We start from the raw sequence: 282,617 nt of genomic DNA, 5'->3' as shown, positions 1-282,617 counted from the left end.
TTTGTATTATTAAAGGGGAGTAGGTTTTGAGTGTACTAACACAGGCATCTTGGTGAATTGCTGCAGTGCATCTTGCAGGTTCGATGCTCTTGTTACTGTGCATTGATGTGGAGCAACAGCACATTTAACAAGGTGAATGGAGTACCTGTTAAGTGGGCTACTTTGTTTTGGGTATTGTTGAGTTTCAAAGTGTTGATAGAGTTGCGGTTATCCAGACAAGTGGAGTGTATTCCATTACAATCTTGATTTGTGTCTTGTAGATGGTGGATAGTGTCTGGGGAGTCAGGAGGTGAGTTACTTCCTACAAATCCCTTGACCTCTAACTGGCTTTTGTGGCTGCAGTATTTAGATGGTCTTATCCAGTTCAGTTTCTAGTCAGTGGTAACATCTAGGATATTGATGGTTGGAGATTCAGCTATGGTAATGCTGTTGAATGTTATTTGCTGCTTACCACATGCTAGGAGATGTAAACGCTCTGAAAAAGATTTAGTGGAGGGCGATGGATTGATTATAATTGTAAAAGCCTGAAGTTATCACAGTTGGTTAGACCATATCAAATAGAAACAGGAGTAGGCCATTTGGTCCCTTGAGCTGGCTTTGCCATTTAATAGGAGCATGGCTGATCCAACACTCAGCCTTCTTGCATTTTCTCCCCTAACCCTTGAATCCTGGAACTGATCAATAATTTACCTATCCCAGCTTTAAGGGCTCTGCCACCATAGCTCTCTGTGACAAGGAGTTCCAAAGATTCTGAACCGTCTGAGAGAAGAAATTCATCCAATTGATGCCCCTTTATTCCGAGACTATGCCCTCTGGTCCTGGACTCTCCTGTAAGGGAAACATTCTCTTATCATTTCCCCTTTCAAGCCCCTTAAGAATTCTATGTGTTTCAAAGAGATTTTCTCTCATTCTTCTAAACTCCAGTGAATAGAGTCCCAACCTGTTTAACCCTTGTTCATAAGAATGGGGGTCATCCTAGTGGATCTAAAGGCCAGGTCTTTATCCTCTAGAAAACTGAAGACTTTAAGCAGATTTTATTGAGACCAACGTTAGAGCTTGGTCTAACAAATGGAAAGTAACATTCATGTAATGGTTGAGCTTTTAAAAATTTATAACGCTGGATGTCTTCATTTTAACAGCGTCGCTGTTTTCAAATGCAATCAGCCTTTGGAAATTCTATAGGAGCTCGGAGGCGAGATGGATTGAGAGAATGGAGAAGGAGCCTTTACAGCACTGCTTATGAACCAAGAGGAGTAGAACTGTTCGGTTTAGAACCAACAAACTTACCAGTAACATTTACCTGTCCCCATGATTTGTCCAACACCCTAACAATGGGATGTCTGTTCTCTCATATCACTATCTGTCTCGATTTAATGATTAGATCCTGCCCAACACCACCCTGCCCCCACCCTCTGCCCCATCCCAGACATTTAAGGTTAATCAGACCATCTTGTGGGAATTAAACCACTTTTTACTGTCTGGCACCTGTGGAACCAGGAGTGTGCCAATTGATCAAATACTCTGGATAATCAAGAGATCCACCTATTCAATGTAAAAGCACACTCTAAGCACAGATGGTATACACATCAATGTTAGACTTTATTTACAGCATGAATCAGCTAAATAATAAGGTGACTTTGCTTAAATAAAACTATCTGGCAGAGAGCCATCTCACTCACATTTTCAACTGACTACTCGTGGCATTTGAGGAAAACTTGACTTGAAATTGAAAAAACTGTTGATATCTCCTGTGGCTGTTTGATTGAACAACAAGTATATTTACTTTGAGGTGAATAAATTAAAAACCAACTATAATAATTGGACAGAATAATACAGTAAACTTCCTAGTATTTAAGGTATGTATTTTGCCAGTTTATTAAGAGTGCAAATTATAAGGTGCCAGTTAAAACAAAGTTTACAGTATTTCTTTCCTAAACATATTCAGTGACTGTGCCTCTTTGTGGCAGAGAATTTTATAGGTTTAACACCCTCTGAGTGATGAAATTGCTCCTCACCTCAGTCTGAAATGGCCTATTGTTTATCCTGAAACCATAACCCCTTGTTCCAGACCCCTGGCCAGGTGAACTATCCTCCCTGCATTTAGTCTGTACAGCCCTGTTAGAATTATTTACATTTTAATGAGAACCCCTCTCATTCTTTAGAACTCCAGGCCCAATCTCCCCAACCTCTTCTTATAGGACAAACAGGAATTTGACTGGTAAATTGGTGCTGAACTCCTTCAATGGCTAGTATATCTTTCCTCAGGTAAAGAGACAAATATTGCACCTGATACTCAGATACGGTCTCACCAAAGCCCTATATAACCACAGCAGACCTCCTTGTTCCTGTAAACAATCCTCTAGCAACGAAGGCCAACGTACTATTTACCTTTGAAATTGCTTTGCTGTGCCTTTCAGCTTGCCTTCAGTGACCAGTGTGCAGGCCACCAAGGTCACTTTGTACCTCAACATTTCCCAATCTATTACAATTTGAATATACTCTGCGATTCTGTTTCTCTGACCGAAGTGGGCAACTTCACACTTATCCAAGTTACACTGCATCTAACATGTATTTGTCCACTCACTCAACTTGTCAAAATCACCCTGAAACTTTTTTTTAGATACTTCTCATCACTCACACATCCATTTTGTGTCATCAGCAGACTTGGAAATAATACACCTCTCATCCAGATTATTGATATAGAGTGTGAATAGCTGGGGCCCCAGCACTGATCCCTGCAACACTCCAATTGTCACTGCCTTCTACCTTATTCCTATTCATAGCTTCCTGTTTGTGAACCAGTTTTCAATCCACGTCAGTATACTATCACCAATCTCTACAAAATTTTAAAAGGTGACAACCGATGCATTTCTTATTTATATGGCTGCATCCTTTATGACCCTAGCACATGTATTATCAGGCCCGAGGGATAGGAGGATTTATCAACTTTCAGTTCCACTAGCACATTTTAAAAATAATATTAATTCCATTCCTCTTTCCCAAAAGGGCATTGCTTCCTTACCACTTCTGGAAATTTATTTGTGTCTTATTTGGTGAAGACAGAACAAACATAATTCATCGGCCATTTCCATTTTTCCATTATCAATTCTGTCATTTCAGACTGTAGCATGGTTTACAATTATGTTCACTAATCTTTCTCTTTTCACTTACTTAGAGTCAGAGAGTTACACAGCACAGAAACAGATCCTTCAGTCCAATCAGTCTATGCAGACCATAGGTCCAAACCAAACTCATCCCATCTGCCTTCCTCTGGCCCATATCCCTCCAAATCTTCCCAATTCATGTACTTATCCAGGGGTTTTTTAAACATTGCAATGCAGGAAGATCATTCCACACGCGAACCGCCCTCTATGTAAAACAAATGTCCCTCGTCTTTTTAAAATCTCTCTCTCCATTCACCTTACTTATAGAAGTTCTTACAATTTGCTTTTATAGCGTATTACAGTCATAGAAATATACAGCACAGAAACAGACCCTTTGGTCCAACTCATTCATGCTGATCAGATATCCTAAATTAATCTAGTCCCATTTGCCAGCATTTGGCCCATATCCCTCTAAACCCTTCCTAATTCTTATATCCATCCAGATACCTTTTGAATGTTGTAATCGTACCAGCTTCCACCATTTCCTCTGGTAGCTCATTCCATCTGAATGAAAATGTTTCCTCTTAGGCCCCTCTCACCTTAAACCTATGCCGTCTAGTTTTGGACTCCCCTTCCCTAGGGGAAACCCTTGGCTGTTTATCCTACCCATGCCCCTCATGAATTTATAGACCTCTATAAGGTCACCCCTCTGCCTCCAATGCTCCAGGGAAAACAGCCCCAGCCTATTCAGCTTTTTCTGACAGTTCAAACCCTCCAATCCTGGCAGCATCGTTGTATATCGAGAGTGCAGGGTAGAGGCATCAGGGAGTGTGCTTCATGAAAAAAAAAGTGGGCATTGAGGCAGGGTCTGCAGTGAAGATGTATGTAACCTGATGGGATGTCACAGCTGGAGTGTGAGCTGGCCTCTCTGGAGATCTAGAGATGTCAGAAGGAGAAGAAGTTCATGGACAGTCTCAATCTTCAAGATCACCAAATCCGTTAAAGATTTACATTTGTTATTACCAATGTGGTTTGAAAATGGGCAGAACAAAGAGAATGGGGATGTTGTTGCCCTGAGTGTGGGGAATCTTATGATTAACTTTGATTTCCCTGAAATGTCCCAGAGTTCTGAAACATTGGGCTAGCACAGTAACAAGGCAAGGCAGGTCAGAGATTGTATAACAGCAATCATATGTCATGAGGCTTGTGACCTTGGGATTGGATAATAGTTTGGAGGCTCAAATATTTTATACATTACTAGATTCATATTTCAGTCCATGTGAAATAAGGATGCTAATGAATTTATCAAAGAGTGATACATTTATAGCTTAGCAGTGTATGTTGCAAGTGTTCATTTACAGTGACACCATTTTCCTTTACTGTCTGAGAGAGGCCAGGATTTAATCAATGATGATTTAGCCAAAGGAACATTCTAATTTACTTTGGGCATCCGCTAGTTCTGGGGAATTATACCTCTACAGTGCAGCTGTAATCAGCTGAGGTCTTCTCAACTCTTCCCTTGCCTGAGGCATGGTGGCCCTCAAGTTAACCCACTACCAGTCATCTCTCTCTGTAGGGAGATAGCAATCCCAAGGTCCAGTAGAACTATGGCACTTTGACTTTCCACTAGATTCCAATTTGTGATTAGTCAGATTCAGGAGCTTCAGAACTCACTGCTAAACACAAGGTCCAGTTACAAACACATCAGAATGCAAAGAACGAAAGTAAAGCAAAAAAAAATAGATCACTTTCAAGCTCACAGGATTTATTTAAGTATTTTCATTGAAGTGTAGTAACTGCTACATTGTAGGAAATACAGCATCCAATTTGCATGCAGTAACCTCCCACAAATAGCAATAATATCATGGTCAGATCATCTGTTTATTGAATGTTGACTGAGGCATAGCTCACCTTGTTCAAGATTAGATTAGATTCCCTACAGTGTGGAAACAGGCCCTTCAGCCTAACCAGTCCTCACCGACCCTCCGAAGAGTAACCCACCCAGTCCCATTTCCCTTTGACTAATGCACCTAACACTATGGACAATTTACCTGAGTGGCACATCTTTGGACTGTGGGAGGAAACCGGAGCAACCGGAGGAAACCCACGCAGACACAAGGAGAATGTGCAAACTCCACACAGACAGTCACCCGAGGTTGGAATTGAACCTGGGACCCTGGTGCTGTGAGGCAGCAATGCTAACCACTGAGCCACCGTGCCACCCATCTTTCTCAGAGACAGTTGGCAGAGTTTCAATTTAATGTCTGACTCAGAAGGCAGCACATCTGATGGCATTGAAGAGTTACTCTTGGATTTTGTGCTCAAATCCTGAAATTAGACTTGAACCCATAGCATTCTAACTCACAGTGGACACTCGGAAGTGAATGCAAATACTATGAAAGTAGTCATTGTTTACTGGGGTTCTGTGTGCAGATGCCTCCACTGCTGAAATTTTTGTTTTGGTGCTTGAATAATCATCCCAAAGTTATTTCACCAAATTGGAGGAGCGACATGAGTTGTTAAGAGCAGTTCTCTGGCTTTCTCAGGCTGAACTGTAAGAAAGGTCCTGATTACCTTTTGAATTTCATGTATTCACACAGCCTTATATCTCAGTGGTTTTAACTGCCAATTCCCAAAAGAAATTAGTTTGTACGTATTACCATGGTTACTCCTCAGTGTGCAAAAAGCAACTGCCTAATAATTACACTGTGTAAAATGAAGACAAGTGACTTCAGTGCATTACACAATCTGATGTCTCAGATTTCTATTTGATTCTCCAATCTATAGTTTAGACTTGCTTGTGTTTTCCTCTCTTGTATTTGAAATGCTGCCGGCTTCTCATTCCCAAGTGTTCTTGCCTTGTCAGTCATGGTTCAATCTGTGATTCCTTGTCCTATGATTTGTGATATGTTTTACAAATATCACATTAGACTGGATTTGATGCTCCTGTGTCCCTAGGCACAGGAACACTGTTTATTTCAAACAGCCTGTAGTTGGAATCATTGCTTCAGTCTGGATCCTAAAACGTGCTGTGAAACTGCCATTGCAGTGATTGGGGAACTCTGCCTTCTTCCTAGACCTTCACTAACCCCCTCCTTCTAACATTTTCAGATATAGGTAGTTCTCCTACAAAGCTATAGTTGTGTCCCAGTGAAAGTTTGCTTCACAGAAAATCGCTTTATATATATAATGGGGCCTATGGAAAAGTGGGGTTAGGGAAAGACCAGCAAAAAATATCACTCACAATCGCTCAAGAATCATCCAAAGGTCTAACACAAAGTGTAGCACAGCCTGAATGAAGGTTGAAATCATATTTATTAATGAAACAAAAGTAAATTTAACAGAAAATGTTTAAAAAATGTAAGAAAGCTTCTCTCTGTTCAGTACCTCTCACAGAGAGCTGCTCTGTTGGCAGCTGACATCAGCACATGCGCAGAATGAAGCGCATAAGCAGATCTCCGCTGGAATTGCGCTATTGCGAACAGAGGTAAGTGTTCTTGAAAATACCTTTCCCTAATTCTTCAGTGAAGTTATAGCCAAATTGCGCTGCCGAAACATACATTATCCCAGAGCTTCCTGTATCCATGAACTAGCTGTTCAGCCTTTGTGGCATCAGACAGGAGGGTGGTAAGAGGAGGAAGAAGCAACATCACTCAACCTAATACTGACAGCTACAGGCTCAAGTATTAGCATTGGATGAACATTTGGGGCCTTTTTAGTATCAAGGGACGCGAATGACCTGCAAACAGATCAGAGGGGTGGATCATTTCTTGCGTATACTTCCCAGAGATGGAGTTTGCAGACTAGCTCTGCTGCACATTACTTGCTGAGGGCCTCATTGTTTTAGATGGATTTGTCTGTTCAGATAAGCTTAGGTCAGAACTCAGTCTGACTTCAACCATCTTTATTTACGTCATATACATGAGGATCTTGGAGTAGACACCTCTGCCCTAAAAGTTACTCAACTTCCAACCTTATAGCAGAGTGTCTTTCACATGAAAACTGAGATAAGACTCCTAGTTTATCTCAGAGGCTTATCCCCCAAAGTCTATTTTTATACTCACTGGGGTAGATTGTGGCAAACACTGATGAACCTGCAGATCACAATGACTTGCCCATAGCAACCACCCAGGCATAAGAAGAAGGAAGAGTCTTGTTCCACTGAGACACAGGGCATTGTACAGAGCTCAGAATCTATCCTTCCCACCAGGAAATTTGTGGGCAGCTCCATGGCAGTCATGTTAGATTACCCCACGATAGACTATCTCTAGGTCTTATTGCAGCTACTGCAATGTGGGCACAGTCTACCTCATGGATACAGTGGGGGCTCAGACAGATGCGGTGAGATCCCAGATTGCTGGCGGCCAGGTAGGGATAGCATCCAGTGGAGATGTCTGGAGAAAGCACTATCAAGCTCTTACAATAATTGGCACCGCAGTGGATTGCAGGGAATGTTGAAATGAGCCACCTGTGAGAGTGCCAACGACCTTGTGCAGCACCAACATAGTACCCTCCATCAGCATGCCCTCAGTCATGCTACTTCTTCACCCAGGAGCTTTGCTGAGGTCCCGCCTGCCTGTCAGCCCAGTTTCCTGGCTGCCATGGTGAAGTGGTGCTAAAGCCAGGCCCTCACAGCACAGAGCTGCTGCAGGGCACTTCCCAAGGCATTCGGCAGTCTCTCCTGACAGAATGGCAGCAGCCTTCCACATCCATAGTGCAACCACAGTGTAGGACCACGAGGTCAGACAAGGGACGCCGGAAGCACAGGGATATCCATGCTGGTTGATTCTCTTTTGTTAGTGGAGGCTTTTTTTATGGTAGCCTTTAATGACTTGCTGTTGACCAATTGGGAGTTTCCGATGAGGAATGTGAAAAGCAAATGAAGGGATTGTGGAGCCACTTTGGGGAAAGATCCTTGTATTTAAAGCAAAGCCACACTATACAGTCTCTGCCTCTTCTCCCTCCTGATGTGGCCTCTGATCCAAGAGGGAGTGGCTGGATGATTATAATATTGGTCCTGTGATGGGTGCAGCACACTCCAGAGTCTTAAAGATGCCCTTGAGGTTAGACCTATTTAGAGGGACCCTCTGGCTCCTCCATCATTGTAGATCACCCTCCCTGCGATCCCTATGTATGACCTCCTCATGCTGCACAGCAACTGACACTTTAGTCTCTCCAGTGTAACATCTCTGCTGTCTGCATTCTGTAGAAAGCTCTGTACACCTGCAGCAGCTCCCCACAATGCGGGGGCCAACTTGAGACCACTTTTGTGAAAGTCCCGCTGGGCTGTGCGGTCCATTAGCCTGTGGTTTCTGATACTTGCTGTTTCAGGAGTGAATAAGGAAGGTGTGTCCTGCACATTGACCAATTTTATTGCGGTGGGTCGCCTCAGCCCATTGAACTTTTGCAATGTCGAGAACAATCTCTTCAGATGTACACTGCCGTGCATCACAACATCTGGATTGCCCTGCACAGACAACAACCAGCATTGTCCCTCAAACATCAGCTCTGCAGTCGGGCTCCAGTGGCATAACTCAAATATCTTTTGCAGCCAGTGATTCTGGGCTAGGTTCACCAAGTATCAGCAAGGTGGTACCTCTACCCTTTCAAATAATGATCAATTCACTCCCCGTTCCCTTGGTGTTTGTCATATATTCTCCCTAGGGCTGCAAATCTCAAGTTTTCACAGATGTTGCTGGAGAAACTCAGCTGCTCTGGCAGCCTCTGTGGAAAGAGAAAAACAGGGAGTTTCAAGTCTGGTGACATTTCTTCAGACCTGCTGAGTTTCTCCAGCAATTTTGGTGTTTATTTCAGATCTTCAGCATAGCAACGATCCATGAGGTAGACTCTGCCCACAACAAACAATTCTTTGTTTTATAATTCCTGAGTTTCAATCTTTACAATTCACCATCTACCACGTCCCACATGAAGATAAGATTGCAAACAACAGCTTGACTGAATTTGGGCTTGCTGTAAAACTCAACTGTTCCTTCTTTGAAATATCTACAGGCACATTAACGTTCATCTATCTTGCTTAAAATACTTTTTCTTTTCACTTCTGCTCTATGCTTCCAAATTGAAGTTGTTACTTTGCAAATTGCAATGATACTTTAAAGACATTCCAGATTTTCTTTAGCAGTTCAAGCATGTTAGACACCCTGAAATGATGTCATTAAACATGACTGTAGCTTTCTTAAAAAAAAGTGTCTGATGTGTTTATTTTTGCATAAAGCTTCCAACAAACCACATGGTCTCTGCACTGATGATAAAACTGGGTCAATGTAGATGCACTCACAACAGACATGGATGACCTATTTCAATAAATAACCAACAAGAACAAAGATGTGGATTACAATTATAATGGCATGTTTTTCCATTGAGGAGAAAGTGAGGTCTGCAGATGCTGGAGATCAAAGTTGAAACTTTATTGCTGGAACAGCACAGCAGGTCAGGCAGCATCCAGGGAACAGGAGATTCGACGTTTCGGGCACAGGCCCTTCTTCAGGAATGAGCAGAGAGTGTTCAGCAGGAGAAGATAAAAGGTAGGGAGGAGGGACTTGGAGGAGGGGAGTTGGAAATGTGATAGGTGGAAAGAGGTCAAGGTGAGGGTGATAGGTCGGAGTAGGGTGGAGGCGGAGAGGTCAAGAAGAAGACTGCAGGTCAGGAAGGCGGTGCCGGGCTGGAAGGATCCGGCTGAGACAGGGTGGGGGGAGGGGGGATGAAGAAACTGGTGAAGTCCAAGTTCATCCCCTGCGGTTGGAGGGTTCCCAGTCGGAAGATAAGACGCTCCTCCTCCGACCGTCGGGTTGTTGTGGTTTGGCGGTGGATGAGTCCAATGACCTGCATATCCTCGGTGGAGTGGGAATTCCATTCCCAGGAATGCCTTGCGCACCACAGGTTCACTGGAATACAAGAATCCAAATATAACATTTTATGCTTCATACAATTGCAACAGTTTGCCTTACTATGGTCTCTGCCAGCATGTCTTGAAAAATGCAGATTTCCAGCCTGACTTTGCCAGTTTCGTAAAAGGTTATTCTTGATTTATTTTTTTCTATTTTTGATCGTGATACAGTTTCAGTATTTGCTGGTTTAACTGAAGAGAGCACTCAGCGTCTTTCAAGTGGAATATTGCACCTGAGTTGTTTCTGACATCACCTCATGTTTATTTGAACGTTTGAAGGATTGGATATTGTTGGTATATGTTAGGCTGAAGAGCTCATTTTCTCAAACATTTACAATAATACATTAAAGCCAAAGGCAATAGACGGAACAAAAATATCAAGAACTAGACCAGGATTTAGAGAGAATCGCAGAATTTCCATTAGGAGAGACAGTAAAGTCTACATGACAATATCTGTAATTATGGGCGGCACAGTGGCTCAGTGGTTAGCACTGCTGCCTCACAGCACCAGGGACCCAGGTTTGAATCCAGCCTTGGGAGACTCTCTGTGTGGAGTTTGCACATTCTCCCCGCGTCTGCATGGGTTTCCTCCAGGTGCTCTGGTTTCCTCCCACATTGCAAAGATATTCAGGTTAGGTGAATCGGCTATGCTAAATTGCCCATAGGTTAGGTGCATTAATCAGGTTTAAATACAGGTTAGGGCAGTGGGTTACTCTTCAGAGGGTTGGTGAGGATTTGTGTGGGCCAAATGGCCTGTTTCCACAGTGTAGAAATTCTATAAAATGCAACTTTGAGTTTTTCTATATTCAGTTGAAACTAAATTTTTAGTATCCACTTACTGCCAGAAAAAGTAGTGAATGAATGTTGCTTTCAGCAAGAACCATATTATCTAGTTTTTCATGCATCTAGTGGCTATTTCACCTCAATCCTGCCCCGTTAGACTTCAAGATTTTCCCATTGCAGACACGCTAGGATTCAAGACCTTTGCACTGGCATTACAAGATGAGCAGAGGAAAACTCCAGAGATGGAGAGGTTTGGGAGCCATAGGGTCATAGTTACCTTGTTTTACAAGCATGCCACACTTACCATTGGCATGTCTCAAATTACTCTTGCAATGCATCAACTATAATATATGCAAAATGACAGGAGATTTACCCACTTCATATTGTAATATGCTTAAAAAGTCATCTGAATTCTATCATATGTATAGGTTTGATGGTACACAACTTCATCAGCATGTCTCTCTTTCAGTAATCTCATTTTGGGAAGGCAAGTCAGGACAGGACTTATACCCTTAATGGTAGGTTCCTGGGAAGTGTTGCTGAAGAAGGAGACCATGGAGTGCATGTTCGCAGTTCCTTGAAGGTGGAGTCACAGGTGGACAGTGTAGTGAAGAAGGCATTTGATACACTCGCCTTTATTGGTCAGTGCATTAATGTAGGAGTTGGGATGACATGTTGTGGTTGTACAGGACATTGGTTAGACCACTTTTGGAATCTGATTCAATTCTGGCCTCCCTGCTGTATGAAAGATGTTGTTAAACTTGGAAGGGTGCAGAAAAGATGTATAGGGATGTTGCCAGGAATGCAGGGTTTGAGCTACAGGGAGAAGCTGAATAGGCTGGGACTATATTCCCTGGAGTGTTGGAGTTAAGGGGTGGCTTTATAGAGATTTATAAAATCATGAGGAGTGGATAGGGTGAATTGCCAAAGTCTTTTTTCCCAGGGTAGTGGAATTCAAAATTAGAGGGCATAGTTTTAAGGAGCAAGATTTAAAACGGACCTAAGGGGCAATGTTTTCATGCAGAGGGCGGTACGTGTATGGAATGAGCTGTCAGAGGAGGTGGTGGAGGCTGATACAATTACAACATTTAAAAGGCATCTGAATGGATATATGAGTAGGAAGGTTTAGAGGGATATGGGCTAAATACTGGCAAATGGGACCAGATTAATTTAGGATTTCATAGACTCGATGACACTAGGCTTTTCATCTTGTAGCTAGCAGGACAGAATTGCAAGAATATCAAATTTCAATCAACACTTTATGCTGCAAGAGAAGATCATTCTTATTGATTTGCAAGTCATAGAGAACTTGAATATTACTTTTAAAAAGCTTACCAATCATAGACATGCTTGGTCATATTATCTCAAGAGACAATCATGTTGAAGTGGGATTAGAAACATATATAGTCCAGACTGTGTGAGTACAGCAGATTTGCCTCCATCCAGGACATTTTCTGAGGTTGAAGGGTGACCTTATAGAGGTCTATAAAGTTATGAGGGGTATAGGTAAGGTGAATGACAGTGGATTGTTTTCCCTAACGTGGGGGACTTCAAGATAAGGGGGTATAATTTTAAGGTGAGAGGAGAGACAATATAAAAAAGACGTGTGGCATTATTTTACACAGAGAGTGGTTTGCGTGTGGAATGAATATATAAATGAAATCGTGGATATGGGTACAGTACAATGTTGAAAAGACATTTTGGTAAGTGCATGAATAGGAAAGGTTTGGAAGAATATGGGCTAAACACAGGCAGGTGTGACTAGTATAATTTGGGATTATGGCCAGCAAAAGCTGTTTGGACCAAAGGGTCTGTTTCCACGCTGTATGACTCTCGTGAACCACCTGGGTTTTAATGAGAACAGCTTTATGGTCACTTTCATTGCTATCATCCTTTGATCTCCACATTTCTGCCCAAGAGAAGGTGGCAGTGAGCTGCCTTCTGTGGTAGATACACCCACCGTGCTGTTAGGAAGAGAATTCCAAGATTTTGTCCAAGTGATGGTAAGCATACAGCAATATTCCTCCACGTTGGAAGTGTATGGCTTGGCAGGGGACTTGCAGGTGTTTCTATTCATCTGTTGCCCCTTTTCTTCCCAGTAACAGAGGCTGTTTTCAGACCTCTATGTCAAGTTATATGTTTCAAAGAAGAGCACCTCTCATTCCTCTAAACCCCAGTGATCACAGGGCCCAACCTTTCCTCCATAACATAACACCTTTTCCCAGAATTCAGCCTAGTGAACCTTCAATGAACTTTGATGGCATTTTCCAAATCTGCGATCTCCTTTGACAGTATCTTTTCAATCTACAATCTCCTTCAAAGCAGTCTCCAAATCAATTGGTCTCATCTTTAAGGCATTGGGATAAGGCCACATACTAAAACTGTGTCACAAAAATCTCTCTCACATCTACTGCCATGATCTAATACATTTGTGAGACAGCGTTCTTACACATTCTGTATTTAGGAATTGCATGCAATAGCCTGACCCTGAAATCCAATTCTGCTTCTCCTCAACCAACTTTATGGGACAAGAGCTCAAAGGAGTATGTTAAATCTTCACCCTCCCTGCTCTTGTTAAATATTCAGTTAGAAAATGGTGGGCAGTTGAAACTTTATTGCTGGAACAGCACAGCAGGTCAGGCAGCATCCAGGGAACAGGAGATTCGACGTTTCGGGCACAGGCCCTTCTTCAGGAATGAAGAAGGATGCCTTCCTTGAAGAAGCTCTCTGCCTTACAAGGATGCCTTCCTTGAAGAAGCTCTCTGCCCATTCCTGAAGAAGGGCCTGTGCCCGAAACGTCGAATCTCCTGTTCCCTGGATGCTGCCTGACCTGCTGTGCTGTTCCAGCAATAAAGTTTCAACTTTGATCTCCAGCATCTGCAGACCTCACTTTCTCCTCGAAAATGGTGGGCACTTTGCTGTGCAGGACAATGTTACAACAAAGATTAGTAACCCTGCAAGAACTGATATCCTGTTCAATGTACTTGGTCCTGGTCTTGCACAGCAGATGTCAGAGTGGCACTGTGGCTCAGTGGTTAGCATTGCTGTGTCACAGTACCAGGGACCTGGGTTCAATTCCATTCTTGGGTGACTGTCTGTGTGGACTTTTGTACTTTCTCCCTGTGTCTGTGTGGGTTTCCTCCCACAGTTCAAAGATGTGCAGGTTAGGTGAATTGGCCATGCTAAATTGTCGTTGAAACTTTATTGCTGGAACAGCACAGCAGGTCAGGCAGCATCCAGGGAACAGGAGATTCGACGTTTCGGGCACAGGCCCTTCTTGTCCCATAGTGCATTAGTCAGGAGTAAATGTAGAGTAGGAGGAATGCATCTAGATGGGTTACTCTTTGGAGGGTTGGCGTGGACTTGTTGGGCTGAAGGGCTTGTTCCCACACTGTAGGGATTCTATGATGACATCCTATGCAGGAAGCAGCCTGGTCATGTCAAAATGAATTCATCTTGCTGAATTGATGCACAGCTCTAGCCTGCTATATTGCTGTCTCATTGTGTGCCATGCACACATTTGTTCCACTCGCACTCAGTCACCGCGCAACATAATCAGTCCCACGCAAATGAAACTGGAATAGTGAAATTTAAAGCAGGTCACTGTAAAGATTATGTCAGAGGCTTACCTTCACTTTCATGTTGTGTTCAAATACGTATCACGTGGACTTTGAGACCTTGGTGCAGATAATTCCATGACATCCCTCATGCTGATTCGGATCAGTTATCAGTTGCGATTATTGTTGCATCCCATATTCTGCAGTTTCAAACGTGACAGGCTGTGAACTTGCAGTTCTAGGCATTTGAAAAAGAAGTTGCTGCATATTTCTTAAAATATTCTTGGTCTCATTGTGCTGCTCAAGAATATGTACAGGTTTTGCTGAGGTAAGGGAAACATTAACTTTATTTAAGAAACATCCCACTGTGGCTTCATCTTGCCACAAGGCTGAAATTAAGGCCCAAGATCATGCAACATTGGAACCCTCCCTTTGAATGTGTAAACACTTTCTAAACAATGTTTTCAGAGATGTTGTTGCACACCTCCACTGCAGGTGGCACCTGAAGCTGGGTCTCCTGACCCAGAGAAAGGAGCAGTACCACTGCATCACAAGAAACATGAAAATTTTACTTAGATGTTTTCTAATCAGCCTGGAGTAGATTGGACTTGAACCAAGGCCTCCTGGTCTAGGGGTATGGATACTACTGCTGCACCACAAGCCTGCAATGCTGTATTCTGTGTCTCTATAGCATATCACAAAGTCAGACTTAACCCCTTGACAGTACACTTATAAGACATCAGTCTCACAACTTCTAGGATAGCTTGCAGCCTGTCAGATGTCTTTGGAAATGTAGTTACTATTGCAATGCAGGGATGGTGCTGAATCTTAATTCCCATAAACAGGTTTGAAAATTAAAATGCAAGCATTCAAAAACAGGAATGGAAGTGCACCCACTTTCATGTTATTTTTGGACATTTTTTTGCCCCACCAGTTGAGATAGCCATTGTCCCTTCCCAGCCCTGCAATAAGAACCCCACCCCACCAGAAACAAACTCCCTCATTTCCCAAAGACAGCCAGCTGCTCGCGGAGCCTGTCCAAACCTGTCCCACCTTCAAGCTGTTAAACATGCAGACGGTAATTGACATTGCAAATCAATTAAGGAAGTTAAATTCTGCATGAGAATTTGTTAATTTGGTTGGCCAATCATTGTCTCCAACACAACAACCCTGCAATCTCCTGCCACTCCTACCCACCCACACTCCTGTCATAGCCCTACAGATTTCATGCCTCCCCTAGTACTGTCGACACTTTGTGTACTTGCCACAAATATAATCTCAAACCTGTCCAGATCATCTGTTTTTGTGACAAATCAGCCAAAATGGCATGCTTCTGTGAGCTCGGCTAATCATCAAATCATTTTTGCTGAGGGAGGTGATGGCCAAGTGCTGTTATTGCTGGACTGTTAATCTGAGACCTGGGTTTTTAAAAAAAATTGGAATTAAAGAGTTTAATGATGACTGTGAATTCATTGCTAATTGTCAGGTAGACCCCATCTGGTTTACTAATGTCCTTGGTGGCTCAGTGGTTAGCATTGCTACCTCACAGCACCAGGGACCCAGGTTCGATTCCAGCCTTGGGCGACTGTCTGTGTGGAGTTTGCACATTCTCCCTGTGTCTGCGTGGGTTTCCTCCCACAATCCAAAGATGTGTAGGTCAGGTGAATTGTCCATGCTAAATTGTCCATAGTGTTAGTGTTAGTCAGCGGGAAATGGGTCTGGGTGAGTTACTCTTCGGAGGGTTGGTGTGGACTTGTTGGGACAAAGGGCCTGTTTCCACACTGTAGGGAATCTAATGTAATCTAAACTTCTATCCTTGTCTGATCTCCATGTGACTCCAGACCCACCACAATATGGTTGACTCTTAACTGCCCTCTGGGGCAATGAATGCTGCCCTAGGCAGCGATTGTACAAAAAAAGAGAATTTATTTGCCTTTCAGGTCATGCTGGTTACAATTCCTTTAAGTAAAAGAGGAAGGAAGGATACTTGTAAAATTTGAATGTTGCTTACAAATCCACTGTTACAATGATAGATTTGCATAATACAATAAATGTAAAATGTTCTGTGTGCTGCATCAGTTTGCCTGAAAATGTTGGGATTTTGACTGGAACAGGAGATCTTGTCCTAAAATGTTAAATTCTACTTCAAATTCTACCTAAGGGCACAAAAGACAAATGCAGTTGCTGACTGGTTTCAATTGACTTCCCCATTTCATAAATTGGCTGAATTGGTTGTTTTATTATTGAAAGTCAATGTCTGTCTTTGATTTTAAACAAAAATCAGTTCAATGCAGAGAGTTGAGAGTGTGGTGCTGGAAAAACACAGCAGGTCAGGCACCATCTGAGGAGCAGGAGAATCAACGTTTCGGGCATAAGCCCTTCATCAGGAATGAGGCCTGTGGGCTGAGGGGCTGAGAGATAAATGGGAGGGGGGAATGGGGCTGGGGGGAAGGTAGCTGAGAATGCAATAGGTCGATGCAGGTGGGGGAGAAGGTGATAGGTCAGAAAGGAGGATGGAGCGGGTAGGTGTGAAAGGTGATGGACAGGTCAGGAGGGCAGTGCCAAGTTGGAGGCTAGGGACTGGGATAAGGTGGGGGAGGGGAAATGAGGAAACTAGTGAAATCCACATTAATCCCGTGTGCTTGCGAGATCCCAAGGTGGAAGATGAGGCGTTCTTCCTCCAAACAGTCCTTGGTAGAGTGGGTGGGGGAGTTGAAGTGTTCAACCATGGGGTGAGAGTGCCATACTCTACACACATGGGACATCAGCAAGGGCAGTGATTGTTTTAATAATGATTTTTAAAGTGCAGTAATAAGATCAGTTCGCTAGATGGCAATCTCATCCTAATTCACTCTTCAGATCATTTACATTAAGGACATTATGAGGAGTGTTATGCTTGAAGTGTGCTGTATAGGGTGGGGGTTAATGCAGTGGGATAAAACCCGATTCTATCCACAAAAAAAGGCAACTTATGGATTACTGCTGTTTTAAAAACAGCTTATAAATGTCAACGGTTCGATTTACAATCGTAGTTTGAAATGGGAAGCCACTAATTGAGTTGAAGGCAAGTTTGACACCGGTTTGTAATTGGATTTCTATCCTTGGATCCTATTGAACTGACTCCCTGCTTAACTTGTGCCGTGATTTGTATTAGCAGGATTTGAGTCTTGCTTAAAAAGACACATTTTTTTAAAGCTTTTTGTCTTGCACTCAACAGAACAATTCGCAAGAATCCTAAAGGCAACAAGAAAACAATATTTATATTGTATGAGAGGACAGCACTGATTGGTTGAAATGTGGAGTCTCATTGGTGGAAGTATAACCATGGAGAACACGCCAGTTAATAATGACTAACGGTGAACTGCCAAGTTTTGTTTACATTTTAAACCAGGTAGGTTCACTCTAACTGTTCATGGCACAGTCCTGAGAGATGAACCAGCGAATGGCTGTCACCTATTATGTTGAGTTCGCACAAAGTACATTCATGTTTCTGTTCCATAAAGGACAGGGCTCCATGTATTTATTGAATCCCAACAGTGTGGAACCAGGCCAGTCAACCCATCAAGTCTACACTGATCCTCACTCCTACCCTATCCCTGTAATTCCCATAGCTAATCCACCTAACTTGCATACCTTTGGACTGTGGGAGGAAACTGGAGCACCTGGAGGTAATCCAGGGTAAAAATGTGCAAACTCCATGCAGTCGGCCAAGGGTGGAATCGAACCTAGGACCCTGATGTTGTGAAGCAGCAGTGTTGACCACCAGGCCACCAAAATGTATGTAGCTTTCATAACAAGCAAGTGCACCACATTGCCAGTCTGAATGCCACTCACTCAGGATTATGTAACAAATGCTGTCCAGTTGCAGAATCATATCTAATACTGAAGACAGTGTTGTAAGTATGGGCTTGTTAGGTATGGTTAGTATCTTACTTGTTGCGAACAGCCAAAGGTATATGCTGTTTGATATGATCCATTTGTTCACTGTGCAAGCTTGACATATGGCCCGTCAAAGCCATCCAGTGGGATAATGGCTACCCTGATCAGATCATTTTTTACTGGCTGGGCAAAGGATCAAATGTGAAAGACGTACCAAAAGAGTAGAGACAATGTGAAAGAGGAAAATAGTCACATGGGAGCTGAGGGTCAGAGAATGACAGGAAGTGACAGAGGAAGACACAGAAACCTGGGAATACACCAAGTATTCAACAAGTATAAATCAAGAAGTTGCAATCACTATAGCAAAACATTAACAGTGCAGAATCCCTACAATGTAGAAACAGGCCCTTTGGCCCAACAAGTCCACTCTGACCTTCCGAAGAGTAACCCACCCAGACCCATTCACCTACCCTATTACTCTATATTTACCCCTGACTAATGCACTATATCCACACATCCCTGAGCACTATGGGATCATTTAACTTGGCTAATTTGCCCTAACCTGCACATCTTTGGACTGTGGGAGGAAACTGGAGCACCCGGAGGAAACCCACACAGATACCACATGGGCTGAACTTGCAAACTCCGCATAGACAGTTGCTCTGAGGGTGGAATCAAACCTGGGTCCCTGGCACCGTGAGGCAGCAGTGCTGACCACTAAGCCACCATGCCGCTCCTGAGCCACCTGTGGGGTTGGGGGTGCAGTCCAGCAGAAAACAAAAAAAACCCACCGACTCTCCCACTGCACTCACTATCAGAACGGGTAGAAGGTTCAGTCCTGGGGATGACCCACAGCAGCATCACTGGTGGAATCCAATTGTTGGGAGCGCTGGTGCCCCCACTGGTGCTTCCGCAAGCTGCAGGACAATGTGAACCTCAGCCCACACTCGGGGCAGGTGAACGGCCTCTCCCAGTGTGTATCCACTGGTGGGCCAGCAGGTGGGAGGAATTGCTGCAGGCCTTCCCGCATTGGGGGCAGGAGAAGGGCTTCTTGCTGGGTTAGACCCGCTGGGCCTCAGCAGGGCAGGGGAAATCGCTGAAGGCCTTCCCGCACTCGGGGAAGCTGAGTGGCCTCTCCCGCCATGTGGACCTGCCAGTGCTTCGGCAGGATGGAGGACTCGGTAAAGCCCTTCCCGCACACAGGGCAGCTGAAGGGCCTTCCCACCCCCCACCCCCATCCCCGTGGATCTGCCAGTGCCTCGGCAGGACAGAGGAATTGTTCAAAGCCTTCCCGCACACAGGGCAGCTGAAGGGCCTTCCCACCCCCACCCCCATCCCCGTGGACCTGCCAGTGCCTCGGCAGGACAGAGGAATTGTTGAAAGCCTTCCCGCACTCGGGACAGCTGAAGGGCCTCTTCCCCATATGAATCCACTGGTGCTTCAGTAGGTGGGAGGAATTGTTGAAGGCCTTCCCGCACTCGGGACAGGAGAATGGCCTCTCCCTGGTGTGCCTGCACCAATTAACCTCCAGGGCAGACAGGACATGGAAGCCTTTCCCGCAGTCGCCACATGCTGGTTTTCAAAACTCTTTTGATACTCCACTAGCCCATGGGTAAAGAGGATAACTAATAACGTAAGCAATTAAGACATTAACATAAGACACAGAAGCAGAAGTTAGGCCATTCAGCCCATTGAGTCTGCTCCGCCATTCAATCATGGCCTAATTTCAATGTCTTTACCAAATTTCTTGAAGCATTCATCTTGAAGTTTGGCCAAGACCATATGGTTGAGAAGATGGTTTTTAATAGTTTGATTACTGTTTCGGTTGATGGAGCATGCAGTCTGGAAGCTTTTAACCTCCTGAACCAGTAATCTACTGGGGCCAAGGGCCAACCTTTGCCAAGACCTGCCTGGAACCTAGATGCTAATAAAGTTTCATTTGACATTTTCCTCTTATTTACACAAATATGGCAGGACAATGTGAAGTCTTCAATTTCTTCAGAAAATGCAGCCCTCCACACAGACTGCTGTGCATATATTTCACATTCGCCATTCCCAGTAACCACCGTATGTTCTATGTGGATGTTTCTCCCTCATCACCCTGGATATTGCTAACGTTTGGCTCAAAACAAGAAGATTGTCCATTGCTTGAGAAGTTGCTGCTGGTTAAGGTATTTTTTCAAGAGCAAATTAATGGGGTGTACTATGACCAACTTTCCTGGCATAAATTTCCAATCTGGGTACACTCCGTATCTCCCTGTTCTGCTTCCCTGATTATTCCAGCTGTTTCTCAGCGCCTGGTAAGGATTTTGTTATGACTGATTAAAATGCTTTCACTTTTTAAATAAGAGCTAGATCCACAGTTTCTGCTTGATCAACGGCAGCTCAGCATTTTGTGTCTGCTTTGATCTGAGTTTACTTTTGTACTTGAATGAGCTGTGGCAATTCTCAACTGGATTCTGTCCTGCTATCCAGCTGGAGGAGGACTTCATCTGCCATTTCCAGAAGACACAGCTGTACAAAGGCACCTCTGCTCAGTAAACATGGTCTCTTGATACGTGGAGGTGAGCGTGTTTACTGGTCTCATCTTGCACACTGCATTCCAGTGGGGTGGCTGACACTGCACATAGGAGCACCACTTTTAACGTGTAGCAAAACCGTACCCAAATCCAAATCCATCCTAAGCAGTGATTGAAAACCAATCCCTGAATGTCAGCTAGGTAATCATTATATTGTTCCCTGACAGCAGTGAATCAGGGGTAAGCACCAAGCACCAAGCACCAAGCCCACCACTGTTAATTGCTCTCATCTTTCTACAGAACATATCTAAAAAAACAAAAAAAAGAAATTATGGTTTGTGTTTTTTTTTAAAATTTATCTTAAGTATTAATTTGGTTATTTAATTAAAGTATACTTAAACAAGTGAATGTTAAGGATACTAAGTTGGCAACAACAGCAAGAAGAACAGCAACTGGCATTTACATAGCGTCTTTGATGTAGTCAAACATCACAAAGTCCTTCACAGGGGCATTATTGAACAACATTCAACATTGACACATGATGAGATATTAGGACATGTGACCAACGTCTTGATTAAAGAGACAGATTTCAATGAGTCCTTTTAAAAGGGGACAGAGTAGGGAAAGAGAGTTGGAGAAGCTTGGGAAAGAATTCCGCAGTTCAACTTTTAAACAACTGAAGACAATTGTGTAGTGATTACAACTTAATGATTCAGAAGGTGGGGATGGGGTAATTCTTGCTTTGGGTGTTTCAGAGATAGGGAGGCAGAAGAGTTTCGTGCAAGAGCAAGGGGTTAGCTCTCCCTGAGCACCCCACCCCCCAACGTCCTAATACTTTGAATGATAACCTGTGGCCCTGCAGTGACAGGCCGCCCACTAGGGAGCAGCTATTGTTGATGTCACATGGTGACAGACCACTTGAGCTGGATTTATCAGAGGGGGCAGCAGGTTTGATTGCCAACAGGGTAGGAAGGCACAGGAATTTGGATACACTATCACCTTGCCCAATTGCCCTTCCACCCAATGTGAAGTAAAGGGTATAACTGAGGGATTTGGGTGTACGTGTGCACAAGTACCAGAGTCATAGAGATGTACAGCATGAAAACAGGCCCTTCAGTCCAACTCATCCATGCCAACCAGATATCCTCAATTAATCTAGTCCCATTTGCCAACATTTGGCTGATGTTTCTCTAAACCCTTCCCATTAATGTACCATCCTGATGCCTTTTAAATGTTGTAATTGTACCAGCCTCCACAACTTCCTCTGGCAGCTCATTCCATACACGCACCATCCTCTGCGTGAAAAAATTGCCCCTTAGGTTCCTGTTAAATCTTTTCCCTCTAACCTTAAACCTATGCCCTCTAGTTTAGGACTCCCCTACCCAGGGGAAAAGATCTTGGCTGTTCACCCTATCTATGCCCCTCATGATTTTATAAACCTCTATAAGGACAGCCCTCAGCCTCTGACACTCCAGGAAAAATAGCCCTAGCCTATTCAACCTCTCCCTATAACTCAAAGCCTCCAACCCTGGCAACAACCTTGTAAATCTTTTCTGAGTCCTTCCAAGTTTCACAACATCTTTCCTATACCAGAGAGACCAGAATTTAACCCAGTATTCTAAAAGTGTCCTAACCAATGTCCTGTACAGCCGCAACTTGATCTCCCAACTCCTAAACTCAATGCCCTGACCAATAAAGGCAAGCGGACGTCATTGAATAATGAAGTACAAATCAAGGAGGTTATGTCAAACACGTATAGAACATTGTGTTCAACTTCAAATTTTACAAAAGATGTGAATAAATTGGAGACAGTGGTTTTTGGAATGAGGAACTTGAGCTACGTCAAAGGATTGTGTTCCTTGGACGTAAGAAGGTTGAGAAAAGATTTTATAATGATCATAATGATGAGGGATTTGGAAAGAGTAGATGGAGAAATTCTTCTTCCAATAAAGGAAGGGCTGCGAACAAGAGGACCCAGGTTTAAGGTAATTGACAAGAAAAGCAATGGTGAAATGAGGAAAAACATTTTTACACAGTGACTGGTTGGGATCTGGAATGCACCGACTGAGGGTACGGTAGAGGTAGATTTAATTGTGCCCTTTAAGAGGGAATTGGATTATTAACAGAAAGGGAAGAATATGCAAGGTTTTGGGGAGACAGCAAGGAAGTAGCACGAGGTGAATTGCTCCTTCAGAGAGTTAGTATAGACAGGACAGGCTGAGCGGCCTCATTCAATGTGGTAATGTCTCTGTTATGTCTTCAGAAAGTGTACGCGTTGATCTAACATAATGTTACTGATAGGAGAAATACAAAAGGCCATTGTGAAGTGTTCCAAAGTTGCTCTTTGCTTGACTTTTTAATCAATATGAAAGGGCTTGTGAATTCACGAAGCGCCTACACAGTGGCTCAGAAACTTGCAGTATTCACTCAGAGAGCTTCATAATGAACAAAAAGTATGATTATACTTAGTTGTTTTATATAAAAACTGCAAATTCTTTGGCACTGAAATCTTTTTTCTGGTATTCATTTGAAATGGATGATTTTCAGATATGTCCCACACATGCTGTCACTGATTAATGCACTCAACTGTCTTGCAACAGAGAAAGCACGAGGGAAATAAATAGACAGTGAGTAAAGCTTAGATGAAGAGGCACATTATCATTCTCATTGGGTGTGTAAGGGCATAAAGAAAGACAGGGATGGCATTTTGTGAACACAATTAACAAAAGTCTAATGAACAATTATAATGATTTGCTGTATGTAGCCATGGGTTGGTTACACAATAGGGAACACAAGTGGCATTATTCATTTCTGAGAAAACGGATGAGCAATACTGTTGACTGGCCAAGTTAATGAGAATTACATGCCAGCAGAATCTGGGCATGATCCACATGGATGCAGAATAACCTACTGAGATCAAGAAGATAGACCAAGATTTGGGGAAGATGGTGGTTGTGTGCGATTGTCATTGGCTTAATAATCTAGAGACCCTGGCTAATGCTTTGGGGATAAAATGTGGACTGCAGATGCTGGAGATCAGAGTCAAGAGTGTGGTGCTGGAAAAGCACAGCTGGTCAGGCAGCATCCAAGGAGCAGCATCCAAAGAGCATAAGCTCTTTTTCAGGAATGCTTTGGGGATATCTGTTCAAACCCTTCCTTAGCAGTGGCACTTGAATTCAATGAATGTATCTTGACTTATCAAACTATGGGTCACCATGTCATTTATTGTCGTAAAGATCCAGGTGGTTCATGTATATCCTTTGGATGGTCTTCCTTTAGGGAAGAAAGTGAGGTCTGCAGATGCTGGAGATCAGAGCCGGAGATGTGTTGCTGGAAAAGCGCAGCAGGTCAGGCAGCATCCAGGGAACAGGAGAATCGACGTTTCGGGCATAAGCCCTTCTTCAGGAATGAGGAAAGTTTGTCCAGCAGGCTAAGATAAAAGGTAGGGAGGAGGGACTTGGGGGAGGGGCGTCGGAAATGTGATAGGTGGAAAGAGGTCAAGGTGAGGGTGATAGGTCAGACTGGGGTGGGGGCGGAGAGGTCAGGAAGAAGATCTCAGGTTAGGAAGGCGGTGCTGAATTTGATGGATTTGACTGAGACAGGGTGGGGGGAGGGGAAATGAGGAAACTGGTGAAATCCGAGTTCATCCCTTGTGGTTGGAGGGTTCCTAGGCGGAAGATGAGGCGTTCTTCCTCCAACCGTCGTTTTGTTGTGGTTTGACGATGGAGGAGTCCAAAGACCTGCATATCCTTGGTGGAGTGGGAGGGGGAATTGAAATGTTGAGCTACAGGGTGGTTGGGTTGGTTGGTCCGGGTGTCCCAGAGGTGTTCTCTGAAACGCTCCGCAATTAGCCGGCCTGTCTCCCCAATATAGAGGAGGCCACATCGGGTGCAGAGGATGCAATAGATGATATGTGTGGAGGTGCAGGTGAATCTGTGGCGGATATGGAAGTTTCCTTTGGGGCCTTGGAGGTAGATGAGCGAGGAGGTGTGGGCGCAAGTCTTGCACCTCCTGAGGTTGCAGGGGAAGGTGCCGGGAGTGGAGGTTGGGTTGGTGGGGGGTGTGGATCTGACGAGGGAGTCACGGAGGGAGTGGTCTTTACGGAATGCTGATAGGGGAGGAGAGGGAAATATATCCTTGGTGGTGGGGTCCGTTTGGAGGTAGCGGAAATGACGCCAGATGATGCGCTGTACATGGAGATTGGTGGGGTGGTAGGTGAGGACCAGTGGGGTTCTGTCCTGGTGGCGGTTGGAGGGGCGGGGTTCAAGGGCGGAGGAGCGGGAAGTGGAAGAGATGCGGTGGAGGGCATCGTCGACCACGTCGGGGGAGAAATTGCGGTCCTTAAAGAAGGAGGCCATCTGCGTTTTTGGAACTGGTCCTCCTGGGAGCAGATGCGGCGGAGTCGAAGGAATTGGGAGAATGGGATGGCGTTTTTACAGGGGGCAGGATGGGAGGAGGTGTAGTCCAGATAGCTGTGGGAGTCGGTCGGTTTGTAGTAGATGTCCGTGTTGATTTGGTCGCCTGAGATAGAAATAGAAAGGTCGAGGAAGGGGAGGGAGGAATCTGAGACTGTCCAGTGAATTTGAGGTCGGGGTGGAAGGTGTTGGTGAAGTGGATGAACTGTTCAACTTCCTCGTGGGAGAATGAGGCGGCGCCGATACAGTCATCGATGTAGCGGAGGAAAAGGTGGGGGGTGGGGCCAGTGTAGTTGCGGAAGATGGATTGATCCTTCCTTTAGGGAAGGCAATCTGCTATCCTGCTATCACGGCCTGGTTTATACTCCAGACCCCATTGCAATGTAGTTCACTGTCAACTGCCCTCTGAAATGGTGTGAAGATGCCAATCTCTCCATCAATGTCAGCAAAATTAAGGAATTGGTCATTAACTTCAGGAAGCGGAGTTGAGGGCACATCCCTATCTGCATCAGTGGAGCTGAGGTGGAGATGGTTGAGAGCGATGGTCACCAACAATCTGTCCAGGAAGAAAAGTGATGACTGCAAATGCTGGAGATCAGAGTCAAAAAGTGTGGTGCTGGAAAAGCACAGCCGGTCAGCAACATCTGAGGAGCAGGAGAGTTTGGGCATAAGCCCTTCATCAACAATCTGTCCTAGTCCACCTATGTTGATGTGTTGAGGTTTGAAGTGTTCCCTGGCCAACATTTCTGTCTCAGGTTTGCTGTAGTGCTTCAGTGAAGCTCAGCACAAGCTGGAAGAACAGCACCTCATTTTCTGCATGGGAACTCTACAGCCTTCTGGACTCAATATTGAGTTCAACTATTTTAGGGCTTGAGCATGCTATCCCAACCCCCACACACCAGGCCTTGTTATCACATGGTCTGCTATTACAAACAACCCGTTGTTAGTCATTAATTGTCCCCATTAGTTGCTGTTCATTTTTCCTGTGTTGGTCTTTGTCCACTCCTTTATCTGTCCAACTGTTCTTCTCTCTCTTTGGTCACTGCCTCCACTTATCATTGACCCCTAAACCCCTCTCCCAATCCTGTCTTCTGCATAAAAAGACAACCTTTCCTTGCCACCATCAATTCTGAAAAAGGGTCATTGGACTCCAAACGTTAACTCTGCTTTCTTGGATGTACATTTGCTTGCTGAGCTGGAAACATCATTTTCAGATGTTTCATCACCACACTAGGTAACGTCTTCAGTGAGCCTCCGGACAAAGCACTGCTGATGATTCCTGCTTTCTATTTAAATGTTTGGGTTTATTTGGTTTGGTGATGTCATTTCCTGTGGTGATATCATTTCCAATGGTGATGTCATTTCCTGTTCTTTTTCTTACGGGGTGGTAAATGGGGTCCAAGTCAATGTGTTTGTTGATAGTCTCAACGCTCGCTAACTCTGCTTTCTCTCCACAGATGCTGCCAGACTTGCTGAGCTTTTCCAGCAGTTTCTGTTCTTGTTTCTGATTTCCATAATCCTCAGTTCTTTCAGTTTTTATTTCATTTATCATGTTAGTTCCTTGCAGGTGGATTAGGGACAATCCACCCCCATTATTTGTGGTACATTTAATATATCAGATATCAAAATGTGACTTCTATCTAATAAATGGTAACATTTCTTGAAACTTTAGACTGAGGAAAATGAAAGCTTCTGCCTAGTACTTAATGTACTGGTCATGCCAACTGTGTTGACATAGACTAGGAGCAGGAACCATCACAGAAATACTAAATTAAGATATATTTTGCATCAAAATTATCTTTCAATCCACTTTTAAGGGTTAATATTATTGAAGACCTTTCACTCCATCAGTAGCTGGCTCTTATGGTATCAATAAATTATTATCCCAGATGACTGATGAGTAATACTGGATTTTACAGACTGTTATTACTGGAGCACTCCAAAGTGTGCTAAAGGTGAGTGAAATAAATGAAAACACTGGTGTATACAAAAACAATAGTCATAATAGAAGCCGACCAGGTCAAAAAAACAGTAAGCACTCTGTCTGAAGATAACTATTTCTATTTTTATAAAGTAACAAGGCAATCAGTAATCACCATCAGCAAATCTATCTTTAGACTTGCTCAATAACTGGTGCAATGACAAATCTCACATCAAGCTGCTATAAATCCTGTTAGAAAATGTCCAAAAAAAAAATCACAGTTTTGTTCCTTGTGATGTGATGACAGCTGGGTCTTCTGAGATGTTTCCTTTCCTGAACATCCATTAAATAAAGATTCTATGCATAAGTAGGAATTCGTGAATTTTAAAATGAACTAGTTTGTTGCACTCAGTAAAAGCCAAGAATAATATTCTTGCTTTTTTTATATGATTGCATTTGAACTTTTCACATTCTGTGCCAAACTGCACAGTGAATGGTCGCGGGCAAGACACAGAAATATTTGCGAGTGGCATGGCATTGTATGTACTTCAGCACTAGTTAATTAATTAACTTGACAATAATTCTGAGGGTAAAAAGGTGTTTTTAGTTCACTAATGTTAATGAAAAGGCCACTATGTGCTTATTCACTTTATATTTCATGCTGGCTTTTTCACTGATGTTAAAGAATGGAGGGTAAAATTTACATTGAGGTGGTGTTGGTCAACTTTATTCATGATTCAGAACTGTTCCCAGTTGTAGAATGTTACCAATGTTTGTTTCAACTCTGGTTTTGTCCCACCTATGTCGCCACTTATACTCATCATCTGAATCCATTCACTGCCTTCTCGTACCAAGTGTAAAGTGAAGTGATTCTTTGCTTCTGAATGGGATGCTTAAATGATTGAGAAGAGCATAAGAACATTAGAAATAGGAGCAGGAGTAGGCCATCTGGCCAATCAAGCCTACCCCACCATTCAATAAGATCATGGACTCAGCTCCACTTACCCATCTGCACACCACAACGCTTAATTCTTTTACTGTTCAAAAATCTATCTTTGCCTTAAAAACATTCAACAAGGTCACCTCAACTGCTTCACTGGGCAGGGAATTCCACAGATTCACAACTCTTTGGGTGAAGGAGTTCCTCCTCAACTCCATCCTAGATCTGTTCCCCTGTATTTTGAGGTTATGCTCCCTAGTTCTAGTTCCACCTGCCAATGGAAACAACCTTCCTGCTTCTATCCTATGTATTCCCATCAAGTTTTATATGTGTAATAGATCCCCTTCATGCTTCTAAATTCCAGTGAGTACAGTTCCAGCCTATTCAATCTCTCCTCATAAAGCAACCTACTCAATTCCAGAATCAATCTAGCAAATCTCCTCTGTACCCCCTCCAGTGCCACTATATTCTTTCTTAAGTAAGGAGACCAAAACTATACAATTTTGTGCAATATAATTTTACCTCATAGAAGCCTTACAATAACCTGTCACCTGTCAGGGAGGTTCCTAAAGAAGGGCTCATGCCCGAAACCTCGATTCTCCTGCTCCTTGGATGCTGCCTGACCTGCTGCGCTTTTCCAGCAACACATTTTCAGCTCTGAACTCCAGCAGCTGCAGCCCTCACTTTCTCCTAGAATAACCTGTCACCTCCAGCCAGTGGCAGACATTTATATTCGCAGTTGACATTGATGCAACATCTGATGGATTCTTGAAAAACCATCCTGGCTCAACATGATTCTTCAGTAACTCATTTTATATCACTGCCATGTCAATAGTATGGGTATGGAATGAGGGTTAGAGGGAACATTTAGGATATTACATTTTCCAACAGGACTGCCCAATTTCATGAGGTTGTAACTACAGCTCCAAGTGCACTTACAACAGTAGCATTTTGTTTTCTCCCAAACAATCACCTTGACAAAAAGGTTTCTTCTGTCACTTCACATGTACATCTGGCTGAGTATTAGGTCACTCACAATGTTCCCTCTAAGCTGAACAACCACATGGCAGTGCAGGTCCTCCGAGAGTGCACATGTCAACTCATTAATTCATGATACTGGAAGTCTCAGCTTCACATAGACCTCAGAGATCCCTGAGGCGCGAGGGTCTGGAGTACCCTGTCTGCACCTTACTTGCTTTCTGCGTGACACTCTTGAGAAACTTGCCTCTTTGACCAATGTTTTGGTCATCTAACCTTATATCGCCTTCTATAGATTGATGTTATACTTCCTTTAAGATTACAATTTCAGTATGTTTTCTTCCATTAAAGGCTTCATATCAATATAATGTTTTATTATTGTTTATTCTTTCAGTTTTTTCCACCGTATGAACTCTCTGGCAATGTGTTGGAAATCTCCGTAGAGCAGTATTATACTGGTGGGCAACAAACCTAAAACTTGAGCTCTGAAAGAAACTCTGAAAGACCCTTAATGTTTGACAAAGCTCCAAGATCCTGCAGTCACAATTGTGTGACCTCAATTAATGTAGTTGGATTTTGAGACAATCTTGGTGAACACTGGGAAGCCAGTCCCAATTACTTTTTAAAAATCAGGTAACATCACAACCACACATTATCAAAGCTTTTTTAGCACACATTCCATATGCCAAGTGAGCTGTAAACAATTTGGACTGAATGGCAGAATAAATTGAGATCATGCCCTATTCCAATTAGTATTAATGGTATAAATGGCTAGTGGCTGGCTTAAGTTATCCTTTTGCTGTTACATTATTGAATTGGAAATTGTTGTTAAGTCTGATCACCAATCTTCCACTAACAAGCAAGATTAGAATCACTTAATTTAAGTCCACTGGATAACATTCCTCTTATAGTCTTACTTCGCTTAGTTTTATATCAAACAAACCACAGTAAAATCTGGATTCAGTTTTTCCCAATTAGTACTGAGATAAATTAGTACTGCAGGAACTGTAACAAAAACATGGTCAACTCCATCAAGTTGACTTACTCAGGTTGCAAGTTAACCAGATTCATATGAAACACAGCTATTCGAATAGTATGAAAGAAAAATAATTTGGAACAGAGTTAAGGATTGTATGAGTGGAGCGATTGTGTTACATTTTAAAATAAACTGATGTATTGTAGATTAATTAGATCACATTCCTACTCTTGCGTCTCTTGTATATTGGCCTTGCATAGCTAACGTGCATTATGCATTTTACTCCCCCAATGTGTTGATTCACAAAATAAAAGTGTTAATGCTTAGCTTTGCAATAGTCCATACCCCATCTGTAGAACCATCTGACTGTGCAAGCATAGCAATCGGTTTGCCCTAAAATTTTATCAGAAGGCTAGGAATCCAGTATAGGAGAAAGTGAGGACTGCAGATGCTGGAGATCAGAGCTGAAAATGTGTTGCTGGAAAAGCGCAGCAGGTCAGGCAGCATCCAAGGATCAGGAGAATCGACGTTTCGGGCATGAGCCCTTCTTCAGGAATCCAGTATAAACTCCTTCAAGCTAAAACCTACTTTTAGAAATTCATGGAACGATATAAGTTTCATTTCCATTATAATCTCTTCAGGATTAAAATTTATTTGCTAATGAGTGTTTCTATCAATGCTAAACAGTCATTTTACACAGAAATTAAGAGAGAGAAAAAAACATTTATGTCAATTATTCCATGCTCATCTTTATGCTCCACATATGCCTCATCCCAATCTTCTTCATCTCATCCTGTCAGCAGTAGGGTTTTCTATTTCCCTAGCTTTCCAGATAAAGGAACTAAGTATTGCCATTCCCCACTTTTTGCAGCATTTTGTTCCCTGGAGGTGGTGAGAGAATTGGCAAACAAAGGAAATAATTGATGAGTAGGCTCTGGAGAAAATCCTTGTCCTTTCCTGCCAGCTCATAATGATGTTCTGGGTGAGGCATTCCCCTCAACTTGTCACCAATGAAAGCCCTCTAGCCCAATAGCTGCAAAGGGCCTTAACTCACCTGACTCCTGGCTCACCTGGCAGGCACGGAAAGTGACTTGCCTCCCAGGGATTGGATGATGGACTCCAAATGGGAGCGAGAAGAATGTTAGGGAAGATGTACAAAGATGCTTATGTTAGCTTCTAGCATGACCCTCAAACTCTCTCATGACTGCCTCCCAAATTCCAGCTTCTGTAAACTTAGCCCAGGCCCTGCACCGTATTCCAACTCGTTCAGCCATCACCTCAATGCTCGCTGACCTACAATGTCTCACTAACATATGTCACGTGCTACAGCTACAATTGCAATCTTAGAGCAGGGGCAAGACTGCACTGCCTGTGGCTGAGAAAGTGACTGTTACAAACTGTGCAGTTTTATCTGTGCTGTTTCTTCGAGGCAGGAAATGGAACATCTCACAGTTTCCCATCAATTGCTGCAGAAGGGAGGTCACAGATGGACACTGTTCATTGAAAGCTATCTTCCTTTCATTCTCTCTTGCCAAATGAAAGCAGGTAGGCCGAGCTCACAGGATTTCAAACTTCCTCATGGTGCAAGGTGGTATTGTTGGCATTGTTTTTTGGGTGATACCTTTGCCCTCTCATGCATCCAAAGGAGATTGCCACTCACTCAATGTCTGGCGTTTAGGTGTTAAAATAAAGTGAATCACGTAGATTGATGCCTAGCATTTTGGCAGCAGTCAGGATAATCTGTGACTTGAAAGGGGTCAGAAAAGATTTATAAGGATGTTGCCAGGGTTAGAGGATTTGAGCTGTAGGGAGAGACTGAATAGGCTGGGACTATTTTCCCTGGAGAGTTGGAGACTGAGGGGTGACCTTATAGAGGTTTATAAAATCATGAGGAGTATGGATAGGGTAAATAGACAAGGTCTTTCCCTGGGGTGGGGGAGTCCAGAACTAAAGGGTGTAGAGTCATAGAGTCATAGAGCTGTACAGCACAGAAACAGACCCTTCCATCCAACTCGTCCATGCCAACCAGATGTCCCAACCCAATCTAGTCCCACCTGCCAGCAACTGGCCCATATCCCTCCACACCCTTCCTATTCATATACCCATCCAGATGCCTTTTAAATGTTGCAATTGTACTAGCCTCCACCACATCATCTGGCAGCTCATTCCACACATGTACCACCCTCTGCGTGAAAAAGTTGCCCCTTAGGTCTCTTTTATAACTTTCCCCTCTCACCCTAAGCCTATGCCCTCTAGTTCTGGACTCCCCCACCCCAGGGAAAATACTTCGCCTATTTATCCTATCCATGCCCCTCATGATTTTATAAACCTCTATAAGGTCACTCCTCAACGATCCAGGGAAAACACCCCCAGCCTATTCAACCTCTTTCCTTAGCTCAAATCCTCCAACCCTGGCAACATCCTTGTAAATCTTTTCTGAACCCTTTCAAGTTTCACAACATCTTTCCGATAGGAAGGAGACCAGAATTGCACGCAATATTCCAACAGTGGCCGAACCAATGTCTTGCACAGCTGCAACATGACCTCCCAACTCCTGTACTCAATACTCTGACCAATAAAGGAAAGCATACCAAAAAACTTCTTCACTATCCTATCTACCTGCGACTCCACTTTCAAGGAGCTATGAACCTGCACTCCAAGGTCTCTTTGTTCAGCAATACTCCCAAGGACCTTACTATTAAGTGTATAAGTCTTGCTAAGATTTGCTTCCCCAAAATGCAGCACCTCGCATTTATCTAAATTAAACTCCATTTGCCACTTCTCAGCTCATTGGCCCATCTGGTAATCTGAGGTAACCTTCTTCACTGTCCACTACACTTCCAATTTTGGTGTCATCTACAAACTTACTAACTGTACCTCTTATGCTCACATCCAAATCATTTACATAAATGATGAAAAGTAGTGGACCCAGCACCGATCCTTGTGACACTCCACTGGTCACAGACCTCCAGTCTGAAAAACAACCCTCCACCACCACCCTCTGTCTTTTACCTTTGAGCCAGATCTGTATCCAAATGGTTAGTTCTCCCTGTATTCCATGAGTTCTAACCTTGCTCACCAGTCTCCCATGGGAACTTTGTTGAACTCCTTACTGAAGTTCATATGGATCACTTCTACTGCTCTGCCCTCGTCAATCCTCTTTGTTACTTCTTCAAAAAACTCAATCAAGTTTGTTAGACATGGTTTCCCATGCACAAAGCTATGTTGACTATCTCTAATCAGTCCTTGCCTTTCCAAATACATGTACATCCTGTCCCTCAGGATTTCCTCCAACAACTTGCCCACCACCGACGTCAAGCTCACTGGTCTATGGTTCCCTGGCTTGTCCTTACCACCTTTGTTAAACAGTGGCCTATGTTAGCTAACCTCTAGTTTTCCGGCACCTCACCTGCGAGAGGGACCTAAGGGGCAATGTTTTCATGCTGTGTGTGTATGGAATGAGCTGCCAGAGGAAGTGGTGGAAACTGGTACAATTACAACATTTCAAAGGCATCTGGATGGGTATATGAATAGTAAAATTTTAGAGGGCTATGGGCCAAATGGGACTAGATTAATTTAGGATATCCAGTTGGCATAGATGAGTTGGACTGAAGGTTTTGTTTCTGTGCTGTACATGCTGGAAAGATACAGCAGGTCAGGCAGCATCCGTGAAGCAAGAGAATTGATGTTTTGGGCATAAGCCCTTCATCAGAAATGTTGATTCTCCTGCTCCTCGGATGCCGCCTGACCATCTGTGTCTTTCCAGCACCACACTCTTGACTCTGGTTTCCAGCATCTGCAGTCCTCACTTTCTCCTCCATGCTGTACATCTCTATGACTCTGTGACAGCTCACTCTGCCAGCTGTATTTGAGAGTCCACAGTAAGCTAAAGCCTGGCTACTGGGTGACAAAGACTGCCCAGTGATGATAACCCCTGATGACTCTCCACAATGTACAGGCTGAACAAGTGCAGCATGGAAGTGTGCAGCAGCAGACCACTGAGATGCTGAAAGACCATGTTTTCTGTGTACACACTGCTCTGAGGACTACTCCTCAGAGAGGGTGTGACATTTTGAGGTGATGCACTGTGCACTACACCAACTCACCACCGTGAGGGTGTAGCCTTATTGCCGGCTATAGTGAGCAATTTAGGATTGGATTGGAAGGAGAAATAGGAAGATGAAAAGACCAAGTAACCTTGACATTCACTTTCTGACCCGATTATTGGCGAAAAGCTCAGCAGCACATGATATTAGTAACTGTGAACCCATTCTCTATTCACCAGCATAATGCCACTTCCACCTCTTGCCAATCATCACAGGACTCACTTTGTCACAGTGCATGAATCAAGGCCATTGGAAGACAGACTTTTCAAACTGAATTCACTAATCAAAGCAATTAACATTCCATACAATAATGTACCTCGTGCATTCCCCTACTGCTTGCCTCATATTTGTCTTTGTCTGTCCTCATGCTCCTTTGCAGTGCTTCCCCAGTAGCTGCAGTCTGGCTGCTGGAAGACTTTCAGGCAGGGAGATTGTAGATAGAGACTGACATTAGCAGGCAACAACAAGGCACTTGTGCAATGGCAGGAGTAGATGGATGAGTTTGTCTTCCTGAGCAAGACGTCACAGATACGCCAACCCCTCCTGCGACGGAGTTTCGACCATCTGTTGCTGGACTTCTATGACAGTCTTCTAGCCGCCTTGCACACGTTAATGCGTATCCATGACGACAGCACTGTCAGTGATTGAGCCTGGGAGGAAACTGACTTTGCATGACTTCAGTCTGAGCATCTGCTGCTGCTCTCAGTCACTGTTGGAAGCTGTTGGTACGGCAGAGAAAGTTCAGCCTTTGGGCACTGAATGGGTCCACACATTTGCTGATGGAGTTGATCACTATTTTGATGCTGGAAAATACGTTATCCTGTGCCAAATTGATGCTGCACCGCTCCATGCTGCTTGGCTTTGACTTTCTACCAGGCTATCAATGCACCAAGTCTTTTGTTCTGCCCACCTTCTTTTGAATGTGGCCTTATTGTGCTGTGCCTCTGAGTACTCTGCAGCTGGGACAAGCTGCTATAGTTTAACAGTGTTGAAGAAGAGTCAGATAAAATGACAAACTGTGAATGGTAGATAGCTGAAACACAAGCAGGAAGTACTGGAGAAACTCAGCAAGTCAGGCAGCACCTGCAGAGAGAGGGGAAGAAATGGCCCAGTGGTAGCACCATCAGACTGTTAATGTAGAAACCCAAGTAATGTTCTGGAAAACCAAACCAGAAATTGCTAGCAAACTCAGCAACTCTGGCAGCATCTGTGGGGAAGAAAGCAGAGTTTTCAAATTCAGGAAATCTTCATCAGATGTTCTGGGTTTGAGCCTCACCATGATAGATAGCAGAGATGGCATTTGAGTTTAATAACAGTCTGCAATTAAAAGCCTGATGATGACAATGAAACCATTATCATTTGCTAAGGAAAAACTCATCTGGTTCACTAAAGTCCTTTAGGGAAGGAAGTTGCTGTCCTTATCTGGCCTGACCTACATGTGACTCCAGTCCTGAAGCAATGTGGTTGATTCTTAACAATTAGGGATGGGCAATAAATTTGCACAAGCTTAGTCACATCTACATCCTACAAATGAATAAAAAAAGAGTTACATGCTTCAAGTCCAGTGACACTTTGATAGACATTTTGATGAAGGGTTACTAGACTTGAAACTTGAACTCTGTTGTGCTCTCCATATTTACTGCCAGACCTGCTGTGTTTCTCCAGCATTTACTTGTTATTACTATAATTCAGATTTCCAGCACCTGCAGTGTTTTGTTTTGGTTTGATGTGACAGATGATGAACAGAGGTTGTTGATAGCTAAGTGATGAGGCTGTGGTGAATTGACTACTGTGCAAGGCAAACAGTGCAGTTGTTCATGATATTATTGAACTACTTTCAAAACTGCATCCTTGACACTAGATCTTCATTCTGGAAGGTTGCAAACAGATAGGATCAAACACAAAGTGAATTAAATCCATTTGCACATTTTGTGAACAAAATTACTGAGTCAAGAAATATTTGTTTTGTTCTCTTTACATAATTATCTTAGATTAGGCTCTTATTATGCAAGGATATTAATGGCAGCTCACTGTATATTTTAAAGGATCACCTGGATCACACTTATATGTTCTTTCTTTTAAAAAGGCTCTCTATTAGGTACATGAAGGCACTCCAGTGATTAGAGGAACTCTGCAAGAAGTACATATAATCCTTCATTGAGTCTCATCTATTCATTTATATATGTTTCCTGAAACTGCTGTAAGGCAAACATTTCAACTTGTTTCCAGTACAGTTAAGCCAAAAATCCATGGCTTTTCATTACCAGGAGAAACTGGGATGTGTTTTGTCCCACCCGTGTTCAGGTGGGGTACTGAGATAAAACACGAGCACAACATGCAGCAATTTCTTTAAGATGGACCAGAGGAAACACAATGCAATTTTAAAATGTTCCGAGCAATAGTGCTGGGCATCACAAGTTACCCTTGAGCATTACTGGCCAGCAAAATCAAGGTCACACCATTGCTGCCTACTTTCCTTCATCACCTGATGAAGGAGCAGCACTCCAAAAGCTTGTGTTTCAAATAAACCAGTTGGACTTTAATCTGGTGTCATGTGACTTTTGACTTTGCTTCCCCTCTGGCCTGAAATTCCTGTGCTGACATTAAAGTTACGGTGTTTGGAAGCAAGGTCACTGGACCCGAAACATTCGCTGTCATGTCTCTCCACTGATACTACCCACAATGCTGGGTTTTTTCAGTAATTTCAGTTTTTGTTTTGTTTGTGATTTCCAGCATCCGCAGTTTGTTGATTTTTTAAAATTAAGGCTACAGTGTCCATTAAGTATATTAGGCTTGAGACAAAAATAAAACTAATAAAGTAATACTCGGAAATGGAAGAACTCAGCCTCCATTTGGAAATCGGCGTTGCACTAGTATGTGTCACTCATCAGTTTTACTGGTTTTTCCTTCTGTGTGGTTAATACCCATCCAATAAGGATCATATTGTCCTTATGATCCACTCCTTCTGCCCATGTAAATCAGGGTGTTGTTTTCCAAGGTCGGTTCTATTGTTAGGTCATTGACTATTATCATTATTCCTTGTTTTCTCGTGCAACATTCCATGCCCCTCATGTGCTGGGAGAACTGATGGCCTTGTGGTATTATTACTGGATGGTTAATCCCAAGACCCAGATACCACGCTGGGGACATGGATTCAATCACTGTCATGGGCAGACAATGGAATTTGCATTCAATACAAATCTGGAATTAAGAGTCTAATGATGACTATGAAACCATTGCCAACTGTCGTGAAAAACGATCTGGGAAGGAAGCTGCTGGTCTGGCCCTCATGGCATTTCCTTGCCGGGGAAACCGAGATGTTGTTCCACCTGTTTTTACTTGGGGTCCTTACCTGATGCCAGACCCACAGCAACGTGTTTGACACTTAATTGCCCCCTGGGTAATTAGGGATGGGCAATAAATGCTGGCCTAGCTAGTGATACCCACATTCTGTGAATGAATAAAACAAATCTCTTGTCTGTCTCAAAATAACAACATTTTGACTTTTGTATTACCTTAAAACTTCTCCCCTTCCTTTTTTTCTCTCTGATAATGTTTCTCATGACATTCTGGCATCTCTTTGTGAAGCATGCAGCAATAGAGTTAAGTTTATTCCCGTTTTCTTCTGTCTTTTGTTTGTATGTTAACTATTGTGTAAGAATAAACTGGGTTTTACTTCAACTCTGGTAGTTTGTCAAACCAAATTGCATCTGGAACACAACATCTTATACTTACCTTTAAAAATAAGAAAAAGATGGGGTCTAAGTTATCTCCTTGTTATATTTTGAGGGTGCTTGATCTGGTCCATAACAGGAACATAGGAGCAGGAATGCTCCAGTATTCCTAGCTGATCTTTTACATCAATGCCATTTTCCCACACTAACTCCATTTCCCTTGATATCTTTTGATAGTCAATCAGTGTTCCAATCAGTCATTGTTGATGAATTCAACAAAGGCAGTTTGGTGTGGCAAACAGAAACCAGGCTGAGAGAACTTGAATGAAAGATTAGAACAACACTCAGTGATATTAAGGAATTTAGAGAGGAAGGAGATATAAAGCTGAGTTCATAACTTGGAAGGACTTAGGCTTTTAAGAAAAACGCATTAATGATAATTTCAAAATCGGAGAACTAACGTTTGGGAAAAGGGAAATATTAACAAAAACAGCATACACGAAATTGAACAGAGATGGGGGATTGGTTAGGACCAGCATGCACCAGGAGATAGATCCCAGTGAACAACTCCATTGGGTAGAATGTGCAAAATGGAGAAGTTACACTGTTTTGTGGAATTGAACTTATGCAGAGGTTAACCAGGAAGATCCAGACTGGGCAAAAATAATGAGGGGGTGTTCATGAAAAGGATGGCTTCAGCTTTGGAGACAAAGTTGTTTTCATACGTAACATCAGAGATGAGAATAGAGGAAGAGAAGGTAGAAAGTCCAAATGACTTCTCATCAAGGGAAAGAAGAGTTCATCATCGTCTTTTCTCCGGAATAATTTGCATGTTTATGAAACTTTATGAAAGCTACCTTCTCTCTCCAATGAAAATGTTGCTTTATTGACTTGAACCAAGCTACACAATCTGTTCGCATTATAGTTTTATATATTGGGAGGGTAGTATTGGAGGAAACATTCAACCTACATTTACAAAGTTGCTAAACTTGTGGAACAGGAAGTCTGTGGCTCTATCCGTAACACGACTACCTCAGCATCACAAGGTTCTGTTTCCAGTTCTGGGTCTTGAGCACAAAATTCTCCAGTGTGGTACTGAAGGAATGCTGTTGTGTCTGAGGTGCTGTGTTTTGGACGAGATATTAAGCCAAGGCACATTGCCCCTGTTCAGGTGATTTGTGAAAGATTCTGTAACACTATTTTAAAGAAGAATGTGGGAAATTATCTCTGGTGTGCTAGCAAATATTTATCAACTTCATATAAAAGGAATTGTTTGGTCATTGTCATATTGCTATTTGTGGGAACTTGCTGTGCATAGATTTAACAGCTGTGTTGCCTATGTGCAAGTATTTCACAAATGCTTCATTGGATGTAAATTCCTTTAATAAAGCTGGTGCTTATGAAAACTGCTGGATAAAAATATGGTCTTTCTTTATTTCATGGTCTAGATTAGAGTGGTGCTGGAAAAGCACAGCAGATCAAGCAACATCTGAGGAGCAGGAAAATCGATGTTTTGGGCAAAAGCCCTTCATCAGGAAATTTTGCCTTTCTATATTTCATGCCTACTCTTAATACTTCAACACATTTGGGTTCAATCTTCGACTGAGCCTTAACAAAAACAATCTGAACTACTCTCAGTAATGTTTCAAATACACAGTAAATATATCACCATTCATTAAACACAAACTTTTATTTTGCCTTGGATTCCTAATGATATGCGTCACTAAAGTTCTTTGATCTTTTAACAGTTGAACAGAACTGTCCCTTTATCTTTAAAAACATAGTTCAATTCGTATTTGTACTCATCATTATCCATATGTATTTCTGTTTCTTTCACAGTTTAGTCTGGTGAGTTCCAAAATGAGAAAATCCTATCTGTAAATAATATTGTGTCTAGATATAACAAGTCAGACTATAGTCTTAACCTTTAGCCTGCCCTACACAGATTTATCTTAAGCACTCAAATAATTTCCCAGTTTTCTTTATGTTAAAGGCAAAGCCTTACCTCTGTATCTTTTATACAGGTCATTTTTCAGAATATGAACTTAATATGCAGATTTTTTAAGTGCTTTGAGGCAATTTTATTAAACGTCTTACCCATATTCCTGTAAAAGTAACTTTTACTATTAATGCATAGAAATTATCTGTTGTAAAGAATTGCTTCTTTCATTTAAAAGCTATGTTGAGACTACAGAATAAAAACAACTCAGTTGACCTAACAAGTTGATGCTGTCATTTCTAGTATACGCAAGTCTTCGTGCACCCATCTTAATCTGACACCAGCCACCTTTTTATAGTTATACTTATATAAAACCTTAGGATATACCTACATGTAATAACCAAGGGTGCAATTGTATGAACATATATTGGATGAGTACTGATGAAATGGTTACGTATATAGTTCCTCAAAGGTGTGAAAATCATTGCATTGTTTCAAGTAGCTGGACTCAAGTGCAAGCGAGTGGCCTACTTTATCTCAAACCACTTTAAGCATTAAATATTGTGATTAGAATGCTTTCAAAACACACCTAAACAGTCATTGTACCAAGCCTCTATTCCCTGGCGTTGCATGTCTTGCTGCAGGTGATGAAGGAACTAATAATTGATGAGCCATTTCAAAGACCTTTACTTCATAATAACACGCCGTCCAAATTCAATCTTGTAACTGTTTCTATTTTCCTATGAACAGTTACTTTGTCTCTTTATTAGAGTTAAAGCCCAACATTCACTAGGTACTGCAGAAATGCACGGGTGCATAGCAGGATATTACGAAAATGTTTACAGCTGCCCAGTATGACTACAGCAGGGCTTTGCAAGATCTTGGGTAGTGTTGTAGAACAGAGATATGTTCAGGTATATAATTCTTTGAAATTTGCATCACATGTAGACAGGGTAGTTAAGAAGGCGTTAGCACCTTTGGATATTGGAGTTGGGACATTATGTTGAGATTGTACAGGAAGTTGTGAGGCCTCTTCCAGAGTATTGTGTCCAGTTCTGGTTGCCCTGCTGTAGGAAGGATATTGTTAAGCTGTTATCAGGATGTTGCTGGAAATGGAAGATTTGAGATATGGGGAAGGGCTAAATAGGCTGGAGTGTAGTAGGTTGAGGGGTGACCTTTTAGAGGTTTATAAAATTATGAGGGGTATGGATATGGTGAATGCAGGTGTCTTTTCCCTTCGATGGGAGGTTTTAAGACTAAGTGGTATATTTTTAAGGTGAGAGGAAAACGATTTTAAAATGATGAGGGGCAACTTTTTTACAGAGTGGTTCGTGTGTGGAATGAATTTCCAGAGGAAATGGTGAATGAGGATACAGTTACAATGTTTAAAAGATGTTTGGATAACTATTTGAAGAAGAAATGTTTGGAGGGATGGGGCTAGTTTCGTATGGGATTGTAGTCAGACTGGAGTGGTTGGACCGAAGGGTCTGTTTCCGTGCTGCATGACTCTATAACTCTATGATATGATGAGATATACAATGAGACAGTGCCAGGGACACTGAAGGATATATTAGGGATACAGAAGAATATTATAAGGTGATTAACAATAGAAATTAGGAATGGAATGTTTTATCATTAGGGACTCAGCAGAACATGAAAAGACAGCAATAAAATATTCTTGGGAGTGCTTTCAGGAATTAGAAATGGAATGGTTTATTAGTGAGGATACAGCAAAATATAATCAGGGAGTTGAGGGTGTCAGATTTGTACATTATTACTTTATTTCAGCAAATTAAGATCGGAAAGATTCATCTCAGTGACTGGAAGATGGGGAAATAGAATGGGTCACTCTCAGGGCACAGTGCACAATCTGAGTGAGACTGAGACCTGCCAGCTTCGGATCTGAGTCTGACTCCTGTCTCTGAATGCCATGTTTGTGTCTTTTTGCACATCGGGCAATGAATGAAATGAATGTGATTAATCTGTAAAGCAGCCTCCAGCCGCAGAGCAGAGAGGGCGAAGAAACTGCATATAAATCAGGTGCCAGGCAACACACTAGCATTCTTAATAGATTGGCCGAGATCGCCAGGGTGTTTTCTGCAGCCCTGACGGCGGCTTGGGATCAGGCAAGCTGGCAGTCGGAGCTCCGTGTGCCTGCCTTAGAGAAGATGACTTTCCCGGCAGCACAGTCCAGCTCAGTGAGAACAAATGTCCTCCTGTCGGGCCTGTTCCTGGTCACTGTGTTAAACTGCGCTGGGCTGGTTTATCTCTTCGTGCGGTGCAATGGCCTGAGGTCTCAGCAAGCAGCAATGGGCAGCCGCCTGGAGGAACTAACTGAGAGCTGGCCCATGGAATTCATCTCCCGCCTGAGTCAGGAGGGGTCCGGCTGGACTGAGCAGAGGAACCGCAATAAGAGAAGCCACCAGCAACCCAAGAGCCTGGAGGAGACCGAGGACAGTGTCATGATGATGACTTATTCAAGGATCCCGGTAAGGCATACAGTCAATTTTAATTACATTTCAAAATGAGATATCACCAAGTGAGACGCAAAGCAATTAATCTTATTTTTAAACAAAATCAGCACATTATAAGAGTGAACTTTGAAGAAACAAAACGCTGAATTCTTGACATTGAATTAGAGCCCATCAGTATAGTTTTTTTTTTCTAAATTCACTTATGGCCGGTCAATGGAAATTTCGTTCTTCAAACATGCAAGAAGGGGATTGTGTGCGGTATAAAAGGCTTTTAGAAAAGAGGATTTGTCTGTGGCTCTGCTCCAGGATATCTTCATTTTTAACAAACTTGTTCAGGCACAAGATGGAGCAGTGGGATCTAAACCTGTACTATTTAGCCCAGAGGTAGGGACATTACCACTGCGCTGTAAGAGCTCTCTTACTCTCAGATATGCTTTACATTTCAAATATTGGATTGTGGGCTCAGAATGCAGGAAGATTGAGACTATCAAAGACTCTGGGGGTTTTACAGAACAGGAAAAGGCCCTTCGGCCCATTGTGTCCTTGCCAGTCATCAAGCATCCATCTATTCTCATCCCACTTTCCATCATTTTCCCCGTCGCCTTGTATGTGATGAAGTTTCAAATGCTTATCTAAATAGTTCTTAAATGTACTGAAGGTTTCCTCCTCGACCTCCCTTTCAGACAGTGACGTTATCCAACATTGCCTTGTTAGTCCTCCAAAATGCATAATCTTTCACTTTTCAGGATTAAATTCCATATGCCACTGTTTTGCCCATCTGACCAGTCTGTCTATATTCTGTAGTCTAAGGCTTTCCTGCTCGCAATTTACCACATCACTGATTTTCACATCATCTGTGAATTTACTGACCATACTGTACCTCCTGACATTCATGTTGAGATCATTGATGTATAGAACAAACTGTAAGGAAGCCTAACACCCAACTCTATGGTAAGCTATTAGACACAGGCTTAAAGGCACAAATAAACTATTCAACCATCACCCTCTGGTTCCTGTCACAAAGCCAGTCCTGGATCCAGTTTGACAAAGTGGACTCTTACCTTCTTGACCAGCCTCCATGTGATACTTATCCAAAAGTCTGACTGAAGTCCACACAGACTACCCTCATCTACTCATCTGGTCACCTCCTCAAAAAATTCAATTTATTAGACGTGATCTCCCCGTCACAAAGCCATGCTGTCTGTTCTAGATCAATCCTAACATCTCCAAGTGGAGATTAATTCTGACCTTCAGAATTTTATCCATTTGTTCCCTACCACAAATTGAATGTTTTGTAATCAATAATTGAAAGCTGGGATGGATTTTTGAGTATTTAAAGCTTTGAAATCATTTAGATGACAACGGGGCAAACCATAGTCTTTGATATTGGACCAATTGAAATGGAGAGATCAGATTTTGTCTTCCAGAACCTGGGTCATTCCCTTGGATCTACGCTACTTCCAACAGGTCCAACACCCTCACTCACAAGCAGCTATTCACATTGAGCCAATTGGGGGAGTCTGGACACTCAAGGCACTCAAGACACTAACAACAGAGAGTTTAATGTTTGTACTGTCACTCCGTAATGTAAAAATAATCTAAGTATCTCCTGAGATTAAACTTTGAGCAACAGCTGGGGAATTCTCATAAATACATTACCGAACACCTATAGCTAGCAACCCCAAAAAAATTAAGCAGCATTTAAAATATAGATAAAGTAATGAAGTTACTTGAATCATAACATATTTAAGACTCTGAGATTGGTCAGGTTTTGTTGAAATGTCCAAATAATGGCAGTCATTCTTAATGCTCAAATTGGTTAGTATCGCGGTCAGCAATATCTCATGAGCTGTGAATGATCACAAGTTACCAGATGATTAATGCTACCCTGCTGTTAGTTTTGTGAAAACAGGGTCATATCAAGTAATTTCCATGAAGTTGCTGCATTTGCATATTGATTGTTTATTAAGCTTACCACAGCAAGTTAAGTTTAGCAGTTTTAACCTTTGCCTATATGGAAAATTCCCTTTTTTGTTAGTAGCATAAGCACTGTGAGTTACTTGCAATAATACTTGATGGCATAGGATTCCAACTATGATTACATTAAAGCTGAGATGAGAGTGACATCCCGTGACATCAAGACCACATTTGACCGAGTATGGCATTGAGGAGCCCGAGCAAAACTAGGATCAATGGGAATCTGAGGGAAGCTCTGACCTGGTTTGAGTCATACCTTGCACAAAAGGAGCTGGTTGTGGGTTTTGTAGGCCTGTCATCTCAGCTCCAGGGTAATTTTATAGGAGTTCCTCAGGGTTGATTTTTTTATTTAACCTATTTATTTAATCAGCCTGTTCAGAGATGCTATTACATACCTTTGGAGCAGGTGAGACTTGAGTCTGGGCCTCCCAGACCAGGGATAGGGACAGGGGATCCTCAGGATAGTGCCCAAAGTCCAACCATATTCAGAAGCTTCTTCAATGACATCCCCTTCATCGTAAGGGCAGCAGTGAGGATATTCACTGATGATTGCACTATATTCAACATCATTTGTAAGTCCTCAGATATTGAAACATTCCATGTCCAAACGCAGCAAGACTTGGACAATATCGGTATTTGGGCTGATAAGCAGAGAGTAACGTTTGTGTCACACACCAGTGTCAGGTAGAATACACTCACAACTAGGTCTAAAGGGAACAAAGGGTGTGGGGAGGAAGCTAGAAGGGGGTTCTGAGTTGGATAATCAGCCATGATCATATTGAATGGTGGAGCAGGCTCAAAGGGCTGAATGGCCTACCCCGGCTCCAATATTCTACATTTCTGTGTCTGGGCCCCCTAAGCACAATGCCCCTGGGCTCACCTACCAAAGTGCCAAGGCCAACAGGTCCTCTGTTGAGTAAACACTCTTGACATCAGCTGCACAGTAGAATAGTAAACTGCATAATAAATGAGGTGAGATTATACAATAGATAGGTCTCTTGCCACTTACAAATGAGACTTTTATCTCATGGTTAAAATCTTGTGCGGATATTTGGACTTATTGTCTCAAAAGCATGAACCTCAGTTTGTGATCTAGCCGTTTTTGTCAATGTTGCTCAGGGACTGCGATGATTCTGCTCTCAGTCTAATGGAGAGACTGGAGAAGCCAGGCTTGTTCTCCTTACAGCAGTGATGGGTATCAGAAGATTTAACAGAATTATTTACATTCATGAAAGAGCAAGTAAGGAGAAACTGTTTCCAATAGGTCATGGACAAGAGGGCATAGATTTATGGCAATTGGCAAAGAGCCTGGAGCAAGATGAAAGAAAATATTCTTTAGTAGAGAAGTGTTGTGATCTGTCTGAAAGACTCAATCGTTACATTCAAAAGTAATTGGATAAATACTTAAAAGGGAAGGAATTTGCTGGAACCTAAGGAAAGGGCAGGGGAATCTGCTGAAGTTTGGGAGGGTAAAAATTGACAAGATTGAAATTTAAGATCCTGAGGGCTCTCAACTGAGTGGATGTGGAAGGAACGTTTCCAAATGTGAGAAAGTTCGAAGTAGGGGGTCACTGTTTAACAATACACTGCCACATACTTATGACAGAGATGAAGAGAATTTCTTTCTCACAGAGGATTGTGAATCTTTGGAACTTGCTTCCTCAAAAGGCAGTGGAAGCAGAATCCTTGAAAGGTTTGAAGGCAAAGTCGATAGATCCTTGATTAGCAAGCGGGAGAAGGTTTCCGGGGCAAAGGTGATCAGCCATAAGTCCATTGAATGGTGCAGCAGGCATGAGGAATTTGTGTGTTTGAATTGTACTAATTGGTCAACTCGTTAAAGAGCTATCATAGGCATGATAGGTCAAGTGGCTCTCTCCTATGGTTACCAAAGTGGGTCAGGAAGGGACGGAGTGTACGAGGGTAATGTTGTGGCTCAGTGGTTAGCACTGCTGCCTCACAGCACCATGGACCTGGGTTCAATTTCAGCCTAAGGCGATTATCTGTGTGGAGTTTGCACATTCTGCATGGGCTTCCTCTCTTATTGTTCCCGTTTCCTCCCAAAGTCCAAAGATGGATACATTATGTGGATTGGCCATGCTAAATTGCCCATTGTGGCCAGTGTAGACTAGGTAAGTTAGCACTGGAAATGTGGGGTTACAGGAATAGGGGGGGTTTGAGTGGGAAGCTCTTCAGAGGGTCAGTGTGGACTCATTGGGCTGAAAGGTCTGCTTCCACACTGTAGGAATTCTATGATTCATTAAATAAATGGAGCAAATTGGATCAAAGGGAGAAAAAAATGGCAAATGGACAATATTTGTGGCTCAAATGCACATACGGTATTTGGAATAAGATAATTGAATTAATGGCACAAGTAGCAATAAATGGGTATGATCTGGTAGCCATTACAAATATAAGGTGATAAGGAACTCAAAGCTGGGAACTAAAAATTCATAGACATGTGACGTTTCAGGAGGGTGAGCTGAATTGAAAGGGTGGTGGGGTAGTGGTGTTATTACGAGCTGGAATGAATACGATAGTAAGAAATTATCTTGGATCCCATGATGAAGGATCCATATCTGTGGAGGTAAAAAATAAGAAAGAGATAAAGTCATAATGGGAGTTGTTCATTGGCCCCCTAACCACATCTGTACTATAGGTCGGAGAACAAATTAGGAGATAATGAATGCACATAACAAGGCAGTATATTAATTAGTGACTTTAATCATCACGTAATTTGGGAAAATTAAACTTGCAGAGGTAGCCACAAAAAAGAATTCATAAATTGTATTCAGGACAATTTCCTAGAACAATCTGATGTGGATCCTACCAGTGATCACACTGTTTTAGATCTGGTAATTTGCAATAGGTCTAATAAGTTATCGCAGAGTAAAAGATCTCCCAAGGGCCAGTGACCACAATGTGGCAGAATTTAGCATTCAGTTTGAGAGTGAGAGACTTGGGTTGGAAATAACTGTGTTAAATTTAAACAAGAATAATTACATTGAGATGAGAGCAAGTTGGCTAGAGTGAATTAGGAAAAAAATCTAGCAGGAAGAGTGGTTGAGGAACTGTGGCTGATATTTAAGAAAAATGAGTGAGGAGAAGAATTCTAGGAAGAGGATAAACCAACCATGGTTAACCAGGGAAGTTAAGGATAGTATAAAATGGCAATAAAAAAAAATACAATGTGCCATTTTTGGTTGTAAACCAGAGGATTCGGAAACTTTTAAACACAGCCAAAATGTGACCAAAAAAACAATGATAATAAGCCATGTGGGTAAACTTGCAAGTAATACAGAAATAGACAGTAAGAGCTTCTTTAAATATGTAAAAATGAAGAGGGAGGCCAAAGTGAATACATGGCCCTTGCAGAGTGAGCAAGGAAAATAATAATGGGGAACCAGGAAATGGCCGAGGAAACAAATAAATATTTAGCATTAATCTTCATTGTGAAGGACTCCTATAGAATTCCAAACATACTAATAACCAGAGAGCGAAAGAGTGGGAGGAATAAATAATTATCAGTAAAAGGAAAATACCAGGGTGGAATGCTCAACTATAAGAGGGCACAAGTTCAAGGTGACAGGTGAAAAGGTTAGGGGAGTAGTGCAGGGAAAAGTTTTCATGTAGAGAGTGGTGGGTGCCTAGAATGCACTGCCAGTGGAGGTGGTGGAAGTAGACATGTTAACAACGTTGAAGGTGTAATCTTGACAGACGATCAAGAGGAGGCGAACAGAGGGTTAGAAACTATGTATGGCCAGTAAGTATCAGGTGTAAATAAGGATTAGGAATGGGCGCAGGCTGGGTGGGCTGAAAGGTGTGTTTCTGTGCTGTATTGTTCTCTGTTCTTTGTAGCATTTAGAAATTCATAATCTAATCAAGCAGAGTCAGCATGGCTTCGTGAAGGGAAATTATATTTGACAATGTTATTAGAATTCTTTGAGGAGGTAGCAAGCAGCAGAGATAAAGGGGACCTAGTATATTGTGTATCGCATGGATAGGGATTTATGGGTAGTGTATTGCATGGATAGAGATTTGGCTAACTAACAGGAGACAGAGAGTTAGAATAAAGGGGACATTTTAAGGATGACAATCTGTAATTAGTGGAGTGCCACAGGAATCTATGCTGGGACCATTATTATTTACAAAATATATTAAAGACTTGGGTAATGTAAGTGAATGTACTGTTAAAAAGTTTATGGATGAGAAAAAAACAGGTGAGAAAGCAAGTAATGAAGATGACACCAAGAGTTGAAAGGGATATAGACAGGTTAAAACTTAGCAAATTTGGGACAATGTTCGTTACTTACTTTGGCAGGGAGAATAGAAGAGCAGTATATTATTTGAATGAAGACAGGCTGCAGAAAGATTCAGTATAGAGGAAAATGTCAGAAAGCCTTGCATCTATATAATGGAGGTACACTCTCAGAAAAGGAGCTACCCAAAAAATAACATGGTCTTAAAAGTGGGCATCTTTTTGATTGATCTTTTCTCATTTTAAACCGGCTGCAGTGATGAAGGGAAGAGAGGGAGGCATGAAGGAGTTATTAATTTCAGGATGTGAGAGTAAATTAATGCCAGCAGGACCATGGCCATTAATCTAAAGTTCTTTGTAATCATATCATTGGTTGGTTTCCTTACATTTTTCATTAACTAGGTTAAATTGATCCTGTTTGGATTAGCACATTCCAATTTTCTTTTTCTCTGAAAATTGACAAGTTCAGAAATCTGGAAAAGTGCTCATCCTGAGGGTTGCCAGATTTGGGAGAGTGTAGCTGTATTTTAAGTAACCTCAGGAAATAGACAAATACTTCAGACTGAATGAAGTAACTTCTAGTGTTTTGTTGTAACACCACAGCCAATTAGCACCTCCAAACGGACCCCACCACCAGGGATATATTTCCCTCCCCTCCCCTAACAGCGTTCCGAAAAGACCACTCCCTCCGTGACTCCCTCGTCAGGTCCACACCCCCCACCAACCCAACCTCCACTCCCGGCACCTTCCCCTGCAACCGCAAGAAATGCAAAACTTGCGCCCACACCTCCCCCCTTACTTCCCTTCAAGGCCCCAAGGGATCCTTCCATATCCGCCACAAATTCACCTGCACCTCCACACACATCATTTACTGCATCCGCTACACCCAATGTGGCCTCCTCTATATTGGGGAGACAGGCCACCTACTTGCGGAACGTTTCAGAGAACACCTCTGGGACACCCGGACCAACCAACCCAACCACCCTGTGGCTCAACACTTCAACTCCCCCACCCCCCCCACTCCACCAAGAATATGCAGGTCCTTGGACCCCTCCATCACCAGACCACGGCAACACGACGGCTGGAGGAAGAGCGCCTCATCTTCCGCCTAGGAACGCTCCAATCACAAGGGAAGAATTCAGATTTCTCCAGTTTCCTCATTTCCCCTCCCCCCACCTTGTCTCAGTCCCAACCCTCGAACTCAGCACCACCTTCCTAACCTGTAATCTTCTTCCTGACCTCTCTGCTCCCACCCCCTACTCCAACCTATCACCCTCACCTTAACCTCCTTCCACCTATCGCATTTCCAACGCCCCTCCCCCAAGTCCCTCCTCCCTACCTTTTATCTTAGCCTGCTTGGCACACTTCCCTCATTCCTGAAGAAGGGCTCATGCCCGAAACATCAATTCTTCTGCTCCTTGGATGCTGCCTGACCTGCTGCGCTTTTCCAGCAACACATTTTCAGCTCTGATCTCCAGCATCTGCAGTCCTCACTTTCTCCTCCAATTATCACACAGTAAGGCCGTACAAACAAATAGGAGGAAACTGACCTGCTAACCTGTTTTAGTGATATCGCCATTTGCAAAGCACTCGGGAAGGACATGTTTATTAACTTGCAATATAAAAATTCAGCAATTGAATTACTTCTGCAAGTGTTTCAGTGGTTTCAGGATAAAAAATAAATGTTATTACCAGCGAGATGGGGTGTAGTACTATAGCAATTCTAACTGGGTCAGCCAGCTGGACCTCATAGAATATGAGTTTCCTGATTGGAGTTGTTACCTGGGCCAATCAGGGAGCCCTGTCTGACAGTGTCTTGCCCTTTCTTGAGAAGGGCATTGTTTGTCACTGGCCACTGTGTTTCCTTTCTTCCTGGTGGTGGAATATAAATAAAGATTTATACACATGTTGTTCTTCACTGTGTCCTATACCTGCACACACATGAGATTGGTGCTAGGAAAAAATAACCACTACTGCTGTTAGGCGGTTGTGTGGGGTAAAGAAAGAAAGGAGAAAAAAAATCAGGACAAAATTAAATATGAGTGTTATGGGGTTCTGTTCACTCTGAGAGCTGGCTGTAAAAAGAAAAGGGGGAGTGTCAGAGATACTGACAGTCAAATACTTGACTCTGAAGAGGCAGGACTCTAAAGACAAGGACTGTTCATTTGTAAATAAAGGGTGATTTGGTGATGGGATACCGGTAGTAACGAGAGTAAAGCACATTCCTGAAGAAACCCGCAACAGTCGCCTTTGAGTTGGGGTAAACATTTTTGGCATCATGCCTTTGTTTGGAAAGCTTGACCTGTTCAATCCTAATATTAAGGATTGTGTGTGAAAAATTTTTTTTTCAAGGCAAAATACATTGTGGCAGATCAAAAACAATGAGTATTTCTCCTGACAGCCTGTGGAGCCACAGCTGTTTCTGTTATTCGGAGCCCAATGGTGTGGACCAGGTCAGACACACTCAAAACATTTTAAGACCCTAACTTTTTTTGTATTTGAAAGGCAGGTGTAAGGTGGATATTCAGGAGTGATGCAGCTGGTCAAACCACTCAGTTATAAGCAAAACAGAATTTATTTACACACTACGGTTGAAATAGGAACAAAAGAAAACAGAATTCAGAATGACTTAACTATTTGAAAACCAAACCAACACGATATTGTAACTTATAAAGGAGCTGTTCCAATATCCGCAACATCCCATATATACACCGCCTGGCAAAAGGTAAACTCGAACACAGGTTCTTTACAGGCAGGAGAGATTGCAGAGAGAAGAGTCAGGTAAGAAACATTTGCTGAAGCATGGAGCGTTGTTTCACTGTAGTTACTTCCCTGCTACCAGCAGTTTCTGACTGCCTGCTAAAACAAAACAAACTAAAAACAAACCTGAACTGGGAGAACTGACCACTCCCCGCCATTGTTTAAAGTAGACAATTCCAGACATATTGGCATCTCTGCCTTTACGACCCCTCTTGAAATAAAAAAGGACAACGTCACCTTGTTAAAGTGGCAGTATCGTCATACCAGATACTAAACCTTTCAAGAACTGATGGACATAGTTAAGAAGCCTCCTCTAGTTCTGAGACACTATTGTTTTTACTCAGCAATTCGAGAACCAGGCAAATCCATATTGGGATTATTGATGACTGGCAGAAGCATATGGCTTTGGTCTAACCCTTAATGAAATGTTTAGAAACCATTTGGTATGTGGAACTGTGCAAAAATGTTTACTAGCCGAAGCCTAACTGGACTTTAGACAGGCACTATAACTGGCTTGACCATTGGAAAATGGCCAGTGGAGCTTATGAGTTGCAGGGTATTCTGATGGAAGTGGACACCCGCACCAGTCTGACTGAGCTTGGGGATACCACCTCAGTGTAGACAATTTCACAGTCTCACCCAGGACATATCCTGATCAGAGGGAGTCTAGGTCAGCCCACAGTAAAACCCCAAATCAAAGCCAAGTCTTGGCCAAACGGTTAACATTTCCTTCAGGATCCTGGCTGGCAAGCCATTGTAGTTGCTGCCAATGTGCAGACCTAAGACAGCTAAGGAGTCCTACTGGATTGAGTAAGGGAACACAGAGGCTGGTGTCCAGTTATCAAGTACACCTGAACAATCCCTGAGTTTAGTACTGCCTCTTTAGTCAACTCTCAGAGTGCCAGAATCTCTGACATTCCGCTTGATTTCTTTTGTTTTTTCTGTTTTTATGCTCCTCTGACACTCCTATTTCTTTTTTTTTTGCTTTTTCATCGACCTCACACTACTGCCGAACTGCAGTGGTGCTTATTTTACCCCAGCTCCCATGTAGTGTGCGTGCAGGTGTCGGACGCAGTGAAGAACAACAAGTGTGTAAATGTTTATTGATGTTCCACCACCAGGAAGAAAGGAAATACTCAAGTGGCCAGTGACAAACAGTGCCCTTCTCATCAAAGGGACACTCCTCTTTATAATTGTCAGCCAGGGCTCCCTGATTGGCCCAGATTTACAGCACCAATGAGGGAACTGATACTGTATGAAGTCTAGCTGGCTGACCTCATTACAATTCTTACAGTACAACCCTTATACATGGAAACATTTGTGGGTTTTAGACTTACAAAGTACAATTTTGCTTTCATTTACAATAATTGTGCAGACTAGTAATTGTGCAGACTAGTTAACAGTAACCACAAAAAGCAAATGCCTTGTAACAGGCTCTTTTGTCAAAGAATATTGGAATTTAAGTGGCCCTGGGATATGTTAATTTGCTGGTTTTGTAATTTGAAACCATTGGTTTTACTTGTTAATAGTGGTTATGTTCTCTTTCAATGGGTAAAGCAGAGCAATTAAACTTTACCAAGAACTAACAGATTATTATGTCATAACTTAGCTTTTCATTGTCAACACAATACAGATATAATTTCTACTGGTTAGTAAGGAGAAATAAAACTAAAGCTTCATCAATATTTTACCTAGACCTATTTTGGCTGATTTTGGATAGTAGTTAAGTCCCTTCGGAGTTGCCCCTTGATAATCTGCTACAAAATGCCAAAAGTATCTGAAGAGGTTTGAAGACCAGATGATCAGATCAACATGCTGAACCTTGTAACTGGTTTGACTATTGAGACCCTAGATATAAGAAAAGGAAATCTTCAGAAGTGTCATTCATAAAAATGAAATTTTAAACATCTAGTAATCAAGACGACACAAGATAGAATCATAGGTATGGTTACTACAGTTCCAATGTTGCAATCACATAAAACACAATATTCTAAGCATTTTTTATATTGTCAATATGGAATTAAGAGCAAAATAATATCAATGTAAATATTAACTGATTTTTAAAAATATTTGCTGCTCCATGAATAACATTAAACATATGTCCAAAACAACAAATTAGAAACTAATTTATGGTACATCTATATGGTTGGTTTAAAACAAGCTTTAAAGATCAAAATGTAATTTCCTCTAGGAAGCTAATTAAGATTAAAAAGTGCTCTGGAGCCCGAGTTTCACTGTGCTTTTGCAGTTTAATGACTATTGTTTGAAACCTTTTTGAACGTTCATTGGAATGCCAATTTGTGATACTGTGTTCCTTCGTGTAAGTTTATATTAGATTAGATTCCCTACAGTGTGGAAACAGGCCATTTGGCCCAACAAGACCACACTGACCCTCTGAACAGCAACCCACTCAGACCTATTTACCTCTGACTAATGCATATGGGCAATTTAGCATGGTCAATTCACCTGACCTGCACATCTTTGGACTGTGGGAGGAAACTGGAGCACTCAGAGGAAACCCACGCAGACACGGGGAGAATGTGCAAACTCCACACAGACAGTCGCCCGGGGCTGGAATCGAACTTGGGACCCTGACTCTAAGCCATTTGTGTAAGCCATTGTGCTCCAGTAAAACTCGTTTACTAACTTTAATTGGGTAGCTTATCACATTTATTGTATCATTATGAAAAGCTGATTCTGAATACCACTACAACAAGTTAAGCCTAGTAGTGCCAGATCTTAGTCATCAACTACAGTTGGTATCAGTTTAACAGAGTCATGTTAATACTGGTAATGCTGCCGACTGCCTGATGCACAGAATTAATTATTTTCCCAAGTTCCCAGTTCCTTCCTTACTCAGTAATTATGGAAGGCATATTCTTATGACAATGAATTGATTTTAACTGTTTGTGTGTGCCTTCCAATATGTGCTCACAGGAAACAGTTCTTCAAAATGTAGTCAAAATCATGAGGTCTCTTTCCCTCAAAAATCATTGAGGTTTGGCCAATTGAAAATTTTCAAAACTGATAAACTAAGCTGTGAACAGTCATGATTTAATTGGATTAGAACAGCCATTAAGGGTTAAACACCCTAAAACAGTTCCTATGTGCTATTTGCCAATAGTTCAGATTTAAGGGATGAAAAGGAAGAGTGTTCTTTGAAACAATTGATGAAGATCATAGGAAACTAGTGCAAATTGCTAATAAATTGTTTAAGAATTAAATATTAGACAATACTTCATAGAGAACAATGCAGAGATATGACCAACAAACCCCCAACAAGATCTGGCTAATATCTAGGCTTAGCCTGGCAAGTGACATTCATGCCACTAAATGTTAGGCTATCATCATTAAATGGTGTTACCATCACTGAATCCCTAACTATCAATGTCCAAGGGGTTACCATTTACCAGAAACCCAACTGTACCCACCACATAAACACAGTATCTTCAAGAGCAAGTCAGGGGCTAGGAGTTCTGTGGTGAGTAACTTATCTCCTGATTCCCCAAAACCTGCCCATCATCTACAAGGCACAATGTAGGACTGTGATGGAATACTCCTCACTTGGCTGGAAGGTGCAGGTCTAACAACATACAAGAAGCTTGACACCATGCAGGACAAAGGAGCTCGCTTGATTGGCACCACATCCACAGACATCCACTCCCTCCACCACCGACACTCAGTAGCAGCAGTGTGTGCTAACTACAAGATGCACTGCAAGAATTCATCAAAGATCCTCAGACAGCATCTTCCAAACCCACTACCATGTCCATTTAAAATGACAAGAGCACCAGATATATGGGAACACCATCACCTGCATGTTCCCGTCCATGCCACCCACCATTCTGACCTGGGAGTATATCGCCGTTCCTTCACTGTTGCTGGGTCAAACTCCCAGAATTGTCTATCTAATGGCATTGTGGGTCAACCTATAAGAAGGTGGTTGCAAGGCAGCAGCTCCCCACCAATAGACAATAGACAATAGGTGCAGGAGTAGGCCATTCAGCCCTTCGAGCCTGCACCGCCATTCAATATGATCATGGCTGATCATTCCTAATCAATATCCTGTTCCTGCCTTATCTCCATAACCCTTGATTCCACTATCTTTGAGAGCTCTATCCAACTCTTTCTTAAATGAATACAGAGACTGGGCCTCCACTGCCCTCTGGGGCAGAGCATTCCACACAGCCACCACTCTCTGGGTGAAGAAGTTTCTCCTCATCTCTGTCCTAAATGGTCTACCCCGTATTTTTAAGCTGTGTCCTCTGGTTCGGCACTCACCCATCAGCGGAAACATGTTTCCCATTGCCAGAGTGTCCAATCCTTTCATAATCTTATACGTCTCAATCAGATCCCCTCTCAGTCTTCTAAACGCAAGGGTATACAAGCCCAGTTGCTTCAGTCTTTCAGTGTAAGGTAATCCCGCCATTTCAGGAATTGACCTCGTGAACCTACGCTGCACTCTCTCAATAGCCAGAATGTCTTTCCTCAAATCTGGAGACCATAACTACACACAGCACTCCAGGTGTGGTCTCACCAGGGCCCTGTACAGCTGCAGAAGCACCTCTTTGCTTCTATACTCAATTCCTCTTGTTATGAAGGCCAGCATGCTATTAGCCTTCTTCACCACCTGCTGTACCTGCATGCTTGCCTTCATTGACTGGTGTACAAGAACACTCAGATCTCTCTGTACTGCCCCTTTACCTAAATTGATTCCATTGAGGTAGTAATCTGCCTTCCTGTTCTTGCCACCAAAGTGGATAACCATACATTTATCCACATTAAACTGCATCTGCCATGCATCTGCCCACTCACCTAACTTGTCCAGGTCACCCTGTAATCTCCTAACATCCTCACCACATTTCACCCTGTCACCCCAGCTTTGTATCATCAGCAAATTTGCTAATGTTATTGCTGATACCATCTTCTATATCATTCACATATATTGTAAAAAGCTGCGGTCCCAGCACGGATCCCTGCGGCACCCCACTGGTCACTGCCTGCCATTCCGAAATGGAGCCGTTTATCACTACCCTTTGTTTCCTATTAGCCAACCAATTTTCAATCCAATCTAGTACTTTGCCCCCAATGCCAGGCGCCCTAATTTTACTCACTAACCTCCTATGTGGGACTTTATCAAAAGCTTTCTGAAAGTCCAGGTACACTACATCTACTGGATCTCCCTCGTCCAACTTCAGAGTTACATCCTCAAAACATTCAAGAAGATTAGTCAAGCATGATTTCCCCTTCATAAATCTATGCTGACTCTGTCCTATCCTGTTACTACTATCCAGATGTGCCGTAATTTCATTCTTTATAATAGACTCCAGCATCTTTCCCACCACTGAGGTCAGACTAACTGGTCTATAATTTCCTGCTTTCTCTCTCCCACCTTTCTTAAAAAGTGGTATAACATTAGCCACCCTCCAATCCTCAGGAACCGACCCCGAATCTATCGAACTCTGGAAAATAATCACCAACGCATTCACGATTTCCCGAGCCACCTCCTTCAGTACCCTGGGATGCAGACCATCAGGCCCCACAGACTTATCAACCTTCAGACCTAACAGTCTCTCCAACACCAAATCCTGGCAAATATAAATTCCCTTAAGTTCAGGTCCTTCAGCCACTGTTACCTCAGGGAGATTGCTTGTGTCTTCCCAAGTGAACATAGATCTGAAGTACCCATTTAATTCCTCTGCCATTTCTTTGTTCCCAGTAATATATTCCCCTGTTTCTGTCTTCAAGGGCCCAATTTTTGTCCTAACCATTTTTTTGCCTTGCACATACCTAAAAAAGCTTTTACTGTCCTCCTTTATATTCTTGGCCAGTTTACCTTCGTACCTCATTTTTCCTCTGCGTATTTCCTTCTTAGTAATCCTCTGTTGCTCTTTAAAAGCTTCCCAGTCCTCAGTTTTCCCACTTATCTTAGCTATGTTATACTTTTTCTCTTTTAACTTTATATGTTTCTTTACTTCCCTCGTCAGCCATGGCCGCCCATGCCTCCTCCTGGGATCTTTCTTCCTTTTAGGAATGAACTGATCCTGCAACTTCAGCATTATACACAGAAATATCCACCATTGTTCCTCCATGGTCATCCCTGCTAAGGTATTGCACCATTGAACTTTGGCCAGCTCCTCCCTCATAGTTCCATAATTCCCTTTATTCAACAGAAGTACTGTCACTTCCGACTGTACCCTCTCCCTCTCAAATTGCAGATTGAAGCTTATTGTATTATGGTCACTACTTCCCAATGGCTCCTTCACTTCGAGGTCTCTGACCAATTCTGGTTCATTACACAATACCAGATCCAGAATTGCCTTCTCCCTGGTCGGCTCCAGCACCAGCTGCTCAAAGAATCCATCCCTGAGGCACTCCACAAAGTCTCTTTCTTAAGGCCCACCTCCTCTAGGGACGGGCAATAAATGTTGGACATGTCCCACGAATGAATTAAAATAAAATGCAACCTCAAGCTGCATGAACCCACCCTGAACAGCAAACTAAAAAGAAAACAAACCCAATTCAACTCTCACACCTTGCTAGTGATTTCTGGAAATGAATGCCTTCAAATATAAAAGAAAAGCAAAATCTTGAAGAAGCCTTAACTGTATTACTGTCACCCAGGAGTGGATAAGGAACAAGTTAAAACTGAGCCATTGTACATCATATTGGTATTTATACATCTGCCTAATAGCAGCACTGTCTGGGTTTTTAATTGTCCTGTTCATGTTTCTGAATCTCCTTAACAAATCTCATCATCTAAAAGAATTACAGTAGTCCTCTTCAATATTGTTGGAACAGTTGAAACATAAGCTCCAGAACCGACTGTTAAAAGAAGAATGTTAAAAGTTGTTGACACTTTTCAGTTTGCTTTTACGGAGTACCTGTATTTTAAAAGTCATACACAAATCAAAAAAAGATTTACTTCACCTTGATGTGAATTTGGTTAGATGATCACTTTCTCTTAATTTGCCAGAAGAGTCAACGTTTTGCTTCGAAGCAAGGAGGTAGGAATATCCTTTTCACTCCCACATCTTTGCTGTCGTTTTCACTTAGCTTTTAGACAGAATGGGTGAATTGTAATGAATAGTGGACAGTACCTGATTCTTTTAATGAGTGATGACTTTTGTAGGCCTTTTGATAAGTCATCAGAGCTCTCAGCAGCTGCTAATATTGTAAAAGCCACCAACTCATTCAAAAATCTTTCTGATATTACAGCTGCTGAGCACCAAACTCTGTGCCAAGCTGCCTTATAATGACAGCTTTGATAATAAGGAAAGATTGTTTTGAAGATGTGTGGGTATGGCTATTTGAATCTAAGCCATTTCACAATCTGTAATAAATTTTAGATGTTCAAAAATAGGAAATTCTGGAAGAACGGTGATGTTCTGTGAAATGTTTATTGTAACCATTGTTATTTTTCCTTAAGATTCGAATTTTTATGGATTTGTGCAACAGCACAAGGGGAATATGCTTAACAGGTATGTCTCTGAAAAACTCTGTGGATGGAATATCTGAGCAGAAAATTGAAATCATTTGATGTGTTTTTATCCTGTATGAATTGATCTTTAATGTTATGAGTATAGCTAGTTTATTTAAGAAAAGTGTTTTGATAATGTTTTAGAGGATGCATAAAATCAAAATTTGTGAGTGGTCTTTGGGCCTTGTTTTGGGACTATGCAGAATTTGGTAATGTTGTAAAAGTTGTAATGGGGCAGCTAATGTGAGGTTGTCATAACAATCTATGAGGTTGCATGTCTATTTTATCATGATTTGGCTGCTGTGAAGTTTGAGACAGTCCATTAATACAAACATCATGGAAAGTGTGATAAGGTCTTTGATGGCTGAGAGTATTTCTCTAAGTTTAATCTGCTTGGTATATTATTATTCTTGTAAATTTTGATGCTTCCATGAATTTCTTACCTGGAAGATAGACGATTCGATTTCCACCAATCTGGAAGGACCTGAACTGACAAAATAACCAACAGCGATGTCCTCCAAATACACGCTTACTCATATGTGTACAGTATAGCCACGCATATATTCACACATCTATACCTCTGCATGCACACACAAACATGTTCAACTACAGACTTTAGTGAAGTGTCAAACTGAAATGAAGTTTCCATATTTGTGGCACACTATTTCACACACTTATATATGGCACTATTAAGGAGTGTTTTACTTTGGATAATTGGATAACTTTTCATATCAGTCCATTCACTCCCCAATCTTTGTTTTAGATCATTTACTCCAGAAATGAACACAGTAGGTAATGCCTAAATGTGTGAACATTCAGATAGCAACAATATATGGGCTATACACTTAGATGCTTTGGTTAAGGTACGAATGAAACTACTGAGAAACATTTGTCAGCATGGAAACAACAAATAGATGATAACAAAAAATGTGAACACTTAATTTGATAGAGTCATACAGATGTGCAACACAGAAATAGACTCTTTGGTCTAATTTGGCCATGCTGACCAGATATACTAAATTAATCCTAGCCCCATCTGCCAGCATTTGACCCATATCCCTCCAAACCTTTCCTATTCAGATACACATCCAGATGCCTTTTAAATGTTGTAATTGTACCAGCCTCCACCACTTCCTCTGGCAGCTCATTCCATACATGCACCACCCTTTGTGTGAAAAAGTTGCCACTTAGGTCCCTTTTAAATCTTTCCGCTCTCACCTTAAACCCATGCCCTATACTTAATATATAATTGTGTTTATGTTGGAAATAGGTATTTTTTGGATAGTTTTAATCGTTAGCTTGTCTTTAAAATTGAGCTAGTACACAACATTTAAATATACACTGCCATTTAGTGAAATATCAAATTGATTTTGAAAGATTATTACGAGTATGAGAGAGCACGTGTGAGGTGCAGACATGAATGTTAGACAGACTTGTGTGCTTGAGAATGTGAATGTGTGTGAGAAAGAATTCAAATTTAAACAACACTGTCTGTTTGTTTCACTCAGTATTTGACATTCTTTTGAATTTGAGAGGTCAGATATTCGAAGTTCAGAAAGTTCTCGAATTCGTGTTAGAAAAATGTTCCATTCAGCCGGTGGGAGGTGTGGGAAGGGGGAGGGTGTTAGAAAAACCCACAAGATTGCAACATCAAAGAAGCAACCCAGTGAGCATTGATTATCCTGTATGAGAAACATTAGGGACATTTTACAGCTCTACTGTAAATTGGGTTTGTAATGAGCTGTGACTGTTTGGAGGAGTCAGTGTGGGACCCATTGGCATTTTCATGGTCAGGTCTCACTCACAATATTTTCCTGAGCTGCCATAAGAGTGATTGATTATAACTAGCTGAGTCCACATTGTTCACCATCATCTCTACAAGGACATTTCTGTAGGTGGTCACAGCATCCACCTGGTTCTGGCACTGGGCCTCCATTCTGTGATGGAGGCTCATACGGCCTGGTTAAGGCCCTCTTCGATTGTATGGGAACACCAACTTACTACACTGTATGAGCAACTGTCACCATTTTCTTTAAGTGTAGGACTTGCTTGGTCTAGTGTGGTCAAGGGAACCACTTCCTGGTCTAACTTGAAGATCTTTTTATAATTAATGAGCTATACCTCATTTCATGTTAGCAATGAGTCACATCTTGCACATCCTAAGAGCCATTGTTCCAGAGACTTGGAGGATTTGTGGTCTCGTTCCTTCACGTTGGTAAGCAGATCTGCCTACGAATCCAACTGACATCATCATAATGTGTGGGGCTGATGGTGCTTCTCTGTATTAGCCCTTTCAGGCCCAACGTACATCACCTTTGTACTGCTCAGTGGCACCCATATGGGTGAGTTGGCACAGAATGCCCCATTAATACTGATGGCAGTTCTGATCCACTTTGAGGAGCAAGCCATGTGAGCTGCTTTTGGCTGGATACATGGCAGAGCTCATTGGGTTTGTGTCTATCATATTGGACTCTCTACCAAGCTGATAGGAAGGTCCACAAAGGGGGGCAATGGGTTGGCATGGGGCTGCAGTGTTTTTTGTGGAGTCACAAAGTTGACTTGAAACTGTTGTGGGGCCGTTGTCAGAGTGGACAGCAGCAGTCCATCATAGACACACTCTCTTGCACTAACAAGTGCCTTTTCTGACAATCTATAAATAGAATCAAAGAATCACAGAACAGTTACAACACAGAATGAAGCCATTCAGCCCATTGGCCTTGCAGTGGTCCTAATACCTGGGCCATCCTATTGCCTTTTCACCAGATCTTCACATGATTTCTATCCATGTAATCATTCACTGCCCTCTTGAATGCCTCAACTGAACCTGCCTCCACTACAGATAGTGCATTCCATATGTAAATTACCCTCTGTGCGAAGTATGTCAGATTGGTGTGGACTTGTTGGGCCGAAGGGCCTGTTTCCACACTGTAAATAATCTAATCTAATCTAATCTAATCTATTGTGATTTCTTTATTGATACATGTTGCTATATCTGGAAAGAATAGTATTAAACTTGTTAGGCGTGACTTGCTATTTACCAACCAATGCTGGTCATCCTTAAATACTCCAAAGCTTTGGAAACCTGTCATAATTTTATTTGGAAATGCATCATCAAAAGGATTGGTCCAAATGAAGTGCAGCCTCTTTGATGAGGTGCCTCAGTGAGTGTTCCCATGAAGTAATGGGAGCTGGCTTGGGGAGGTGATGAAGTTGCATCATTAACCTGGTTACAGACATCCCCAATTTGAGCTGCCCTCTTGCCTCAGCCTGAAGTAAGCTCACTGGAAAGTCTATGGTTGACTCTCCCTGAATTCCCGCTCCCCCCCTTGCCAGTTGTAGTCTTTAAATGGCCCAGTCATGACATCCTCCCACCGTTTCTGGGATTAGCCCAGCTTTAGCTCGGTATGTCGCCATGCACTGTCTGTATTGGAGAAATCTGTGAGCCATCTTATTTCTCTGGTTAGATTGGAGCGAGTTAGGAAGGGTGTGTGCTTGGGGGGAGAGCCCATGCATGAGGAAAGGAAAGAAAGTGAGAAATTTGCTGCAAAAATATCAGAACATGTGTGATTTCAGCCCACTGAGTATTTTCAAAAGCTTTCCTTAAACCAATAATCAGTCCATCTGTCCTTTGCTAATCAAAAATTGATCTGATCCTCTGTTGAATCAATATTTACTCCATTTGATTGCCCACTATAATTCCATTAGTTTGTACTAAGAGGTTTCCCTTATAGTAAGGCCATGGTGTAATGTACTTGCATTTAATACTGGTTATGAAAACTCTTCTTTTTCATTAATTTTGTCCAAATCTGCTTCTTTACATTGTATAAAACAGGCCCACCAGGACCTGCTGGACCACCAGGTAAGAATTATTAACTAGTTACTTCAATATTAGTTTCTCAAACAGCTGAGAAATTTTAACTGGCTTTTGTCATGATTTTGATCTTAGACATTGTGTTTGCTATGTATTTAATTCAAATATCCCTTAAGGTCTTCCAGGTTTAGATGGATTGCCAGGAGTTAATGGCTCAGATGGACCTGTTGGGCTTCCGGGACCACCTGGAAAGGAAGGCAAACGGGCTCGGAAAGGTACTGAATCTTTTAAGTGCTTGTACAGTTCAGTAGTTTGGCAGAGGAACAGTCGTCCCTGTGCATTTGCAATGGGTCAGTCTTTGCTGAGGAGAGAGCAAACATGAGGAGCTATAATCCACAAAGGACATCACTCTTTATTAGACAGAAACAATTGGTTATGTACAGCTTCAGGGTGACCACTCCACATGCAGGAGGTGAGGTGAGGAGGCATGAGCTCCCACAGCCGTTAAAATTATTGAACCCAGGCTGCTGGCTTTATTCTGCAATTAGAATACAGTGATAGTTTCACTTCTTTCACTGTATTATCACAGATGAAAGGCTTAACAGACAATCAATTTTTCAATGTATAATTTCAGTTACATCACACTGCAAATTTTTGCTATAAATTCTGTGTTACAAGCGAGCCCTCCACAATCACCTGATGAAGGAGCGTTGCTCCAAAAGCTAGTGTGCTTCCAATTAAACCTGTTGGACTATAACCTGGTGTTGTGTGATTTTTAACTTTATATCCTGAGTGAAATGGTTCGGTTTAATCATTGATTAGGCATTAGTCACGAAGGTGTTCTGTTGAGAAGCCCTTTGTGACTTGCAAGCTTACTGTGTTGTAACGTTTATACATAAACGCTTGTGTTCCCATAACAAAATAATCAGCTGATTAGCATTTATATTGAAACAAAATGTCTTTGTCTAATCTTAGCTGTGCCTGGACCAAAAGGGGAACCTGGAGATGTGGGACCAAAAGGTGAGAAAGGTGACCCGGGGCCTCCTGGTTCAGATGGGTTACCAGGTGCCAAGGGTGAGCAGGGACCGAAAGGTGAAAGAGGAGAGCCTTACAACGAGATCATTTTAGAAGGTATACAATCACCTTGCTTTGATAAGGGCTTAAATCTTTGCTCCTTACTGTGAGATATCCAGTGTCTAGCTATTAAAGTTATGCCTCAATATTTACTAATAATATCTTTGAAAATGTTGAATTTATTAACGATTAGATTTGTCCAAGTCAAGGCTGTTTAGAAAAGAAATCTCACAACCTTACAGAAGGGTGTTTGCAGAAGCTGTGACCTAACCTGATAAAAGACGTGGAAATGGCAGAGAGTGGTGCACATTCCTTAGTCATATCAGTAACATCCCAAGTTAGTTTAATGAGAGTCATTTTCAGATATAGGTGAAAAGTTAAAGGTCTGACTAGTTGTGTCAGATATTGAGACAAAGGATGGCTCAGCGAAATAATACAGGAAATGTAACTTTATTTGGATGGGTCCAGGAGGAGCAGATTTCCAGATAAATGTAGGTGCTGACAGCTACAGCAGGAACCTTTTTGAGATCTATTAGTTCATCAGTTCCATGGTTCTGAGCTGCAGAACCACTAAGTTTCTAGCAGCCCTAAGCTTCCTTTTATTTTGGGAGTTTATAAAAGCATGAGTGGTATAGATAGGGTTAATGGTAGTTGACCTTTCCCTAAGATGGGGATTTCAAAACTAGGGGACACATTTTTAAGATGGGAGGAGAGAGATTTAAAAAAGATGTGAGGGGCAAATCTTTTTACACTGAGGCTGGTTTGCTTATGGAATGAACTTACTGAGGAAGAGGTGGATGTGGGTACAATTACAATGTTTAAAATACATTTGGATAAGCACATGAATAGGAAAGGTTTGGAGGGATATGGACCAGGAGCAGGCAGGTGGGACTAGTTTAGTTTGGGATTATGTTTGGCATAGACAGATTGGACTGAAGGGTCTGTTTCTGTGCTGTATGACTCTATGAACGAAAACGGGAATTCAATTTTGTGGCTCTTGTGAGTAGAAAATATGTTCATGCAATAGTGAGAATTTTTCGGTCATGTTAGCAAAGGTCGAAATAAACAGTTCATGTCTTTGTTAAAACAGAGAAATGTAATGGTAGGAATGTTAATCCACCCTCTCGAATAATGCATAGTGTGATTAACCTCTTTAAATAAGATGAGAGAATTTTGTATTTATATCATGCCCTTTACATTCGAAGGTGTAAAAGTGTTTTGGAACCAGTGTTTAACTGTAGTCAGTGTTTCTGTATTGACTAATACCACAGCCAGTGTGTGACATTCAGAATTTCCACAGGGCTATTGGTGAAAGTCATAGTGAGGAGGCCTCAGTGGCAAAAAAAAAACAGCTGATTTTCCAGGATTACAGCCAAAATATTCCTAAAGTTACAATGGGAGACTGGGAGAAACTCAATGTTCGCCTTTTCTATTTTAGTAGCATATTTAAACCTCATTGGCTTGATAGTAATGTGTGGTAAATGGAATTGGTAATCTTTCTGTCACGCTTGTGGTGGCTCGTTGGCCATTGGAAATTTATTTTAAGCAATATTTCTGATCAAATTGTCAGAGATACTGTGACACAGCTCTGGAGCAGGACTCCTGAAGCAGAGAATACAGTACCATGACACCACAAGAGCTCCCAGGAGCTTTTTTTCCACCAGGGGTCTATTGCAACACAGCTGATACATTCAGACAACAAGTGTGTCCAAGTCTAATGACATATTTATGACCCTGATTGTTATATCAGGATGACACAGTGTGGAGTGCATTCTCCAATCAAGTTTACTGAGGGCCAGCCAAAGACCAAGAATTATAAGCTTTAAATTATATTTGTGGGAGTGCTTCTCTGAAATCCGCAAAACTAATGTGTTAGCCTCTGCTCCAGACTCTTCTTACTTTACAACTGCCTAGTATTGTGCTAGCCCAAATTTACTGAGTTGCATCAGGATGTTTGTTTGGGGTAGGTTTACAAATGAAATTAATGTCCCAAAGTGACCCTGAGTTCTTTGCATCAGGGTGGGGCTGGTGATGGTCTCATTCTAGAAAAGGGACTGCCTTGTAGCAAATGAGATCTCACCCATGGCACCTTGCAAAACATATAGGCAAATCATAGACTCTCTACAGTACAGAAATAGGCCATTCAGCCCATTGAGACTGCACTGAGCCTCTGAAAAATCATCCTGTGCACCCTCCCATCTTATCTCCATAACTTTGCCTAATCCACCAAACCTGCACGCCCCTGGGCAATTTAGCATGGCCAATTCATCTAACCGGCACATCTTTCAACTGTGGGTGGAAACTGGAGCACGGTGGAAACCCACGCAGACACAGGGAGAATGTGCAAACTCTACGCAATCACCTGGAATCAAACCCGGGTGCCTGGCATTGTCCAGCAGAGCTAACCATGGGGTCACCCCACAATCTGACCATGTAAGCCCCCATGTCACTTGGGCATATTCAGGCATGGAGGCAACCAATCAGAGAAAATTCATACCGTTAAATAGAATGGAAGGAAGTGAAGAGGAGGCACTTCTGCAATCAGAAGCTGGTTCTGTCCTGTGCTTGCTGCTGATTGGTTCACTAACCTGGGTGAAAAGCAGCATATGATTGGAAGAGCAGTGGGCAGCTAGGTAAGTCAGTGCTGCCATTGAGAGTTACAAATCACACAACACCAGGTTATAGTCCAACAGGTTTAATTGGAAGCACAGAATTTATAGCTTACAATTGTCCCTGCCACAACCACCTGATGAAGGAATGGCGCTCCAAAAGCTAGTGCTTCCAATTAAATCTGTTGGACTATAACCTGGTCTGAAAATGTGTTGCTGGAAAAGCGCAGCAGGTCAGGCAGCATCCAGGGAACAGGAGAATAAGCCCTTCTTCAGGACTATAACCTGGTGTTGTGTGATTTGTAACGTTGTACACCCCAGTCCAACACCGGCAACTCCAAATCATGCCTTTGAGAGGGTTTTATAGGGGTGTGCCTTTTGCCTTTAAAATGTTTCAGTATTTGTCCATCTGCAATGGAGATGCATTTGCTGTGGAAGGTGTGTTCAGGGTGATGGCTTTTCATATGTACAAGTGTGTCAGTTATTTTGATAACCATTGTTAACTTATGACTGTTCTTATGTCAGTTTAAATACTCTGACAGAGAGAAAATGCATGTTTCCTTGTGTGAGTTTAATGGCTTTGAGTTTAATGGAGAACTGAAAAGTGTTCAGGCTGTTGATGAAGTCTACTAATTTTGTTTGCCTGTCAGACAAAATATACATCAACACAAATAGAAAACTATTATTGCTATATTCTGGCATCAACTGATGAATGAGTTACTGAGAATGAAAAAGTAGCCCCCAGATGGCAATAAATATCCTAAAAGAAAAATATAGCCTTTGAGAAAATTTCAAGCGGAGCCCTGAGAAAAAAAAATTGTCCCCTGGTCAGTGGTACTCCTATGTCTGAACACCATAGCTTTGGGACAAAGTTACACTGCAGGCATTTAAGGAGAAGAAAATTAAGGCCAACTGCTGCATTCCAAAGTTGAGGGCTTGCTGAACTGCAGAGCTGACCCCTTTCAGCTGAGGCATTAAACTGTGGCTCTATCTGCCTCTTCAAAGATGGCAAAACACTATTTCAACAACGATGCCCCAGCACTTGGACTAATGTTTATCCCTCAATCAATATCACAAGGAAGAAACTGGCGTTACTGCATTTCTGATTCTGGGAGCTTCCAAGGTCCAGGTTAGCTACTGTGCTGATACTCATTGGCTGTGCTGTTTTGGGAAATGTTGAGGTGGTGAAAAATATTGTTTTAAATGCAAACCCTTCTTTTCCCTTTTGACAGAGCAGCTCCTATCATGAACCGAAGCTCAGTCTGAACTGGAACATCACGTAGATTCAATAATGCAGCTCCATTAAAAGTTGAAGAAAGGTCACTGGATCTGAAATGATAATTCTATTTTCTCTGCACAGGTGCTGCCAGACCTGCTGAGTTTTCCCAGCAATTTCTGTTTCCATTTCCACTAAAAGCTGTCGGTTTGGTAAACAGCAGGAAAGGAATGCACATATTTGGTGAAAAGCAAATCACTGCCGATGCTGGAATCTGAAACCAAAAGAGAAAACTCTGGAAAATCTCAGCAGGTCTGGCAGCATCTGTAAGGAGAGAAAAGAGCTGACGTTTCGAGTCTAACTGACCCTTTGTCAAAGCACATATTTGGTGGTTGCTTTTTTCATAAGTGAATATTGTTTGTGATGCCATCCCCTTGCAGTTGAGCTCTATACCATGCAGATTGTTACTGAAGGTTTACGGCACAGATTTACATGTTCAATCTTCTTACCTCAGGTCAGAGAGGCCCTCCCGGGCCCCCAGGGCCAGCAGGACCTCCAGGTCCTGTAGGACCTCCTGGCCCACCAGGTTCCAAAGGAAGGTCTCGCCATCAGCAGAACACAGTCAGTCACGGTAATACTTTCCTCATTATGAACCAGCTTTAGAAATCTGAATTCTTGGTATTTGATCAGAACACCTTTATCAGACCAAGCCTCACTCTTTTGTTTACATTTAGATGAAGCTCACGCTGCACCAAGTGATGACACTTTAATCAGACGGATGTCGGCACAAAAAGCACTAAGCACCATTTCAATGAAATCTGGTAGTGTTTCATACCATTTCCATCTTGATTTTGAGATTGAATTGTGGTCGCTGTTACCTTAATGCTCAAGTAATATCCTTCTTTAGGACGCATCATAAAATCCGTGGATGCCCCTTACAATGTGACAAGGATTGAAAACACATTTGGAGCATGGATGAAGGACCCTGCATCGAAGAACAATGGAAAAATTTGGATTGTGGAGCACTTTTCAGGTTTGCTTTCATTTATTTTAATGTACTGAAAACATTTGCAATATAAGTTTGTGTTATCCCACAATATTCACAACTCTCTTACTAAAATATCTGTTAGAATTAAATATATACTTTCCTGAGAAGTTAAAGATGTGCAGTCCGATTACGATGGACTACTGGGGCAACACAGTAGCTCTGTTAGCACTGCTGCCTCACAGCAACAAGGACCCGGGTTCGATTCCAGCCTCGGGTGACTGTCTGTGTGGAGTGCACATTCTCCCTGTGTCCTCTGGGTGCTCCAGTTTCCTCCCACAGTCCAAAAGATGTGCAGGCTAGGTGGATTAGACATAGGAATGCAGAGATAGGGTAGTTGTGAGTGGGATGCTCTTTGGAGGGGCGATGTGGACTTAATGGGCTGAATGACCTGTTGCCACACTGTAGGGATTCTATGATTCTAAGATGGAATGTTGAATGAAGATCTTCAAATGACTTTGTGTAAATCATGTTCCCAGTTTCTGTGGAAGTCGTTTTGCTCCCCTTATCTACAAAGCATCCTTGATTATTTAATGGCCACCAAACCACATCCGGTTATGGGATTACTACAGGGCAGGGTGAGGAGGCAGGTTCCAAGTCTACTTAACCTAGAACACAGCTCAAACCATATCTTGTGGTCATTATTCTGAGCAAAAGGCTCTTGTAGATTGGAAGTCTCCATCTAAATACTCTGTCCTTGGCAAATGCAACATTTTTGCTGTTGTAGCCTGTGTCTTTTGCTTTGCAAAGTGTCTTTTCCCAAATATATTTATAAATAGGTCTAATCAACGATGTTACAGATTAAAATGTTTGGATCATACATCAACATAGCATCTTCTCCTTTGAAAGAAATGAATGTGGTTTACTTTTCCTTTTAATGTATCAAAACATGAGTAAATAATAAGGAAGATGTTTACTCCCATTCACTCTTTAAGTTTAGTGTAGTTATATATTTTAGCATGTTGCTAATCAGGTTCTTCAAACCTGAGTTAATTTCTGGACAAAGTATGGGTTATCACAATGTTTTACCCTAGATCGTGTGAGATATTTCAGTGTTAGGGCTGTAGTAGCAAACTCCACTGAAATAATCTGGCATTCTGGGCTTTGATATTTTCCATAAAGGTTAAGAGGTTTGAGATCAGTCTGTACCACTCTATAACCTGAACTGAAATTACCACATAAACACTGTGGCTACTAGACCAGGTCAGAGGCTTGGAATCCTGCCAAAAACTCAGCTGCACAAAAGTGTAAATACTCCATCGAACCTGCATTAAACAATTGCATCCCTCCTTGGGTAAGGCGACCAAATTGTATGCAATATTCTAGGTGCAGTCTCATGGATGCCTTTTATAGTTAAACATTTTCCTATTTTTATACTCAATTCCTTTTGCAATAAATGCCAAAATCCCATTTGCCTTTCTTATTACCTGTGATGAAACTTCCTTACTAATATTCTTAAGATTTGTTACCAGCTCTTAAATTTTACAGGATTGACAGTTAAAGAATATGAAGATTTAGAGGCACTTAAAATTGGGAGCAACTTCAAGACCATAACATTGACCCGTTATTTTCATGGTTGTGGACATGCTGTGTATAACGGCTCGATTTATTATCACAAAGGAGGATCTGATCAAATTATAAAGTGAGTATATTATTTTATTGTATCTTTTAAGGAATAACAATGTGATATGGAGGTGCGGGTGTTGGACTGGGGTGGGTAAAGTTAAAAATCACAACACCAGATTACAGTCCAACAGGTTTATTTGGAAGCACAAGCTTTCGGAGCGCTGCTCTTTCATCAGTGAGGATCTTCGTGTGTGATAGGATGTTATCAGGCCTTCCCTGCTGGAGCTAGTGGAATTCCACTAAAATTGAGAAACTCAATTGTCTTTATCACAGTTGAGTTTTGTTAATCTGCTCAGCACGATATACTTTTGGATGCAGCTTTATGAGACTTAAATTGTAATCTGAACAGCATTTAAATTTCTGTGAAGTCCATTTATTTGAATAGATAAATGTATTTTCTTGAATAACTTCTCCAGATAAAAATGTTTGTTTTTTATTACTTGTGGTTTTAATTGTAAAAATATAATCTGAATTTCTAATGGCCACAAATATAATTGCATTTATTTTATAGCAAGAACTTTAGAGGCATTGGAAATGCTATTCAATCCCTGAACATTTTAATGCTGCCTTGCAATTAAAAATTGGTATTTCATAATTAGGCTTTATGAAATTTGACAACCAAGAATTGAATATTGGATATGTCAGATGTGAGAGAAGTGCACAAATGGAATATACCAATTATGATAAGCTTCTTCTGGGTTTATTTAAGGCAGTCACTTATTGAGGAAACACAATGCAAATCCAAATGTAACCTCTTACAAAATTGAAAGTTCTGGTGCCTCCAATACATCATTATGTGTCAGCCACAACTCAGCAGTCCTTTTGCCTTTGAGTTAGAGTTTTGTAGGTTCAAGTTCCATTCTAATGGTTTGAACACAACACATGTTAGCTGATTTTAATTTCAAAAATGTACTTTATTCATAACAAAATCCTTGTGTGTGTGTATGTGTGCGTATACACAGTGACAAATGCAGTTCAGTTCTATGCAGTAGCATATCAAGGAAACAACAAACATTGGCGTTTGAATCTATCCAAAAAAACCAAGGACATCTCTTACACATACACAATTATATTTACATGCATTTGAGACACTAGGAGGTCTGATAACTGAATGGAGCTCCAGTTAACTTCAGCAGGAAGACCTCAGACAGTGGCCTTTCCCCAGTGCGCCTTCATAACAGCTTCCTCAAGCTTTAGTGCGTCCCTCAGCAGGTAATTCTGGACTTGGAATGTGCCAGACTGCAACATCAGTTGAGTCAAGTCCTTGTTCTGGAAGACTAACAGGTTTCAGGTAAATGTAAGCCGACACTTGAGTGCACTGCTTAAGAAAGTGCTGCACTGCCAAGTTTCCAGCCTTTGCATGCAACGTTAAACAAAGGGAACTATCTGCTATCTCAGGTGAATTCAAAACATCCCATGTGGCTTTTCTCTTAAAGGTGATCAGGGAGTTATCCCCATCACCTTGGCCAATATTTAGCCTTGAATTAACACAATTTAAAAAGAAAAGATTGATCACTATTGCTTCGGCGTTTGTGGAAGTTTGCTTTGTGCAAATTGGCTGTCATGTTACCTGCAACAGTGACTACACTTCGAATGTGCATTGGCAATTGGGGGACTTTTCTTCAATTGCTGCCTGTTTGAAATTCAAGAAAGTGCTAAAACTAGCATTGTTAAATTATCACCATTAGTCACATTAAATATATTAATGGGGCTCACTTAATCTCATATTCATCCACATAAGTAAATACATCTTGTTGTAATTTATTGCAAATAATGTGGTATATTATCTAGCTAAGTAGTTTATGGCTGCTTCATTGTTGAGTACATTTAGAGACCGACTTTTTTAGACTCTCAGGAAGTCAGGGATATGGGACCAAGCAGGAAAGTGGAGTTAAAGATCAGCCCAGGAATGGCTGAACAGTTCGTGTGTTCTACTTCTGTTCCTGTTTCTTTTGTTATGCAATAGCTCTGAGAAATGACTGAGGCTACAAAGTTAAAAATTACACAACGCCAGGTTATAGTCTGACAGGTTTATTTGGAAGTGCAAGCTTTCGGAGTGCTGCTCCTTCATCAGGTAGCTAGTGGAGTAGGATCATAAGACACAGATTTATAGCAAAAGATCAGAGTGTCACACTGAAATGATAATATTGAACAAACCTAGGTTGCTGTTAAGTCTTTCATCTTTTTGAATGGTTTGCAGGTTTTCATTTATTAATATGTAAATCCCAGAACTTCTTTCAAGTCACATTCCTGAGATAACTTCAGGTCTTATTAAAAAGAAAAGTGACATCTCAGCTCAGACAGTGTATTAAAGGTGTGAGGTTAGAGTCTGTATGTATTCCAATCTAGAGTCCGACTGGTTCTATTTCCAAAGTAGGAAATTATAAAATGTCACATGGATTATAAAAAAAATTGACTGCCTACAGATAGTGTGCTTTTTGAACAGTCCCTCACATGCATGCGTGCACTCATAATAGCCTTTGGGGTGAATTTGCATTTGCTGATTTGTATTTGCAGATACAGTCTATTTGTCCAAAAAGCACACAATGTATCTGCAAATACAGTTATGCAAATTCACCCCATAGGCTTATATGTGTATTTGTTCAAACTCCCCACCTACGTCCGTGACACCACCCACGCCCTCCACCTCCTCCAGGATTTCCGCTTCCCCGGTCCCCAACGCCTCATCTTCACCATGGACATCCAGTCCCTGTACACCTCCATCCCCCATCACGAAGGACTCAAAGCACTCCGCTTCTTCCTTTCCCGCCGTACCACCCAGTACCCTTCCACCGACACCCTCCTTCGACTGACTGAACTGGTCCTCACCCTGAACAACTTTTCTTTCCAATCCTCCCACTTTCTCCAAACAAAAGGAGTAGCCATGGGCACCCGCATGGGCCCCAGCTATGCCTGCCTCTTCGTAGGGTATGTGGAACAATCCATCTTCCGCAACTACACTGGCCCCACCCCCCATCTTTTCCTCCGCTACATTGATGACTGTATCGGCGCTACCTCGTGCTCCCACGAGGAGGTTGAACAGTTCATCCACTACACTAACACCTTCCACCCCGACCTCAAATTCACCTGGACAGTCTCGGACTCCTCCCTCCCCTTCCTAGACCTTTCTGTTTCTATCTCAGACGACCGAATCAACACGGACATCTACTACAAACCGACCGACTCCCACAGCTACCTGGACTACACCTCCTCCCACCCCGCCCCCTGTAAAAACGCCATCCCATTCTCCCAATTCCTTCGTCTCCGCCGCATCTGCTCCCAGGAGGACCAGTTCAAAATACGCACAACACAGACGGCCTCCTTCTTCAAGGACCGCAATTTCCCCCCCGACGTGATCGACGATGCCCTCCACCGCATCTCCTCCACTTCCCGCTCCTCCGCCCTTGAGCCCCGCCCCTCCAACCGCCACCAGGACAGAACCCCACTGGTCCTCACCTACCACCCCACCAATCTCCATGTACAGCGCATCATCCGCCGTCACTTCCGCCACCTCCAAACGGACCCCACCACCAAGGATATATTTCCCTCCCCTCCTCTATCAGCTTTCCGTAGAGACCACTCCCTCCGCGACTCCCTTGTCAGATCCATACCCCCCACCAACCCAACCTCCACTCCCGGCACCTTCCCTTGCAACCGCAGGAGGTGCAACACTTGCGCCCACACCTCCCCCCTCACTTCTCTCCAAGGCCCCAAAGGAAACTTCCATATCCGCCACAGATTCACCTGCACCTCCACCCACATTATCTACTGCATCCGCTGCAGCCGGTGTGGCCTCCTCTATATTGGGGAGACAGGCCGCCTACTTGCGGAGCAATTCAGAGAGCACCTCTGGGCCACCCGGACGAACCAACCCAATCACCCTGTAGCACAGCATTTCAACTCCCCCTCCCACTCAACCGAGGATATGCAGGTCATTGGACTCATCCACCGCCAAACCACACCAACGCGACGGTCGGAGGAGGAGCGTCTTATCTTCCGACTGGGAACCCTCCAACCACAGGGGATGAACTTGGACTTCACCAGTTTCTTCATCCCCCCTCCCCCCACCTTGTCTCAGCCGAATCCCTCCAGCCCGGCACCGCCTTCCTGACCTGCAGTCTTCTTCTTGACCTCTCCGCCTCCACCCTACTCCGACCTATCACCCTCACCTTGACCTCTTTCCACCTATCACATTTCCAACACCCCTCCTCCAAGTCCCTCCTCCCTACCTTTTATCTTCTCCTGCTGAACACTCTCTGCTCATTCCTGAAGAAGGGCATGTGCCCGAAACGTCGAATCTTCTGTTCCCTAGATGCTGCCTGACCTGCTGTGCTGTTCCAGCAATAAAGTTTCAGCTTTGATCTCCAGCGTCTGCAGACCTCACTTTCTCCTCCCATTTCTCTCTGACTAATGCACCTAACACTATGGACAATTTAGTGTTGCCAATTCACCTGGCCTGCACATCTTTGGATTGTGGGAGGAATCACGGGGAGAATGTGCAAACTCCACACAGATGCCTGAGGCTGGAATCGAACCTGGGTCCCTGGTGCTGTGAAGCAGCAGTGCTAACCACTGAGCCACAGTGCTGCCTGCAAGATGTATGCAAGAACTTTATTAAGATAGAAATGTTAATGTTTTGTTTAATTTGTGAAGCAGAAATTATTTACCTCATTGTGACAGAGACTTTGAGATGGATATTTGCATACTATCTGCATTTATTGACTGAAACAAGGTGTATTCCTAACATTGCTGGCAGCAGGGCCTCAACATTTGGATCAATAAGCTGTCCACAGCCGTCATGTACAGACTTAATCAGGTGGAAGCAGGAGAGCAGCTAGATCCCCACCTTACATCTTCTCATCCAGTTAAACGTCCTACCTTTAACAGTGCCATGAGGGAGGGTCACTAAGTTTGTGCTGTACATGTCATTTATCTAACCTGACATGGTGGAGAATGAAAAGTTAGATACAGCCTACACTACCTGCACTTGTTTGGGAGGGGAAAAAGAGTAGTCAGTACATTTCTCAGCAAATGTGTCCACCTTCTGTAGTGTTTAGAAAGCACAATGCCCATTTCTCTGTTGTGAATTGTGGGGAAGTGTATCATAGTCATCTTGTGGTATCCACAGATTCATACTTCCAAGAATAATGGCAATTATGAGTGGCCTGCTTTTCTCTAGGAGACAGTGAGGACTGCAGATGCTGGAGATCAGAGTCAAAACGTGTGGCGCTGGAAAAGCACAACTGGTCAGGTAGCATCCAAGGAGCAGCAGAGTCGACGTTTTGACCATAAGCTCTTCATCAGATATGTGGGGGGGGGGGGGCGGCGGGGGGTGGGTGCCCAAGGGGCTGACAGATAAATGGGAGGAGGTTGGGCTGATCTCCAGTTCACCTGGACCATCTTGACACCTCCCTCCCCTTCCTGGACCTCTCCATCTCCATTTCCAGTGACCAACTCAACACGGACATCTACTTCAAACTCACTGACTCCCACAGCTACCTGGACTGCACCTCCTCCCACTGCCTCCGTAAAAACGCTATCCCTTACTTCTAATTCCTCCATCTCCACCGCATCTGCTCCCAGCAGGACCAATTCCACTCCAGAACATCCCAGATGGCTTCTGGCCTCTTACTTAAAGGACTGCAAATTACCCTCCGACATGGTCAACAATGCTCTCCAGCGTATCTCCTCCACATCTCGCACCTTTGCCTTTGAAACACACCCCTCCAACCACAACAAAGACAGAATGCCCTTCCCACCCTCCACTCTGACCTATCATCATCACTGCCCCGCCTTCATCTCCCTATCGCATTCCTAACTACCTTCGCCCCCCCCCCCCCCACTCGCATTTATCTCGTAGCCCCCTTGCCCACCTCCCCCAACATTCCTGATGAAGAGCTTATGCTCGAAATGTCGATTCTCCTGCTCTTCGGATGCTGCCTGAGTGGCTGAGCTTTTAGTTCTGCTTTTCTCTATCCTATCCAAGAGTATTAATGCAAAAAAAAAAAATCCCTGACCTGGAACTTTCCAGGTTTATATGACTCAGCATTACACCATCTTTCAGATTTAACATTTTGAAAATATTGAATCTATTTCTGAAAATAAACTATTTTATTCAAATTAATGGGAAGGGATGCATTATAGTTAGGGCTAGCATTACTGATATCGCTTGGAAGAGTTATGACACACTTACAAGATTGATTGTTCTTTTGCTTCAAATTTAAATTGTGGTCATGGCAATGGATCGGCAATTAAGACAGAATTGAGCAAACTCATTAATCCCATCACATCACAACTCTCAATATCTTATGGGCTGTACTCAGAATGTTCCTGTAAAATGTGTGTCCAGGCTGAGCTGCTTAACAGTAAGCTGTGTGAGATGTAGGGACTAGGGAAAAAGTAATTTCCAATAAAGTCCATTTTAGGAACGATGTACCTTTTTACTCTTGCTGTTTATTTTAGATTTCCATTCGATGGGAAACAAGCCCAGCATATGAAAGTAGAAAATGCTTTGCACAACAATCGCAATTATCTCTTCCAAAATGCGAAGACATATTTTGACTTGACAGCCGATAAAGATGAACTTTGGGTAATCTATGCTTCAAGTCATGATGAAAACATCGTTGTTGGCCAAATTGAAATTAATGAAGACTCATTCTCGATTGTCCAGAATATCAATACCACATACCCCAAGTCAAAGGCTGGTAATGCATTCATAGCACGTGGGATTCTCTACCTCACAGATACTAAGGACTCTAAAATAGTTTTTGCACTTGATTTGCTGAAAGACAAACAACTTGATGTAAATTTTGATTTTAGATCATCCAATGATACGCTTACAATGGTTTCCTATGATCCCTATGATCACACTTTATATACATGGGAAAACGGCTACTTAAAGAAATATGGTCTTCATTTCTTATTAGCTGAATAAATGCTAATTATTTTACCATCGGGAACACTTATTCATGCATATGCAACTGATAAAGCCACTAACCTTTAATATAATCTCAAGTTGAAATGATTTTTGTTTAAATGCAATAGTGACATTTGTTTTCATTTTTTACTTTGTGTTTGTGTAGAACACTATCTAACATCATGTATAGTAAATTCAACTTGTACATTGCATTGTATTATATTTTAAAGCATTTTATAATATTGTCCTTTCCATTCGTGTTTAAAGGGTAAAGTCATCATAGTCTTACTGGACGGAGGGCTCCTTTGAGAGAGATGACTAATAGACGTTCACCCTGAGGGTTACCACACCTCACGTAAGGGGAAAAGTTAAGGAGAGTCCTTCATGATGACCTCAGCCAGTGTAGGAATTGCACCTGTGCTGTTGTTGACACACTGTATTGTAAGCCAATTGTGTTAACCAAACCAAAACTCAATTGGGGCTTAGAGATCTGGGCAATATCAAATTGGTTTTACAAAAGTTTTCTCAACAGCCAAATATGTATAGGTTACATTTATACTGTAGCTTTAGTGTAACTGAGGTGGTTTCCATTTAGAAGTGACACTGAAGTTATAGAGCAACTCTGGGTTCAGGTGCTGCTGGAGAGGAGTGGTAACAGGCCCTTTGCTGCATTCTGCCCCACCTTGTGACTGCAGGCTCACATCCCATGGTGAATAATTGCAGTACATTGTTAATTCTTTATATACCAAAGTGGAGAAAGGGACCATTTGACCACCTCCACATTTTTCAAATTTCACAGACTTCAACATGAATTGTACTGAGTACAGATACTCTCACCCACACTTTTAAGACTGGTAGCCACATTGGGCTTGGGCTTATTTACAAATACTAAACATTCCAGTTGCATCTAAAGAACTCTACAAAAATCTTTTTCGTAAATTATGACTGTATGCAATGTGCATGCAAGATAGTAAAAGTATATTAAAAAAATGCACGCATCTACAGTAACAGTTCAATTGCATGCACTGTACAAACTCATTCAAATTTTGGTAAGACTGCAAACATTTCCCAATGTTGCATTCAAGTTTTAATGTTGAACAATTAAGCAGATAACATTGTGCGGTATATTGTAGAATCAGTAATGAATCTTGCTGAAAAGAGAGAGACATGACTCAAGCTTTATGTCTTGCACTTACCAGGAGAAACACAAGAATGCCAAATCTCAATTGATCCCAACAATTTATGCTGCAGGAGAAAAGGTAACCAACTGGTTGGCAAATTGATTCCGACTGTCCAAGGCATTTGGACAAAGCAATCGAGAACTAAAAGCTGTCACTCTCTGGTCTGAGAAGTGGCCTTTCTACCTCAAAATTATGCTGTGAAGGCAGAGTACCTCAAAAATTTCATGCTGCTACTACCTAGTGGCTACATGAGTAAATAAATTGCACAACAGCCAAGAGAATGCAGAATTTGCAGCTCTGCGGAAGTTTTCATTAGAGTCGTATCTCTCCCAACAGGATCTTGATGCATATTTAGTCTAGTGCTGTCATCTGTTGTTCACTTGTACGTTACAAAAACCATATAGCTATGCCTGTGGTTAGAATTCCTCTTTATCACAACTGTAGGATTGCCTTCTTATGCCTGTGCCATTGGTCATTACATTAAATTCCCCGAACAGGATACTGCTATCAGTCCAAAAAGTAATTCTGTTCAAACACTGTGTCTGCACTTCAGCGCCAGTGGCCAGGTGCTTCAGCATTGTTTCCAAGCAATCAATTAATAACTTCCTCTGGTTTTCCTAACGGTCAGATTACACACCATACAAAACTAACCCACAATTGCAAAACCTAATTGGATGTGATTCTGGAATTGGATAGCACTGCTGACCAATCCTACATGCTAATAGTTACACTAATCACCAGCTGAAGCTAATCAGTTGAGCTAGTAATGCAGCTCACTTGTGCTTGCTAGAAATGATGTGCATTTATAGACAGGAATCCATTCTCTGCGAACAAAAAGAATATGTTTAAACTTTGTCTTTTTGAATTATCAGAGAGCATGGGCAGCCTACAGCTGGCCACTTCCTTTTGCATGATAATGATTTGGGCAATCAGGAAGTTGACTTGCCAGCCAATCAACATTATTTTTTCTTGGAGAAATTTGGCATTCTTGGAATTGTCAAGTGTGAGACAAATCAAAAATTTCAGCCTAAATCTCTTCTCAGGAATATTCAAAATCAACATTGAACATTAAGTGCCTCAATATATGTAATTAAATAATATGTAATTATCTTAAAGGATAAAGAGCTACATCAACTACATGCAATAGATAGAATCTGCATTACCAGAGGTTAATAAAATGTAAGTTATAGTAACTGAACTTTTAATTGCTTAACATGCTAGCTGCAAGGTGTTATTTATTTAGTAGGAATGGAATTCTAGTTGTTCTATATTTGTATAAAAACTTCAAATGCTTACACAGCGGCATTAAAATTGATATATGCAAACAAGACAATATTGGATTATTGATAAATGTATCAGCATAATAAAATTTATTGTAAGATAATTGTTACACCTTTAGCTTTCACATATTAAACATTGTGGCATTGTAAGTGTGCAGACTTGCTTTTGTGCAACACAAGACTGCTACTGGATGCAGAATTGTTGGGATACAGTGACCAATAATGTCTTCACTTCCAGCTGGGAAGTTTAAGATAGATTATTTTGGGCATACATTAAAATTGTGACCTCTGACATGGATCTTTGACTATGTGATTCAGCATCTTTAGAACAAGGCCTAGTCTTTAGTGCAAAATGGACCGATTTCCTATGAAACTGATTCTGGTACCAAGAATAGAACAATCCCAGGGCCCTGTGCTGAAGTGGCAGATAGCATTTGTTGGAAATTTCTGTAGAGAGTCTTATTCAAAAGAATCGCTAATAACAGATATGTTGATTTGCCACCTGGTGACAGCATTCAGAATGCAGGCTTCTTCCATTTTTGTGGGTCGCACCAGATGTAGGCAAATTGTCACATACACATTTTTAAGGCAAGATTTTTCTGAGAGTGACATAAACAAACAAAATGGGGAGACCATCACAAGAAGATTGCTTTTTGTCACTTTCCTGGGTCTATATTTGAATTTTCATCATAAATAAAATAAATGAACAAAATAAATCGGTAGATCATTAGCTACTCACATTAAAAATAATTTATTTGACTTACAAAGGTAAGCACAACTATTGTTTGAAATACATTTTCAAGCGCAGGATGAAGAGTCCACATCTTGCTCAGTCCACAAAGAAATGCAATGAATTTGTTACAGACAAGGACACAAAATATAGGCAGAAGACAACTTCACAGACAACATGTCAAAATACTGACTGAAGGTCCTCGAATTTTTCTTAGCATTTTTTTAGCAACATATACATACTGAAAACATAAAAATACAACAAATTAAATAGCATATTACAGGCAAAATAACAGACAATACACAGCAATGATTACAAGTTATGTTAATTCACAGATCAAAATAACTTAATTGGTCATAACATTACATAAAATGTTGGGCCAGTTAAGCCTGACATTCATCCAAGGAAATGCAACCTTTTTTTCCACATCAATATAGTTTTTTTTAAATACCAAGACTTCATAGCTTCCTTTAAATTAGAGTGCAATGCTCGGATTCAATGGATAAACAAAAATAATATTAAATGCAAAATGAGCAAAAGAAACAAAAAAAAAACCTCATCTGGTTCCATTACTTTCAAGTATAGATAAATGATGACATTATTACACTGTGCCGCACTTAATTTAAAGGCAGATTGTAGTAATACAACAGTCTCAGAAGGCGTAATAACAGTGTGCAAAAAGACATAGTCATTTCAATCGCTTTAACTGGTTGAGTGATTAAATTAAAATTTCAAAAGTACCTATAAACTGACATAATTAATCTGTACAGCTTAATGACTCTGCATCCCATTTTTTGCACTTTTTGCATTTTAGCTTCCAGTTAAGAACCATCTCCATCTCCTTCAGTGTCACTAAAAACTCCCTCTGAAGAAAGAAGTAAAATAATGAATTCAAATTTTTATAAATCAACTCACGCCATCATTACATACAAGATTTCCCAATACAATGCTCGTGGATTTTAACCATGGGCACATTTTTAATGTCCATACACTTACAGTACACCAAAAAATTTTGCATTGTGTTCACAAAGCATTACCAACAACCTGCAACTGCATTGATTTTAAAAAGAATGATACAGTACATGCATGTCTGTCCTCTGGGTTTATGATACGAATTTCTTCAAGGCTTTATGCCACAACTCCACTCTATCATTCTTCAAATTACTTTCTTTTGCTTTATATGCATTTAAAATCTGCTCTGATCCACTAATAAAAAACTTCTGCAGAAACTGAGCCTTGGGTCCCTCCACATTCAAACACAACTCACGAGCAGCTTACGCACTCCCACAGCATATGTGAGATGCCCGTGTTTTTTATTAATAGCCAGAAACCAAAAAAAGCCAGCCCAGCTAACCTACAAAATGTCAAATATTCCAGCAGGGATATTAAAATAGTCTGGCAAAACCCGTGTCTTCAAAGTTCCATCTGCTCCACAGGAAAAGATACGATTGCCTGGCCTGATTTCCAGCTGCACAACCCCTGCACCAATGTTTCGAAAGATTGACTGTTTGGCATGTTCATTTGTAAATGAATGAATTAATCCATGACCTGTTAACCTCCACACCTGCAAAACAGAATTGTAATGTTTGGAACAAGGCTTGATAAAAAACACTAAACATTCTGAAGTTCATAAGCCAGTTTAACATTCAATCAAACTTACTGAAAAAATCCAAGATGTATGTTTGCCACATTTTGTTAAATTATTATAAAGAATTATTTACAATATATTCTTAGACTTAATGGGAAGAAGACTATTAAGTTGTGACAATACTATGGCTTTCAGAGCTGTATTTTATCCTTTTTTTTTTGGAGAGAGGCTCTGAGCCAGTGTTGCCAAGTTGTCTCTATCAAGCCAATAAAACAGCTTGTGAGGCTCTAGGTTATTTTTAAATTTAGAACAGTAGAAGCAGCATGAATGGATGGACTCAGTGTTTTAGTTTAGCTTTTACTAGCTGTTGGAATTTTGAAGTTGGTTGTGGAAGTTGCTACACTTCCCTCTGCTACTGCGAAAAGTTTGAATTTTCTCTCTCTCTCTCTCCCCCTTGGCCAGAATTTTCTCTTTGTGTTCCTTTCTCCTGGACTACAGAAACGTCACATGTAAGACTATCTAGTTTCCTGCATTTGCCTTTGCCAGGGGTATGTCTATGGGATGTTACTATATTGGAAAAGTTGCTGTTTAGTAGTTAAATAATCTATTCTTCTGTTAAGTTTTCCAACAAATTTACATCAATTCTTCTTTCTTTTGTTTTTATTTTATCTGGGTATAAGAATAAAATATGTTTTGCTTAAAGCCAAGTAGCGTGACCAATCAAATTACATCAACAGCTCTTTACACTTGCCTTTAAATATGATAAAAGTTAGGGTCAAGGCTATTTCCTTGGATTTATTTGAAGGGATTTGGTCTGTTCCATAACAGAGTTAAATGTTAGGTTTACTAATTGCTTCTTAAAATGATCAGATATGTAATATACTTTAAAGCAGTTATTTAATGATATGCACCAGTGCTGAGCATTATCTGGGTTTTAAGACATTAGCAGATAGATTCTAACTGTGTTCAAAGGGAAGGGACTGGAGAAGATAGGGAGAAAGAATACAATCCTCAAGAACCTGGACAATGAAGTAAGAAAGCAATGAGAATGCAAGATAACAGAAAGGAACCTTGACAAAGCTAATTGCCAAATTCACAATTGAGATACACAAATGATATAGAAGAACAAGCACGATAGTGCAATAAGATGGGCACAGAAAGTGGTGCAACAAGGTTGATTGTTAGGCCTGAAAACAGGCCTAACAGCATTCCTGAAGAAGGGCCTGTGCCCGAAACGTCGAATCTCCTGTTCCCTGGATGCTGCCTGACCTGCTGTGCTGTTCCAGCAATAAAGTTTCAACTTTGATCTCCAGCATCTGCAGACCTCACTTTCTCCCTGAAAACAGGTGCTAGTTGTAAGATGACAGCACAATGTCACTAATCTATATTTCTTTACAATTATTCTGTGATCCCACGTTCCAAATGTCAATCTCCTGCAATCCTGACACTTGCACCAAAATAATGTCAGACTGCATCATGAATATCAATCTTATAACGGTACATCTAGAATAATTGTGCCTAAAATAACTACTGTTAAAAGATACAAAGTTATCACTTTTTTCCATGTACTCATTTTTAATTGGGATACAAGATACCAAACTTTGAAAGAGAATATCAATTTCTACAGCAGAAGGTGCTAATTAGTTTGCTGGATCGGTTAACTGTCAATCTTAGCTACCTGACTAATGTGTGAAAAGGCAGGTAGATGCTGATTGGTCAATGCATTCTCACAAAAAACACAGCAGGGACTGGAAGTTTCTATAACCCTTTCTCGTTGAAAAAGTAGCAATGCGTGGATAAAATGATGACAGTGTGGGAATATGGAACCAATACACAGCCCTCTGTCTTTGGAATTTTGTAGTCTATTACTTGCAAATAGTATCCAACTCAAATTCAAAAGACAGTTGCCCTGAAAGATTAGAACAACAATCTCAGTGAAAACAACAGAATCATATTTACCAGTGTCCTCCAGTGCTGACATCATCATATGCGGAGGCAAATCTTTAATTTGCATATTTGCCCTGTCAAAGCCTCCATTCAATTATTCTTTTCTTGTAAAGTGAGTTCAGAAATTTAAACAATTTTAGTATTCTATATCAAACACCAAAATGTGACTGTAGGATTGCTTTCAGTCGGTGGAACCCAAATGTTGAGGATTAAGATGAGTATCCATCACAAAGCAGTTCTAATTGAATATTTTGCCTGAAGCCTTACCTTCATATTCCCTTCGGCTGAACCTGTAATGAAATAATCTTCTGTGGAGTCCAAAGCAAGGGCCTTAATTGCAGAATCATGAGCCTGAAATGTGTGTAGTAACTGCCTCTGCCGGATGTCAAAAATGCAGACAAAGCCTTTTCTACCTCCAGAGATCAGAATTTGCTGCTTTGGTGCGTATTGAAGCACTGTGGCTCCATTGTCATGGCAGACAAAACCTCAGGGGATTAAAAGAGAAAAAATAGTAACCTTCAGTCTCAACATTTATGCTTAGCAAAACAAATTATCTGCACACAATTTAAAAAAAAATCACGGGATGTGGGCATCACTGTAAAAGCTTTTGCTCATCCCCAAATGCCCTTAAACTGAGTGGTTTGCTAAGCCAGTTCAGAGGTCAACCACACTTCTGAGATTCTGGAGTTGATCACATAAGGATGGCAGATTGCTTTCTTTAAAGGAGATTAGGGATTCAGATGGATTTTATAACATTGAATGATAGTCGTTCAATGATAATGGTGAGATATGGTCACCATTACAATGATCAGCCTTAATTAACTGAATGTAAATTCAATCAGCTACCTGTCCCTGTCCCCAAAGCATTGGTCTGGGGATCTGGATTACTGCTACAGACATGCCCAAACAGAGTCAAAGAGCCAGAGTTTAAAACGTAACCAGTTTTATTTTAAATTACATGAATCATATTTGATTTGTTTGTCAGCAGTTAAGTGTATGATTTAACTGAAAATAAGTTAAGAATTTCAAAACAACAGGCAAAAAGAGGGTTACAGAGATCAGCAAGGTGGGGGAAAGGTATTGAAAAGCATTAAACCTATGGCATACAGTCCATGGTGCTTTCTATTCAGATATTAAATCAGTGGCACAGATGCTTTTTTACATAACTACTTTGACAAATCAGAATTTAATCATGTCAATGGCAAAACATTTTTTGAAAATGTACCCAGTACAATGTGGAGCTTTTAGATCTCAAAACTGCTCTCTCATGCAATCTTTGCTGTTTCTCTTCCTCCTTGTGCCCTATATGCACTCCAACCAGACCAGAACTGCAGTTAAACTGTTTAAAAGAAGAAAGATCAATCCAGAACCAGCAAAAACATTATTTAATTTGGACTCCTCAGAAGATATGGCAGAAACCAGGCCAAAAAACACCCAATGATCAAATAGCAGCTGAGAAAGACCCTGATATAGTGAATAATCCCTTCACATTGCCCTGCTGAAGGGTCGTTCCATCTATTCACACAAGTTGTTAATCAGGTTTTATATAGCTAAGTGGATGCTGGATGCTGACCAATATCTCAAAAAATCCATATCTAAATTTAGTATTCATATTTTTACTATATTTCTGGCACATTCCCTTGTCCTTTACATAGCAGCTTCCTGTAAAATGGCAGGCAGTGCCCTTTTGACAGCCAGACAGGTGACAGGAAGTCCAGCAACAACCTCTTTGAAGGAAAATGTCGCATTAAATTTAGAGACAGTTTACTCCAAATTATAATTCTCAAAATTCAGTACTGCAAGAGTTAGGTGTACCAGAGTGAAATAACTCCCCGGAGGCCAGTAGCCCATCACCAAGTCATATTTTATTTATATACAAAAAGCCCTTGACTTTAGCACTGCCTCTCCACAGTCAGTTCTCAGAGTGACAGAATCGCTAACACTCCTCTTTTAATCTGTCAGCTAGAGCTCTTTGACTGGACCAGATTAATAGCCCCAATCAGGGAACTCATATTCTTTGAGGTCCAGCAGGCTGACCTCATTAAATCACTACAGATCCCTCATAAATGGTCAGTGTCATTTTGGTGAGTGCGACCAACCTAGTAACAACATTCTATAATCACTCAGACATATCTTCTTTCCATTAGTACCAAAGCAAGGTTTGATTGGATTGCTTCTAAAGAGTTATTCTACGTAATCGTGAGTTAAGCACTCATATTATAGCTATGTCAGAGGAATCTGTTTGTCTTCCAGCAGAACAGCATCAATCAAAATGAGGCACTTTCAACTCTATTTGCTGGTGGAAGCGAATGGATCTGGTTTCTGACCAGTTGACCTGCCTGACCTTGTTTTTTTGTATGTTCATTTGATGTGCATAGGAAGTCCTTCAACACCATCAAAGGGAGATGGAGACAAAAAGAGGAGAAATAGGAACAGCTGGCAAAGAGGATCCTGCAAGCCAGCAGGGAAAATAAGCAAATTCCTGAAAATAAGGTCAAAAAATACATTTAAATTACAACTACCCGAAAATCTGTGCTTAACAATTCTGGATAGTCAGGCATTAAACATATTCTGGGACATAGAATCCTTCCACCAACAGCAGAGGGTCCTTATCCCACTGGTTATGTGGAGTCTAAAACGTGGTTAAAGAATTGAGAGGCCGTGGTTAAGCCAGTATAAAACTGAAGTCTGTACACAACAAATCAAAGAATACCAGCCCAGCTATGGTTTCCAGGTGCACGTCAATGTTTGTGTATGGAGAATAAATTGGTATTCACAGACAGAAGTCAAAATGAAGGAATGCTTTTAAATAAATGCTCACGTTAATTTTCAAAACAAAAGAGCATTTTCATAGAACATTATTATAATAATAGAAAAATATGCCACTTAACTGGACAGTTCTATCATTAAGTTAAATTTGATCAAGAATTACAGACAATATTCTTACCATGCACAAGACTGCTCTGCGGTGAAATTAGTGTATCCCATAAACAAACGTTTCTGGAAGGAGAAACAAAAAAAATTGCCAGTTACTATACCAAACTAATATTTCGAACATTGTATTAAACGTCAAGGGAGACAGATTAAAGAGAATAATGTCCCAGGAGATTTCCAGCCAACGTAGGGCACAATATTCATCTCTTGACCCTGGACATTGATAGCTTCTCTCCAACCAGCTCCAAGCTATAGCATCTGGCTGTGAACTCTATGCCAGACTAGTACCTTTAATGCTAATGGTTCCTTCTGTCACAAACTTTAATGTTATTTCAATTTTGTTTACTGAATAACACAGCCAAAGGGAAAACAGATCGTCTTCACTGTAGAGAAAAAAAAAATTCAAGGCCAGCAGGAAGGTTTCAGGAAGATGATCAGGATCAGACCATAGCCATGCATCCCAGAATTAGTTACCAAGTTGGAAAAATTAGAAGAATAGTTAACAAAGGGAAACTATGAAAAAGGTACATTAGTAATTAAATAGATTGAAACTTTTCAAAGAACAATGACTTTTGGTAATGTCCCTTTATGTTTGGCAATAAATTTTCTTATATCAATATCGCATTACAGTTCATTGTACCTGTTGTCATTAGACTGTCCTGCTGTCGTTATGAGACTTGAGGAGGTAACGAATGCAAAGTCACCAGCAGCTTTACTGTGACACTGCCAGCTCTGCAATTAAACAAGGAAAATCTTCTTACATTAAGAATTACAAAAGAAATTCTTTCTAGCATTTCCTTCAGCAAGTTTTACCTTCCTTCTTGAGATGATAGTCCATGCTGCTACAATTTTTTGGAGAACTCTTTCCTTGAAATTTCAATCTCTCGACACATTTAATCAGTATGTTTGGCTGAAGTCAGATAATTACACTCAACTATAGAAGGTACTTGGAAATACTGACCATGTTTTTGGCACATGTGCAATATCTTCAAAGAAATTACTTATTTCAACAAATGCAAGAAAAGGCATGTGTTCTTAAATTACAAGTCTGTTTATATAACTTACAAGATAAGGCTTAGGATTAGATCCAGTTTGGTTGACTTGCCAGAGGCTCAAAAAACCTTCTCCATCTGCCACCCCCAACTGTTAAAAGGAAGAACCAATCATTTTAGTAAGAAAGTTATAAAATAAAATTTAATACCTTTTTCCCCCAGCAGTATAGTTAATAGAGTAACCAACAATACATGTAAATTGTGAGAATTTTATAACCAAAGAATATAAATGCAGTATGTAATAGTTTGGTGAAACTAACACAATCAATGCCATATTCTTTACAAGTTTTTCTCCACAGTTGTTAAAGTTGTTGATATTGATTCACATTTAATATTTATTAAAAATCAGAGTAGATATGTTGACATTCATCTTTATGAGAAGCAAATGAAGAATATTAAGTTTAAATCTAAGTGGCTAAATGGACAATTAAAAGCTTAACTAATGCAATCCTTAGTAATTCTAAATGGGTATGTCACTTTCTCAAATTTCTCTAAATATGATCAAAATTTTCATTAACGACACCTATAGTTAATATAGGTTTATATATATCAGGAAACCCCAGATTTTGAAGGCCGTAAATGTTGTTATCTGAACAACTCTGTTAAATAATCATGCCCTCCGTATGTTTGTGCAACTGCTTTACTAGGCCACGTACAATCAACTTTGTGCTTATCTAGGGGTCTCAGTTTTTAAGATGTTTGAACACTGGAAGAACTTTAATTAGTAAATATTTGTAAATAGATATGTGTTGTTCAGGTATAACACACACTTTAACAATGCGAATTCGCTGTAACGTGATTGATAAATTGGGACACTTTCTAAAACGTGAATTTTTAAAACATGTTGGCTGTAACACATTTACATTGCCAACACTTTAAGTGCTGTTTCTAAAGCGAGATTTTTCTATAATGCGGAGTTGCAAGGAACATATTTTCTCCTTTTTATTCCTTATTTCCTTCAGACGTTAAGGGGGTCCTTCTTATTCATTTGTACAATTTAAGGAAAAAAAGCTTGCTATTTCATAATACTTTGATCAATTCCATTGCTTATTTGTACAGTTGGCCATTTAAAAATAAAAATGAATAATAAGGTGATTTGTGAAATATGGATAACTGCTTCAGTAGCAGAAATAGTCTGGATATCAAAAGCAGAACCTGACTGAAATGCTAATAATGATGACAAAACACATTGGAAAGCAAATAGTTTTGTAAACATCAGTCCAAACTGAGCCCATACATCTCCACAATCTAGAGGTCAATTCTTCTCTTTTCTGCACTGTGCCCAAAGCCTTCCAATCTAAATAGATCTGTCCATAGCCATAGGCAACAAATCATCTAGTATTCTCGGAATGAGATTTAGTTCTAGGTAACAGAGTACAGATGGTAAAAGATATGGAAACATATTAATGACATACAATTACATTAACAGCTCAATGCATAAATTTTCAAATGCACAATGTCCTGCATAATCTCAAATTTCACTACTCCCCCAGAGAAATGTAAAAGGACATGCAATTAAAGAAGAAACTTTATTGCTGGAACAGCACAGCAGGTCAGGCAGCATCCAGGGAACAGGAGATTCGACGTTTCGGGCACAGGCCCTTCTTCAGGAATGAGCAGAGAGTGTTCAGCAGGAGAAGATAAAAGGTAGGGAGGAGGGACTTGGAGGAGGGGAGTTGGAAATGTGATAGGTGGAAAGAGGTCAAGGTGAGGGTGATAGGTCGGAGTAGGGTGGAGGCGGAGAGGTCAAGAAGAAGACTGCAGGTCAGGAAGGCGGTGCCGGGCTGGAAGGATCCGGCTGAGACAAGGTGGGGGGAGGGGGGATGAAGAAACTGGTGAAGTCCAAGTTCATCCCCTGCGGTTGGAGGGTTCCCAGTCGGAAGATAAGACGCTCCTCCTCCGACCGTCGGGTTGTTGTGGTTTGGCGGTGGATGAGTCCAATGACCTGCATATCCTCGGTGGAGTGGGAGGGGGAGTTGAAATGCTGTGCCACAGGTTGGTTGGGTTGGTTCGTCCGGGTGGCCCAGAGGTGCTCCCTGAATCGCTCCGCAAGTAGGCGGCCTGTCTCCCCAATATAGAGGAGCGATATATTGGGGAGACAGGCCGCCTACTTGCGGAGCGATTCAGGGAGCACCTCTGGGCCACCCGGACGAACCAACCCAACCAACCTGTGGCACAGCATTTCAACTCCCCCTCCCACTCCACCGAGGATATGCAGGTCATTGGACTCATCCACCGCCAAACCACAACAACCCGACGGTCGGAGGAGGAGCGTCTTATCTTCCGACTGGGAACCCTCCAACCGCAGGGGATGAACTTGGACTTCACCAGTTTCTTCATCCCCCCTCCCCCCACCTTGTCTCAGCCGGATCCTTCCAGCCCGGCACCGCCTTCCTGACCTGCAGTCTTCTTCTTGACCTCTCCGCCTCCACCCTACTCCGACCTATCACCCTCACCTTGACCTCTTTCCACCTATCACATTTCCAACTCCCCTCCTCCAAGTCCCTCCTCCCTACCTTTTATCTTCTCCTGCTGAACACTCTCTGCTCATTCCTGAAGAAGGGCCTGTGCCCGAAACGTCGAATCTCCTGTTCCCTGGATGCTGCCTGACCTGCTGTGCTGTTCCAGCAATAAAGTTTCAACTTTGATCTCCAGCATCTGCAGACCTCACTTTCTCCATGCAATTAAAGAACACTCAAACGTGTTTGAACAATCCAAGGAGGCACAAAGATCAACTTTGAAAAATTCCCATATCTTGTCTGTCCAGCACTCTTCCCATATGTGGCATAGTTATTTGCTTACTTCTTAAACGCTAACAAAAAGGCCACACTTGGGGGAACTACTTCACATCTGGGACCTGGATCTAAATAGCATTCACGTCTTATCCAAAGTTGCTTTAAGTGGTCTCAATTCAGCTTCACTGGATATTTGATGAGAAATGAGAAAGTAACACAACAGGAATAGGAACATTATTACTAACAGTCAAAAACGTAATGCACAGATTACTGACATAAAATGGAATAAGGAAACTAACAGTCTTCAAGGAGATAGAGAGATTCTGATCATCAAATGGGATTTAGGACTATTGAAAATACTTCAAAGCATTCTGAGAGGAAGTGCTTCGATGGAACAGAGTCTTTCCCCACTTAATGTTACTTCAAGTCTGATGCTAAGGCATAATGCCAGAGAAAACAGTAAACTTTATTCAGCATTTAATAGCATTGGGCATGACCTGGCATTACGGATGTTGGGGCTGACATATAAAACATTAAAATCCCTCATCAAAATTACTCTCATGTGCTGAGAAACAATCATTGAATACAGAACTGGCTTGAAGGTAGAAAGGAGGGGGGGCGGGGGGGGGGGGGGGGGGGGGGTTGTGGAGGGTTGCTTTTCAGACTGAAGGCCTGTGACCAGTGGTGTGCCACAAGGATCGGTGCTGGGGACACTGCTTTTCATCATTTATATAAACAATTTGGATGTGAACATAGGAGGTATAGTTAGTACATTTGTAGATATACTAAAAATTGGAGGTGGAGTAGGCAGCAAAGAAAGTTACCTTGTAGTACAACGGGATCCGATGGGCTGAGGAGTGGCAGAAGGAGTTTAATTTAGATAAATGCAAGGTGGTTGCATTTTGGGAAAGCAAATCTTAGCAGGACTCATACACTTAATGGTAAGGTCGTAGGGAATGTTGCTGAACAAAGAGACCTTGGAGTGCAGGCTCATAGTTCCTTGAAAGTGCAGCAGCAGATAGATAGGCTAGTGAAGGAGGCATTTGGCATGCTTTCCTTTATTGGACAGAGTTCTGAGTATAGGGGTTGGGAGGTCATGTTGCTGCTGTACAGGACATTGGTTAAGCCACTTTTGGAATAATGTGTGCAATTCTGATCTCCCTCCTACCAGAAAGATGTTGTGAAACTTGGAAGGGTTCAGAAAAGATTTATAAGGATGTTGCCAGGGTTGGAGGATTTAAGCTAGAGGGAGAGGCTGAATAGGCTGGGGCTGTTTTCCTTGGAGGCTGAGTGGTGACCTTATAGAGGTTTATAACATCATGAGGGGCAGGGATAGGGTAAAATCGACAAGGTATTTTCCCTGGGGTGGGGGAGTCTTAAATTAGAAGGCATAGGTTTAGGGTGAGAGGGGAAAACTTTAAAAGGGATCTAGGGGGAAACCTTTTCATACTGAGGGTATGTGTTTGGAATGAGCTGCCAGAGGAAGTGCAGAGGCTAGAACAATTACAACAATGAAAAGGCATCTGGATGGGTATATGAATAGGAAAGGTTTAGAGGAATATGTGGCAAATGGGACTAGATTAGGTTAGGATATCTGGTTGGCATAGACATGCTGGACTGAAGGATCGGTTTCCATGCTGTACATTGCTATGAGTCTTTGACAGAAAAAGACCAACAAATTGCATACAGGCATTCTATTCTCTTCCGTATGCTGCAGTGCCATACCATGTTAAGACAAGGTACTACAACATGTAAGCATTTTGTTAGCATAAAGTTAGCATTTTGTTTGATGCAAAGAACAGAAACAAGAACAAAATAAAAATCAAGAGAAGATAGCTATAAAATAGGCAAAAGAAATTGGAACGATTCTGCTTTTGGATTTGATATACCAGTTTTATATAAAACCTGTAGGGTGAGAAAATGTTTTATACTGAAAGCTAATCCTCAGCTACAAGCTGCATTAATATAGAAGCTTCAATGTCATAAAATGTTCGCAAGGCACTTGCATGGAAGTGTTTTCAAATATCATTATAACTGTGCCACAAGAAGAAATATTATGACAGACACCCAATGTTCAGAATCCAAGTAGATTTTCAGGGAGACAAAGGAGACTGGCTGCCAGAGGGCTAGACAGCTGAAAGTATGGCATTAGCTGTGGATTTAAAGTGGCTATGTGTAAAAGGTCAGAATTGGAGGACTACAGAATCTTAAAAGGTACTTAGTGCTAGACTCAGCTATAGATGTAGGGAATGGCATGAAGGGATTTAAAAACAAGGATGTGAATCCTAAAATCAATGTGCTGAAATATCTGGAACTAATGTGCGTCAGCAATGATAAATAAGCAGGACTTGGTGCAAGTTAAGATACAGGTTGAATTTTGGATGAGCTAAACTCTACGTAGGATGGAAGATGGGAGGTCAGAGCTGAAAATGTGTTGCTGGAAAAGCGCAGCAGGTCAGGCAGCATCCAAGGAACAGGAGAATCGACGTTTCGGGCATAAGCCCTTCTTCAGGAAGATGGGAGGTCAGACAGGATATATCAGTAATATAAAAACAGCATAGATGTGGATATTTTGCAGAAGCTGAGGTGAGGAGGGGACGGAGTTGAACAATGCTACGGAGGTGGAAGTAGGCATTTTGATGATGAAGTGTTGTAAAGTTACTTAGGTGTTAACTGCAAGATTACAGTTAAAAAAAATTCTGGTTTTGGGTGGGTGGTAGAGTGTGAGAGTGAACATGGGAGAGAGAGTTGATAGTGACAAAGAAGGGTTTATGATGGAGACTGAAGACAATGGGTTCATTACAATATTTTAATTGAGAGGAAATTTTTATTCATCCAGTGCCGTTTGGTGGATAAGTGTAACAAATTAAAGACAGTGGAAAGGTTTAAGAGATTGCAGTGGTTTACAGTGGATATCAATGCCATCCCTCACCTGGCATCTCATATCCAACTGTGATACTCTCAAGGGGCTACATGCAGATAAAAATCTAGAGGTGAACAAGGATTAACCTTTAGTGGAGGTGCAAGGAAGAGGTATAAAGGAAAATCCATTGTAGGTGTTTCTTTAGAATCAACTGGTCAGATAATAAAAATAGAATCAGGCAAGGCCAATCTGTCTCATACCTCCCCTAACCTTTGCCCAAATCTTAGTCCTTGTGCCAAAGAATTCAGCAATCTAATTAGTGTTACCCTCTTCCCAAAGAAGGAAAGGCCACCAGCATTCTCAAAGATCCATCCCACCCTGGCAATGCTTTTCTACAACCTCTACCAATGGGGAGAAGGTACAGAAGCCTAAACACATGCACTAGCCAGTTTCGAAACAGTTCCTACCCTACTGTTGTTAGAATACTGAATGAAATCTCAACCTCCTAGTATTCGCACATACCTGTGCTTTGGTTTTTGCCGCTGTTTACTTATTATTTACTTATCTATGCTATTTAACTATGTGTTCTGCCTGTATTGCTTGCAAGACAAAGCTTTTCACGGTGTCTCGGTACACGTGATAATAAATTCAATTCAAGCATAACTTAAAAAGGAGTCATATAAAACCACGTTTGTTCTTTCTATCTGTAGAGAATTGCTTCTCAGTATTTAAAAGAATTAAACTTACATCAAAGACAAATTCTATGCGAATGAACATCTTTGCTGGATTTACATTGGCGTTTGTAAAGATATACATGCAGGGAGATGATCACAATTGTCAGAGACAATAGGATTGTGGAATCTTTATTCAACTTTGCCTAAGTTGTACAATGTTACAATCAAATAGACATATTCCGCATATTCATTTCAGTGCTTTCAAATAACTACAGAAAAGGAATTGCAGAACATTTCTCAAAAAATTAAATAAGAAATTTCAAATGTTACAGCAAATTTAACCAGGCCTTTGGAAAGAAAGAACTGAAAGCTGAACTTATAAAATTTACATTTTATATTATTCAGTTCAATTAAATTTTAGATGGATTGCAGGAAGAGCTAACCTTATTTCCTTGGGAATTGAAATGTAGTCGAGTAACCCTGGCATTGCCAGCTTGGCGGAAACATATAACCTGCTGTGGCCGATTCCATTCAAACATTCGAACACTTCCATCTTGTGCACCTGTAAGGTCTGATGAACACAATTGAAACAAGTAAACTCAATAAATAGGAAAATGAAATTATTTTGGTTTTAAATTAGTCTGGTCCAATCCCATCCCACTGCTTCACCTGGAAGGCGTGTCTAGGTGAGAAGGGAGGCAGGTGTTACACTTTCTGTGATTGCAGGCAAAGGTGCCATGGGGATGTTGGGTACATGTTGGGAGTCAAGGAAGAGTGGACCAGGGTGTCCTGGAGGAAATGATCCTTGCAGACGCCCACAAGGGAGGCGAATGGAATATGTACCTAATGGTAGCATTCCACTCAATCGAGTCTACTGTATATGCTGCTCACAATGTGATCTCCTCTACACTGGGGAAACGAGCGCAGACTTGATGACCACTTTGCAAAACACCTTTGTCCTGTCTGCAAAAATGACCCTGTGCTTCCAGGTACCTGCCACTTCAAACACCATTTCCCCTGGACAAAATCTCTGTCTGAGGCTTCAGCAAAGCTCAGCACAAACTGACAAAGCAACATCTCATTATCTGCTTGCAAACTCTTCAGTCGTCTGGACTCAATATCAAGTTCAATCAGTTTAGGGCTTGAGTGTCTTCTCCCATGTCCTTATGCCAACCCCAAATTTGTCATCACATGGGTTGCTAGAAGAAAGTGAAGACTGCAGATGCTGGAAATCAGAGTCAAGAGTGTGGTGCTAGAGAAGGGCAGCAGGTCAGGCAGCATCCGGGGAACAAGATAATTGACGTTTTGGGTATGAGCCTATCATCAGAAATGAGGCTCATCAGCTGCTACCACACACAACCCCTTGTCAGCTATTAATAGTCCCCATTAGCAGCTATGCATTCTCCCAGGTTGACCTTTATCCAGTTCTTTGTCTGTCCAACTGTGTTTCTCTTTGTTTGGACTCTATCTCCACCTATTGTTTCCTTCTCACTCCTCCCCCACCCCATCTTCTGCACAATTACTAATCTTTTCCTTGCTACCAAAGTTCTGAAGATGGGTCGCTGGACCCAAAGCAAATTCTGCTTTCTCTCCACAGATGCTGTCCGACCTGCTGAGTTTTTCCAGCAATTTCCATTTTTGTACCTTTTTCACCTGCTGGGAAGGCAGGTGACTGGGAAGGTGAGAAGTTGACATTCTTAAATGACCATTTATTGATCATGAAGGGATTTAATTACTGGCAAAATTGTCTGTGGAACTTCTCGCTCAACATTTAAGTGCTGAAGTGGTGAAAGGAGGTGTGGGAGAGTTCCTCTCCAGAACAAAGTTGCCTAATTATCTCCCCTTCTTGCCACCTCCAGGGAGGGAAAAATTCAACTGCTGGTCTTATGGTAGTGCACACTCAATTAAAATCATGAAATTATAGATTTATGCACCACAACAGACTTGAGTACATAATTGAGGCCAGCATTTTACTGCAGCATAGCAAATGGAAAGGCATTTGCAGCCGTTTTCTTTCTATTGAAACACTGAAACCATAAAGGTGGGATTTCATGAAGAACCCTGTTGTGAAATCTCCTAGCATCCTGGGCATCATTCTTATTGCAAATAACGGCAAACAAAAACAGATTAACTCAGAATGAACTTTGTTTACTGTTTGTTGTAACATTCTGCAAGCAATTGTCTTTCAGATCAGTGAAGCAAAACAACAACTAAAATCAATCTGTCACTTCAGGATCTTCTAGTTCATTATGTAGTTCAAATGCTACATAAATCCACATTACTTTTCCTTGTTGACTATCAGCCACTATATAAATGGTATTTCTTTTATTTTTACCTCTTTAAGTCTGATATTCAATCAGGATTTGGCTCTTTCGGCATTAAGCAATACTTTGATACTTTTCCCATGGCCATAGTATTCTAGTTAGATCAAAGATTCACCAATAAGTTATGTAAACCAGAGCAGTGTATTGGCCATAAATTAACATATTAGTATCTCTTCTTTAATGTAATGTACTTTCCAGTTCAATTTTCCAGAAGGTTGTGGCAGCACAGACATCATTGATGATAAACTGGCTCAGGGCTGATGGATTCTTTTCAAACTACACCTTTCTATTTTTTTATCTTATTCTTAGACTATTCAAAATGACACTGGATCATGGTGATAATGATAAAAGCTTTTCCCTGTATTTTACTATTTTTCACACTGTAAAATACATGTGACAATAAAATCATTCATTCATTAACTAAGAATCCATGTGGAAATTGCTGTTCAGTGAGGGAACACTGGATTAAGGCAGCAGGAAAAACCAGGGCATAAGACCTAAACAAGTGACTGAAGTCTCCATTGTGACTGTAGTTGAGTGCTGCTGAAGAGGCTGATGCTCAAGGCAGCACAACAAAATGGATAAAAGATTAGGCTGAAGACCCAGCAGGCATGTCTCCACTATGCATATTGACTGTGACAGCACTACCGATGAAATGCTGTTGCAATGATGAGTGATGACCTCAGGCTTGCCATTCTCCCCATCTGTACTACAGATTCCGTGTCATTTTAATATTGCCCAGACCTCTTGCAATGCATTTGCAACTTTAGCTGATAAATTATGTGGGTTTCATGCACTGTTGGTTAATTCCATTGCCCTCCAAAAGTGGTTCTTAATTATTTCTTAAATAATCACTACTGGCTTCTAACCACTGATGCATAGGGTGCAGACATTGCACTTAGCCTGCCTTGAGCAACGTGGCAGAATCACATTGGCAAAAAGGCCAGAGATATTTTTCAAATTTTCCCAGCGCTCACACCTTTAACCCCACCCTCAAGGGTTTTGAGAAATATCCCAATTAGATTAGAACTAAATTGAAAACAAGTCAAAAGGAGAAAATAAATAGAATGACAAACAAGATAAGCTTAACCTTAAATAAAAAGTTAACATTTCAGATTGATAACCTTTCATGGGAACTGGAAAGAAGTTAGAGATGGAACAGGTTACAAGAATTACACAGACAGGAAAAATGACTAGGAGAAAGTGAGAACTGCAGTGCTGTAGATCAGAATCAAAACGTGTGGCACTGGAAAAGCACAGCAGGTCAGGCAGCATCCGAGGAGCAGGAGAGTTGACATTTCGAGTGTAAGCAGAGACTTTCCTGCACTTCCAAACTCCAGCGCATCTCCTCCACTTCCTGCACCTATGCCCTTGACCCCCACCCCTCCAACCACAACAAGAATAGAACCCCTTCCTCACCTTCCACCTCACCAATCTCTGGATCCACCGCCATTTCTACCACCTACAATCAGACCCCGCCACCAGGTATATAATTCCCTTCCCAGCCCCATCAGCATTCCGTAGAGACCATTTCCTCTGCAACTCCCTCGTTAGGTCCATGTCAGCAGCACCCCCCCCCCCACGTTCCACTACCAGCACCTTCCCTTACTACCGCGTGTATAAAATCTGCACCCACACCTCTCCCCTCAGCTCCATCTAAGGACCCAAAGGATCCTTCCACACCCGACAAAGATTTTCCTGTACATCCAAATACTGTGTCCATTGCTCCCAATGTGGTCCTCTCTACATTGGGAACAGTTCAGGACACATGCACCCAAAAACCCCACTGCTCTGTGGCTGACCACTTCAACTTTCTCTCCAACTCTGCCAAGGCCATGCAAGTCATGGGGCTCCTCCACCACCAAAGCCAAGCCACCCAAAACCTGGAGGAGGAACGCCACATCTTCCGCCTTGGGACCCTCCAACCACATGACATCAATGTCAATTTCACCAATTTTCTCATATCCCCTCCTCCAAACTTATCCCAAATCCAACCCCCCAACTCGGCACTACCCTTCTGATTTGTCCTACTTGTCCATTTTCCTTCCCACCTACCCGCTCCACCCTCCTCTCCAACCTATCACCTTCATCCCCACTTTCATCTACCTATCGCCTTCCAAGCTACCTTCCCCCAAGCAATTGCCCCACCCTCCCATTTATCTCTCAGCTCCCTTGTCACCTCCCCATATTCCTGATGAAGGGCTTATTCTCAAAATGTCGACTCTCCTATTCCTTGGATGCTGCCAGACCAGCTGTGCTTTTCCAGCTCCACATTTTTGACACAGACAGGAAAAGGCTGGTGGGAGAAGAATGAAAGGAAAACATTGTGACGATATGAAAGGCAGGAGAGAATCAATTGATAAAAAGCACAAAATCAACTATTGTTCATGTCAGTACTCACAATATCGGTGAGCTGGATGTGAAGTCATCCTTTTCACATTGTTTAAGTTCCTCTTTATGAGCTACAACAGGGAATAATACGTTATTCACATAAAGACAGTGTCCTGTATTTAATTTTTAAAATGTCAATGTAGGTACAAAGAAAATGCAAGTCACTTTAGCATGTTGGTACCAACATGCTTTCTTTTGTGAAAAAATGGAATTAAAGCCAAGTTAAACAAGGAAGTGAGCAGTTCATTCTACTGATCAGCATAAATCTGAAATTTTTAAATTCAGTTTGGCAATTAATGTCTTTGATTATTGCATTCATTTTGTTATCAAGAAACACTGCTCCAGCACATTATCTTAAGTACAATTGTCAAAATAATTTACAATTGATACATTGGATGCAAAAAATGTTAATTATAGCAAGTTTTTGTAAACTCTAGAAAATTTTCTCTCAACTTTCTTCCTTCATTTCCAGTACTAGAAGTGATGACTACTTTCTGGGATAAAATTACATAGAAATATACGCTGCTCTTAGTGTTTTTCTCGGACACTCAGCTAACATTGCATCCTGTTTGTTGAACTGGATGAGATCAGTTAGTTAAACAATGACTAAACAGAGGCTTGAGTTCAATTCAGAGATCTTCTTTGCTTGAAAGGTTTAGCTATTCACTGGATGAACATACTGATCAATTGAGGCATCAAGATTTGATTCACATAGAAAATAGGAACAAGAGTGGGTCATTCAGCCTGCTCCACTATTCCATAGGACCATGGCTGATCAGACTCAGCATCCTGTTCCCTCTTTTGCCTCACACTTTTGGTCTTTTTAGCTATAAAAATGATATCCATCTCCTTCTTGAGAACATTCAATGTTTTGGCCTCAGATGTTTTCTGTGACAGAAACTTCCACAGGCTCACCACTCTCTAGGTGAAGAAGCATCTTATTTCTGCCCTAAATAATTCACGTTCTGTCCTTAGATTGTGACCACTTGTTATGAAAATAGAAGTACCTTACACATGCACATTCTAACAAGAGAGTTTAATTGAATAAAAAGCCAAAAGTCATGGTTGGGTGGCATGGTGGCTCAGTGGTTAGCACTGCTGCCTCACTGCTCCAGGGACTCAGGTTCAATTCTACCCTTGGGTGATTGTTTGTGTGGAATTTGCACATTCTCCCCATGCTTGCATGGGCTTCCTCTGGGTGCTCCAGTTTCCTTCCATACTCCAAAGATGTGCAGGCCATGCTAAATTGTGTATAGTGTTCAGGGATGTGTAGGTTGGGTGCATTATTCTCAGGAAATGTAGAATAATAGCATTGGGGAATGGGTCTAGGTGGGATACTCTTCAGAGAATCAGTGTGGACTCATTAGGCCAAATGACCTGTTTCCACAGTCTAGGGATTCTATGAACTTGTAGAGAAGGAGAGACTGAACGTAAACTTAGGGAATGGTTTGACGAGCATCGCAGCCAGGCCTGCAGGGGCTGACCGGACCTCCCAGTCACCGCCCATTTCAATTCCCCTTCCCACTCCCTTTCTGACATGATCATCCTTGGCCTCCTCCATTGCCCCAATGAACCACACCGCAAATTGGAGGAACAACAAGTCACCTTCCATCTGGGCGGCCTACAGCCCAAAGGATTCAACATTGAGTTATCCAATTTCAAATAGCCTCCCTTCCCATCCTCTGACTCCCTTCTCAGGCCCTCCCCATCCCTTCCACTTCTCCCTGCCACCAACCAGATTCATTCCTCCCATTGACTAACCAGGTTGTACCCTCTACCTTCTTCACCTATCCCCACTTCACCACCCTGGCCCCATCACCCCCTTTATCTGCAGCTCCCCCCATATCCACTCCCAGTCTTGAAGGGTTACACCCAAAATGTCAACTTCTCCACCTCCTGATGCTGACAGGTCTGCTGTGTTCTTCCAGCCTCCTGCCTCTGTCCCCATGACTTGTCTGGACATGTCCTACCTGCCTATCTCCTTTTCCACCTATCCACTCCACCTTCTCCTCCCTGACCTATCACCTTCATCCCCTCCCCCACTCACCCATTGTACTCTACGCTACTTTCTCCCCACCCCCACCCTCCTCTAGCTTATCTCTCCACGCTTCAGGCTCACTGCCTTTATTCCTGATGAAGGGCTTTGGCCCGAAACTTCAATTTCGCTGCTCCTTGGATGCTGCCTGAACTGCTGTGCTCTTCCAGCACCACTAATCCAGAATAGGGTTTCCAGCATCTGCAGTCATTGTTTTTACCTCTGCCTACTACACAGGGCTGTGGAGCCCAGATATTTAAGACAGAGATATGTAGATTCTTGATTAGTAAGGGGATCGAGGGTTACGGGGAGAAAGCAGGAAAATGGGGCTGAGAAACATATCAGCCATGATTAAATGGTGGAGCAGACTTGATAGGCTGAATATCGAATGATCTTATGGACTGCTTCATTATTGTAGTGCTGTCAGTGGTGCTGAACATTGAGTTATCATCAGTGAACCTCCCCACCTCTGACAAGAGAAGATCATTAATGAAACAGCTGAAGATGGGTGGGCCTAGGACAATGCCCTGAAGAAGTCCTGCAGCTGATGACAGCTTTAACAAGCACAACCATCTTCCTTTGTGACAGGTATAAAAATGAGTGAAAAGAATATGGAATGCAAACAGGGGGACTAAAGAGTATAGCTCAAAATGTATTAAAACAAGGTATTGTTAAATATGGTCTGAATTCCTGAGAGAAGAGGAGTGTGTGTGTATATGTGTGTGTGTGTGTGAGAGAGAGAAGAGGTGTGTGTGTGTGTGAGAGAGAGAGAGAGAGAAGAGGTGTGTGTGTGAGTGAGAGAGAAAAGAGGTATGTGTGAGAGAGAAGAGGGGTGTGTGTGTGTGTGTGTGTGTGTGTGTGTGTGGTAGTCAGGAATACAAATACTTTGCATTTTGATTTTAACTCTGTCAATATTTACCTCCTCCCTGATATTTTTCACTTCTGTAAACAAATGGTAAGGCAGTAACTCTCAAATTAGATAAAATTGAATGAAGGATATCTTAAATAAAGACAGAATTAGCAAAGTTGGCTGTTTATTATTGGACATACCACAGTGGCTCCTGTACTGGTTTGCCCACTTCCTAACCAAGGCATTGAAGAAGAAGCAGAAAGCTGGCTGGATCCAAAATGAGTTGTACTTGTTTGGCTAGTACTCATTGTTGAGCGATGCTCAAGATCATCAGAACTATAAGAGATCATAATGACTATATAACGACTTTGGTTGATGCAAATACTGAAGTTCAAATTTAATTTTGAAACACAATCTGATTATATATTACACTTAAGAATAATTTTAATGGATTAAATAAAGTTTTTTACCTTCTAGATTCCCTGTCTGAATCTTCACCAATCCAGGTATAGGGCTGGTCAGCCAGAATTGCAGATACATCAAGTTCTTGGACATCATGAGTTGAAGCCAACACCATCTCATTGGAATTTGCCTTTTAAAGTGGAGGAAAAAAAAACTGAATTCAAACAAAAAGGAAAATTTTATAAAGCACAGATATCGTATATAAAAAAAAATTAGCAATGACCTTTAACACTGCAGGTAGATTCATCAAGCTACCAAGAAAGACATCCACAAAATATTTGCAATTTGTAACAGAACCCATTTATCAAAAACGTTGGGTAGTATTTTGAAGATGTTGAGAGAGTGGGGCCAGGTGGATTACAGCAAGTTCGGGGAGAGATGTATGGGGGAGCTGTTTGGAGTTCAGGAAATGTAGAAGCACTATTTTTCTGAATGTCTTGCAGTTTTTAACTGCAGAACTTGAACATGTTTTTGCATGTTTTCCACTCAAAGATAGCTACTACAATAGGATAGAACTACAATTGAACAAGGCCTAGGAAATGAGATACAATGTGTACAATATGGGAGAGGACGGGCTTGTGCTGGTGCCAGCAGCAGAGGGGTAGCAAGGTGTGTGTTGCAGCTGGGGTCCAATTAAGGGAGGGACGGGTGCAGCCAGATCTTGGCAGGGAGACAAATGTCCCTGTTCAGCTTTATATAGTTGGACAACACATTCCTGCGCATGTCCACAAGCAGTATAATAAAGATTACTTACCCTCTCAGTAAGCCTTGCTTTTCCTCTTTTCATTGTCATTATTTCCAAAGGCTGGAAAGCTCAAACTAATTTGCTTGAAAATAGAATTGTTGTTAACACAAAGGCACACAGCCTTGCTGAAATATTTAAACAATTAGCCCACCTTCTGCAAGTGGGATGGGTTGTCTGTCCCTCATCAGACTTCAGGAAGTCGATGGGATCAAGGCTAATGAGCTCCTGATTCAGAGATTTAATATCAAACCTCCCCTAACAGAGTTGATGTGTCTGTGGCTGAAAAGTGAAGTAGCAGGTTAACATTTTATTAATGAACCTTTATTAGAATTGAAAAGTGAAAATTAAGTATAGCTTTTATGGCAGGTAGGAACAAATAATACAAGTGGAGATGAGCAGAATTGTTAACTAAATCATCATCTCAAAAAGATGACATAAAAGACTGTCTCAACAAGGCACTGGAAAATATTAAACCAAAAGAACATGCAAACAGCAGAATGAGAAGAGGTAATGGGACAAGTCCCCTGAAAGAAAAGAGTAAGGGAATAAAATAAAGAGAGAAAATAAAATTAAAACTGCAAGTGGCCTGAAATGAATACAGAAAATGCTGAAATGACACAGTGGGAAGCAGAAAACAGATAACACCTCTGCTTTAAAAACAGGTCTCTCCCCAAGGAAATATGTTCTGAAAAAGGTTCCATGTCCAAATGTCAACTTACTTTTCCTTCTTGAACAGACCCACAGTACATCAGTGACCTAGGGTGTAATATTCCCTGCTCTAAAGGTGGCAAGAAGGGGAAATAAAGGGTTGAGGTCACCCTGAAGCAAAATGCATCCCCTTCTCACCATCTCAACAATTTAATGTGAGGCATGAATATCTTTGGGTAACTTTCTCAATTTGCTAGAGGTTAATTAATGGCCACTTAAAAGCCTCGACTCACCACCTCTCAGAATCTGTCTCCTGCGATGCTGAGAAAGCTGGTTAATTTCCTGATTACCTGTCTACAGGTTTTGGGTGGGTGGGTGGTAGGGAATGAGATCCACTTACTCCAATCTGGGCACAACTACAGGCACAGATAACTTACAAGGAGTCAAAGGGGTGACCTTTCAATGCCACCCCCTTGACTCCGAACCCACTAATAGCTCTTCCTTGGTGACCCCCAACCTGTCAGTCACCACCTATCACACTAACTGCTCCATCATAAAAACATAGAAAAATTCTGCCCTATATCATTTCCATGAGCAGGTTAGAAATGTAACTGGGTTTCCAAAGGTATAAATGATGCTGGATGCTACTGAAGATTAAAAATTAACTACTTGGGGAGTTGAGTTCTGTGTTCAAGCCTAAGCAACTATACAGAGCTATGTTGTCATAGAAAGTCTGGCAAAATGTGTAATGCCGTCTACTAATGTTAGAGATACACATCACAATTGTTGCCCATTGACATTTACTGGAAGGTGGGGTATAACAGATCCTGTGCATCACCATGTCAACGAGAAATTAGAAATTCTACAAAACTAGCAAGACTGACTCCATAGGGTTAAAAGTTTGTAAAATATTTCAGCTGATGGAATTCATAAGCCACTTATCATTCTTACCTTATTAATTGCAAATGCCATTATGGCATCTGAATCTTTGTGAATAATCTTTGCTTTTCTACCAGGATAACCCAGCTCTGTTTCAACCTAAAAGATTGTATTATGTATGAGTACTATGGTTGTGAGTATATCCACACACCTTAAAAATGATATACTGATGATGTTATTTGCCTTTAATATGGAAATAAAACACAAACACACAGCAAACAAAATTTAAAACTCACCAGCATTACTATTTGTTTAATGGTTTTAGCATTGCAGCAAACAGCTGTATATAAATTAGCAATGTAATCCTTTTGAATTCATACAGAATGACATATTTGTGCTTGCACTGCAACCTCCACAGACATAACAACTATGAGATGGACCTCCACTTGTGTACAATTATTTACTTTCACATGCCATTAAACAAGACGTTGAAGCTAGTGTATATATAACAGCTGCTAAAGGTGAGGGGTGGGTAAGGGATGCTACCTTGTTGCTTCCACGATGTTCCGCTACGCAGTTTTGTTTGACTTGATCCACATGGTCTTCTACTGACTACACAACACAGCACACAGTCACAGCACATTACACATGCACAGAAATAAAAAAAAACGAAAATGAATAAAATGTTTTTACTGAATTAAAAAAAAATGAAGCCTTGGCAGTATTATATTTGGGAGAATAAAGCTATTTTATTGTACTGGGCAATTTAAAAAATTTCTCATCTAAGTATTTCAGCAATGGAATTTTTCTTTCTCTTTTCATATAAAGATTGGAAGAAGACAAAATGGGTTTCAAAGTGGACTACAGAGAGAGAGAGAGAGAGAGAGAGAGAGAGAGAGAGAGAAAACGAAAAAGAAAAGCAGGGGAATGGGAAGAAACTGAATCCAACTCCCCCCAACCTCCCCCCCCCCCCCCCCCCCCCCAACAGCTCCAAAAGACAGCAGTGAAAACTAGGTGTGTCAAGTGCACTGCCACCCATAGATTCAAAATCAAACTTGCTTTCCCATAAGAATTAAAAGATTTGAAATTGATGAAACCAAAAGGCAGAACCACAATAAGCATCAACGAGAACTATTATCGGAAAAGCAAGATGTCAACATTACTAATATTATGTCTAATGAACTAAGTGAGTAAATTCTGACAAATTCTTTAATAGTACATCCCAAATAGATTAATCCACTGAAAACCTCCCTTGATATCCCTAATGTCTTCCAAGAAAAAACATTTACCTGAATGGGGAAATAAAGAATTCAGAAGAGATCAGTCACTAGATAAATGCTAGGTGCTGCATTTTGAAAAAGCAAAACAGAGCAGGACTCACACACTTAATGGTAAGGTCCTGGGGAGTATTGCTGAAGTGGAGGTGCAGCTTCATAGCTCCTTGAGAGTAGAGTTGCAGGTAGATAGGATAGTGAAGGCGGCATTTGGTATGCTTTCCTTTATTGGTCAGAGCTCTGAGTATCGGAGTTGGGAGGTAATGTTGCGGCTGTACAGGACAGTGGTTAGGTCACATTTGGAATATTGCATGCAATTCTAGTCTCCCTCCTATCGGAAAGATGTTGTGAAACTTGAAAGGATTCAGAAAAGATTTACAAGGATGTTACCAGGGTTGGAGGATTTGAGCTATAGAGAGAAGTGAAATGGGGCAAATGACAAGCAAGTGTGCATTTTCAGCATATCTTTTCAATGAAGAATTACCAATGTAAAGAACAATGGTTTCACTGTATATGCTTACAGTAGCTGTACAACTTTAAATAGGGAACCCCTGGACCTGACTGCCAAATGCAATACTTTCTTTAGGAGTTATAACAAGTGGCTAAGGACAAAGAGAAATTAAATTAGTCTATAACAGAGATCCTGCTGATGAATGTGGTTTTCTTCCTCCCCAGACAAAATTAAAAATCTGAATTCCATCATTCTTACACGTTTGAATATCAAACTGATTGACAAAAAATGCTCAACAACCCCATGGACTTGCCACCAGGCAAAACATGTTAAACTTGGAGGAAATAAAGATTTTATAATGAAATAAAATCTGGAATGCAACAAACAAAGTGAACATACAAGTTAGGTGAAGTAGTCACAGAAAACCAGAATGTCATGACAATGTTTGTATGAAATCACCATGCAGTCACTAACAACACTATATTTTCATTTATAAAATTTTAGTGGTAAAACTTGAAGTTTACACAGAAAGGTGATTGATTTTCTTTTTAAGAGGAAGAATTATCCAGAGGCTGACTGTTACAAGATTCAGATCATGATACATTCTGGGAGAAAGAACATTTATATTTTGATTTCTGAACAGCCTCCTTATAGTCAAATTGATATGTTCAGAAAGCCAGTATTATGCATAGGGAAGGCAAAAAGGAAGACACAAATCATAATAAACATGCAAGATTTGGGTTAAGTGAACAATACTGCCAGGGCTATAAAACAAGGAGGCAAGCAGTAAATTGATGATGTGCCTAACTTATTCAAGGTAATTCAGTATGCATTTCCTTACACTTAGGTTAAAGCAAATTTAATTAGGGTGTAAGTTATTATGAATTCTTGATAATACATTATTTAAAAGGTGGTTTCCTTCCAACTGAATTGTCATTGAAATTAGCAGCAGGAGTATGCCATTCAGCCCTTTGAGCTTGCTCTGCCACTCAAATGGATCATGGTTGAATCTTGGTGTTAATGCCATATTCCTACTTTCTCTGCAGCTCCCTTAATGCCTTTAAAATGGGAGACTAAGGCTGGGATTTTTGATTACTCGTAGATTCAAGAAGGGGTACAGGTGCGATTTGAAAATCACTTTTCTGGATGATGATACTGGATCTCCCCACCTCTGGAATGCAATACAATTTTCAAAGTAGGAGTGAGAGGAGGGAGACACAGAGGGACAATGTAATTTGCAAAACTGAAATCTGCAAACTTGAATAGTCTGATGCGTTAGTGTGCAACTGTCAGGTTCAAAGCAGATAGGAGTTTTTTAAAAAAAGTTATTTTCTAAACATTAAGCCATGGGAATCTTGTAGTGAAATGTGTGCTCTGTCTTGCATTTGACCATCTAGGCCACTTTTGAACTTTTTGGGCCTGCCAAAGTGCTGCTTGCTCTCTAACAAAGGGGACATATCCCATTATGACTGAATAACATGGTTCCATTAGTAAGAGTTAATAGATATGGATGCAAAATTACTAGATTTAAGTTATATATTATAAATAGATATAAATAAATAGAAACACAAGTTAAGTACGGCTAAAATATGCACAAACTACTAAGTAAATATTTATAATAACTGAGTTTTCATGCCCTTCCTTTCCAATTAAAAGGATGATGTGGTTAGATATGTTAAAATCATGTCCTGTACATGGACATAGCTGAGGCTGTTGGGGGCAGAGAATGTAGAATCTGGAGCTGGTCTGAGTTAGATTTTGGGGATGGGGGGACCAAAGTTAGTCTTGAGAAGCACTCCTGTTCTTTATGGCCCACAAACAAATCATTTAGAAATTTAGAATTATAATGTATAATATCATCTTATCGAGTGCTAAACTCCCATAACCCAGATTAAAACTTGCATTAAATTCTTAATTGCACCTAACATTTCAAAATTAATGCAATTGCTTCCACCTGTCGATTTTGACAAAAGAAAACAGCAGTTAAAGAATTGATAGCTTGAGCATGTCAGAAATACAATGGGAAAAGCTTTACCATCATGTTAAACAACTACCCACCTTTTCCCACTGAATGGATAAATTTAAAAGCAAGTATTCAGGGTCTAGACCTGATGTAATTCTGTTAATGCTAAATTGATTTCTTCAACTGAATTTATACAAGTTGACACATCATCATTTGCATAATTTGTGTTTAGCTTTACACAGTCATAGCAAATATGCCTTTAAATCTAAAATACTAATTCCAGAATTCCAAATCTTAAAAAAAAAAGCAAGAACTTTTATCTTTATTGCCATTTACCTCACTTTGCTTTCTTTTCTTTGTGAATATAAATCTGATGAATGTGTCTTGTAGAATTTCTTGTTTAACCAAGAAATGCCATAGCCTTTTAACAGGAAACGTTGAGTAATGTCGTGACCTGATGTAAAATAAACAACAGTGGATGATGGACATACAGCCACAACTAATTAAATATTTTTGTGTCTTTCTTTTAATCATCAATTATCAGTCATTTTATTTAAAGTGGTAGTACTTTTCAGAAATGATTTGTAACATATCAGACTAAACATTTCATGCAAATACATCTCCAATAACATTATGTGTATTAAGCTTTAAACCCAGCCTAACTTTCCCATCTTTAAATGCAGGATGCTATGTCAATCTGATGTTTGCTGGCCATTTGCAATCCACTACTTTAATTATGGAGCATTATTTAATGTAGGGAACTTATTATCTCAAATTAACAAAGTGAAAGAAAAAAAATGATGTCATTAAAATGGCTAACCCGTTATTAGCAGGTGCTGAAGAGATAAAATAAAATGCTGGGTTGTATAAATGCTGGCTTCAAGGTTCTAAGGCGATGATGCTGAACCTGTATTGAACCTTGGAAATACTGCACCAGCCATTTAGTCTTGGCCAGTGTATTTCAGGAGAGATACAGAACTATTCAAAGGCTAGAGGTTGTAAGGTTGGTTGTTGAACTGCGAACATTGAGTTATGAGGGAAAACAGCATTCCCTGAAACCTACTCTGGATAACAGGGGAATGAATTGACAGATAAATGAAGATATTCATTGGTATGAAGAATTTGAATATAACATATTACGCTTGAACTTTAAACAGAATTATCCCTATAGCGTAAAGGGTTAACATTAAAATACAAGACAGTTTACACCACAGTAAGATCACATGACTACTAGAACTACTGGGAGATAGTTCTATCTAGAAGCCTTCTGTTAAGTCTGGTCCTCTACTCAGATAAAAGACAATATTAAATGAAAAGCAATGTTCAGCGATAACTGGGTTTCCTAATGTAGTTATCAATCCAAATTCCAGAAACTAAATTATAATCGCAATGATAGAACAGTCCCTGGGATGACAGAGATGTTCAATGATGAGAAATTTGGGTAAATTGTGTGCATATTCTCTAGTTTACAGAATGAGGAGTTATCTTATTGAAACAAGACAGTTACTAAAACTCTGCTACCTAGTTTGTCAATGTATAAAGGGGAACAGTTTACTTATAATGGGCTCTTTGCTTAAGATTGAGAGTAGGAGAAATGTCTTTGCTCAGAGTTGTGAATCATGTGGATTTTCTACTCCAGATGGCTAGAGGTTGTAAGGTTGGTTGTTGAAATCTTGATTTCTCAGAGAATCAAGGGATATTGGGAAAGCAGAGTTGAAATCCAAGATAATCCAGGACAGCAATGAATGGTGGATCAGTATTGACAGGTTGTATGGTCCTGAAAAATGTGTTGCTGGAAAAGCGCAGCAGGTCAGGCAGCATCCAAGGAGCAGGAAAATCGATGTTTCGGACATAAGCCCTTCTTCAGGAATGTGGAGGGTGTGCCAAGCAGGCTAAGATAAAAGGTAGGGAGGAGGGACTTGGGGGAGGGGCATTGGGAATGCGATAGGTGGAAGGAGGATAGGGTGAGGATGATAGGCTGGAGAGGGGGTTGGGGGGGGGGGGGGGGGGGAAGAGGTAAGGAAGAAGATAACAGGTCAAGAAGGGGGTGCTGAGTCCGAGGGTTGGGACTGAGATAAGGTGGGGGGAGGGGAAATGAGAAAGCTGGAGAAATCTGCATTCATCCCTTGTGGTTGGAGGGTTCCTAGGCGGAAGACGAGGCGCTCTTACTCCAGGCGTAGTGCTGCCATGGTCTGATGATGGAGGAGGCCAAGGACCTGCACGTCCTTGGCGGAGTGTTAAAGTGTTCAGCCACGGGGCAGTTGGGTTGGTTGGTGCGAGTGTCCCAGAGGTGTTCTCTGAAACATTTCGCAAGTAGGCGGCCTGTCTCCCCAATGTAGAGGAGGCCTCATTGGCTGCAGCGGACGCAGTAAATGATGTGTGTGGAGGTGCAGGTGAATTTGTGACGGGTATGGAAGGATGCCTTGGGGCCTTGGAGGGAAGTGAGGGGGGAGGTGTGGGCGCAAATTTTGCATTTCTTGCGGTTGCAGGGGAAGGTGTCGGGAGTGGAGGTTGGGTTGGTGGGGGGTGTGGACCTGACGAGGGAGTCGCGGAGGGAGTGGTCTTTCTGGAACACTGATAGGGGAGGGGAGTGAAATATATCCCTGGTGGTGGGGTCTGTTTGGACGTGGCAGAAATGACGAAGGATGATACGATGTATCTGGAGGTTGGTGGGGTGGTAGGTGAGGACCAGTGGGGTTCTGTCCTGGTGGTGGCAATTGAAGGGGCGGGGTTCAAGGGCGGAGGAGCGGGAAGTGGAGGAGATACAGTGGAGAGCATCGTCAACCACGTCTGAGGGGAAATTACGGTCTTTGAAGAAGGAGGCCATCTGGGTTGTTCGGTATTGGAATTGGTCCTCCTGGGAGCAGATGCGTCGGAGGAATTGGGAATATGGGATGGCGTTTTTACAGGGGGCAGGGTGGGAGGAGGTGTAATCTAGGTAGCTGTGGGAGTTGGTCGATTTATAGTAAATGTCCGGGTTGAGTCGGTTGCCCGAGATAGAAATGGAGAGGTCGAGGAAGGGGAGGGAGGAATCTGAGACGGTCCAGGTAAATTTGAGGTGGGGGTGGAAGGTGTTAGTAAAGTGGATGATCTGTTCAACCTCCTTGTGGGAGCACAAGGTAGCGCCGATACAGTCATCGATGTAGCGGGGGAAAAGGTGGGGGGTGGTGCCAGTGTAAGCAGAGGAAAAGGTGGGGAGTGGAGCGGAGGAAAAGGTGGGGGGTGGCTCAACACGGACATTTACTATAAACCGACCGACTCCCACAGCTACCTAGATTACACCTCCTCCCATCCTGCCCCCTGTAAAAACGCCATCCCATATTCCCAATTCCTTCGCCTCAGCCGCATCTGCTCCCAGGAAGACCAATTCCAATACCGAACAACCCAGATGGCCTATTTCTTCAGACCGCAATGTCCCCTCAGACAGAGCTGATGATGCTCTCCACCGCATCTCCTCCACTTCCTGCTCCTCTGCCCTTGAACCCCGCCCCTCCAATCGTCACCAGGACAGAATCCCACTGGTCCTCACCTACCAACCCACCAACCTCCAGATACATATCATCCTTCGTCATTTCCGCCACCTCCAAACAGATCCCATCACCAAGGATATATTTCACTCCCCTCCCCTATCAGCGTTCCAGAAAGACCACTCCCTCCGCGACTCCCTCGTCAGGTCCACACCCCCCACCAACCCAACCTCCACTCCCGGCACCTTCCCCTGCAACCGCAAGAAATGCAAAACTTGCGCCCACACCTCCCCCCTCACTTCCCTCCAAGGTCCCAAGGGATCCTTCCATATCCGTCACAAATTCACCTGCACCTCCACACACATCATTTATTGCATCTGCTGCACCCGATGTGGCCTCCTCTACATTGGGGAGACAGGCCGCCTACTTGCGAAATGTTTCAGAGAACACCTCTGGGACACCCGGACCAACCAACCCAACCACCCTGTGGCTGAACACTTTAACTCCCCCTCCCACTCCGCCAAGGACGTGCAGGTCCTTGGCCTCCTCCATCGCCAGACCATGGCAACACGACGCCTGCAGGAAGAGCGCCTCATCTTCCGCCTAGGAACCCTCCAACCACAAGGGATGAATGCAGATTTCTCCAGCTTTCTCATTTCCCCTCCCCCCACCTTATCTTAGTCCCAGCCCTCGGACTCAGCACCGCCTTCTTGACCTGTTATCTTCTTCCCCGACCTCTCCCCCCCCACCCCCTCTCCGCCCTATCACCCTCACCTTAACCTCTTTCCACCTATCGCATTCTCAATGCCCCTCCCCCAAGTCCCTCCTCCCTACCTTTTATCTTAGCCTGCTTGGCACACCCTCCTCATTCCTGAAGAAGGGCTTATGCCTGAAACGTCGATTCACCTGCTCCTTGGATGCTGCCTGACCTGCTGCGCTTTTCCAGCAACAAATTTTTCAGCTCTGATCTCCAGCATCTGCAGTCCTCACTTTCTCCAGGTTGTATGGTCCTCTCCTGCTTTTTCTTGTGTTTGACCTTCAGGGTCAACTACTTTCATATTTCTTTAACTCACCTAACAATCATCTATGACGAAAGTTTGTGGCAATTATTTTATATCTTGCAACCTTTGTTTCCTTTTCATGGGATTTAGGACAATAAAAAATAACTTACCAATAATTATTTTGAATATACTTTTTTACATTTACTCTCTGGGAATAGTTATAGGATACATACTTAAGGCACAGGTAATCAAAGTTAAAAAAATGCTTTTATTTGACCTTCTAAAAATGTACTAAACGGCATCTTCTGTTTGTTCCCTTACTTAAATGGAGTATTTTCTGGTTCAAGCATTGCTTTGTGTCGCAAAATGGCTGGTCCAGCAGCTGCCGAGAAATCACTTGGGTAGGTGTTAATATAACTTGGAGGTGGGCCTTCAAATAGTTCCATTTTTGCCTGTAGCAATTGTTGCCAGTTTTCTAAAGTCTTAATGACAGCATTGCCCAATGGTGAAGTTACTGGAAGATCTGTGAACAAAGTTAAACATTTATTTTGAAGAACAAAATTGGAAGTCACTTTTTAAAAACAGCTTTCACCTCTCATGTAAAATTTAAACTAAAATTATTTTGCTTTTCAAAATCAAAGTGAATACTGTTTGGATGAAAAAAACCTTAACTTTATTATTCATCCTGTTTGAATATTTGATTTTTTATTATTAACCAGAAAAATTTACAAATTGCAAAACTATTTTTTATTGCTAAAGCAATTAAAAACCCTTGTATACCGCTTTTAACTTTGTATCTTTCATAAATTTCTTGAAAAAAAAGCAGACGCATTTCAGCAGAGAATCCATATGTTAAATAAGTTTTTCCAGCTGATTCAACCTATGAGCTTATTCAATTGTTTTTGTTTACTGCACATGTAGGAATTTATATTTATTGTGTATACTGGGGCAGATTATAATACAGCAAGATGACGAAGGTAGATTGTTAAAATATGGGCTGCCACAAAACATATTCAATACAGAAAAGTGAGAGATGATACATTTTGATAGGATAAATCAGAGGGGAATGCAATAAACTAAACGTTACAATTTTTAAAAGGAGGCGAAGGAAGAGAGAGACCTGGGAATACTTGTGCACAGATCTTTGAAAATGTCAGAACAGATTAACAGAAGTTATAAAAATAATGAGGTCCGAGGCTTTATAAACAGTACCAGAAAGTTATGCAAAGCCTATATAAAGTACGAGGTCTGCATCTGCTGATATCTTGTGCCTAGAATTGGACACATTTGAGTAAGGACATAAGGGCTTTGCTCAAGGTACCGAATGTTTTCAGGGATCATAGTTACATGGTTAAATAGGAAAAACTGGAATTGCTCTCTACAGAGCAGTGAGAAGCCTTAATGGAGTTATTTAGAATCATGAAAAGTTTACACTGGTAACAGTTTCTATTAATTTCTCCAATAACTGAAAGGTTAATTGCCAGAGAACAAAAGTTTAAGATGTTTGGCAAATAAAAAGAGGCAACATGGGGAAAAGCTTCAGGTTCTCACTTGCTTCAGGTCTGAAAGCCAATGCCTAATTAGATAGTGGATATAGATTCTATAGTAGCTTGTGAAAGGAACTGCATGAATACTTGAAGAAAAATGTGCAGGACTGTTGTGAGAGCAGCGGAGTAGGATTAACATTACTGCTCTATGAAACACTGGTGCACTGCATGCTAACCAGTGTCTGCAGTTCTTTGTTTTATTTTACCTTTATCAATCTGTTCACAATATTTTAAATTAATTTTGTTAGAAGCATGGAATTACATTGAAATTTTCAGCTTTTTGCTATCCTTCAACATAAGAAAATAATTAAATAATGAAACAGATTCAACAACTGAGTAACAATTGCCTCCATAAAGTTTTTTTTTAAAAAACAGAACAAAAGGTTAAATTCTAATTCTTAACACTTGCAAAGAGTAAATGTTTAAAGTATTTTTTTTTAATTCAAAAGATTGGTAATGTTTGAAAATCAGGATGATTTGTTTTAATTCTTACAAAATACCTCCAATAATGATTGAAACAAACAGAAAAGTCTAGTACCTGCAAATTCCAATCCTGCAACAGGAAAGAAGTTTCTCACATTGTTCAATGCAAGCTTAACCATTCCTAAACGTATCAGTGCCCAGCTGTAAAATAAATGTAAATGTCTTTAACAGACACAAATTTTTGATTTTACCACTTAAACTGGAGATTAAATCAACACTGAATTGAAGATTATTAACTCATTCTGTTCTATCTGATTGTCTTGAATCAAATAAATTATTAGTACTCATTTTTTAAATCATTCTGCAAGCAACATAAAAGGATACAATGGCCGATTTTTGCCAAAAATTGACCAAGTGTCAATTTCAGGCAATTTAATGGAAGCTTTCTCTCTGAATGACCTCATGCAATTTTAGTCAAAAAAGTGTGGTGCTGGAAAAGCACAGCAGGTCAGACAGCATCCAACGAGCAGGAGAGTCGACATTTCAGGCATAAGGTTTTCATCAGGAATTCCTGATGAAGGACTTATACCTGAAACATAAACTCTCCTGATCCTCTGATGCAGTCTGTTCTGCTGTGCTTTTCCAGTGCCACATGTTTTGCCTCTGATCTCCAGCATCTGCAGTCCTCACTTTCTCCTCATGCAATTTCACACTGCTGACCTCATTGTGTATATACCTTGCCTCTATGGCACTGCCCTTGAGGTGTCATGCATTCCACCAGTGGCGGATGTATAGTACACGCCATTGCTGAGACCTCCCAAGATTTATGCCAACAATACAATATTTAAAGCACAGCAGTGCACTAGTTCAAAAGCTGCCAGCCAGAAATAGCTCTTCACAGTACATGTAGTGGGAGGGAAATGAAAAAAAAACCTTCTGGAGGGCAAGAGGTGGCATGGAACTCATGTTCATAAATGTATTGCCATTATCATCTGTATGACTGATTGTCATTGTAACAGCAGCTACAAGAAGCAAGCTATACAGGCAACCACCTAAGCGCCATATCATCTGAAATTCTATTGCAGACAGTGACACTTATTCCCTTACACCTGGCAGTGCATAACATGTTGGTGTAGTTCAATATATGAGCATCACATATTGGAAAACATTCCAATAGTTGAAATCAACTTTTATTGAACAACATCAAAGCCAAGAAAAATCAAACAGAAAAAGCTACATTTGTCTCTGGAAACAAACAGGCTGTCTGCCTTTCAAACAACACCAATTTACAACAAATGCTTATTCACCCAACTCACATCTCTTGGAAAGGCAACCGAGGCCTCTATGCTAAGTGTCAATTAAATCCGGTCCACTTAATGCTGCACCGCTCTGTCATGCAGATGCCAATTTTCCTGCTGTACAATGTATTCATCTTCTTCCTTGGAAGACTGCAGCCATTTCCCAGCTCTTCAGTAACTACTACATCTCCTCTTCATCTGTTATAGTTGTGCAGGGCAGAACAAGCAAATATTATGGGGCACATACTGTCTTGACTGTACTGCAAACTTCGCGCCCCCCTGTGTAAGAACAGGCAACATTGAATACACTCAGCTTCAGTCAGGGATGGATGTGCAAGAAAGTCTTCAATCATGGTTACAAAGGGTGGCCCTTGTTTCCCATTAACCATCCTTGTAAGGTATCCAGCCTTTGAAATGAAGCAGGAAAATGGGGGCTTCCCAAGGATGTAGGCATCATGGCAACATCCAGCATACCTGGAACAGACTTCCAGGACATGCTGCTAATGATCACAAATAATTTGTACACTGAATGGAAACCTTTTATGTTGATGAAGTTAGCATGTTATGATACAGCAGTCTCAAGGGAATGTGCGTTGACTGCAACCTCTCGCACCAAGGGAAAAATGCTATGTTGGCAAAGCCTACTGATCTGACTGCAGGTCTAACCTCTTTATGGGGAAATGAAAATATGTCGTGCGATCTGGCACAAATAGCATTGATAAAAGCCTTACCAGGATTGAAAGATCCCACAGAGATCCTCAGTGGATCCTTGGAAGCAATTAGTTACATAAAAAATTTAGCAGTTGTCATCTTGATGGCCATGGTTGATAGGATAGCCACTCATTCCTTTACATCGCAAGTCCTACTCCTGCAGATGACATGGCTCTGCGGAAGTACCCTGGGAATCTTCATTCTACAGTGGCAATGCACTTCACGCATCTGAAGGAAAACAGCTTTGAAGACAATAGATTCTGGGTATCCTGTATCTCCTCTGTATCTTGACTGGATCTTCAGGTTCGACTTCTTTTGTGGAGGCTGTTTGGTAACCATTGAGGTTGATGGTGGGTTCTGGGTTAGCTGACATATTTGTTCCTCCTCAACCTCTCTGCTCCTTTATTATACCATGGCTACAGCAATGATGCTTGTTCCAAAAGACCAATAGGAGAGTATAAGAAACAAAATATCTTCTTGTAGTGACAGTAATTATGATCTGCATCTCACGAATGCATAGACATACAGTGGGAACTTGCAGGGTTTCAACAAGGAGAACCAGGAGTGCCTCTACATTGACTTTGACATAGTGGACCCTATTTTGTTGTTTTTTTTTCTTTTTAGTTACCTCTTGTCCTGAGCTTGCTACATTGGCAGAGGTGATGTCGGCAAGGTCGGCCCAGCCACAAAAGATGGTGCATGATGATCAGCAACTTCATCATTGCTTGGGTCCGGCACTGATGGCGAAGGCGAAGAAGTGACAGAAGCAACATCAACAAAATGGGCCCAGTGGGGAGAGAAGCGACTCTGACGTTGGTGGTTTGATGTAGGTGACAGTGAGGCAGTGGCGGAGGAGAATCAATCCAGCAGCGAAAGATTGTGCCTGAAGAGTGGCGACTTCAACATTGGTTAGGTCCGGTGTAGACACCAGTGAGGTGGTGGAAGAGGGATGCTGGAGCAGGCAGCGTTGATGATTGGCTGGCTCAGGATCTCTCTTTAAGATATGTCTTTCTATGTATTTTCTTATTCTTAAAATTATTCAAAATGGCACTGCATTATGGCAACAGTGGAAAAGCTTTTCACTCTATTTTATTGTTTTTCTCACTGTAAAATACATGTGACCATAAAAGCATTCATTCATCCAATATTTTCAATACAAGCAATGCGTACAGAAGATTTTAAGTGTCATAGGAGTATGGAGACTTTACCCCCACCATCAACAAGATAGGCAGCATTGCAATACAAATGCATGTTGGCTAATACTTACAGTTCAAGGTGAGGTCAGTTTTGTTCCCTTGTGCAGCCAATGAGATCTTGGCTTGTCTTTCAATTGTGGCCTGCAGATGACACTTTTAAGGTCACCTGTGATTATTCCTGCTTCACACAGATGACTAATCAATTTAAAATATCCAATGATGTGGTCAAGATTGCTCAGGGCCAGGATATGTATCCCACATATTTAACATGTATGGTACTATGATTTCAACTTGTACTGCATAAGTTCAATGCTAAATAATGCAATTTTCCCTTGAAGGGTTTCACAGTACTCACACAGAGTCTGTATATTCAGACAAAAGAAAAGAAAAATACTTACTCCACCCAGTTCAGGTGTGGTCAAAGCCATTTCCATTGCATATTTACGATTCAGATGAGGACACAAGGTAACACGTCACAATTTGCTGAGTGACTTGCTGGTAACCTAGGGATACCTCCCAAAAGGGTTTTATGTTCTTTTCTTCCTTGCAGTCCTCGTTAAACCCAGTTCTGAGTTTCCAAACATTACCAGCCAACTGTAATTTACATTTTTGTCTCGAACATTACCCTGAGCCCTGACCCTATAAATTTAAGATATGCCAGCTATCATGCTGCATAATCATTTGTTTCAAAGCCAGAGTGGTGGTTACTATTGATGACCCCCTTCCCACAGTAAGCGGTTGCCTCCTGCTGTTATACCTTCTCAATTATTTCCACTCTGCATTCCAGCATGCTGTCTTTAATCACCACAACTGACACTAACTTCCCTACCACAGCAGTGGTCCCTTATAATCTCCTTGATTTTTAGTGAGCATACTGCCAGGACTGACCACAGCCCACCATCTTCACTGTTTGGAAGGACAGTTCTGACTGATCAGTGACTGGATCCCTAACATATCTGTGCAACTTCCTGGTTGACTTATTGTGAATCTTACTGCACTGGACTTGCAGGACTGGCCATGGCCCATTCCCTGGACTGCAGTCATAGGGAGCTTCTGACCCTGACCTCCCACCCCACAAGGCTGACTGACAGTGCCCAAACTACTGGACGGATATTGAACATTGTCTTTGACTGACTGGAGTAGGCTTGAAGGGGTGAATGGCTTACTCCTGCTTCTATTTTCTATATTTCTATGTCTTAGGGTGAGGACTGTCCAGCTGAAGCAATTTGTCCAAAGGAATCCCTTTGCAAATTCTACTTCAATGTAAGCCAGTACTTAAAACTGTCTGGCTCAAACTCCACCAGGCTCATTGGGTGCCTGGGTAAGTCATGGTAGAGATACATAATACAAAGCATTGTAATAAGGCTAAGACAATATTACTCTACATTCAGACGCTATGAGCAGAAATGTCCTATACCCTGAGTGATGCTAGTAATGACAAGAAATGTGGGAAAATACAGTAAGATTAAAGCAAATCTGAATCTTGAATAATTTTTTTTTCAATATTTCCCTGAAGGTTTCATCAGTGAGGTCATACTCAGGTTGAGACGTGGCCCAACATATATCATTCCTATTTAGCTTGCAATTCTCCTGAGAAATCAGATGGCAAGAATTCCCAGCTTGAAAGTCGGGTGGTTAATCAGCAGGATGCAGTTTACTGCTTGCTTCTCCATGCCTCCACTTTAGTGTCCCTCCATCAATCCATTCTCAAATGTTTCATAGGCAGTATTCTCCTCTAACCACTTGCCATCAGCAAATCACCAGTTTCACTTCAGTATCTTGACTGATTTCAGACCAACTCAGAATCCACTTCAGCCTCTCTGGACTTCATTTTAGAGCTCAGAGGCTCCATAGGTCACTGCTTGCTCCTATAAGTCACTTTGATGCACCCATACAGGATGCATTTAATGGCAGTTTGCTGCATTTCTTAGTGCTCATGTACGTGCCTACTTGATGGTTACCAATCTCTGAATTGCACAGCTTTATAGCCAGAAAGCAGGAAGTATTAGTAGTTGAGGAGGATGGGGTGATGACAGTTATTGAGTGGTGATGCTGCTTAATAAGGCTTGTAGCTCATGAGCACTGATGAGGTTTGTGTGCATCAGCAGAGTTAGAGTCTGAGATAACAAAGAGATGGTCAAATTTACCTTGGTGGAGTGTAGATCATCGACCTTTTACTGCACTATTGTGCATTCTATCTGACCGTGACAGTACCTGCGTCTGTGTCCAGAATGGTTACAATTAGTACTTGGCCTCCTCCAGTGGTCCACTGGGTAGAGGATGGCCCTCTTCTCGACCACCCTGTCCACCAGGATGTCTAGGCCACTATGTGGAAAGCTTCCATTTCTCAGACACTTTCACTTCCCAAGAAGACAGATCATGAAGCAATTCCTGGCTCGTAGCATCTGAAATGGTGTGCAGCTAAGCTTTAAATATGATGCCAGTGGGCTTGTATACAAGGAGGGAAATATTACTCCTCTTGCCATATGACTATACAAAGGCACCAAACAGGCTGAATGTGTAAATGTAAAGGAATGGAATACCATGTAGGAATGATTGCTGTAAGTCATGAAGGGTCTTCCACCATGAAGTTCCCTGAAAATGGGAAAATGCAGCATTTGCAACTACACTTTTTAAAGAGTTTAGCACAGTTGTTCTGACTCAAGTTTCTGTTTCAAATTGAATGGTAAATTCTACCATTTTAGGGTCATTGTTTTCAAGGGGATCTTATAATTTGAGCTCATTTCTTAAACCTGCCTCAATATACAATACTAGATCTAAAATAGACTGATCTCAGGTTGGATCCACAGCATATTGTTCTAGGAAGCTGTCCAAAATATATTCTTTTCATTCCTACTCATGGCTACCTCTGCAAATATGTTTTTCCCAATCTATATGAATATTAAGGTCACCTATAATTTAATGTACTGCCTCTTTCACACATCCTCATTATCTCCTGAATTATTCTCTGTCTTACAGTTTAACTACTGGTAAAGGTCCTATAGACTACTCCAAATATTGTCTTTTTCAGCTTGTTTTTTTTTCACCTCTATCCATATGGATTCTATGTCTTCTCATCTAAAATCATTTTTTGACATTGTACTTATTCCACCTTGCACAAACAAAACTAGTCCATACCCTTTCCTTCCAACTGTTCTTTTGAAAAGTCACACATCCCTGAATATTTAGTTCCCAGCTTTGATGTCTTCAGAACCTTGGCTTCATAATGACTAAAAGATAATAGCCATTAACCTTTATGTGTGCTGTTAATTCATTTATTTTGTCCACAGTACTAAATACATTTAAATAAAGAACCATTAATTTAGCCTTTTTCCTATATTTTCCCCGTTTGATCCCATGTACTGCTTATTTTAATGTTTGTTCACTCTGTTCCTTGCTGTTCCATTCCAGTGGTCATTACCTGACTACATACCTTGCAATACTGCCATATCTTTGTGCTTTGAAAGCCTATATATCTTCTCTACAGCTCTCCCACCTCACCCCTCCCAGAGATTATTACCTTGGAGGATCTGCTTTCTAATTTGGTTCTTAACTGTTAAAATTCTTTCTGTAGAACCTCCTTTCTAGCCCTATCAATGCTATTTCCTTCACTGCTTAAACCCTAATCACCAGCAATTGAGAGATCCAGGAAATAGGGAACTTATCTATTGAAAGTCACAAGTCAATGATGTTGCTGGAATCTGGTTACAGCATTCACTTGTATTGAAAGGGGGAAATTTCAGAATGAAAGGATTTCTCCCTCCATTTTATTCCCCTGAAAACTGAATTATACTCCTCCAATTCTATGCAATATGAGTATTCTGTAAGCACTGTAATAGACACATTAACAAACCCGCAAATGACTTGTCTATTGGTTTATTAAAGGTAAATTTAAATGTACATAAGGTAGCTGCTACTGCAACAAGGATCCTTTTAACTAACCTGTAAGAGTTAGGATCTGAATGCTCTTGTAGCTGAGTGTCAGAAATAAAAGCATCATCTTCATCATCATCATCATCATCATCACTAGGGATACTTTCATCTGAGTCATACATAAACCCGCTCTCAGATGGAGGCAAGAATGGCTTAAAGTACAAACAAAAATGATTAAAATAGAACTAGTTGAAAAAACTTGAAACTATATAGTAATTAGTAACATATTTTGCAATATTATTGAATTTAACAGGAAAGTCAAGCATTCAATGAACTCTTTTCCATACTATCCTGCAGCCATTTTCGGTATAGAATTTGTCAGAGGCATTTCAGGACAATTTTATTTGGATAATGCTTTTTTTGACATAATGTAGGTAACTGCCCACAGCACAGCACAGCACCTCGGGAGTGAAATGCTATGTAGACCTAGAAAATGTACAGGAGGTCAGGCGGCATCTGAAGGTCAGGAGATTCAACGTTTTGGGCAGGACCCTTCATCATTCAGTATCTGGAGTCCTCACCATCTCCTAGATGTTACGTAGACTTAACTTGAATATATGAAGACTGAATCAAGTTTTCATGATATAATAAAGTGAATCAAAATATTAATGGACTAATAAATTTGCACCAATACTTTTAAGATATATTGCACTCACTTTGGCGACAAAATAATCCCACATACTGAGCTCAGGTGGAATAAACTTTTCTTTGTATGATGGTCTCTCTGCTGGTACTGGCGGTGGGGTTGAAGTTTCCTTTACAGGCCTACCAGGAACCAACATCTTCATATTAAATCTCCGTCGATATCGGTCAATGTCCTCTGGAGGAACTGTTCAAAGCAATGAGACAGATATACTGAATGAAACCTTTGGCAGTGTAGTTGCCTACATTGGTCATAATGGTTGACCTAAACTCAAAACATCTTAATTTAGCATGATTACCTTAAGATCCTTAGATTAATAGTCCAAAAGTAAATAAAAATGGAATTCAAGCTCTTTACCAGACAGTCAACAGGAATTATTAAAAGTTGATAAGAATCATTCTCAAAGATAACACAAAAGGTCCATATTGTACTAATTATTAAGGTGGTTTCTTTCAAATACAATAAAGACAGAATGTACTCAAGATTAATCCTGAACTATCCATTTATTTTCAAATGACAAGCATGGAAAGTTAGCAATGATTCCACACAAATATTTGTTCAGGTGTGAAAAGAGGACATATAAGTTGATACAAAAGCTGATAATCAGTGGAAGATAAATTAAAAGTTATTTTGCAGATTAAAACTTCGGCCCCAAATGCTCCTGAAATTCATTTATTTTGCTGACATCTGAGCACAGTCACAAAGTTACCTGCAACTAACAAAAAACTTTGAAAAGGTTTTATCAAAATTTCAAGTCAAAATCAGAATACATCATAGTTGCACTTTAAGAAAATGGAGAGTAAATTTATTTGGGCTGTCAAATCTGTGTTTGACTCAATCCAGCCAGTTTTCTGCCAAACGGATGTTGTGTTAAAATTCACCCAGTGAATTTTACTTTACAGATCACAGCAAAATTGTATACCCTACAGCAAGTTAGATAATTTTGTTCATTCATTACAGTGCTGCTATTTCAGACACTATTGAATCTCTCAATTATGTCAGCCTTCCACTACACTCCAAATCATGCTATTTTAAATCACATTTTGTTAATTACAAAGTGATACCTTTACATAAAGGGATTAGATGTTATAATAAAATGCATCTTTTTGATTGGGTAACAGCTTTAGAGAAGTTTAAACATATTACCATTTTTCTGAAATGTAGATTTATTTACAGATCTATAGTATTTTTGGGAACAGAAAAAGGAAGAAGAAAGTTACTCCAAGGAAGGGATAAGTTCCAACCCAAGAAAAGCACACTACACTCCACAGCAACCAACATTACCACTCACCATCCAGTCCTGTGGTGTGCTGTGTACCAGTCTCACAGCTGGAAGAGACAGGCACAGCTACTGATCCTGTCTTCAAGTCAGTATGTTGTTCCAAATTTGGTACAGCTGAAATGTATGGTTCACCTGTACCACAAATTAGTTTTTAATTTAAAATACATACCATTCAATTCTGAAATCTTGGTGCTGAAAAAATAATTCTGCTCCATTACTTTAGGGCTTTATATTCAGTACTTGATAACTGAATTTTATTGCTCTTAATTTACAAATATATCCAATAATTTTGAAATGAATAAAACTAAATCTATTGTATTCTTTAAAGGGAGAACCTCAACACTGTTAATAGTTATCTAAATCAATAAATACACCCTACTATTGAGAGTTCAAGAGTTTATTACTACTTGATTGCAGGTATCTTCACGCTGGGGAAAAAAAATTTGAACCTCACCATCACTTACGTGATATATGACTTGCAGACTACTGCTCAAAATAATTTCATCAGTCAAAATGAAGTTGAGGTTATAAATCAGATGTGGAAAAAATAATCTCAAACAAGACTGAAAAAAAAATATTCAGAAGCATCAATAGTAATGCCACAAACTAGATATGATAAAAAGCATAATTTATAAAAAGTAACATTCAGGATTCCCCAGTCACACTAAGAGTGCATGTATGGAATGCACAGTAGGCTGAAGATGATGAATGCAATTATAAATGTGGTGTCACAACCAAATCCAAACAATTTAGGGAGAACCACATCAATCTCAGTTTTAAAATTAACACTTGATTTATCATCATGTAGGTAATATGGAAGTAAGTTTTAAACTTCTACCATGTTATGTTAAATGCACTGTATAAAATCAAGTTGCTGTTACTGGTGTTATATAATAAATTAATGTACCTGGTGTAAGTTCTGGCCGTTTTTTGGGTTTTACTATCATTTTTGCACCTCCCCCAAATACTGCAGCCCAAGTTCGATTATTTAGTGGATGAGCAACTAATCGAAAGAGTTCTTTGCTATCTTGAGTAGCAAGACCATGGATCAAAAGGCTTAGGTAAACACCAATCACTGCCTCACAAAGCAACACATTCAATTTGGGTTGATCATCTTCCTGAGCTGTTCCAAGAAGATTAATGAGTGATGAAACACCTGTAAGAAATAAATGGTGTATTTTAACTAATCAAGTCAGAAGAAAGCATTTTTGTAGACTATTTGAGCAGGTGCTATCCAGTTCGTACATAGAGTTACAAAGAATGTAGAGTACTAGCTTGTTATTTGATAAGTTTTTACCATCTTGCAACATATTTTTCTACCTTACCAGGCCAATGTGAAGGTGAAGAGTTAGGAGTTACATGTTCTTCAATGCTTTCAGTCCGCAATCTACGTCTTTCACCTAACAGAAGTCCCTGATAAACCATTCCTGTAAACAGGTTTGTAGCCGTTTGACTGTGAAAAAGAATAATTTTTAAAGAAGTCATTTCAAGTTTTGATAAATTATTTATTTTTTGAAATCAATGGGATATCATTCATTTAAAGTGAGGTTATAGATACATTTTGATCTAGAATAGCCTGACAGACAACTGGATCTCAAGGATTATTTTACATTGTGAGGATGTCTTAAAGAAAAACTAAATGGTTTGATGAACATCAGTACAAGGAATAAATTTACCTGTAGCTGTGACTGTCACACAAAGACTGGTAAATACAAGCTGAGAGTGAAGCAGCCAAAGTATGCAGAATGAAAACCTAATATGGAATACAGTACATTAAGAAGTCAAAGGATAGCTGGTAGAAATACTTCACATGAATATAACTATGGCCTATATTGCTTTATCAGCACAGAGGAAATTTCTTTAATTACTAAATGCTTAATCATGAATTTAGGCACACATTGGGAAAGCCAGAGATTAATGATGCTCAAGCATGCACAGAGTTAACCAATTAAAACTGTATCCATCTGTCCATTGTTTATAGACAAGAACAACCTACATATTTAGGAAATATTTCTGTTTTACACATTAACTGGAGCCAAATATGAAGAATGTTAGTTAGGAGTCACAAGGTAACTTTCTCATGCCTACTAATCAGCCAAACCTGTTGGATAGTTAGCAGTACGATAGACCAATCTGGCTCAGATACTGGTTATTAATTTTTCACAGAGTTGGTTTGATTGTAAAGCTCTACGGTTGACATGTTATCTTGAACTTTGTGAAAAATATCTTCTCCTCTAAAGCAGAATATGAAGCCCACTGATAGGTATTTATTCACCTAAAGATGAGTTTCATAGTAAACGTGTAACTGCAACCAATGGTATTAATATTTTGAAAAACAGCAAGCCTTAATAAAATTGTTACCTTTTCATCCTTAAGACCTGGAAGAGGTGGAAAACTCATCTGGACCACAGTGTACAGAATATCATGGATATGGTTACTCAAATGCATGACAGGGTTGGCTATCACAGTTTTGGTTGAAGCAATGCTTGCAGAGAGAAGGGGCAAAGTGGTTGGTAAAGGAAGTGGAGACTGAAGCTGTTTCATGGTAGTTTCCTATCAGAAAGTAAAATCAACATTGAACAATCATATAAGCTTATAATGAGTTAACACAGTGAAATGCTATACAAGATTCCTAGTGATATAAAGTGGGCAACCTGCCCATGGTAACGAAAACACAAATGGAGAACGACAAATTCTTTACTAATAATCTACTTTGTCAATCCCAAATTTGTTGTAAAAGTCCATATATACAAAAAAAACTGACTGGTCCAAAAGAATAAATTGAAAAATAGCCCTCAAAATTAGTCAATGACTAGCCCCAATTTTCTCAAGGCAATCAAGTAACAAATCCATATTTATCACGTTATATTTCAAGTCTATTATTAGTGTCTTGGGATCACATTCACATTTATTTTCCTCTCCTTGTGAAGACCAAAATCAATTAACCTCATACATGGCAACTTAAAGTAATGACAATTGAATGCGGAGAACCACGAATATGTCAACTTAAACAGCAGTTATAGTCAATATTCATCAATTCTATTAGAGGCTTTTCTTTAAGAAAAGTATGCAAGTATAAGTAACTAATTGTACTCATAACATTTTAAGGATTAAGTGAAAAAGCAGCAGCTGATAAAGATAAATCTAATTTGAATTTATTCCCAGCTCCTGCTGTCATGTGCAAGAAAATTATCTTGCTTATTTGAAGGTTGTCTTAAAATCTTTAGGCCAAAAAAATCTCCAAGAGGAGAGAAGTTATTAACCAACCTTCATTGCAAACTGTAAAACTTTACTGACTTGAGATGCTCTTAAAGATATTGGTTTCGGTTCAGCACAGAATGGTAACACATGGGATGCAAGTAACAATGAACACTGGCATGGTCTGTCTGAACTTACATTTTAAAGTAATCAACTATAACCTAAATTACAATTTTTGGATCAAGAAGAAGGAAGCAGCTTATTCTGTACATTGCCTGCTAGTCAAGGATGCAGTCTGTAAATCAGTAGATATCATAGGATAAAACCCATATGTGCTGATGAATCCATGAACTTGCATCATAGAGTTATAGAGATGTATAGCATGGAAACAGACCCTTCGGTCCAACTAGTCGATGCCAATTAGATATTGCAAGCCAAACTAATCCCACCTGCCAGCACCCGGCCCATATCACTCCATTTCAAGATGACTGGAGACAAAATAATGTGGGAGAAATAAAATCCAACAGAAAACTTATACCATTTAAAAGTTATATTTGGAACATAGGAGAAAGCTGGTTTAGTTGAACTTTATGGAAGGAAGGAATAGTGATGACATTTAATGTTACTATTTTCGGATATCTGTCCTATGCAACATTTAAGATTTTGTTATCCAATTCATGTCAGTGAGCCTCACAACTAGGCAATTCATCACTGTTCTAGCCTTATGGTTGTTACATACTTATCCCAGTGACTGGCCAGTCAGGTTTCTGATCTTGAATGGTATGCTTCTCTTGCATTTTTAAAATTACAGGCCCCCAGCTAAATCTAAAAATGAAACTGTTGGCTGGAGTGGTGGAATAATTAATGCTATCTGAGCCAAGATATTTTAATAGCAGATTATAGTAGGGATAAAGATGGTAAGCTGACCTTCTAGAGATTGTATAATAGTACAAAACTTCTGCAGGATGCAATGCTGGACTCAAAGAATGATATGACATCATAATAGTATATAATGGGGATTACTGGCATTACCTTCTACATCAATGGATACTTATTCTTTAAAAAGATTTTTAAAAAATCACACAACACCAGGTTATAATGCAACAGGTTATTTTGGAAGCTTTCAAATAAACCTGTTGGACAATAACCTAGAGTTGTGTGATTTTTAACTGTTGTCCACTCCAGTCCAACAGTGACACCTCCAAGTCTTTATAAAAAGACATTGTCAGGTTACAGATGCATACCATTGGATAGACAATGTGTTGAATCTTACAAGCACCAAGAAGGCAGATATGTGGAATGGTCAGCAGCAAATTCTGAAAATAGAGTACCAGGTTTTGCCAGAAACAGGATCACCAGCTACCAGTCAGTGATAGGTAAATACTTAGCCCAATTAAAGGCTCACTTTCATACAGGATGAAAACATCATCAGGGTTTTCCTTGGAGGCAATGAGAGCTGGAAGGGGACATTAACGCTACTACTTAATCACTCAGCAATGGGATTCAACAACCTCATTCATAGCATGCAGTTGTGGTCATGTGAGATTTTTAATTTGTCCTAATGCTGTACAGTGCACCTTAATTTGAAGGCACATTCATTTTTTTTTAATGTGATGAAGGTCTACAATCTATAATTATTATTCTAAACTAGAGATAAATGGAATTTTGTTTTTTAGTTCTGTGAAGAAGACTTCCTTTTTGAAAAGGTCAGAAAGTAATTTTGAACAGCAAGTTCAAAACAGTATTTCCAACCAAACATCGGACATAAACTAAATGACCAGACAAGCTACCTTATGTGATGATTACTGATGTGTTTAGAGATCTGTTTTTACACCATACAGAAAGCAAGGCCATGGGCCACAAGCAGGCTCAGTTCAAAAACAGAAAAAGTTCATAGTAGTAGAAGGACAATTTAGTTTTGGCTGTGTCTAAGCTATTAGAGCTTGAAAAAAAGTTGTTTTTCCCTTTTGCAGGCTAACTCACTGACTTTTCATCATTGACCTCTGTGTGCCTTAAGGAGAGATGGAGAGAAGCACATTTGGTGAATGTGTAGAAGATCATTGAAACGAATTACTCGTGGCCTTGACAGTTGAGTAAGAAATGTATAAATGAAGGTAGCACTGATGCATTAATAGGGTTGAGTGTCAGTAAAGGATCTTGCTAGGGAAAAGGATTGTCTTTCTTTGTGATGTTTATGATCTTTCCAATTTTTTTCTTCTCTTGTGTGTTAGTATACTTTCAATAATGGGATACAGGTTTGATGTGTGAATCTGTTCAGAGGCTGACCACTGTGGTAACCAAATTGCAAAGATAAATACAAAATAAAACTTATGCTCGGTCAAGTCAGGTTTCATTCTGGAATTTGACTTATTGAGATTGGCATCAGCTGAATCACAATGTTATGTGGTACCCCACCTCTCCTGGAAGGGCTGCCAGCCAGATGTCACAGTGAGGCCTTCCATTTGGCTTCCCATTTTCCTGGTATGCACAACTTACTTAATTGAATGAAGCTCTCAGAGGTAACTTCTTCATTGATTACCTACTGAAAAATCATGAGTAACAGCTTGCTGTCATTACTTTCAGGTTCAGCCTTAGAATAGAGACCAAGATCAGGGTTGCAATCCAAATATGACAATTCAGCCCAGTGGGTCTGATTTTCACCCTGGAAAGACTTCAGGAGCAGCAGCAGAAAAAATGGGATTAATTTGCATACGATAGGTGAGCGGTTAGTGCTACATTAGCACTTATAGGCAGCATCCCAATTCTGAGGAAGGGTAGGGAAAGGGACGTGTATTCTAATAGCTTCTTCAAAATCCTTTAAGGAGGATGATCACACACTTTCCAGGACCAGGGACATACTAGACTCACATGTCTCTCCAGTGTGTGACCAAGGTGAAAATCAGACTCAACTGGCTGAATTTTCATGGTTGGAGATCAGGATCAATGTCAAAAAAACCCAAAAGTAGTAACAGTGAGACATTTGTTGCAATCTTCCCGAAGGCTAGATTTATATGGTGGTAAGATCCTACTTTGCATGTCGCAAGAATGTTCCCACTTGAAACAAGCAACTGATTTGGCTGCCAATTTTCATAATTAATCAGTAATAAAAGTGGGTAGATTGGGAGTGGTAACAAGGAAGCAAATTCAGTGTTGCAATTTATGCTACTGCCTTCTTCCAGCCAGTGGAGACCTTTGAAATCAGTCTATTCATTTTTCTTTATGGGGGTGGGAGACATAGTACAACAGCAAAAAGAAAAATGTGAAAAACAAAAATACACTTTTAACCAGTATATATAAGGAAACATGAAGCAAAATATGTTACTTAATTGAAAACATTGAAGTGTAGGACGTCTGGATTCTCACAATTAAAGCCATATGGTGGTATTTCACTCTGCTTCATTTACTGACCACTTCTAGAGTCTTATACCTGCTGTGATTCTTGTAATAGAAAGATAAGTTCCATTCTGACTGAAGCTAAGCCACCACCTTGAGCTCCATGCAAACTGCAATAGCTTAGAAAAACTCGAAGCAGGGCTTGATTTTTCCGCAGCCACCATTTCCGTCTTTCTGCATGTTCTTGCTTTGCTTGTAGCCTCCGCCGATCAATCTGATGCCTTTCATATGAAGCTCCTTCTGTGTTTTCAGTTATATCCTCCTGGTCAAGTGAGCTACTGGTTTTTGTATCAATGTCAATGACAGAGTCTTTAGTTTCAGTTTTATAATTGCAGATTTGATGCATTGCACATATCTCTTTTTCTAACCAGTTGTACAGTTGAAATCGGAGCTTCCCTCCATCTACTTCATATCCTGTAGCCAATGTCCTAAGTTCAGTCATTAGGATTTTCAAGCATGCTCTGAATTTTAACTGTTCTGCAATTACATCAACCCATGAGTCAGAGGAAGTGGAATCTTCTTTTGGAGGAGACCGAGACTCTTCAGGAATACATTTTTTCTTATCGTCAGCCCTGTGCTTTATTTCTGCATCTTTCATATTCAGCCCACCAGCATCCTCCTCTTCAAATTCATCATCTTTCTCATCATCCCATTCAAGTTTTAGTGGTTCTTCAGCAAATGACATTATTGGCTGACTCCAATCAAAGCCAGCAGTATTACTGGCTCCCCCATCCAGACCAGAAGAATCTGCTACAGTCTGCGACCACTCAGTACATCCAGTGATTCCACCACGATTATCAACACTATTTTGCCCTTGGGTACTCAATTTGCCCTTTTCACTTTTGAAGGATATTTTTGATTTTTTCAAGATCTTTGGTATCTTAGACAGTACCTCAAGAGCTAAGACAGGGCAGCCAACTTTAAAGTGGGCATTTGCTGTGGAAAAAAATAATTTCCTCTCAATAAGGTTGATTTCATCTTCACTGCCTTTGTCTGTTACAAGTCCTAAAGTAGCCAAAGATCCTTCAGGTGAAGCAAAATGTCTCCGCATCAACAAAGGGTGAGCACGAAGATAATTGTAAAAGCTGAATACTACTGGATTGCAAGATTTTATGAGGACTCCTGTAACATAACAGAAAGACATATTTACAGCAGTTAGAGTTACAAGTTTAGACATAGTCATTTGAAATTTTGAAGCAACCCATTGTGCGGTAACCATTCACAAGGTCTGAGCCTTATGACATCATGTATCAGGCTCTGGGTGGAGAGTGGAGGCGAGTAAGCTGAGGAGGGAAGGGGTTTAACAAGGATCTCACATGAGCAATCAGTAATTGTAGGGTGATGGTGTTAGCCAGCAGTAGCCCACGAGACAGAGGTTACACTTTGTGGGGTTAGGCATCCAGAAAGGTTTGTCTTTTTGCACGTGGTTTTGGATTGGTTTCATCGACTATTGCCTGAGGTGGCACTTGCCATTTTAGTGATATAAGACCTGATCTAGGATGTGATAAAAGAGTGCTACATGACTCAATTTCAAGGACTAAAATCTAGATACAAAGGAAAATAAAATCACCCAAATAATGCAGCTAAAGCACAACAAAATAGGGGCTTTAACAAAATTAAATTCTCTGGAATAAAAGAGACAGGGGCAGCATGAGTACAAAGCTAGCTGAGTGACAGGTAAGAGACTGTAGTATACTCTTCACTTGATTCTTCATACCTGGATGCTTGTCACTACCCTTTATAGGTTGTTCCAGAAGTGTATCCAATGCCTTAGAGTAATCCTTCAGAGTCCAATATGCAATACTTCGCAAAAATGGATCTGGATGCAATTGGCTTGGCACAAATTCAGATCCGTCTGCTTTACAGCCCAGAACTTTTTCATAGAGAATGAATTTACAGGTAGAGGATGTTTCATAGTCAGCTTCATACAATCTTGCAATAACCATGGCCAACTGAATGTCATCCATTTTTTCGAGACACACCTGTCAAGACATGGGCAAAAGTCCTGCCTTTGTGAAGATTAGAAGTCAGGAAACCATGCACAAGTGAGAGTAAACAATGGCAAATGATTCTGCAGGAAAAGTACTATAGTTTTATTGCAACATTTGGAATTATGATATTAAAAATATTATAAATCATATTTTCTCCTTAGAAGAAAGACAAAGATTAGAACTTGAAACGACACTACAAAATTAAATGTTGTTACTTATTAATTTAATAACCTTGGCACCTCAAATACATTGTTACTAAGCGGGGAAATCCTCAGAGCTTTAGCTCTAAGTAAAAAGGGTTATCAGTTACAGCAGTTAAATATTATTAAAAACAAATTGTTGTTGTGACTAGAGGTTACCATGAAGAAAGGCAATTATGATTTGAACAAGGATGACCAACCTTACCTCAATAGCATCCTTTAAAGAACCAGCCAAAAGGAAAAATGCTGCAGACTGTTCAAATCGCTGTTTACCCAGCAAAGCAAATGCATTTTTCAAAGCTGCTTTACGCCATCTGTCTTCACTAAAATTGTGTTTGAAAAACTCGGTCATCTTTTGATCGTGCTGAGATCTGAGACAAATACACAACAGTTCTGTTAGATTCGAACACATGAAGTTATACCAACACAAGCCATTTGAAGTAAAAAGCAGAACATCTACTTTGTATGCTCCTCATCATTCTTCAAATGTTATGCATAACAAAGCATTGCAGTTGTGAATTGATAAATTTAAATAATCCTGCAATTCTCTACCTTTTAACATGTGCATGAATATTTTCAAAACGCATTTAGATGGTACTGCACGTGGCTTTCTATATGCATAAATCATATCAATATACAAGTTATATTGTGCAAAAACCAACAGAAAATATCAAAATATTTCATGGAATAAAAAGTAGGAAAGTTGTATCTTCTGGCTGAAGTCCAGATCTTTATTGATGCACTGAAAATCAGCTAGCTCAGCATGACTACCATAGATGAATTCGAGCTATCAACTACCTGAGATGGTCAAATTCAATCCTTGGCTATATTAATAAGTTATATCTGTAAATTAAAATTCCCATGCTATTTTGTCTTAAGCTGCCTGCACTTTTGGAAATCCAAAATGGCAGTTCAGTAAGGCTCCTGAGCCTGGGGCTCATCTGCTTTTCTTTTCCTAATTCTCTTTTCTTGTTCTTTTTCTTCCTTTTACTTGCCTCTTGCGAAGAGCTCGGTCATGGCGGCGGCAGGGCGAGTCCATAACAGACTTGTGGCTGCCACGAGGTGAGACCAGTTCAGACTCGTGGCGGAGGCATCAGAGATGCGTTTAAGCTCCCAGCAGCTTCTGCATTGATGAGGTGAGCCCTTCACCAACACATAGCTGCTGCAGCAGAAGTGAGTTTTGGTTCTGTGTGGCATCTGCATCCAGCGCAGACACATGGAGGCTGCGGTGAAGGCAGGCTTTGGGCTGGCGTCAGACACAGAAACATAGAAGACAGGGGCAGAAGAAGACCATTGAGCCTTTTGAGCGTGCCCCACCATGGCTGACCGTCCAACTCAATAGCCTAATCCTGCTTTCTCCCCATAACCTTTGACCCCATTCACCCTAAGTGCTGTATCTAGCTACCTCATGAATACATTCAATGTTTTAACATCAGCTACTTCCCGTGGTAATGAATTCCACAGGTTCACCACTCTTTGGGTGAAGAGATGTCTTCTCACCTCTGTACTAAATGGTCTACCCTGAATCCTCAGACTGTGACCCCTGGTTCTGGACAACCGGCATCTACCTTACCTGGTCCTGTGAGAATTTTATAAGTCTCTATGAGATCCCCCCTCATTCATCTAAATGCCAGCGAAAACAATCCTAATCTAATCAGTCAATCTCTCCTCATATGTCAGTCCCACCTTCCCTGGAATCAGCTTTCTCCCCATAACCCTTTGTCGTTGGAAAGCAGGAGAAGGGGGTTGAGAAAATTAGCAGACATGATTGAATAGCAGAGCAGACTTGATGGGCTGAATTACCTAACTTCTGCTCCTCTGTCTATGGCCTAAGGTGGTAGCTGTATTGGCAAGGTGGGCCCAGAGCAGACTCTTGGCAGCAGAATAGAGTTTGGGCTGGTGTGGGACCCAGTGGCATCGGTGGTGGTTGCAGTGGCAAGTCCACTGAGGGCTCATAGTGACAGCCGTGTTGGTGGAGGCAAGATGGCACCAAAAGGTGGTGACTCTTGTTCCAGCAGTGCAGTGTGGGAACTCGTGGCTAGCTGCTCCAGGCTCATGGCTGAGCACTTGACAAGAAGGACTCTAAAGCTGTACTTTATTTCTTTATTTTTCTGCTTTTAAATTCAATGTTTTGGTATATTTTTCTGTGTTTCAAGATGGCGCGGGAGAATGACAACACTATACTACACTTTTCACATTATTTTCTAACAAATTACACCTGATAATAATTAAGTCAAATCTATTGACAATCTTGATTTGTGAACACTGGTATAAAGAAATAATACATTACACATGAATTTCCCAATTCCTCAACATTTTTAAACAAACGTGAGACCTTCTGATCTTCAGCACGTCAGCTCTTCATAAACAATTCCAAACTTGCCAACCATTTTCCCTCCAGTAATATTCTGATTTCTAAACTATGCCAACCCTTCAGTTGAAGCTACTGCCAAATCTTTGGGTTTCCAGTTTAATAGGGCATCCAGTAGTTATGAATCTGAGGTGACAGTTACACATTCAAGAAAGAATTCGGAGTGTCTTTCTAATGCTTTGCCTGAAGCATTGGCTTAAGGGAAAACTGTAGTATAGTTTTTTCAGGATTTACCGCTATGTTTATTGGAGAATGTAACCCAAAACAAGAAAAATACATTTCTGCTTGGCAGAAGAAATAGATCTACACTGAAAACAAACTTGGGCACTTACTGTCAAAATGAAGAACACAAAATCAATATCTATCTTGAAGTTAGGTAAAGGATAGCGAGGATCAAACTTTTGATGATTATGTAGGACTGCATGAAAAGCATTGTGGAAAGTATCAAAGTGGACTTAAAATTAATTGGCAAAGTAACCCAGATGACTAAACATCCATGCTGGGTTCATGGTAGAAGCTTCGGATAGCATAAACAACATAACTGAGACACAATATTTTCAAAATTACAATCTTCCCCTAACTTAGTTCCTGTTTGAGCAGAAGAGAAGAAACAAAGAAAAAAACCTTTCCATACTAAATAAAAACTATTTTGCTGAGATGGAGAAGAGGTCATTATTTAATGTAAAGAGTTCTCAAACCAACTTAGTCAAATCAGTAATAGAAGAAATACAGACAGCCTTATCATTGAGGTTTACAAAAGATAATGGCATGCGATTTTCAATATTCAGGGTTAGCGCTGTTCGAAAGACACAACTTGAAGTGAGAATAGATATTAACAAAAAAGCTTCGCTGTTCACTTTTGTCCTAAATGGCCTTAGTATGTATTTTTATTACAGACATACCTGAATAAGCCCCAAAGTACAGCCTTTTTCTTTATAGCAAGATAAAATAATGCAGCATCCATTGCAGCATTATTCCTTTGGAAAGCAGCTTTAGCAACCTGTGTAAAAAGTGAAAATAAAACACTTTCACAAATATATCCTCGCATTTGGGATTGGGAGCAACTGATGCAATTAGAATTGTGACACAACTGCTACATCTAAAGTACTGTTGCCAGAGTCCATATTGGTAACAATATATAACTGGATTTTTCACTTTTAAAGGGAGTGATAGTAGTAGATATAATTAGAAGGAAGTAGAGCACCAATGTAAATGGGGTTAAAACAGAAATATGGCCTAAAAAGAACCACTTTGCATTACACAGACAATAGCAAGGAATTAGTCACTATTGGAATATATATATGGGCTGCAAAACTATGGAAAAGAAACTGTGAATAAATCTGTAGACACATTGAGAAACAGAACTGTAGACTTGAAATCTGAAGCATTTAGGAGTGCGAAGCTTATTCCAGAAAAAAAAGGAAAGGTAAGGAAAATACTGAAAATCAATTCCCACAAACAGAAAGATTAATCAACATGAAAACTTGAAAAAGCATTTGATGGTTATAATTTAGGCAGATAATTTAAATGATAAAATGTAGGAAATACAAACAGTATGGAGGAAAAACAGAAAAGAGGTAATGACAACGTTGATAACAGAGCAACAAAATTTATATTCACATAAGGCCTTTAAAAGACAATCGTTTGATAGTACGAGCCTTGAGTAATATTTTAAAAAGTACACTGTAGCATCAGTATGTCCCTTCAGCTGTTTGCAACAAACAAAATACTGGCTGTACCAAAGCCTGTACTTGCAAAACTTGCAACAGTGTCTGACTCTAGATGTAACTTTACACGTGCTAGATAATTTGAGTTTGTGAGGAATTATTCTGGTAACTGAATTTGGGATTGCTAGTTGGGCTTGCTGTGTTGCATGTACTTGAAGCTACATATATTAACACACAGGCTCTTTGCAGAGATAAAGAACAATTACATACACTGAGCCTGTTTCAACTCAACAACATAAGACCAGCCACTGATTCATTTCTCAAGTAAATGCCCTGATCAAAGTGTTAAACTGCCCAGTTTAAACTTTAACAAAGCTTAACTATTAACCTGCATTAATCACTGCATTCTCCATAGGCAATGCCTCTACCAAAGTTCACTTGCGAATCAATCATTCAGTGTTCTCTTGTCATGCAGTATAAATGTTGGTTTTTCCCTTGAATTTGTATTCTTGTAAAATGTCCTGATGAGTACAAGAGGAAAAGCTTTGGCAAAATGAATCTTTTTCTCAGCAATGCCTTTAACAGACACTAAAGCTGCAAGTCACTTCATAAATGTGTAAGAAAAGCGGGCTCTGAGGCAAAGGTAGAGAAATTCAGAAACAGACTGATAGTGATTTTAATCAACTCATTTGAACATGTTATGGCACACCTGGGGCAGGTAGGACTTGTATCTGGTCCTCCTGGCCAAGAGACAGAGATACTATCACTGTGCCACAAAGCTCCTTAAAAGTGACTGATTAAAATCCTTTCTTTGATCAAGTTTAAGACCAAATGGAGGTAGTGAGACAACAGAGCTTGGAATCCAAACAATAAAGGGTCACAGGAATTTTGGATATTTCAAGAAGGGAATGTTAATGCCATTTGGGCACAAGAATTTTATATTGATGGACTAGGAGCCAAATAAGGAGGATTCTATGAACAATTGTGACTCAGGGCTGATCTTTGTGGGCGGCACGGTGGCACAGTGGTTAGAATTGCTGCCTCACAGCGCCAGAGAGCTGGGTTCAATTCCCGCCTCAGGCGACTCACTGTTTGGAGTTTGCACATTCTCCCAGTGTCTTCGTGGGTTTCCTCCGGGTGCTCTGGTTTCCTCCCACAATCCAAAAATGTGCAGGTTAGGTGAATTGGCCATGCTAAATTGCCTATAGTGTCAGGTGAAGGGGTAAATGTAGGAGAATGGGTCTGGGTGGGTTACACTTCAGCGGGTCGGTGTGGACTTGTTGGGCCGAAGGGCCTGTTTCCACACTGTAAGTAATCTAATCTAATCTTAACTTGGTCCTCAGTAAAATGGACCAAAGCAGAGTTAAAATTACTATACGCCAATAAAGTTCAATTATCACTGTCACTCTATTTATTCCCACTGGGCAGATCACAAGTTCTCCTGATTTCTGTGTTAATTCAAGAATTCCCTATACACCTTTGCCTGCAGAAATATTAATTTGTATTTTACAGTTGATTATTAAACTAGTAATGGCTGTATAAAAATTACAAATACAAAAAAGGAAGTACTGTACAGCTGCCTGAAAATATGGCAAGGAAGTTACATCGTACAATTCGAGCAATGGAAATCCTTGGATGTATTTGTTTAAATTTTGTCTACAGAAACTATCATTCCTGGACATTACAATCCCTATGGTATCACATCTAAATTTGTAAATTTTCATGTAGGAGTCGAGATAGTGAGGTCCAGCAGGTTATTCAAGAATCGTCAAAACAATCACAATCACACTTAATCATTTCAACCAGTGACATTTAGATATTTTCACTGCCAGTAATTTAAGGTTTTTTCTCTCCTCTGGCTCAAATTCCATGTAGCTTGTTCTTTGATACTCACCTAGAGATGAGGTAACACAATGCAGACCAAAATCAAAAAGCTATGGCCATATTTGTTACATTCTGTTTCACATCTTTGGCTGTATATGTTCACTGAATTATCCGGGAAAGCCAAAGCTACTTTAAAGAAATCTACTCACAGTTTGAGAATAAAAAACAGTTAATCCTTTTACTGGCAAATGTAACCTCATTTTCGTAAACTAAGTAAATAAAATTTAGCAAGCATTCTACAAAAAAAAGTGCTCGTGATTTACTATCAAATCACTGTAGGATGTCAAAATTAGATTCATTCTTGGAACAAAGGGATTATCCTTAGGGAAAGGTTGACAGGTTTGAGTGTATACTCATTGAAGTTGAGAAGAATAGGAGGTGATCTTATTGGAGCAAAGAAGATTCTGAAAAGCCTTAGAGGGTAGATGCTGACATAATGAATTGAACATGATTGCAGAATAAAGGGTCACTTAAGGTTGAGATGAGGAGGATACCTTGAACCCTTGGAATTCTCTATCCCAGACAACTGTGCAAGTTAGTCATTGAATATTTTCAGGGCTGAGATGAACAGATTGTTGAACTATACAGGAACTGAGGACTACAGGACTGGCAGAAAAGAGGAATTGAGACCAAAATACAGGATCTGCTATGATCTTACTGAATGATGGAGCAGGTTTGAGGGGTGTTATGGCCTTGTCCTTCTCCTACTTGTCTTATTATTCTCTTCAAGCTGAGCACAATAATGGAAGGACTTGCATTTATTACAACTCGGTCATGATGCGAAGAAGTAATGACCATCATGACATATAGTGATGCTTTTACTTTCAACTGCAAATGAGAAGTCCACATTTTGCTATTGTAAAACATCTCGATAAAGCAAAACATGTCATTCAAGTTGCAAAAACAAAATTCCCCCATTGTGTTGCACCCAAAATTTGTGGAATATTGCGTTTATATTACTGAATATGTTTATTCGCCAATTTCTATGTACACTTATTTGTAAATTCTTAACGTATAGTTACAATTACAATACCTTCTCAATGGTCTTGCGGAGTGTATTGATGTTTCGAACCCACCAGCCTACTCCCATAGCTTTCAGCTCAGACCACTGAGGATCTCCTTTCTGCATGGCAGGAATCATATTAAGCAATTCCTCTTCAGCTTCAGAATGAAAGGCCCAGGCAAAGTGGCATGTGGACAAACCTACAAAGTACAATAACAATTTCTGTGTCCCGAGAAATGCTACACTAACTCAAGCAGAAATTTAAGCATTTATAGATATGTCAAGGTATTAGACTGGATTCCTCACTCTATGACTTTACAAGTTCAAAGCAACAAATAATATTTCTGAATAATCGATATGGAAAAAAGAAATCTTAATACAATAAACACAAAATATACCTTCTATCACATACAGTTAGGACTGATTTAGATAAAAATTAAAATCTACTTAACATATATATTCATAGTCAAAGAAATGTATGTCAATTCCTTAGCTCCATTACTTCTTATGACTAAACTTTGCTCTTACTTATCCCAGAATTTCCTGTTTATATTTCAGAAGTTTTCCTTTTATTTTGTCCTTTAACCAAAAGAGAATCAAGTACCACCAACATTCCAGGCACAAGTATATAGAGAATGGACAACTGCAGGGCATGCTAAAATGACTCAGAGTGAACTTTCACTCCTTATTCAGGAGGTGGTATTGCCGACTTCAGCTGTCAGTGAAACTGATTGTTCAGCACTTCCACAATGTAATAGTGGCCACATGTCAGCCATGATCGAATAGCAGAACAGACTTGATGGGCTGAATGGCTGAATTCTGCTCCCATAGCTTTAAAGTGGCACTGCCCAGAATGTACAAGGAGACCAAAGAGGAAAATGACCTTTCAAAGAAAACAAGTCCCAGGATTTCATGCTGTGGAGTGGTCATGTGTGTGGGGTGCAGAGTGTGGGACCAGGTTGTATTGGAGAAGTAGTGTGGAAGAATGGGTGGCATTTTAGGAAGGGGTTGGGAGGTAGCCCTGATGCATGTAGGGCAGCTCCCATATGCCCCCCTTCTTCCCATCTTTGTTTATGTCAGTGTTTAAAAAGAGCTGTCCACTTCTATTCCACTGCCTATGCTAGTTGTATTACTGCAATCAATTCAATTTATAACCAGTTCAATTGACTCTTTTACATGTAGCCTCAACACCCAACAGAAACACTGCTAGCTGTGGCATGTACTATCCAGCCCCCTTTGCAACTGCAGTCTTGTTGCATGATAATCTCTGTTCCTCAGTAATTTTGTTATATACCACTCTATTCTCTTCCATTACTTTTTCTCAGCAGTCCTTTTCTGTTTGGTTACCCTTCCACCTGTTAAAAAAATCTCACACAGTTTGTCCTTGAAGTACCCCAAGCTTTCTTGCTTGTCCCTCTTTTTATCATATACCGTTACCTCTCAAGAGATGTTATCTATAAGTACTGGCTTAGTTTCACATAATTATAAGAGCTCCCATTAATCACCTCTCAAAAATGATTTATTTTTACAAATCTTGCATGCAGCATTCACTTCCTGTCTCACAACAAATGCTTTCTGTCATGCTTTGCTGATAACATTCCTTTTTGTCTTTGAAAAGCATATCTTCAAACATTTTTTTCCACCATTAGAATAGTGGGATGTGATAGGAGGATTTCATGCTGATTAGTAACCCAATAAATTGCATCATGAATGCTCCCTTCCCCAGATGATAAATCCTGATATGATAATTGAATTTGGAGCATTGGGCCAGATGTACAGACAGTACCATTATACTATGAACAATAGCACTGCAACACTCCAGTAGATTGTCAGCTTTGATTTTTGTGTAGTAATCAAGAACAGGAATGGCACCTGAACCCATAATCATATGACTCAGAGGCAAGAGTGCTAACAACTGTGTCAAGTAATCCAATGTCAATTCATAGTTGAACCAGAAATGCTTCCAACTACAAACTAGGAAAATCTAAGATAGGTTATTCATCCCTTGCCCAACTCCATTCCTCGTCCTAGCTTCTGTCATCCCAAACCAGATGCTAATCGCTTATTTTTCTCCATTTTGAAGCAGTTTGGGGAACCTATCCAATTCGACATTTGCAACAATAGCTTCGGGTTAATTTAATGATCAGTGAGGTGATTTGAGGAGTTTTACATAGTTAACGGTACCTTATAGAATCACAACAATTCCACAAAGAACAGACTGCATCATTTGAGAGACAAATGAATCTGTGATGAATGCAATGTTCAGTGTCTTGATCATTGATCCCTAGTTAATTCTGAGTTTGCAGAATGCAATAATGGAACAACCTGGCTGCTACAAACTTTGAGCTGAGAAAGAGGATACCCCAGGTTGTAAGTGCATAAGAACATGATTAACTGCAGCTATGATGCCATCATTATTTAAGCATAGAGAAGAGCCAGTTGGTCAGGATACTAGGGCAGTGGTTCCCAACCTTTTCAGTATCAGGGCACACTTCAATGGGACAAAGAATTCAGTGGAACATTGACTATTTTCATACCACATGAGCAGTATGAGAAGTCTAGGCATGCACAGTCAACAGGGAGAATAATAGACTTTGAAGCTCTGGAGGAGATCTGAAGCAGGGGGCAAGGCTTCGATGCTCCATTAAGCAGAATTGCTTCCCAAAGATTTTGCAGCACACTGGCTGAAAACCACTGTACTAGGGGATTGCTCTTATGCAATAAAAATACGTGTATAGAAAGGGGGAGAAAAGTACCAAAAAAAAAAAGCATTTTTGTTATTATACCACTTATATTCGCTAAAATCCCCAATTGCGAACAGGTAATGGCTTTAAGTTAAACACAGCATAGGTCTATGCTGATAGGACAAAATATTTTTACCACAGCCCTGGCACTATCATGGTTTGTAAAGAAGATCTTGCTTCTATCAACTGTTTTTCAGCGTAATTGCATTTCAAAGAACAGCCAGAACTTAGAGCATTTTACTTTAGACAAAACACTTTGAATCATTTTCATATTCTTTTATATTGTTGCTCTCCAACTGCAGTATCTTCCTGCTACTAGGCAAGATGAGATGCGACATGCAGCTGTTTCCATAGCTTTCCAGCTGAAAACTAGTTGCCTGGATTTATTTTTCCCCTTTGTACAGTGCTCTACATATTGTTTTATATATATGCAACAACAACTTACATTTCAGTAATGCTGATTATGTACAAAGAATGGATCCAGAATAGGCATTGAACTGCATGGAATAAACAGAGGGTGAGGAGTGGGGAAATGGATGTACACAAGAAATTTGCGCAGTTTGTAACAGTAACGAAAAAGATGCAGGCAGAGATGCTGAGAGTTTTAGAGAGCAAGGACAATATGGCAAAAGGTATTGTTGCTGAATGTAAAGGGAACAGAGTTGGTTGGAAATCCAGAGGGTGTGGACAGGAGCATTGGGTTGTTTGAGATCAGGAAGTTTAGGAAACCAAGGAGGAAACAAAGGAAATCTTGAATTTAAAATAAAACAAAGACTTTTGTTTAAAAGAACTGCAGATGTTGAAGATCTAAAACAGAAATTGCTGGTGAAACTCAGCAGGTCTGGCAGTATCTGTGGGAGAAAACACTGTTGACATTTTAAATCCAGTGACTCATCATCAGAACTGATAGCAGCTAGGAAAAACTGGTAGCTCCGCTAAACAGGAGGATGAGGAGAAGTGAAGGCATTGAGCGGACAGGTGTAGATGGAACCCGGAGAGAAAGATATAAAAAGGATAGACTGACAAGGGAATTATTGATAGAAAAGATAGAAAAGAAACTGATTAAGTGAAAATGAATAGGCTAAGGTGAAAGATGATAATAGGCCTGAGTGAGTGAGAATGGATTGGCTGCACAATAAGCAAGCAATGTCATGACAGGATTGGATGTGTAAAAACATGGAAGGATGAATCAGGCTCTAAAATGTTATCAAACTCAATGTTGAGTCCCAGAGTCTGCAGGATCCCTAAGCTGAAAATGAGATGCTGTTCCTCCTTCTATCTCCCCTACACCAATGACCCCATTATCGAACTTCAGGCCATTATGCTTGTCACTAGCCTTATCTCATCTGGGAATCTTCCCTCCCTCCCCACCTGTCCCCAGCCCGACAGCTTCCCAGCTCATAGCCTCTCAATTCTACACAGTCTGCTTCTACCTACTCTCCAAATCCACATGCAGGACCATCTGGGCAGACCCATTGTTTCCACCAGTTTTTTACCCCAGGAACATCTCTCTTCTTTTTTATAATATATTTTTATTAAGAAAAAAATAGATTTTTAAAAATTACAATAAATACAAAACAATGCAATTCAAAACAGTACAAAAAATAGTACAAAACTAAACCCAAATAATAAAAACAAATTCCCCAGCCCACCCTCCTATACGAATGTATAAACATATACAGAGAAGTATAAAATTTAAAAAAAATCTAAACTAACTATTTAACTAACTAAATAAATACCTAACAACAAACAAATAAATAGTAATAACTCAGCCCAGCCAAAAACACTCAGACATTCACAGTTCCTCCTCCCTGGATATTAGACTCATGAAACACAATCGTTACGGCTATATAAAAGCCCTTGTTACTGTGGCAGATAAATCTGTGTCCAGGTATTTCAAAAAGGGTTGCCATGTCTTGTAAAAATTCTCAGTTTTGTGGTGTACCATATTTGTGAGAAAATCCAGGGGAATATGCTCCATAACAATCTTCCGCCAACCCGACATGCCTGGGGGTTTTTCTGATATCCTATCGATTAAGATATTCTTCCTTGCACAGAACGTAAGAATATTGAAAAGTTTTGCCTTATGCGAGTCTGCAGGAAATACAATGGGTAGGCCCAAAAGGAGCGAAATAGGGTCCTTCTCCACCCCTACACCTAAAATCCTCTCCATTGCACCCACTACAGCGCTCCAATATGTTTGAAGCCTGTCACAAGACCAAAGACAATGGGTAAGAGTACCCGTACAGACCTTGCACTTGGGACATGCTGAAGATACCCCTGGTTTAAATTTTGACAAACGGTCTGGGGCGAAGTGGACCCTGTGGAGAATCTTCAACTGTAAAGCATGGGTCCTAATGCAAATTGATATCTTCCTCGCATTCTCCCAAATATTCTCCTATGCCTCGGAAGAAACTTCAACACCCAGCTCTTTTTCCCACATCTTGCAGAACGGTGGCAGAGTGGTTAGCACTGCTGCCCCACAGCGCCAGAGACCCGAGTTCAATTCCCGCCTCAGGCGACTGACTGTGTGGAGTTTGCACATTCTCCCCGTGTCTGCGTGGGTTTCCTCCGGGTGCTCCGGTTTCCTCCCACAGTCCAAAGATGTGTAGGTCAGGTCAATTGGCCATGCTAAATTCCCCGTAGTGTTAGGTAAGGGGTAAATGTAGGGGTATGGGTGGGTTGCGCTTCGGCGGGTCAGTGTGGACTTGTTGGTCCGAAGGGCCTGTTTCCACACTGTAAGTAATCTAATCCAGCTCTCTTTCCCACATCTTGCAGAGTCGATCAGACTCATCTGAGGTGGCACTCCCCAATTGGTGATATAGAGTACTGATAGAGACTCTTAGCCCTTAGTACCCCTCTTTCTATGTCAGATTTGTAGGGATCAGTCAAAAGTGTGGTCCTTTTTTGAATAAAATCCCTAACTTGAAAAAAAACGAAAGAGGTCTCTATTAAGTAACTCGTACATCCGTACTAACTGATCGAAGGACATCATTTCATCTCCCTCAAATAAATCACCCATGCAAGATATACCCCTAGCTGCCCAACGTTTAAATCCTGAATCTATCATACCTGGTTGAAAACTCGGCATACCCACTAAAGGTGTAAACAAAGATGTTTTGCCAATATTACCTTCCCTCTGCCGAATTGCCCTCCATGCTTTAACAGTATTGATGACTATTGGGTTATGGCAATATTCCCTGACTGTCCTCACCTTGTCCAAAAACAGCAAACTGATAAGGGGCACCTTGCCTGGGAGACTTCGATATCTAGCCATATTGAAAGAGGGTCCCCACAAACCCAATCACTTACGTAGGTCAAAAGCGAGCTTAACTGGTAATTTTTAACGTCCGGAAGGTCTGCTCCCCCCAATCTGTGAGGCAAATGCACTTTGGCTAATTTAATGAGGGGCCGTTTATGGTGCCAGATAAAGGAGCTGAACCAACTGTTCAGTCTCCTGAGTGTTTGTTTATTGAAAATCAGGGGGAGCATTCCGTATGGGGTATAGCAAACGAGAGAGAATATTCATCTTAATAAGCGCTATCCGACCCAACCATGAGACTGGAAGTGCCTCCCACCTTTGGAGATCTTGTTTAATTTTTTCAAATAATTGAGTAAAATTGGCTTTGAATAGCCAATCCCGAACTGGAGTATTGAATATGCCCAAATACACAAAACCCCCCTGTGACCACCTAAATGGGAATCTATAGTCACTCTCAAGAGCCAACTCTTTCATAAGACCACCCATAGGCATAGCCTCTGATTTAGCAAAATTAATCTTATATCGTGAAAAAGCGCCAAACGTGTGAATGCATTGTATCAGGCAAGGCACTGAGACTGCTGGATTTGTCAAGAAAATTAGAACATCATCTGCATACAGCAAGATCTTATGTAACTTTGATCCCACTTCGGGAGCTAATATATTGAGATCCCGACGAATGGCCTCTGCCAACGGTTCAATCACCAACGTAAAAGATAATGGTGAAAAGGGACAGCCCTGCTGGCTGCCCCTAGAAATATTAAAATTGCTTGATCGTACTCCGTTGGTAATGACCGCAGCGAAAGGTATACTGTAGAGAACCTTTACCCATCTTATGAAAACTTCGCCCAGACCGAACCGGTCTAGAGTATAGAAAAGGTACGGCCACTCAACTCGGTCAAATGCCTTCTCTGCATCTAAAGAAATCACCAATCCCTGTATTGACTGAATGCTGTTGGCATGCTTGAATCACGTTAAGCTGCTTCCTAACGTTATTGGAGGATCAGCGACCCTTTATGAAGCCCATCTGATCCTCTTTAATAATAGAAGGTAACACAGTCTCCAGCCTTAACGCAAGAACCTTAGAAAGGATCTTAAAGTCCACATTTAAGAGCGAGATGGGCCTGTATGAAGCACAGTCTTCCTGATCCTTCCCTTTTTTAAGAATAAGTAAAATATTGGCCTCTCTCAGAGATAGAACATAGAACATAGAAGAACATAGAAGAATACAACGCAGTACAGGCCCTTTGGCCCTCGATGTTGCGCCGATCCAAGCCCACCTAACCTATACTAACCCACTATCCTCCATATACCTATCCAATGCCCGCTTAAATGCCTATAAAGAGGGAGAGTCCACCACTGCTGCTGGCAGGGCATTCCATGAACTTACGACTCGCTGAGTGAAGAACCTACCCCTAACTTCAGTCCTATATCTACCCCCCCTTAATTTAAAGCTATGCCCCCTTGTAATACCCGACTCCATACGCGGGAAAAGGTTCACACTGTCAACCCTATCTAACCCCCTAATCATCTTGTACACCTCAATCAAGTCACCCCTAAACCTTCTTTTCTCTAATGAAAACAGCCCCAAGCGTCTCAGTCTTTCCTCATACGATCTTCCTTCCATACCAGGCAACATCCTGGTAAACCTCCTCTGCACCCGTTCCAGTGCCTCCACATCCTTCCTATAGTATGGCGACCAAAACTGCACACAATATTCCAGATGCGGCCGCACCAGAGTCTTATACAACTGCATCATGACCTCAGGACTCCGGAACTCAATTCCTCTACCAATAAAAGCCAGTACGCCATATGCCTTCCTCACCGCACCATTTACCTGGGTGGCAACTTTCAGAGATCTGTGTACATGGACACCAAGATCCCTCTGCTCATCCACACTACCAAGTATCCGACCATTAGCCCAGTACCCCATCTTTTTGTTATTCTTCCCAAAGTGAATCACCTCACATTTAGCTACATTGAATTCCATTTGCCACCTTTCTGCCCAGCTCTGCAGCTTCTCTATATCCTGCTGTAACCTGCCACATCCTTCCTCACTGTCAACAACTCCTCCGACTTTCGTATCATCCGCAAACTTGCTCACCCAACCTTCTAACCCCTCTTCCAGGTCATTTATAAAAATGACAAACAGCAATGGTCCCAAAACAGATCCTTGCGGAACACCGCTAGTGACGGCACTCCATGAAGAAACTTTGCCATCAACTACTACCCTCTGTCTTCTTCCATCCAGCCAATTCCTAATCCAAACCTCCAACTCACCCTCAATGGTGGGAGACAAACATGACTGTATGAATCATTAAACATATTCAGCATCGGGCCTTCCCAGTGAATTCCTTATAGAATTCACTGGGAAGTCCATCAGGACCAGGCGCCTTTCCACTCTGAAGCTGTCTCACAGCTTCCAGCACTTCTTGCTCTGATAATGGGGCATTGAGAAAGGACTGTTGTTCGGGAGTCACACCCGGGAGCTTCAGATCTCTAAAACAGATTCCATTTTGGCCTGCCCCTCCTCACAATTCTCAGACTGATATTATTTAGAGTAGAATCTCTGGAATGCCACATTAATCTTTTTAGAATCATATGTTAGGTTCCCAGACCCTTCCCAAATCGCTGTAATGGTTTGTGGGGCACTTCTCTCTCTGGCAAGGTATGCTAAGTATTTGCCTGGCTTGTCACCATGCTTGTATAACCTTTGTTTTGCAAAAGCCAGCTCCTTCTTTGCCATCTGCATGTGCACGGAATTTAGTGCAAACCGCAGTGCCGTAATCCTCTGTTGTTTGACCAACGAGGGTCTGTCAAAATAGGCCTTCTCGGCTGCCTTCAACCGTGCTTCAAGGAGATGTTGCTGCTCACCCTTCTGCCGCTTCCTACTGGTGGAATATGAAATAACTAACCCCCTGGCATAAGCTTTGGCAGTTTCCCAGAGAACAGATGAGCTATCAACCGAGTCTATGTTGATGTCTAGGAATGCCCGAAATTTTCTAGAGAAATACTCTTCAAACTTGCTGTCCATGAGAATAAAGGGGTCCATTCACCAGTACCTTGAATCCACTGTAACATCCTTAATTTTAACCATGAGGTACACTGGACCATGATTAGAAATGGCAATATTACCAATCGAACAGGATGCCACCAGATCCAGGGTTACCGCAGGGGTCAGAAAAAAAAAATCAATCCTCGTGTGACATCTGTGCGGCTTGGAGAAAAACGTGAAATCCCTACCTGTAGGGTGGAGACACCTTCAGATGTCCACCAATCTTAATTCCCCACACAAACCCAATAACTGTTTAGTTTGTGCCGAGGGTATCGAGGGACCTTTAGGCAACCTGTCTACTGTGGGGACCATGAGGCAGTTAAAATCTCCCCCATAATGATGTGCCAAGACTGGAGACTTATCAGTTTAGAAAAAGCATCTACCAAGAATTTAAGAGGATGAGCTGGGGGACTTAACTTAAAATGTCATATTCTTCCCCATTTATCAAGGCTTTAAGAATTACAAACCTCCCATATGTGTCTTTAACACATTCCAACAATTTAAATGAGAGATTTTTCCAAACCAATATAGCCACTCCCCTACTTCTGGTACTAAATGATGAAAAATAAACTCAGTCACAGCCATTCTGCTGTAATTTCAGATGCTCCATGTCATCCAAATGTGTCTCCTGTAACAAAGCAATATCCACCTCCTTTCTAAGACTCAAGAGTACCTTCTTCCTCTTAATTGGTGAGTGACTTCCCTTGATATTCCAGGTACACCATTTAATCAAATAATTAGTCATAATCTTCCGCAATTACATTTAAATTCCAGAGAGGAGGAACCCGAACCACAAATTGCTGAGCCTTCGTGTCGCATGATCCACCAAATATAAAAAAACTACATAAACTAAAACCACGACATTTAACAAACATACAAAATTATTAAAAATAAAAAACAAAACAAACCAGAAAACAAACCAACTATAAAGCGCCAATAGCGCTGAGTAGGGGAACTCACCCCCTGCCCAGAGGGGGCAACTACCCGTCCCGAACTGCCCATAAATAGACATCTAACCATCTCAACCAGCTTCACTTCTCCCAGCTAGAGCCGCATTGCAAGCACAAGCTAAAAAGAATAAACACCCCATAGAATATCAATATGAATAAAAAAAAAACATTCTTTAATAAAAAAAAAGGGGAATAAATACCCCACCCATCCTTTGGTATGTCCTAACTTAGAAATTTAAAATGTACATCTTAACCACCGCCAGACAGTTTGAACCAAATTATCAATCGAGGAAAAAACAGGGGAAAAACAAAGCTCCAACCGGGTTTCCTCCATTTCTTTTACAGAATGATAAATGCATACCCAAACAACTATATTTATACATACTACAATTGTTTAACTTAGGTTAGTTTGTCCACAAAGTCTCGTGCCTTCTCCGATGTGTCAAAGAGATGCATGGATCCATCTAAGGTGATCCGAAGCACTGCCGGATATCTCAGGGAGTACTGAATCCCAAGCTCCTTCAATCTTCTCTTGACACCATCATACGATTTTCGTTTCTGGATCACCGCCGCTGAAAAGTCCTGAAAAAACATGATCTTAGACCCCTCGTAAATTAGGGCCTTTGGATCCTTTCCCTGGAGTCTGGAAGCCTCCATGACTCTCTCCTTATCCCGGTAATGATGGAACCGCACCAGGAAAGGACGAGGGCGTTGACCCAGACCCGACCTCCGTGCTGCGACCCGGTGAGCCCTCTCTATCTTCAATCCTCTCATGCCAGTCTCCAAGTCAAGGAATTTCGGCAGCCAATCTTCAACAAATTCCGCAGGCTGCTCATCTTCCTTACCCTCAGGCAGACCGATGATCCGAATGTTTTTTCTCCTGCCCCTGTTTTCAAGATCATCCACTTGGTCACGCAAATTACAAACCTGCGTCTTCAGGGCTTGGATCTCTTCCTTGAATGAACTGGCATCAGCTTCCATCACTGTGACCCTGTGCTCCACCTCATCCGTCCTCTTCTCCAGGTCTCCCAGCTGCTGCTCATGCGTCTGCAGCATGAGAGAGACTGGAACCAGCTTATATTCAATCTGTTTCCCCAACATCTCTCGAGATTTCAAGAGCTGATTCACCAGGTCCTGGAGAGTAATCTCCTCGGAGGCTGCTGCAGGCTGAGCTGCAGGCCCGGCCTCAGATGCTCCTCCTCCCTTTTTAGGCATTTCTGGACAGCTGAAAATACAGGCAAGTCAATTTTTAAATGTTTCTTGGGGCTCCACAATCTTTCCAACACCCCAAGAAATCCTGATGACCTGGGTTGGGTGGGCTAAAGGACTGTCCTGCTCCTGCTGCGATGCGAAGCTCTGCAGTGTGATCTTCTCAGATCGCCGTCATCTTAGATTCCCCCCTCTCTTCTTCTTTTTACTAAATTTTTCACCCCTTCTCCAATCCCTCTTCACTTCCATCTGTGATTCTTCTCATGCTTACTTTGGTTTCAGAATTTCCAGTTTGCAGGCAGCAGGTGCCTCCTATTCACCATGGATATGCAATCTTTTTACATATCCATTTCCCATCAGGATGGTCTCAGGGCCTTCCACTTCATCCTGGAAAGAAGGCCTGAATCCACCACTACCCGTCTTCGCCTGGCCAAGCTCATCCTCGTTCTGAGCAATTTCTCCTTTAACTTCTCACACTTTCTTCAGATGAAAGGTGTTGCCATGTGTACTCACATGGATCCCAGTTATGTCTGTCTCTTTGAGAGGTATGTGAAACATTCCTTGTTTCAATCTTACATTCCTAGAGTTACCTGGACTATACATCCTCACACCCTGCTCCATGCAAGGATTCCATCCCATTCCACCAGTTTCTCCGTCTCTGTTGAAGCTGTTCTGATGACACCACCTTCCATCAGGGTCCTCAGAAATATCCATATTTTTCCTCAACCAAGGATTCCCCAACACTTGGTAGACAGCAGTCTTACCTGAATCCAATCCATCTCATTTGCCCTCGACCCTTCTCTTCTCTCCCACGACAACGATAGAGTCCTCCCCCAGTCCTCACTTACCACTCCACTAGCCTCTGCATCCAAAGGATGGTAAGTTGCCATTTCTGTTACATTCAGCAGGGTGCCATGACCAGACACACATTCCCCTCCCTGACTTTGTCAGTGTTCCACAGAGACCACTCCCACTGAGGCACCATGGTCCACTCTTCCTCTATTCCTAACACCACCTCGAGCCCCACAGCACCTTGTCATGCAAACACCTGCCCACTTAGCTCATTCCTCCTCACTATCCAAAGCCTCAAACACAGCTTCCAGGTGATGCAGTGACTTACCTACACTTCATTCAACCTAGTCTACTGTATTCGCTGTTCAGTGTGGACTCTTCTGCATTAAGGAAATGAAACATACATTGGGTAACCACTTTGCAGAATACATACATTCTGTCCGTAAAAATTACCCTCTGCCTGCCACTTCAACATATCACCAGATTCCTACATCAACATTTCCGTCGCAGACCTGCTGCATTGTTCCAGCGAGCCTCAGTGCAAGCTCGAAGAACAGTATATCACTAGGACTTGACTTTGAGTTCAAAAGCTTTAGAGCCTGATTTGGCCTTCCATATTTTTTTTAAACCATCCACAAATTTGCTTTCAGCACAGTCTACCCATTCTCTCCCACTCTCAGCTCTGATCATCACTTATTCAGCTTTTCTTCTGTCCTGGTCTACTATTAATAAACCCCTTGTCTGCAAATCCCTTTTATATCTCCCTGTCTCTGATTTCTGCCTTCTTTTCCACCTTCCACCATAACCCCCACCTCATTTTCAGCACAAATGCCACTTTTACCTAGCTGGTAAAAACAATGACTGCAGATGCTGGAAACCAGATTCTGGATTAGTGGTGCTGGAAGAGCACAGCAGTTTAGGCAGCATCCAAGGAGCTTCGAAATAGACGTTTCGGGCAAAAGCCCTTCATCAGGAATAAAGGCAGTGAGCCTGAAGCGTGGAGAGATAAGCTAGAGGAGGGTGGGGGTGGGGAGAAAGTAGCATAGAGTACAATGGGTGAGTGGGGGAGGGGATGAAGGTGATAGGTCAGGGAGGAGAGGGTGGAGTGGATAGGTGGAAAAGGAGATAGGAAGGTAGGACAAGTCCGGACAAGTCATGAGGACAGTGCTGAACTGGAAGTTTGGAACTAGGGTGAGGTGGGGGAAGGGGAAATGAGGAAACTGTTGAAGTCCACATTGATGCCCTGGGGTTGAAGTGTTCCGAGGCGGAAGATGACGCGATCTTCCTCCAGGCGTCTGGTGGTGAGGGAGCGGCGGTGAAAGAGGCCCAGGACCTCCATGTCCTCGGCAGAGTGGGAGGGGGAGTTGAAATGTTGGGCCCACGGGGCAGTGTGGTTGATTGGTACGGGTATCCCGGAGATGTTCCCTAAAGCGCTCTGCTAGGAGGCGCCCAGTCTCCCCAATGTACAGGAGACCGCATCGGGAGCAACGGATACAATAAATTATATTAGTGGATGTGCAAGTAAAACTTTGATGGATGTGGAAGGCTCCTTTAGGGCCTTGGATAGAGGTGAGGGAGTAGGTGTGGGTGCAAGTTTTACAGTTCCTGCGGTGGCAGGGGAAGGTACCAAGATGGGAGGGTGGGTTGAAGGGGGGGCGTGGACCTGACCAGGTAGTCACGGAGGGAACGGTCTTTGCGAAAGGCGGAAAGGGGTGGGGAGGGAAATATATCCCTGGTGGTGGGGTCTGTTTGACCTATCACCTTCATCCCCTCCCCCACTCACCCACTGTACTCTATGCTACTTTCTGCCCACCCCCACCCTCCTCTAGCTTATCTCTCCACACTTCACACTCACTGCCTTTAGTCCTGATGAAGGGCTTTTGCCCAAAACGTCGATTTTGAAGCTCCTTGGATGCTGCCTGAACTGCTGTACTCTTCTAGTACTTTTACCTAGCTGTTAACAGTTCTGATGACATTTCTAACTGGACTTGAAACATTAACTGTTTTCTCCCCACAGAAGCTCCCAGATCTGCTGAGTTTCTCCAGCAATTTGTTTTTTGAATCTTGAAGTTTACTCACTGGGAAAAAGGAAATTAGTGAGGTAAAGGACAATGGAGACATTAACGTTCAGGCAGGCAAGTTATAGTCTCAGTGGATCTGCAACTTCGTATGTTCGGCTTAGATTCCAACAATAGATTTAGTTACTACTTTTTCACTTAACCACTACTTTTAATTATACTATTTATGGAGTTATATCAATAAATAGTGAAGCTCACTATAAGTTGCACAATGATACTTTGCTCAAATCCCATACCTTGATGCAAGAGTTGAAGCCTGTAGACTGGCGGCAGAGATGTCAGAAGACATGTATGTAAGCGCATGGCAAGCAAATAACGTAGACCACATTCATCCAGTGTTTCGCCTCCTTCAAAACAGACAAGAAATGAAGTAACATTTAATCAGATTTTACCAAAGTTGCCAATAAACAGGACAGACCTTAGATTTAACTCTGCTTTCCTTTACATTAGCTTTAGAATGTTACCTAAAGTCAGATGTTTTGTGAAAGTTCAGTTTTGAGGGAAACCAGGGTATAGCTGCTTAACGTTAATAAATCATTCATGTTAATATCTGTCCTATGTAGATAAAATTCTATTTTTTGCATGCAAGTAAGAATGGTTGAAATTAATTCTGCAGTTAACATTATTCGCATATAATATTGACAGTATTCAACATTGAGATGGAGGAATTGTACATGACACACCCAACTGTCACAGAACAGGCTGAGTAAAGCAACTCAGATAATGAAGTTCTGCAATAAAAGTAATTTACATTCAGTACAAAAGACAAAATTCTAAATTTTACAAGCACTCCTTAGCAGTATTTTTTTTAAAAAGAAAATGTGTTGCTCAAAATATTTCTTAGATGTCAGAGAAAAAGCAAATAAGAGAATTATTTGGTCCAACAAAGATTTTCACTTAAAACTACAATGTATTCCTGGGTAATCCATGATTGTGGGACACGGTTGTTCTTCCTGCCCCACAATTAACCATTATTTATTCTGCCTCTAATTACTTTGCCCTAAATTTGATTAGAAATTGAACTGAGCAGAGTAAATAGGCAGCTGATGAGATTCCAATCAGCTTCGGTAATTCTTAATCAAACACATAGTATTAACAAAGTAAATCTACTTTCAAAATACCTCTTCTGTTTCTACAGTATAGATACTTAGGATTTATGCCAATACTGTTAGCAAAAAGTTTGTTTTAGAAAATAACTTAAAGTTATTATATACATACCAGAGTAGGTCTTGTCTCTATTTTCATTAACTTCTGTGCTCGTGGTAGCCACTGTGTCAGCTAAAGCTACAAGGAACATCTGCTCTAGTCGTGTCAGTCCCGGCAAGCTTGAGTGCATCAGGTGACTGGAAAGCACACGGGCATGTTCTGGCCCAAAGTATGTTGGTCCATACTGGGATAAATTTATAACTTTAGATCTAGATTCCTTCTTTTCGATTACAAAGTCAACAAAGTCATCTGTCGTCACACTTGGAGACTGAAACAAATCGGCATACTGATTGTCCATTTCATTTTTACTTTGAGACCGTGAACCTTTGTTTACATTAGGAGTTTCTTCAACAATTTTGTAGGATGTATCCTGATCTGCAGATAGCAATGCATAAAGTGGCAGAGGTGGAATGGAATCTATCTCAGTATAATCGCGTGTACCTTCTCTTCCAGCTATAATTGTGTCCTTTCCTGTACTTCCACTTACACTGATGGTTCGAGAAAGATGGCGTCGAGGCCCTCCTCCTTCTCCAGGATCTTTATCCCTAAAAACTGCAACTTCCCCAGCAATACATTTTACTAAATGTGAAAGAATTGCCTTAGCTCTGCGCACCTTGCCCAAATCCATAAGTTCCAAAAGTTGAGTGGGGTGATATTGTGGAAGAGTAGGAGAAAGAATGTGAGCAGCTTCAAACAATCCACCATCTTGAACCATTCCTGGGACTCCAAATACATCATCCATACCAGCTGCTGCGTCGGCAACACTGTGTCGCTTTGAAAGGATTTTCGTCTCAAATGGAGAGCTATCAACTAAATCTTCAAAGCATGACAAGCTCCCACTGTCATTACCATTTAATGATTTTGTAGAATGTTTCCATTGTGCATACACATGCATTTCACAGTCCATTCCAATTACCAGGATGCCATCCCTCACCCAGGATAGAGAAACTGGAAGTGAAGGCGTTCCATCCACTGAAGACACCAAATCAACACATCTCAGCAATACCCATTTTGACTTAGTTCCTTGCTTAATGCTTCCCCCTAGTGGCAAAGTAATAACAGCCAGTCCATCTTTGCTACTGGCTTGTTCAGTCACAATCCCTGACAGCCTTCCATACATGAGAATTTTAGAACCAACTCCCACTGTAAGAACATGAGAACCGTCTTCTTTTGATACCCAATCCAAGTGCAGTAAATGTTTTATGTTTGATGTTATGCGGGTGCCTTTGAGATAAATATCAGATTTATTATACACAAACAAATTGCTATCTACACTAACTCGAGAGTCCAGGACACTTCCAACCTTTCCTATGCCATCTAAATGTATTGTCTGCTCTAACACCCACTCTGATCCTCCAGTAGATTCACACTCAAATATGGAGACATGCATCATGAACTCCTTTGGTGTAACACCATTAGCCTGTAAAGGCTCTTTATAAGCGACGGCCAATCGTCCAGTGTATGAACAGCTTACAGCCACTGGTCGTCCTGCAATACTAACTGCACTGTCACTGTGTTCTCCTTCCTCATTCATCAAAGGCCAGGTTTCCCACCTATAAGCATGTACTTTCTCTAAGTTTTTTGAATTTGAACTTTTATCCACAGTACACCGCCAGAATCTCACTTTACCATCAGAGCATGATGTCACTATTAGATAAGGTGCAAGGCAGACTGGATAGATTGAAGATGAACTTAAGTGACCTAAAAAAGAAAAAGAAACCAAACACTCTTATTACAATAGTGAAACACTCTATTGACTTTGTTAAAAATAGAAATCAATCCCTTATCTGGGCATGGGGTAGTTTATTGCAGAGAATGGTACGGGTGAAATACACTGGTCTTGTTAAGAAAGTTTGGGGGAGTTATGTATAGTCATGGTTACTCAAGCGGACTATTTATTAACCCTTGCTAAGCAGTTCAGATGTGTGGCACTACATTTACATATGTGTATGACTGATAATAATATGGCAAAGTTTTCAAAATGTCAATGAGACAACTTTGTATATTTATGTATAATACTTGTGTTTTTACATTGCTTTTTAAAGCTGGAACAGTTAATGCAAAAAATGAAAAACAAAATGCTAGTTACATGCAGATCTTGGCAGCATCTATACAGTGAGTAAGAGAAACAGCGAGAGTGACAGGGAGTGAGAAAGAGTGACAGACATAAGGTGGAAGTAAGCGAAAGAGACAGGGTGCTAGCGAGAGACAGACAGACAGAGTGCGAAGGGATGAGCAAGCAACACAGACAACTTGTGAGTGAAAGAAACAGAGTGTGAGGGAGGGAGCGAGAGAGACAGGGCTCAAGGGAGGAAAACAGACAGGGTGTGAGTAAGAGAAAGAGAAAGAAAAAAAACAGGGAGGGAGAAAGCGAGCAAGGAGGGAATGACAGTAGACAGGGAAGAAGTGAATGACAGTAGACAGGGAAGAAGTGAATGACAGACAGACAGACAGTGAGGAATGGAGGAAACGAGAAAGAGAACCAGAGAAAGGCCAAGCCTGTGTGAGTGAAAAAGAATGTGAGCAATAGAGAGCACAAGTGAGAGACAGAGAAGGAGACAGAGATGTGGGGGTTGGCTGGGGAGGAAGGTAGAGAGAGAGAGACAGACAATATGAGCAAGAGACAGAGCGAGAGATAGCGAGTGACAGTGAGAGATAACGTTTTAGGTTGAACACTAAAGACTAGTTTCAGATCAAGTACTACTGATTACAACCGAAAAGTTTTGTTTTTCAGAAAAGGCATGAGCGGAGGAAATAATAAAAAGGGAGAGTGGGTCAGAAGAGAGATTAAATAACAGAAGGGATGATGAAAAGCAAAAAGCAGTTAGTAATAAAATATAGAGACAAAATAAGTCTTGAGGATGCTATGAGGACCCTGTCACACACATTCAGTGGCTGAAGAATACAAAACACTCAACTGAGTTAACTTCAGCAAGAATTAGACAATGAAAGTTTGATATACATTTACAAAAATATGGTAAAGCTTTACACTGCATTACAAAGATGTACAAAAGTTTCCTGAAACAAGGCTGTAGATACTATGTAGCACATACAGAATTTACAATACAGAAAATATGCTATTAATCTCAAGGGGCCAATGCCAACATTTATGCTTCAAGTAAGCTTCCTCTTTTGCTTGTCCATCTAATCCCATCAAAACATTCTTCTATTTCTTCCACCCTCGAGTTTATTGACTTTTCTCATAAATGAATCTGTGTTGGTTACCTGAATTATTCCTTATGGCAATGACCACCATGAAGACATTTGTTTCTTTTGAATTACCTGTGGGATTTGTTAGTGACTACTTTGTATAAATGACCTAACTATGGCTTTTCCCACAAACAGAAGCACCTCAACATCTGCTCTCTCAAACTTTCATAATTTTAAAGGCTACCATCAGGACACCCCATGAGTCTCTCTCAGAGAAAAGAGCCTCAATAAATTTAATCTTTTTTGATAGACAGAACTTCTGGCATCATGTATCATTTGAGGAAATTCTTTACGTATCTTCTTCAGTGTACGTGCATTTTTTTATAATATGGAGACTAGAACACAGAACGTTTAAAATAAAGTTTTCAAAATTAAGAAATGCAGTTAATGTCAAGACATAATACTGCCTCTAGCTTATGAAATCTGTCACTAAAAAGGGTAAGGAAATATCCCGACATATACATTCTGCCATGGAGCACTTTTAATATCTCTGAATTGCTCCTGATTTCCATCATGCTCTTCTGCCATAATCGAACTTTCATAACCTCTGATTGCCCAAGCTTGGTCCCCAAGATTGGTAGCATTGTGACTTATTTACAATCTGAGACCACCAGTCTAAATCTCCATGATAGAAATTGCTGATTTTCCCCACCCAATCATAACTTCAAACAAAATCTTGAATGTGTCATAATTTGCTGTCCTTTTCCTCTACACCATAACCACCTCCAAACTTAATAAATCTTTCAACACCTGACTCAATCCTCAAACCCCCATCCTGGTCAAATTAACTTGTACTGATGTCAACCCAATCGAATCCAGCAGGCTGCTTTAAAGACTCATTCTCTTGGAGTGCTAAAAGTTGTGTTTAAAGCATTTGCCGAAACTGTGCCTATGAAACCACTGGGACAGGAGCATGGCCATCGAAGAATTAGACACATATGCAAACCAAGAAGAAAAATACTTTCTATATATTAAATACTGTAAACAATTACCTGCAGAAGGAGTTGCTCGGATTACTTCCACTCCCTCAGGAACATTTAACTGTTGACTGTAAACTAATTCAGAGCTAAGTATCAACTTGCTAGCAGTCTGAAGGTTAGCAACTGATGCTGACCGTGGAAGAGAACTTAAAACACAAGTATTTGGAGATAGGCTAAAGCTCTTTTCCTCAGGTATAGATATTTTATTGTCCGCCATGCTTACTTTGAGACAGGAGTTTGGTTGTGAGGAAAAAGAAAAAAAAAATACAACAATTAGAAATTCCAACTTTGAACATTCTGTTTACAACAGAAATGCTTCTTTAACAACACTGGGCTGAATGCTCTACACTGTCTGATACAAAATCATACAAGCCATGGTAGTTCAGGCTCAATTGAGAGTCTGTGCCAAGGAACCTACTTTACACACTAAATTGTTGGGGGTGAATGGAGATGAGAAATAACAGCTAAGGTTCTCACTCCTAATTGTTATCCAATCATCCTATTTGTAAGGACATCTCTGTGTCTCTTAGGTTTATGTTGACTGTGATGTCTGAGGATAAAATAGCCTGGTGGCAATTACTATTTGTGCCATCTAAAAAATTTACTGACAATTGTTACAAACTGAATTGTCCTCACACACCGCTATCAAGAGAGGGTGGAAAAAAACAAAAGAATTTATATAAAAAATTACTTGCAAAGTTACTTAACTTTAACTTCCAGAATATTATATATGTACATAATATTTCATGATCTGTTAATTTTAAAAACCTTCCAAAGAAGTTTAAAACATTCAAACATGTACATTAAATATCAGACTTAAGCCAGTTATTAAGACATATATTGAAAAAATTCTGGGCCAAATGGTGGCTCAGTGGTTAGCACTGCTGCCTCACAGTTTCAGGGACCTGGGCTCAATTCTACCCTTGGGCAACTATATGAATGTTTGTACATTCTCCCCGGGTCTGTGTGGGTTTCCTCCAGATGCTACAGTTTCCTCCCAAGTCTGAAGATGTGCAGGCTAACTGGGTTAGCCATGGGAAATGCAGGGTTACAGGGATAGGGTAAGGAGTGGGTATGGGTGGATGTTCTTTGGATGGATAGTCTGGACTCGATGGGCTGAATGACCTGCTTCCACACTGTAGGAAATTGTATTATTCTATGATTACATACTTTCTCAAATTGAATTCAAAATGAATATGTGTTAGTTAAAACACATTACAATACTTCTTCAAATGAAAAATACCTTTCACGTTTTGACGTCATCTACCTAGAATACCAGTTCTATTCTCTGACCATAATAACACAGTGTTTTTTTAAAAAGCAAACTCTAGTCGGCATGGATGAGTTGGACCGAAGGGTCTGTTTCCATGCTGTACGTCTCTATGACTCTATGATTACGACAAACTGTCTCCCTATCCTCACTTACTCTTATTTTCTGTTGACTGTTATTTGTGTACAGACCTTCCCTCCAATGGAAAGGTCAGAAGTGCAAATGCTCCCTAATGCACTCAACACCATCCAGAACTCCTCAAATGTACAGTCAGCGAATGTCCATATGCAACAAGATATGGATATCATGGACTAATAAGTAGACATAACATTCATGTCACACAAAAGCAAGCAAAGACCATCTCCAACAAGGGCAAATCTAACAATTGGTCCTTGATACCCAAAAACATTGCAACACTAAATCGCACAGCATCAATATCTTGAGGGGTTACCACTAACCAGAAGCATAACTGCACCAGCCAAACGATACTGCAGCTGCAACAGCAGGTCAGATAATAGGAATTGTGTGGTATATAACTCAGCTTTGACTCCATTTGTCCACCATTGACAAAACAAGTCAGGAGTGTGATGGAATAATCTCCATATGCCTGGATGAATGTAGATCCAACAAATCTAAAATGCCCCAGCAGTATGTAGGCCAAAGCAGTCCAATTTACTGTGGCTTCATCATCGACCTTAAACATGATTCCATTTATCCCTGGTGCACAATGGTACTAACGTCTACCATCCATAAGAAGTACTGAAGCAGCTTGTCACCATTAAGCTGCAACCTCTGCCACCAAAGAATGGCAACAACAGCAAACTCACAGGAATGCTAACACCCTCTAGTATCTCTTAAGTCATGCACAATCTCGATTTGGAATTACATCATCATTCCTTTAACTGTGTTAAAAGCCCATGTCTTCTCTAAAAGCTCTGCAATTGCACCTACATTGCTATAGCTCGTGGTTGAAGGTGGTCACTCACTACTACCTTCCTAAAAGCAATAAATGTACTGAGGAAATGTCACTGAGGAACAGAAATGTTAATTTTGATTTCTCTTCACAGATGCTGCCAGACCTTCTGAGTTTTCCTGCAATTTATGATATTGTTACAATAAATGCTGGTCTTGCCTGCGATGTTCACATACACAAACAAATTTAAAACCCTTCTTGATCTCAACTTAAAGCCACTTTTCATTTTAGATACCACATAAAACAGTTCTTTTTTATATTATCATTAGCAGGTTTATGCTCCATAAATATTTCACACATATTGATCTCAATAAAGGATTTAATAAGCTAATTTCTGTTGTGTATTTGCCAAATACCTACCTACACGAGGCTGCACAGATTTCAAATGGAGGTGCCACATGTGAAGAACAGATCGTCTCTTGTCCCTTTCTATCACCACAAGGTAAAACTTTTCAGAGAATGATGGTGCACGACATCCTTAAATGACAGATAAATAACTCAAAAAGCAACCAAAATTCCCAACATAATCAAGTTAAGTATTACAGTAAATTTCTGTGCCTGGCAATCATTTATGAAAATCTAACACAAGTGTAGAAAACTAAAAACAAAGGAATTCTCATTTATAAAATGCTAGATCATATTGTGGGGTTGCCCTAAAATGTACTTTAAATTAGAGAAACGTCTTCTTTCAAAGAAACATGGTAGTCAGTGACATATAGCAAAATCCCCCCACAGCAATTAAGTTGAATGTTCAGTTGATGAAGGGGCAGTGGGAAATTCCCTAGTCATAGTTCCAATACTATGATTCACTTCACAGACATACTTTGATCACGGTATCCAAATATCTGCACTTCAGCAACGCAGTACTTCCCTTATGGAATACTCAAGTTTTCATATGGTGCTTCCATTGTTTGTATCATCTGTTGCCATCAGAAACATTCAAAACAGTATGCTCCTTTGCAGATTCCCATGGGTTGGTGAAGATATTGTACTCCTGTCAAGGAGCATTTAAGGAAATCTTCAAAGCAGTTCCTCTGTTCTCTTGGTAACCACTTTTTCAGATTAGATTAGATTACCTACAGTGTGGAAACAGGCCCTTCGGCCCAACAAGTCCACATTGACCCTCTGAAGAGTAACCCACCCAAACCTATTTCCCTCTGACTAACGCATCTAACACTATGGGCAATTTAGCATGGCCAATTTACCCTAACCTGCACATTTTTGGATTGTGGGAGGAAACCAGAGCACCCGAAGGAAACCCACGCAGATATGGGGAGAATGTCTATGTGAAGTTTGCACAGTCGCCAGAGGCTGAAATTGGACCTGGGTCCCTGGTGCCGAGAGGCAGCAGTGCTAACCACTGTGCCACCATGCTGCAATGAAACTTGGAGTAGACAGCTTATTTTGGCATCTTGTGTCAGGCATTCAGATAACATGACTCACCTAATACAGCTGATTCATCATAATCAGTGTGCTTCAATATTGGGATTACTAGCCTGAGAGAGGACACTTATATTGGAGCACCTAGCATGGCTGGGGGTTTGCAAGATTTGCAGGATATCAGTGATGATATTCTATTAGGGATTGAGGTAACCCCCACCAAACTGCTTCAGCAAATACAACCTGTCTCACCTGTGGCAGGGTTTGCTGATACAGCATTGGACTATTTAGTTACCTCAGGACTCAACACTGGACTGGAAGAGAATCCTCTTGAATCCCAAGCAACTGACTAAGACGACCTCCATTCCATCTGATATGTCAATGGAGATTATGTTTAAATCATGGAATCTGACTGAAACCCAATTACTTCAGACTCCGAAGTAAAAACTGCTACCAACTGAATCAACAGTAACATGGAACTGTAAAGAACTATATATAAACCAAAGAATGTATTAGCTCCCATTTTAATTGACTTTGTGTACCTTGGGCAGGTTGACTGAAAGAAAATTCTTGATCCTTATTTAATTCTTCTTTCTGTGGTTTATATCCCAAGATAAAATCTTCTTGAAATACATGAAGTAGCTGTGTGTTTGTGCCACACTGCCAGAAATACAATGAGAAATGTTTTAGTCACATTCCTGAACAATAAAATGGTCACTAAAAATTTGAAGGTTATTTATATTTATAGTTGCGTATGGTTATGTTACAGGTTGCAGGGGACTCATGCAAGTACCTGTCCAGTATAATTTTAGGCTGTATAGATTGTAATTCACATTCTGTACCTAACAGTTCATTGCTTACCCACTAATGATAAAGTAGCCTGCTCACAAGGCAATCAACTTCCTGCTCACACTGAAAACGATGTAAATTTTTGAAATTTGGTTATGAATTTGGTTGGAATTGAAGTACATCCAATGTGAAGTGCAAACAGTAGAACTTCGGGTTGTGCCAACAGAATGATAAAGGTAGTGAGTCAATACAAGTTGCTTTTTTAAAAAAAACTAATTTATAGCACTTTCTTACGTTGCAGCATGCAAAACGGATTGCAAAATGGCATGTTAAATTTTGAATTATAAACACACTGATACGAGTGTTAAATACAGTTCTGGATTTTAAAAAAAGATTTACTTTTTATAAGTAAAAACAAAATGTTAGCAAAAGGAACACAAAGCAGTATGCCATGAAGGAAAAACAAATTACTCAGAACACTGTCACCACCAAATTTGTTTTAAACCTCTGCGAATTTGACAATTTTAATCATTAATTTCCTTCAAAACTTTTGACTTACTCTTGCAAAGCAAATAAATGTGCAGAGAAAGGTGCTGCAAGAAAACAGAGAACCATGATATGCTTTTTATTTTTCAACAATTCCCAACTGACTGAAATTAAGCATCTGCACTCAGTCAGTTACGTGAGACTTGAAAGAAAAACTCATTCCAAAATGTAGCAGGGTCTGTTGGAATTACTACCCAAGAATAATTCAATTAATGCCAAACCTGAAAATGCTACAGCCACGAATTAAAGAACAGATTTATGAAGAACACTCTGAAGTCAACCCATGAGGTGAAATATAAATACCTATTTAAGGAACAACTGGCATGATATAAAACTCCAAACATTGAGGCATGGCCATGTGGGAACAGGCAATTAGAGGTCAATTATAACTAGACAGTAACCTGGACAAACTATTGGATTATTTAAACCTTGGATTCATTGTTTACAACCTGCACTCAATAGGAGGTATGACAGCTGCACCACCCAAACAGACTGAACAACACTCACTGACATACTTCCCTCTTGCAAGTGTTGGCAATGCACAAAGGCAGCAAAACTATGGGGACGATAAGAGTACTTTCAAGTTTTGATATCATGAAGATGTCAAAAATGAACATTATGAAGAGAAGCACTGGTGACATTATTGCCAAAGATGAAGCCACTGAATAATATTTTCATATTTCGATTATAATCTTCTGCTCATAGCCCATCTTCTCTCTCTTGCAGCAGTTTGTTTTATTCAACCTCTGCTCCTTGTCCCAGTAATTTTCAATGCCAACAGAAAACCCTACTTAACCACCCACTGTTAGAAGTAACTTGTTGTAGATTAGCCTTTTAAATTAGCAAGAAGAAAAATAAATCACCACCAGCCAGGATATGCCCTATAGACCAGCGAGAATTTTAGCAAGTACGAAAAGGCACCAAAAGTACAAAGAATTACAATAATAGCTTAATCCAGCAGCTGATGTATAAGTAATTGATTGTCATTCTAACTAGTACTGGAGGGAATCTATCATATAGGTGAACCTGTCTGCAGCTGTGGGAGGCTTGGAGGCATTTTACACTACAGTATCATAGGTTGCACTGCAATTGCACTGACACTCTAAGCTGTCAGTGATCACTCAGTATTTTTAAAATGACGTTTGGCACACTCTGCATCATAAGTGTGCGTGCTTGCCAAGGACATGATTTTGGTCCTAAAAAGGGCTTCAGTCTCCAAAATAGAAACTAATTCTTCAAATTTGCACTTCCCCATCACCTATTCTTTTTTACTCCTTGGCTGGGTGATTGTTGATTTAAAGTGCCTTTGCAATGAAAGCAAGATGGACAATGGAATGATATTTAGAGCAGGTGCTATTTTGTGAACCCATGGTCATTAATAATATCCAACTAGATTTTACTAGATTATATCAGAATTTGATTTTCATGTTATAGTGCAAGAATTTTTAATATTCTTTGTTAAATGAATAACTACTTAGTCTTAATTACAGCTCTCTCGTTTTTCACTCCTAATGTGTTCCTAAAAAAAGGAAAAAAAACATGAACAGGAATGAGTGAAAAAGTCATAAGAGGTAGCGAAAGGAAGGGATTAATGAAGGTTGAAGTTGTGAAGAAATAAATGGTGATGGATTTAAAGAAAACAAACTGTTAGTGTGCAAAACAGCTAAAATGAAAATGGAAGTAGCACATTTTCAGTAAGTTCATTATTTCCAACTGTGATAAAAGAAAATCTGTGTCAGAACTCATTTTAACAGGCAAACGTGTTAAGGGAATGATTTTAAGCTTCCTTTCACTGATTCCAAGACTCAACAAAACCTGAAATTGCAACAAAAGAGGGATAAAAAGGAGACAAGATTCAAATTTCTACATTGGAATGAATTTCTAACCTGAGCTGTTATTACATCTAGTTCAATAATGCAACCTGGTCGAGCTGTTGACTGCTGGCTGACTATATTGAATACTTCTCCAACGAATTTCTGGAAAAAAAAGACATATAAAATTACTGAATTTTAGTCACAGTCGCAAATACAAACTACATAATGTAGAAATAGCGATTCCGTCCCACCTCATTCATTTTATTTAAAACATTCAAAATCCTACAAAAAGCAGTATCTGAACACAGCCTAATTATTCACATCAATTTAGCAACCTTGCACAGTGTGGCCTAGAAATTTCTAGACTTGGCAGGGTGGACTTAAGTTGCAAGCTGGGCAGGAGACTAGAACTTTGGATAAGAACAAGACTCATAGACACCTGTCCTTTTATAACGTTGAGAATTGTTGATGCAAGTGGACAAATGCTAAACAGTGAGAAACAGCATCCTTGCTGATAGCCTCAACATGATTGCCATTTTGGGAATGCTGGAAATGTGCTTAGGGAATAAACTGGCATAGCTAATGCTGGTTTCTAGTTGAGATAGTAACTCTAAAGAAATTGTTGTTCAAATCCTATAATAATTTGGTTCTTTAACCTAAACTGGTGGTCTCTCCCTCCCAATGAAACAACATGACGAAGCTCCAAATTTCTTAACCTTATGTAGGGCAGACACCCAGGAAACAACAAAATGGATGTAGCCATCCAACTCTTCATGGCAGTTTAGCCCTTCGTAGTGATGGATAGAGGTTTCAAAATGTTAGTCCCTAAACGTATTTGAAAACAAAAATATAAATAATTCTATTCAGTCAGGCAGGATCGTGGAGACAGAATTCCTGTCTGAGTCAGTGTCAATGATCTGTTGTACATAATTAATTCAGGAAATATAGTGTCAATTGCCAATCATGTTGCAACATTCGATCATATTTCAGGTTATCAGTCTGAAATGTTAATTGTTTCTCTGACAGGGAGTGCAGTTTTAGACCAAAGTCAGTAGAGTTTGTACAGCCTTCATTAGAAATCTGTAAAACGTACAGTTGTGGATGGCTCCCCAGAGAACCATCAGCTCCAACCTACAGCCTAATACTATATGGGAGTCCTTCTAGCCTAGAACTAATAAATACAAAACATCTAATAAAAAGAAAGTCAAAAGCCAAAAGAATTGGTTGGTTAACAAAAGAACACACAATTAAAAGTTACAAATAAGCAAACCAATAATTTAAGGGAAAAAGGTTAGTCAGATTAGAGCACAAGTATATATTGTACAAGTGGCGAACTTTACCCATCAGAAACACACACTGGCCGTAATCAGATTAAAATTAATCAGTGACAAGTTAATTATGTGCTATAAAAATGGCAAACATTCCTATTCAATAAATGTGCTGAAATCCTCATTCATCTCTTGATTATTCCAATCCTCTTCACACTGACTTTCTGTCTTCCGTTCTCCATAAAATTCAGCCCTCCTTTCTGCCATAACATGGATGTTGTTGATGGTTTTTCTGCATTTGGACACTGACTACTTCCATATCTGGTGCTACATGTTATGCAATCATCAATGAACATCGCCACTTCTGGAAATTATGGTGGAGGGACTGTCATTGATGAAAGAGCTGAAGAAGTTGGTTGGGCATAGGATACTACCCTGAGGATCTCTTCAGGCTTCCCCACCTTTCTCTTCAAGACTCTTCTTACAAATCGCTTTTTTCACCAAATAATGAGTCATCTCATCTAACAACCAAGTAGTGTACAAAGGTTCTTTTTTTGTGCCCATGAATTTTCTTTAAATGACATTTCTTATAATAATGCTAGTTACTTGTTTGCGTAGCCATTAACCTACCGAGATTTCAGGATCAGAAAGTTCATCCAGAAGTTTCCTGGCATCAACCACAGCTTGATAGAGCCTAAGATTTTGACCATCAGAAGCAACAAAACAAGCACTAGCAGAGTTGCAGTAGGTCCCTAAAAATTGAGATGAAATATAATCAATTAATTTATAAGTATAGATTGTAATAAAATGTTTTTGAAGGTTATCATAGTGATAATGAAATTTATTAATTAATTCTATCTTGCCTGCTCTTTATATTTGAAGAAAATATAACTGCATGATGGTATACAATTTGTTAAACTAGGAAAACTTCATAAAATAATTAAATTCAGAGAATTGAATTTAACCTAATATTTTCAATGCTACTGCAAATTATTTTGAATACAAAATACAATAGATCAGTAATGAAAAAAAGCAACACCTGGTTAAGGTACAAATGATATTTCTTGTTCTAAATGTTACCGAATCACTCAAATACAACTGCTGATATTTATTTGGATCTAAACGTTTATTAAAGACAGATGGACTGAAAGATTCCTCATTTTGGTTGCAAGGGACTCCGAAGTGTTTTGGATGACAACACTGATTCTTGGTGTGGGGTAGGATTTTGAAACAGAACATTACTTACAAGTAATGGATTTCATAGCATGGCAAAGACCTCTAATAATAGGTTTTCCATTTACAATTACGAAAACTGCAAATCAAGAAATATTTATAGGAATATTGTGGACTATATTAAATAATTAATATAATAATAAAAGATACAAATGATAAGTTTCTGTTCTAAATACAACTAAATTACTCAAATAAAACTTAATTTATTGATACTATAAATTTTTGGAAGACAAATATTTGTGGGAAATTTTGTTCTATGCAGATTGACTAATGTTCATTGTTTAAAAGTAATAATAAAATTGATTTATTATTACTAACACATTTGAATTAGTCATTTTAAAAAATATTACACAGATAGTTTGATGCCAGATTATGCAGTGGCTTACAACAGGGGCAGGATCAGATATCATAACCGCAGGTGCTATACTTGGCCTAAACTCCCAGCCACACATGTATGCCCGCTGTGCTCTGATAGCATGGAATCCTTTTGTTTCTAGCATCCAGAATTGAATCAACCCAGATGAATGGACTTTTTTCTGTATTTTATTTTTAAAAAACTACCTTTTCATGGAAGTGAACATGGCTACCTAGGCCAGCATCTATTGCTCTTCCCTATCATCTAGATGGTGCTGGGGCCACATTTTTGAACTGCTGCAGTCTATGTGGGTTAAGGAAGTCCTCTAAGGAAGCAAGTTCCAGAATTTTGACCAAGTGAGTGAATGAACTGCAATGTAGTTCCAAACAATGATGGTGTTGACTTAGATGATAACTTGCAACTGGTGTTCCCAAGCATCTGTTATCCTTATCCTTCTAAATAGCAATGATTGCTGGTTTGGAAGGTCCTGTCAAAGGAACTTTGCTAAGTTTCTACAGTGCATAAGTAGTTGGTACACACCACTGCTAGTGAACTTAAGTAATGGAGTGTGCAAATGATGATGGCATGCCAATGACACAGGCTACTCTGTCAAGGATGGTATTGTTCGAGCTGCACTCATCCAGGTTAGTAGAGAGCATTCCATCATACTTATGATTTAATCTTTGTAGATCCTGGACAGAGCTTAGTGATTCGGAAAATGAATACCTCCTGCAGAATCCCTGGTCTCTGGTCTGATCTTGAGGTCAATGTTTACACTGCTCAGCCAGTTCAGTTTCTGGTCACTGATTTCCCCAAGATATTGATAATGTGGGAATTCAATGATAACAGTATTACCCGATGTCAAAGGAAGATGGTTAGATTCACTTTTCTTGAAGATGTTCGTCACAAATGTTGCTTGCCACGTTTGAGCCCAAGCCTGAATGTTTAAGTCTTACTGCACATTGTCACCAACTTCTTCCACATCCGAGACACTGCAAATAATGCTAAACACTCTGTAATCATTAGTAGATATCCCCATTTCTGACAAACTAACAAGCACTGAAGATGGAAGGACCTCAGACTCTAAACAAGGAACTTCTATAGTAAATGTCCTGGTACTCGGATGACTGACCAATAATGAACCATCTTCCTTTATGTTTCAACAGTGGAGTTTTCCTCTCAATTTCCACTGATTCTAGTTTTGCTATATAGTTTCTTGAAGTCACACTCAGTAAATTGCTGTCTAGATATCCAGGACAGTGTGGTCACCTCTCGTCTTGAGTTCAGCTTTACTCCTCATGTTTGAATCAAGGCTGTAAGGAGGTCAGGAAGAATCCTGAGTGAGCAGATTCTCATCATTCTAAAGTGCCACCTTAGGCACTGTTAATGAACTCTTTCATTATTTTGATGATGAGCAAGAGTAAATACATTGGCCATGTTGGATTTGTCATGCTATTTGTGGACAGGACACAATTGGGCAATTTTCCACATTATTTTGCAGATGCCAATTTTGTAGCTGTACTTGAACAGCTTGGTAATAGTAGAACAAGGATTATATCAGGTATGAGGTTGAAGATTGTGGTTGAATATAATCTGATGCTGCTAATGACCTGCTGCACCTCATAGATGCCCAATTTTAAGTTGTTAGATCTGCTCCAAATTTTCCATATTTAAACGTGGTAGAAGTGCCACACAACATGGAGGGTATCGTCAGATTGCAATTATGACTTGGTTACCACAAGAACCGTGGTTACTGCTGCGAATATGGTCATGGACAGATATGGTGAGAGGAGGTGAAACAGGTTTCTCTCTTGTTGGTTATCAGCAAATGCAGGTTGAGTCCAGCAACGTTGTCCTCGAGATGTAGCCAGTTTGGTCCTACCTAGTCACTACTGATGATCGACACTGAAATTTCCCAGCCAAATAACATGCAGAGCTTCTTCCAATTAGTGTTCAACATGGAGTATATGGATATGGGGGGCGAAGAGATGCAAGGTGGTAATCAGAAGCCTCCAATACTCATGATGCAATGATAAAGTATTTATCTAAAACAACCTTGGATATAATCAACACAATTTCCTGCAGGAATGGCTGCACAGGAAAAAATGACTACAAAAATGCCCTGACAGTAGCTTGCCAAGAAAACTTCACATTTTTATACATATTTTGGACACAGAGGTGATATAAAGTCTTAACCTTATGACTCATAGGGTAGAAGCCACAGCAGGCAAGTAAACAGCCTTTAAAGGGCTGTCTTTAGAGATTTTCCAGCCCATGAATTCCACAGTTCTGCCAATCCCTATATGATGACCTTAAGAGGGTTTCAGACAGTATGTGAAAGCCATATTCTGATCTTTAAAGCCGGAGCATGGAGTCAAATCTTCAGTCATCTAGCGTTTTGGATAATTAAATTGCAAGCCTTTGGGTTCAACCGGGATTTCTCATGTGGTTTGAAGAATATCACAGTTTATATGGTAAATGGCAGGTTCCTGTTAGCTTGTTAACATATCTGCTTTTATGATAATTTAGCCACTGCCACAATTTCCACCGTCCAAGTTTAAAAGTAAAAATACCCTTCTCTGGGAATCTCTGGTTGGTTTCATTATATTTTAATTTACCACTTGAAGAAAAAACAATGTCTCGATGCCAAAATAGTGTAATCATGTTTTCATATGGCTTACCTTATTAAAAAAAAGCAAAGCAGCACACTGAAGTGATTCTGATAAAAGCTGATATTAAGGAAAAATGAAGATAGATAGATGAGGGAAATGAACAGTAAAACAGACTCTGAATAGCGCGATTATATCTTCAATTTTCCATGATGAATTACCTAGCTTACCGAGGATGGGTGAAGCTTTTTGATATTTAATGTTCTTGACAACTACGAAAACCATTTGAAACTGTAGCAGCGTGCTAAAAGGGCACAATTAATTTCTGACTAGCATGCACACAGTTAACTAATAAATATCAAGAGTGTAGTAAACTAATTTAAATCAAACTTACCAAGACAATAGCTTGGGATCAATGTTGGAAGCCAGGCCACATTTGAAAAAGCTGAAGTATGCAAGGAATTGATACGTGCCAGCTCTGAAACCCCTCCAGAGTATGACAAAGGTCCTATTGGGTCCATACGCCAAAGTATCAACTCACTGTAGATGGCATTAGGATCATGAAATGTTCTTGTAGCAGCATTTTTAACATGCTGTGAAGCTGGCCCTTTTAAGGGCTTTACATGTTCTACCACAGGTTTTTCCTTTTCAACAAAGTCAGTTTCTGGAGTCATTAGTGCATTGTGATGGGAAGAGGTCAACAATAAGGGTAGCACCGAATGACAAGCTAAGTCGTTCAGGTGAAAACGATGTCCACAATATCTAAATTTGTGCGATACCATTAGAACTGTGGTGAAAGCAGATTCTTCAGCAAAGGTCACTGCCCACTGGTTTAGTGATCCATCAACATGCTTTGAAATCATCATAACTGCTGGAGTGATGATGTTTAATTTTGAACTATTCACAAAATGGGTCACCCCATTGATATTAGGATCATTATCTGGAAGGCTCTTAGCATCTTTAGCAGTACATGCATACATCATGATATTTTTGCTGAGCGAATTAGCATCACCAGTCGGAAAAGCAACAGGAATCCGTGATGAAAATGCGACCTAAAATGCAAACGTGAATTAGATATTTTTGGCTAACATGCATGTTTCCGCACAATTAAAAAATATTTTCTTTTGCTCCCTCCATTAAGAAATTACGTCATGAATCTTTAACACAGTAAACTCTCAAATATCTTCACAGAAATAATCAGAAGTGTTAAACAAAGGAGGCAGCAAAGTGAAATAATCAAAGATAGAGTTAAAAAGTGAGATTTGAAGTGGGTTTAAAAAGGGGAGATGGAAGTAGAAGTTGGAGGATTTAGTGAAAAAATTCTTAAGTTGGAATTAAATACACTTGTGCAAATTAAATTGGACACTTTACATGAAAATACTCAATAATTTAGTGATTAAAATAGATTAACAAAAATCATATGCTTCCTTAACTAACATATCATCTAAATTCTGTGATTGTTAAACAATGGAAAATATTGCGCATTATAACCTGAAAAATACAGTTTCTCAATTGCTTTTTCATTTTTTTGTGTGAACATACAGTTAATCACATACTTACGATTCCTGTATCAGGCTTAACTGAATCAAAAATTGACAAAATCTATTAATTACCACTGAATGTGTTCCAAAAAAAGGTCTGAATTAGCAGGATAATTTGCCTATCACGAGGAACATTGGGGCCACTTATATGTAGTCACAAGCTTTATTGCAAAGTCTCCCTCTATGGTAGATTACTCAGTACATATTTACTAATCACAAGATTGCTAAAATTACATACAGATGACACAAGAAAATTAAGCACATTTTTACACAACATCACCAAATGCCAGAGTAACTTTGGATACAAATATTACAGACAATATATATAGTCTCCTTTTATAGTAAAGCTGCATCTGAACTGTACATCACAAAGACAGCATATGATTAAAGTAATTTTTAATTGAGCCCTGCTTAGGAGGAAAGACAATTACTTGGCATTCTGCACCACCATGTCATCCTGTGTGATTATAAAACAAAACACACATTCAAATACATCGTAGCGTTTTCGGAGGCAGAAATTAATATAAATAAAATTGCAAATTAAATACTTTTAAATAAATTGCTTAATGAAAACGCTCATACTTCAATATGGCAGGCTCACAGAATTGTATCAAGCATTCTATCAGAATGCGCATTGTGTTACGACACAGGGTAAACCTCACGCTTAATTTAAAGCCAGCAACACAGAAAAGATTTATCCCATGCAGTAACCTGTAAAAATCTGAATGGCCAAGAACCATAAGAAATAAAGTTGTTAATTTTTATTTTAAAAAGTATAACAGAGAATAATTAACTAACAAACAATTATGTACAAGTTCTTACTCTAACCTATCTTTTACCTTTCCTTCTATAATACTAGTCTGATAAAACACCCAATTAAGATTTACAAAACAACACTTATCTCAAAACCAGGTAGCTTTCGGTTCTTCTATTTGGATCTTCCTGTGTCTTTTCTTCTTTTTAGGAATGTCTGCGTCACTGGCTACTGATCGAAAAGGTACCTTTTAAGACAGCTATTTTTCAAGCAGCCTGTTACATGCTGGGGCATGGTAGTTCTCCTCCCAACTGTTCAATTTTCCCCAGACTTACACCTCCCAAAGCATCGGATTACGTCATTGGCTTTTAAGATTGTCATAGAACATAGAAGAATACGGCGCAGTACAGGCCCTTCAGCCCTCGATGTTGCGCCGATATATTGTCAATATACTAAATTCAAACTGGATTGGAGTTTGGTATTTTTTCAGGGTATAATTTAAACTGATTGGCCAAATTCAAATTTGGTTTTTGTCTCCAGGCAATGAGCTAACCAAGTTGTTCGACCCAGTGTTACACTGTTACTTTATTGAGAACACTTGGTGCTGTGTCTGGTAGTTCTGCTGCTTTTAACTCTCTTAAAGCACACCCACATCTTCATAACAATTGGGATAAAGAGATTGAAACCTATGCAATGTCAACAATTAGATGAATAAATGATTAAACAATAATGTGGCCTCAGATAAATGGAGAGCTGTTCCAGTTTCATAATATGAGCTTTTGATCCCTTCTACTAAAACATAGATGTCAGGTAAGACACCTTCAAATGAGCCAAGTTTGTCTGTCCAATTTTGCATCTTTTGAAAGATTTACTTTCAACGATTGAAGTTACACAGGAATCTCGATTATCCGAATGAGATGTGTGGGCATTATTTTGTTAGGATAATTGATTATTTGGTTAAATGATTCAATACCTTTCCTCTGGTGCTCAGAATTATCCGTTATGTCTGCTCCCCGTACAGGAGACGAGGCAGCAGCACACCGCGCGTGCCCCCGCCCGCCCCCCTGCCCAACCCCATCCAACACTGCGACCCCGCCCTCCCCCCAAACTCCTAACCCAACACTAGATCCGCACCCCCCGCCCACCCAACCCAGCCCAAAACCAGACCCCCACCCCCAAACTCCATCCAATACCACCCCCTTCCCCATCCTGCTCCTCCAACCCCATCCAACACTGCCCTCCCTCCCTCGCTTCCCCCAACCCCGTCCAACACTGAGCCCCCTTCCCCACCCCACCTCCCCATAACCACATCGAACACTGCTCCCTTCCCTGCTCCTGCCCGCCCCTCGTCTGCCCCACCCCCTCTCCAGGGCAGCCAGACTGGACACCAGCAAGACTGCTGCTGCCTTTTGGTGGGGGAGGGGGGGTGAGTCACCAAATAGTGCATGCATGCACACACCACACACACAGACAAATGCTTTACTGCACGTTTTGACAGGTTCCACTTTTGCTCTGTACAGGACAATGTTGGAGAGATTATCTGGGGAAGAGGGGCAGTGTAGAACCCCTGGGAAAGTGTATTGGGGTGGGGAGCGAGAGGACGTGCGGTTAGTCATTTGGAGGCTGTGCCTGGCTTCCACCGATATCCAGGACTGTCCTCGGCAACATTTCAGTAAGCCAAATTCACTTTTAATCACTAAACAAAAGATGCGATCAGTGTTGGAAACATGTCTTTGATGTAATGTTTCTGTCGGGACCTCGAGATCTCCTTTGGATAATCCAATATGTGGATAATTGATATTGGATAATTGAGGTTCCTCTGTAATGAACTGTTTTGCTTTCAACAACTCCCTTCTCAATATTTCTGGCAAAATTTGAAATGTTTTGATCACCCGTACAAACACAAATAGTTTCCTTCTGTGTTTTAAACATTGATAAGTCAGTGAGTCCATTTTTAACATTCCCTTTAAATTGGACCTTGCTGTTTTGTTCGCTATCTGTAGTATCAACTGAAATTAGATATTTTATCATTGAATTCACAGCATAGGAGGCCACTTGACCCACTGTGCTGGTCCCAGCTATCAAAAGAGCTATTCAGCTAGTCTACTGGTGTCAGCTAAAAAGACAATTCAAAACCATCTGTACTCTGTCCAAAAATTTCATAACCCAAAGAATGTTGAAACCTTTGAAGGATATGGCTAAATCTGGCATTTTTTAAAAACAACTTCGATGCACATTCAAATTAATCTTAAAAAGTGGCTTGTATCAAATTCCAATGCAGGATTCTGACAATTGTCTCCCCACGAAAACATGCATAAAATAATTATCACACTAACAATAATGCTAAATTGACACTTTTGTAACTTGCACAAATGGGATACCATGAATCATAATTATAGCACAATTACAATTTGCACACAGGGCTCAATATGTAGTACTGAATCAAGGTTCTGGACAGAAATTTGATGTATTATTTTTGTAGGTAGTCCAAATCAATGAACTGAATTAATTAAGAAAGAGAACTAAAAGATGTTGTCTGTCTGGCATGAGAAACTGTAAGGGCTGGATTTAACACTCATCTTACAGGAGGGCACACTAAATGCAGCAGGGTAATTAGTCCAGCATGGACCTGCTCACCTCCGCTCCATCATAATTTATACCAGCAATGGGAACATTGGGCTGTAGTGGATAGATTCTTGGTAACCAAGGGGTTTGCAAGTCATTAGAAATAGACAGGAATGTGGTTTTCACGTTATAATCATATCAGCCATGATCTTACTGAAAGCACAGTAGGTTCAATGGCCTCAATGGACTATTCCTGCTCCTTGTTCATATGTTCATAATTTGTTAGGTTGTTTCCACATTAAGAACAGTGTGCACATTAACTTCATCATTAATTTCTCAAAAATTTCTAGGCCAATTATAGGTTTAAATTCAAACTGAAATCACAGATCTTCAAAAGGACTTTACTGAACTATTCCAGTTCTCAGTTTGAGCTACTGAAAGTGTTTAGCCTTCAACATACCATAAAGTCGCCACAGTCCTAGAGGACTGCTCTCTTACTAGAGAGATGACTGGTTGTGGTTTAACATGACGGTCACCATGCCTCAAGTGAGGTTAAAATGGTAGGACCTTCATGGTAATATGAGCCAAGACAAGAATTCAACCTGTGCTATGATGTCACTCTGCACTGCAAGCCAGCCACTCAGCCAACTGACCCAACATGCTTTACAACTGATGAAAAGACTTTCTCTGTAAACCATGCTCTAGTAAAATATGAAGGATGCTTGAAGTCTGTGGGGATATATACTGCCAAAATTAAAATTTCATGAAGGGAATGAAAGTTAAAAACAATATTTGCCTTCATTTTAGACCAGACCCAGAGAATAAGAAAATTATGGTGAACACTCAAAATTGCCTTTCTTTTGTCTGGCAACCAACACAAAAAGATACACAATTACCAAAAGTCAAAATGATGTTGCTGGTTTAATGTTAACCTGGGATTTGTAGTAAGCAAAAACAAAATGTCCCTATGAAAATCTCTTGGAAAGAGAAGTAGTTATTTAAAATAAACATACTGTGACATTCAAAGTGGAAGACCAGACTTAAGGCAGACATTATTACTGTCAAAACACAATGTAATTTGTAAATTATATTAGAATATCTCTTTGAAAATAAATTACGTATCAATGTGAGATTAGTGCAAGATATTGATTAACCTAGAGCAAAGTCTATTCGGCAGCTTTAAAAAGAAAAGCAGGCAATGAGTATTTTTACTAGCACACGAAGGTGGATCACAATGGATGCATACATGTTTTACTGAACTCCGCTTCTAGCCACCCTACTGAACTTCTTTCATAATGCCTAAGTATATGTCATTTTGTGCCAAATGAGCAAATATATCATTTGAATGTCAACTTTCAATTTAAACAACTATTTTTAAAAAATATTTTGATCTGTACCTGGACTTGTCTGAAAATTCCTGGGTGATACTCATCTAAATACTTCACATGCCATACTAAAAATGAGCCATCTACAGGATGGATTGTGAACAGCATATCAGCATTCCTGTTCCATTCTGTTTGCAGTGTTTCAATTTTTCGATCCAACAATATGGTGGGCATTGAAATCCCCACAGCTGATGGTGTAGATACTTTAGTGCTTCCAACTTGCTCAGCCTCTTCGTTCTCATATTCTGATCCTTTCTCTGAAGTTTCATCTTGTTCTATAACAAAACAGAAATAAAAATGGTTCAAACACGCCCATGCAATTAAAGTAATCATGTCTTAGTTACTTTGAGCTTCAGTGCACTCCAGTTAGCAACACAAATTGGAGGAATTAATTTTCAACAGGATAAAATGTTTGTTGTAAAAAAAGGGAATCTCACAATTTGATAGAAAATTATTTAATATCACATAGTTACCAATTAATTTTATACTGAAAGCACTATATGGCTTGCAGGGCTGAAGTTCTTAAAAAAATAGGAAAAGTGCTAGTTCTCTTCAAAACTAACAATCCATTAAAAATGAAAAGAAAATCAAATTTATGCATCCTGCAACTTAATTTTTTTTTGTCAGTAAATGACATGCTAATAAAATTGCTTGTTTCCACATCCCAACAGACATTTCAAGCTTTGTTCTTTGTAGGTAACGAACAATAATATTCTGTTCCACTGTTAAGCTCTTTGCAAGAATTTAAAGAACGCAGATTGTTAAAACAACTTCTCAGTAGTTTTCCAAAGTTCATTAACTCCATTTTCCAATCCACAGGTGTTACAAAACAATTCAATATTTCAGTTCATTTAAAATCTTTTAATCATTGGTGTGAACTAATTTTAACTAAGAAAAACGCCATCCTGCGTGTAGGTGACATAGGTGATTTAGATAGCCTAGTCTATATAAGTAACTGCCATTTAACCACAAGGGACCAGTTCTTCCAACACCATAATTCAATAAAGAGACAATAACACCAGGGATGGACAGGGAGGAAGTGCAGCACATGAAAGGCTCAGAATACGCTTATTTTCATTGTAACCTATTATATTCTTCCTTCCACCAACAACATAGTTTACTCATTCCTTCCACTGTTATCTATCATTACCCAACCAGAATGAAATGTCTGGTTACTATACATATCACTCAAAGGACTGAATACTGCAGGACAAGAATACTAGACTTCCACCTTGAGGCACAAGGATTAAAAGCAGATAAAACTGACAAGTGAAACACTCTAAATGATTGCTGTAAGGGATTCTATATGATGCAAGCCTGACCAACTCAATGCACTAAAGTAAAAGTATACAATGGCTGAATATTCTGAATAGTACAACTGGTCCAGAAAACCGAGATTACAGTGATGCAGCTGGGTTTGCTTTTCTGTGGTTTAGCTAACACATTGTGGCAACACAGAGCTGATATCAATGATATTTTTGAGCTAGGCAATACCAAAGTAGGACAATATTTTTTCTAATTATGACAGGGATAAGAATGACTTTAACCATTCTAGAGTGAACAGTGCACAACATTTAATTTTAATTTTTAAAATAACAATTATATCAATTACTATCAAATAGTGTTGACATCATTAAAGCAAAATCTGAATGCTTAGTGTTTGATCTTTCTTCCTGCAGGCCAAATGGATGGACAGAAAACCTTAACAAAACACATAAGTTAATTAAAAATCAAACTCTGCAGCAGATTAAATTCAGTTCTTCTACATCATAGAACATAAACATTTTACTTGCCTTGCTCACTGTTGTCGAGTTTCATTTTCAATCCATTCTGACTGACCGTGTCAACTTCATCCTCTGTCTGCTGATCTGTCAGCTTTCTTAATTGCTCCATGAATACTTCCATAGATGATGTAAAATGCAGTTCTTTATTGTTCAGCCAGTGAACTACAAAATTTCCACCTCCCTCTTCAATGTTAAAAGCTGTGCCAGCTAGTGCTGGTGGAATATCTGCATAACAATTGAAAATTTATGTTCCACATTACATATCTAATGGAAATATTTTTCATATCCAACTGAATGATATTAGGCATCAAAATCAAGCCAAAACAAACAAATGGCACTTGTTTTTTTTAAGATCTCTTCATAGTTAGTAAATCTTTTTTGAACCTATGTTTGTAAACTTAAGTTTAGTAAAATTTGTTGCACAACCAGTTTTTCCTACTTAAACCTCCAATTGCAACCCAACATATCTACATTCTAAACATTTCCAACCAATCTCAAATCTTGCTTCATAACATAGCAGAACTGATTAAATGTCACTTTTAGGTTGATCTCTAGTTTAAGTTCAAGGGCCATTAGTTTGTTCAGTTTAATATATTTGAAATTGTACTCCCAACCCAAACTGGTAGGCTTTACTGTTGGGAGCTATTAAATAAAAAAGGCGGTCGTGGAAATTATAACGAGAGCCAGAAACCACCATGATGCAATATAACCGGTCCTAGGGTAAATTGAGTATAAGGTCCCAATCAGAAAATTACATCGGAAATGAGGTTCAAGCCAAGGGTGGTGGAAGTTTTCTTCTGGTAACAGCAAAATATCCCTACCAGAGAATGACAAACATTATTTGTTCTGGCCTCTTCTGGCACAGTTGTTTCTTCAAGCCAGCTTTCTCAGGTGATTTGACACAAGCACGTTTCTCCTTAAATAATCATTAAAATCTTGTTAAGGCACCGACTAAGACGTGAGCCATGACCTTTTGAGTTAAATCTAGCCCTAAGCTCCCTAACAAAGCTGTCTCCAAATCTGTCACAGATAAAAATATCATTAGGTGGGATGTAAATATCTTAGGAGCAGAAAACGGAATAGGCTGATTTTAAATCCTCACACTTTTAGTCCCACCAAGTTCTGGAGACTCAAAATCAACCCTTATGACATTCTAGTCACAAGAAATTTACTATTACCTTCAACAGTCAATTAGTTTTTGTTAAAAATGGGTTGGATTATTTTAGTATGGTAAAAGCAATTACAGTTCTACTCTGACTAATCCTAACCTGTATTAGGATTAATACTCGCTGCAATATGAAAGTGACAGAGTGCATTAACATAGTGTGAAATTTGTCTGTGAACTTCATGCGATTCCAGTTGGCTTGGCAAAACTTCAATTTGGGCAGCCAGAACGGAGGATCTGCGACGACTTCTTAGATGCTTCAAATGATGAATTGTCTGCAAAAACACAATTAACAGTGCACTAATATTTATTCTTCTAGTAGATTAAGAATCCAAATTTAAAACCTGCTAGCATGAACCAAAACAATTTAAAAATAACTTGCATGGCCTTCCAGAAGATATTAACAACTGCCAAACTAGGATTTGATTATTAAATACAAAACAGTCACTCACAACATACAACACGGAGTCACCACATCACACACAAGGGAAGAGATTGGGAAGGAGAGTCCTCATGGTAACCTTAGGTGGTGCAGGAACCCACAATGTTGATATTACTCAGCACTGCAATCCAACCATCCAGCTAACTAGCTAATTGTCTCAAAAACTTTACAGCACAATAGGGGGTCAAAGGGATTCATAAATAGTACAAGTTGACAAGAAAAGTTTACACAATTTTATATTATAAATTATAGAAATGTCTTTTATAGGTATCTATTCTAATATATGGTATTTATTATGAATTCTATTGGATTAATAAAGTAGGCTAGCATACATCAGACATTAAGCATGTGAGCACAAAATCTACCCCTTTTCTGAAAGATTCATTTAAGATTTATCATTTAATTAATAATCAATTGATTTATTCAACTATGGACACAAAAGTTGCAAATCAAGAAAATAAACATCAAACCATTCAGTTATATATTTTATCTTCAAAATATTCAGCAAGTTGTAATTTTAACTAATTCATCCTTTTGTCTTCTTCTAAACAAATTATTTTCAACTATTATCTGTATTTGAAATTTAGCTGAATATACAAATAAAGGGAAAAAATACTAAACATTTTAATACCTCTCCTAAGACTGGTCCTCTCAACTAAAATCCAGCTCTTCAGGTTTCTAGGCTGCATTCTGTAACCGGAGTTTAACTTAATGGAAATGTTCCTACAGTAGATTATAGCTACTCTGTCAAAATATTGCTGAAGAATTAAAATTCCAATAATACAGCAATCCCACCTTACACATCACTCTACTTTATTATAACCTCTAGAATCCAGGCTAAGCTACCAAATTTTATGATTCTAAAACAATACAAGTCCAAGAAGAGAAAGACTGGCAAAAGGAAAGTTGCAGCATCTAGGGGCAGGGTATTTATGCTCTTTAAAGTTATAGTTATTACCTGACTGAACAAAATAAATTCTTCCAGAATCCACTGAATTTGTTCCTGGTTCTGGTTTACAATCTCAGAAAGCAGTTCATCATATTTTCAGTATTTAATAAACAGGCCATCCTTACATGTCTCCTGAAGAAGGGCTAATGCCCGAAACGTCGATTCTCCTGTTCCCTAGATGCGGCCTGACCTGCTGCGCTTTTCCAGCAACACATTTCCATGTCTCAGTGTGTACTGCTTTCACTTTGAAGAGTGTACCACACTCCCCAGCATTATCCCCAATGTAATCCTTTCACAGACTAAGAATATGCCGAAATGAAATATCACAACCATATCCACATTCCTGAGAAATGCCATGAGGAAGTTGCAAAAACAATATTTAGCTTTGTTGTGCAATGAAAAAGTAGAATTGACAATGCATTGGAGTTCAGTGTTTAGGTTAGATGCCTACTTTTAATGAAGATGCTATGATTTCCTTTCCTTTGCCACTTTAAAAAAAAGAGCTCCATTCTTAAATCTTGCTGCGTTTAAACTTACGTGCAATCTTCTACAAACATTAGATTAGCAATTCAATGCCGTATCAATTTTGGCACCAAAGAAAACAGTAGCAAATATGTAGTAAACTTATATGAGTATTGTATTTGCAATCCTAAATATTCCATGAAAACTAACACTGACATCTTTTAGGATGACATATATAAGTACATATTGTACAGCAATGTGTGCAAGACTGTGCTGTTGGTGCAAGACTGTGCTGTTGGCACAGGACTTGCCAAAATTTACCTCATAGTTCTTTAAGCCAAATTGGAATTACAAATTGCTGTACTTATTTCAAAATTAGCATAGATAAAGCACGATTTGGAGACGCCAGTGTTGGACTGGAGTGTACGAAGTTAAAAATCACACAACACCAGGTTAAAGTCCAACAGGTTTATTTGGAAGCACTAGCTTTCGGAGCGCTGCTCCTGATCAGGCAATCATCTGATGAAGGAGCAGTGCTCCGAAAGCTAGTGCTTTCAAATAGATAAAGCAAAAAGACACAATTCCTTTCTTTACTGTATTAATTCAGGCAGTAAAAGCATTTTTCCTGAGACATGTAGTAACTATCAGTTGCTATGAAGCATTCAATTGGCAGAGCATGGAACAAGCAAACTTGATTGGTATCTATTAATTAGCTTAAAAATGTGTTGCTGGAAAAGCGCAGCAGGTCAGGCAGCATCAAAGGAACAGAAGAATCGACGTTTCGGGCGTAAGCCCTTCTTCAGGAATCTTCCTGCAACACATTTTTAAGCTCTGATCTCCAGCATCTGCAGTCCTCACTTTCTCCTAATCTATTAATTAGCATAAATTAAACAAAGCATATTCATTGTTTCATTTGAAACTCTTTCCATTTTAAGGCCTTAAAACGATTACCTCCAGAGCATGCTGAACTTTTTCTTTCTGACTTCCACTGTGAGGAAGATTGCTGGTTGAGGTACTAATGGTAGATTCTGTCATTTGTCCTCCAAGAAGACTGTCTTCTGGCAATAAGGTTTCAGCCCAGAGCCGACAAACACCATCTTGACATGATGTCAGTAGTACGTTGCACACAGAACTTCTGGAGATAGAATATATTGGAATCTCATACACTCCAAATACAGTGGAGAAGTCTCCTATTCTACTGCAGTCATTCTGCAGTACACAATCAGTCACAGAAAGATAAAAGCAAGATTAAGGCTTTGGAAAACTGGACAAGACTATAAATTAGAATCTAATTTTGCATGTATTAAGTATTTTTGACTTGTCTTCATCGAAACATCAGCTATACCTTGCACCATATTTGAATTTCAAATGATAAAAAAAGTTCTGAGGCCTTACTTGTACAAATAAAATCACACTTTTCCAAAGAATACCATTCAGCAATTCAGCATATGCTCTCCATTCCTCTCTAATTGTTTGCAACCATTCATGAACATCTGAAAAAGGTTGTCCAGTATGTAGGAAGCACTTAAAATCCTGTTCTCAGCTAATGTCCACATTTATGGGCAATTCCATGAAACATCATTGATTAGCAACCTGGAATGAGGACTGCTGTTGATCTTCCCACTAGTAAACTAAGGGAGCTGAGGTCAATTGAAGTATCCTTAATCATGGTACCAAGTTAGACACCTAACTTGTTACCAACAGAGCTTTGAATCCGGAACTGCCTTTTGAACTCTGTTTACAAGATGAAGGACAGCAACACTGCAAATCAATTTTTTTTTTCATCCTCTCTCAGCAATAAGTACTTTATATCAAGTATGTAAAAGACCAGAGGCAAAGCAAAGGTTCTTGTATAATGTCTTAATAAAAACTCAAAAAACACCTCTTTGTACGTGATAGTAGTTTAGATTTCAATATAGTGCTCGTGGCTTTCTCAAGCTGTTCAAAAGCCAAATACCAAATGTTCAATTAAAAACTGACATTTACTGTGGTGAAGCGAGCATGTCTCTAACCTTGGCATATATTTACTAGTCTTCCGCCATGAAAATCCTGTTACTGCACGAGGATGTGCCAGATACACAAAGGAAAAGTGTACAGCTGAAGAAGCATTCTTTTCCCCAAATGTTTCTGCACCTATTACAGCAGACTTCCAGCCAGTGGTAAGATACCATATTTTCAGAAGGGAGTCATCCTGCAGAGAACAACAACAACAAAAAAGCTTACGGTGATAGAAAATAGTAAACATTTAAAAAAATTAAGTACTTCAAATGAAGTTCAGTGTTTCACAAATGCAGCTAGTAATCTTATCTTTGCAATTATATTTTGAAACATTAATTTCACTTCTACTTTTTAAATGCACTGCTTATGTTAACACACAAAATGAATGTTATTGCTTGATTAGGAAAAAAGTCTTCCACAAAATCTTACTTTTCCTGCTGTTGCAAAGTATTCTCCATCAGGAGACCATTTCATGAGATATATTGGAATAGCAGTCCTAAATGGACAAAATGGGATATGTTAATGCATGATCAAACAGTTCAAGTTTTGTTTTAAATTGATTGAATTGTTTTTGTTATTGGTTATACAAGTTATTTTTAGTCCAAAAGTTAACTGCATTAACATGAATTGCAATCACTTATTTTCTGGATACTTATTAATTAAAATAAACAATGGTTCTTAAAAGGTAACAAAGAGCCAAAACTCAGTCAGAAGTTACAGCAAAAATGAGAGCTTAACCTCTATGCTTGATGTTAAATCAAAATAAATAGGAGTGCTTCATGTGGTCCACAACAAGCTTAAAAGCTGTTTCTGGCCTGTGATGGGTTTCCCTTTTGGTCCTGTCAGGTCACTACTGGTGAAGCAAGCAGGCCAATGTGGATGCCCTTAAAATGGACGAGCCATTTGTTAATGAGCTCCAATTTTGGGCTGACTTTATCACCCTCTATGATCTCTGCATTTCTCCAATTCTGGTTCCACCTGTACTGTGGGAGAGCCAATCCATTGGCAAATTACTTATTTACAATTAACCAAAATGTCGTTGACCTGGCATACCACAAGATGTCTGGCATTTTATAACCTTTGTAAAGTAAAAGCCTTCAGTAAAGAATTCAGAAACATAATACACTGGAACTCAAAGAAGCCAATTTAGATAGAGAAAATGTCATTAGTCCAACAAACAACCGAATATGACAGACAGTCATCCTTCATACCAAAGTACCATCCTAAAGCTTCTTGAAATGATTCACATTTCTCCAATATCCTGGATGGACAAACAATTTTGTATGGATCACAATAAAATAAGAATTAAACTTCATGGAAATTATTTTGAGTTGGATTCTTACTTGCATTGCCAGATACATTTCCAATCATTTAAATCTGGGTGTAATCTAAATTCCTCAGCATGACTACTTTCTTCTTCTTCTAAAATGTCAGCAGGAGGTGGTGACCACAACTGCAGACAATCTGTAGCTGTCAATAACTGGTTACCTGAAAGAAAAATTACAATAAATGTAAACTAATTTAAGTATTCCTGGTTTGGGATTTATTTGGAGTTAAGATTATATACACAGAAATGGAGGCTCTGAATCAAAATTGGATGCCTGATGTAGTCACAAATGCAACACTCAAGACAGTAATCGAACATGGATAGTCAAAATCAGTTGTTAGTCTAGGCTTCTGCCTAACAGGTAGGATAGCACAATACGGAAAAGCATCAGATAAAGAGAAAGCATTGGCATTGTAGTATTGTTGCTGGACTTGAAATCCAAACGTCCAGGTCATGCTCTGAAGACTCTAATCCCACCAAAGCAGATGATGGAATTTGAAATTAGAAATCTGGAATTAAAGGTTGAATGAAGGCCACAAAACTATTGCCAAATGTTGTAAAAGCCCTTTTGAGTTATTAGTACACTTTAGGGAAAGAAATTTGCCACATTTACTTGGTCTAGTGTGCATACGAGTCCAGACCCACATGTGGTTTGACTCACAACTGCCATCTGAAATGGTTAGTAAGCCACTTAGTTGTATTCAATTGCTAAAAATTCAAAAAGGTGGACCATCTGGCATAAACCTTGGTACCAGAAACAACAATGGCAAATTCAGCCTCATTGACTCTACAAAATCCTCCTTTCTAATGTGCGAGGACTAGTGCCAAAATTGGAAGAATTCCCAGACAAATCTAGCATGGTCATACTCAGAATCAAACTTTATAGACAGACAATGTTCCAGACATCACCATCAATGAGTCCAGCAGAATAGAGCAAGTACAGGATGCAGCATAGTGGCATACACATTCAGAGGGAATCGCCCTGGGACCATTCTTTATTCATTCATGGAATGTAGGCAGTGCTGGCTACCATTTATTGCCCATCCATAATTGCTCAAAGGACACTTAATTGTCAATCTGGATTCATACATAAACAAAACCAGGAAAGGAGGTAGCTTTCCTTCCATAAAAGGCATTTGTGATGTAAATAGGTTTTAATGCTAATTAACAGCGTTTACATGTTCACCATTAGGCTAGATTTTAATTCAAGATTTTATTGAATTTAAAGTTCATTGTCTGCCAAAGTGGGATTCAAACTCATGTCCCCGAATGTTAGCAATGGGTTGACTCATCCATGGAGTATCATGACATTAGTTCAAACCTGGCAAGAAAATTTTCTGCTATTACCACTTAGTGCTGCCCCCTCCCTACTGCTAAGGGGTGAGTACTCCTCCAAATTGAGCACCACTTGGACAAAACACTGATGGTGGCAAGGAAGCACTACAACTGACTAAGCTGGTCCAGTCCTAAAGTGCATAGCTGCTACACAGTGTGTGCAGGCCAGCAAATTGGAAAATAGATTTCAAACATAGTAACTCAACTCCAGTTTCTCAAGACTAGGAATCCATGAGGTATGGTGGGTGGTCAGTAGCAGCAGAACTGCAGTCAAACACAAGATAAAACCTCATGGCGTGGCATGCTCCACTTACTATTATTATCAAGTCAGGCTATCAACACTAGTTTTAAAGAACAGTGTGAAAGGCTTGCCAGAACTGGCAATAGGCATTCCTAATAATGAAGTTTCAACCTGGTGAAGCCACAACGCAAGATTACATGTGTGCTAAACAGCATTAAACGTAAGTAATCAAGAGGCAAGTAATTCCACAACCAATGAATCAGATCACTCATTGCAATCTTAGTTCAAACATGGATAAAAGAGATGAATCCCAGAAGGGAAGGGAGAGTGACTGCCCTCAACATTAACACTACATCTGATTAAGCACAGCGTCAAGGAGCCCTAGCAGTATTTGTGTTGGGGAAAAACATTCCACTTGTTGGAGGCATGTCTGGTACAAAGGAAGATGTTTGTTGTTATTGGAGATAAGTCATCTTAGCTCCAGAGCATCATTGAAGAACTGGTCAGAGTAGTGTCCTGATCCCAAACATCTTCAGCTGCTTTATCAATGACATTCCATCAATAATAAGGTCAGAAGTGGGGATATTCGTTGATGATTGCAGAATGCTCAGCATTATTCACTACTATTCCATTATTGAAGTAGTCCAAGTCTAATCGCAGCAAGACCCAGTCAATATCAAGATTTGAGCTATTAAGTGGCAAGTAACATTCATGGCACACAATGCTTGACAGTGTCCATTTCAAACAAGAGTGATGTTAATATTCAATGGCATTACCATCACTGAATCCCACACTAACAAGAGACAGGGGGTTATAATTGACAAGAAATTGAACTGAACTACCCATATAAACATTATGACTAGAAGGGCAGGTCAAAGGCTTGAAATCCTACAGCAAATAACTCTCTTCCAGACTTCCACAGCCTGTCCAACATCAAATCAGGAGTGTAATATGATTCAACTCCTTAAACAGCACCTTCCAAACCTGTAATCACCACCATCTAAAGGACACAAGCAGGAGATACATGAGAACTGCAAGTTTTCTTCAAGACACAAACCACATCACTGCTCCTTCATTGTTACTGGGTCAACATCCTGAAACTCCCTCCCTAACTATACCAAATGGAATGCAGCAGCTCAAGAAGGTAGCTTATCATCACATGCTCAAGGACAAAATTAAAAATCACACATTACCAGGTTATAGTCCAACAGATTTATGTGGAAGCACTAGCTTTCGGAGCACTTATTAACCACCTGATGAAGGTGCAGGGCTCTGAAAGCTAGTGCTTACAAATAAACCTGTTGGACTACAAATCTGGTGTTGTGAGATTTTTAACTTTGTACTTCCTAGTCCAACACCAGCACCTCCAAAGCATTCTCAAGGACAATTAGAATTGGACAACAAATGCTGTCTTGCCAGTAAAGCCCACATCTCTGAATAAATTATAAAAACAAAACCCTACCTGTGCTCTGTGTTAATATATTACACAGTTGAAACTTACTAAAACTCAACTGTGCTCTTGCATAATCTTTGGGGGTTCCTGTGATTTCGCTCTGGTGGCTTATATGGAATGCTTTCTAGATATAGAATCATAAAAAAAAAGTTTACTGCATTAAAAAAAGCCACTTTTCCCATTATGTTTGGACCAGTTGAAAATGAGCCACCCAGCCTCATCCCATTGTCCAGTATTTGAGTGCATAGCCCTTCAGTCTACGACACTCGATGTGCATATTCAGACAACTTTTAAATGGGTGCTTTTGCCACTACAACTATTTCCAGTGAGTTCTAGACATCCACCACTCTCCACATTAAAACATATTTCTTCATCTCTCCTTTCATCCTTCCACCCATCACTTTAAATCTAAGGTCCCTAACCACTGCTAAACTAAGTAGGTCCCTCACAATTTTGTACAACTCACATCAAAACTTCCCTTAGCTCTTCCAAGGAGAACTTTAGCCTATATAGTCTTTCTTCATAGCTGTAGTTTCACACTAGTCAACATACTCATAAAACTCATCTGCACCTCCTCTAGTGCAATTACCTTGGGGTAGCACGGTGATTCAGTGGTTAGCAATGCTGCCTCATAGTGCCAGGGACCTGGGTTCAATTTCAGCCTCGGGCGACTGTCTGTGTGGAGTTTGCACATTCTCCCAGTGTCTGCGTGGGTTGCCTCCAGATGCTCTGGTTTCCTTCCATAGTTCAAAGATGTCCAGGTTAAGTGGACTGGCCATGCTCAATTGCCCTTCAAAGGTGTGGGATTAAGTGTATTAGCCATGGAAAACGCAGGGTTACAGGGATGGAGGTAAGTCAGATGCTCTTTGAAGAGTTGGTGTGGGCTTGTTAGACCGAATGGTCCATTTCTACACTGTAGGGATTCTATATGATATATATGATTTCTGTAATGAGGTGACCAGACTGTATTCAGGTTGTAGCCTAATTAATAATTTGTACAGATTCAGCAAAATTTCCCTGGTTTCAGTCCACATCTCAGCCAGTCAAAGGATTCCATCTGCCTTTTTAACTACCTTTTAGACCTGCATTATATCTTTAGAGATCTAAAGACATTCTATCCAAGGTCCCTCACTTCCTCTACCCCTTTCAGCATTCTCCACTGATTCCACATTCATTTGCTTTGTTTGACATTCCCAAATGCCATCACAGAACACTGCTATGCTGAATTCCATTTACCACTCTTCTGCCCACCTGACTAGTCCATTGATATCTTGCTACAGTGTAGAGCTATCCTCTTCACATTAACCACGTGGCCAATTCTTGAGCATCATCTGCAATTTTTTTGATCATGTCCCCTATACATCTAAACCATTAGTGTTTATTGAGCCCTTGAGAACACCACTGGAAACTATCTTTCAGTAGTAAAAACAGTCAACAAGTACTCTTGGTTTCCAGAACTTGTATATTCAACTTGCTTCCTTTCAGTTGAATCAATGGGCTTTCCTTTTTTTTTTAAAAATGTCTACCAACTGAGAGCTTTCTTGCTAAACTCCATTTATATAAGTAACTGGAATGTACAACTTCTATTAAACAAATAGTATTCTAGAACTGCAGAAATTTTAAGAAATTTGAAAAGGAAATTGTTAAAATTACAATTGCTAAACTGCAGAACTTCAAATCTAAATGTACAATCTATCACAAAAATATCAATTTTCACCTCCAATGCAGTTTGTCTCTGTTGTGTGTGCTTAATGACCTCTCTAATATTTCCCTTAAAGCACTAAGAGAGTATCCTTACAAAGTTTTGCACCCTTTAACTCTAAATCAAAAAAGTTTTTAAAAATAATTTTTAAGCCACAAAAGTTTGATTCATACTTTTTTTTCAAATAAACGTAAATCTAGAGGAACAGCATATTTCAGTAAGAATTTCTACATAGATAAGACTATCATTTTGAAACTACAACAAAGATATTTAAAAATACTACTAAGTAGTGCTTTGAGGACATCAGATCACCATACAAATTCAGTTACCTTGTGGATCCCAAGCCAAGTTGTATGCCATAGACTGAAGAAAGAACTGCCCCGTCTTTTGCCATTGATAACTTAGGACCTGTAGTTTTTGAGTTTAGTTAAAACAAAAATGAAAACAACTTTATTTCTGCAAAAAAATAAAAAAAAGCTTAACAACCAACAGCTTGAACAAAATAAATTCAACTTGAATTTCACTTTATTAAATGGTTATCATCTGAACCTTTTGAAAAATTAAGGAAATTAGAATTTCACAGGTCATGCTTGTTGAAATTCTAAATGCATTGACAGCAAAACATATTACAAACAAATTTCAAGTAAATCAATATTGACTGGAACTCAACTTTAAAGAGTTAAATCTATTTGGATATACTACTTTGTTGCACTAAGCAACATAGTTATTTTTTAATTAACAGTTAACAATCCTTGACAGAAGCACTAATATAGTCTTGATAACTACATACTTATTTGTAGCAAGTTGAAAAAGCGCCTAGTTGAGGTCTAGATCTCACTTTGTTAACTTTACCAATGCCCTTCAAGTGTTAAGCAACGCAATGACTCCACAGTATGATAATTACTCTATTTTACTGCTAAGACTAGATGTCTTGCTCTTTGATAATAACAACATTATTCCCAATCAATCAGTACCCGAATTGATTTTAAAAGGGTACAGTATTGAACTCTCAATTCAATGAGAAGGTTATCTTAACCTTTGTCAGTCAGAAAGAGGAAACTCTGGTAGTCAGACATTAATAGTGCACCAAAAGTGACTCTCTTCTGGCACTTTGATATTTGAAGCGAGATGCTGGGATCACTATGTGCCTGTACTTCATAATGGTTAATACTGGGTCAAGTTACATTCATTTTCATACAATATGTTGAATGCATTTCAGTTCGAGCAGTTTCCAAAAAACCTTATCAAAGATTAATTTCAGGACATCTGCTTAGTCAGGTAAAATAGATTTGATCTGCAACTGATCAGCAACTAATAAGTTACAGCAGTATAGATACACTGCTGTAATCCTAACCCTATACTTGCTTCATCAAGAAAATACCACTGATAGTGACTGCTATGTTATACTAAAAGACAACACAATCATACTAGCTTCAACTGAAAGTAGCACTGTACAAGAACCTGGCACAACTACAAATTGGAGATAACAGCTTAGATCATCTCTCATTTTTGAGGAAGACTATAATGTGGAAATAAGAGCTGAAGGCACTCTTACTGATTTCCGTTTTGTTGGTTTTGAAATAATGATTGACTTGTCTCAGCGTAATTCTCAAATTTTCTAGTTAAGGAAGTCAGTTGGTGAACTGCGATGCTGAGTTAATGCGCAGTTGGAACAAGTCCACCATTAACACACTCACTACAGGTCTAAAACCTCTTATGACCAGGACAATTTGTTCAAATTCATCATTTTTATTCAACTTCTGCCTCAGAATTCTGCACACCCATTATATTATGGTGACCCAGCCTCTCCACTTCGGTGTATTTGTCACATAATTATATATAATTAACTCAAAAGATCCAGAACACAGTGCACATTTGAATATTAATCAGTGCCCTGGTACTGGAAACCTTACTGACTTTTCCCTTCTCTGATACTACATCAGCTTGTTGGCTGATAGTTACTTGATTTGGAGAAAAGGTGGAATATTTCACTGAAATTTTTGTGTGTTTCATTTCATTCCCTCTTTAAAACTAAAGCAGGTTCAGCACAACTACAGATTTTGATTTAAGTGAAGAATTTTGTATGAACAGTATGCACCGAGTCCCTTAAAGGTTCCTCTTTAAATCGTTAGTATGAGGAAGAGGTTTGTGAGGTCTTGGCTTACTTCTTACCATGACTTTCCCTTCTAGATTTGTTCTTTAAAGCCGCAAAGTCTACTCTTGTCTTTGGATATTAACAAAATGCAAAAGGATAAAAGGGCCTTCCAATGATTTTGAAAAACATTGTTTTCCAGCGTATTAAAACTGATCTAGATTAAACCTTAAAACAAATGGCAGAATTTCCCTTTCCAAGATGAGAAGCAAGTCTACAAGGCTATGGGCTGTGAGGTGGAAGGGGGGCTTTGGGGTGGAGCGGAATTATCACATGGTGGTCTTCCCTCTATATTAAATTAATTTGCAACCCAAAGCCATTTTAGGAGGTGTGTGCTACATATCCTAGAGTCATCATGACTCATACAGACTAGTATTCTCACATGTGCCTACCTCTTTCTGAGATCATTAGCCTTTACATAGATGGCTCCTGGGAAACAGAGTAGCTCCTCTAAAGCTAGTCCTTGACACCTACACGAACAGCACAGACAGACAACTGTTCTCATGCTTCCACCAGGATTATAGTGGAACAGACCACAGAACTCATGAAGGTGAGATTTTGGTAAGTGCATTGCTCCCATAGGAATTTGTAACATAGCTTATACATACAACATTAGGGGGTACGCGCATTCTGGATGCAGACGAAATGGAGGGACTTGGCATGCCCGGAGCATTCGAGGAAGCTGCTTTAGGGGTTCTAGTGTGTTGTTCCTCCTCCCTACAGGTTCCTGGTTGCTGCTAACACTGTCTGTCTGAGAGTAAGGAGCAGCTGGAATCAAGTCGAAGTGTCTTGTCCCCATTTGCTTTGCTGATGATGCTGAGCAACCAAAGCTAGAGCAATGGAGTGTAGGTTCAAGAACATTCTTGGCACTAAGCATTCTGCTGGACCTGGGTCCCCAAGGTAGCAGCTCCCTCTTCCATGGAGGCAAATGAACAATTGTGTACGACAGCCAGCATAGTAGTGAGAAGATGGAAGTTTTCCTCCATCTTTTGTTTCAGCTTGTAATGACTCTGGTACAGTTGGCTGATGTTCCTGTACTCACTGAAGTAAAAGCCTCTATACTGGTGGAGGATGCAGATTAATGTGTTGCCTGTGGATCCTTTGAGGATGCACGGGCTTCCTCTTCAAAGGTAGCAATGTTGTTGAGGGATTCATACGGTTGCCTCTTCTTTCTGGAGTTTTCCTGACCGCCATTAGTGCCTAACCAGGCTGCCTGGGTTTAGTGGGGTGGACTCCTTTACTGTCACCCAGAAAGAGGACAAATGTTATCTCCAACAATTTGTCTCCAAGAAGCAGGGAGCTAGCTTATTTTTTTTCTGAGCCAACTGGTTGGAGTTTAGAGATGACCTCCATAGTGTGAGGGGTAGTTTCTAGATTGCAATGTCCAGATGGACTTTATGTATTGCACCAGAACCTTGGCGGCCAGAAGATCCCATCAATAGTGAACACCTCCAGCTTACTCAGAATATGATTTGCTAAATAATATCCTCAATATATTCCTTAAACAACCAATGAGGAAAGAAGCACCTGATTGCGTGAGAGAATGCACCCTGTGCTACGACAGAAATGAGACCATGAAATTTACTTACCACAAACTTCAAATGGAAAAGTCCTGGCCTAAATCTGGAAGAGCTCATTTTCTGGATTTAAAGTTCGTGTATCACCCTTAAATGAACATTAACAAAGGGTTACACTGCATATTTTTTCTTTAAAAGGATGGGATACTTACAAGTTTTCTTTTGTAATGGCTTACAGGTAATGGCTCAAAGATGCAAACAGTGTTCCCATAAGAAGCGGCAATCTAAAAATGACACAATGAAAGCTATTTATTCAATGATCTCAAGTTCCTGGAGTCATATGTACATAATAGAGGTCACCCTAATTTCCAGCACTACAATTTCACTTCAGTGCGCATCATGCTATGAAACGTCATTGTGGTTTAACTTGCGATTTTGTTGCACATTCCTTATATCTATTTGAAATTAAACTTTCAATGATTCACTGCACTAAACAGTAATTATTTCATTAGAAAAAAAAAGTCAGCTGCATATTGTGGTTTCTATGATTGTGTCTTTGTATAACTGATCAGGAGACAAGAAACAGCTGCTGGAAGGTTTTTCCTGAACAAAGTACAAGACCACATACATATAAATGCAGATGCTTGTGATCCAATCAAGTTAAATGCATTTGGCAATACCAATTCATGAAAACATCACTCAACACAGAAGATCCATGCTGTTGTCAGCAGAATTATGACATTTTATGGTAAACTGAACAGCTCACAATGCCTCTTATAAGGAATACTTTATACCCGCTATTCACACAGATAACACTAGACAAATACTTTGTAGGTTCAAATTTAACTGTTCAAACAGAACCAAGTTTAACAGTTGCTTACTCAGGTAAACTGTGGCTTTATCTGGTTAAATGTCATCAGTACCGATTAAGGCATGTGGCTGTTCCGCATCCCTGTTTCTGCACACCCATAGTTAAACTCTTTGGACTTAAAGGAGGTGCCCCTAGAGTTCAACTGGAACTCTTAGAAATAGTGCTAAAATATTACACAATTCTCAGATAACGCACAATCCTAAAATATACATTAATTTTTTTAAAAATTAACTGGATTATGGACTGATAAAATTCGACTAGAACAGTTCTGTATACAAGGCAAAGCAGCATATTGGAACCCAAAAATAGGGTACAACCCTCCATCGAATACATTACTAGGACTAATCCAATAAAATTATCATACTCTGCCTTGCTGAAGGGAGCACTCCACACAGCCCACTTGGATATTGCCATGTTTAGCACCAGGGATGATCTGAACACATTCAAAATCACTTCCAAGAATCACTATGTCGCATCCTGATGCGTATGCCTAGAAAAGCAGAAATCAGAAGGAACAATTAAATTGACTAACCTCACAAATGTTTTCTAACTTAATTAATGCTTCATGAGATTAAGGGAAAAGCTACAAGTGAATAAAGAAAATTAATTTAAATGGGAAACAGAATTGCCTTGAATGATAACTGAACTTAATGACAACATCCAAGTCACATTTAGTGTTAGTTAGCTCTCTCCCTTAAAATTTCTTCCAATTTCTCCCGGGCTAGTATTTTCTGACTTTCAGTCTCTCTCTCTCTCTCTCTCTCTCTCATGCTTTTCTCTATACTTTCTAAGCTTTTATACAATTTGCCTTTCTAGTTTCTCTTTTTGTGAAAACATGTGGCTAGCAAATTACTTTTTTCTTTCTGTAAGCCAACCCTTTGTCTGCTTAGCCTTCACTGTTTTTCCCACTGCTTCTTGCATATTCGGTTTTCTGGAAATAATCTGTAAACCAGGCAACATTTGTGGGATAAAAACAAAGTTACATTTTCAGGTCAATAATAATTCTTTCCACAGTTGCTGTTGGATATGCTGAATATTTCCAACATTTTGTTTTTATTTCAGATATCTAGATTCCACAATACACTGTATGCAGTATTGTTATTCTTTTATATTATGTTTTCGGATGTACATAGTACATTTTTAAAGATCCTTGAAGCAGCAGAAACAACCAAGATTATTTTAGTAAGACTGAAGTCATTGACAATCCACCCGAGGGCATCAGTAAAGAATCCCTTTGATAGCTGAAGACAGATGCTCAGAATCACCTTGGCACTCATGCCTAGAAAAAGCCAACACTACTGTGGAGTAAGAGTAACTCCCCAATTAAAGAATTATTTTAAGCACATATTCATTTCAAAAAGAAATGCAGTCTTGGATCAGTAAAGGCCTTTTACTAAATTTGCCCATTATAAAGTTGCCAGCTCTTAGCAAAACATCCACTCTTGAAATCATTAATTTACATTTCAATTTCACACAATAATTATTACTGGCATATAAGTGACAATGTTATACACACACCAATAATTCAATACAGCATCTTAAGACACACACAAACACCATTTCTCATTCAGGTTTCTTGTTATGTCAATTTTGAAGAATAATGCAATAGGCACAATGCTGCAGGGATTTCTGGCAATGGTTCATGATATCTAGTTGATACCATTTACAAATTTCTTCAGATGAAAAAAATTAATTTCTTTACTTTGAGGTCAGTAAACTGTAAACCTTACCCAAAAGGCTGCTTATTCACTTAAGTAGTAATGTATAAAATTAATCCTTTGTCAGATTATAGAATACCAGTTATTCAGAAATGATGTTCGCATTATAAGGAGTTGGAAATTGCCAATATAAAATCATGCATTTAGAACATAGGCCTGCATTTAATACATCTGAATTTCAATTCAAAGAAAATTGGGTACAAGCACACATCATATTCTAAACAAAACATTGAGGACACTGTTTTGTATGTAATAGACAAAAATACTGGTACAGTTTACAGAGACAAGAACACAGCAGATTTTGAAACCAAATTTACTCCCTAAGCTAATACAGCTATAGACAATCGTATAGTCAGCCTCAAGAGTTACATTGAATAAAATATAAAAACAATGCAATTAAAATCAACATGTTAAGTTGTACTATCCATCAATTCAACGCCTTGCACAGAGGATGTGAAATATTTTTGAAATAATTGTGCATATTAGATAACCAGCAGCAGAAGGGGTGATCACAAAGTTTACATTTAATGCAATTAACATTTATTGCTAGGCATTAGGTAGTCTTGGGCGTTTAATCAAAGTGAAAAGCAGAACAGAAGTGATTTTTGCAATTTACAAAAGCACACAAAATTTAAGAGGGATCAATGATCATTAGCAGTATACCATTCTAAAATGGCTGAGTGAAATACTTAAATTTTTTTATTATAGTTGAATGGCTGCAACTCATGTACTTACCTCATTTTGTGAACTGCATTTAGCTTGTGTTACAGTCTGTGGGGAGCAAGTTACCCCAGTTAAGGAAGAGTAACAGTCTTAAGTTCTACATTATTTACACACAGATTTCAATTCAATTATTTTGCATTGATACCAGATTTGTTTTGGCTTTACTAACAAATGACATTGACACAGCATTTTAAAAAATCCTTTCAGAAGATATGGGCATCATTGGAAATGTCATATCAGAAGGCAGATAAAAGACAGCCACATTGCTGTGAATCTGGACAGGTGGCTAGACCAGGTAAGGATGGAAGATTTCATTTCCTTATAAGGACACTAATGAACTAGATACATGTTTATGACAATCTATGATAGCTTTCATGATTATCATTACTAATGATGGAATTTAAATATAATTGAAATCCTAACAGCTGCCATGTGGGATTCAAAACATGCTCCCAGAGAATTAGCAAGGGTTTATTACAAGTCCAGTGGCAGTACAACTAATCCACTATCTCCCCCTCAATCGGATAGGGGGACTAAATATTGCAACAAGCATGAATGAGTATAAGTATCACTTCAACACATCATCTCAGACGCAGGACAGAATCTCAATAGAAGCATAAAACAGAAAGTGGTGAATTGCCATCTGTTATATATCCTGTCCAATTTTACTTTCCATTATGTCAGTTCGCTATTGCCTGCCACTGCCAGACTTGAAAGTTTCACTTGTCAACCTCTTTAGTGAGCATAGGTTTCAACCCAAGGATCAATTGTAACAACATGACACTGCATGATGTGACTACAATTTGCCTTTCAATGGGGAGGTTAATGTGCAAAGTCCTGGTCTACATTTTTAAATTTTGGTGAAGGTACAGAAAGAGCGACAACGGTGATACTAGAGTTGAGAACATCTATGTATTATGAAAAGCTGAACATACTGGAGTACTTTTCTGTGGAAAACAAAAGGTCGAGGGTTGACCTAATTATGGTTCTTATGTTAAGGGGCATGCGAGGGTAGACACAGTGAAATATTTTGGCTTACAAGAAGTACTAAGCTAGAAGCTTTGAATGTAACAGTCAGTAACAAATTCAACTGGAAACTGATAAAAGAAAACTTTTTACCCAAAAATTGGTAAGAAAATGGAATATATTACTGCACAGAATAAGTGAGGCAAAATAGCATATGAAAATAAAAGTTGAAAGGCTATGTTGATAAGAACTTGGAGAATGATCATGTAGACCATTATATACTGGGAGATACTTGTTGGACCAAATGGTTTTTTTTGTGTCATAAATCAATTCCTCCACCCCTATTTGTAAGACCATTTATCTGACAACCAATCTTGGATGAGCCACTATTTCCTATAACTAAACATTGAGATGACTCATACCATCATCTCCTGCTCCACACTCTGGGTACTATCTCACGCTGAACCAGGCTGTCAGCAGCCTTTCCGTTCCAAACACATTTTTCTTTTGCATTAAAGACCATTTAAGTATTTGTATGACATACCTCACATTCACCCTTAACTTAGCTGATCTGCTGCTGAAACATCAATCCAATGGTCAACTATTCCAGTCCCCTCCAATTAACCTTCTATCCTCCCCTCCCTGTAAATTTCAGCTGACTCTTAACCCATTTTTGAGATAAATTTTGTGTCATCAATGTTGCTTCTATTATCCACCTTTAATGCCTCTCAAGATGGTTAAGTGACTTCTGTAATCACTGCAACTTGCATGGTGAAGATACTTGTACCATGCTGTTAGATAAGGAGTTCCAAGATGATGACCTGGCAGTAATGGGCGGCACGGTGGTACAGTGGTTAGCACTGCTGCCTCACAGCGCCAGAGACCCGGGTTCAATTCCCGCCTCAGGCGACTGACTGTGTGGAGTTTGCACGTTCTCCCTGTGTCTGCGTGGGTTTCCTCCGGGTGCTCCGGTTTCCTCCCACAATCCAAAGATGTGCAGGGTCAGGTGAATTGGCCATACTAAATTACCTGTAGTGTTAGGTAAGGGGTAAGTGTAGGGGTATGGGTGGGTTTCGCTTCGGCGGGGCGGTGTGGACTTGTTGGGCCGAAGGGCCTGTTTCCACACTGTAATCTAATCTAATCTAATCTAATCTAATACTGGTACAATTATATAGTTTCACGCGAGGATGATGTGTATCTTGGAGGGGAGCCTGAAGGCGCGATAGTCACCTTATCTGCTGCCTCTGACCTTCCAGAAAGTAGAAGTCGTGGGTTTGAAAGGGTCTGCTAAAGAGCCTTAGTGCATTTGTTTTTATTCTTTCATAGGATGTGGACATTGCTGGTAAAGCCAGATTAGTTGCCCATCGTAATATGCCTTTGAACAGGGCAGTAGGTTTTGCCATTTCAATTAAAAGTCAATCACAGTATTGGAGATCAGGAGTCACATATAGACTAGGCCAGGTAACGGCGACAGAATTCCTTGCCTTAAGGCTATTAATGAATCAGATCGGATTTTATAGCAATGATAGTTGACATTAATGAGACTAGTTTTATATTTCAGCTTTTATTTCAAATTCAAATTCCACTAGTTCCATGATGGGATTTGAACATATATACCCAGAAAATTAGCCAAGGCCTCTGGGTTGTTAGTTCAGTGATATTATCGCTATACAACCATCTCTCAATGATGTTGCATTTTTCTACCTGATTTTTCACAACTTTAATTTGTGTTAATATCATTACATTATCTATGTTGATAACTTGGGTTGAAGGGCCTTTTTGTATGACTGGTTCTCTATGACTCTATGGTATAACTAAACCTTTATGCAAGTTTTGGGCACCATAGCTCAGGAAGGATGTACTGGCCCTGGAGCACGTTCAGAGAAGGTTCACAAGAACGGCCCCAGGAATGAAAAGCTTAACATACGAGGAACATTTGAGCACTCTAAGTTTATAAGTGATGGAGTTTAGAAGGATGGTTGGGGGGGGGGATCTAATTGAAACATACAGAATACTGAATGGCCTGGACAGAGTAGATATTGGGAAATTGTTTCCATTGGTAGGAGAGACTAGGATCAGAGGACATAGCCTTAGAGAAAAGGGAAGATATTTTAGAATGGCGCTATGGAGAAACTTCTTCAGCCAGAGAGTGGCGAATCTATGGAATTCATTGCCACAGAAGGCTGTGGAGGTTTTGACTACATTTAAGACTGAGATAGATAGGTTCTTGAGTATCAAGAAGATCAAGGGTTATGGGGAGAAAGCGAGAGAATGGGGTTGAGAAACTTATCAACCAGGATAGAGTGGTGGAGCAGACTCGATGGGCTGAATGGCCTAATTTCTGTTCCTTCGGTCTTATGGTCTAGAGAATTAGAACAGGTCTGCAGCATAGACATAAGCCATTTATGCCAAGCTGGTTTACACCAGCATTTATGTTCGAACTGAGCCTTCTCCCAGGAATTCTTATGTAATTCCATAAGTATATCCTTTTACTTCTTTCTCCTTGCCAATGCTTGCCTGCTGCTTGTCTGCACAAAGTCACAGAAAGGTAACTTGTAGGAACCAAGAATAGATCCCCATAGGACTTCCAATGCAGTGATGTGAGAAGCTATGCGTGGAGATCCATAGCTAAAACTGGACAGGTGAGTGGAATGAAATAAGCAGAAATGGAAGGAGTTGGCTAAGAGACAGTCACCACCTGCTAACAAAGAAGTGTGCAGAGATTTAAGTTGGGTGATAATAGAGAAAAGGCAGCAGTAGCTATTTCTGTTCTTGAGGTTAATCCTAGGGAAATGGATACTTCAGACAGAGGAGAACAAATGCAGCTTGAAAAGAGGGTATTTAAAAAATTCTCAATTTAATTTGGTCTTAGAATTGTTAAAAATACAGTATCGGGAGGATCCAAGATGGAGGCACCCTGTTAGGCTCGAGTTTATTGGGTTCTGCGCGGCAACTCCAACCCAACAGAAGTAGAACCCATCCCAAGCACTTTACTGTGAGCTGGAAGGAACTAGAAACCCAAAAATGTTGCCTTACCTTTGTCCTTGCAGCTGGAGAATGCCAAAAAAAGGAGGAAGCTCACCCGGGGCCGGGGCCATGGCCCAGCCGGCTGAAGCAGTGGGCTTGCTTACTCACCAGATCCTGGTTAGGGGCTGGCCAAATCTTGTGAGGTCCTGAATAAGTAGATCCAGGGGGAAAAAAAACAAAGAAAAACTGGCTCCTGTATCTGCTATGCTGCAAGACTTGGGGAAAAAGCTCCAGCACCAGGCTGCAGGGGTAGAGGCAGAGAAAGACTCTAAGAGCCAGATTGAAGCCCTGGAAACACAAGTCCGTCGTCTGTTGGATCTGGTAGACGATCTCAAAAACGGGGCAGAAGAAAGAAACTACACATTGTTGGCATACTGGATAGGACAGAAGATGAGTGGCCAATGGAGTTCTTCAAGAAGTGGTTCCTGGAATTCCTTGGTTTGGAGGTTGAGAAGGGAAGGATAACAATTGAAAGTCCACCAGATCGTGGCATGAAAGCCAGGTGTGGTTCAGCACCCACGCCCTGTCCTGGTAACATTCTATCATGATAAAGACAAGCAGAAGGTCATGGAAGCCCTAAAGCCCAGGGGAAGGATTATAGGGCATTGGTATGTGGTGACTCAAGGGTCATGTTTTTTCAGGACTTCTTGGCAGCAGTGGTTTGGAAAAGGAAGTCCTACGATGGCGTCAAGAGGAGATTGGAAAATTGAGAGAACTTGGGATCCAGAATTCTCCGAGATACCCAGTGGTGCTTCGGCTCAATCATAACGGATCCATACATTTGTTTGATTTGCCAGAGAAAGCGAAGAACTTTGTGGACACATTGACTTAAGTTGAACGGCCGAATAGGCTAGAGGACAGAGCTGTTCGGGTTTGCTTCTCTTGAAAAGGACTTGGTGGAGTCTTCTTTCTGGTAATAAGTTGCGTGAAATGATGTCCAGGATGGATAGAGTATTTATCTTTGATTTCTACGTTACGTTAAGGGGTGGGTGACATATTTATTTTTAGTTTACTTGTCTATAGTACTAACCTTGCTCTTGGTGTTTTTGTTCCTCTACCGGGTAGTTGGTGTATGTGGTGCAACCCTAGCTGGTAGGGGTTGAGAGGGGGTTGGAATGGTTAGTAGGATTGTGGGATGTATAGGTACCCCGTTTGAAAGGTGGGGGGTTAAATTCCTTCAATCAGTGCCTTTGGCGATTTTTTGTTTTTCTGTTTTTGCTGTACATAGTTTTTGTCAGTTTTGTAGATTTGTTGGCTATAGTTATTTTAGTCTGTGTAGTTTTGGGTTTTGTGCATTCTTTTGCATTAAAGCTCAGCGATATATAGTTCGGGTTCTTCCTCTCTGGAGTCTAAATGGTGCGAGAGAAGGTTATGGCTAATGATGTGTTAAAGTGGTGTATCTGGATTATTAAGGGGAGTCATTCACCTGTCAGGAGTACTTTCCAGCCTTAAACGGGAGAGGGTGAATGTTGCCTTATTACAAGAAACACACTTGGATGATGCAGACCATTTGATGCTGCAACACAACGGGTATGACGGGGTATATTTTTCATCTTTCAATAGGAATAGTAGAGGGGTGACCACTTTAGTTATAAAGAATCTCCCATTTAAGTTGTTACGGTGCATTACAGACACACACGGGAGATTTGAAATCCTTAAAGCTTTGATAAATGGGGAAGAATATGGGATCTTAAATGTTTACTGTCCCCTGGCCCACCCTCAATTCTTGACAGAAACACTTTCTAGACTGGTTAACCTTGCATCTCAACATATTATTGTAGGAGGGAATCTCAGTTGTCTCACAGACCCTACGATAGACAGATTGTCCATAGGCCCACCGATATCCGCTCTGTGATCTAAACAATTAAGGGATCTGTGTGCTGAACTGGGGTTGGTGAATGTTTGGAGGCACTTCACCCTACTGGCAGGGACTTCATGTTCTTTTTGAACCCACATAAATGCCATACCAGGGTTGATCTTTTTCTGACCCCTGCAGCACATCTGGGCTTGGTGGAGTCATGTACAATCACGCCCTAGTGTATTTAATGGTTAAGAGTAAGGATACTGTGGTAGGCTCGAGGCACTGGTGACTGGATCCTTTCATCCTCCAGGATAGCAAGTTTATTGAATTGTTTCAGGGCTTTTTTAGATATTAATTCAGTCTTGGCCAGTGGTCCACCCATTCTTTGGGGAACAGCTAAAACCTATGCTAGGAGGTTGGTTATTTCCTATTCAGCCAGTAAGAAGCGACAGACGGGTGAGCAGCAACGCTTGCTCGAGACATGTCTGAAAGTAGCTGAAAAGGCAAACTTTGTCAGGCCCTCACTGGTTAAACTGCAGAGGATCACAGTGCTTCGATCTACGCTGAACTCCATGCTCACACGGACAGCCAAGAGGGAGCTTACATTTGCAAGTCAAAGTGGGGGGATTCAAGATAGTGGCGATCCAGTAGGTCTGCTTTGCTGAGCTGTGCACAAGTGAGGTACTCATCCTCCTTTTACTGCTTAATTTGTTGGTAAAAACCAATTCTCGACCCTTACAACTATTTAGTACCAGCTTGGAACAGTTAAGAAAATAACTAAGGAGAAGGGAGCATGAGGCAGTGAAACTTTGAGAGAAGATCAATTCGTTGATGGAGGAGACCCAGGCCAGGCTTGAATTGATCTCGGTTATGCTGCAGAAGCATGACCAGGAGATCCAGCGCCTCGGACAGAGTGTTGTGGAGGCAGAGCAACGGAGCACAGTGGAATCCTCGGCGGGTCAGGTTCAGGCCCTGGAACGGCGAGTGCGGGCCTTGGAGGAGCAGGTCGACGGCCTCGCTGGGGCTTTCCGAACGGGATGAAGAAGGCCAGCTCATCAGCTTTTTGAAGCAATGGCTCCCATGGCTTATGAGGCTGGAAGTCGAGGTAGGCAGAGTGTGGGTCAAATGGGCTGACCGAGTTGCAGTGCACAGGCCCGGATCAGACCAGCACCCTGCCCAGTCCTAGTGCAGCTCCAGCATTATAGACACAAACAAATGATGCTGGAAGCTTCTAAAGCACTGGAAAAGGATCCTCAAGCTCTGATATACAAAGGATCATGAATTATGCTTTCCCAGGACTTCTCTCTGGTCATGATTCCTAAGAACAAGGCCTTTGATGGGGTAAAAAGGCAGCTGAGGGACTTGAATATCCAGTATTCCGTTAGATATCCGGCGATACTGCGTTTCAGCCCTGGTGGGTCTGTGTTCAACTTTGATTCATCGGAAAAGGGAAAGGACTTCTTGGATGCTTTAAAATAGACTGACTTGAATTATATGGACATTATTTTATTTTGTTTTTTGTCTGTAATTTGCCTGGTTTACCTGGTTGTTGGGGAGTGTTCTCGGTTTTTAAAAAATATATGTTGGGGTCATAATTATTTCCCTTTTTTCTGTCTCCTCTCCCTTCTCATCGTATATTGTTTCTCTGGGTTTTCTTTTTTAATTTCCTTTTGTCCTTCTTTTCTGGTTTGGGATGGGGGGAAAGCGGGGAGAGATCTTTTTTTTTGTTCTACCAGGAGTGCCTAGAATTACAGTATGGAGGGGACAGATTGAATGCCCACATTTAACTTTCTTGTTATAAGATGTTGGTATTTTTCTCTTACTTTGCGTTATCTAGGGTGGGGGTATGGTTTCAGCGAGAAGGAGTCATGGTGGGGCTAATGGGTGGTAAGAGCACCACCTGCTGACAAGTGGGAAAGTCTCCTTTCATTTATGCTTCTGGTATGTTGTAGAAATAGCTGTGAGAAGGTTTGATTTAGTAGTTTCGGAAGTTGCATTTTTAAACTTATACGAGCTATTTATGGTTTTCACTCAGAGCGCTATGAGTGGGGTTCTTCTTCCCGGGGGCGCGGTCAAGGACTGTTTCAGACGATCATGGCTAGCCATTCGTTTAAATGGTGCACCTGGAATGTTAAAGGGATTCATTCACCAATTAAGAGAAAAAAAAAGATACTGCCAAGCCTTAGAAAAGAGTAGTTCAATGTAGCCTTGTTATAAGAAATGCACTTAACTAATAAGGAGCATTTGAAGTTGCAACAGGGAGGATTCGGCCAGGTGTTTTTCTCATCCATTAATTCGAAAAGTAGAGGAGTTTCTATTCTCATTCGGAAGAATCTCCTGTTTCAAATGCTAGGCCAAATTAAGGATGAGTGCGGGTGATGCATAATCCTTAATGTTTTAATACATGGAGAGGAATATTGTAAATGCTGCACTCACCCAAATGGCAAAGAGGGAAACCTCTTTTGTGAAACAGAGATTATTTAAAAATGGTGATAAACTGGGTAGATATCTAATAGAACATAGAACATAGAACAATACAGCACAGAACAGGCCCTTCGGCCCACGATGTTGTGCCGAACATTTATCCTAGCTTAAGCACCCATCCATGTACCTATCCAATTGCCACTTAAAGTTCGCCAATGATTCTGACTCTGCCACTCCCACAGGAAGCGCATTCCATGCCCCCACCACTCTCTGGGTAAAGAACCTACCCCTGACATCTCCCCTATACCTTCCACCCTTCACCTTAAATTTATGTCCCCTTGTAACACTCTGTTGTACCCGGGGAAAAAGTTTCTGATTGTCTACTCTATCTATTCCCCTGATCATCTTATACACCTCTATCAAGTCACCTCTCATCCTTCTCCGTTCCAATGAGAAAAGGCCTAGCACGCTCAACCTATCCTCGTACGACCTATTCTCCATTCCAGGCAACATCCTGGTAAATCTTCTCTGCACCCTCTCCAAAGCTTCCACATCTTTCCTAAAGTGAGGTGACCAGAACTGCACACAGTACTCCAAATGTGGCCTAACCAAAGTCCTGTACAGCTGTAACATCACTTCACGACTCTTGAATTCAATCCCTCTGCTAATGAACGCTAATACACCATAGGCCTTCTTACAAGCTCTATCCACCTGAGTGGCAACTTTCAAAGATCTATGAACATAGACCCCAAGATCCCTCTGCTCCTCCACCTTACTAAGAACCCTACCGTTAACCCTGTATTCCGCCTTCTTATTTGTCCTTCCAAAATGGACAACCTCACACTTGGCAGGATTGAACTCCATCTGCCACTCCTCAGCCCAGCTCTGCATCATATCCAAGTCCCTTTGCAGCCGACAACAGCCCTCCTCACTATCCACAACTCCACCAATCTTCGTATCATCTGCAAATTTACTGACCCACCCTTCGACTCCCTCTTCCAAGTCATTAATAAAAATTACAAACAGCAAAGGACCCAGAACTGATCCCTGCGGAACTCCACTTGTAACTGGGCTCCAGGCTGAATATTTACCATCTACCACCACTCTCTGACTTCGACCGGTTAGCCAATTTTCTATCCAACTGGCCAAATTTCCCTCTATCCCATGCCTCCTGACTTTCCACATAAGCCTACCATGGGGAACCTTATCAAATGCCTTACTAAAATCCATGTATACTACATCCACTGCTCTACCTTCATCCACATGCTTGGTCACCTCCTCAAAGAATTCAATAAGACTTGTAAGGCAAGACCTACCCTTCACAAAAGTAATCTAAAAGTAATCTAAAGTAATCTAAAAATCCGTGCTGGCTGTCCCTAATCAAGCAGTGTCTTTCCAGATACTCATAAATCCTATCCCTCAGTACCCTTTCCATTACTTTGCCTACCACCGAAGTAAGACTAACTGGCCTGTAATTCCCGGGGTTATCCCTATTCCCTTTTTTGAACAGGGGCACAACATTCGCCACTCTCCAGTCCCCTGGTACCACCCTGTTGACAGTGAAGACGAAAAGATCATTGCCAACGGCTCTGCAATTTCCTCTCTTGCTTCCCACATAATCCTAGGATATATCCCGTCAGGCCCAGGGGACTTGTCTATCCTCAAGTTATTCAAAATGTCCAACACATCTTCCTTCCTAACAAGCATCTCCTCTAGCTTACCAGTCCATTTCACACTCTCCTCTTCAACAATGCGGTCCCTCTCATTTGTAAATACAAAATCTAGTTCACTTGGCCAGAAAGAAGAATGCCTCCCAATCTATTACATCCATCAGAGAGAGTGCTGGTACTCTTGCAATGCTAAAAAGATTAATACAGCATTTTGAAAGTTTTATTTTGAGCCGTCTGAGGGCTGAGAGGATAGAGTGATGAAGATGGAATCCTTTTTTAAGATCTTGAACCTTCCGGTGTAACCTTAGAGCAGTAGTCCTTTCTGAATGCTCCCCTCCCCCCCCCGACAATTCAGGAAGTACAGGAGAAGGTGAAGCTGCTCCAGAGTGGTAACCACCCGGACCAGGCGGATTTCAAAGTGAGTTTTATAAGGAGTTTATAGACAAACTGGCTGGGCCACTTTTGGATATGTACAATTACTCATTCAGTCAGGGCTGCCTCCCATCTTCTTTGAGAAAAGCAAATATTTCTCTTATTCTTAAGAAAGGAAAAGCCCCAGAGGATTGTAATGTACAGACCCAAATCCATACCATATGGATTTTAAAATCCTGTTGAAAATGCTGGCGTTAAGGTTGGAGAGGGTATTGCCTTTTATTGTAAAGGCGGAACAGATAGGTTTTATTAAGAGTCGTAGGTCTACCAACAATAGACAATAAGTGCAGGAGTAGGCCATTCTGCCCTTTGAGCCTGCACCACCATTCATTATGATCATGGCTGATCATCCTCAATCACTATCCTGTTGCTGCCTTATCTCCATAACCCTTGATCCCACTATCCTTGAGAGCTCTATCCAACACTTTCTTAAACTAATCCAGAGACTGGGCCTCCACTGCCTTCTGGGGCACACCCACCACACACCCACCACTCTCTGGGTGAAGAAGTTTCTCTTCATCTCTGTCCTAAATGGCCTACCCCTTATTTTTAAGCGGTGTCCTCTGGATTGGGACTCACCCATCAGCGGAAACATGTTTCCTGCCTCCAGAGTGTCCAATCCTTTAATAATCTTATACGTCTCAATCAGATCTCCTCTCAGTCTTCTAAACTCAAGGGTATGCAAGCCCAGTCGCTCCAATCTTTCAACATAAGATAGTCCCGCCATTCCAGGAATTGACCTCGTAAACCTACGCTGCACTCCCTCAATTGCCAGAATGTCTTTCCTCAAACTTGGAGACCAGAACTGCACACAATCCTCCAGGTGTGGTCTCACCAGGGCCCTGTATAGCTGCAGAAGAACCTCTTTGCTTCTATACTCAATCCCTCTTGTAACGAAGGCCAACATGCTATTAGCTTTCTTTACTACCTGCTGTACCTGCATGCTTGCCTTCATTGACTGGTGTACAAGAACACTCAGATCTCTTTGTACTGCCCCTTTACCTAACTTTACTCCATTTAGGTAGTAATCTGCCTTCCTGTTCTTGCCACCAAACTGGATTACCATACATTTATCCACATTAAACTGCATCTGCCATGCATCTGTCCGCACACCTAACCTGTCCAGGTCACCCTGTAATCTCCTAACATCCTCCTCACATTTCACCCTGCCACCCAGCTTTGTATTATCAGCAAATTTGCTAATGTTACTATTAGTACCATCTTCTATATCATTAATATATATTGTAAAAAGCTGCGGTCACAGCACTGATCCCTGCGGTACCCCACTGGTCACAGCCTGCCATTCCGAAAGGGAGCCGTTTATCACTACTCTTTGTTTCCTGTCAGCCAACCAATTTTCGATCCAAGTCAGTACTTTGCCCCCAATACCATGCGCCCGAATTTTGCACACTAACCTCCTATGTGGGATTTTATCAAAGGCTTTCTGAAAGTCCAGGATCCACTCCCACTGAAGGTACTCAATAGGGCTCACTTGATACCAGAACAGCTTGTGAATTTTAAGACACGAGTGTCCCCTATGTGCTCCAAGTGTAAAATGGAGGTTGGTACTCTTACTCATTGCTTGTGGTCATGCCACAAGCTTCACAGGTATTGCGATGCCATAGAGAGTGTTTTGGCAGAGGTTTTGGGAACTGATGTAAAGTTGGCTCTGGTGTCCCTCCTTTTGGATGTGCATGGGAAGAAATTGTTTAATATTCTTTCATTCTGTGCAAGGAAGAACATTCTATGAGCTGGGTATCCGAGAATCCCCCAGGTCTCTCGAGCTGGCGTAGATTAGTCGTGGAACACATCCCCCTGGACTCCCTTACAAGAATGGTGCACCAGAAAACAATTGTTTTACAGAACATGGTGGCCCTTTTTGAATTATATTGATGTAGACTTATCGGCTCTACTGTTCAGGGCCTTTGCGTAGCCATGAGGGTTGTGACTGTCTGGGGGCCCCTGGGTGGGGGGAGAATCCTGAACAAATATGGGTTTACTTGCTATTGCTCCCAGTAGTGGGGAGCTTCAGTTGCCTGGAGTATAGTAATTCATTTGAATATAATTTAAATTACCTTGCTATAACTTGGTTCAATTTTATTTAGTTTATTTATTTTTCTTCTTTCTCCTTGGTTATTTATTGAATTGTAGTTTTTGTAGAGGTTTTTTTGCGTGTTTCGGTAGTTTGTGGATTAAAGTAGCAGTTTGTTTTCTACTATTATTATATTATAAAGTTGTCACACTATTTTGTACTGGTTTTGTAATTTGTAAAAAACGTAATAAATATTTTTATGGAAAAAAGTTATTAAAAAAAAAAGGCTGTTTGAGCATGGGAATAAACCAGGCAAGTACGTAGCATACTTTGCTAGGAAAAGGAGTGCCGCCCAAGCCATTACCTCAATCAGAGAGGACACTGGAAATTGGACCTACGATTCTAAAAGAATTAATGCAGCATTCTTGAAAATTTACTTTGAATTATACCAATTGGAAAGCTGTGGGAGTGGGTGGGTTAGGACGGAGTCTTTTTTTAAGAATTTGGACCTTCTGGGAGTGATCCCTGAACCAGAGTCTCTCCTCAATGCCCGACTGCCAGAGCAAGAGGTGCAGGAGGCTGTGAGGCAGCTCCAAAATGAAAGGTGCTGGATCCTGACAGGCTCCCCAGTGAGTTCTATAAGGAATTTGTAAGTACTGTATATTGTCAGGGCCGATGCTTAGTATGTTTAATGACTCACATAGAGCTGGTGGGAGGAGGCCATGACTAAGAGAGATGAACATTCCTCTCATTCTTAAAAAAGGGAAGTCCCCGGAAGACTGTGCTTCCTATAGGCCCATTTCACTCCTGAACGTTGAACCCCATCTGGCCTCCATCATTAAGGAGGCCAGATGGGGTTCATAAAAGGTCACAGATCGACGGATAATGTCAACAGATTATTTAACATGATCCAAGTATGTCGATTAGTACAGGAATTGGTATCTCCTTACATGTGGAAAAGGCATTTGACAGGGTCGAGTGGCCATAGTCTTTTTCATACATTGAAGCGGTTTGGCCAGGGATAGACCTTCATCAGGTGGGTGGACGCTTTGTATAGTGATCCTCTTGCCGCAGTCCTCACAAATGGTGTATTTGTAGGGGTAGTCGACAGGGTTGTACCTTGTCACCTTTGCTTTTCACATTGATGATCGAACCGCTGCCGGAGACAATATGTAGGGATCCCAATATAACCGCTCCAGAAGTGGGGACGAAGTCACATAGGATTGCACTGTACGCAGATGATGTTCTTGTCTTCTTATCAAACCCAACAGTCTCAATGCCATTCCTGATATAACCAGAGAAGCCACCAAATGGATTGTAAGATCAATTTTGCAAAGTCAGAGGCCATGCCCATAGGTGGTCTCCCGAGAGTGCCTGATCATGAGGGAGGATCTCTGTTCCCCTGTAGATGGTCGCAGGAGGGCTTTCTCAACTTAGGTAGCTTTTTTATTGCCGTTTTTGATCAGCTATTTAAAGCCATTTTTGCTCATTTATTCAACAGAATTGAGCAGGACTTTCGTAGATGGAAGGCAGTTCCAATCTCTTGGTTAGGTCAGGTAGCCCTCATTAAAGTGAACATTGTGCCCCGCCTGTTGTACCCTATGCAAATGCTTCCTCCGCTTTTTACTAAGCAAATATCTAGAAGACTGAATGACTGGTTCAGTTCTTTTATCTGATATTACAAGTGGCCCCTAATTAAATTGACTAAATTGCAGTTCTCTTACAGACTGGGAGGAGTGGGCCTCCCAGATATCAAAAGCAATCGGTTAAGCTCAGTGCTATCTTACAGGAATGATTGGGCCGGGGGCGGGGGGGAATCCTCACTCACTTTAGTTGGGCATCGAAGCATCTCAGGCAAGACGATCCCTTATTAGCCTGCTGTCCTTAATCAAAATGAGAACAGTTGTTAAGGAATATTGCCATAGCCCATCAACACAACAGTCAAAGCATGGAGGGCAATGCGTCAGGGGGAGGGTAATATTGCTAAAACATCATTTTTGACACCCATAGATGGTATGCTGGGCTTTCAGCCAGGGATGGTGGACTCTGGGTTTAAACTATGGGCAGTTAGGGACATGTCTTGCCTGGGTGATTTATTCAAAGGGGACAGACTGATGTCCTTTAACCAAATGGCTCGGAAATATGAATTGCCCAGTAGGGACCTCTTTCGTTTCTTTCAAATTAGAAATTTCAGACAAAAAGAGACCACGCTTCAAACTGATTCTTACAGGTCCGATATGGAGAAGAGGGTATTGAGTGCTGAGGGTACATTATTTTTTAGCAACATTTATCATCTATTGGAAGAGGGTCCCTCAAATGAGACTGAACGGCTCTGTAAGGTATGGGAGAGGGAGATGGATGTTGAGATCTCTTCTGAAATTTGGGAGGATATCTGGGAAAATGCAAGAAGAATCTCATTTTGCAACAGGACCCACGCCTTGCAATTAAAGATTCTCCACAGGTTCCATTTGGCCCCAGACTGCCTTGCTAAATTTAAAATGGGAGTACATCCAATGTGTCCTGAATGTAAAAAGTGAGCATGGGCACCCTTACTCATTGTCTTTGGGCCTGCCACAGACTGCGGGCACACTGGAGTGTTGTGGTAGGTGAAATAGAGAAGGCCTTGGGGACAGAGGTGGAGATGGACTGGTATCTCCTCTTCTTGGCTTTAATTTACTTTTATTAGATGCACACGAGAAAAGGCTTTTCAGTATCCTCACTTTTGTGCAAGAAAGAACATTCTATTAGGGTGGGTGTTGGAAAATCTCCTGGGGCTGGTGGGCTGGAGTAAGCTAGTCATGGAGCACATCCCCTTGGACTTCCTTATGAGTATGATGCACCATAAAACTGAGAATTTTTATAAGACATGGGAGCCCTTTTTAATCTACCTGAGTACAGATTTGTCCACCATACAAATAAGAGCCTTTATGTAGCCATGGCAATTCTATGTGATGAATCTGGTATCCAGAGGGGAGGAACTACGAACATATGAATATGTATTAACTTGTGCGCTCAATGATTGAGGGCTATTGCTTTGCTGAGCTGTGTTATGGTTATTATTGTTATTGTTAAGATTTCCCTTTTTGAGCTTAGTTATTATTTACTTATGCAATTAGTGGCTTTGCTTTTTAACACTGGTTTGAATTGTTTGATTTTATATTTGTTGTAATATTCAAAAGAAAAAAAATTTCCTTCTTTCAATATATTTTTTAAAATACTGTATCAAAGAACATTTTACAGTCTGTTGGGAATCACTGCAAACTGCATAAGATTAAGTGATTAGCTTAGATCTCATTACACATATTTGTATGCAAAACAGATTCCAAGTTCGATATGCTTCAATACTTCAGTACACATTACAAAATGCTGCACACAACATTATGCAGTAAAGGAGATAATGTTAGATGTCACAAGATCTTCAGATAATCTGCAATAATGTGTAGTTAAGCTAGAGCAAACTTGTTAGCCACACGGTCAGCTATTCATAGGAGGTGAAGCTGCATTCAATATCCTTTGTGTTAGTACTGCAAACATGCTGAGGGAAGCAGCAGCTAAAGTTGTAAGAACATTATAAATAGACATCCAAGCATATCAGCATTCACAATACAAAAAAAATGTTGTAAATCACAAACTGATACGGAGATGAAAAATAAAGTTATTTTCTTTTCACAAATTATATTCCAAATATGACATCTAATTGCTTTCAATGCATTCACTGTGACATGCAAAATAATCTTTGCCCTTGCCCTAACACATTGACTGAACAGGTACCACAAAACAGCCATTAGTTTCTCTCCATAAGAGTGCAAATATAATTCTGAAAAGCTTGTAAACCATGGTACAGATTAATGATGCATGGTTTCCATGATTACACCTTCCTGCTCCAAGCCATCTGTCTATTAACCCTAACTGCACCAACGAAAAAAAAACAAGTAATCATACACTAAATCATGATTAAGAGAAGAGAATTTAAAATAGGTCATTCAATTATCATTAAATACTTTTGTTTTGCTTGGAATAAAACTTACAAACTGCATTAAAACACTTAAGAGTGGATATATTATTTGTAAGTTGAACCATGTGAAATGTTGATGTACGATCAAGAAAGCTCTGAAAAATATAACTTCTCCTTAAATGTTTTCTCTCAAAATTCTATAGAGGCCACATGACAGAATCAACCTCTACATTTTATGATCAACCTGTTCAGAAATGAAATTACCCACCTTTGGTGTTGGTGGCACTGAACTCAGGTCCCCTGGCTGAGAGGCAGGGAGACTGCCACTATACCACAAGAATCCTTACAGTCAAACTCTAGCATTATGCCTGCAAGTAGGTACAGTTGATGGCACATGAAAAGACTCCTGTTTCCAGTTGTAGTTTATTATAACCTAGTTTTATTATACTGGCTCCCCCCAATCAGGAGAGATGATTTTATCAATAAAATTCAGCCTAAATTTTCTAATCTACAAACACTTTGAACAGAGGTCCCAGTAGTGCGAGGGAGACTTAAAGTGTATTGTCAGTGGCTTTTTAAAAACTTAAGTCAACCTTATTAAACATTTTGTTGCTAGGTTTTCTGTTCAATGAGAGGAGGCAAATTTTATGTCACTCCACAATATCCAAACTTAAGTTCAACATTAAAAGTGAACAATCCAAAATGTTCAAGTTGAAGTAAATGGAGTTGGCTGTCAGAAAACTGAAAATAAAATGGAATAATGGAATTGAGCCAGACAACGGTTAGGTCCTGCTTCACAAATTCTCCCCTGGATGCACCGCTACACTGTAACAGCAGCATGCACTATCTACAAGACCCTCTGTAGAAATTCACTAAAGCCCCTTAGACAGTGCCTTCCAAACCCATGACCCCAACTAACAAGGAGGACAAGGGCAGAAAATACACAGGAATACCACTACCTGCAAATTCACCTCCAAGCCAGTAACCATCTGATTTGGAAATGTGGTTTCTTCACTGTCAGAGAAATGGAAATCTTGGGCAATTAGTTCAAGATAGCATCCCCATCTTGGTGGGATACTGGTTCCAATAGTGGAATCATAGATTCTGTCTCCACCCTAGTACTAGTAGTTGAACTGCAGTGGCAGTTCACAACCACCTCAAGGGTAATTTGGGTCAAGAAATACTGGCCCAGCCAGCAAAGCCCACATTCCCAGATGAATAACAGAGTGAAATTAATTTACCTAATTTGAGAACATGAATTGTTTGGATCAATTAGAGATTGATGAATGGGTTGATTGATTGTATGATTGCAGGACAGCATTATTTCAGTAACACTGATGGGTGAAAGGGGAATTTGCATTTCTATGTGAAATGTTATCTCTACCATTTGCTTGTAAATTTATTTGAGTATTTAAATAGAAATAATGTATCTCCACCATACTTTCAGTCTATATTCCAGATCACAGCCACTCACAGCAAGGAAGATTTTCTTCGCTGATCACATTTATTTCTTTTGCATTCACAAAATCTATGCCCTTTTGTTCTTTATCCGTTTTCAAACTAAAACGGATTCTGCCAGTCTATCCTATGTTGACCTCTCACAATTTTGAATAAAGTTTCCTCTTATCCTTCTCTTCTCCAAGAAAAACAGACCCAATTTCATCAATTTGTTTCCATTGGGTTCGGATTCAATTCGGAGGCTTCCAGGGACACTCCCTCATGACTCAATGCAGCTGCACTGATCAGACTGTCCTCCTTGTGGGACAGAACCAGAACATGGTTGTACTGGAAAAGTCTGGCACGATTCATCTGAGAATTACTACGTCTGACTATAGGACAGCTACTCGATTCTGACACATGCCCCAGATGATGTTCATGATTGACTGGATAGAGTAGGCCCTTGTTGTTTTAGAAACCTGGGTCAATGCCAAGTGACTTGATTGACTTTATTGTTATTCAACTTTCGATAGCAATCTGATATATGCTAAAAAAAATTGATAAATTACATATCTCAAGGGGCTGGTGCTTAAATAGCCTAACACACTCGAGATAAATGAGGAATTTGGAGGGCTGGAATCAGTTTGCCATGCTAAATCTACACCCAGTTCCAAGTTAAAATTTTGACCCTGGAAACTCAAACTACCACATTGTTACAATTATTAAAAATAGTATTGTGAAAGATGAGAGACAAACTTTTATAGTTACAATGAAGTTGAGGTTTCTATTTTAAAACAATCTGTTTGGACATATATCACACCTCCAGTGGGACTTGAACCTGAACCTTCTAGACCACAGCAATCACTTCTATGCCACCATCACATCCATAGTAGAGTACATAATTTGTAATGCTAAACTATATTTAAAATTGGATAACTTTCTGTGTATCGCTGTATGTTTAAAATTATTAAATAATAATTTTTGGGCAACTGGATTTGGCAGCCCAGCAGAACAATAAACTGGAGAAGTATAATCAAACCAGCAAAATACAATGAACTAAGGAATGGAGTATCACAGTTTTGAAGTATCTGATGCCATGGTTCCATTTTAAATAATGAATTGTATTGAGTAACTCACAAACTTTTGTGCAAAAGTAAAATTCTAACTTCACACTATAACATTATGGAGTTTAAGCAGAAGTCTCTGATACACAATTTGCCTCCAATAAGGATGCTCCTTATCTTTTAATTAGTATAGACAGGAAAAAAAAACAAAAAAACTCAAAAGATTCTCAAGGAATACATCAAAGCTGTATGGTAGAAAACCTACAGCCCAAAATTATTTTCAGAACAGATAGCATGATTTATTACCCAAAGGAGTTAATTATTTAATATTAATATGCAGGTTTTCACTTTGAATTATGCCCAGATCTAGTATTGTCACCACAATGAAAACTTTCTGAACTTTACATCAATGTACTCTGATACATTCAAATTAAACAGTCTCTTCCTTTTTTTTGCTCTCCCACTAGCAGTATTCACTGAAGTAGCATGACTATTGACAGATTATTTGACCATAGGGAAGTATGAATACAGAGTGCAACCATGTCATTTTTCATTGTCCACATTCATGTTTCAACAGTTAGTTAGTTTTCTCCTATCTTCATTAAGGTCATGGAAACCAATTGTTTCCCATCTGCCTGACTCAGATCAGCTATCTCCATACAGTTCAATATTTAAAATCTAGGTCCACGTTTAGTATTCCGCAGAAATAACAATTTTGCATTTGTATATCATTTTCAATGTCGTAAAATATTCCAAGGAACTTCACATGAGTGTGGACGTTGGTTTCAGAAATTGAGGAGTCAAGATGGAGGAAGGGAAGCTATAAACATAGATACAGGTGAAAGTATGATGGTCAATCTTTACAAATTCAAATCTGCAGTATTCACGCTTCTCCGCAAAATAAGACCCTTGACTCTTCTGTCCTTGTAAACTATGGCAACATCTCCAATCTCCCTTGCTTATCTAAAGTCCATGAATTTGTTGTTGCCTCCCAGATTTATGCCCATCTTTTCAGCAGTGCCATTTTTGAATGCATCTCATTAGGTTTCCATTCATCCCACAGAACCAAAATAGTTCTTAAAACTATGAATTACATTCTCCATTAAAGTGCTAAAGGATGACTATCCTTTCTGGTTCTTCTCAATCTGTCTACAGCCCTTGATATATTTGTCCCATCATATTTACTACTGTCATGCAATTGGATGGAATTGTACTTACCTGGTTCCATTCTTAGCTAAAGAAATGCTATCAATGACTTTGCTTCCCATTTCTGAACTGTTGCCTCCGTTGCACTCAAGCACAAGACACTTCCTATTTCTCATTTGTACAATGCTACTTGGAGAAATCATGGAAGACATGTCAGTTTCCACGTGTACCAATGATATTAGTTTTATCTCATCATCACTTTCCTCCTTTTGTGTCTAAATGATCAGATTGCTGATCCAAAAGCCAGTACTGGATAAGCAGAATTTTTTTCCAATATTTGGTAGATTGAAAACATTGTCTTCGCTTTTGACTTTCCATGCTATTCTTCTTCTTGGCAACTGTACAAGTCTCAACCAGCCTGTTCGCAATCTTGGTGTTACTCTGATACGGGCTTTCAGAAACATACTAAGATAGTTTATTTTCACCTCCATAACATCATCTGTCTCTGCACCTGCCACAGCTCTTCAGTTTTGGAAACTCTCATCCAAGCTTTTGTTAACTCCAGACTTAACTATTTTAAAGCACAGCAGGTCAGGCCTGGTGAAGGGCCTTATTCCTGATGAAGGGCTCCTGCCCGAAATGTCGATTTCCCTGCTCCTCGGACGCTGCCTGACCTGCTATGCTTTTCCAGCACCACTCTAATCTTGTCTCTGATCTCCAGCATCTGCAGTCCTCACTGTCGCCTATTCTAAAGCACTCCAGGTTGGGATCCCACATTCTATCAAACAAACTAGAGGTCAGCCAACACATTACTGCCATGTCCTAACTCATTCCAAATGCGATGCACCAAACCATCTGTGCCAGTTAACCTAAACTGACTCCTGGTTAAAAACTGTATTCACCTTAAAATTCACATCAAGAAAACACACCAATGTCCCACTTTCTCAGAAGGCTAAAGAAATTCGGCATGCCCACAATGAATCTTATCAATTTTTATAGATGGCAACATAGAAAGCATTCTATCTGGATGCACCACAGTGTGGTATGGCACCTGTTCTGCCCAAGCTACAAGAAATTACAAAGATTTGTGAATACAGCCAAATCCATCACACAAACCAGCTTCCCTTCCAGTGACTCTGTCTTTGCTCCCCCCTGCTTTGGGAAAGCAGCTAAAGTAATCAAAGACCCCTTCCCACCAGGTTATACTCTCTTCCAAGAAACAAATGTTCTATTACCCTTATGTACTTATGTAAGGTATGATTTGCCAGGCAACTTTCACTGTATCATGGTACATGTGACAATAGTAAATAAAATCAGATCAAATCCTGTCATAGCTTGGCCCTTCCCTATCAGTGTTACCATCTGTAGCCCAATAACCCTGGGATATGTGTTCCTTTAATACGAGCCTCTTGTACATCCTGTTTAGTCACTCCGTGAGTTGGTAGGCATGCCACCAGCTCTGAACCTCTATACCACAACTTAACTTTCTAGTTTAAGATAGTCCATTTTTAAAACTAAGCTTTTTGGTCATCTGTCCAACTATCTTGGTGTTTCAAAGTCATGCATAAAAAAATGGCTTCTTTGAAGTGGCGTTGGGCTTTTAATTTTGTTTAAAATGCTATATAAATAAAACTTGTTGTTGCTTTGCTGATGCAGAAGATAGAGTCAGAAGTTCAGCTCTGGGTTAATTGCTGCAAATAGTTTGGTTCAGACTCCGCAGTAACAAAGGAAAGACATGGAGCCAATGATTAGTGCCAAGAGTTTGTGACAAACATTGATAGGAGGAAATCCCACTGTTACAACACACTTTAATCACCTTTGATGCTGATCATAACTTTACCAAAATGAGGAACAATTCAAAATCCAGCAACTGCTCTAAGTCTAAGTCTAAGTCTGAAACAAAAACAAAAAACAGTGGACATATTCAGGAAGAATTTGTGGAGAGAGAAATGGAGTTAACATTTCAAGTCCCTGATCTTCCTTCAGTAAGTTTGACTGAAAGTCAATAATCTCAAATATTAACTTAGTTTCTCTCTCAACAGATGCTGCCAGTTCTGCCGTGCATTTACAACAATTAAGTAAACTTTGGTGTTTCAGGGAATGCATGTTTAATCTGGCAGATGGGGTGCTGATCAAGTGGATCACTTTAAGCTGAATGTTATTCCATTTTAATGTTGCAGTTGCATGCAACTAGGCAAATCAGAAGTAATGCCATCACATTATTGATATGTGGCTTGTAGCTAGTTGAAAGGATTTTTGAAGCAGGAAGTAAATCATTGGCTACAGAATACCCAGCTTCTGATCTGTTGTATTAGCTATAGTGTTAATGTAGCTGCAGTGTTAACAGTGTTATGATAATATTATTGAATAACAGAGGGTTGGTTTTGCTGTCTTTTGTGGAGATGGCTATTGCCTGGCACTTGTGTCAAACAAATATTAAGACCATAAGACACAGGAGCACGGTGGGCGGCACGGTGGCACAGTGGTTAGCACTGTTGCCTCACAGCGCCAGAGACCCGGGTTCACTTCCCGCCTCAGGCGACTGACTGTGTGGAGTTTGCACGTTCTCCCCGTGTCTGCGTGGGTTTCCTCCGGGTGCTCCGGTTTCCTCCCACAGTCCAAAAGATGTGCAGGGCCAGGTGAATTGGCCGTACTAAATTGCCCGTAGTGTTAGGTAAGGGGTAAATGTAGGGGTATGGGTGGGTTCGCTTCGGCGGGTCGGTGTGGACTTGTTGGGCCGAAGGGCCTGTTTCCACACTGTAATGTAATCTAATCTAAGGAGCAGAAATTAGGCTATTCAACCCATCGAGTCTGCTCTACCATTCAATCATGGCTGATAAGTTTCTCAACCCCATTCTTTCGCTTTCTCCCTGTAAGCCTTGATCCCCTTGATACTCAAGAACCTACCTACCTCAGTCTTAAATATATTCAATGACTTGGCCTCCTTAGACTTCCGTGGCAATGAGTTCCATAAATAATTACTTGGCTCTTATCAGCCAAGACCAAATGTTCTGCAGATCTTACAGTATCGCAGCACTGATGAATTGCAAATGGAGATTAACATTTATTATTTGCAAACAGTCCGACTTCAGACTAATGAAAGAGAAAAAGTAACTGATGAAGCCATTTATAATAGATAGGCCTACACATGTTGCTGTAAGAATTTTCTACAGAAATGCCTGGGCTGAGATGATGGATCTCTACTTTCTTCTTTTGTTCCAGGTTTCCAGCCAATGGAAAAGTTTTCTAGTTAATTTCAGTTTTTCTAGGACTCCTTGTAGTCAAGTTGATTTGGTGTCAAGGAAAATGGCTCCTACTTCTCATTTAAATCACTGGACCAAGGCTATGATGAAGTCTGGGGCCAGAACACCTTAGCAGAACTCAAATTGACAAAACTGAGCATCAATGAGCACACTGTGGATAAGCTAGTGCCACCTGCTAGCACTGTAGATGACTTTTTCTGATGACTGAGAATAATCTTGTCAAATGCTATTTCAGTGTGTTGGATTTTATTTGGACAGGAGATGGATGCTGCTGTTGTAGACAGATCAAATATATGGGAACCCTGTGCTTTTCTCCATATAGTTCAGCTGATCTAACAGACAAAATCTTAGCTCAATGAATTTTCCAAAACACCCTTCATCAACAACTTATACTTATTTGCTCTTGAATGTGGCAAAACATCCAAGGCACTTAAAAAAGACATTATAAAAGAAAATTGGCAAGAAACTACAGAAAGATAAAAATGGCCAAAGAAGCAGTATAAAGAAAGAAAAAGAAATATAGAGTTGGAGAATTCCACATAGGGAGAAAGAGAGAAAAGACATGAAAACAATGAAATGAATGTTAAAATAAAGATGTTGCTTAACTGGACGTCAATGTAGGTCAGTGAATAAAGATGCTGGGCAAATGGATTTTGATGCACATTAGGACACAGGAATTACCTCAAAGTTACATACAGTAAAATAAAATCATAAGATCAACCAGGAATGCATTGAAATTGTCAAGTCAAGAGGTTACAAAGGGAGGACTTCAGCAGTAGATTTGCTAAAATGGACAATGCCATTTGAAATAGGTAGTCTCAGCGACAGCAAAATGATTAGAAACTCCTCTTGAGGTCAAACATGGCACCAAAGCTGCAACAAGCCTGCTTCTACCTTAGCCAGTTAACAGGGAGAGGGATGAAGTCAGTGGGAAAGGAAAGGAGTTCATATACAATACTGTGTAGGAATGTTAACCTTAAATATGTACTTAAGTTTGAACCTTGATCTCAATACAACAGAGCTGCCAACTTTACAGAGCTGACACTTAAAATCAGAAAGAAAACTACAACATAATTCAAATGCTACAAATTATAAGAAGTGGCATTTTTTTTCCAGCAAAAAACAATTTAGAACTCAACATGAGCAGAGCTAGCGCATGAATCACAGAAAGTACTATGCAGATACAGCAAGTAATCCGGAAACCTAATAAAATGTTTTTTTTTATTGAGAGGGCAATGAATGCAAGAGTAGGAAGATTACATTTCAGTTATACACTGCATTAGTGTGACTGCATCTGGAGTACTGCATACAGTGCCAGTTACCATATTCACAGAAGGATGTTAACGCATTGGAAGCAGTTCTGACAAGGTTGACTGGACTAATACCTGGAATGAGTGGCTTGCCTTGTGAAGAAAAAGCTATGGCTGTATCTTCTGAAGTTTAAGTATGTCAGAGGTGACTGATTTAAAATATAGAAGATCCTGAGAGAACTTGATGAGGTGGACATGGAAAAGATATTTTTCTTGTGGAAGAATCTAGGACTTGGGTGGCCTATTTAATGCAGAGGAGAAAATACTTTGAGTGTCTTTGTAATTCCCCTCCTCAAAAGTCGGTGGATGAAAAATCTTTAAATAGACATTTTAAGGCAAACGTGGATAGATTCTACAAACGAATGAGAAATTATTGGGAATGTGCAGGAATGCTGAGCGAGATTAAAATCAGTTCAGACGGGATCTTGCGGGATGGCGGAGCAGGAACGAAAGGCCGAATGGCCTCAGTATAACAGCATCATTTTAGGAAGGAATTATTCAGCATTTCAAGTACTGTATACAGTAATTTACATTGCAAAATCCTGGGAAATGAACCAAAGCGATTACAGGTCTTTATTGAGTCTGAGCAGCTGGTTCGTTTCCGTTCCGCACTTATTAATTGCAACAGTCATGGGAGGTCGATTTCGATGGGTTTGCACCGGACGATCGAATTTTCTCTCGCATTCCCGTCCAATTGGTTGTAAACAGTCATCGTGCATGTTTCCAAAGCATCAGCATGGATCTGAATCTACACGCACTACTGCCCTTGCAAGGGCGCAAAACCCCAATTGCAAGCAACTTAATGGAAACCTGTTGGAAATTCTGAAGGACACCAGCGACAGACAGCCAGTTTCAGCACCATGATTTATTAATGCCATCAAGCCAGCAATCAGCAAAAAAAGAAGCAACAGTGCAACATTAGCCAAGCCCTACCACGGCAAAGACATTAGAATTTTAGACAATGCTTTTGCAAAACCAAGGTTGGAATCAAAGCACAGAACGGGGAAAATGTGTATTTGTGCTGACGCTCCAGGTTTGTCACCAGAATCATGACAGCTTTGGGGTGCGAGAGATAACTGAGCAATTGCACTCTCGCTTCTTCGATCTGCTTATTGTTTTTTTTAGGGAGAATTAAAGCTAACAGCGGCCAGGCATGCACCAGCCGTACCAATGCTGCAAACCACAAGTTAATTCAAGCTTCAGTGCACCTCCAGTGATCCCCGGTACGGTCAGAGGGCCTGCTGCACCGTCGCTGGCTGACAGTCGAGGGTGCATTGATTCCGGAACGGGGGTGGGGGGGTGGGGGGGTGGGGGGTTTTATGCGAAAATTTGAAACCACGCTCTCCCGCCTTTTATTCGCCCCCGGTCCGGCTGCGGGTGACATTACTTCGAGCCCCCCCGGGGGTCGGGTCTGCAGCCGCAATGCATCGGAGCCAATGATCCCCCTGCACCCCACCCCCTCAGACAGACAGACAGACAGACACTCACCGTGAACGGGATGTCAGCGACGCCCCCGACCGAGTAGCAGTTATCCCCGGGGTTGACAGCTCCGGTCAGCACCTGATGGAGATGCATCTTCCCGGGCACGGCAGCCCCAGCCAGGTCCCGATCCGATCCTGTCCGCTCCGGCCTGCCTCCGCACTTCAAAACATCGTTTCACACGCGCCTGAATGATATATTATTATTCTACGAGGGCCGGGGGGGGGAAAAGCGGGGGGAGTCCCTCTTTCTTTCTCCCCTATTGGGAAGGCGGCCCCAATCAGAAAGCGACGCCGCTTTCCTTCCTTCCTTCCTCTCGCGCTCTGTCCGAGCGCCCGCTCCGCTGCTTCGGTTTGTTTTTAAAATGCCCGGATCGTTCGGGCGCCCGCCAGGCATGCGCGGACGACGCTCGCTCCCGCCGCATCCGCGCCCGCCCGAGCTCGCGCCCGCTGCCCACGAGCTCGCTCTTGTGGTGTCCGGCTCTTTCACCTTCACGGGAGGGGTGACGTCATTGCGGCTGACGTCACCCCTCGGCGGCCCGCTCTCTGTAGTAACCTTTCATCGCATGTGTCCCTGTGGCCCCTTAGTTGCTTTGACTGCAATTCTCAAGACAGTCTCTTCTGGGACCACTGCGCTTTCACAGGCACCAACATTTCCTCTCAACAGATTTTTCTTTAATGTACCTTACCTCGGTGGAAATAGGATTTCCTTCTCCTTCCTCATTTGTTCTTACTCATTGATCCATTCCACAACTGTCTTGCTCAGGCCACTAAAAATGTTTTAGCTCACTTTGTTCCACTCCCTTATACAAATGGCTGTGTTGCCTTGCCAAGAACAGGAGGAAATGATTCAGCTCTCGATGTGTTCTGCATTCAATGATGGCTGATCTGTGCCCTAACTTCATATACCCACCTTTGGTCCATGTCCCTTAACACCTTTGTTTAGCAAAAACTTATCTATGAAAAATAAAAATCAAAAGAACTGTGGATGCTGTAAATCCGAAACAAAAACAGGAATTGCTGGAAAAGCTTAGCAGATCTAGCAGCGTCTGAGGAGAGAAATCAGAGTTAGCATTTTGGATTGAGTGACCCTCAGAAAATTTGTTTGTCTTAGATTTAAAACAAACAACTGATCCAGTATCCACTGTCATTTGTGGAAGAAAGTTCCAAACATCTACCACGCTTAAAAATAAAAGTGCTGATATGGACCAAATGTTGGCAAATGGAACTAGATTATTTTTGGATAGCTGGTCAGCCTGAACGACTTGGATCGAATGGTCTGTTTCCATATGATTCTATGACATTATCCCTCCTGAATGGTCTGGTCCTAATTTTTAGACTGCACCAACAGAAAAACTAGGAGCAGGATTAGGCAATTCAGTGCCTTGAGTTTGCTCCGCCATTCAATATAATCTTGGCTAATCTCATCTTGGCTTCAACTAAACCCATCATTGTAACCTCACATATCCCCTTACCATGTAGTTAAATGTTATATACTTTGGTGTGAAAAACAGAAAGGAAGAATATTATTTAAATGGTGACAAATTAAAAAGTGTAGATATACAAAAGGATGTTGGTGTCCTTGTACACTAATAAATGAAAGTAGACAGGCAGTTGCTTATTGCAAAAGTTTTAAATTCAGAAGGAGAGATGTTTTACTGCAGCTATACTGGACCTTGGTGTGCTGTTACTGTGTCCCTACCTAACAAAGCATATACTATGCTTGCCAAAGTAGGAGTGCAACAGATGTTCATTGGGTTGATACAAGGGATGGCAGGACTGTCATATGTGGAGAAATTGTTTTGACTGCGTTTGTATTTACCAGAGCTTAGAAGAATGAGAGGGAATCGAACTGGACAGCTGAGATACAGGGAGGATGTCTTCCCTGGTTGGGGATTTGAGACCAAGGGGTTGTAGTCTCAGGATATGGGGTAGACCAGTTAGTACTGAGATAAGGAAAGATTTCTTCACTAAAGGAGGAATGAATCTGTGGAATTCTCTACCACTGAAGGCTATGGGGGCAAAGTCACTGAATATATTCAAGAAAGAGATGGAAAATTTTCTAGATTTTAAAGGCATGAAGGGATATAGGGAGAAAGCAGGAATACTGCATTGAGATAGAAGATCAGTCATGATCATATTGAGTAGTGGAGTAGGCTCAAAGGGCTGCATGGACTATTTGTACTCCTAGTTTCTATGTTTCTACAAATGGCTGTATTGTTTTGCTAAAGCTATTAGAAACATTTTTGCCCTCTATACTCATCTCCCTGTACATGGAGATTGCACTCTGCCTTGCGTGAACCCTACCTAGATTTCCAGGTTCCAGTTATTTGCATAACCTCTAAGACCTTCCAATGTGTAATGGATGGGTGTAAAGATTGTCAACAATGTCTTCAAACACATCTATTATAAACACCCAACCTATATACAAAAAGGAAAATGAGATGCACTTATATTACCCTCCTCATTTTCTTGTGCTTATACAAATGTTCCATTTGCTCACTTCCTTACCTCAGTTCAGAAGACCTTTAAAACAGAGGCAACATTAAAAAGAAGAGAACTATTATCATAGTTCTCCCCTTTCTACTCTCTGCAACTGAAAAGAGCATCAGAGTTTTTATTTTATTAGAAAATCAGTCAATAGGTTGGAGCTTGATAAATGAGTACAACCTGTTCATTTAAATGAAAGGTTAATTGTGCCAGATAATTGATTTTTTATGAGTGTGTATTTTCAATTTGTGTTTTGTATTGCGACAATAGCATGCAAAATGTTAAAACTATTGACTACTGAGGATAATTTTCTGAGAGACCATTCAGGTTAATTGCAGGAGTGAATGCTATAAATTGATGTGCATTCCTTAAAAACCCAGAATTATTTCTTCAATCATGAACTTTTTGATTGGGCCCCTACTGGTCAATCCATGTGATATTTGTGAATTAAATCAGACTTTTATGTAAAGAATTGGAATCGTCCATTGTTCTTCTGCTTCAACCAAACAACTCCTGTGATTGGTTGTGAGAAGGCAGGCCAAGTCAGCTTTTCAAGCAACAGATAAAAATTTCTATCTTTAAATTTGTACCATATATTTCCGCCACACAATGCATCCAAGGACATGTTCTATGAGTTGATACTCAGATAGAGAGTTACAAGCAATATTTTATGTATCAAGTAGCATAAAGAAATGCACATTCTCTGTTTTACATGATACCCCGTCGGTTGACCTCTCTTATTTAAGTACCATTGTTGTTTCTGAACCTTAAGTCTCAATTAGATTGAATGTCTGCCTTTCAGAGAGAAGTATCGTGTGGTGCCTGATGATACATTGCAGGCGTTGACAAACTTAGCCCTGAGACCTAGCTGTATTTAGTGGTTTAAGAATTCCTATATAAATGTATTAATGAAGATTTCTTCTGTTACCAATAGTAAAAATTATAAATTGGACCATGGTGAATCTGCACCTCTTCTCCATTCACAAGCCCTTGTCTTACAGCCCTTGACTCCCTTTCCAAATAAAAAAATCAATCTGCTTTTGAAATTTCAATTGGTCTGTCCCATGTCTTTTTGGGGAGTTCCAGCATTCCACTATCTTTTCTGTGGGAAAAAAAACAATCCTGATTTCAATTTTAAACACCCAGACTCTAATTTTAGCATAGCCCACTGTTGTTCTGGATATCTCACAAAAATAAATAGTTTCTGTACATTGTTGTGCCCACATGTGTTTTTCAAATAATTTATTCACCAGTTGAGTGAATGATCAACCGTTAAACTGTAAAAGACACAGACAGATTTTCTTATAATTAAAAGAAAAAGGAACTAGCATTCATTGAATTGTGCATCTTGCTTTCGCATGCTGCAGCAAGCTTTCAATACAGACATTGATCCATGGTACATCCTATAGATCCTGAAGTTAAGCATCATGCTGCCACAGTCACATTCAGGGCTATTCAGACAGCAAACAGATCATAGAATCATAGAATCCCGATAGTGTGGAAACAGGCCATTTGGACCAACAAGTCCATACCAACCCTCTGAACAGTAAACCACCCAGACCCATTGACCTATCCTATTACTCTACATTTATCCCTGACTAATGACCCAACCTACACATCTCTGAACATTATGGGCAATTTAGCGTGGCCAATGACCTAACCTGCACATCTTTGGATTGTGGGAGGAAACCAGAGCCCCCGGAAGAAACCCACATGGTCACGGGGAGAATGTGCAAACTCCACACAGACAAATGCCCAAGGCAGGAATTGACCCCAGGTCCCTGGCAATGTGAGGCAGCATTGCTAACCACCGAACCAGCGTGCCGCCTCCAGATGTAGTACAAAACTAATCAAACTTAAATAAATAGAAACTTATATACATTGAGCGGTCACCTGAGCCACCAAAGTGTCTTCAAATAGTGTTTTTCTCTCTTTCCTTCCCAATATGTCTTCCTGTTCTCGTTTCTTCAGCTGGGATAGAGGGAGCCCTTTCACCCTGGAGGTTTGGTTGGGTGACCCTACAGATATTTGTGCCTAAGATCCAGACATGCTGAGGTTCTTCTTCCCTCTGGCAAGAAGACCCTCCCCATCTTGACCTTCCAAGGGTCAGGGGAGCTGGCATGGTAGAGGTGGAGGGTCCAGTCACCTATGGAGTGTTCTGACAGGAGATTTCTGAGGGCCCTGAATGTGGTTCATCCTCTGGCTGCATGCTTCCTGGCACCTTCCTGTCACTTTTTGAGGAAGGGCACTTGGAGTGCATGCCAGGCTCCCCCCCACCCACCCCCCAACCCATTACCATGGCCTCTGTTCTGATGACCGATGCCCGATGGCTGGGGTAATGCATTGGAGGTATGTGCGCCTCTCCAATTGAGCCTGAGGGTGCTGGACCTGGCGCTCCATGGCAGCCTGCCAAAGTGTGTATGGAGGCAGCCAGACAATCACATGTGTGGGTCAGCTGAGTCCCCATAGCACAGCTGCACTGCTTCAGCTTCTGGGTAACAGGAGCCATTGTGTCCCACATCCCTGTCTGCCACTCCTGCTCTTTCCTGTGCATGTGAACAAAGATGCTGATTCCTGATATCACCGGGTCCTGTCCTGTCACAGACTGAGAAGGGATTTGGTCTCTGGCAGTCCTCTAAGTGCCATTGGCCTGGGACATTTCCTCTCTGTATAGCTGCAGAGCTGTCGCAATGAAGTGCTCACCAGACTGTGCTCCCAAACATTCTAATACTGAGCTTTCCACTGAGGGGTCAGTATCTGAGCAGCTGAGGGTGCAGGAGCCTGCTCCGATATCTGCAGAATGACTGTCTGTCACTGAGTAGGGACACATTCAGTGGGCTGGGGCTTGTCCAAGTGCACAGTAGCCTTTTTAAGTAGACCACAAGCACAGTGGATCTGGACTTTTAGCAGATATCTCCTGAATGACAAGTTTTTTCAGGAAGGACATTGGTAAGTTGGGGATCGAATTGGACGAGAGTGATGCGACAGCGGTGGAATAGGTAATTAATAAGGCCATTTTGTTGAGATATACTGAGAAATTTCGCTGGCCCTCACAGTGAGAAAACCTTGGGAAAAAAGCCTAAGATTCAGCCCATAGTCTTGTTGGTCTGACATGCTGTCACTGGAAACAATTTATTTAACCAACCAAGGATTGGCATGGTCATCACATGACCTCCATTTAAAACCTATTGCTTGAGGCTTATTGCTATTAAAGTGAACAGATTACATAGCTGGTGGAGTCCTCTGAAGTCCATTGTTCAAAGTAATTGAGTCTAACTACTTGACCCAGACCCAGTAAAATACTGAGATCCTGACAAAGCATGAGTTAGAATGAGATTTACAAACTTTGTCCTTGGTCTCTACACTGTTAAAAAGAACAGATTATTTCTCACTGTTTTGTGAATGTTTCAGGAGTTAGGTCATTGTTACTCTTTTGAGTTGACTGTCTCTGATGGGCTACTTCTAGGTAGCCCATCTCCTTTATAATGGCTTTTACAACAGTCTCCTGGCTGCTAAAACACATTGCTAACTTGGGCAAAACGCAAGGGATGCTGGGTATATTGACCAAGTGAAACTCTGAAATCACAAAACCCACACATCAGACACAGTGCAAACACAGTAGCTAGGTGCTAATGACATGAGCATTATGTAAAAGGTAACAGTTATCCTGGACAGACATACCCCCAACAACTTATCCATTAAATAAAGGAGGGCCCAGACTGAAAGGCACTCGGTTCTGCCACACCCTTTTCTTGGCCTCCTCCATTGCCAAAACAAACCACAGCTCCTATTGGAAAAACAACACATTATCTTCTGTCTGGGCACCCTACAGCACGGAGGACTCAAAATTGAGTTCTCCAATTTCAAATAACCTCCCTCTCCATCCCTGACTCCCTTCCCGGTTCCTCCCCCTCCCTTGCACTGCTTCCTGCCACCAACCGGATTCATTCCTCCCATTGACCAACCAGGTCGTACCCTCTACCTATCTTCACCTATCCCCAATTCACCACCCTGCCCCCACCTCCCCTTTATCTGCAGCTCCCCCACACCCACCCCAAGTCCTGAAGAAGGATTACACCTGAAATTTTGACTTTTGCACCTCCTGATGCTGCCTGGCTTGCTGTGTTCTTTCAGCCTCCTACCTTGTCTACACAAAGAGGTTACACAAAGTAGCAAGCCATTCCAAATGATTGATTCTGTTTCAAACTATTCAAAGTGTATCTCCCTGATTAGCCAGAACTATAGAAAATTCCAGAAACCCATCAAAAATGTATAAAAACAGAGTGAACCTGCAGACCTCTCTTGGAATATTCTGAGGAGAGCAGTGTAGCAAGTGGCGGAGAAGAGATGACCATCCACACAGACAGAGGAAGAAAGCAGCTTTACAGACTCAGAGACAGAGAGAGAAAGTGACATAAATCTACAAGAAACTCAGAAAGTATTGTAACCTTAAAGGGCCAAATACAATTAGAGATAGTATGCTTAGTATTAAAGGTCATTGTAACTTTGTTCCTAATAAGGTTGGGACTGTTTTGACAACGGCTTGTGTTTGTATTGATGTGACCACTTTGGTATTGTGGGACACCTAACAAATTCATTCATAGCATTTTGTTTGGAGTTGTCTAACTTGTTTAAGAAGAAGCGAGACAACACTTTATGATGCAGAATATAGTATATAAATCCTCAGCCATTTTAAGACTTGTTGTTTAAATTATCTTGTTTAGCCTTTTCAATCTTACCATGTGGTTTCAGACCACTCAATAATTCTTCATTTTTGAAATAAACATAATTTTGTAACAGGGTCTATATTATTAAATTAAATGTCAATTAAATTCATCCCTTAAATTTCTAAACTCAAGGGAAAATAATCAGGCTTATCTAAAATTGTCTTATAATTTAACCCTTAAAGTTCTTGTAAGATTATGATGCACCTATCTTGTAACTCTTCCAAGGTCAATACATCTATTCTGTTTCCCCAACTGAATCTAATAATCCAAAGTCCCATACAACTACATCTTAGATATTGACAATAAGATCAGTTTCTCCATCTATACCTTCTACCCTTTCAACATCAAGAAAATATTACATATTTCTGAAGAAATCCTATAAGATTTGGATTATTATCTCTGTTTTTCTCTCCACAGATGCTGCCAGACCTGTTGAGTTTCTCCAGCATTGTCTGCCTTTGTATCAGATTTCCAGCATCCACAGTATTTAGCTTTGAAGTAAATGCTCCAATCTGTCTCCCTCAGACCTTTCAGTGATTCCCCACAAGTGGCCAGCAGATCAAGGAGTGCTGCTTTCAAACTACAGATGATTATCCCCATTGTCTCCAAATCACACCTACACCAATTAGGAAATGACCAAAGGAGCATTGCTGACACTGTTGACCTTACTGTCATTTGTGGAACTTTGCTTTGTGCAGCTGTGCCAAAACTTCAAAGAATTGCAATTTTCTACCCTCAAACTTACCACCCAGGCTGATCAGGTTAAGAAGGCATATGGTGTGTTGGCTTTCCTTAGCAGGGGGATTGAGGTTAAGAGCTGCAAGGTTATGCTACAGCTCTACAGTCCTGGTTAGACCACACTTGTAATATTGTGCTCAGTTCTGGTCACCCCATTATGGTAAATATATGGAGGCTTTAGAGAGAGTGTAGAGGAGATTCACCAGGATTCTGCCTGAACTGGAGGGCATGTCTTATGAAGAAAGGTTGACGGAGCTAGGGCTTTTCTCATTGGCGCAAAGAAGGATGAGAAGTGACCTGATAGAGGTGTACAAGATGTTGAGAGACATAGATAGAGTGGATAGCCAGAGATGTTTTCCCATGGCGGAAATGTCTATCATGAGGGACATAATTTTAAGGTAATTAGAGGAAGGTTTAGGGGAGATATCAGAGGTAGGTTCTTTACTCAGAGAGTGGTGAGTGCATGGAATACACTGCCAGCAGTGGTAGTAGAGTCAGATACATTAGGGACATTTGAGCGACTCTTGGATAGGCACATGGAAGTTAGTACAATGAAGGGTACGTAGGTTAGTTTGATCTTAGAATAGGATAGAAGACCGGCACAACATTGAGGGCCAAAGGGCCTCTACTGTACTATACTGTTCTATGTTTTATGTTCATTAAATGGACTGCAGTGATTCAAAAAGATGGCTTACCATCAGATGCTCAAGGATAACTAGGGATGGGCAAAAATCTTGACTTTATCAGAGACACTTGGATCCCACAAAAGAATAAAAATAAGTTGACTGCCATATTTGTCAACACAAAAGAATTTGCAATTCAGAAAGTGATTCATGCATTCTCTGTCAATTATTTTAAGATTTTTGATTGTCTGAAATTTGGATCACAAGTTTCCTCCTTCCCATTATTTGATGGGTCAGGTTTAAAGATCAAGCTCTTTAGGAATGCAGGAGGAAGATGCTTCAGTCCAAAGAGTGAAGAAGGCAAAGTTGCTCCAATGGTCATCAAACCTGCCATTCTATTCTTGGCCAATTGCGCAGTCATAAGTTCTTCTTCAACATTTACCCCTTCGGTATGAATGTGCTTTACGAAACACAGTCCTTTGAAGCCACAGTGAATCCCCAAAATGGGAAAATGTGGGCTGGTGTTTGATACTTAGATAAATGACAATGACTCATATTTCCATTACTGGTAGGAGAGAAAGGCTAGTTTTATAAGTTCACTAATTCATCTTTAAAATTCTCATTGAAAGCAATGATGCAGAAAACTCATTATCCAAGTGACAACATACATGCCTACAAATCTGACTTGGAATGTGCTAGCTAGTAAATGTCTCTTAATTCTCAGCTCTTCAGTCATTGTCTTCTACTGATTGTATGTGGATGTTAATCAGGATCTTTTGTTAAGGAAACATCTACCGCTACGCTGTTGTATACCATATTTCTCAGGGAAAGTGACATCAGTAGACATTAATTGGTGAGAGATTTTCTATATATTTACAAAGTGTAAATGAAAATATTATAAGACCTTGTCATATAACATCATGTCACATCAATATAATACTAAATGTGTGCATCTGCGGACAATGTTTACAATGTATGAAGCTATCATATTTCATATTGTATGTATGGTCTCACAATGTAATTGAATGAGCTCGTGTTTCCTCCAGGAAAATTAGATAATACTTCACTTCCTCCATCACCTTTTGAATGTTAGAAATATGGGGCATACGTTAAAAGAATGCTTTGATATGCATCTGATATAATGATCAACAGCTTTATTAATTGTTTACTTTCTGTGTCTTTTATATATTGTGAACATATGGAGTAACTGTGACTTTTCAAATGATTGTCTAATAGTTTTAAATAAGGGCAATGAAAGCTCAAATTATATTAAATTGTATTTCTTTTCTATAAAAGCTGTTATTGAATTCCATTGATATGAGTATTTATTTTACTGAAGACATAAAATAATTAAAATTCCAAACCTTATTAAAATATTAGTCATTTTCTTGTGACAAAAATAAATCCATGAACAGAAAGACTCATTTCCAAATTCTTAGCAATACAGCATTAACACCTAAACCACCGTTTTGAACATTCTCTCCTAAGGGGCAGGGTAAATAATTCCTATCAAGTGCAATCAATAACATTTACAATAGAATTTTTTTTTTAATCAGTCATCCAGATCATGCAACATTTTTTCAAAACAAAGCTTTGAGCAAGATTTTGCCCCATTATGTAATGTATTTTGTCTGAGACTCTTTTTTTTTATCTTTTCCAACTACATAAAACAAATTTATGTTATGCTGTTGTTGGAGTGTTGCTACGCCAGCATAGGCTAGTCTAAAAATGGAGATGTTTGATTATCTAGCAATTCCAGTAGGGGGATAAAGTAGAAATTCATTGTATTTTCACAATGGAAGTAAGTGCAAGTTAACAAGTTGAGCCCTGGCAACATCCTTGTAAATGTCTTCTGCACTCTCTCCAGTTTAATCACATCTTTTTTATAACAAGGTGACCAAAACTGAACATAATACTCCAAGTGCGGTCTCACCAACGTCCTGACTTCTATATTCAATGCCCTGACTGATGAAGGTCAGTGTGCCTTCTTCCCTGCCCTGTCTACCTGTGACTCCACTTTCAGAGAACCATGCACCTCAATTTCAAGGTCCCTCTGTTCCACTACACTCCTTAAGGCCAACCATTCACCATGAAACTCCTGCCTTGATTTGACTTTCCAAAATGCATGACCTCACACTTATCTATGTTAAATTCCAATTGCCATTTCTCAGCCCACTTGCCCAGCTGATCAAGGTCCTGCTGTAATTTCTGAGAACCTTCCTCACTGGCCACGACACCTCCTATTTTAGTGTCATCAGCAAATTTACTAATCATACCTTGTACATTCTCATCCAAATCATTGATATTGATAACAAACAGTAATGGCCCACCCCTGAGACACTCCACTGGTCACAGGACTTCAGTCCAACAAGCATCCTTCCACTATTACCCTCTGCTTCCTACCATCAAGACAATTGTGTATCCAACTTGCCAGCTTCCCCTGAAACCCATGCAATCAAGCCTTCCAGAGCAGCTTAACCCATGGATGCTTATCAAAGGCCTTACTGAAATCGATATAGACTATGTCTACCATTCAGCCCTTGACAACCTTCCTGGTTACTTAGAGTCATAGAGTCATAGAGATGTACAGCATGGAAACAGACCCTTTGGTCCAATCCATCAATGCTGGCCAGATATCCCAAGATATCCCAACCCAATCTAGCCCCACTTGCCAGCACCCGGCCCATATCCCTCCAAACCCTTCCTATTCATATACCCATCCAAATGCCTCGGCCCATATCCCTCCAAACCCTTCCTATTCATATACCCATCCAAATGCCCCTTAAATGTTGCAATTGTACTAGCCTCCACCACATCCTCTGGCAGCTCATTCCACACCCAGACCACCCTCTGTGTGAAAAAGTTGCCCCTTAGGTCTCTTTTATATCTTTCCCCTCTCACCCTAAACCTATGCCCTCTAGTTCTGGTCTCCCCGATCCCAGGGAAAAGACTTTGCCTATTTACCTTATCCATGCCCCGCATAATTTTTTAAACTTCTATAAAGTCACCCCTCAGCATCCAACACTCCAGTGGAAACAGCCCCAGCCTGTTCAGCCTCTCTCTATAGCTCAAGAACTCTAACAAATTTGTAAGGCATGATCTCCCATGTACAAAGCCATGCTGACTATTCCTAACCAAACCCTGTCTTTCCAAATGCATGTATATCTTATCTCTCAGAATCTTCTCAAGTAATTTACCGACAACAAATGTTAAGCTTACTGGTCTATAGTTCCCAGGTTTTTCTTTACGCCCTTCTTGAGTTATGGCACAACATTCACTACCCTTCAGTCTTCCAGTACCTCACCCGTGGCTAACAATAATGCAAAAATATCAACAGGGCCCCTGCAATTTCTTCTCTCGCCTCTTCTTGGATATATCTGGTCAGACCTAAGAGATTTATCCACCTTCATACATCTTAATACATCTAACACCTCCTGTAATGTAATACGGACTGTCCCCAAAACATGGCCACTAATTTCTCCAAGTTTCCAAGTCTTCATGTATTTCTCCACAGTAAACACAGAGAAGAAATATTCATTGAGGACCTCGCCAATCTCCTGTGGTTCTACACATACATGTCTACTTTGGTCCTTGAGGGGTCCTATTTTCTCTCTAGTTATTCTTTTTCCTTTAATATACTTAAACCTGTTTGGATTCACCATAATCATCTCAGCCAAGGCTAAGTCATGCTCCCTTTTCACCATCCTGATTTCCTTCTTCAGTAAACTCCTGTATACCCTATATACCTCCAGGGATTCCCTTGATCCCAGCTGCTTGTACTTGAGCTATACCTCCTTTTCTCTGGTTAAAGCCTCAATATCCCTTGTCATCCATGGTTCCCTATTCTTGTCAACTTGCCTTTCACCTCACAAATGCTTCTGTATTTTATCATTTGGATCTTAAAACTAGCATCTGTGAAACTTAGATGTCAATCAAATAAGAAAAATGTACGCTGACAACTCTTCCTCTGTATAAGACTGATTGACCAGTTTGGGTTAACAGTTCGACTTTTCAGGTTTTCCATTCCCCTTTCCAGGCTGTTGGCATTTACTTTGTCCCATTGAAAACCTAAAGTCAGAGGCAGAGAAACGTTAGAAAATGGACCATTCTGTTTTACCTTCAAAAGCTACAAAGTAATATTGGTTGTCAGGGTATATTCAGTACTGTTTTTAAGTATCCAAACTAGCACTGTATTGGTATTTTCTTAAATATCTCTTTTTAAGGATACTGAGTGGTCTTACCGTTCAAAACTTCAGCTTCAATATTCCATAAATCTGTTCTTTATACTGAAAAGTTGTGTTTTGTCTTATCTGTTTTTATTCTTGCTGGTGTTGTTCATATTTTACTTCATCTTTCGTCACAGGATATAATTTCAAAACTGCGTTCAGAAAATTCTATCCAAAATAATGTGACTTACTTTTAATTGAAGTTCTCAAATAGGCCAAATTACATGGATTAAATAATAATGTTGCAGATCACAAAATTCAGAAAACAACAAAGTATTTGCTGGAATCGAGGGATATAGTTATAAAACATCGTACAATTTTCACCACAAAATATTCTTGACTAAAAATAGGATCTTGCGAGATTTGTGCAATCGATAAATCTTACTTTTTAAAATTAATAAGAACAAATAATAATCATTAAATTAAGTAATAAGAGAAAATAGTTTGTGATCAGTTTGTGCAGCACTATTTGATGCACAATTGAGCATATTGTCCATTTTCTTGAGACGTCTTGACACACTAATTAATGTATTCTGGATTAATGATCCAAAATAAGAGTTAAGACAAGGTCAAGTTGTACTGAAAGTGCCAATGAGCATTATTTCATTTCTTAATTTACTTCCTGGCAAGCAGTGTTGAGCGACTTTTTTTTGCATATCAAAGCTGGTTAGAATTATCTGGTCCCTTGAAAGTGGTTAAACAGGGAAAGAACATCTTTCAACAGTGATTATTCTACAAAAGTACTTCACTGGTTGTAAAGTACTTAGGGACATCTTGAACACATAAAATGTGATAAAAATGTCAGAATGTATGCCTTTTACTGGCATACATTCACAATTATCAGTCTGTCCCAAAAGGTCAATGGACAAATGCATTAAAATGAAATAGATTTTCAATTTAACTGCCCAGATAGTAATTTGGTTTGCCCACCATATATTGAATACTTAGTTATCATTCCTCTTAAATTAATGGAGTGAAAAGTTAGGTGGGTTTTTCATGGGTGCACAATTATACTCCACCAGAATAGTCCCTGGCTAGTGAAGATATAAGTTTCCTTCCTTCAGTGACATCAAATCAGGAATCCCCTACTGAAGTATTAAAATACTTTTGCATTGATGTGTAATCTCATTTCCCTCACTGAGAAGGAAGAGAGCTTGCCAGGGAATCTTTGAGATGTCGTAATTATGGCCATCTTCAAAAAAAAGAGACAAAACTAATTGCAATAATAACAGAGGGGTATCCCTGCTGTCCATCAAAGAGAGGGTCATTGCAAGAATTCTTATCAATTACCTCCTTCCAGTGGCTAGAACCCCTCCCAGAATCATAATGTGAATTCTGTCTATCGGCTGCACAGTGGACATTATCTTCATAGCAAGTCAAGTCTAAGAAAAATGCAGAGAGTATCAGCAATTTGTAAACATGGTTTCTTTTACCTTACAATGGTCCTAGGCTCTGTTGTACTGGGTTACTTACTATGGCAGAGGTTTAATCAAAAGACAAATGCAATGACTAACATGTTAACTGAACTATTGTGCTGAACATGAAAGAATGTCATCTTCAATAGCAGGGAACCAGATTCTGCCTCAATGAACAAGTTAGACAGTTGTGTTGAAATCCAGATCAAAGCAAACTTCGATTCTACAATCTAAATTAAACTTTGTGAAGAAAAGCAAAAAAACCAGAAAAATTGCATTCTAGCATGTTGGGAAACAGTTTTTTCCCCCAACAAACTAAATAGTTTATACTGCACCACTCTCTCCACTCTCATCTGAGAAACTTGAAGGTGAAACATTTTAAAATTGAACTATGTTGTATTGCAGTAACTTCTAGAGACAACCTCAACATTAACTGCATGAGGTGGAATGACCTTGAACTTCAGCAGAGATGTGGTGCCCAGAAGACTCAGGCCATGACGGAATGTTTTAGGTCAAGATCGTTAATACATGTTGCCAAAACCTAGTAAGCATTTATTGACATTTTTAATTCTTTTTCCAAGTTGCAGATGTAATCAATTTTTATATTTTCCATTCACCAGATTGTTCTTGAGTGATGTGACAATTAAGATTAGTGCTGAACAATTCAGTTTATGTCTGCTTCTCTTTAAATCATTTTGTGCCAACTCATTTCTGCTTATATTAAGAAATATTTAATTAATTTATTTTAAAATACCAGTAAAGTAAAATGATATTATTTTTGAATATTATTTGATTCAATAATGTTAACATCAAAGAAACAGCCAGTCCCAAATAACCTGTAATAATGCTCATTTAACAATTCTCAGATACCAAAATTGCCACTTAGGAGAGAGCTTGTTTTAGAATGTTATCATCCTTTTTCAGAATGTATTGCAACATAACTATTTTTACAGGATCTCTTGTATCCTTTTGACCATTATTCCAATGATATACTTAAACATAAATTGGATCACCACACGTTAATTCACAAGCCTAGCATTGAATAGCTATTATCACCAAAAGAGGAGAGAGAAAAGCAACGTTAACGTTTTATTTCCAATGTGACTATGGAATTCTCCATTTGCTGATCATTGTGCAGTACTCGGTCATAATCATAACTTATCAAATAATAAAAAAACTCTCTCCCTTGTTGCCTGTGAAATATTCTATACAGCACTTCAACCAGTTTATTGCCAATAAAACATATTTATTGAGGTACTGTTAGTGCATGAGACAAAGAACTGCAGTTCAAACAATCACAAATTAAAGAAACAACTCTTACACAACCAAGTAAATTAACCTTTCCCAAATTAGGCTCCTCAAAAAACATGTATACGAATTGCGCTAGTGAACTTGATAAGGCTGCTGGATTCAATTCAGTGAGCTCTATCGATGGGTGCACCCAAGGTCTTCTTGGTACGAAGATGGATCACGCATGGAGCCTTCGCCGGCTGAGTCTTCGCTGTGGGAATGGCTGCCAGGTGTCCCTTTTTATATCTGCTTTCTGAGCCCTTTTGGAATGTTCTCTGGCTTCAATCAATGGGTGACAGGGTGGGGGTCACAGCACCCAATATGGTTAGGCCAACTCATTGTAGATGTACCCATCCCTTTTTAAGATATGATCATTCCATGGTGCTACGGGGTCTGGCCGAAAATGGGAATAGACAAACCTGAAGTGTGTACTTTACCTGGCTGAGTACTTCTTAATGAGTTTCAAGTCATAACAACTCTCCCATTATTAAGGTTGAGCACCTTTATTCAATATGAAATACAGGTCTGGGCTGATCCCTGTTGGCTTTCGACCTGTGGTAACCTTGGCCTTTTTGCATTCCATCAGGCTTTGTTTGTAGAAACTGTTTAACCAATTTTATGTTGGGCCTTGTTGCTTAGGCCATTGGCCACAACCTGCATGAAGCAAGGCATGAGCAACATTCCTGAAGAAGGTTTATACCTGAAACGTCGACTTCTCCACCTCCTGATGCTGCCTGGCTTGCTGTGTTCTTCCAGCCTCTTGCCTGTCGACTTGTCATTTTTGGAAACAGACGTACGTACCAAATGCTGATATCCCAGGCACCAATTGTCTCCAAAATAGGAGAATCTAACCATCTCCCCACAAGATTCAACAATATTATTATCGCTTTTTTTTATTCTTTGGGATATGAACTGTGTGCTCTCAGTTCTTAATAAGAATCATACTGGCCTTGAAGCATTAACTCTGTTTCTCTGTCCACAGATGTTGCCAGACCTGATGAGTTTCTCTGTCGCTTTCTGTTTCTATTTTACATCTCCAGCAGTACTTTGCTTTTATTAAATAATTTTGGCTCATTAAGCGACACTGAATAGGAAACATGTAAATTTAGTTTTGCCTGTTCTTTAAGTAGAATAGGTCTTGAGTGCAGTGGGCACTATTGCTACCTCTGAGCCTGAAGTCTCTAGTTTGAGTCCCACAGCAGGTCCTGATGACCACATTAGCTACATTCAAAGGACAGTTAAATAGGTCAATTATCAACCTGTAAATCCTTCAATGTGCCTTTGGCACATTGTAAAAGTGGGAGAGTCTCCTGATCAACCATGCTTGAGGTGGAGTGCTGTCTCTTAATCTGCACTCCCTGATGACAGGTTGTTCTGGGAAATAAATGAACAGAAACAGACATAAGCACATGCTTTGTTTGCATCACGCGTCACTAGGTGTGGGAAAGCCTTTAAGTTTCAGATCTTTAAATGCACATCATGTTAATTCTGCCCACACAGGCAAAGGATTACTAAACGACAAAACAAGATATTTGGTGGCACCGCACAGAGTAGATAACGATGGATTTATTGTTGATTAAACACCCCAGCTCAATTGGCTAGAACATTGGTTGAAGCATATGATGAGTAACAATCCACTCCTTGGATGAAATCTTCTGCTTGGTGAGTTCAGAGATGGGAAAGTAGTTTAATTGGCTAGAAAGCGGAGTACCCAAACCATGTCACCTTCCTGTCCCTGACAGATGTATGTTCAGGATGGGAAGCCCAATGGCTAACCTTCTTGTTGTGCTGCTTTTAAATAACCAATTATTGATCCGTCAAGGGCCTCAGACCACCATCACTGAAATTCACCAAGCTGAAAATATGGGCCTGTTGCTAATTGGGGTGCATGACTGCTGTAATCCTGCAGACAACTCAAAGGGATCCTTGATCAAAAGAAATCAGAGCCCAATCAAGGAACTGCATATTGGGCAGGGGGCTACTTGCTATGAGCCAACCTCCTTCCCTTGTTTCTGACCTGCCCACCTCTCCATGATCCCCAAACCAATAAACACCCATACCCATATCATTTACCTTTGCCCTGGGTTCTCTATGATCCTGTGACACAAGGGCTGAGGGGGGAAGGGGGTTGGTCATCCACCAGCAGTTATAACTTCTGCCATTGACCTGCTGAACCCAAGAGCTGTTAGCTGATTTGTCAGTGCCTCTCGTAAGATGGGACAGCCATGCCCAGAGACCTAATTCCAGGGGAATGCCCTTCAGTAATCTCACCATGTGCCTGACTGGCATGAGTTTTGATGGGCCTTCCCTGGATGAGTCAGCAGGATTCCTTTGTCATCTTCCAAGCTGGCTTAGGAGAACCCCAATGCCTCAAGGTGATTCCAGCCCCAATGCCTGTGCTCTACAAAGTTCTACTTGATTAGAGGCTGTTCTTATCATATCCTGTGGTTCATGAATGACTTTGTTTTGATTTGACATATTGGAGGAAGAAAAGGATCAGTAGTAGAGCATCAGTGTGGACAGATGCCGATGAGGAACCCCTGGAGGTCTCACTATTGCACTAGAAAAGCAAGAAAACTATTGTACTTTGCCATCGCTGACTTGACTGGGTAAAGTGGGTTCGTTGTGGTATCCTGGGGTCTCTACTGAGGCATGTTGGATCATTTTGGTGCAGTTAAATATCACACAACACCAGGTTATAATCCAACAGATTTATTTGGAAACATTAGCTTTCAGAACACTGCTCCTTCGTCAGCTAGCTAGTGGGGCAAGATCATAGGACACAGAATTTAGAGTAAGAGATCAAACTGTCATGCAACTAATGTGATAAATTAAAAAAAAGATTGCTGTTAAGTCTTTAAATTCTTAGAATGGGGATGCAGATTAGGATTCATTAATATATAAATCCCAGAACTTATTGCAAGCCACATTCCCAAGATAGGTTTTATAAAAAAACAGTGCTCAGACAATGTATTAAAGGTGTGACGTTAGAGCCTGTTAGTATTCCAACCTTACATATTAATGAATTGAAACCTGAATCCATTCTAAGTGATTAAAGACTTGATAGCAATCTAGATTTGTTCAATACATCGCGTGAGTTGTATGATACTTTGATCTTTTCGTACAAATTCTGTGTCCTATGATCCTGCCCCACTAGCTACCTGATGAAGGAGCAATGGTCCAAAAGCTTGTACTTCCAAATAAACCTGTTGGACTATAGCCTGACATTGTGTGATTTTTAACTTTGTCTGCCCCAGTCCAACACTGCCACCTCCACATATGAATGCAGTGAATATTGACCTATGAGGTTTTCCCTCTATTGAATGAAATCAAGAGAAAATTGGGTCAGCTCCTTTAAGTTGTGACTGACAACACTGTCTCCCCCACCCTATCCCCTACCTGCCCTGCCCCCCAACCAGCGTAACCAACTCTCATCCGCTTTCCAATATTTGCAATACCTGTCAGCTGCAAAAAAACCTCCTCTTCGGCCTCAGCAAAAAAACAGAGAAACACATTGGCAAGAAGCTAAAATGAAATTTAGGTCAGATTCTTACTAGGCGGACCCTTTTGGGAGGACAACCAATGATATCAAAATCAAACAGACAGTCAGTATTAGCTATAGCATTGCAAGCGTATCTAAATTTAGCCATTCAGAGGTGGAGAAAAATAACAAATGCAACAGAGTGTTGATATAAACAGTTGACTGCTGAGCTGCCAAGCCATCAATATTAATTACTATACATATATTATTTAATGCTTGTTATAAATGGTTCCTAACTGACCAAATATATCCGAGGAATTAATCAAACTTGCTGAAAGACAAAGACATAAATAAACATGGGATGCTCCCTTTGTGGATCAAATCCCACTCCAGACAGGTAGGTGTGGATAACATTACACACAGTCACTCAGACCCACACACAAAGGAGTCTTACTTGGCTCAGTAATAACCAGCCTGCATCAGAGATAAAGGTTGCCAATACTCTGGAATCTGACCAAACATTCTGAACTAACAATTCAGTGCAGCACTAAAGGATCACTGCACTAGTAGAGATCACTTGTATTTAGATGATATGTTAAAGTGAGGCCCTATCTGTTTGTTCAAATGAGTAGAAAGGATCCCATGAGACCTTACCTGGAGGAAAAGGGATTTCTCCCAATTGTCCAAGCTGCTGTTCATTCCTAAAATAGAGCCACAAAAATCGTTATTGATCTTTGCTGTGAGAAAATAGGCTGTATTTGCCCACAAAAAAATAGTTACTGCAGCTCAAAATGTAACAAACTGCTTATAGAGTCATAGAGACAAAAAAAACTGCAAATGCTGGAATCCAAGGTAGACAAGCAGGAGGCTGGAAGAAGATAGCAAGCCAGGCAACATAGGACATGGATAAATCAACATTTCAGTGTAACCCTTCTTCAGGGTCATCTGTTGAGTCATAGAGTCATACAGCATGGAAAGAGATCCTTCTGCCCAACTTGTCCATGCCAACAAGTTTCCCAACTAAACTGCATTTGGCCGATATCCCTTTAAACCTTTCCTATTCATGTATCTGTCCAAATGTCTTTTAAACAATGTAACTGTACCTGCATCCACCACTCCCTCTGGCAGTTCATCCCACACACTAGCCACCCTCTGTGTGAAAACGTTGCCCCTCAGGCCCCTTTTAAATCTTTCTCCTCTCACCTTAAAAATCTACCCCCTGATTTTGAACTCCCCCACCCTAGGGAAAAGATCTTCGCTATTCACTTTATCTATGCCCCATCATGATTTTATAAACCTCTGTATGGTGACCTCCTACAATTCCCTACACTCCAATGAAAAAGTCCCAGCGTCTCCTTACAACTTCCTCAACATGACGTCCCAACTCCTATACTCAATGATCTGAGCAACGAAGGCAAGCATGCTAAACACTTTCTTAACCATCCTGTCTACCTGTGATGCAACTTTCAAAGAACTATGTATCTGAATCCCCACATCTCTCTAATCAGTAACATTACCAAGGGTCCTACCATTAACTGTATAATTCCTACCATGTCTGTTTTACCAAAATGCAATATCTTGCATTTATCCAAATGGAACTCCACCTGCCACTCCTCAGAACATTGGCCCAATTGATCAAGATTTCTTTGTAATCTTAGATAACCGAAACCTGCGCAACACAGCTGGTCAAAAGCCTCCAGTCCTAAGCTAACCCTCCCCCATCACCCTCTGTCTTCTACCATCAAGTTAATTTTGTATCCAATTAGCAAGCTCTACCTGAATTCCATGTGATCTAACTTTATTGATCAGTTCTACAATGCAGAATCTTGTCAAAGGCTTTACTAAAGTCCATGTAGACAATGTTGATGCTCTGCCCTCATCAATCCCTTTGGTTACATTCTCAAAAAAATCAATTTTGATAGACATGATTTTCCACTCACAAAGCCATGTTGATTATCCCTAATCATGTTTTGGCCTCCCCAAATGTATTATAAATCCTGTCTCTCAGAATCCCTTCCAACAACTTAGCCATCACTGATGTCAGACTCATAGGTATATACTTCCCAGGCTTCTCCTTATAGCCTTTCTTAAATAAAGGCACAACATTAGCCACCTTCCAGTTCACTGCCACCTCACCCATGGTTTTAGATAATACAAATATCTCTGCTTGGGCCCCTACCATTTTCTTCCCTAACTCCCTACAATGTCCTGGGATACACTTGATCAGGTTCCGGAGATTTATCCAGAGGCTTTTTATATCTCCAGCTTGTCCTCTTCTGTAATGTGGATTGATTTCAAGACATCAATATTATTTGCCTGAGTTCCTAGACTTCATATCTTTTTTACAGTAAAAACTGGTGTGAAGTATTTTTTTAGTATCTCTCCCATGTCCAGTGCTTCCAAGCATTCTCTCTCTAGTTGCTCTTTTACTTTTAACATACTTATAGAATCTCTTTGGATTATCTTTAACCTTATCTGCCAAAATTATTTCATATCCCCTTTTTACCCTGTGATTTCCCTTTTAATAATACCCTACACCCCTTATACTCTTCAAGAGATTCCTTTAATCCCAGTTGTCTATACCTAATATATACCTACTTCTTATTTTGACCAATGCCTCAATTTCTTTATTCATCCATTGTTCCCTACTCTTAGCAGCTTTACCCTTCACTCTAACAGGATGATAATGCCTCAGAACTCTTGTTATTTCACTTTTGAAAGCTTCCCACTTGCCAGTCATCCCTTTACCTGCACACAGTTCATTCTGATCGAGAAGTTCCTGTCTCATGCTGTCAAAATTGGTCATACTCCAATAAGAATTTAAACTTTTGTACAAGGCCTATCCTTTTCCATAACTATTTTAAAACTAGTAGAATTATGATCACTGGTCCCAAAGCACTCCCCACCTAACTCTTCAGTCCCTTGCCTTGCCTTATTTCTCAAGAGAAGGTCAAGTTTTGCTCCTTCTCCAATGGGTACATCGACATATTGATAAAGCCATTATAGAGAGGAATATTTACAAAAGCATGGCAAACATGGACGATCGACCTCTCCACCTTATAGTAGACATTCTGTCCAGAGACTACATTGACATGATTAATCTCTCTAGGGGATGGCAGTTCCTAGATGACCATTTCCTTATTTATGAACCTTTTCTACATGCTGTCTCTCAGGCGTCTAGAAGCTCTTGTTGTTATCTTTGTCTCCAGGTTCATTTTAAAATCAATTCAATTCAATAAGGGGAGAATATACAGGTTCATCCTGGTTGGAGCACATTAGCTTTCTCATTCACCAACAACTTGTGAAACTGAGTTTTCTGAGCTGTCCCTCCATTTTGTCCAAAAATGACTCAGCCCATAATTGAAATGGCATCAGCTGTGACTCAATTGGAAGGTCTCTTTGTTCTGAGTCACAATTTTCTGGTTTCAAGCCCCACTTCCATTCTGAGCACAGAAGTTAAACTTAATATTATAGTGCACTAGTGAGCAACAGTTACTTCATGGCAACGTAATTAATGACAGATGAAATCATTTAAGATTACGGTGTGATGGTGCTGTACATAAGTCAACTTTATTCTTCTTTGAAACCCTTTGCCTTCAAAAATATAATTAACTACTGGAGAAGGGTATTGGTTATTCTGAACAATGTGATGAACTGCCAGATAAGTGTAAATCATTTTCTTGTATTTTAAAAGCACTTATCTCTCTCTTCATGATTTTACAATTCTCACTTTGCTGCATAATAAATAAGCTGAAAATGTGTTGCTGGAAAAGCGCAGCAGGTCAGGCAGCATCCAAGGAACAGGAGAATCGATGTTTCGGGCATAAGCCCTTCTTCAGGAATCTTATGCCCGAAACGTCGATTCTCCTGTTCCTTGGATGCTGCCTGACCTGCTGCGCTTTTCCAGCAACACATTTTCAGCTCTGATCTCCAGCATCTGCAGTCCTCACTTTCTCCTGCATAATAAATAATCCAACTAAAGTATGCCTTCAATTGTTATTGTTTATTGAGTCCATTCAAGTTAAGCCAAATTCTCAGCCTTCTAAACAAAATATTTGACACATCCAATGAGTTAGATTAGATTAGATTACTTACAGTGTGGAAACAGGCCCTTCGGCCCAACAAGTCCACACCGACCCGCCGAAGCGCAACCCACCCATACCCCTACATTTACCCCTTACCTAACACTATGGGGAATTTAGCATGGCCAATTCACCTGACCTGCACATCTTTGGAATGTGGGAGGAAACCGGAGCACCCGGAGGAAACCCACGCAGACACGTGGAGAATGTGCAAACTCCACACAGTCAGTCGCCTGAGGCGGGAATTGAACCCGGGTCTCTGGCGCTGTGAGGCAGCAGTGCTCATCACTGTGCCACCGTGCTGCCCACAAAGAGAATGTCCCTTAGCTAAGTCTAATTTATCCCAACACTTCCATTTAGTTTCTATGCTACAATGCATTTGATTATCCTGGAGCACATCTTTTTTAGACTCCCTACAGTGTGGAAACAGTCCCTTTGGCCCAACCATTCCACACCGACCCTCCGAAGAGTAACCCACCCAGACCCATTTCCCTCTGACTAATGCACCTAACACTATGGGCAATTTAGCATGGCTAATTCACCTGACCTGCACATCTTTGGACTGTGGGGGGAAACCGGAGCACCCAGAGGAAACCCACGTAGACACAGGGAGTACGTGCAAACTCCACACAGACAGTCGCCCGAGGCTGGAATCAAACCTGGGACCCTGGTGCTAACCGCTAACCACTGAGCCACCGTGCCGCTGAGCCACCGTTACATTAAACTTATTTTACTCAGTGAATTGGTAGCAGATTTATTTTAATTGAATTATGTAAATAAAATCATAATTAAAGCTTTCAGTCATCTGAGAATTAGGTATTGTAAAGATTCAGGACATTACATGATATTGACAACTTCTACAGCATGAGCTAACTGCAAGAAGCACTGTAGAAATTAACCAAGACTTCATAGACAGCATCTTCCAAACCAATTGCTTTTCATATTGAGTCAGATGCTTAAGTTAAACAGGTATAATCTGAATAGTTATTTCCAATTTATGTATTAATTCTGCTGACCTAACCTGATTTAATCATTGTACAAACATTACTTCCACAGTTCAAATACTGCAAGTCAAGTTTTATACTTCTTTCATAGTTGCCAATCATTTATCATTTAAGATTTCACATTATTATACATGAAAATGGGCAGTGTATTTACACACACAAACACATACTCACTCTCACATATGGACACACCAGACACAACCTAGCAATCTAACTAAAGCCAACCAATGCTTCAAAAAGATTGGCACAGATCCAAAAACCTATGATCATCCATAAATTTACGTACTGTTCTGAATCCTAGCACACAGGAAATACTCTGTGTCACACTGGGGTGGTGCTTATTAGGCATAAAGGAAAGAGCTGTAAGACAAAATAATTTATATGAGCTCTGTCACTTACATGATCAATCTGAGGAGTGCCAACTGGTTAACTTGTTATCTGCCAACATTACTAAAACATCGTAGTGTTAAATGTTTCAGTGCAGAAGTGATCTTTGTGCCCATGTTTCAAGTTGTTTTTGGATTTGGTTCCAACAGATGGCATAGCATTTTGGTCATCTCTTCTGTGAAATGAAATACTTGCTTAGCAAAGACTGCTGCTAATTTCTCCAGTCTCACTGACTCCCAAAAACTATAGTAAACTCCAGCCCAAGATACCTTGTGTATGTAGATGAGAATCCATAGTGTGTTTACCAATCTCTTTGAACTGCAATGTCAAAGGTAAAAACACCATAATGGTGCTTTGAGATACAGTCTGTTTAAAGACATTTCAACACTGCCTCTCAAACATTTGGATATTTTAGAAAGAATCAAGAGAAAATCAAGTATCCCTGTCGCTACTCCAGATCCAATCTAGGATCTTTTATGGTCCATATGTGTTCAAATCATAGAAATGCAATTTTAATGTACACCCTGGTATGTGGACAAGCCTTGACGCAATTCAAGTATTACAGGCAATGAAAAGTGTTAGTATAATCCCTCCACCACCGATGCTTAGTCACTACAGTGTGACCCAGTTGCAAGATGCACTGGAGAGATTAACCAAGGCTCCACAGACCGCATCTTCCAAACCAGCTCCCAAAACATCCAGAAGGATGAAGGCAGTAGATTCATGGTAATATTACCATCTGCAAGTTTCCTTCCAAGCCACTCATCATCCTGACTTGGAAATACATATAACTGTTCCTTCAGAGTCACTGGGACAAAATCCTGGACTCCTCCTGTAATGGCACTGTGGGCTTACCGAGAACATATGGACTGCAGCAGTTCAAGAAGCCAGTTCATCACCAGCTTCTCATGGGCAACAAGGAATGGGCAATAAATGCTGGCTCATCCAGTGACACTCACATTCCTTTAGTGAATAAAAAACTGTAATTAATGGTGATGTCAGGTTGGGTAATATAGTAGGTGGGAAGATATGAAAAGAAATCTGAACAAAAATAATTTCTTATGGTCCTCCAACATCTGCAAATAAAATGGTAATTGGTGTGATATTTTAGAATCAGATAAAGGGTTGCTGCCCAATCATCATGCAATCTTTCCATTCCCTTATGCTGAAGGGCATGCTGAAAATTTTAAATATTTTTTGATTTTCGTAACTAAAAGCAGATGCTTATGAGGATATTTCAGCTAAAGTATTAAGAGATCATCTGCCCATTACTGTGAAACCACTAGAGAATGGCAACAAAAACATAAGGAATATTCTACACTATATATTTTGCACTTTTATGATGGTGTTTGGCACTGATGTGTGTGGAATCCCGTTTGTGTTTATTCAAAGCTTATGTGACGTATACAATTGCATGCAGCTAAAATCTATAACTTCTGCAAAAGGTACAAATTCCAAAACTTACAAATAAAAAAAATTAAAAGTTTTGCTTATGTGAAAAAATGCTGTTTGCAATAATAAATTTTAAAAGTTACTGCAATTCTGCAGGTAGCAACGATTCCGAAGTTAAATTATTTTCTGCAGCCTCTGTCGGACATTGTTCCAGTAAAGCCACATCTATTAGCATATGTCTCACTGACCTCCAGCTGTTCTCATGAAATGGAGAATCACAGGGGACGCAGTCATTGATTGACTGTACTCTTACGGTTGAATAACTCAATTATGCTCAAGGGATGTTCTTTAAAGTTGTTCATTTCTGAAAGTGTGGCACTGGCCAGAGACAAAGCAGAATATTGATTCTTGGAAGCCTTATGAAATGCATTACAATGTAATCAATTTTTAGGGAGGAGTCACCAAGACAAAGGACAAAATGTAATTTTTTTGTGACAGAAGGCATAGTTCAGCAATTAAATTGATTGAAGGGTAGGGTATATTATAAATATTGAACGAGTTCAGGCAGGACTTGTACAATTAAAGGCAGGGCCTTGGGTAGTATCGTCAAACAGAGAGACCAAGGGATTCAGGTGCATAAGTCTTTGAAATTTGTATCACATATAGATAGAGTGGTTAAGATGGCATTTAGCACATTTGCCTTCATTCTTCATTGCTCAGACTTTTGAGTATAGGAGTTGGGATGCCGTGTTGAGGTTGTACAGGACGTTGGTGTGTCCAATTCTGGTCGCCATGTTATAGGAAGAATATCATTAAGCTGGAGAGGGTTCAGAAGAGATTTACCAGGACGTTGCTTGGAATTGAGGGTTTGAGTTATAAGGAGAGACTGGATAGGTTTGGAGTTTTTTCCGTGGAGACTAGGAGGTTGAAGGGTGACTTGAAAGAGGGTTACAAAATCATGAGGGATATAGGTGGGGTGAATAAAAGGTGGCTTTTTCCCTTGGATAGGGATTTCAAAATTAGGAAGCATATTTTTAAGGTAAGAGGAAAAATGTTTTTAAAAATCATGAAGCGAAATTGTTTTTACACAGACAGTGGTTTGTGTGTACAGTGAACTTGCAAAGGACGCGATGGATGTGCGTACAGTTACAACGTTTAAAAGATATTTGGATAAATACATGAATAAGACATGTTTGGAGGGATATGAGCTAAATGTAGGCAGTTGGTACTAGATTAATTTGGAAAAATGGTCTTTATAGGATGGTTGGACCAAAAGTTCTACTTGCATACTGTATGACTTTATGACTCTATGATGGATATTTAATTTGGCCAGCATAATTTGTTCCTATGGTTTTGTGATTAACTTACGCTCACTACTTGTGTTAATTTAGAGCATTAAGCTAAAAGTGACTTTGAAAATCATCCAAATTGGTAATAATGGACTGAAATTTACATTGCTTGTCTAAGTCCCAATTGCATGAATATTTTAAATGGTATGTCTCTTTGTTGTCCAAGGCATTCTCTCACCCTATCTTACTGAATTCACCTCTTCAGTGGGTCAAAGCGTCTCTTCCATACTGCATGATTCACTGATATTCACGGACCTGCATTCCACTTCTCCAACCATTAATGCTCAGCACCAATAAAAAGGCGACAGGGAAATGAGGGACCTTCACCTCACACCAGGTGCCCTTTCCTCACAAGGAAACAGGACAGTGCAAGTATGTACCCAGTTGGAAGAGACCCATATTCAGGGCTCTGCCCACTATCACCTCCACCGCCCCCCCACCCCCCCCCCCCCCCCACCCCGACCCCTCCACCACCACCACCACCACCACCACCACCAGCACCAGTAGTCTTCTCTTAGGCCACTTCAGAGTTGCTCATTCCCTCCATCTCAACTCCCCAAGCCTGTGGGAGTTCATGCTGAGAAAGGTGAACCAGCATCTGGGTAAGCCACTCTCAGCATGCCTGGGCCCTTTGGCCACAAACCAACTGGAGGTTGATGTGCCATGATGATGATGTGTTGACCGATGGCAACCTCCAAGGCCAACAGGCTACACTGTAGGAAGTGTTCCTTCATCCTCAGGTTAAGACCCTAGGGAACAGTATGTTGACTCCAACCCCTCCTCCCCCCCCCCCCCCCCCCCGCCCCCAGACGACTTCCTCAGTGTCTCGACCTTGACACTGGCCCTGATAATCCCACGCTGACATTCAGTGAACATACACCTGGACTGGCCATGAAAGCACCTTGATCCATTTGGAAAGACATTCCCTACTGATGAGTGACCAGATGCCTGTCTGATCTGTTAATCATTTTTATAAACGACCTGGATGAGGGTGTAGAAGGGTGGGTTAGTAAATTTGCAGACGACACTAAGGTCGGTGGAATTGTGGATAATGAGGAAGGATGTTGTAGGTTGCAGAGAGACATAGATAAGCTGCAGAGCTGGGCTGAGAGATGGCAAATGGAGTTTAATGCGGACAAGTGTGAGGTGATTCACTTTGGTCGGAGTAACTGGAATGCAAAGTACTGGGCTACTGGTAAGATTCTTGGTAGTGTAGATGAGCAGAGAGATCTCAGTGTCCAGGTACACAGATCCTTGAAAATTGCCACCCAGGTTGACAGGGTTGTTAAGAAGGCAAACAGTGTTTTAGCTTTTATTACTAGAGAGATCGAGTTCCGGAACCATGAGGTTATGCTGCAGCTGTACAAAACTCTGGTGCAGCCACACTTGGAGTATTGTGTACAGTTCTGGTCACCACATTATAAGAAGGATGTGGAAGCTTTGGAAAGGATGCAGAGGAGATTTCCTAGGATGTTGCCTGGTATGGAAGGGAGGTCTTACGAGGAAAGGCTGAGGGACTTGAGGCTGTTTTTGTTAGAGCAAAGAAGGTTGAGTGGTGACTTAATAGAGACATATAAGATAATCAGAGGATTGGATAGGGTGGACAGGGAGAGCCTTTTTCCAAGTATGGTGACGGTGAGCATGAGGGGGCATAGCTTTAAATTGAGGGGTGATACATATAGGACAGATGTCAGAGGTAGTTTCTTTACTCAGAGAGTAGTAAGGTATGGGATGCTTTGCCTGTAACAGTAGCAGCTTCACCAACTTTAAGTACATTTAAGTCGTCATTGGACAAACATATGGACGTACATGGAATAGTGTAGGTTAGATGGGCTTCAGATTGGTATGACTTGGCGCAACATCGAGGGCCGAAGGGCCTGTACTGCACTGTAATGTTCTATGTTCTATGATCTCTGTGCAGCTTCCCACTTAGCCCTGGATAATTGCACAGGACTTGCCTGACTGACTGTGGCCAATGTTCCACAATGTAGTGGCATGGACTCTCTGGCTGAGAATGCCCTAAATGGCTAAAAAATCGTATCCAAACCCCTGGAATGAGATGGGATGTTGCCCTTGACTTACTGGGCACTGGTCGCTTCATTGACTTGACAAGCCTTGATACCCTTTAGATTTTGAAGCATGGTCACTTGTTTGAGGTATATCCAGTGCATTTGCTGCATACATTGCTACCATGTGCTCCATGTGTTACATTGATGTAGCACAGTGACGTATAGCGACAGGTCCACCTCCTCGACTGATTACTGCTGACAACCTTGACCAGCCACCTGGCATTGTATCTGCACTAAAAGAGAAAGCAAGACCAAAGTGCTGTGAGACTGTAAGTTATGAATGAGGCAGCAATGCGCAAAAAGGCAAGGCAAGGCATAGCAGGGATGTTAGGTGCATGCTAGTGGGTTCAAAGTGAATGTGCCCTAAAAGAGCAAGCTAAGAGCCCTGAGATGCATTGTTGAACTGCATAAGTGCTTGTCCCTGTTCAAAGTAGCCTGCAAGGTGCTGGGTGCCCCAAAATGCAGTGCAGAAATGGGTATCTAGATTCTAGGTGAGTCAGAGATGTGCCATGATGATGTTAGTGCATAACCAATGACAACCTCCATGGTCAAGGGGTGCAGGCCATCACTGCCCATGGAGTGTGCACTGAGCTGTTGGGGAAAGCTGGCCAAGATGGGGGCCCTGAGGAGCAAGTGTTGAGCTGGTGTTATCAGGTCCCTGCTTAGACTTCCATGACAGAATTATTGTCATCCAGTTTCCTTCTGCCACATGAGAAATCACCAGATGGCATTTAAGTGAGACAAGACTAGGGAAAAACATGTTAAAGATTGCAAATGAGCCTCTCACAGAAAGATGAGGTGCTGTGAGTTAGTGATAGAACATATTATCAGAGCATGAGAAATGGGAGCAGGAGTAGGCCACTCAGCCCCAAGGCCCATCTGTCATTGAGCCAGATCATGGACTGATAAGTATGTAAGAAGGCTGGAAGGCCCAACAGTACATGATGAGCTTTAAAATGTCTCAACGAAAGCATTCTTTACCATCAAGATCAGAAATAGTTACATTCAATCCATAACTATTTTCTGTGCTTGGTAGGGACTGTCATGCATGCCCTGGAAACTTCCTGTCACAATCGTCAGTCACCTTAATTTACTACTACATCATTATTGCTTTGTGCCAATAAAATACTTAGTAAATTCTACCTATTGAACAAAAACCACAGAATAGCCTCAAGAATCTATATCATGATTATTTATTGCAACTCTATTCAAGGTTGGCTCAAATCAGGACCATTTCATAATTAATGGTCCCATGGCTGCCTGTTTTATTTGCTATCTTGAATTAATTACACTAAAACCATTTCAGTTTCCTACATAGAATAAAAGGCATGGATGCATCCTCAGGTTCATTTTAAACACCATGAATAAATGCAGTCTTCTATTTTACTTGGTAAGACATTTCAGTGAGTTATTGGATATGTACACTATGGATAAGGGAATAGAAAATGGGAGTGAAGAAGATGCGGGCTGGTGACTCCTCATAGATATGCTGAATTTTCTGATCTTTTGCACGTGATAAATTTCTCTCAATCTTCTGCTTCAGGTTGCAGGCACTCGGAGGACAGCTGGAGGGCAGGTCCTTGTTCACTCCCAGGCAGGACAGGACCCCATGGTGCCAGCAATCAGAGTCTTCATCAAGATGCACAAACGGGGGATCCAAGATGGCGGCGACCCAGTAAGACTGAGTCTATAGTGCTCCTCCCAAGACTTGGGCACAGTGGGTCACCTACCCCCTACCAAGCTCACCAAATCATTTATAAATCATTTATAATAGTTTAGTAACTGAATTAGTGGTTTAATATTACATTTAAGCTACATTTAAGCAACTTTATCCTAAGTTAAAATGACTAAAGGGAAGGGAGCCCGCAGCTCTCAGCAAGCAGGAACCCCTCCCCCACACTCTCCAGCTGCAGCTGAGGCGTCCACAGCCGCCCCGGGGGACTTACCTACAGTAGCAAGCCTCGCAGAAATGCTTTCCAAGCTTGACTCGAAGAACGATGCCTTTATCGTCGAATCCAGGAACCGTTGGGAGTCGTTGTCGGCCGCGCTGAAGAAGCACGACCGTGAAATTGAAGAAATTCAACGCCGAGTCGGAGGGGCGGAGTTAAAGGCCGCGACCTCCGAGACAACTGCTCAATCGGCCGTGGATCAGGTCCGGACTCTCGAGCAGCGAGTCCGGACCTTGGAAAATCATATTGACGACCTCGATAATCGAGGTCGTCGAAAAAATATTCGTTTGCTGGGCCTTCCCGAGCAGGAAGAGGAAGGCCAGCTTACAGCATTCCTGGAGCAGTGGCTGCCACAACTTTTAAATCTGCAAGCTGGATCAGGCCAGGTAAGGGTGGAATGGGCCTATCGGGTAGCAATACGCGGGCCTGGCTCGAACCAGCGCCCACGCCCGGTCCTGTTCCGGCTGCAGAGCTACAAGGAGAGGCAGATACTCCTAGAAGCCTCTAGAAATCTCGGAAAAGACACCCAAGCTATGATCTACAAAGGATCCAAGATCATGCTATTTCAGGACTTTTCCCCGGCTCTGGTTCGAAAGAGGAAAGCATTCGACGAGGCGAAGAAGCGTTTAAGGGACTTAAATGTACAGTACTCCTTACGCTACCCAGCGATGTTACGCTTTAACCATGAAGGTTCTGTATATAACTTTGGATCACCAGAAAAGGCTAAGGAATTCTTGGACTCTCTTAGATAAACTGTAGGACATAATGGATGTTGGTCTGCCTTCCCCCCCCGTTTTGGTTTATATCCCCTCCCTTTTCTTTTCTTACCTTATTGCTTAATATTATTATGGGGGGTGGGGAGAGGGATTTGATTTTCTCCCCCCCCCCCCCTTGGAGTTGTTTTCTGTTATTATTTTATGTATATATGAGGGGTGTATGTATATGTGTGTGTATGTATGTATATATATATATATATATGTATGTGTATGTATATATATGTATATATAAGTTGGGGGATTTGGTTAATGTTGGTGGGGGGAGGTGGTTACCTTATTCGATTTTACCTCTGTCTTTAGGAGCGGGGTTGTTTTTCCCTTCGTTATTTTGTATTATCATATTTAATTATTATTTGTTGAACTGGTAATTTTATAGTTATATGTTTATATATGGTATTAACATTACCAAATATACCCAGGTGTTGGTAGGGGTGGGGGTGGGGTGCTCACTGTTAACTCTAGCTTTGTATTATATTTGAATTTTCCTCACTTTATTGAGGAGTGCCTGGGTCAAGGGTGGGGCATTGGTTGGGAGAGGATATGAGGGATTTTTGGAGAGGAAGTGATGCCCCCTGGAAACAAGGGGGAAAGTCTCCACTTAGATACGTTTTATATTTTTTTTATTTAGAAATAGTTTTTTACTGTATTGTTGTGGGTGTATTAAAGAGGGTTTATTTTTGTAAATTTTACATGTTCCATGCTCGGGATGTTCTGGATAGGGTTCCCCCTCCCGAGGGGTCTCGGATTGGCCCAGAGGATTATGGTTGATCAATCGGTTAAGTGGTGCACCTGGAATGTCAAAGGGAGTAATTCGCCACTTAAAAGGAAGAAAATATTATCAAATCTTAAGAAGGAAAGAGTTGATATAGCTCTCCTACAGGAGACGCATCTGTCAGATAAAGAACACTTGAAATTACGACAGGGCGGATTTGATCAGGCCTTTTTTTCTTCTTTTAGCTCAAAAAGCAGGGGAGTTGTTATTCTTGTTCGGAAGAATTTCCCTTTCAAAATCCTAAAGCAGATAAAAGACGAATCTGGACGATATATCTTGATTAAAGCTCTCATAAATGGAGAGGAATATGGGATTTTAAATTTGTACTGCCCCCCGGCACACCCCTTTAAATTTATAACAGAAGCCTTCTCAAAATTGATGGCTTTTGATGCCCGTCATATAATTATAGGGGGAGACTTTAATTGTATTATGGATCCGGAAATAGACAGGATTCCCAAGAGTACTGCAGGAGTATCTCCCAGATCTAGACAATTGATGGATCTGAACAAAGAATTAGGATTAGTAGATGTATGGAGATGTCTTCATCCACAGGGTAGAGATTTTTCTTTCTACTCTAATCCACATAAATGTCATACCAGAATTGATATGTTTTTTGCCCCCTCAATTTTTTTAAATTCCATATCATCCTGTAAAATAGGTAATATAGCAATTTCTGACCACGCTGCTGTATATATGGAAACTAAGGCGAGGAACAGTGGGACATCCCCTCGGCATTGGCGTATGGACCCCTTCTTAATGAAAGATAGTAAATTTGTAAAGTACTTCTCTCAAGAATTTAAAACTTTTTTAGAAATTAATTCAGGTACAGCTAGCAACCCGTCAATGATGTGGGAGACCATCAAAGCTTACACGCGAGGCTTGATCATCTCCTACTCAGCGACCCAGAAGAAATTAAAAGGAGAACAACAGCGTTTGCTTGAAGCCCGCTTAAAAGCGGCTGAAACAGCAGACACTGATAGACCCTCTATTATTAAATTGCAAAGGATTACAGCTCTTAGGACAGCTCTAAATACTACACTTACTCAAACGGCTAAGAGGGAAATATTATTTGCAAAGCAAAGATTATATGAATATGGCGACAAACCGGGTAGATACTTAGCATTTCTTGCAAAGAAAAAAAAGGCCCCTCAGACGATTATGTCTATTAAGGAAAGTACGGGTATTTTGACTCATGATCATAAAAAGATTAATGCGACCTTTAGAAAATTCTATTCTGAGTTATATAAATCACAGGATTGTGAAGATAGGGCGAAGAGGATGCAGTCATTTTTTAAAAATTTGACTTTTCCAGACCTAACTCCGGAACAAGTATCGGTCCTAAATGCTCCTCTTACACCCCAAGAAATAGTTGATGCAATTAGGCACCTTCAAAATGGTAAGACGCCGGGCCCAGATGGCTTTCAAGCTGAATTCTATAAAGAATTTACAGAAATACTGGTTGGTCCACTTATGGACATGTATAACTATGCATATAGTCAGGGCTGTCTCCCGCCTTCGCTGAAAGAGGCAAATATCTCTCTTATCCTCAAAAAAGGAAAGGACCCAGAAGATTGTACATTATACAGACCAATATCCTTGCTAAATGTAGATTTTAAAATCCTCTCTAAAACGTTAGCACTGAGATTAGAAAGGATACTGCCATATATTATAAAGGAGGATCAGACGGGGTTTATTAAGGGCCGTAGATCATCCAATAATGTTAGAAGGGCTCTGAATATGATTCAAGCTTGTCATCAGGGAAAGATACCAGGAGTAGTGGTTTCATTAGACGCGGAAAAGGCATTTGATAGGGTCGAATGGTCATATTTGTTTTACACATTGGAGAGGTTTGGTGTTGGACAGGTGTTTACCAAATGGATCTCAACATTGTATAGTGATCCCAAAGCAGTTGTGGTTACCAATGGATTAGGCTCGGATAGCTTCAGTGTGGGTAGGGGCTGCCGTCAGGGATGTCCCCTCTCGCCATTGTTATTCACGCTAATAATTGAACCACTAGCAGAAGCTATACGAGCTGATCCTAACATAGTGGCCCCAAGGATTGGTACAGGTAAACATAAAATTACCCTTTATGCAGATGATGTTCTTCTATTCCTCAGTAACCCTTTGATGTCCATACCTCGCTTAATCCAAGTTATTAATACATTTAGTGCATTCTCAGGCTATAAAATTAATTTTTCAAAATCGGAAGCTATGCCAATGGGTGGCCTTGCTGTGATACCCCGCTTAGCGGACGGTTCCCTTTTTCCCTTTCGCTGGTCCCTGGAGGGTTTCTTATATTTAGGCATTTTTATTGCTCCAGTATTTGGTCAGTTGTATAAGGCTAATTTTGTGTATTTATTGGAAAGGATAAGGCAGGACCTCCAGCGATGGGGAGACCTGCCAATTTCCTGGCTGGGTAGAATAGCATTAATCAAAATGAATATCCTGCCCCGTCTCCTATATCCTATGAGAATGCTTCCGGTGATGCTGCCGAGGACAGCTTTATGTAAATTATACGGCTGGCTGAGTTCCTTTATCTGGAACCATAGGCGACCCCTCATTAAGCTGAAGAAGCTACAGCTTCCACAGGCAAGGGGTGGATTGGACTTCCCAGATTTTAGGAAATATCAATTAAGTTCCCTATTAAGTTATATAGCTGATTGGGTCTTGTCTGATCCACAATCAATCTGGTTGGACATCGAGGCTTCTCAAGTAAAATACCCACTTATCAACCTTTTATTCTCAGACAAGAGGAAAATCATTACAGATCACTGTAAAAACCCTATAATACTGAATACAATCAAGGCTTGGAATATAATGCGGCAAAATGAGGGTAATTCACATAAAACATCCCCCTATGCACCGATAGTGGGAGCATGGGGATTCCAACCGGGGTTAACAGATGCCACTTTTAAACTCTGGAGAGCCAGGGGTATCTCATGTCTTGGGGATTTATTTAAAGATGGGGTCCTGATGTCTTTCGGACAGCTGCGTCAGAAATTCGGATTACCCAATGGAGACCTCTTTCGATACTTCCAAATTCGAGATTTTATACAGAAGAAGACTACGTTATTAGATAGTCTTTATAAATCCGATAGAGAATGTAGTGTCCTACGACCAGGGGGGGTATCTTCCGTCAGTAATATTTATCATTTGCTACATGATGAAGTATCGGGAGATATGGATAATCTGCTTAAAACATGGGATCAGGATCTGGGACTAGAAATCTCCACAGAAACGTGGAATGATATCTGGGAAAATGCTAGAAGAATTACTATTTGTAACAGAACCCAGGCTATCCAGCTGAAGATACTTCATAGGGCCCATATAGCACCGGTTCGATTGGCAAAATTTAAGGCAGGAGCATCTCCAATGTGTCCTAAATGCAAAATAGAGGTGGGCACTCTTGTACATTGCTTATGGACCTGTCATAAGATCCGTGGATATTGGACTAAAGTAGCAAGTACCCTGACAGAAATTTTAGGAACGGAAATAAAAGTGGACCCCGTATCTCTCCTCTTGGGCTTTTCGAACTTTCCCTCCCTGGACACGTACGGGAAGAGACTATTTTCTATTCTTTCTTTCTGTGCAAGGAAAAATATTTTGATGAACTGGGTGGCGGAGGGCCCCCCTGGACTTTCAAATTGGCACAGACTAATTATGGAATGTATTCCCCTTGACTTCCTTACAAATATGGTGCACCGAAAGACCGAATTATTTTATAAAATATGGCAGCCCTTTTTGAATTACATAAATACAGATATTTCGGCTATCCTAACAAGGGCTTTTATTTAATTGAGACTACGAACCTGGCTGGTCCGCGGCCCCTCGGGGGAGGAATCCCGCACGAATACGGGTTTTATCATATCTGATGTTAACACATCCCGAGCATGTAAGAGACTTAAATATACACCCTGGTTAGTTGTAGGTTAGATTAGTAGATAGTTGAGTTTTGTCTGTTTGTTTTTTTTTGTTGTTTGTTTTTGGGTTTTTTTTTGTTGTTTTGTTTTGTTTTTTTTGTTGTCAAATTTTGGCTATTGTATATTTGAGCTAATTGTATATCAATGTTTATATCTGAGAGTTTTGTTTATTTTTGTAAACTTGTAAAAATGTTAAATTTCTAATAAAAATATCTAAAAAAAAAGATGCACAAACAGACACATGAGCAGCCAAGGAGAAGTACCAGGTTGGGTACTACATTTTCCCTATGGAAGCTAGGCATGCTGCTTATTTTTGATGCATTTCCCTCCATGTATCTCCCCTTTCCCTTCCATGCTCTATTGCCTCTCCCCTTGTAATTTTCTTGTAATCCCCTCTGCATTCCAACATTTTGACTCCAATATCCATAACTGAGTTCTACAGCCTTCCTTCCACAACAATGACCACGCCCCCACTCACACCCCCAATTACCTGCCTTTGATATTTAGTGGACAGACCCTCAGAATAACTTTGGCCCAACTCCAGGAGTGACCCAGGTGAATAAACAAATTCCTGGCTGAGGTGTGATCAGATCCCCATCTGTCATCCCATGATTCCTGAACTTGACTACACCAAATCCACAGACTTAGGGCATGAGCCACTCCTTGAACTGCAGAGATACAGGCCCCTGATGATCCTGACTGGTTGACTGACTGTGCCAAAGGCCCTGATCTGATATGGGAAGCTGCCCTTGACTTACTGCGACAGGACCCACTGACTGAGCATGTTTGTCTTGATGTGACAGAGGACTACTGCCTTTTGACTTTGGGAAATGACCCTTTACTTGTAGCACATGCAGTGCCTTTGCTACTTACGTGGTTGGCACATGGTGTCAGTGTGAGGTTGATGTAACATGTGCCGTACAGCTACATGTCCACCTCCTTGGCTGATGCTTGTTGAAAGGCAAGATAAGCTGCTGGCTTGTGTATGTGCTGAAAGGCAGAAGTGCTGTGCCTTTAAGATTCAGCTGAGGGGGCAAAGCGATAAAAAATCAAGGCAAGGCAGGGCTGCTTGGCTCATCCAGGTAGGCTCAAAACGTGAGTGTGCACAATGACAGCAAGCAGGCAGCCCTGAGATGCAGTGTGGTTTAAGCCATTAGCTGGGGGCCTGTTCCTATGGGCCAAATGTCCTTAAAGCAATTCTTCAATGATAGGTACCAGAGTGCTCCAATAGAGCTGAATGGCAGTGCAAAACTGGACAGCAAACAGATTGGAAATGTGCCATGATGGCATAGAGAGGATGGCTTGTGTCAGATGACATGGACACAGGTTTTGACCTGAGACATTGGTGCTGGGTGTCCAGAGGAGCTAAACTCACCGGCTATCTTCTCCAACTTCCAATGTTGGGAATTGTTGCTGCCTAATTTCAATCTGCTGGGTGATAGAACAAAATAGTTCAGATTAATTAAGCAAAATTAAGTAATAATGAGTAATAGTCCTCGTTAATAGGCCTCTTAATGCTCAATAGGGAGAATCTTGTCTTGACATCGGGAATTTAGTGAAAGGCCTCATTCAACATCTCACTGTCCCAAATTTCTTGCTGTAGTCTACATTATTCAGGGCCTGGAAAAATTTTGTTCAATATCTTTAAATTGTGCTAGTTGCTTAATGGTGCATATTTGCTGTTCACTTATCTGAGAAGTTTTGTCTCATTTAATTTGCTGTTATGGTAACTGTTGGTGTTCCATTTCTGTTTTTAGAGTGTTGAGGGCCTCTAGGAATAATGGTTGATCTATGATCTGTGTAGATGATGTGTTCCCATCTTCTTGGCTGGCTGTCAATCAATCAGTCTTGATTAAGCTTATTCAACTGTGTCTGCAGTTGTGATAGCATACCTGGATATTTACTTCTACTGCATATGATTAAGTGACAACTGCTTTGTGTGGGTCTTTATTTACCACTCGGGCTGACTCTTATTGATTGTGTTGAATGCTTGTACTCTGGCTCATTCTCCAAAGCTCTGATGGCAATGGTTTGGTAGTTTTATCACAATTAAATTTGACATTCTACCATTTTATCTTGATTTTGTCACTCGCACATATCACCATTTTGGACTTCAGTAGTTTTTCAGCTATTGGAAAAGTAGCTTAGATGTGGGAAAACATTAGTCTTTGGACTGGACTACTTTCCATGTCTTCAGTAGGTGTGCTTACTCTCCACGCAAGTATTGCCTTGTATATATTTGTGCAGGGTCTGTTCGGTTTCTTTATGATTTATCTAGTGATTTCCACTGGCACCTCATCTTTCTATTTGACTGGGGATAGTGTTGTATGATTTTGAATTTTCCAATATTTTATGAAGTGACTGAATTCTAGTTGTGACAATACAGCTAGTTTTCTTTCTGAATGTTTATTTCCCATCACTAAATCAGGCATTTTTTTCAGCTATTAACCACTACCAGTGAATCGCCTGCATTTCCTCAATTGAATAATTACTGTGCAAAGCCCATTAAGGGCAGTGTAAACTATCCATGGTCTTGTTCTGTGGCGCTGTGGAGTCCGTGGACCACGTATATATTGGGTGTGGGCGTTTGCACTCCCTTTTTGATTTCCTTAAAAACCTTCTCCTCTGTTTTTGGTTGCACTTCAGTCCCACGCTCCTGATCTTTGGGCACCCGGTACGGAGGAAGGAGGGCAGGTCTGAAGACCTCCTCGTGGGTCTGCTCCTGGGCCTGGCCAAACTGGCCATTAACAGGCCCAGGCAGCGGGCCGTGGAGGGGGTCGTTAGGGCCGACTGCCTGCCCCTCTTCCGCGGTTATGTTAGAGCCCGGGTGTCCTTGGAGAAGGAGCACGCGGTGTCGACCAACACCCTGGAGTTGTTCAGGGAGAGGTGGGCACCGCAGGGAGTGGAGTGCATCATTTCTCCCTCCAATTCTATTTTGATTTAGTCCCTACCCTCCCCTTCACTGTTTTGATCACACAGCACTGCCCTTTGATGTGAAGGGCAGTGTTTGTCACTGGCCACCCGGGTGTTTTCCTATCTTCCTGGTGGTGGAAATTGAATAAAGATTGGTGCACTTTGTGTCTTTCACTGTGTCTCCCACCTGCGCACACACACACCATGGGTGCTGGGGATAAAATAAGCACTACTGCACTCAGGTGGTAGAGTGGGGGTTAAATTATTTAAAGAAAAAAAAAAGAAAAAGAAAAACCAAAAAAAACAAAAAAAAAACTATCCATGGTACATTAGAGCCCAGGTGTCCTTGGAGAAGGAGCACGCGGTGTCGACCAACACCCTGGAGTTGTTCAGGGAGAGGTGGGCGCCGCAGGGAGTGGAGTGCAGTATTTCTCCCTCCAACTCTATTTTGATTTAGTCCCTACCCTCCCCTTCACTGTTTTGATCACACAGCACTGCCCTTTGATGTGAAGGGCAGTGTTTGTCACTGGCCACCCGGGTGTTTTCCTATCTTCCTGGTGGTGGAAATTGAATAAAAAATTCGTGCACTTTGTGTTTTTTATTGTGTTTCACACGAAGAAAAAAAAAACTATCCATGGTCAAGGTGAGGTAGGGTAGAGATTAATTAGTAGCAGTCTGGGGTGTTAGGAATCACCTGCATTGAAGAGTGAGAGAAGCAGAGAGATTGCCATCTAATAATTTAAAATAGCAGCTCTTCCATTATTATCAATTGAGATTACCTACTGCAACATCATCTTTTGGCAAGACGTGCTGAGGAAGTGATGTTCCATTGGGACTTGAATCAAGTCCTTCTTTAGACAGTATAAATACTGGAGATATGATTTAAATAGTCAGGGGTATTGTCAAAATATTTGATATAGTATGTGGCTATTTTTGACCTGCACCTAATGAATAAAGGTTCAAGGTCATCACAGCAGAACTTAATAAAACAATGAAATAATTAAGCCACACCACTCAGGCAAGTAATCCAACAAAGAGCTAATCTGACCTCTGGCACAGCTAACATTAAAAAGATCCAATTTTAGACAGCTGCAGAGCTCATTAACTCATAAGTAGATTAGCTGAACAGTCTAAAGTGCAGAACAAAGTGTAGAGTCAATAGAATGCCAATTTTTTGCACTTAACTCAAATTGGTATAAAGCCCTCACTGCAGTGATGTGTGGGTAGTGATTTTATAAACTGTTATTGTAAAGCTGGTGGGATTGTAAAATGAAGTCAGATCCCTGATGATGCTGTACCAATTAAGAAATGGAGAAGTATTCTATTGGCTTCGCTCGTGAAGTGACTGTTGGTCCTTGTGTTAATGATTCCATCCATTCATTACCATCTACCCTGTAGTTGGTTTATGATTCTTAAAAATCCATGCTCTGTAAGCTAGGTGAAAATGTTCCTGCAGATGTCTCAATGGGCCAAAGAGCTTGCTCTGTGCAATAGATACTTGACTTCAATCTGTCAACTCAGACCTTTTTTCTCTTCAGCTGAGTTTTTGTTCCTTCACCTGATAGCAAAAGGGTCTATATGTAAAGGCCTGAGGCTAGTTTGAAGGCAGGAGATGGGGAGTATAGCTATAATGGTAGCTTGATGGCTGTGTATGAAGTATATAGTTCTACTGTGTAGGTCTAGATTTGACTGAAGGAAAGAATTTATTGCTATCTCTTTTATAATTGTTTCGTATTTAGCTGTCTGACAACTATCAACACTTTTTTTTCTGTTTTTAACAGTTATGTTTGGTTGTAGTAGCAAATCTAAGCAGGCCAAATGAGTACAGTACGGTGCACCATGGATGACTGCCCAAGTGACTGTTCCTCTTGAACTGGGAAAGTCTGGATTCACTGTGTTGCATTAGAATAGCTGGCTTCTGAAAATCAGCTGAGTATAGATGAAGCTTACAAGCTATGGAAAGTTGGACATTGAGAGACAAAATCACACAATGAATCTGAATTTGCAAATGGAACTATAACAGGAGGTTCTGGAATGATAGTTCACAAAAATGAAGGATTTTTATTTGTGTGATACTGGTCTCTTTCCTTTTGTTCACAGAAAATTGAACGGTCATAGATCTGCATCAGCCACTAGCCATTAAAATCTGTTGGCTAGGGCCCTGGTAGTTTGTGCAAGGAACCCTGTCTACTAGCAGTCTTCAGTATGATCCAGAGGTATCCAATGGGCAACTGTGTCCAAACAGTGTCTTTCTATTGAATACTGACTCTGTTTTTGCTAACTAGGGAGGCTCCGGACTATTCCAATCCCTTGTGTAAGGGGAACATTTCTTGCTATTAGGTCGTAGGTCATATGAGATGAAGTAACTTTGAGATAATGCCCTCTGACCCTAGTTTCTTCCACAAGTGGAAATAGCCAATTTGCATCTGCCTTGTCAAGTCTCCATTGAGTCCACCACAATTTTGTGCAATCATGAGTAATCCCCAACTCCACTTTTCTGCCTTTTCCCCATAACCCATGATTCCTTTACTGATTTAACAATTGGTCTATCTCAGACTTGAATATACTTAATGACTCAATAGGCCTGTGCTGTTGACAATTAACTACTTTCAGAGAGTAATTTTCCTCATCTGTCTTAAATGGGCATCCATTAACTTTGAGATAATGCCCTCTGGACCTAGTTTCTTCCACAAGTGGAAATAGCCGCTTTGCATCTGCCTTGTTAAGTCCACTATGAATTTTGTTTAAATAACGGCTCCTCTCATTCTTCTAAACTTTTAATAGGAACTATACAGTGTCTACTTCTGAGAAAATTCCTCAACCTGGATTTAATCAAGTGAAACTTCTGCAGAATCACTAAAGATTCTTTGGCTGTACCCACTCCAAAGTGGGACCTCGTTTATTCCTCTGAAGGCTGATGCATAGCAACATGAACTTGCAGCTATATGGCACATCAAGACAAAGAAAATTTTGAGATGGGGTGCTCTTTTTCTGTTCTCTGATTTGTTAAGTTTCAATTCCTTCTAAAACCCAAGGAAACTCCCAAAGTTTGTATGTTCTGTCTGAATTTGATCCTTTTCCCTGCATTCCTCCTAGAAGGAACATCACAGGAATGTGCCATTGAGTCTGAGACAGCTATCTGAGGAAGCATCAATCTTGTGGGGCTATGATATGAACTTACCTTTGTGATTGAACTAGATTTGAGCTCTGCATGTATATTTAAATGTTGAAACTAATTCTAGGCCAAATGGCTGATCTGAATGAGCAGATTGGGCATCCGTATGACAGCTAGATATCTAGCAACACTTTGCAAGTAAAGGATTTTATTTTTCAGTTTGTGTCAAGAGTTTAGGGCAGCAAACATGATTGTTCATTTTTATCTTTAGAGTAAGCAAAATTAAAGCCAGTAGTTAATGACATTGCTTCTACTAATGACTATATACTATTTTGTAAATCTGTTGGTCAGGTCATAGTGTAAGCCAAGATTTAGTGAAATGTTTAGTTTATTGACTTTTCCAATCAGAGGAAGCCACATGACAGCACGTAATGTAACCACTAAATAGAAGTACAAAGATAAAGATTTGCTGTTTCAACTCACGATTCATTATGAACAATTGAGTGGCTGTGCCACTGCAGCATTAGTCAGCATTGCAAACGTTTTATCTCCAAAAAGACACGTCTGCTACAGGCTAATTTCTTCCTTTTTTATTATTTTATGCTCAGAAGCTGACTTAAGACTTAAAGGTAGATTGTTCACGGTTTAAAACTATAGTATTCTTGACAGGTTGTGTCTGAGATTTTCTTGAATTCAGGGTTAATAGTTCATAATAATTGTTATGACATAACATTTCAGTAAAGGCATCACGTCCTGTGAACGCAAAAATCATGTTTATCAACAGCACTGTCAGCTACACAATTCCAGAGCAGCATCTTTACAATACGTGTCCAGCATGCAGACAGATATTTCTGTGCTTTAATGGGACTGAATTGTCATACTCGAACACACCTCGCCTGAAATATAACAATTCATTTGTCATTGTCATCTTGGACTGCAAAAGACAAATAGTATAAATATCAGTTGGTATAGGCTGTTATGGCAGTGGAAGGAATATTCATGTCTTGTGAGACTCTTAATTAGCCTAACAATCCTTCCGGACTTCAGGTTATCATTAAAGGAAATGTATACACTTACAAATATAACAGCAATACAATTTTTGACTGAAGGCTTCTAACACCGAGGGCAATGTTAGCTGAGATTACCAGACAGAAGCTGAGCGGTCTCAGAGCTAGCAACCGTTCAGCTGAAAGGACAGCAAGGCACACCTCAAGGCTGGCAAGGGTTCTTTTTAACATGTGTGTATTGGATTTTGAAGAATCAGTGAATAAAATTCAGCTGACATTTTCATTAGCAGTGGGTTTCCTCTTCAAAATGTCCAAACTTCATTTCCTTTTTGTTTACATTGAGTTAGTTACACAATGCAACTTTGAAAGGCTACAAAATAGCAAAACACTGTGGGCAAGAATTGTTTTGTTATCATTCATGAAACAACGGTGGGAAATAACAATGACTGATATCAGATACTGAGTATCTAGCTGGCAAACATGATACAGAAGCAAAATATTTTGGATATTGGAAATCTAAAATAAAAACAGAAAAATCTACAAATACTGAGCAGGTCTGGCAGCATCTGTGGTGACAGAAACTGAATTAATATTTCAAGCTGATAACCATTTTATCAGCAGAGATAGCTACAATCTTATGGCTAGCAGTTACTTATAAATTCTCTTTTTATGTTATAATGGCCTAGATTTTGTGGTCAGCCACGAAGGAACACTGCATATCATTCATGAAGGTTACAGCTGCCCGGACACATTTTATGAGCATTTTCCAGTAATTAGAGAATTACGGTATTTGGATATCCATTTCAATGCAGCAGACATTCCTGGACAAGTGGAGACTGTGTGGGACTGGAGTCTGTGTGGGAACAGAGCATGCAACAGTGTGTTTCTTTAAGCAAGAAACCTGGAGAAGTCTCCAGCAACCACACAGCTGCTAAAGCAGAATTTTAAAAGCAAACTATATTCTTTAAAAACAATTTAAAATCTGAAGGAATGAGACACCAGGCTTGGAAAGTAAGTTTCAGTATCAGAAAGGGTTTTTTATTAATATGCCCCGTGAAGACTTTTTAAAAAACACTTGTACTTAAATGCATTCATTGTAATCTTATCTGGTGGGCTTCATTGGTAAGTATGACTACTTCACATTGTTTCATGCGTTTTGACGTGTATTGAACCGTGTGAGGTAGCTTACTCAGCAATGTCCTGACTTCCATGCTGCACAGTGCACTTGAAAATCTATAGGTTGTCCGATTTACCCATATTAATACAGTCAGAGTCATATAGCATGAAAACAGCCCCTTTGGTCCAACCAGTATATGTCAACCATGTTCCCAAACTAAACTAGTCCCAACTGCCTGCGCTTGGCTCATATTCCTCCAAACCTTTCCGAGTCACGAACTTATCCAAATGTCTTTTAAATGTCGTAACCATACCTGTACCCATCACTTCCTCTTGGCGTTTATTCCACACACAAACCACTCTGTACAAATAAAAAACTTGCCCCTCATGCCTTTTTAAAATCTTTCTCTCCCCACATTAAAAATATACCTCCTAATCTTGAAATCCCTTGCCCTAGGGAAAAGACCCTTGATATTCTCCTTATCTATATCCCTCATGATTTCATAAACCTGTGCAAGGCCACTCTCCTTTCGTCCAGTGATAAAAAAAGTCCTAGCCTATCCAGCCTCTCCCTATAACACAAATGCTCCATTCCTGGCAACATCATGGTTAACCCTCTTTAGCTTTATAATATCCTTCTTACAATAGGGAGACCAGAACTGTATGCAGTACTCCTGAAGACACCTCACCAATGCACTGTATAACCTCAACATGACACTTAACTCTTATATTTAAAAGTCTGAACAATAAAGAAAAGTGTGCTAAATTCCTTAACCACCCTATCTATATGTGATGCAAACTTCAAATAATTATGTATCTGAACCCTCGTTCTCTCTGTTCTAAAACACTACCCAAGGCCCTGCTTTTAATTGTTGAAGTCCGGCCCATGTTTGTTTTACCAAAATGCAGTACCTCACATTTATCCAAATTAAACTCCATCTGTCACTCCTTAGCCCATTGGTGAACAGTGAAACTCATACTTAATTTTACCACAAATTCCAGGTCAATATATTGCAAATATTTCTTTAGACTTTCGCTATTTTGGGTGTCGAAGCTTGAAATTACAATCGTTTGTAGAAAACAAAATTTAATTTGATTTCTAGAAGCAGTTTGTTGAAAATAGGCACATTTTCAAGACATTACCCTGAAAGAATAAGATTTGGTATAATTTTAGTGCATAAGGGATCTTTTTGCAAATTGCCTTCCAAAGCAGCAAATGAGAAAACTATTGAATTTATAAAAATGCTTTTATGCTTTAAAGATATATCAACGTACTTTCTACTCAAAGTATTCAAATGGAATTCACAAAACTTCTTTGGAATGAGTGTTTTCAGCAACCTTAGCTTCCGAAATATTAGTGAGTAAACATTCTCCTGTTCATCTTATTCCAGTTCAAAAAGGTATATCTGCCCAAGTTTTAGATATGTTATTACAGGCTTCTGGAGCAGGTGGCACTTGACCCCAGGATTCCTGGCTCAGATGCTAGGAACATTACCATTGTGCCACAAGAGCTCTTATTGGCAAACATTTACCCCCTGGAGGGAGGAAATAAGAAAATGTGTATCACCAAACAGAACATGGTTGTGATTGTTGGGGACTAGGTTAGACCACTCAGAACATTCTTAAGCAGGCAGCCCACACTGTAACTTTGCAATTTGTTTCAGTAAGCGGACAGTGAAAATTACCCAGATTAAGTTAACTGCCAGATTTTAAAACAGACAAAAATTTATTCACAAAATTATGGAATGAAACAAAGTACAGAATACCCACAGAATTCAGTCTATCCAAACCAACCTTAATTATGCTGTTCCAAAAATTCAGAACAGTCCCAATAAACAAACCCCTTAAACACACAGTAAAACTGAAACTGAAGCTTACAGGTTGAAGTTAGAAGGGCAGAAGGAGAGAGAGTTCAGCAGCCTATTTCACACACAGCTCCTGCTGCACTGAACTAACTAAAGTTCTGAACTGAACTGCACAGCTAGAGAGTTGGCCATGCCGCATTGACTATACCAGTTTTTAGAAGACCTTTCAAACTTTTGGTCTGAAGACTCATTTGTTTATGTATCAACAAAAAGGCCTCCCAATAACCTTTTCATCTCTGTACCACTTTAGCCGGTTTGGCCTCAGGAGAGTTTAGCTCCATCCCATTTCCAACTGTTTTACAACCCCTCTGAAAAAAATCAAGGATGCAGTAACCTTGAGAAAAGGAACAGCTTTTTTTTTAAAAAAAAAGAAACAGCTTTCTGACAGTGATAAAATGAACCTGTTGTGAATGAAGAGCTCTGTGTTCCATCCTTGAATTAACAGTCTACTCATGAAATCAGGAGAGCATGCAACTTTGGGATCTTGTCATTGGTAACTGACAGCCAATTGCCAGGCACCTGCATTAATAACCCATTGCACTGGGTAAGGTAGCCAATAAGCTGTGATTGGTATGAATGGCAGTGTTTTAATCCTAGCTCTGGCATGGTGAAGTTTGGTGAAGTTCTTCAGAAATTCTGAGGAAGGGTCACTGGACCTGAAACATTAACTCTAATTTCTCTCCACAGATGCTGCCAGGCCTGCTGAGATTTTCCAGCAATTTCTGCTATTGTACTGTATAATGAGTTGACTTTGTACTACATATGCTCTGAATTTGCAAACAAGGTTGGAAATGGGATGGAGCTAAACTCTATTGAGCTCTTTAAAATATTACCTTGGAGGCAAAAGCAGTAATCATTGTTGGATATGGAGAGGAATGTTGTGCTAGCAAATTCATTAGCACCAATGATATAGTTAAACTGTCAGATATCAAGAAAAAGCAGGTTTCTACATGTTGCTTTCTACATCTCTCAATTTGGAGACAGGAAGGAATTTTCATGGTCAAACCCAAAGACAAACTGGCATATACTAAAAGTGGAAAGCATAAATCAGATCACAGCATGAATAAGCGGAGTAAATTTGTTCAAAATGGAAGGTGTGTAAGAAGTTGCCATGGATAGGATTGAAGGTGATGATTTAGTATTAATCATGTTTTCTGTACAAATGATCACAGATTAAAATGCCAATTGTGATGGCATTTTGTTGCTCAGTTCCATTTCAAACAGGCACAAGACCTTATGGTGAGCAACTAAGCATGATGAAGGAATATTTGAAGGATCTAAATTTCTTTGATCTAACTTGGCAGCCTGTGAGCAAGTATGATACTCAACAAATGCAGTTAACCAGAAGGTGTTTATTCTTGTATGAAACATAAAGAGCAAAGAAGGTTTACTGTGAAGCACAGAGAAAATCATATTCTTTATGGGTCAAATGTAGACAATGCAAGCCTCCCTTACAAATTACTGTGGTTTTAGCCTGAAGTAGGTGAATGATCTGTCAAGTTGGGTAAATGAGTTTTAAATCGAGACAGAGAAAGGGAAGAGTGGAGAGCACATTTTGTGTGTAGAAATTAAAGGCAAATGCAATGTAACATAGGCAACAAAAAATAAAATTCCCATAAATGACCCCATTCTGAGCAGCCCCTGAATAATTCACTATCTTAATGTATTATCCTGGTGCAAGGGTCAGTAAATGTCCCTGTTTTTGTAGAAACTTCAAAATAATTCTTTTTATGGTAGAGCAATCTTAGTGATTTATTGATTGATTCCCTCACTTGTTTTCCTTATGTTGTGTAGGTTTCAGGCAGCTTACATTACAATCACCTCGACAGAAAAGCCAGTTTGTTGCTGTAGCACAACTAAGGGACTGGTATAGTCGGAGAAACCACTACATCCAGCTACTTGGCTAAGATCTGGTCTGATTCACTCCCAACACTGAGAAACAGGTTGACAAATGTATGACCATCTGCTGGTTGGCATGTTCTTGCCTGTCAGGCTCCCAAATGTCTGAGGCTTATCTGGCAATTAGAATTAGATAAGGAAAGATGCAGCCCAGAATTTTGCCGAGAGGGCATTAATGATTTAACTCTGGAAGCTGCTGGCATTGCATTGCAGTGTGCAGGCATTGGGATTGCTTTGTTCTGTTCTTTAATCGCAAGTTAAAGATACATTCAATCAACCCGCTCAGGAGTGTTATTACACACCTTTGGAGCTGGTGGAATTTGAACCAGGCCTCCTGTTTCAGAGGTAAGAATGCTACCACTACACCACAACCGTCCTCTAGGACTGTTTTGTTAATTATAGTGAGGCTGCAACCATCTAACTGGTTCCACTATTCCCTAAATGTGTTACATCATTGCTATGATGCTTGCAGTTGAATGATCTCTGGTGGAAGTTAAAAGTATTTCAACAGAAACTGTTCCTTTTCTTCTTCCTGTTACTACGGCAGCTGTAGACCAGCAAAGATGCAACATGACCCTTTCTCTCAACACGTTGTTCACGCAGAGCGTCATTAGTATTCTGTTCCTTTTTTTTATATCCAGAAGTGCACTTACACACAACAGCATCACCAATCCACCAATGGTATTATTTTTCCATCTACTTACCACTATCAGTAAATGAGCCGTGGTTTCAATTGATAGGGTTTCATTAATATCCAACAACTCTTGGAATATTGTGTTCAGTTCTGGTCCCCCTGCTGTAGGAAAGATGTTGCGAAACTTGAAAGGGTTCAGAAAATATCTACAGGGATGTTATCAGGTTTGGAGTGTTTGAGCTATAGGGAGAGGCTAAACAGGCTGGGGCTGTTTTCCCTAGAGTGTCGGAGGCTGAGGGGTGACCTTATAGAGGTTTATAAAATCATGAGGGGCATGGATAGGGTGAATAACCAAGGTCTTTTCCCCAGGATAGGGGAGGCTAAAATTGAAGGGAAATTTGAGAGGGGAAAGATTTAAAAGGGACCTAAGGAGCAATTGTTTTCATGTAGGTGGTGATGTGTATATGGAACATACTGCCAAAGTAAGTTGTGGAGGCTGGTACAATTACAGCATTTAAAAGGCATTTGCATGGTTACATGAACAGCCAAATGCTGGCAATTGGGACTAGATTAATTTAGGATATCTGGTCGGCATGGACGAGTTGGACCAAAAGGTCTGTTTCTAGCTGTACATCTCTGAGTCTAATGGGAATTGGAGGCAGGTGTATTAAAGCAGAAGTAGAGATGAAAGTAAGAAACTGTGGTTGTTGATGGTTTGTAACAAGTACATTTCAGTAGGGGGAAAATAAGTACTGTTTTTGCATCAATAAGTTTAATGACACAAACAAATTTAATGCACACATAAATTTAAGCCCTGGTATTGTTGCATAAGAAAAGTAGCAAACTCGAAGATTTGTTCATCATTGGATGATCATGACCATAACATTATCACCTCTGTTTAAATATTTATTGATATTCATTTTAATGTCAAATAATATGCAACTTTCATATTAACCTTTTCCACTGTCTGTTCCTATTATGCTGGTAAATCATTGTTTTATTAATATTCATGCTGCAACATTGCATTCTAAATCATTTTTCTCATCCTCAAAAATGCATATATTAGTCTTGGGAAGATGAAAGAATACATTTCAAATAATCTATAAACATTTCCATTAATCAAGTTTATAACCCACAATAAAAGGGAAGTGATGGTTTGGGATGTAGCAGAACATAATGAAAATAAACATTGACACATCCTTTTGCAGTACGTCAATGTGGGCAATTTTATGTTATTGCATTTTGAATTCTACATCTCAGTTCACATAATTTGTTTAATACATAACAGTTGCACTGGATGCACAAGCAGCAAGTCTATTTGCTTTCTGTATTTTTCTCCTACTGTAAATCTTCTATAGACTTCTAACTGTAATTGTACATCACATTTTACTGAGGAGGAAAAACTCATTTTAGAAGTGTAGTATGTATGTTATGGTGTTGTGGTAATGTGAGAATTTAATTTGTATTCTACGACAATTAGTTTATTTTTGTCTCTACCAAGTTTTATGGAGTTTAAATCCCAGGGTATTGATGACTAGTTCCAGTTAGCACAAGAAACAGTAGAGTTAAGGTTTGTAACGATTTGTCTATATCTCCTGTCACAAAGGTTTTGGGGTTTTTACTGTGGTTCGGAAATCACCTTCAGTGATTTGGTTAATATCCCCATGGAAATCAGGAATCCCCAGCCTTGAATTATAGTTGACAACAATTGTTAACAAGATAGCAGTTAATGCGCTGTTTTCGTTCGAGCTGTGGAATGTGGATTGTATCTGCCCTGAAATGTCTACTCTCTTGCTGGTTGTAAGAGTTTCAAAGAAATTAGTTTGCTCAGTTTCAATCTATTTCCTAGTTGGAATGGGATCATCACACGATTCCATAACTCAGCTCAATTTGACAGTTAATTGTCTGTCTCAGTAAGGATGGCTGATATTGGAAATGAAATTGGCAAGCTGAGATAAGATGTACTATAAACGTAGGGAAGAGAGGCATTTGTTCCATGTCTAGACCTTTGAATGTTTGAAGCTGATATTATTTATGAAAATGATTCAATTTCTCCTAATGTCCATCCATTTCAAAAAAGCAGCGATGAAGGTGTTTCTTTGGTGTCCAGTATCAAAGCCAGTGATAACATTTTATTTTAATGTGAAAGTGACAATGTATTCATCCATGAAAAATTGTCAATAACTCTTAATATTGTGTACAAAGTGATTCAAGAGTGATATCAACAAGCGAAGTGCTCTGACCAAGATTCATCTGCACTTCATGAGGTTACATTTTATTGGTGACAATAATTCATCAGTCAGAGTTTAAGCTACAAGCACCTGGACAACATGATTTACTGACATCCCTTTATGTGCTACTAGTAGGGGGATGCTACTGCAGCTTGGGCTGTCTAAATTATGGAATGAAATCACACTTATTAAAGTACAACAATCAGCTGATAATGACCAACAATATTTATTGTTCACTTTGGAAGGATTAGTTTTCTCCCAGTGGTGAGAAAATGATTAAGTTTTATTTTTGGGTATTTGAATATTCCTCATCGTTGAGTCACCCTGCATTCAAATCTCTGCTCCTTAGGATGTTGGTTGCTCGTGCTAACTTAGTCAATAAGTTAAACACATAAGCTGTCCAACTCATCTACTCAGTCACTCATTTTCTTTTTTTTCTCTCTTTCTCTCTCTACCTCACAAACACACATACTCTCTCTCTTAACAAAAGTCTTCTGACTCCCATCCCCCTTCAAACAGAACCCACTGTTGATGTTTTGCTCAACTCCCATTCACTCCACTCCTGGTGATCCAACAGTCTATGTGCACCCCTTAGTCAGGTCACTATTTTATTGAAATTAGGTAAAAACTATTTTATTGAAAGCCTCCCTGTCCCTGTCACCGCTCGCTTGTCCAATGACATACTGTTGTTCTCTCCCACATTTGCTGCTGGGAGGTTCACTAGTGGAACCTATAAAATGCAAATATGGGAGAGAACTGGCCTCTGATTGCAGGTGCAACTCTTTATAAAATTTTCCACTTCCACTGACCTGTATTTTGAAGACCTCAGGGTTGGGGTGGCTCAGTGGTTAGCACTGCTTCCTCACAGCACCAGGGACCCAGGTTTGATTCCACCTTGGGTGACTGTGTGAAATTTGCATATTCTCCCCGTGTCTGTGTGGGTTTCTTCCCAAAGTTCAAACATGTGCATGTCAGGTGAATTGGTCATGCTAAATTAGTCAGGGGTAAATGTAGGGGAATGGGTCTGAATGGTTTACTCTTTGGAGGGTCAGTGTGGATTTGTTGGGCTGAAGGGCCTGTTTCCATAATGTAGGGATTCTAATCTAATCACCTTGGTTATTCCCAGGCCAACTGTTAGCAAAGCCTGGTATGGATACATTTGGATCAATGGATTGTATGTGGTTGCATCATAAAAATTGGCTTCATTTTTCTAAAAGACACAAATCATTTTGCTACGTTAACATTAAGTCTCTTGAAGCATGACATGTTATTGTTTTCTGTACTGAGTTATTTCTAAAAAGTCATTAATATCTGTGTTTTTAGCACTTTGATCTCATGCTTAGACTCTTGGTTCAGGCAGATGCCACGCTGTTTGTTTTCATTTACACTTTGGATAATCCCATTTCTTTGTGTTATTATAAAGAGGCAAATTCCTTGGTTGTCTCCCTTCAGACCATGAAGAGTCCTCTTCTAGTTTGTTTTGAATATTTCCTGTACCTTTGAAACAGTTATGTTATCTTCAGTCATGATACCATTCAAATGATCTCAGTTGACAAGAACACAACAAACGTGATGACATGTGACACTCACACATAATGCCATTGAGCCAAACAGTTAGCTGCCATCTGCTGCTGTTGCTTACACGCAGTTCCTGCTTGCAGCAGCTATAAGAAAACAGCAAAATAATATTTTCCACAGTGTTTGATTTCTGTTGTGTACCTGGCTTATGGCAGCCAAATAAGTTCAATTATTTCTAAATCTTTTATATCCATTCTTAACAAATAAATCCAATTTTGCCCAACGATGTTACAATATTAATTGTCAGTTTTATGTTTTTCTGTGCTTGGAAAATTGTGTTTTTAACTCATTCGTATTCTCTTGCCCAGATCAAATATTATTTTCATTTCAGAATCTGTCAGTCAGAAACGTGGAGGACTATTGCTTCCAGTGCTTGTTCACAGCTCGTGGTACTGAGCTGTAAACTGAAAAACCTGGAGCGTTGGTTAAGGAATCTTTGGCTGGTATCTGGGTCAGCTAATTTGTGTGCTGTTAAAACTTCTGGTGTAATTGTAAAAGAGAAAGCTGAAATGAAGAGAGTAAGCTGCACTGAAAGCCTCGTTGCTCTGTCACATTCAAAAGGATAAGAGCACCCGCAGGCACTGGTGAGTCAAATAACTGTAATAGCTTTGAATTGAATAGAACCAGTCACTGGAAACAAATATTGCTTGTCTTATATACATAATCTAGATTGTCTAGATTATTCCGCAAATGAGTTTTTCTAAGAATGGAGTAATGAATAATTTTTGAAAAAGAAACATGGTAACTCAGATCCTGTGAAGCTATTTTAATTTTCGTGGTGAACACAATTAATGCTAAGCACCCTAACCTTACCCACTGGGATGCCAGCCGAGAATACATTTATCTGCAAAACCATTTTATGGGATGTTACCTTGCGTGTGTTAATTTCTTTTTGATTAAAATGACAAGTCTTTCATTATCTTTTATTTGTTCATGAGATGTGGGTGTTGCTAACTGGGCCCATCTCAAATTGCCTTTGAGAAGGAGGTAATGATCTGTCTTCTTCACAGCTGCAGCCTTGCTTGGGGAATAGAACATCCACAATGCTGTTAGGAGGAAGCTCCAGGACTTTGACATCATGATGAAATGGGAATATAATTCCAAGTCAGGATGGTGAGTGGCTTGAAGGGAACTTTCAAGATAGTGGTGTTCCCATATATCTACTGCCCCTGTCCTTCTAGGTGGTGGAAGTTTGGAAGGTGCTGTCTAAGGAACTCTGAGGAAGGTCACTGGTCTTGAAACATTAACTCCTCTCTCTCCCCACAGATGTTGCCAGACCTACTGAGGTTCTCCAGCAATTTCTGTTTCTGGATTTGCCATTGTTGTTTCCAGTGCTCGGGTTATTGCCAGGTCTATCATCTGGCTTCATTCCTTTCTTGAGAGGTTGTCGCAGCTTTGATTGAATTGCATAGCTTACTACAGCAGTTCAGCGTTGACCACATTGCTGTGGGTCTGGAGTCACATGTAGGCCAGACCACGTGAGGTCGACAGATTTCTTTCCATTTGCCAATGTTTTCATGGATTCCATTAGATCAGTTTTAATTCCAAATGTTAATTCCAGTTTTATTGTATTCAAACTTCACAAACACAATTAAAGCAAAGCACCCTAACCTTGTCCACATGTCTTATTGGCATCTGGCATTCATACCCATGTCTCCAGAATGTTAACCTGTGGCTGTAGATTATTAGCCCAGTAATATTAGCACTGCACCACAGTCTTTCCATGTTCATTGTAATGAATATTGCATCTAACAAGTTTGCAAGGTATTGTGGACCTGAACACCCACTTTGGGAATCTCTTCAGTGTAACTAGACAATCCACATAGTTAGGCATGGATTGGGAAACAGAATTTTAGCAATTCAGTTCATGTTGAAATAGCTAAAGCATTTTGTAAGATGTCACACTGTAATTTCATACATAGTTTGTTTTTACATAGCATATATGGCACAGAATGAGGCCATTGTGTCAGTCCAGTGTTTAAGCTCCACCTGGACCTCCTCCGATCTTTCCTAATCTAAATCTGCCATTGTGACCATCTATTTCTTTCTCTTTCTTGTACTAGTATGGCTTCCCCTTAAATGCATCTATATTCTTTGCTTCACACCTTCTCATGGCAGCGGGTTTCACACCCCTCTTTGAGTAAAGAAGTTTTTTTTTCTTCCTGTTGGATTTCTGGGTGTCCACCTTATATTGATGTATCTTATTGACATAGTTGGATAGATGACATTCGTATATAATGCAGAGTAATGCCAACAGTATGTGTTCAATTTCCAATCCAGCTGCGGTAGATTTGGAACCTGGAAAATTGTACTGATTGCGATCATTAAGAGGAATTAGATTTAGTCTCTGTTCAACCGCATTTTACTTCTCAAATTACAGTTTGCAAAGTTTGGTTATCCCCAGAAGTCTTCCTTGTCCAATTATACTGAATGCGACAGTAGCAGCATCTGAATCTGACGTCACATTGCCTAGTTATTAATAGCATTCATAGGAAATACTTAATCAGGGGAACAATTTATGAGCAAGAACAATTAGTTTCATTTGTGATATTGTTACTTAGTTTGTGCCTAAATCACATGCTGTGATCAGTAAAGTAATTATACAGTTTTAAGTGGAGGGTGGTGTGGGTGGGGGGAGGGGGTGGAGATGGTGGGTGTGGGGGATGGGTAGTCCTGGATTTTACAGTCAATGGCAAATCAAGGACATTTGCCACTGACTGTGACGAAAGCTGCTGACAAAGATTGAGAAATCCCTGTGGTGTGTGGTTTTCCTGCTTTCCCAAGGGCACTTCATATTTGGCACCGAGTCAAGGAGATCTCATGATGTGTAGGAACAGCAATGCCAGCAAGCAAATAAGCAACCAATGACATTGAAGCATTCATGCCCATCAAATTAAGAAGTTAAAAATATTTACCCTTCACTTGTAATATCTAAGTTTTCAAATTGTGAAACATGACTAATTATGTTCAGATATAATAAAAATAAACAAATTCTGGGCACTTTGTTTTCAAATGGACAAGTGGCCAGTTAAGTAATCTAATGATTTTTAAGATCCATTTCCTGCACCATCTGATGCTGTGGTTTACCATATCTTTCCTAAAGTATGGAAACAGGGCCAATTGGCCCAACAAGTCCACATCGACCCTCCAAACAGTAACCCACCCAGACCCATTCCCCTACCCTATATTTACACATGACATATGAATAGGAAGGGTTTGGAGGGATTTGGGCCAGCTGCTGACAGGTGGGACTAGATTGGGTTGGGATATCTGGTCGGCATGGATAAGTTGGACTGAAAGGTCTGTTTCCGCTCTGTACATCTCTATGACTATGCACCTAACCTGCACATCCCTGTACACGATGGGTAATTTAGCATGGTCAATTCACCTAACCTGCACATCCCTGTACACTATGGGTAATTTAATATGGTCAATTCACCTAACCTGCACATCCCTGTACACTATGGGTAATTTAGCATGGTCAATTCACCTAACCTGCACATCCCTGTACACGATGGGTAATTTAGCATGGTCAATTCACCTAACCTGCACATCCCTGTACACTATGGGTAATTTAGCATGGTCAATTCACCTAACCTGCACATCCCTGTACACGATGGGTAATTTAGCATGGTCAATTCACCTAACCTGCACATCCCTGTACACTATGGGTAATTTAGCATGGTCAATTCACCTAACCTGCACATCCCTGTACACGATGGGTAATTTAGCATGGTCAATTCACCTAACCTGCACATCCCTGTACACTATGGGTAATTTAGCATGGTCAATTCACCTAACCTGCACATCCCTGTACACTATGGGTAATTTAGCATGGTCAATTCACCTAACCTGCACATCCCTGTACACGATGGGTAATTTAGCATGGTCAATTCACCTAACCTGCACATCCCTGTACACGATGGGTAATTTAGCATGGTCAATTCACCTAACCTGCACATCCCTGTACACTATGGGTAACTTAGTATGGTCAATTCACCTAACCTGCACATCCCTGTACACGATGGGTAATTTAGCATGGTCAATTCACCTAACCTGCACATCCCTGTACACTATGGGTAATTTAGCGTGGTCGATTCACGTAACCTGCACATCTTTGGACTGTGGAGGAAACCAGAGCACCTGGACATGGGGAGAATGTGCAAGCTCCACACAGTCGCCCAAGGCAGGAATTGAACTTGGGTCCCTGGTGCTGTGAGCCACAGTGCCACCTGGTATTTTATACTGTAATGAGTCATGTTCTTGATGTCTTAAAGTTTACTTGCAACACTAACCGTTTAAAAAGTTATGATTTCACTAACATACAGACAATTTCTGGGTTTCATATTTACTGATATTGCAGTCCCGAACACATATATAACTGACTGAATACACTACTCCATTAGACAGAGAGTGACTGAAAGCGAAACAGGTTTTTATATCAGAATGTTACATGTGATATCATGTAGTAATTTCAAAAGTACAGTCCTATCTGGTCTGGAATTTAACTGTAATGCAACACTCCCTTTTTCCCCCTTGAAGAATTGGAATGCTTTTCTATTATTATGAAAAAGGATATATTAGATAATTGTCTCTCTGTGTTCAGATAATGCACAGTGGATATTTGACATAACTGGATCTAGACCTTGTATGGTTATCAGTACTTGGCTGTGTAGCTTCACTTTGATGTGTAAGGCCTGTCATTACAGATGGATGTGTTTCATTTGCTGAAAATGTGTGATTGTCTAGCATAATATTTTTAATATCCGAGTTGTCATTCTGTGCGTTGGGTGCTCGATGATATGCCATTTAGATATGTCATCTATTTCTTTGCAGGATTTGACCATTACTTATTACATTATATCGCCTCGGCTGATATTTTATCTTTTGTTATCTTTCCATGACACGAGAAATGAAAATCTCGAACTGTGATACTTTGATCTGGCTCAGCTTGGTATAACTGCCTGCCTGCTCATTGATCATGCCACTCTCTCCCTTTGTTCTAACAATGTATTGTGTACATGTGGTTGGCGGCTGAAGGTGTAGGAAAGAAGAACTGTGTGGATTTGTCTTTGAAGTATGAGAGCTGCCAGTGTGGGTAAACATTTACACATCAATTTAACTTGGCTCTCTTGGAAAATCTGGTCAAGTCACTTATCACTTAATGATCATAGATTTTACAGCCCAGTGTGTTCTGTGAGACTATTTGACTGAGGGTAGTGAGGAAAACATATAAGATGTTGAACACCCTTGTCCTGCAAAAGTTTTTGAAAGGTGCAGTAGTGAACTCAAGACTGTTAGCAAGCATCATTTGTTATGGTACTTTGAACAGATTAAATATGGCGCTAGGTGTGTCAACAATGTTTGCACTCGTGGTGTCTCTGAGTTGCTGCACAAAAGGGATTATGGGGAAATTGTCAATTGTTAGAATGTAATTAGGTTCTTGGACATTGTAAATATCAGTCACAATCTTACACCGTGGCCCAGAAGGAGTCTTGTGTGGGAGATGTTCTCTCAATTGTTGAGGTTGATGGAGTTGATATGTTTCACATTACTTGATTAGTTGCTTGATGTCCTTTATTGGGACCAATATGTGGGTTCTTACACCAATCTTTTGGTTTTTCTGCCCCCATGTGACCTATATATTAGATTAGATTAGATTAGATTACTTACAGTGTGGAAACAGGCCCTTTGGCCCAACAAGTCCATACCGACCCGCCGAAGCGCAATCCACCCATACCCCGCCATTTACCCCTGCACCTAACACTACGGGCAATTTAGCATGGCCAATTCACCTAACCTGCACATTTTTTTTTTTGGATTGTGGGAGGAAACCGGAGCACCCGGAGGAAACCCACGCAGACACTGGGAGAATGTGCAAACTCCACACAGTCAGTCGCCTGAGGCATGAATTGAATCCAGGTCTCTGGCGCTGTGAGGCAGCAGTGCTAACCACTGTGCCACCGTGCCGCCCATTATCAATGTATTGTACCAGAAGTACCGAGACATCAGTCTTAGAAGGAATCAAAACCAACCTTCAAATAGAGGTGGGCAAAAGGACATTGGCCATCTGATGCCAAGAGTTGCTGTCCCATGGCCATTGTCTAAGAGCAGTTCGGTAAGTGATTGACATAGCATTGAAAGATAGCCCCACAGGAACTGGAGGTCAGGAGTGGACAAAAGATCCAGGAGGCAAGCCTGAGAGAGACCAGGAGGTCCTCTGCATCAACCTGAGGGTAGCACAAAGATTGTTGATGCTGGGATCACCAAAGAACTACCAAATACTGTCACAAAAGGGCAGAAGACCACTGGAACATGAGAGTGCTCTGCCTCTACTCCTCCATGGATCGGTAAAGTACTCTCCTCTGTCGTGGGTCATAGAATCCATTTCTTTGTCTAATTAACTACTGTATCTGACTTGTTTTTTGTTAATAAACTATTGTGATAAATCATTGACTGCTTCTTTTGGGTGAACCATGATCATAAATTCCCTAAAATCACCAGAAACAAACACATTGGCTTGTTGTACTCTATTGGACATGCTCTGACCAAGCAATTCTTTCCAATGCGGTGTGCCTGGCAGAATTAGAATCTGAAAGTACATACTT

General features: G+C 40.6%; 2 protein-coding genes across 6 annotated transcripts; one reads left to right on the top strand and one right to left on the bottom strand.

Moving 5' to 3' along the window:
- The first annotated feature begins 41,520 nt into the window (after positions 1–41,520).
- Positions 41,521–79,549, top strand: gldn (gliomedin). Its single transcript, XM_043677369.2, has 10 exons — positions 41,521–42,184; positions 58,591–58,642; positions 62,474–62,500; positions 62,629–62,727; positions 63,428–63,583; positions 67,866–67,982; positions 68,086–68,172; positions 68,259–68,384; positions 69,885–70,038; positions 76,485–79,549. Exons 1-10 carry the CDS (start codon positions 41,864–41,866, stop codon positions 76,954–76,956), a joined length of 1,611 nt encoding a protein of 536 aa, XP_043533304.2. The 5' UTR covers positions 41,521–41,863; the 3' UTR covers positions 76,957–79,549.
- Positions 79,550–80,131: 582 nt separating this feature from the next.
- On the bottom strand, positions 80,132–223,342 carry dmxl2 (Dmx-like 2). 5 transcript variants are annotated; one of them, XM_087981187.1, is made up of 45 exons: positions 222,972–223,335; positions 194,880–195,005; positions 193,857–193,928; positions 190,305–190,383; positions 185,261–185,405; positions 184,347–184,413; positions 183,932–184,110; positions 182,871–183,054; positions 180,170–180,341; positions 178,911–179,126; positions 177,130–177,392; positions 171,267–171,924; positions 167,306–167,427; positions 165,480–165,569; positions 162,801–162,918; positions 161,239–161,355; positions 158,648–158,857; positions 154,458–156,146; positions 153,476–153,586; positions 139,183–139,352; positions 135,501–135,598; positions 132,433–132,598; positions 131,754–132,018; positions 130,071–131,158; positions 125,807–125,998; positions 125,122–125,198; positions 124,771–124,898; positions 124,353–124,601; positions 123,455–123,577; positions 122,177–122,349; positions 121,530–121,672; positions 114,498–114,583; positions 112,734–112,935; positions 108,281–108,398; positions 104,803–104,868; positions 104,329–104,415; positions 101,993–102,114; positions 101,723–101,858; positions 98,648–98,708; positions 94,366–94,493; positions 87,664–87,741; positions 87,239–87,330; positions 86,612–86,664; positions 83,932–84,149; positions 80,132–81,693 (listed from the first exon to the last, which is right to left on the bottom strand). In XM_087981187.1, the coding sequence occupies exons 1-45, from the start codon at positions 223,056–223,058 to the stop codon at positions 81,484–81,486; spliced, it is 9,234 nt and encodes a 3,077-aa protein (XP_087837313.1). In that variant the 5' UTR covers positions 223,059–223,335; the 3' UTR covers positions 80,132–81,483. The 5 variants fall into 5 exon arrangements, with proteins under 5 accessions (XP_087837313.1, XP_087837314.1, XP_043533294.2 ...); XM_087981188.1 differs by lacking the exon at positions 104,803–104,868; XM_043677359.2 differs by lacking the exon at positions 123,455–123,577 and having other exon boundaries at positions 222,972–223,334.
- Between the last annotated feature and the right edge of the window lie 59,275 nt (positions 223,343–282,617).

This window comes from Chiloscyllium plagiosum, unplaced genomic scaffold, assembly GCF_037043375.1.
Source record: "Chiloscyllium plagiosum isolate Xiang-an unplaced genomic scaffold, Cpla_swu_hap1 HiC_scaffold_39, whole genome shotgun sequence".
Classification (NCBI taxonomy): Eukaryota; Metazoa; Chordata; class Chondrichthyes; order Orectolobiformes; family Hemiscylliidae; genus Chiloscyllium; species Chiloscyllium plagiosum.
The sequence above is the reverse complement of the archived record's forward strand: the minus strand, read 5'-3'. Positions and strand labels throughout refer to the sequence as shown.

Coding starts and splice junctions, on each gene's coding strand:
- gldn (XM_043677369.2), top strand. CDS start 41,864: ATGACTTTCCCGGCAGCACAGTCCAGCTCAGTGAGAACAAATGTCCTC. Junction 62,501..62,628: donor AGGACCTGCTGGACCACCAG/GTAAGAATTATT, acceptor ATATCCCTTAAG/GTCTTCCAGGTTTAGATGGA. Junction 70,039..76,484: donor GGATCTGATCAAATTATAAA/GTGAGTATATTA, acceptor TGTTTATTTTAG/ATTTCCATTCGATGGGAAAC.
- dmxl2 (XM_087981187.1), bottom strand. CDS start 223,058: ATGCATCTCCATCAGGTGCTGACCGGAGCTGTCAACCCCGGGGATAAC. Junction 183,055..183,931: donor ACTAGTAAATATATGCCAAG/GTTAGAGACATG, acceptor TTCTATCTCCAG/AAGTTCTGTGTGCAACGTAC. Junction 132,599..135,500: donor GTACTTTGGGGCTTATTCAG/GTATGTCTGTAA, acceptor TATTTGTCTCAG/ATCTCAGCACGATCAAAAGA.